Source organism: Ictidomys tridecemlineatus, chromosome 8 (genome assembly GCF_052094955.1).
Source record: "Ictidomys tridecemlineatus isolate mIctTri1 chromosome 8, mIctTri1.hap1, whole genome shotgun sequence".
Lineage (NCBI taxonomy): Eukaryota > Metazoa > Chordata > Mammalia > Rodentia > Sciuridae > Ictidomys > Ictidomys tridecemlineatus.
The window spans coordinates 54754797-54980216 of NC_135484.1; the positions used below are offsets into that span (position 1 = coordinate 54754797).

General features: G+C 36.6%; 1 protein-coding gene across 5 annotated transcripts; it reads right to left on the reverse strand.

The window, feature by feature from the left end:
* Positions 1–20975: 20975 nt before the first annotated feature.
* On the reverse strand, positions 20976–223985 carry Afg1l (AFG1 like ATPase). Of its 5 annotated transcripts, none has more exons than XM_005330144.5 (13): positions 223663–223984; positions 188040–188266; positions 155727–155778; positions 145914–146015; positions 143930–144060; positions 135186–135285; positions 115270–115328; positions 83134–83216; positions 59728–59798; positions 59371–59471; positions 28466–28606; positions 25345–25458; positions 20976–22829 (listed from the first exon to the last, which is right to left on the reverse strand). In XM_005330144.5, the coding sequence occupies exons 1-13, from the start codon at positions 223799–223801 to the stop codon at positions 22704–22706; spliced, it is 1446 nt and encodes a 481-aa protein (XP_005330201.1). In that variant the 5' UTR covers positions 223802–223984; the 3' UTR covers positions 20976–22703. The 5 variants fall into 5 exon arrangements, with proteins under 5 accessions (XP_005330201.1, XP_040139102.1, XP_040139104.1 ...); XM_040283168.2 differs by lacking the exon at positions 223663–223984 and adding an exon at positions 223335–223602; XM_040283170.2 differs by lacking the exon at positions 223663–223984 and adding an exon at positions 160621–160740 and having other exon boundaries at positions 188040–188172.
* Positions 223986–225420: the final 1435 nt, after the last annotated feature.

Below are 225420 nucleotides of genomic sequence, written 5' to 3' on the forward strand. Positions count from 1 at the left end.
GATTATCCCCATTCCTGTACCCCTGGCTTCCTTTTCCTTGGGGATGAGGCTGAGGAAAAATGCCGACACTTTCTCCACAGCAAGGAAATTCTGCCTTAGTGGATAATGGGCTTGACATCTTTGCACTCTGCTTCATCGGCCTGTAACTGTTGTCACAGGAAGGATTCAGTTTGGGGATTAAACATCCCTTTTTAATAAGAGATGTGCTACATAATAAAGTTCTTAACATTCATTCTGGGTTTTATAACCAGCATCACCTCCCTCATTTTAATCTTGTATAACTTTGAAAAATTCAATAGTTGCTGAAAATTTAGTTGTCTTAAGGATGAGGCTCAAGGTTGGAGGATTTTTCTCCTGAAAGGATAAAATTTTAGCACTATCTTGGGAGGTGAAACTTGGGCCTGCCAATGGAGGCCTCAGTTAGTATTTGTACCATTGTTTTGCCTGTGTGACAAAATCTGTAGTTAACCAGGGTGGATTGGTCTACCCTGCAACCTGAGTCAAATAGTATCCTAAGACTCCCTGTACCCCTGGCCACTGCCAGACTTCTTAGAAGCATCCTGGATGCTGTCTGACATCCATCTCTACAGGGGTCACTGTGGATCATCATTAACTCCTTTACTGTGGTTTCCCTATTCTTGCTACAGCCAGCTGCGGTTGTCACAAAATGGCATGTTTTCAGGATGTCCCTGTGTACATTCAGCCACACAGTGGGAGTTATCAGCTTCTCCACCAGCCAGCCAGCAGCTGGGCTGCACATTGATGGCAGCCTTCTCCTTCCACAGCAGGCCTCCACCAGCACCTCCCTTGTCCCAGAGTCATTCGGTACCCTGATGTATCTTCACTTTCATTCTCTGTCCCAAGTTCCCTTTATTTGAGCCTCCAGACTTTCTCCTGAGAAAATACTAAAGAAGGCCAAGTTTTTAAGCCAGCTTGTCTACTTTGCCCAATAGTCTAGGGGAGGCTATGGGTACAGATTGGGCCTGAACCCAAAGCACCAGATTCCTTGAGAAAACTCCTAGTTGAGATCTGAACCCTCTGCCTCCTTCTCCAGTACTTTCATCCTAGTAAGTAGTGTGTCCTACAGTTCATTTTCATTTTTACTCCCAGTGGCCTTGTGTGAGGTTTTGGGAGGGACAGGATAAGAACAGAAAGGCCTTCAGTCAAGTCTCAAGAAGAATCTCCTCTAATTCTAAGAAAACACCTACAGGGCCCCAGTTACTTTGCTCATCTCACAGCTCAAGTTGCCAAGGAATACTAAGGATATATGTGAGAGAGGATGAAATTACTCACTAAAGGAGAAAGCAGCCCAAACTGGCTTTCAGCTGGCCAGAGATGGGCAGCTCCCAGAAGGTTCTACTGCAACACTCAGATACCCTCAGAAGAAGGTGAAATTCAACACAAAGAATTTGGAAGAAAGTCTCTCACTTCCACTTGATGATGTAAAAGTCTCTTCAGGTCAGAATGAATACTTGCCCCTCACCTCTACTGAGCCTGTGAGGCCCACCCCTATTTCCAGATGAGAGAGCAAGTTGGAGAGGGTCAGGCTTGGTCAGAACAAGGCTGAGATCTCAGCTATATCTCCTAATTCCACCTCTGTTCCTCCCAGAATCCTGAAAGAAAGGCCTTTACTGCCTCTTGCACCTGTCATGGGGCAACTTTTTCAGAATGTAACTCAGTTGGTGTTGCTGTCCTACTTCACTGGAAAAATGGTGTCAGAAGTAGAAGTGCGTTTAGACGTTACTCCAAGGTCCGCAGCCACGGGGATACCAGGTATCTCATGTGTGCCCAGGAGGTTGGGAGTGGGGCTGGGGCTCAGACACACCATCAATCTTCCTAGAAAAACCCCTCAGTCTGCAGTACTCTGGGCGTTGTACTCACCCCTTGCTCTCTGTATCACAGTGAGGCAGGTCAGATCAGAGCCTGGCTTTTGCCAGCAGAGCAGAGACAAAGGGAGAGAGGAAGAGGCAGAATCAAGATACCCCTTCCTTCACTATCAAACATCCCAACATCTACTTGCTTTTGCCAACACCTCTTATTGTTTTAGAGGAAACTCCAGGGAAAAGAAAAAAAAAAAACAACGTTTCTCTACATAGTAACCTACTGAGAAGAGCAAACTGGCCAGGTGCTGGCAGATTGTGTTTTCTTCGAGGTAGAGCAGGGCAGGTCTTTGCCAGAATTTGCTGGTCCCCTCCTGCCATCTTGTGGCTGAGAGCTGCCATACATGCAAATTCCAATCTGTATTTGAGAGAGGGGGAGAAGAAAGGAAGTGGGAAGGATGAGAGGCAAGAAAAAAAGGAGAAGGAAAAAAAATGTCAAACATCTGTTCCTGTAGCTTCAGGACATGTTCTTCCTTAGGCACCTTTACACTCAGTTCAACTGCAGATAATGGTAGACAGGAGTCCAAGACACAGCAGTTCCACCAACATTTTGTGGGGCACCATTTGGATGGATGTTGGACATTGCACTAAGGGTTGGACTGCAAAACGTGTGCTCAAAAGATCTCCTGCCCAATGCTCCAGAAAAATTCATCAATAGTCACTTTAGAGTATACTTTTTATTATCCTAAAAAACAAGCTACTGTTTTTCACACTCAAACTTGCCCTTCTCTAGGTAGCAGTGGCTCCAATGATTTGCCCACCATTTTTTAATGCACACCATGAAGTGAAGGCAGGTTCTTGAACCAAATGTCATTTTGGTTACAAATATATTTAAAGGTCAACTTTTTAAGTGCACATTCACATACAGTTGTAAGAAATACTACAGAGATCTCATGGAAGCTTTACTCAGTTTCCTCCAAAAGCAACATCTTACAAAACTGTAGTCATAATTTCAATATCAACACTGGTACAATCAAGATTCAAAGCAAGGGCCTGGGGATGTGGCTCAAGCGGTAGCGCGCTTGCCTGGCTTGCGTGCGGCCCGGGTTCAATCCTCAGCACCACATACAAACAAAGATGTTGTGTCTGCCAAAAACTAAAAAAAAAAAAAAATATTAAAATTCTCTTTAAAAAAAAAATTCAAAGCAAGTCCATCACAAGGACCCCAACTCTCTTGTTCTTTTATAACTGCACCTATTTCCCTCCCACCCACCCACCCCTCATGTCCCTAACCCCTGGCAACCACTGAGCTATTCTCCATTTCTCTAATTTATCATTTCAAGAATGTTACATAAATGGAATTTTATAGTATGTCACTTTGAGAAGTGTTTTTTTCTTTTTTCACTTTTTTTTGTTGTAGTTGGACACAATATCTTCACTTTATTTATTTATTTTTATGTGGTGCTGAGGATCGAACCCAGGGCTACTCACATGCTAGGCCAGTGCTCTACTGCTGAGCCACAACCCCAGCCCCCCCCCCGACCCCCAGAAGTGGCTTTTTCTACTAATTCTCTGGAGACACAGCCAAGTTGTGTGAATCAATAGTTTGGTCCCTTTTGTTGCTGTGTATATTCCACAGTGTGGATGTTCCACCCTTTGTTTAACCATTTACCCACTGAAGGATGCTTAGCTTGATTGTAGATTTTGATCGTTACCTGTGAAGCTTCTATGAACATTGATGTACAGGCTTTTTTATGAAAACAAGCTATTTCTGTGGCATAAGTACATGGAAGTACAATTATGAGTCATATGCTAGCTGTGTGTGTAGTTTTTTGTTTGTTTGTTTGTTTGTTTGTTTTTTGGTACTAGAAATTGAACTCAGGGGCACTCGATCACTGAGCCACATCCCCAGCCCAATTTTGCATTTTATTTAGAGACAGGGTCTCACTGAGTTGCTTAGCACCTCACTTTTGCTGAGGCTAACTTTGAACTCTCAATCCTCCTGCCTCAGCCTCCTGAGCCCCTGCGGCCCAGCCCTTTTTTAAAGATTATTTTGCATTTTGAAACAGTCTCGCTCCTGTCTCACGGGCCAAGGAAAGGGCTCCTCTCCAGAGGGATGGGCTGGCTGAGAAATATAAGCTAAGAAAAGTAGTACTACTAAATAACCACAGGACACAGAAATATAGTTTCAGAGTGGGGTCAGCGATGGGCCAAGCTGACCAGATGGGTATAGCTTCTGACAAAAAACAGAGCCCGTGCCCAGTTTATTTATATGGGAACAGATCAAAGAGGTTCAATAGAAAGTTCTTCACCAAAACTGAATAGAGGTGGGGGAAGGTAGGCTGCTCAGTTCCTAAAGGGTCACGCCTATCTCTGGTGCTGCATGGGACCTCTTGACAGAACTGAGGGGGAGTTCACATGTAATGGGTGATCTTAATAGTGGGAGTGCCACTATAAGTTCCCAAATGCCAGCTCTGCTCCCTCATTGGCTTCAATGCTGAAAAGGTCCTCACACGTTTTATGAGTGGCTTCCTGCAAGGTAGGGCCTTGCTAAGCTGCTGAGGCTGGCCTTGAATTTGTGATCTTGCTGCCTCAGCCTCCAGAGTCTCTGGGATTACAGGCGTGTACCAGCATGCCCAGGTCCAGGATTGGTCTTGAGTTGAAGTTTGTATGGGTGTGAGGTAGAGGTTCACCTGAAGTCCATTTGCTCCAGCACCACTTCTTGGAAGGCCTGTCCTTCCCCACAACATTGCCTTTATACCTTTCTCAGAAATTCGTGGGGCATTACTTGTGTGGGCCTCTTTCTCATTTCTCTTTTCTGTTCCATAATCTCCGTGACTGTCCTTCCACCAAACCCCACAGTCTTGATTATTATGGTCCTAAATCTTAAAATTGAGCAGAATGATTCCTCCCACTTTATTCTTATTTTCAAAATCCCTTCAGTTTATCTCACTTTTCATTTGCTTTTCCATATAAAATTCAGAATAATTTTATCTAGATTTATAAAAGATCTTGCTGGCTTTTCATAAAAACTGCATTAACCCATTATATCCTATGGTCATATCATACATATCACCTATAAAAACCAAATTGAGCAACAAATATATAGTCATTTTGAAATATATGGTATGTTTTTAGAGTACTATTCTTCTGAGAGAAGTTCTAGATGAATTATTAGACTTACAAAATACACACACAGACATACCATGCACACCTCTATAGTATATAAACTCTAGATTATGATTTGTAACCTATCTTAATGTACCTGTGTCAATTTTGTGGAAATTTTCAAAGAATTGAAAACTTGGGATTTAGTGGGTTAAACTAGCATATCAATTTGGGGAGAATTATCACCCATGAATGTGATAAGTGCATTTACTTAGCTCTCTGATCATTACATTTTTTGTAGTTTTCAGCATGCAATTCCTGTGCATGTTGTTAGATTTGGACAAAAGTATTTTTTTGTTAGCATTTGTAAGAAGCTTAACTGTATGATGCTATGTACTCTTTATGAAATGTTCAGAATAAACAAATCTATACAGCAAAAGAAAAAAGTTTGTTTCCCTCTAGTTCTAGTCTCTATAGTTATCTTGAGAAATTTTAAAGCCTTTCCTCTTTATTTATCTTTTATAAAAAAAATACTCTCCTGAGAAGTGTTTAAAATCATAAATGTATATTGAATTTTATCAAATAGTTGTTATGCATCAGTTGACATGATTATATAATTTTTCTTATTCAATATATAATATTATGGATTAACTGGCTTTCAAATGTTGAATCAGTTTTGCATTCTGAAATATTCTTTTTTTGGTTACGAAATATAATACATTTTAAATGTTGCTGAATTATATTTGCTAATATTTTGTTAAGAACTTTTGTGCCTATGTTCATGAATGGTTTTGATTATTTCATACTATCTATCTCTGTCTGGTTTTAGTATCAGAATAATTCTAGCTTCATAAAATGAATTGGGAAGTGTTCTTCCATTTCTATTTCTAGAAGAGATTAGTTAGAACTGGTGTGAATTCTTTTTAAATGTTTGGTAGGATTCTCCAGGGAAATCACCTAGGCCTGGAGACTTCATTTTTTTGGAAGTTTTAATTACCAAGTGAAATTCCCTAATAGTTCTAGGGCTTTACAAATTATCTAGTTTATATTGAATGAGTTCTAGTTTCACTTTTCAAGGAATTAGCCTGATTCATCAAAGTTGGCTCACTAACCTGTATAAAGCTGTTGGTCATACTTCCTTATTATTTTCTGTGCACAAATGTGGGAGTTTTTACAAATGACACTTAACATCATTTTTGACCACAAATCAAATCATGATGCAACTTTTCCAGATTTATTCAAAATGTTCTCTTACAGCAGAAGTTACAGTGGTTTCAAGGCTTCTTCTTTTCACACTCATTAAAAAATATCACCCATCTATTCAAGGTACTGATTTTACAAAACTCCTTAGTAACATAATAATGAACCACTTGTTACAGGAAGGCTCCACAAATTTAGAACAAATAAGCCTTCTTTTTATTGTTTTTTTTCTTTCAAAGAAAAATATAAAACTCATTTTTAAGACCAATAATTATTGTAGGCACTTTGCTATGAGCAATCCAAAATCTACATGTAGCATGAGTCTTGTGGCAGCCTCATCCCCCACAATTTCATTTGCAAAATACTGTAAAAATTATATGATTTAAAGGTGTTATCTTTATATGAAAATTAGCCATGTCGATGACATCTTATAGCACAAACTATCATATGCAGTGATTCCTTGCTGGTGAGGGAACGAGTGAAGACACCACTGTCAGGCCTCAGCATAGTGGATGCCCCCTTTCCCTGAGGATAAAAGATGTCAGACTATGGCTGTCGGGCAATAAACAGAGAGGTGATAATGATCATCCAGATGGCAAAAAACATGTAAGACAATTTTTATTTCTAATTTTTAAAATATGCAATGAAGCAAAATAGAATTACCAGATTTCTTGTGTTTTCTTCTTGCATCCCAGTGACCATCAAGTGCTGTGTTCCCTACCCCCTCAGTTTGGCAGCCACTGTCCTACATGAATACTTTGAGTGGATTAGTCTTGTTTCCTACCACCACCACCATGGAATTTTAAACTTTTTTTCCCCAGTACTAGGGATTGAACCCAGCAATTCTTTACCACTGAACCATACCTAGCTCTTTTTATTTTGAGACTGAATTTCACAAAATTGCTTAGGTCCTCACTAAGTTGCTGAAGCTGGCTTCAAACTTGCAATACTCAGGCCTCAGCCTCCTGACGCGCTGGGATTACAGGCATGTGCCACCAGATTTCTAAGCTTCCTGAGGGCAAAAGCTGTGCCTCGTTCTTCTCATCACTCCCAAACAGCACAGGGGTGCAAAGGTCAGTTGCATCAGGACATTGGATTCAACCTTGTGATGTGCAGGTGCTCATGCAGACCTGACTGGGGCAGGACTCAGACATAGATAAAGCCCACACCCCACTCTTGCAGCTTCCTGACACACTGGGGTGAAGGATGTGTGGATAAGAGACGATACACAATCCAGAAAGAATGAAGAAAGAGCTGCTAGACACCATCAAAGGGCTATGGGAGAGTGGAGCAGAAAGACCCTTGTCTCGGGTCACTCTGACTAGGATTGAGAATGGCGTCCTGGAGGAGTGGTATTCTCTTTGGTGGTATAGGTCTTTGTACCATTGCAGCCAGGGGTAAAGGATCAAGAGAGGATGAGGAGGTGAACTTTTGGAGATGTCATCAAGAAAAGGGGCTCATCAGGGGAAGTATAGAGAGAGAAGGAAAGGCCATCATGTCCCTCTCAAGGACAAATTAAAAGAATCTGCAGGTAATTGGCTGAGATCTTACAATAACCCCACCTGCATGGTTTTTTATTTATTTGTTTTGTTTTCTTTGTGTGTTTCTGGTGCTGGGTATTGAACCCAGGGCCTTGTGCTGCTAGTCAGTGCCCTACTGCTGAGCTCCATCCTCTGCATCAGGTGTTTAGTTCAAACGTTTACTGCAGAGAGAACGAGTGACTAGATGCTAGCTCACAGACGCTCTTCCTATTCCTCCGCTCTTCTAACACCATCCTGACTTTAGTCCATGTGCTTCCATGTGCCACAGGGTAGGGCTGATGTCATTCAGAGGCTGGTGAAGATGCCATCTCCTTGGAGGCCTTCCCTGACCTTCTAATCAAGGGGGGCCCAGGCCCCATCCATCATAGCACCTTACATTTCCGTCTCAGCACTGAACTCAGCCTGTGTTTCTGTGTCTATTTCATGGTGAGCTGTTAGCTATCCACTCCCCATCCTAGCCCCTCATATGCACAAAAGGTAAGGGTCAGGGTGCTGTGATCACTGACCATAAAGACCAGGTAGTAACTTACCTGGTCCTCTTAAAATACTGTGTTAAAAGGGTGGTTCGTTGAAATGGCCTCATTTTAAATGACCCCATCCACTTACAGAAAATTAGAGAGAAATTTTGAAAGTGAGAATTGCTCAGTGAAATGTGATGTATGAGGTAACCAAGCCATTTTAGTTTAATTCCTATTTAAGTCTAATTTGCCTCATTTCTCTTATTCTAGTTAAAAAAAAAAAAACCTTGCTATGTTTTATGTGACCTCTCAAAGCTGCCTTAAATGTGAAAACAAGCAAGAAAAATGTTGTCCACATGAAGTCCTTGTTTCCCAATCTTGGTTGGTCATCAGGTTCACTGAAGGAACCATTTGAAATACAGATTTCTAGGCCTGTCCACAGACCTCCAGTTCAGTCTGTTTAGAGACTACTAGGTTTAGAGAACACTATAATACTTTTTTTTTTTTTTTTTGGGAGAGGGGGTAATGGGGATTAAACTGAGGGACGCTTAACCACTGAGCTACATCCCCAATCCTTTCTTTTTGTTTTTGATTTTGAGACAGTATCTCTCTAAATTGCTTAAGGGCTTGCTAAATTGTTGAAGTTGGCTTTGAACTTGCAGTCCTCCTGCCTCAGCTCCTGAGCCACTGGGATTACAGGCATGGGCCACCATACCTGCCCAGCCATAAACTATCCTTAACTAGTCATCCAGCAAATAATATCCACATCTACTGCTTGAAAACACATTGTTGTGAGAGAAGCTGTTAAAGAAGTAAAAGATTCTGCTTTCAATTTGTTGATTATAGTGTTGACATAGTTGGTCTGACCAGTCATCTCAGTGGCTTGGTGGAGCCCAGAGTGGTAAGAGGTTCAGCCCTCAGCATGGAAGAGTGTTTCTGCACATCATTACAGTTGCCAATTGGCTTCACCTTTGCAGGTCCCTCTCACAGGTGAAGATCCGTGCTGGTGGGAGGACTCAACTGCAAACAGAAAGGGCAGGGAGCCCTGCCAGGTGTAACCTGGAGGTGAAAGCCCAGTGACCCCAGACCAAGATCTGGGGACAGGAGTGCAGGGAGTCTCCACCACCACCATCTGCACCTCTGAGCTCATGGCAGGATCCTCAGAGTGGCCTCTGCTCATCCATCCGATGGAACCAAGCTGCCAGCCCACAGAACCGGCAGAAATGGACTTCCCTGTGGCCCAGCAGCTCTCCCAGAGCTGAGAGGGAACTTGAGATAATTGTAGTTAACAATGATGCTAATGAACACCTTCTCTGTGCCAAGTGCTGCGTGTTATGATCTCAAATCCAACAAAACCCTGAAAAGTATTCCCATATTGTAGTGAGAAAACAGAGATGGAGGAAGTTCAGGCCACACACCTGGACCACACAGGTAGCCATCAAGAGGCCCTCACTGCAAGCATGGTCAAACCAAGTCCCTAGGAAATGGGCTGTGCCCCATCAAAGGGGACAGACCCTGGCCTCTCTGGCCCCACTGCTGACCTTTTCTGCCCCTCATAGTGCTTGAAAACAGGAGGAATGAAGGCAGGAAACAGAAGCTCTCTAAAGGGACAAGTACAGGCTGTGAGGTTGAGGACGTGTTTGAGGGCACCCCCTACTCCACGAGCCTGGCCCATAATGTCTAACCTGAGGCAGAGTTAATGGGGACTCAGTGGCACAAACTGGGACAAAGAGGAGCTTTGGAGGAGAAAGTTCTTCCGAAGCCAAGTGTCCAGGTAGGTCTAGAGACCACACCCAGGCTGCAGAGCCTGTTCAGCCCTGAACCAGGAGCCACATAGCCTGGGCTGGTCATACTGGTTCCAAAAGGCAGATGGAACTGTCCGTGGCTGGCCTCAGGTTGCACTGTGGCCCTCTACCTGAGCTACCACAATGGCTCTGAGCATCAATGTCCTCTTGCCTCTCTCCTTCCCATTCCACTCCTCCAAGTAGTTCCCTCTCAGCCAGGTCATTCTTCTTTTCCTTCTCCTTAAAACATGACTAAGGAGCTGGGCTTGATGGCACACACCTATAATCCTAATGGCTTGGGAGGCTGAGGTGGGAAGATTGCAAGTTCAAGACCAGCCTAAGCAACTCGGCGAGACCCTGCCTCTAATAATTGTAGTTAACAATAATGCTAGTGAACACCTTCTCTGTGTCAAGTGCTGCATGTTATGATCTGGGGCTGGGGATGTGGCTCAGTGGTTAAGTGCCCCTGGGTTCAATCTCTAGGACCAAAAAAAAAAAAAAAAAAAGGAAAAGAGACTAAAAGCTACAAAGTGGGGGTCTTGAGGTGGTTGTTTAGCTTGTCTATACATTGGGTGTCTGTCTATTTTGCCTCAAACTTAATGTTGCTTTGTCATAGTGTGAGGATTATTTTATGTTGTTAAATCTGATTATGTTAGTGCCACAAAAGTATAAGCAATTATTTTTAATTCTACAGACTATGTTGCTCTAATCAACAGAAATCAACTGATACTTCTTTAGCAATTGAATTTAATATTCTGCGTGTTCCAGAATTTGGTTAAAAATATTATGTTATTAGCACAAAATGAGGGGCACATTTTGATGACAGCAGCAGTTTTTACACTATACACCCTGAATTTGGTGTCTAAAGAGGACGTTAAGTCTGGGAGAACCAAATTATAACCCAATTCTCTCTGAACATTCAAAAGTATAACACTCAAGTCCTTGTGCCTCCCTTTTCTGAATTTTCAGAGCATTTAGTAATTTCTCATGGTATTTCTCATACACTGCCCTGTATTTGCACTCTCTCTGTATATGCTCATTTAAACTTCTGGAGACTGGGAACGGGGCTTGCCATTCTGCATCCCCACCCCCAACATACAAATGCATATACAGTGTCCCCTCCATCCTTTCTCTGCCTCTAACTTCCCTTTCTGGCTGACTTGAGTGCCCTCCCTGTTCCTAGGACACCACTGACACAAGCATCCTGCTTGGCGCTTACCACAGTATAATCAGGTATTGTCCCTAAAAGACTGTGAGTCCATCATGGCCAGGGAGTGTGTCTCATTTGCACTGATGTGCCTGGCTCTTGGCACAGAGTAGATCAGAAGTAAATGATGCATGCATGAATGGTAGTGAGATCTGTTTTTAATCAAGATGTTTGCACATATTATAAAATTCAACTACTCAGAGCACACAGTTCAGTGGTTTTTAGTATCTTCACAGAGTGATGCAGTCATCACCACAATCTAATCCCCGATTTTTTTCATTATTCTCAAAGAAACCCTGTGTGGATTAGCAATCATTTCTTATTCCTGTTTCTACCCAGGCCCTCTTTCTTTCACCATGGATTTGACTATTCCAAATATATCATATACATGGACTCAAATAGCATGTGCCCTTTGGAGCTGGCTCTTTTCACTTAGCATAATGTTTTCAAGGTTCTCCCAGGTTGAAGCATACATCATTACTTCCACATTTAATTATTGAATAATATTCCATTGTGTAGATACACCAAATCTGGTTCATCTATTCATCAGCTGGCAGACATTTGGGTTGTTTCTGCTTTGGGGCCAATATGAATAATGCTGCCTATGAATCTTACATATATCCATGTACATGTTTTGGGAGGCATGTATTTTTGTCTCTCTTCAGTATCTAGGAGAGGGATTGTAAGATTATACAGTAACTTCATGTTTAATATTTTGAGGAACTACCAAACCATTTTACATTTTCACTAGCAAGGTATAGAGGTTCCAATTTGTCCACATCCTCATCAGCATTGCTATCTGCCTCTTGGAGTCACCTTTCCTAATAGTATAAAGTGGGATCTCATTGTGGGTTTTTTAAAAAAATATTTACTTTTTAATTGTAGTTGGACACACATCTTTATTTTTATGTGGTGCTGAGGATCGAACCCAGGGCCTTGCACATGCTAGGGGAGCACGCTACTGCTGAGCCACAACCCCAGCCCCTCCTTATGGTTTTGATTTGCATTTCCCCAAAGTGTGATATTGAGCATCTTTGTGCATGTGTGTATTGGCCATTTGAGGGCACCCCCTACTCCATGAGCCTGGCCCATAATGTCTAACCTGAGGCAGAGTTAATGGGGACTCAGTGGCACAAACTGGGACAAAGAGGAACCTTGGAGGAGAAAGCTCTTCTGGAGCCCAGTGTCCAGGCAGGTCTAGAGAACACACCCAGGCTGCAGAGCTGTTCAGCCCTGAACCAGGGCTGTGATCAAATTATATGTCAGAGTCTCACAAAACAAAGGTCACAGACAAGGCTAAAACAGTGCTGTTAACTGACTTACCCAAGTTTATGTGCGTAAGTCTGGATTAGCGCTGCTTGATTTTCTGCCTTACCTCTTCTTCTTTGTTGGGTGGATTTCTTCTCTGAAAGGGGCTTTCTCTGGGTGCGGACTTTATAGTTGAGCCAGTGATCTTTATAACTTGCATCTGTTTAAAGTTTTAAACAACTGAGGGCTGAATCTCAGGCACACCATAATTTGAAGCAGCTGTCTTAGCCACCTGAGTGCCAGTAAGGAAGGGTTTAAAGTCACAGGAAGAATTTAAACGGACCCACCTCATATTTTCACTGGGACCCAGAACATAGAAACAATGTGAGGAGATATTAAAGTCGCCAGGTGCAGTGGAGGCTGTTGGGGGCAGTCACGGCATATGTAGGTTGTGGTTTAGGGGACATGGGATGTGCTGATGTTGCTACGCCCTCCCAGGGACAACCACACATGTCTGGAGATAAAGCTGAAGATTCAAGTATCAGGGAAGAGTCAGATTCTGGAAAAAGACTCAGAAATGGAAAGGGGCAGCCTGAGGATTGGCTGGCTTATCATCAAGATAGCTTGATGATGCTTCAATAACAAACAACACTGAAAACCTCCGGGGAATACCAGAATATAATTTTATCTCTTGCGCCTCATTTTCATGTGGTGGTTCAGCATTCCAGGCTATTTTATCTTGGGTGTCTCTGCCTCAACCTATTTCCAGATTTTCCATGCAAAAAAGATCTAGATTATGCTCTCAAACCAGCTTCACCTTGGAAGTGACACACGTCACACCATCTGCTCACAACCAGTTGATCAGAACTGGTTTAATGGCCTTTCCAGAAGTGCAGTGCTTCTGGGTCCTGGAGGACTGGAGAATTGGCTATTGGCAAGTTCTAGCCATGTCTGGCACAGCTGGAGAAGAGGCTTCTTTTGGGACCTTGTCCTTCCCATGGAAGTACCTGGAGGTATCTTTGTGTCTCTCAGAGTATGTCCTTGTGGCATGGGACACGGGAGGTTTCTGGAATGTGGAGGTGGAGATGTATGTTGAAGATGATCAAATTAAATTGTATTAGCTAGGTCCTCTAGAGCCCAAGTATTTTCTGAGTTTATTATCATTAGTACACATTAATGAAGTCTCTGTCTTAGATGAGATTTGACATAGCTCAACAAGTATGGCTCATTCTTGCCCAACAAAGACTATTGAGAAGGAAGGTGATGTTAGGGTCAGAGGAGGGCCACATGCTCCAGATAAGGTTGGCCAATCTAGTTTTAATTTTGATTCAGATTGATGGCCTTTTCTTACAATGTCACCAACGTGTACATTCTCCTGTTACAATAACCACTTTTTAAAAAGCTTCAACATCACTGTATCTTGTAGAGTGTGTGGCAGGGTGCCTCACTATATGCAGCACTTAAAAATGTTTATTCAATGAAGAATGAACCAAAGGAATGAGATCTGTCATTTTCTGCTGCATTCCAAAGGCCATCTTGTCTTAGGAGAGTCTCAGGATTCTTATCCTCAGCCCGGGGGAGGGTAAGGAGGACTGGGAGACTCTGGGGCTGATCCAATTACTGTGGAAACACTTCAGACAGGCCTGGAGCGCTGGGATCATGTTTGCTCAAACAGCTTCTATCTTCAGATTTTGTTCAGATTGTCAGATTTGCTGCTCATTCCAACAACTCACCATCTACCATGTCCTGCCCTGCACTGATCCTTCCCTTGAACCATTTCTCAATCATGCAGCAACATGATTGTAATGCCTATCCCTCTTTTCCCATCATGGAGCCTTATTAACCCACAGAGTACTGCAGTCACATGAGTTCCTGGGTGAGTGTCATTACAAGAAGAGATTGTGGGCACAGAGGACTGGGTTGAGATCAGTACCATTTCAGACATTCAGAGTTCAAGAAACAACCCGATAGGGAGTGCAGAACTGGAGTCTAGGGGAGTGAGGGATGGGAATGCACATTTGGGAATAACTGGCATCGGGTAGCACTTATAGTTATGGAAATCAAGAAAAAGATGTGAAAAAGATGCTTTGTGTGAGAGTACTTTGTCTAATATTGGGTGTAGTCTTTATAATTGCCATTCTTAAATGGGTCCAAGAAAGAATTTAGGGGGTGAGTAAAGCAAAAGAGGCCAGAGGCATTCAGAGAAGGGGGAGGCAACATGCAGGAAGAGAACCTAGACAAGAGTCACAAGGGTGGGGACAAAGTGCCTCAAGCCCAGAGCTGGGGAATACATGGAGGCCTCCGCAGTCAGCCTGGCTACCTTCTTCTATATTCAAACATTCCTCCAGCTCCAGCCCCACCCTTCCTGCTTAGCATTCTCTCCCCATCTCAGTTGCTCCTACCAGTGCTTCCCACTGGGCTCCAGTGGGCCCACAGGAATCTTTTATCCCATTAGCAATAAACTTTACCTTTGTCCAAGTGTGGTCCAGGGACCCTGAGAGACCTGTGACTGTCTTCAGTGAGTCCACGAAGTCAAAGCCATTTTTCATAGTACACTGCTATGGTTGGAATGTGTCCCCCAAGTCTCATTTCTTGGAATCTTAATCTCCAGTGCAACAATGTCAAGAGGTGGGGAGGCGATCAGGTCAGGAGGGCTCTGTCTCATGCAATGATTAATGTTGTCATTGAGGGAGTGAGGTCACTCTCAGGAGAATGGGTTTGTGATAAAAGTGACTGTGGCTGGCTCTTTCACACTCTCTTGAATGCAGAACAAAGGCCCTGCCAGAGGTGAATTCTCAGTCATGGACTTTCTGGCCTCCAGAGAGAAATATATCTCTCTTATTTATAACTTTCCCAGTGTCAGGTATTCTGTTACAGCAGCACAAAATGGACCAATACAACCACTGAGACATTATTACTCTTTCTCATTCTTCTTCCCTCGAGAGAATACAGTTGGCTTTCCCAGAAGCTACACGACCAACAGAATGCACAGGCTGACAAGAGAATCTAGCCAGACCCCAGCAAACATTTTTTAAAATGCTACAATTCTCACTATATATTTTTTTGTTTTGGAAAATGTATCTTTCCTGTTATTTATGAAATGTGCAGTGTGCTTATTATTTCTTTTAAGTGAATTAAATTAATATTTAGCAGTGTCTCAGTTTTGATTATTTCTAACATGGTCGTGATCTATATCCTACACAAATAGAAGTCCTTTTGGGGTCTGCAATAATTTCAAGGGTGGAACATGCTCCTAAACTGGAACATTTGGTAATTTCCAGGAAGTTTCTCCCTTTTCCAAGCTCTAACTTGCCAGGTCCAGGCGTTCAGTGTGGTCTTTTTCTTCTCTCACTTGTGTTACGCCTCAGTTCGTCCTCTCTGCTCCGGCTCCTGGCCTCAAAGTACCACCCTTGCTCAACCTTGCTCACCTCTGCACGGGACTTCGACACTCATCATTGTCAACCCTGAATTACAGTCTCTGAACCTTCTGGGGCCTGTGTGCTGGACAGCCAGGACCGCCACTGGCTCTTTCAGCACTCATACGCCCCCTCAGCTGGGGCTCCACCATCTCTAGTAGGACCCACGTCTCTCATCATTTTGCTTCAAATGCTTGTTCCAAGTATTTTTCTCTCATTTGTCTTTTTAGCAACCTCTGGTGCACCAAACCGTGTTGATGGCACTCTCAGTTTGTGACATATTTGTTCCCTGCAACAGCTCTCTGTTTTTTCTTTCTTCTGTCATCTACCATGTCCCATCTCATTCCTTTCCTGCTGTCAGCTTTGGCTCTAGTGTATTTATGTTGCTTCCCTCTGATCTAGCTCCCATAAATATATGTAGATTTTTGTGTACCCAAGAAAACACTTAGTTTTAAGCGTGGGTTTCTCAATTTATATTAATGGGACTGGCTCATTCCCCCAACAGGGTTTTGAGCTTTGTCCATGCTGCCGTATGAGATCCAGCTGGCCACTCAGACTTCTGCAGGCCAAGTCTATCTCCCTAGCCAGTACCCTAGGGAAGGACTCGGGTGAGCTCAGGTTCAGGCACTTCTCTAAGCTTGGTTTTCTCATCAAACAAAAGATTTGTGGTAATATACCTCCTTTTCCAGAATTACTATGAAGAGTAAGTAAGTACTTCAAAGTTTTGCCTCTCCCAGCCTTCAAGGACCACAGTGACTCCATAAACCAGGGCTGTTATTACTGCTACTGCAGGATAAGGAATAGAGCATGGGATGTGGGTCTAAAAGATGCTGGTTTCCCAGCTGTGCTACCCTGGGCAACCACTTACCTGAAGCCACACTTCTTCACAGGCAGTAGCGATGAGCACGCCTCCCTCGCTCAGAGAATTGCTGAGTGAGTGAGTGACAGGGAAGGAGCAAGTGCTCTGTAACCTAAGAGGTGCCACTGAGTTTGCTACTCTGTTGATGAGGGTGGAAAGAAAAGTAGAGATTCTAAGCTGCCAAGGAGAGGAACGGGCACTGGGAGGTACCCAGGAGGGCCTAGAAATGGTCTACGTGCCCATGACCTGGGTGCCAGCGTTGTAGGGACACACGAGGAAAGACTGAAGATAGCAGGAAACAGTTTTATTTGGCTGCAGCCAGGTCAAAGGGCACAGCTTTTGTTGTAATCAATCAATCTGCTGATTGATTCTGAATTAAGCAATCCTGAAAATGAAATTGAATTTTATGACTTTTCCCAGGCAGTTTCAGAATTTTATACCCAGCATATTAGGGGAGGGGCTCAGAAATTCACAATCTGTAGAAGTTCACATAAAAGCAGGTTTTTCTTTCCCTTTTCTGGGCAAGTTAACCCTTCAAGGACAACACCTGAGGAGGGGAGAGCTTTTTCTCCCCTTTCTTTCCTTCCCCTGCCAGCTGTTACTATGGAGCCCAATTGGTAATTTCTCTTATCTTAGAAATGTAGACATCTCTGTGAAGCCCCAGCTCAAGGCCAGAGACCTTGCTTACACTTTCTACAAACTAATATACTGGATACATGTTTGTGAAAAACTAGTAAAGGGGTATCCAGCACCTGGAGTGCTGATGGTATCTTCCTGGCCAGTGGCCAAGTAAAACAGGGCAACACAAAAATAGGAAGTTTATCTACACTGAACTCTTTTGTAGAGACACTTGCTGATAGTCCTAAGAGGCCCCAAGCCTGGAGGCCCAGCAGTGGGCCTTGACCTCTGCACTTGCTGGCTGTGCAGTCACAGGCAAAGCTCCTCGTTAAAAAACTGCTGTACATTAAAATCCCATGGGAGCCTTAAAGAGTACAGATCTGGGCCCCACCTCTGTCCAAGGAGGTGGGACCTCAGTCGCAGATGTGCAGCATTGCTATGCAACCCTCTGTGATTCTGGCTTTTTCCTGCCAGTTCATTCCACTGCCCACAAGATGGTGCCCTCTTTCTGAGAAATCTTCCATATTCACCACAGAGCAACAATCCATTTTCTGTATAAAGCAATCCTGAAAAAATGAAATTGAATTTTATGACTTTTCCCAACATCTCATTAAGCCAGAATCCTATGCCCTCAGCAGTTACTATTTACTGAGTCTCTTTTCTCTTCTGCTACAAACCACGGGGTTGGGATGTGTCTTCAAAGGGTGATAATGCAAAGGAGAGGGTAGGCATTGAGTGCTGACTTACAATCACAATCACTAGTATCAATAATACCTAATATTCATTTAATCCTTTGTCATCTGCAAAAAGCTTCTCACAACTATCCTTGGAATGATCCTATAAAATGGTCATTATTATACACATTTATGAGCTGAGAAAACTGAAGCTCTGAGCTCTCTGGTTCAAGGTCCAGGTAATAATTGGCAGAACTAAATGTTACCATCCCAGACCTTGAGCTCTTTCCACTGCATCACAGAGGTGATAGCAACTGCTGGGGACTCAGAAAGTACAGCCCTGAGAGGAAACTTCTCAGGACATCCTCTGGAAGCAAGTCAGACAGATGTCATTCTGGAACTTCAAGCTATCAGACCAAAGATCAGTAGTCAGAAGTATTTGACTGGACCACGTGGCCAACTGAGGTAACAGCTGTGAGGTTTCTAGGGAGATGCCGGGCAAGTCAGCAGACACTCAACAGGAGAACAGATTTTATTATTTTTTATTTTGGGTTCCAGGAAAAATGAACTGCGATATACTAATGAGAACAACTAATCTTAATTCTGTCTTAATAAAAAGTTACAAATTTGTTTCCAAAGAAAATTATTTCTTTACCAGCAAGTGATGTCTTATATCAATGGATCTAACAAAGATAATTTACAAGATCACTTACAGACTTGCTGCCAGACAAGATTTCCCTAATTGATCAGAAACTCAAGTGTCAGAGATGCCAGATTCATCCCTCAGGGTGTTTTATCTCAGATGAAGGGGCTGCATCTTAGGTTCAAGCTGCTTGGACAAAGAAAGCTGCTTTCAGGACAGAAGCAATGAGATGGAAAATTTAATAAATTAGCATTTTGATAATTTTACTGATTTCTAAAGTGTATCTTAGAAATTCAGTTTTCTGTGCATTAGCTTCCTGATCTATAAAATGATGACAATGATACCTATTGTTTAGGGATCAAAAGAGTCTCCTTATTAAGTATTTAGAACCATGCCTAGGACACAGTAAGCATAATGTGTTTCTTAAGTAATGGATATGAGCACATCCACTTTTTTACAAGTGCAATTTTAATATTTTCGAAATTCCAACTAATTTTGAACTTCTGTTATTTGCATACTTGTACGTATAGAAAATATACTTCAGGAACATTAAAGTATTGCCTCAGGATTAAAATTTGAAATCCCACTGAAGATGCACATTTGATTAAAACAGTCTTTTTGGCTTCAGAAATCAGTTAACAATTCTTTAAGTCCACCATGTTTTTTGTCTTGTGGTTACTGTTAACAACAAATAAACCCATGCACTGCCTAAAGAAAAACAGAGTAATACAATGATCAGATTTTTCTTTTTCTTCAAGAGGGGTTTTCCTTTATTCCTTCTTTATATATATAATTTGTTGATGGACCTTTATTTTTATTTATTTGTATGCAGTGTTGAGAATCAAACCCAGTGCCTCATGCATGCTAGGCAAGCACACTACCACTGAGCCACAACCCCAGCCCTCCTTTATTCCTTCTTGACCCCTGTTAAGTCTGGAAACTAGGGATCATTTTGGATGGCCCCCACAGCTCTTTCCCTGACTCTGGTGACTTCCTCAGCCTGGGTTTCTAGGTGAGCTGGTAGCCTTCTTTCACAGCAGTCTCAACTGAAGCTCCCTCTTTGAAAATACTTGCAAAACAATCCAAGTAAGAGCGTGCACTCTGAGGGGATATATGCAAACCCAGGGACAAAGACTGGACTGCTGAGGACAGCGAAGGGGCAGGACTCAGAAGAAAGGCACATGAATTGAAGTGGAGTTTTCCAATCAAGTGGCTGTTTTTCATTTTTCATTTTGATCTTACAGTTTAAGCATTTCTACTTAGAAAATCAAAATCTGAAACGCTCCAAAACCTAACACCTTTTGAGTGTCAGGACACAAGGAATATTCCATCCCAAACAATATGAGGGGTCACATAGGCACACTAGAAATATTGTATAAAATTGCATTCAGTCTATGTATATGAGGTTTATATGAAACATAATTGGATTTTGTGTTTAGATTGGTATCCAATCTTCCTTTTTTGGGGGGCAGGTATTGGGAATTGAACTCAGGGGTATTCTACCACTGAGCCACATCCCAGCCTTTTTGTATATTTTATTGAGAGACAGGACCTTGCTAAATTGCTGAAGCTGGCTTGGAACTTTCTATCCTCCTGCCTCAGCTTCCTGAGCTGCTGAGATTATAGGCATGCACCACCATGCCCAGTTAGACTTTTATTTTTCTTTCTTGCATGCTGTTTTATGGAATAGACTTTGTGGACAGGAGATGAGAATGAAGATGTACCATTTTCAGCCACCGAATCCCTTCTTATTTCCTCTTGATACCTAGTTCAAACCCAGTCAAATCCTTCCCAGGCCCTATCCCCAAGCCACATACGCCCTACTTCTAGCTCAGAAAGATTCTGACAGGCCCAGGCTGAGGGAGGGAGAAAGAGGAAGACAGAAGTGGGTACAGGCTCCATTTGTGGTGATAGAACGTGCACTAAAATTTTACCCTGTGGAAATGCTATTTTAAAAGATGTTTAAAGTTTGTTTAGTACCAGAACTACAAGGTAGCTACACTGGGAATTATAGAGGCTTCTGGGCATCAAACCAGGTCCTAACTAATATTCATCATTGTTTCTATGAAAAATGAAATTTTATTCCAAATGCCTGACCTTTGATGAATGAACTTTTCTGACAATATGGGAGTGGGACACTGGTCTACATGTACCCACACATTCAAGTACCGTTTCTTTTTCTGTTAATCACATTGTACATTTCTCTGTCTCTCCATAAATACCATTTTTTAAAAAAATAAGGAACAGAATAGTATCAAAAAAATGTGAAAAGCAAAAAGTTAAGATTTAGGGCTAGGGTGTGGTTCAGTGGTAAGCACTTGCCTACCAGACTCAAGGCCCTGGATTTAGTTCCCAGTACTACAGAAAACAGAAACCAAAAGAAACTAAGATTTAAAGAATAAAGTTAAACATTTCATATTTATTGAGTTCAAAGCAATGATTCTGATATAAATGCATCTTCACTGAGTTACAAAAATGAGTCAATACTAAACATGATCTCTTTTTCATAGCAAGAGTAGGAGGCAGTGCGAGATAAACACAGCACAAGTTTTGTAATTGTCAACTGTGACTCTTAAAAGACAAGCAACTTCACTTTTCTAAGCCTTAGTTTCTTGATCTGTAATCAGAGATAGTTATATTCACTTCCTAGGACCACTTCTTTAATTGACAAAATATAAATATCTTGCATTAAATCTAGCACATAGTGGTTATTTCCCATCCTCTCTCCTTGTATCTAATCTCTTTGGAATTCCCTGTTTTACTTCAATAAAAGTATTTTTAAACCTCATTTAGCTTTCAGAAGCCCTTATTTAAGCTTTTCCCTAGGACTGGGTATCCATCCATCTATCTGCTTGATTTACACTATCAGTTAATGTCCAAAAAAGTCTAATGTGGATGAATTCTTAAATACTAGGTAGGTTCAAACAGCCTACTTATTTTGATAATTGTAATCATTGTTTGAACTGATTCACCTAAACATATCACCCCCCCCCCAAACAATCCTTGGTTTTCACAAGACTGTGGATTTTATTTTATCCAATCCCCCCCACCCCCACCCCCTGGCTCTGGATTTAAGATTCTTTGAAGAGTCTCAACCAGGATCACTTTTCTGAAAATAGTTGGCAAAGTCAGGTTTACTTAAATGAATTAAAAAATGAGCTCAATGAAGGACAAATCTGATTTTATTTAAAAGAGAACTGTCGGGTGTTCTTTCCTATTTACTATTAGGTCCAACTCTGCAGAATCAGCAGCAAGCGTGGGGAGTGGCATTCTGCAAAGAAAGCCAGTGTGGATGGACAGTGGAAGAAGGCATTGTTGACAATGATGAGCAGACGTCTGCTCTGTTGTTAGGATGTCTGTGACTCTGTCTCCTTCCAATACTCTCACTGGTCCTTTCCTGGTACCTGCCCTCCCACTGCCTGCAGGAGGTGAGGGCAGGGATCTGACTTGCTCCTGACTTGATGCTGTCATACTCCTCTTTGTCCAGGCAACTCTGTGTCACCATGAGACAAGGCCCTGCCTGTCAACCTTAACCCCAGGTTAAAAGTCACACTTGTTCTGACATTAAGGAAACCTGAAGGCCTAGGGGGTTGATAATAATTCAAAGACAAAAACCTATGAAGAATCACACACATAGCCCATATTCTAAAATGTTATTCCCTTCAGTTTAAAATAAGATCAGAAGGATTTATTTGTTTTGAATTGATATGGTTTATTTTTTACTTTACCCTCTTATAAAAGATGTTTTCATAAGGTGAGATCACCATGCCACAAAAGTTTGGTGCTATCTAGACAATTTGCATTTACTGTATATTTATGCATTCAAGGTTCATTCAAGTATTCAATGTGAAGCTAAAATGTCTACTTTTACAGTAATCTTCAGGAGTGATGATTTTAATTTTGTGGTGCAGAAATAAGGCCACATAAATAGGCAAAAAGTACATCTATGAAAATGGTAAGTCTTTAACTTACTAATCCACTAAATCTTTGACAGTAATTTTAGATTAAAATGGTCCAGAGGACAAAGTGCATAATTAATGATGAGAAAATGATTCCTTCAAGTCTCACAATACAGAGTTCTCTCTGCATTAACCATGTGTCTCGTTTTATTCATGTGCAAGTGACAGTTACTTCTTGCTTCTGTCCCCTTCATTCCAGTACTGTTCAGTCTGCATTTCTGTGAGTCGGGAAATTGTGCGCTGAAATGCAAAGATTTCCTCTTCTCCAGTAAACATGGAGAGTCCTGCCGAGTCCTGGTCATAAAAAGAAACACACAAAGAAAATCCCAGCACTAATTAAATCAACCCAAGTGAAATTTACAGGACTAAGTACAGGTTTTAAAAAACTTTAGGTAAACCTATTTAGATTAAAAATTTTTAATATATTTTTTTCATATATGATCTTTCAAATTAGACTAGAGAGTCAACTATAGTCAAACCTACAAGCAATAAACAGAACAAATTACCAGGGAAAAAACTTAAAACAAAAAACATTACAAGAATAATTAAAGCTGAAATAATACTAGAAAATCCAAATATGAAAGATTTTGTTCAGAATGAGAGTTCTCTGCAAACCTCTAGGGACATTCCAGATAGAAAAGGAATTCTTTTTCCAAAAGTGCACATCAGAAATAAGTAATGGCATGAACAGTATTCTGCTAAGTTAGGAAGAGGCTGAGATGTGCTTCTGAAGCTTCATGGGCAGGCTACTGCCTAAGGGGGCTCCTTGAGGACAAACCACAAATAGCTTTTTCCAAAAAGGGTGAGCAGATATCCACTCTGCCGCTGGCATGTCTATGACTCTGCCTCCTCTGGACACTTTTGTTGGGTCCTGGGTCCTGGGTCCTGGGTCCTGGAGAATGTGCCTGGGATCTGACTTTGCAAAAACCAGAGCTGCTTTTGGTCCTCAGCTGCTGTGATACTTGGTCACCTCATTGAGGGTTAAGTTGGGAACACTGTCTCTGTGAGGCCCTCACAGAGGAACCAGTGATACCAATGTGGGCTCATGGCCATTAAGTGGCTCTGAATTTTCCTTTCTTTCATTAGGGTTTGCTATTATGCTCTTTCAGAGAAAAATTCTGGATCATCTTCTCTCTGATCCACTGTGAACCTTCGTGACCCAGAGGTCACATTTCCCCAATTTCTTCATATATTATTGGCCCCAAGCACTGAGCTTACTTTGGTGTGTCCTGATCCCAGGAGGTAAAATTTGAAGGCCTATGATTAAATGACTTTAGAAATAATTTGATGTAATTCCTCAAGTATATTCTTTAAAAGACAATATTTGGATGTAAGTATTGTTCTTGGTTCTCCAAGAACTATTTCAAATGGTCCCAGCATAGGGGGTTTTAGGTAGCTAATTATTTCTACACTGCTGTGATCTAAATATTTGTGTCCCTCTAAAATTCATATGTTGAAATCCTACCCCTTCCCCCACCCCAAAATAATGGTATTAGTGGGTAGAGCCTTTAGAAGTTGATTAGGTCTTAAAGACAGAACCTTCAGGAATGTGATTAGTGACCTCAAAAAGAGGGTCCAGAGAGATCTCTCATTGCTTCCACCATGGAGGTTCATATAAAAAGATGGTGATCTGTGAACCAGGAAGTGGGTCTTCACTAAAAACCAAATCTGGTACCTTGAATTTGAACTTCCCAGACTCCAGAAATAAATTTCTGTGAGAAATAAATTTCTGTGTATATAAACCACTTACTTCATGGTATTTTGGTATAGCAGCTTGAACAGACTAAGAAATACACATTTTTAAAAGCACTTTTTAAAGAATTACAGGCTTTTTTGTCCCAAACTCCTGAGAATACATAATTTCTATTCAGGTCAATATGGAATGGGCCTACTCACTCCAAATGGGCTTTTACCTCTGGGGGTGGAAGAACAGGATACTTAGCTTTGGAAGGAGTGTTAATAGCTTTAAATTTTGATTAATATTTCAGTTGTCAATAATTGGGAAATATACCCTGCAATGTTTTCACAGAGGAAAAAGTCACTTGTGTTTAGCCTGAGGTGAATCTAGACTCCAAATTCCAGAAGAACTGGGCCAGAACCAGTCTGTCCCCTACAGAGTGTCCCCAGAGCCTGGCACCCACAGGTGCTTCATAAATGTTTGTTGCATAAAGGCTAGAGATAATCATAGATTTCTTTTTTTTTAATATTTATTTTTTAGTTATAGTTAGACACAATACCTTTATTTTATTTATTTTTATGTGGTGCTGAGGATTAAACCCAGGGCCTCGCACATGCTATGGGAGTGCTCTACCGCTGAGCCACAACCCCAGCCCCAATCATAGATTTCTTTTAAAGCTGGAGCCTTGCTGAGCACTCCACCATCCTGGTCAAGCCAGCCTGCACTCTTGGTGTGATACTCTATGAATCCAGCAATCACAAAGAAGGACATCCAGAAAAGGCAACATGGTATAGCAGAATGAGCCTGGAACCAGACACCATTTCCTGGGGTCCACCTCTGGCCTGCCATTATCCAGCAAAGTAGCTACGGGCCCATTAGTCTATCTCTCTGGACTTCATTTTTGCCAAATGCAAAACGAAGCATTGATCTGCACAATCACTAAGGTTTCTTGTACTTTAAGACTGTAAATTAGTGATATTGAGAATGATAATAAGTCTGCTACACTGGCAGAAAGAAAGCAGCAAATCAATAGTTAACTATATATTGCATTCTTCAAAATGTAGTCAGATATCAAACCAAAAACAATTAAGCTGTTTTATAATAAAAAGAGATTATGTTAATATTGCCTACCTGGCTCAGTCCCAAATCATCCATCAGTATTCTGCTTTGCTCCAACTCACTGTCATGATGTTGATGCAAAAATAAGCTTGATATAGGAGTCGTTGCAGAGCAAATTATGCGCACCTGAAATAGAGGAAAATGAGTAAATGGTGTTACTCTTTATATTTTACAAGTTGAAAGTAAGGAAAATCTCTCACAAAATAAAGATCTGTTTGTCACATCAGGAAGCTTGGATCTTTGCTTTGAAAATGTCCATAATTTTTCTAGTGCTTTGTAGTTAAATTATATTTTAAAAGTGCATAATACTTTTCAAAATATTTCCAAATAGCTTATACCATGCTGTGAACCAAGGAGCAAACGTTTCAGTGAGAAACTTGAGAACTGCTGAGGTCTCAGCTCATGACATCAGCCCAGATCTTCTGGGTCTAATCTGATGTTTTTTCCATTTTTGCCATGGTTGGAATGTTTGTGTTCCCTCCAATTCATGTTGAAACTTAGTCCCAATGCCACACAGTATTAAGAGTTGGGGCCTACAGGAGAGAGTCACAAGAGCAACACAAGGATCTGTCCAAGCCTTGATCTTGGACCCCCCACCTCCAGAACTGTGAGATACAAATTTCTATTATTTGTGAATTACCCAATCTACGGTATTCTGTCACAGCAGTGCAAATGGACCAAGACCATCACACTCTGCTGCTGATCACATCTGCGCCAGGACACACTGTAAAGCAGCTACCACTTTGCTGCACAGCTGACAGTTAAGTTCAGCACGTTAGTCCTCAACCCTGAGCTTCCAAAATGTACATTTATATCAACATCCTGCCAGAACATTCTTCAAAAAAGACTAAGCTTTACATTAACGTTGCTTTATTACATAAGTATTTGAGTGAGCAGATATGTGTATGTGATCAGATACCAGAAACAGCTGTACATCTTTTGTGCATTTTGTGGGCTTATGTCTGTCTACTAGTTTAAATATAAAACATACTCCTCTTGATGTTTAAAGAATTCTAGGTTTGTTTTCAGCTATCCCTTTAAAATCATTATTTAAATAAATACATCAATATTTTAAAATAACATGTTGACATTTGAGACTAGCTTTCCAATATCCAAACAGCCTCCTACCCCTTCTTATAAATTCTTTTCATTACAAATGACACCTTTTTTTCATTATTTAGATGGCAATATCCTTATTTCACAAATTTCCATTGATACACTCTAGAATAAAATCTGTTTAATGCTCTCAAATTCTGAAATAAGATAACCTGGCCTATATTTTATAAAGATTATAATGTCTAAATGTGTGATTTAGTTATAACAAATGTTTAGAGAGTGGTCCATTATAATGCTAGAAAAATCCTTGTATCTTTAAATAAGAAATGAAAAGTGGGAGTGGGGTGGGCCTGAGGGATGGGATCACAGGCTTTCTTTAAAGTATTACCAGGTGAAATACAAAAATAATAAAATTCTTAATCCTCCAATCTAAGACCGACCTACCATATCCTTCTTGAAGCCTTTGCCTGTAAGATCACTGCCACCTCCAGGCTCATACTCTTTACTCTGGACCCCCTGTAATTAGTGGGGAGCAGTCTCTGCAGAAGGCAGACACTCATTGTCAATGGGCCTTGATCCCAGCTCCAGGACCGTGTTTCTGCTTCTCCTAACTTCCTGACCACAAGTGTATCCATGAGCAGCAGTTGCTGCCCTTTGTGCTCAGCCCATCCATCCTGGGGCCCTGGCTGCAAACTCCCTGCCCTAGTTACCCTCTTTCAACCTGTGCACGGAGTTCAGCCCTCACTCCTTTTAGCATTTATATAAAACCCCTGTTCCATGCTGGGTCCTCATTTGATGGCGTGAGCTCTAGAATCTGGATTTTAAGTAGCCTGGACAATTCTAATGAAGATGGTCCTTAGAAGATTTCCCTGTGCCACCCTCACCTACCCCTTTCAGATCCCTGTGCTTTCCCCAGACTCTCAGTACCATAATGTCCAAAAAGTCACCCTGCAGTGGTGACTGAACATGGACTTCTGTGGCCATGTGAGTCACAGGTCTCTGACACAACTAAAAGCTCCAAGAAGGCAGGTGCTGTGACGGCTAATGTCACTTACTCCCAAATTTCTAGTACTGAGCACTGTGTCTGGCATGATAAAGGTTATTGAATGAATGAGAAAATAAAATATTGAAACCTCACCTCACCCTTGCAGCATATTCTGTTTTTTGTCTTCCCCCAAGTCCCCTTGATCTTATAATTAGTGCTCTATTTAATTCTGTACAAGGAATAGGGAGTAAAACCATGTTTAAATAAACTCTAATTTAACATCATACACATATCTTTATTGACAATATATATTTACAGCTGTATACTATTAATCGTGGCTCACCTTTACTAAGAGTTCACTATATGCCAGACAATGTTCTTACTACCTTACATACTCATTTCACCCTCACAAAATTCTTTGAGTATCCTGTTCTTCTAGAGAAGGCAACTGAAGCTCAGAGAGGCTAACCCAGTCTTCAGGACAGACAGCCTGGCTCCAGCATGCACTCTTTTATCACCAGGCTACAATGCCTTTCATGAATGAGCAGTGGTTCTGCAATCCAGGTGGAAACACACGGGTCCCAACAAACAACAACAAGATGGTATAATGCTAGTTATCAGGGTTTCTAGGTCATAGGGCAAGATAATTCTAATATTGTTCATTCATTTTTCTACCAGCCAACCATTTATTCAGGCCACACATATTTATTAAGCACTTGGTCTGGGCCAAGCATTGTGTTGATAATCATAGATGGTGCATGTGATCCTTCTGATAGAAGGATGGAACCATTAACGCAGCAGAGTAATTGTGATGGGAGTCTGACTGTAAAACTGCTACTGCTACTAATGGTACTTGTACACCACTCAGCCTTGGCCAAGTGTTGTTTCAAACACCTTAAATGGATTAGCCTTTTCAGTCCTCATGACAACACTCTGAAATAAATACTATTACAGACCTGATTTGTAGACGAGGAAGCTGTGGCAGAGAGAGGAGAAGTAAGTGGTAGAGCCAGGGTTCCAGGCCAGGAATCCTGGTCACCTGGTTTTGCAATCCAAAATGTGTAGTTTTGAGAAAATGTATTACAGCCTTACCTTGAAATCATAAAAGTTATCGATGAGAGTTATGAATCTTCGAGCTTGAGTCCTCTTTGCCAGCGTAAATTGTGGAATGTTTCGTAAAAATACTGTGTCAAAATTCCTAGATAGTTCCAAATAGTCACTGGCTCCAAGTGGCTATCATTAAAACAAAATAAAGAAAAGAGATTAATACTGGTTGCCTTTAGGTTGGTTTAATTTGAAAACTCCTATCACTCTGATGTAGACAGTGGCTTTGAGGATAATGACCAAAAGGAGCAGTGTTTTCAGAGTAGGTTAAGGACACAGACAGTGGACCCTGTGTTGCCTTAACAATGGTGTAAATGTGGGCAAGAAAGAAGAGTGTGGTGGAAGTGAAAGAGTATTTCTGGCATAGTCTTAGCTGGTACCTTTTAGGAATCTGTCCTAAATCCAGTCTTTTATATTTTTATTTAAGACATAATTTTTTAATACTTATTTTTTAGTTGAACACAATACCTTTATTTTATTTATTTATTTTTTCCATAGTGCTGAGGATGAAACCCAGGGCCTCACATGTGCTAGGCAAGCACTCTACCACTGAGCTACAACCCCAGCCCTTTATGACATCATTTTAAATAGGCCTGCTACGGTTTGAATGTGAGGTGTACCCCAAAGCTCATGTGTGAGACAATGCAAAAAAATTTAGAGATAAAATAATTGGGTCATCAGAATCTTAACCCAATCAGTACAAAGGGATTAACTGAGGTAATGCAGGTGGGGTGGGGCTAGAGAAGATGGGTTCCTGGGGGCATGCCTTTGGGGTATACATTTTGTCCTTGTTGAGCACAGCGCTCTGCTGGTGCCGCATTCCAGTTGCTTTCCTCTGACACACCCTTCTACCATAATATTCTACCTTCCCTCCAGCCCAGAGCAATGGAGTTGGACATCTATGGACTGAGACCTCTGAAACTATGAGCCCCCAAATAAACTTTTCCTCCTTAAAATTATTCTCGTTAGGTCTTTTGGTCACAGCAGTGAAAAAGCTAAGGAAATGTCACCTCTGCTCACTTTAAGTTGTGTTTGATTGTACTCCATGAGTAACAAATCATGAGCAAGAGCATTTCTGGCCCTCATCAGAGACTGGGTGGCTCAGGTCCCTCTGAAAGCTCTTGGGTCACCAAGAGCAATCCCTAGGATGCAGGAGGCTGAGCTGCCTCAGTTTCAGGCCAATCCATCAATACTCCTTGCTGTCCAGAAATGCCTCACTTAGGGCTCCTTTGCCTGAAAACTTCTTTCAGAAAGAATGCTATGGCTGAGTTCCTGGGAGAATTAGGGAGTACAAGGGGGAGGAGTCATTCTTTCCTTAGCATCCATTTGTTTAAGCCTATCTTTCCTGATAGGACATTTCCTGATGTTCCTAGCCCCAAAGAATGTGTGTGCAAGTAGTCTTCATAATGTTCATGGGTTAAACAGATGTTTTAGGAACAAGAACTTTCAACCTGCAGGTAGAAATATTTTTGAGGATCTTAAGTCTTCACAACCCATGAAAGTCTGTTCTACTCAGTACAGAGGTACAAGTCCTCAAGAAGACTAGAAAGGTGTAAGTAATTCAGACTGTCAGGTTCTGGAGAAAGAGTTCCCTCAAGAGAGAAAACATTTAAAACAAACAGAGAGAGAGAGAGAGAGAGAGAGAGAGAGAGAGAGAGAGAGAGAGAGAGAGAGAGAAGCAGTTCTAAGACAGGGACAGCAAGCATGAGACCTGGGCAAAGGGGCACAAAACTAGAAAGAACAGCACAAAGAATAACCAGACTCCTCTGGGAAGGTACATATGGTGTCTTTCCCCCTTCTCCTCTCACCAACCAGATACAAATGGCAGTCTGAAGGAGATCTTTGTCTTTCTGTTCTCCTTCCCTCGATGTAAAGATTCTACCTCCAGACCTGATGCCTAGTTCTGAGTCAAGACACTCACCTCAGCCAGGGAGGGGGTTGAGGGTGCTGTGAGTTTGAGAGCTAGTTTTTGATTTAACCCTGGCACTCTTGCCAGGGTATGTTGCTGTCAAGCCTGACAGAGTAGGAGCATGTGTTAATGGAGAAGCTAGGAGCAAGGGCTCTAGACTGCCTGGATTTGAATCCTCGGTCTGTTACTTGTTAACTGGGCATTTTTGGTAAATTATATAAATTTTCTGTTCCTTGGTTTTCCCATCTATAAAAATGGAAATTTGGTTCTAATCTCACAGAATTAAGGATTAAATAATACATGTAAAGCATTTAGCACAAGTGGCTGGGGCATTGGATACCTCAGCATCCAAACCATTTTGGTTACTTTTATTATTATTATTTTGAACTCAAGTGATTGGGCTCAGTACAAATAATTTGAGAATGTGAAGAAATTTCATTCTCTGTGGGAATGTTAATTTTCCTCTACCACCAACTTCACCCAAAACTCTAAATCAGCTTTTGTGCATTTGCCTGACCTTGGAGTCACAGCAGTGAACACAGGAGATTGTGGAATCACATGTAATGAAAACAATTCCCAGAAGAGAGAAGGGAAGGCAAAATAGTGTCTTTTTGTAAAAAAGGATAATAATAAGACTTTCACACTCAGAAGCTGCTTTCTTGATATCAGTTAGATTTGAGTATCTCATCTTTTGTAAATCAGAAGGTATATTTAAAAAAATGTAAAACCTCATATTAGGTATGTAGTTATGTATAATTAAGCTCACTCTTTATGCATGGATGTGATTTCTATCAGTATAACTACATGCCCAAGGAAAATCATTATCAGAAGTGCACTGAAGTGCCTAGGGCAACTGAAAAATCAGAATTTTGCCCACTCAGCTATTTTACAAATTATACACCTTTGTCAGTAGGTGCTGCATTTGCCATCATATTAACAAATAGCCCTCTCCTGCAGATCACTAAAACAATTATGTGCTCATTCACATAAAGAAAAATAAAGCTTAACATAATTACCTATCTCCTTTAAAAACAATAGTGGTTGGGGGAATATGGAGTTATTGTTTATTACATACAGTTTGGGATGATGAGAAAGTTTGCAGATGGATGGTGACGATGGTGGCACAATGGGAACATACTTAATGCTACTGAACTATTAAAATGGAAATTTTATGTTATATATTTTACCACATTAAACACTCATATAATAAGAAGAGATTATTGGTTGCCAAAGAAATGAGGGAAGTCTCTTCCCCACCCCCCCAAAAAAATCAGCTCCAAAAAAATCTCTGCCCCCCCCCAAAAAATATCTTAATCATTTATTAAGATTAATTTAAAATATAAAAAAAGTAAATATTTTCTTGCACTGGCTTTGATGTAGAAGTGTCCAAGAAGTAACACTCAAAATTTCAGAATTGAATTTGGTGAGATATGGGGATTTAGATCATGGGTGAAAACATAAGTAAAGGCTTTGGAATCACTGGCTCTGTCACTTGAACAAATCTCTCTGAACTTAGTTTCCTCATCAATAAAGGGGATTATAAGAGAACTCATCTCAGGTTTGTCCTCAGGAGTCAATTCTTTATTTTATTTACTTTTTCTTCTGCAGTATTGGGGACTGAACCCAGGAGAGCTTTACCACTGAACTACATACATCCCCAGCCATTTTATTTTTACTTCTTTTTGAGACAGGGTCTCATTAACACTGGTCTCAAAATTGTGTTCCCCTTGTCTCAGTCTTCTGAGTTTCTAGGATTACAGGCATGTTTCACTGCACCCAGCTGCTAAGGATTCAATTCTTGACTGCATATAACATTTTTTTAATAGTGCCTGACACATAATAAGTGTTCAGAAAGTGCTGGTTATTAATTTACAGAATTTATGTGAGAGTTCAATGAAATGACTTATGCATAGAGTACTATTTGGAATACAATACTCAATAAATAGCTAGCTATTATTTTATTAGCCATTAATCTTTTTCTCAGATTGTGAGGCCAGGGAGCCTACAAGTGAATAGGTAAACTGACTCTAGTTTACTTCCACCCTTCCATCCAGTAGGTAGAAGCTGCACCCTCTAGCTGGTCCACTGAGACCCTACACACCTTGGTTCTCCATAAGGTCATATGTAGGTAACAAAAATTGCTCCTGCCTCAGGCCCTGTCTTTCTCTTTTTAGTAACATCAGCAGCACCACATGGGGGCGGAGGGGAATCCTCATGCCTACATAATGACAGTCCCTAATGCAGGACATGGCACAAAGGAAGTGCTTAATATTATTGAATGAATTAGGGAGTAAATGTATGAATAAAACATAACATAACATGGGCAGCAGGCCTAGCCCTTCTTTTATCATTCGTCTCCAAAATAATGAAACACATACCTAAAATACCATAGGAAAAACTATAGAAAGATACAGAACAAAATATTAGTAGTTACCATTAGGTAGAAGAAGAGAAGATGAATTTTGTCTCTTTGTTATATTTAAAAAAAATTTCCCAGTGAATTTGTTATTTTTTTTTAATATTTTATTAGTCATTGATGGGCCTTTATTTATTTTTTATGTGGTGCTGAGAATCGAACCCATGACCCCACACATGCTAGGCAAGCACTCTACCACTGAGCCACAACCCCAGCCCTGAATTTATGTTATTTAAAAAGCAAAAGCAATAATGCTTTTTAAAAATAAAAGAGGAGGTTATTTTTATAATGGGCATTCATGTCTCATCTATGTGAGATTACAATAACCAATTTGGGCATGGGCATTTCTTTATTTCTTTTTCCTGATAAGTTTTATTAATCCATAGGCATTCAATTTTTTTCAAGGACATTTTAAAAGAAAATGTAAGCTTCACCTAACTTTCCGTTAAGGTTTGACAGAGGAAGACAAATTTGATATTTGGATGATATCTGACTTTAGTTACACAGGCACATTCAACTAATGATTTCTCACACTAAAGCAGTAAAAGAGAGAATAAGGCAGAATGGCAGGATTCCCAAATAGTTCACAGTCAAGCACCAAGCCCTCAATGTCAAAATCCACATCCCAGTCCAGGTTGATTTCTTTCCATTTATATATCAAGTCTTAATTTTGCAGTCTTTTCCAGGCAAGCTTGATGAGTAGTATCAGGTCAGTGTTTCTTGTCTCCATGATGTCAGATGACATCCAGCCCATCTGCACATGGACACGGGCTCCCCACTTGAGTACCTAGGTACTCTAAAATGAATCTAGGTTAGACTTCCTGTATGTTCTATATGTACTCTCCTTTATTTACTTATATTTTATTTCTCCACAACTCAGTTTTCTCTGATAATTTTCTCCAACCTATAGTCTGCTCTACATTGTTTCTCCTTAGTTATTTTATTTGCTCTGAACCTAATTTGTTGGGTTCTAATTTTGGTTATTGCATTTTATAATTCTAGAATTTCCACTGTTTCTTTTTTTCAAAATATTATCTCTTTTTTATAGTAGCTAGATCCCTTTCTAAAATTTCCATACCTATTCTTTTTTTAAAAAAAATCTCTTTGAATATGTAAACTTAGTGGTTTCACTAAGGACTCATAATTTCAATATCTACAGTTCATAATTTTATTGCCTGTTATTTTTGCTTCTCTTCATTCAGTGTCTTATCTCCTTATATGATTGGTTAATTTTTGTACTGGCTGAGTTTTTCTTTTCTTTTATCAGTTATTAAAACTGAAGTTTATTGTCTCACAGTCCAGAGTCTGGAAGTATGAAATCAAGTGGTAAAGGGGCCATGTTTCCTCTGAGATCTAGTGGCCGCTGGAACTCCATGGCCTTCCTTGGCTTGTAGACATCTCTCCAGTCTCTACCTCTTTTGTCATGTAAAAATTCTTCTCTTTGTGTGTCTACATATGTTTGAGACATGGTCTTGTTATGTTGCCCAGACTGGTTTTGAACTACTCTATTCAAGTGATCCTCTTGCCTCAACCTCCCAAGAATTGAGTCTATAGATGTATACCACCATGCCCAGCTTCTGCTGGATTTTATCTTTGAAAAAAATAATATTTGTAGGAAAAAAATCCAAATCCAAGGCTTCAAGGACCTTAAGTTTTCTGAGTACTTAGCCCCACATGAAAGGACGGGATTACTTATGTTCACGTTTATTACTAGATATAGTTCTTCAGAGCCCCTCACTTCATCTGCTGGCTGAATAGAGAGAACTCTGAGGATTTGAAGGAAGGTAGAGAATTTAAAGGAAGAAAAAAGCCTGAGTTCATGAAGGACCACATGGGACAGAGTCTCAATGCCATCCTGCACTGGATGGTGATATGAGTATGAAATATATGTTTATTTGTTTATCTTCTGAGACTTGGGGGCTATTTGTTTCAGCAGTTAGCCTATATTAATATTTATTTCATCCTACTTCCTTCATTGTCCTAAAAAGGAGAGTGACACAAATTATAGAGAAAGAATCCAGCTTACAGGAAATAAAAGACTTCCTAAATAAATGTTTCTTGTATAAAATACTCATTCTCATTATCTAACTATCAAAATGTTCTCTCAAAATTTCTTCAGATTATCATTTTTAAAGTCTTAATCAGGAACTATATTTAGCCATTTCAAGCATTAAATCTGAATCTTAAAAAGTTATGTTTGTGGAGGAAAGTTTCTTACTACAAAATCTGAAAAGATTTTATTTGAAAGTTTTATTCAAATACAATATTTGATATATTTTATGTGTTTTTTTTTAGTTGTTGGTGAACACTATATCTTTATTTTATTTTTATGTGGTGCTGAGGATTGAACCCAGTGCCTCATGCATGCCAGGAGAGCACTATACCACTGAGCTCCAGCTCCAGCCCAATTTTTGATACATTTTAAAATAGCTTTGCAAAATTATTTTTTTCTCATTATATAATATAAAAATAATGTATTCCTGGGCTGCAGATATAGCTTAGTTGGTAGAGCACTTCCCTTGCATGCACAAGGCCCTGGGTTCAATCCCCAGAACCACACATACAAAAATGTATTCCAAACTAATATTGATGCCATTTATACAGCCCTATATGCCACAAAAATGGTATGATTTTTGAAGTGTGACATGCTATCAGTGAAACTGGGAGGTTAATGCTAATGTTGCCACTTATCCTCTCTTTTCCTTAGCATTCAGTATTTAAAGATTTGGGGAGGCATTCAGATATATTAGCTAAAATTCTCTAAAAAATTATGGTAATTTAAAAATATTTGAAACATTTCTGGAGATGTAAAGAATGCCTAGGTGGGGCAATCTGATTACAGTAATGGCTGATTGTTCCTGCTTAATTGCCCACATTCTTTGGGTTGTGACTGTTTCACTCTTTTATTAAGATGTAGAGTCTATCTGCCTACTCTTCAATCTGGGCTGATCTTGTAATTTGCCACAGCCAACAGAATAAGGCACCAGTGACAGTATCCAGTTGTGAACTAAGGTTTCAAGAGGTTTTGCATGCTTCTTTCTGATCACTTTTTTTGTAATACTGAGCTAGCCTGTAGAAGGAGGAAAGAACACAAGAAGAACTAATTGTCTCACGTGAACATCCTAGGCCAGAAAACAACAGGCTGGCCCCCACACAGATAAGAACCCAGGCCTGATCAGCAAAGCTGACTCAGATACCCAAGTGAGCCCAACAGAGACCAAAAGAACTTCCTAGCCAACCTGTAGACTAGACAGCAATAATAAATGCTTATTGTTTCAAGTCACTGAATTTTAGGGTGATTTTATAGTACAGCAATAGCTAACTTATTCACTATAATTGTTAGAGAGATTTATTAGGGAAAGCCCCTATGTTTTCAAAGTCATTAAAAAGCTCAATCCTTGTAGAAAAATAAGATATAGCATTCATAGAAATTAGTTTTTCACAGAGCAAGGAGGAAGAGCAGGAAGAAAAGACTAACATTTAACAGAGTCATGAGATGGAAGGGAAAGGGAGAGAAAAGGGAAATTGCATGGAAATGAAGGGAGACCCTCATTGCTATACAAAATTACATATAAGAGGTTGTGAGGGGAATGGGAAAATAAACAAGGAGAGTAATGAATTATAGTAGATGGGGTAGAGAGAGAAGAAGGGAGGGGAGGGGAGGGGGGATAGTACGGGATAGGAAAGGTAGCAAAATACAACAATTACTAATATGGCATTATGTAAAACTGTGGATGTATAACCGATGTGATTCTGCAATCTGCATTTGGGGTAAAATTGGGAGTTCATAACCCACTTCAATCTAATGTATGAAATATGATATGTCAAGAGCTTTGTAATGTTGTGAACAACCAATAAAAAAAAAATTAAAAAAAAAAAAAATGAAAAAGGAAAAAAAAAAAAAATAAAGGTATTAAAAAAAAAAAAAAAAGAAATTAGTTTTTCATATGTGTTATGTACAACATATATATTATGATTTATTGTTTGCTTACTTTTTATAATCAATTTTGAAATTTTTATGGTATAGTATAAAATTTACTACCAGAGATAAAATTTATGATTTACTGTATATAAGAACTAAAAGAAAAAAACTTAGAAAATAATGTGGCATCCTTATAAAATGCTGGAAGGCATGTCCCAATTTAATAAAATCAGAGAGTAGGCAAGAAAGAACAAGTTGTCATGAAAAGATATTGAGCAAGACAAGGAATTGCTGCAATCAAAAATTGTAAGAGTATTCCAACAATCACAGGTCATCAGCAACTTGAGAGGCTGAGGCAGAAGGATTGCAAGTTCAAGATCAGCCTGAGCAACTTAGCAAGACTCTGTCTCAAAATAAAATATAAAAAGGAACTGGGATATATCTCAGTGGCAGAACACCTCTGGGTTTAATCCCCAGTACAAAAAGAAAAGAAAAAAAAAAGAGTATTCCAACAGAAAAATGGATATAAATTTGAATGAACTCACAAAAAATATAAAAAGCTGGGTGCAGTGGCACATGCCTATAATCCCAGTAGTTCGGGGGGGCTGAGGCAGGAGGATTTCGAGTTCAAAGCCAGCCTTAGCAAGAGCAAGGTGCTAAGCAACTCAGTGAGACCCTGTCTCTAAATAAAATATAAAATGGGGCTGGGGATGTGACCCAGTTGTTGAATGTCCCTGAGTTCAATTGCCAGTAACCCCCTCAAAATATAGATATGTAAAAAGTATAAGGGGCTAATAAATAAAATGAAAATACAGCAAAGCTTAGTAAACCAAAGAAAGACAAAATAAGAATAATATCTCTTTTTTTGTGTAGCAATTCTACAAAGAAAAATAAGTTATGCTTTTCAATGCCAAGAAGCATATAACGAGGCATCCATTTCGCCTGGAAGAGTGAATGTGTTCACTTGTTCCAGAAAACAATTTATTGGACTGTATTAAGAGCCTAAAAAATGTTGTAAGCTTAACTGTAATGAATCGATAAAAAAAAAAAAAATCAGGATGTAAAAAAAAAAAAAATGTTGTAAACTTAACCCAAAATTCCACTTCTAGAAATCAATCAGGAATAAGTGATCAGAAATTCTATCAAAGGCTATAATGTATATAGGAAATTTATGACTATGTCACCTAAAAGGAATCTTAATATCTAACAACAGAGAAATGAGTCAGTAAGTTAGGCATATTGACATAATAGAATAATATGTTGCCAACAAATAATGGTATTCATGAAAAATATTTTATGATCTTGTGGTATAAAGCTAAACAAAAAACCATAATGTGAAGTTATAATTGTATTAAGACATATGTTTTGCTCAGTGTTTTTATGTAAAAAAAAGGCATAAGAAAATATATAAAATACTAATTGTTCTAATTTGACTGAGTGATAGATGTAAAGGTGTGTTTGATGATCTTTATTTTTGAGATTTGTCAAAGGAGAAACAAAATATACTATGACAAAAAAGAGTAAAAACAGAATGATATAGAGAAACAATGTTAAATATTTTTACTAATTCCAAATAAAGTATATTCATTATGTATTTTTATTTTTCAGATATTTAGTCTCTTCATCTTCCCTAATAAGAGTGAATGTGTAAAATACTCAACATAAATGCATATACAGTCATGCCTCACATAGTAATATTTTGGTCAACAATGGAATACATATACAACAGTGGACCTATAAAATTACAATGCAATTGTAAAAATTCCTATTCCTTAGTATTTTGACTGTACCTTTCCTATATTAGACACATGAATACTTACTATTGTGTCACAACTGTCTATAACACTCAGTGTAATAACATGCTAAACAGGTTTGTAGACAACAGGTTGTACCATATAGATTAAGCATGGAGTGAGGTACATCATCTAGGTTTGTGTAAGTCCACCCTGTGCATGACTAAACTGCCTAAACAGGAGTTCCCAGAAACTATCCCAATGTAAAGCAGCATATGACTGTACTAAAGAACATGAGGGGCTACAAATCTATTTAAATCTGTCACTATTACCCTCATTTACTTCATCATACAAGACTAGAAGTGCCAGAAGGGTCAGTACTATCTCATTCACTTCAGTGTCCCTAGCACCCAGCCAAAAGCAGGGAATAGAGTCTTGCATTATATATAATTAGTAAATGAATATACTATCATCAAGACTTCTTCTAAATCAATGAAAACTACCAAGTACTTAATAAATCCTGAAAGAAGTCTGACCACACAAACAACTACATCTCATGCACATGATATCTATGGCAGCTGCAAATATTTATACTTTTATTTTGCATCATTTGATACTCCTATGTAAGTAAACTATAGCATAAGACACTTTTTGAAACCATAATTAGTATTGTGAATTCATGCATTGTTCCCTATGAATAATTAAAGCATATGATTACTTTTGAGTACTAAATGGCACTTCAGTTAGTAGCATCCTTGAGTATGTTATTCTAGCTCAAAATTCAAGTAGCATTATCTAATGCAGATTCTTCTTATGATAGATAATGATGACATTCTCTATCTTTCTACCTGAGTAATTAAAAAGTTTAATAGTCTTTGATGTAGCTGGTTACCTGAATAATTTTTCTAGATAGGAACAATTAAAATCTACTTATTTGATGGTTTGTGCATTCTCGACTATTGTCTCAAACTCTTTGTTTCTGTGGAAACCTGATGAAAACTTAAAGAACTTTAAATCTATAATGAGTTTGCAAAGAGCATTTGTTTTCCTTAATTACCAAGAATATACAGCTGGATTATACGTAGCACAGTTTCTCTAACAAACTTTTAGGAATAAAGAGTTTGCTTACGTCTTTTTTTTTCTCCTGTATGAGAAATGGCACAGCTGTCTAATTTGGTTCTGACCCTGGTACCAGGAGTGGGGATTTTCTCAAGGCCACACCAATGTGAAATGAACAGATGTTACCACCATACTGCCTTCTGTCCTGCAAGGAGAACGTCAGCATCCACGAATGCACTGTCTGCTTCGGTTTCTTTTGCCTCTGCCTCAGTAAAGCTTGTTCTGCCATAATTATTTCAGTTCAAGTAGTAGGATCATTATTTCAAGCTTTGTCTAGATTAAACTGTCCTTTGGGGTTACCCATCATCTATATAGACTCTACTTTATAAATCCCTTATAGTAATACCCTGAGAACTCCTCATTAAACAAGTATTGTGGCATCTTGCTTGTTTACACAGAAAGAATAATCTTTCATATCTTAAAGAGAAGTACCTTAGGAAAAAAAATGCTTGGCTGGAATTAGAATGAATGTGTCCTTCTGAAAACAAACTGAAAATACCATATAAGTTGATGTCAGAACAACATATATGTGTCAAATTCCAAATTAATAAATGGAATAATTAGAATCAGAGTCCTGAAATGTGTTATTTGCAGAGTGAGTAATTGCCCAAGAGTTAGATGACACCTTAATATAGGAAATCTCATTAATACGAAGTCTGCAACACCTAGTTTGGCAATAGCTCACCCTTCTAGGAAACACTGCCAACTCCTATGAATGTTCCTTCAAGTGTTCTTCAGAATGCTGAGGAAATGTTGTATTGCTTGACTTATGTAGTCTTAATAGCAGGAGGCTAGTTCTACCCAAATCTGCCAGATTTTTAACAAACTACTTTCAATGGATAGTATGGTAGTCTATGGGGGAATAATATTATAACAGAGTACTTATAGAAACAATGACTTAACAAAAAAATCAAGGTGACAAAATACAGAAAGATGACAAAATATAGAAAGATGCACTGTCCACATGCATGACTAACTTTGCATATACAATAAAGAGATCTCCAAATTCTGGAGATGTCTAATTCTGGAGATTGTGGACTGATGACTTCCTCAAGACATAAGGGTGCAGCAAATCACTGTGCTGGGAATACTTCCAATTTGTTTAAAGGGAGAGAGAGTGGGAAATTCTAATTGGCAGAGAAACGTTTGACTTACATAGCCTGTAGCACAGAAAACCAAAATGAAAAAAAATGTGGAGCTGTTAAAAACACAATGCTAGAAGAATATGAAGAAGTAGAAAATCATTAGTATTAACATCATTATTATTAATAAGCATCGCTGAATGTAAGCATTAATACAGCTCCAAGGCAATGCATAAAAACTGCAAAAGAAGCCAGGTGCAATGGTGCACACCTATATAACTCAGGAGGCTGAGGCTGGAGGTCTTCAAGTTTGAGGTCAGCTTGGGCAACTTAACAAGAGCATATCTCAAAACTTTAAAAATTAAAAAATAATGAGGGTTAGAGAGGGTGGCTACATTGTAGAGGACTTCTGGGTTCAATCTTCAATACAATAAAAAAAACTGCAAAAGTATCTTATAAGATGGTTAAAAATTAGTAGGGTTTTATTAACCACTTGGGATTGAGTAAACCAGACTGAAATTTGTTAAACAATTAGCTGGCATCTGATTAGAATGGGTGTCCAATGGTTTCACAGACATCTAATATTTAGAGGGAATTGAGAGTTGCTCCTGTAGGAAATGGGATAAGCTGGATTCAACTCCACAAAAGAATGAAAACCATGAATGAGTAAGTGAAGCTCAGAACCCAACACAAAGACTTCCAAGCACTTCTGGAATTAGAAAGTCCTTACCCAGGTGCTTTATGCAGACTAAATTTTCAGTACTGTAGTGTGAGAAATAGTCAGAGGCAGCTTCTGACTATTTCTCACACTACAGTTTGTAAGTCTGGGGGAAATGGGCTTTTGCAGATGCTGGTGAACCATGTACTAGAATCTAGCTTGCCTAGATTCTGCTGCTAGTTCTTGCAGTAAGTACTGAAAGTTTCTGAATTAAGATAAAGAAAGGTTTAGACTTCAGATTTTATTAGAAGCCATGGGACCATTTAGAATTACAAGGTTTTGTCTTCCACAGCTCTTGCTATATTACATGGCATTTTTAAAAGCATGCTATATATACATGAGTGCATATATGTAATTATTTCATTGGATAGTGGTGTTTTGTTGTTGTTTTGCAGCACTGGAGGTTGAACCCAGGGCAGGACATTTGCTAGGCAAGTGCTCTGCCACTGAGCCATATTCCCAGCCCTCATTGGTTAGTTGAATATATCTTTAAGGAGTTTTTGTATGAAAGATATTTGGCTAAACAAGATCTACCACTGTTAAACATGTATAACTACCCCTTAAAAATCATAGAGAAATTATTAGAGCTTTGAAAACAGCCAGGTTTTTTTAAAATTGTGAATTTGGATATTAGCAATCTAGCAAATGCTGCAAAAAAAATATTGGCAAAGGAAAGAAAAACAGCCCAACTGGAGCTAAAATTATTTCACAAACTTGTTTATTAAATAATGCTATGAGAACTCTTTCTTTTCCCCCACTGAGCAAGGTATTTTCTTAGTTCAAAACATTGGAAATCTAAACATTTCTATTAATGCTTTAGACACAGCACTATGATATTTGATTATGCAGACTTCAGAGGATAATAAATGTATGTGGCCAAGGCTGAAATGTTTCCATCTTTTTCTGTGTTCTATTTTTTAATAAGAATGTATACGATAATGACGAAGTAATTAGCAACAGCATTGTTCTACCAAAACGATTGAAATCAGCACCTGAATATTGTCACTTGATCATTAACATAACTGAGTCAAACTGAGCATCCCCACAGTAGAGGGCAGTATTTGCTATCTCTCTTTGGGACGAAGGACAGTACTGTAGATTTGCCTAGTTTTGATATCTTTCCAGAAGAAATGTGAAAAATTATCCACATGGTGCAAGATCAGGCCCTCTGGTATGGGTCTTGCACGTGCATGTGAAATGTAAGGTGAGTCAATTCTAATTGTTACCTTGAAAATCAGGGCTAAGCAGCATGAAAGGTGACATTTAGGATACTGAAAGAGAGAAATGGCTTTAGAATAGCTAGGATCTTTAAACTGGAAAATTATAACTTCTGAACATGTTAAGGTCTGGTAAATGCAGAGGTTTTGTTACTTGTGTTTTATATTTTGCTGTTGTTGTTTCTGTATTCCTCTCCTTTTGGGAGACCTTTGGAGAGAAAATGAATGCTTAGATATTTGAATAGCCCAGAGTTGGAAAAGAAGTGGACAGCAAAGAGTTATTATTTTTCCTCCCATTCTTCTGTTTTCCAAATCATGGAAATACTCAGTAAAAAATGCTAATTCATAATCTAAGGATATTAAAAAGTGAATCAGAGCAAGGTTGAATGCTTCTTTGTGCTGCTGGATACACAAAGGGCCAAACCCTTCAAACTATGAACAAGACTGATAGAATTATTCACTCCATCTTCTTGCCGAAAAGACAACCTTGAATTATGTACTGCCCAAATTTTATTAAACAATAAACATTAATGAAAGGCCTGAACAACATAAGTCTATCCAATCTCTAACATTTAAAACTTTTCTGGATCAAGTTGGATATTTCAGAGAAATATCTATTATTGTAAAGCACCTTTTTGACGAAACAGCCTGAGTTTAACTGAACTTCACTTGGTTATTATGCCCCAAGCTTGAAATAAGAATCTGTACAATACAAACTTACATTGACAGCAGGAATGTTGCTGAGGAAATTATCCACTGGTATCTTTCAGAAGTTCTTTATAAAGATCCAAGTGCCAAGAAAATCTTTACTTCCTCTGCTTTGCTTCTATCTTCTAACTTACTAAATATCTTTTCCCCTATTTGGCTGACAGGAGGCTGGCAGTTGATGTAATTGTTCAATTTTAGGAGCCATGTAGTTAATAACAGGAATTTGTGTATACTAACTTTTTCTGTCTTTCAGCTTAATTATTCCCTATTTCTTCTATGCCCTAATTTTTACAAAATCTATTTGTTAAATTCTATTTGTGTGTATATTATATATCTATATATACATATGTGCATATGCACATTAAAATACTTTTTGAAATCAGATAAAGTATATAAACATGCTAAGATTATTCCTTTTCTATTTGTTTTTAAACATTAGTAATTTATTTGCTTTTAGTTAAACAGGAAGCAAAAGAGAATCAGGATTCCACAAAAACTATGACCAAAGAGCCATAAATACTGCATTAGAAAAAATTATATGGGGTTTATTGATATAATTGTCAAAATTTGCATATGGAAATTTTTAATGTTTCTATCAATAAATGATCTTATTTTAACAATAAAAAAAGAAAAGAAAAGAGAGAATCAGGAAAACAAATGTCAGTAAGAACTTGAGATAATAACTAGCAGTACTTCTTTTAATATCAGTTAAAAAGTATGTTGTGAGCATCCATCAGTTGCAGTGGACTAAACATAGAGGTGGTATTCCTAGAGAAGGTGGGTTTTCAAGACAGGGAAACAGTTAAGTGTAAGGGAAGGAGAAATATATTTCATGAACATGGAATTGAAAGGTATTTGGTATGAAGGAAAAAGTAGCCTGAGAAAAACAAAGCATCACTGGTATTAGTAAAGCAGTAAAGGAGATTAAAAAATGTATTGGGCCAGGGTGGTGGTGCACACAGCTGTCTCAGCATTCAGAAGGCTAAGGCAGGAGGACAGGTTGGGCCCAGGAGTTTGAGATCAGATAGACAACAAAGAGAGATCCTGTCTCAAAAATAAATAAATAAATAAATAAAAAGTATTGCAAAAGCTACAATAGCCCAGAAAGATGTGAACATTTAACAATTTGAATTTACACTAGGACATGATAGGAAGATGATGCAGAAGGTTCAGAAGGGAAAATGATGATACAAAAGGTATGCAAAGTGATTTTCATATCTCTGTGTAACTGTGTATGGTAATTGACAATGTACAGAGTTTTTCACATTGTTATGGTTGAAAAGCAGTAAAATAGGTTGCTAAAAACCTTAAGATCAGTGGATTGTTCTATTAAGACCTTCTACAAAGTAATATTTGAATCCCAAGATGTTACCAATCTAGTAAATTGCTTCTATTTTTGAAACGCTTCAATAAAACAGTGAGAAATTTTTATTGTTTCTATCATGACTTTAATTCAACCATACCGTACCTTGTCCCTGATTCCTTCCTTGACTCTTGGGATGACTCATTTTTCAACCCTATCTGTACCCTCATCTCTTCCTGTTTTCTGTGACTTCATAAACTCATAACTTACATTAAGTTCAGATGACTTCATTAGCTCCTTTAGGCTCCAAACTAACATCTCTCTATAAATGATTTCCAGATCTTTTATTTTTGGTCCTAGTTTTTAAGCCCTATTCTCTTGTCTCTGGTATTTCTGGTAGGCGTCCTGCCACTACTCTGGTCATTGAAATTCAGAGTCACAGATGGTTTTTCCTCACCTTGAACCCATTCCTCATCCAATCCTAAATATTTCTCTCATATTCACCCCATTCTGTCAAATCTAGCATATATGCCTGGGCAAGGGAAAATTAGGAGATTAAATTCAGCCCATTCTGTTTGTTTCCATCAGGATATGGATATATATATATCCATATCCTGATGAAGTGGGTAGAATTCACTTAGAGGAAGTAGCACCTTGTTTTCCATTCACACAAACAGACATGATTTGTTCCTTTTAGCTTTATGTTCATCTGAAGGGACAGTTTTATCTAACAGCACACAAAAGCTCCATATATAGTAGCAGCAGTACTAATCTTGTACATCTTTGCCAGATTATTCAATGCAGATTTGTTTAAAAATGACTAGCTCATTTTATTTATTATTTTTAGCTAAGGGAGGGTCTAATCCCACCTCTGCCACCTCATCTGCAAGCCCTTTCACACTTACTTAACCCATAATCCTGCCTGAGCATGTACTACTCTTACACACCATCTACATCCCAGCCATAACTCTTATATTCTCTGAGAGTCCTTGATTGTCAGAGTTTGGTTCTTTTAGCACTTTCAAGTTGCCATTCCACTGTTTTCTAGCCTCCATTGCTTCTGAAGAGAAGTTAATCCCAAATTATATCTTTGTTCTCCAGATTGCTTTGATATTTTCTTTATCTTTGGCTTTTAGCAGTTCGACTGATTTGACCAAGAGTCATTTTCTTTGTCTCTGCTAGGGGTTTGCTGAGCTTCTAGAATCTGTTAATTTATATCTTTCATCAATTTAGAAAATTGTTCAGCCATGATTTCTCCTAAAACATTTTCCTGCCCTATTCTTTTCTTCTGGCAGATCTTTTCCTTCTAGGCTTTACTGATATGTGTTAAACCTTTGGATATAGTTTCTTATATCATAAAGTTCTGTTCATATTTTTTCAACATTTTTCTCTAAGTGTTTCAGACTATATAATTTCTGTTGATCTGTTCTTAAATTCATTAAGTCTCCTATCACCTACTACAATCTGTGATTAAGCAAAAACAGTCAATTTTGAAATTTTTAGATCTAGAATTTATAATTTTTAGTTTTAGAATTTCCATTTGGTTCTTTTTTATATCTTCAAATTTTCTGCTAATATGTCTTATTTGTTTATTCATTACAAATATGAATTCCTTTACATATCTGAGCATAGATACAAAATCTACTTTTAAATCTTTGTATTTAATTCCAACATTTTTGTCATCTCAGGTGCAGTCTCTGTTGATTATCTTTTCTCTTGAAAATGGGCCCTATATTACTATGCCTGCGTAAACTTAATTGTTAATTTTTTTTTGTGGTTGTAGATGGACAGTATACCTTTATTTGTTTATTTTTATGTAGTGCTAAGAATCGAACCCAGTGCCTCACATATGCTCGGGAAGTGCTCTCCACTGAGCCACGACTCCAGCCCCAAGACCCGGGACTCTTAGCGTAGTGATTTTGTTGTTGTCATTGATATTTTAGTAGTTAATTACTTGGTTAGTCTCAAACTCCAAACTCTGTCTCCTCTATGAGGGACAGCACTGAAGTTTCTTTTCAGTTTTTATTGCTATTGTTTTATTGTTTGCTTTTACCCCAGTTGTGCATGTATATTTCACAGAATAGGGTATTCCTTTTGTGTGTATGTGTGTGTGGTGCTGGGGATTGAACCCAGGGCATTGTGCATGCAAAGCAAGCACTCTCCCAATGGAGCTATACCCCCAGCCTCTCAGGGTATTCCTTTGTAATTTTTTTCCTCTCCTAGATTTTCAGCTGTCTTAGTTCCTCACTGGCTCCCCTTCTGGTTCCTCAAGCCAGACACTGCTGATTTCTACAGAATTTTAGATGTCCATTTGAGGCCAAATGTGGTGTGCCCTCAACCCTGTCCTGCCCCCCCACCCCCAGAAAAAAAAAGTGAGAAATTGACTAGTATGATCCCTTCTTCCTAATGTTGACTATACTTTCTCTGTGTCTTTGTTCAGCAGTGCCTTTTGAATAATTATTTTGGATAATTAATAGATTTTGTCTGAAGTTAGCAAATGTAATCGCTAAGTGTGCTGGTCCAAAAGAAGCTTTTCTGTCCCTAAAGGAAGTATAACTATCCCTAGACTACATTTCTCCAAATATACTCTGTGATTTCTGAAAGTCTCAGAGAAAGAAATCATACCAGCTGCCCTCGTAATCACTTTTGCACCCAAAGAACTGATCAGCTACCCCCTTATATACTCCTTCCACCCATTATTGCACCAACAGAATCTCCAACCTTCTGGCCTTCAAGGCCCAAGTCCTCTTTGATCATCCACAGCATCCTGGCTGTACTTAACCTGTAGTATTAATTATAATCTGCCTCATATTCTAGTGATTTATGTGCACTGACCACAGTTTCTTTTCTAAATTAAGACTGTGTAAGAGTAGAGGAGACTGCCTCTTGCTCATCTTGGTACCCTCTACAGCACCTATGGAACTATGCCAGCCTTTTATTACATACTTGGTACATATTTATTGAGTGATCATGGAGAGGTGCCCTATGATATAAAAGGGCAGGATTCTGTTACCTTGCATGAGGCAACAAACAAATATCTAGGATGCTGGTTTATTTTTCTAAGTTTCCTTCTTGAAAGAAGAACCTTCCCAAGGGGACATGCTATTTGATGACCCACCAGAACCTGCTGGTGAAAACTGCAGCCCTTCCTGGAATGTGCAGCCCTGTTTCTTCCTAAAACATTACTTTAGGTTCCATGTTCCTGCTCAAAACTTAAAATGACTCTGGTGGGACATAGTAAGAATTCTATATTTCTCTGCCTGGTTTTTATGGTAAATCTGAGATTTTCTTTTTTCTTGTATTTTTTTTAGGTTTTCATTTTTATTTCCTTTTTCTCTTTAAAATGCACTCTGTTCTCATTAGGCAAATACTTGCTGTCCTCCAACCCCTTGGAAACATGTGATGCTTGGCTTCAGACCATAGTTGAAATACCTTCACTCTGCTTATCCATCTACATTCTACTCATCTTTTAAGGTCAATATTAATTTCCTACTTTAATCTCACGTTTCCTGGGAGCCTTCCCAACCCTTAGCATCCTGACTTTTAATTCCTGATGCCTTCATAGTATGTATTTAAGACATACTATGAAGACAGTTACTTCTGAAAGGAATGACAGAAATTAACTGAACACATGATACATTTTACAGGTAAGGAACTTGGACCCCACAGAGTAATTAAGTAATCTGTCTAAACAGTATCTGAGTCAGAATTAGAACTGATATTTCCTGAGTCATTTGGGCCTCTTTCCACTCTCCTATATTTGTTACTTAATTCATGGTATTTCCTTTACTAAATTGTCAACTCCTTGAAAGAAGCCTTCTAATACTTATTAATATTCCTTATAACATAGAAATCTAGGTATGAACACACTTGAGAAATAGTTTCTGATCACTGAATCAATGTAATAATCTTGAGGGGAGAAATCATAGATATATGTATCTTGATTATATAAAAGATAAAAAATAAGTAATATTTGATACTAAAATGTGTGGCTTTATAGTTCCTATGACATTTATAACTCATTTCCAGTTTTTTCTCAAAATATTTTGTCCAACTCAATAATACCTTCACTCAGCTATTTAGAAAACAAAAATAGCACATTCTAACAATTTCCATATTTTTCCCTAAAATATATCTCAAAGTAATAAAATATCTAATGAGAAATACCTTATTGAATATTCCAACTAGAAATTAACTATGTAATAACAAATTTTGAGTCAACTATCTAATCTAGGAAGAAGGTACTACAAATTATATCAAATCATGTACTGTGTGGAAGGAAATGACTATTTTAAAGTCAAAATCAAAGAATTACTTGATAAAAAAACCTTTTTTTTTGTTCAAGAAAAACCAAGGCATTTGGTTGGAAAGTAATTTTTTAAAAAATCAAACAAGTATTTTTAAAGTGTTTTATAGTCATGTTAATTGATTTACCTAAATTTTTTCCCTCTGAGCGCTTTATCAATTTCAAGATAAAAGTCTTCTGTTCAGAAGACTGCTGTTCAGAAGACTGAGTGCTCTGATACATTTTTTATTAAAAGCAAAATGAGTTGGGATGAAACCAACCATTGTTCATAATTAAAAAGCTCTAATTTTTAAAAAAGGAATGAGATAATATTAAATTAAAAATGAATTATTTAGTTTTATTTTACTTATTATACTTATTTATTTCTGCAAAGCTCGGGATCAAATACAGGGCCTTGTGCATGCTAGGTCAATACTACCACTGAGACACAACCCCAGCCCAAATTCTATTTTTGATGATTACTTGGGCACACACCTATAATCCCAACTACTCATGAGGCTGAGGCAGGGGGATCACAAGTTGGAAATCAGCCTAATAAAAAAAATTAAAAAGGGCTGAGGTAATATCTCAGTGGTAGAGTGCCAGCCCGACTGTTCAAGGCCCTGGGTTCAATAGTCAGTACTGAAAAAAACATTTTTTAAAAAATTATGTCAGCAAGTAGATGACATACTCCCTAAAGTCTTAAATATATATTAAATGTTAGTTTTCTCTCTTTTTCCTTAGTAGAAATATGAGGACTTTTATCTACAACTATCTCCGATCCACAAATTAATTTTATCCCTGAGACAGAGAACATATTGAAAATAGACATTTCTTGGCACACTTACTTTTCTCTTGACACCCTCTTGGAATTCCTGGGCACTCTCTCCCCATTATAGGAACTGGATATGTTTCCAAACCATTTCAGTTAACGTGATGACATAAATATACTGACAGAAAATAAGTGTTCTCTCTTAGAGAAGCTCTAGGCAGGGTCTGAGAAGCCGGTGGCTTGAAAAGTTTGAAACCTACAGCCATAAGCAGCAGCAGCAGCAAAGAAGCTGTTTCTGCCCTAGTTTGGGAACAGAAGCTGGATAACACTATCAAAACTATTTGTCCTATAATAGAAAAATTGGAAGCAGGGAGGTGTCCTCTTGACCCAGTTTTTCTTTATTCCTTCTGATTATTCCTTATAGCATCATGGAAATGACCACAAATTTCAAATTTTTAATCCAGTCCTTCTTTTATGGAGATTTTTGTAACAGTCTTTTTTTCTTTTTCCTTTAAAACAGTAAAACACACCAAAAAAGTTTTCAGTCAACAACTTTTAACCCAATATATAGTGATGTCCTTTGAAGACACAAAGCAATCAACAATTAGAAAAAAAACAACCTTAAAGAGAGTTTTCTTTTTCTTTTTTTTTTAAATATATCTTTGTTTTATTTATTTATTTTTGTACGTGGGGCTGAGGATTGAACCAGTGCCTCATGCATGTGAGGCTAGCGCTCAGCCACTGAGCTACAGCCCCAGCCCCAACAGAATTTACTTTTTTTTTTTTTTCCCCAGAGAGGGTCTCATTAAGTTGCTGAAGTTGGCTTTGAACATGTAATCCTCCTGCCTCAGCCTTCTGAGCCACTGGGATTACAGCCATAGGCCACGGTACCCAGATTCCTTTTTTCTTTTATGTCCAAATTTTTGGAATAATGAAATAAACTCAGGTAAGAAGTTACTTGTAAACATTTTACTTTTTTTTTTTTTTTAGCTATAGTTGGACACATACCTTTATTTTATTTACTTTTATATGGTGCTAAAGATCGAACCCAGGGCCTCGCAGGTGCTAGGTGAACACTCTATCACTGAGCCACAACCCAACCCCTACATTTTACCTTTTTAAATCAAATTATGTTTTGGGTCAATTATGAGGTTTTATTCCAAAAATCTTTATTATTCTGAGAATCAATACGAAATAGGCTAAGTCCAGGTATGTATGGTAAAATTTTAATCTGAATATGTCCTACTTTCCTTCTCACATATTAACTGCATCCCCCAAATTGGCACTGCAAGACAAAATCAGACACAATTCAGAAGCTGGACAAATGGAGGACCAGGGCTAGTAGGGAGGATTCAGTATTGGTAGAAAGGTTACATAAATGACCAGCATCATAAAAAGGTGTCTTTTAACACCAAGACTATGACTTAATCTTAAATATTGACTGGGAATGTGGGCACAAAAGAACAAGGAACAAAAGACTTAGGGCTTGTTTGTGACACTGGATTCATATTTCTCCCTACAAGAATCTATATTGACTACTAAGCTTTCTTCTGCCCTACCTGAGCGCTCACTTCTGCCCTACCTATCACCTCTGCATTAGCCAGCCTGGCTGTCTGCCTTATTTGGACATGGCTCTGCCAGAGGTCAGCATTTGTGGGTGATGAGCACACACAGATCAGCAATGCTACAGATCAATTTTGCTGCTGGGAAGGTAAAGGGCTAGGGAGACTCCTGGGCTGCCTAGGCTCTGGTGATTAATGCCCTTATTCCCTGATGCTAATCACCACTGTTAGCATCCAAACACCATCAAGCCTTTCAGCCTTGAGTCTTGGCCAAATAGTATGGATAAAAGCTATTCATCCTTTAGTATTTTCTGACAGTGAACCAAGCACAGGACACAAACCAGAAGTAGTTCCCAATCAGTGGTTTCATTTGCAGTAAGAGCAAATAAAGCATTAAAAAAGGAAAGAGAAGGTAAATACCACTCCAAAGCTCCCAAAAGATACTATTTTGGGGGAAAAAATACTATTTGGTATGGCTATAAGTCTAATAATACATAACTTGATTATATATATATGTGTGTGTGTGTATGTATGTGTGTGTGTGTGTGTGTGTATATATATATATATATATATATATATATATATATATATATATATATATAATTCATTTATTTTTGGTACCAGGGATTAAGCTCAGGGGCACTCAACCAATGAGCCACATCCCCAGCCCTATTTTGTATTTTATTTAGAGACAGGGTCTCATTGAGGCTGTTGCTGAGGTTGGCTTTGAATTCACGATCCTCTTGCCTCAGCCTCCCAAGCTGCTGGGATTATAGGTATGTGCCACTGCACCCAGCAACTGATGCAATATAACTAAGATTAATAGATATATGATGGCCAATACATATATGTAATGGACTTTCTTTCTTAAGGACTAAGAACAAAAGAAGAAAGCTAGCAAACAAGAAGTTGACAGTGAGCAATGTATATACCATGCATATGCATCAACTGATATATTTTCTGCCCAGACTTTTTGCAAACACACCTGGCTACCTGTCATTATTTTTAAGACACAAAAAACAAACTGCTCTTGCAAATAGTTACTTGTGAGCACTGTTATTGGTTGAGGAAACAATTTCCTGCAGGTGTAAAAATTGCATTTCTCAACAAGGAAAATTCAGGTACAGCCAGTTTACTCATTAAGTCTTTAGAATTCAGCATTGGCTTGCTTTCTTTGAAAACGATTCTTTCATTTTTGGTTCACAAAATTTTAACCCTAAAGCAAATGGTTTTTAAACATTTTGGTCTTAAGACCCCTTTATACTCTTAAAAGTTATTGAAGAATCTAAAGAGCCTTTATTTACGTGGTTTTCTTTCTTGATGTTTATTGAATTAGAAATTAAAACTGAGAAAAATTTAAAATCTTTATCTATTCACTTAAAGTAATAATGGTAAAACCATTATATTAAATCTATCATAACATAAATTTTTTATAAAAAATAATAATATTTTCCAAAATGAAAGTAATAACTGTTTCACATTTTAAAAGTCACTTTAAGGGCTGGGGATAAAGCTTGGTTAGTAGAGCACTTGCCTTGCATGCACAAGGCCCCAGTACCACACACACACACACACACACACACAAATCGCTTTAATGTGTAGCATAATAGAAAACAGCTGGATTTTCATATCTGTTCCTACATTCAATTTATTGCAATTAAGTTGCTTTAGTTGAGGTAAATAAGAAAATCTGACCTTAGATATGCAGTTGGAAAATAAAAAAGTATTATATTAGCCCCACCAAATTAATTGCAGATATTCTTCTTTGATGTTTCATGAAAACTCAACAAGAAGTTTTTTTCCAAAGAGAACCCTAAGGAGAGGGAGGAAAATAGTAACCTTAGGATGGAAAAACCTAACAAATGCTATCTCAGACAAGTCTGATGAAGGTTAACATCAGTGGTGATAAATTGACAGTATGATTCCTTGATGAAAATAGCACCTGAGCCTGGAATAGTGGCGCATGCCTGTAATCCCAATGACACAGGAGGCTAAGGCAGGAAGATCTTAAGTTCAAGGTCAGCCTCAGCAATGTATCGAGACACTAAGCAATTTAGTGAGACCCTGTCTCAAAATAAAAATTTAAAAATGGGCTGGGAATAGAGCTCAGTGGTAGAGTGCCTCTGGGTTCAAACCCAGCATCAAAAGAAAGAAAATAGCATTTGACAACTGTGGTCTAATCCCAAAGACCCATGATTCTAGACTAATCACAAGAAAAATGTCAGACAAATTCCAAGTGAATCAACAAAATATCTGACTAGTACCCATCAAAACTTCTAAGGTCACTAAAAATTAGAAAAATCTAAGAAGCTGTCACACTCAATAGGAGCTGAAAAAACATGATAAAGTAATATGAAGTCCTAGATGGGCCCCTGGGATAGAAAAAAGGATAAAGGGCCAAACTTAATAATGTCTGAAAAGTATAGACTTTATATTAATAACCATGTATCAATATTGTTTCCTTAATTGTAACAAATGTACCATTCTGATATAAGATGTTAATAAGAAGGGAAATTAGATTTGGAAGCAGATAAAAACTCTTCACAATTTCTCAATAACTCCAAAACTGTTCTAAAAAAAATAAAGTTTACTTAAAACTTTATAAAAACTTAACAAGAGGTAGTTTGTGGAGTTTTCTGTTTTTTTTTTTTTGATGTACTAGGGAATCAAACCTAGGGCCATGTTCATGCGAGGGAATTGCTCTATCACAGAGCTACATCTGCAGCCCAAGAGGTAGTTTTAAAATGTTAGTTACAAAATAGAATCCAAAACAGTAACAGTATTCTTCTTTTTTAAAATATATTTTTAGTTGTTGATAGACCTTTATTTTTTTTTTATTCATATGTGTTGCTGAGAATCAAACCCATTGCCTCACACATGCCAGGCAAGTGAGCTACCGCTAAGCCACAGCCCCAACCCAACAGTATACTTCTTGAGTTGTTATATTCCACTAGTCTTTCTCACATTTCAAATGGGTCTTTTGTCTTGAGTGATTTTAAAGAGTATGAACTGGTTATTGGAAAACATTAATTTAATAAGTTAGACCTTTCTTTTTTTTAATATTTATTTTTTAGTTATTGGCAGACACAACATCTTTGTTTGTATGTGGTGCTGAGAATCGAACCCGGGCTGCACGCATGCCAGGGGAGCGCGCTACCGCTTGAGCCACATCCCCAGCCCCAAGTTAGACCTTTCAAATGTTAACACATTTAGTTATCTTATTATAAAAACACTGCATTTGTTAATATCACCATTAATGTCATTAGAAAAAAATTTAAGAATTGGAAAGCTGCCAAGTTCATGATGGAGGCAACAAGTTTTCCAAAATTTTAGTTTTCATTTGTTTTCTCAAATTTTATCACTGGTAATAAATATTGTCAGTTGTTTTACTTGAAATGACAATCTTACTTCATTCATTTTTCAAGAAAATGTCTATCAAACATTGTAAGAAAATGTCTGCCAAATCTAAAAAACCAGTTTGTCTATCACTAAGTCTTTAAAGTAAAATGGTATCTTATGGATTGGGGATGGGAGTATGTGGCTAGTTCAGCTTGCAACTCAAAAGATTACAGACCTGAGTGCTTTTGCCCAAGACCTTCATTGTATTTGGCATAAGTGTTTCATTATAGGAATTTCCCATTTGTCACAAAGAATACTGAAAAAGGAATGTCACGTTGAGATTTAACAAAATTAATAGTTTTTACTGCTTTTTCAAGGATATGCTTAAATGGAACTGGGTTTTTTTGTTGTTGTTGGTTTTTACTGTGAGTACATGGGCAATGAAGAATGCAATATGGTTTGCTGCCACAGTTTTGGTTCACACTTGATTCAGCAGTGTCACCCAATGTTCCTTTAGCACCATTACTATAAATGTCACCATAGTGAAAAAGAAAAAGGCAAGAAGTGTCCTAGTATTCACATAGAGTTTGGACCTCAGAGACATCTGAAATCAGGATCTCAGGAACCCCTCAAGGTCTATGAGCCACATTTTGAGAACCGCTGGCTTAAGTAACCATAATTCTGACTTCTCCACTACCCTCTGATGAAGCCACATAATAAGGCCAAGGTAAGGAAGAAAGCCTGAAAGCTCACAGCATGTCCAGAGAGATGAATCAGCTTCATTTTTCTTTACTACAGCTCTCATACGGAGGGAATGGCAGGGAACAAAAACCAATTCAAACATGCTTTCCTTTACCCACCCACACTTCTCTAATGCAGCACTTCACAATCTTTTTCATATCATGGCAGGGACAGAAAATAGTAACATTTTTATTAAAGAGTAAAAAGGATGAAAGCTGCCAAATGCTTACAGCCCCCATCCTGGAGGTACAGGTCAGACACAGCCTTCAGGAGGATGCAGGGGTCAATAGATGTATTGATTCACAGTGGATAAGCAAAGGCTTGTGGTTTGGACAGCTCTGTGCTCTGTGCTAACATTCTCAGCATAGAGGTGGGCTCTCAGGACTGGAGGGTGTCTGTTCCCCAGCCAGCTTCATGCTCCACAAAAGTCTCAAAGCTTAGCTTAGATGTAGAAATTCACAAAGTATCTGACTGGACTTCACATCAGAATTTGAATTATTTTAATGATTTGAAGCAGAACTTGTCCAGAACATCTTCAGATATCATGTAGTGATTTAAAAAGAAAAAAAAAAAAACTGGCCAGAATCTGGCTCCCAAATTACCAAGGAGTTCAAGCCTGGGCTCTGCCACTTAGCAGCTGTGTAACCCTAGGAAAATAACATCTTGGCTCCTCAACGATACCTATTTTAAGTATTAAATAAATTAATACATAACAGTGCTTAGAATGCACTTGATGCATAGCTCTGTTAGCTATTATTATTATGAAGGTGCTATAGGGTTTCCTCATTGGAACTGCTTCTCTGAGCATGACAGCGATGAATTATAGACTTGAAAAAAAAAAAAAAAGAATCCCAGAGATACCAAGAAGCTAGATGGTAATCTAAAAGATTATAGACCCTAGAGACTGCATTTGGAACAGGGAAGAAAGAGACACATAAAAAGCAGAATGCCTAAGGTCTTTTGCTTTTGACTCACAGCAGGAACTTCTAGTTAAAATCTTCTTTTACCTTATTATGAAACTAATAGGTAAGTTTCTACCTAATATATTTAAAAGTCTAAGAACATATTAGTTTCTTCCTTGGAAAGAGCCATGGCTTAAAAATAATAATTACAAACTGCTCATTCACTCCTTGTCAAGGTCTTTTTCACCATAACATCAGTAGTGGACATTGAATGGATTTTGGGCTTCAAAAGCCTTCCAGAAGACCAACTTAGGCAATCCAAAGCTGGGACCATCCCAGTCACACCACATGCCTATTTCTTTATCTTGGTATGAATGCAATATTTTCTTTACAGAATTTTTTTGGGCAAGTATTTACCCAGGCTCATAAGATCATTATAACTAATTAACAGTTTTAGGCCACATCTGAAGTTGAATGATTTCAAGGGTCCTCTTCACATAAATATTCAATATCTGGATTGTCAGAATTATAAGGCTGCAAAGAAATGCAAAATCACTGCAACAAGAAGACAGTCTCAATAGAACTGACGACTTAAAAATTTAGCCTTTCCTCAAACACCGCTCATAGCTTAATACTAGGAACTAAATACTAGGAACTAACTCTAACGCTCATGTGAGTGTCTTTTGTTGATTATTCAGAGGTAGTTGATATAGTAAACATCCCATAATTATAATGTAGATAAAGGACAAATCTATGGATGCAAAAGTCACTGATTAGGATCTGTCTAACTTGAAGAAGAAAAAAATCAACAGAGATAATGACACCATGAAAACTTTAAAAGAAAATCACAATGAGGGGGATGGCTAGGGGAAGAATAGAGTTACTTTAGATTAGGTAGAGGGGAATGAAGGGAGGGGAGGGGGCATGGGGGTAGGAACGATAGTAGAATGAATCAGACATTATTACCTATGTACATATGTAACTATAGGACTGGTGTGATTCTACATATGTACAACCAGAAGAATGAAAAATTATACTCCATTATATATGATGTATAACTAATTAAAACAAAACAGTTTTTAAAACAAAACAATTAATTCAAATAGTCATAAAGTTAAAGGATTTCAAGAAAATGGATGAAATCCTTAAATGTCTTTATAAAAATGATTTTCTGTGTGACTGAACAACCAAACCATGAAGAGTTTATCACCCTAGAATTTGTCAAGAAAGTTATGCCAAAAATAAACACAAATTCGTTCACTGTTTATTCTAAGAGTTTAATTCATAGCTGTTAAAAATCCACATTTTGTCAAATAAAATAAAAGTGACTTATTTTTACAAGTCTTATTTTCATTTTTCAAGATGAAATCCCAATTAACTTTCTTCCCATCACCATCATACAGTAAACAGACAATGAAGATTTTGGTTCTAGGTAGCCTTTTTTTTGGATGGTAAGTTTCCTGAAAGAATATCAGCCTCCTGAGCATATAAAAAACAATACAGATAAATGCTCAGTATTTGCTCCAAGAGAGCACCCTTGCATCCTCCTGTCCTTTCCTTTTTTGGGGGGGTAGTGTGGAAGTAAACCAGGGATTGAAACCAGGGTACTGTACCACTGAGCCACATCCCCAGCCCTTTTTATTTTTTATTTTGAGACAGAGTCTCACTAAGTCGCTTAGGGCCTAAGTTGCTGAGGCTGGCTTTGAACTTGCAATCCTCTTGCCTCAACCTCCTGAGTCACCTGCACCACTGGCCTGGCCCCTCTTATCCTTTCCTTCTCCTCAGTGGGGTGCCTTTCTGCAGTCAGAAAGTGTCTTTTGAATGCACAAGATTCTGCTCAAGTGAATTTCTCACTGGTAAAGTGAGTAAAACCTGAATGAAGACTTTGAAAGAATTTTGTCTGAAGTTACTAGGTTATTAGGACCTTAATGAGACAAGTCCAGTAGAAGTCTGAAGAGTCTATATCAGTCAGAATGGGATTGCTAACAGAGACTAGTATTACCATTCTGTCAAAGGATCCTAATTGATCACAAACTTCATTGGTTCTGAAGTGCTAAATGACTGTAGATTGGATTCATCTCTCTGGTTTAAATATTACTTCTGGTTAGAAGTAATTAAGTCATTAATTTTCAAGAAGAGTACTCATAAAATGGCTGGTAGGTATAAATAAATACTTTCTATTTCCTCTTACTGGCAAACTCTTCTTTAGTTACTTAAAAGTCTAAATAAATCAGAGGCCAACTGGAGTGATAATTTCTAAATGTCAGTTAAGGAATTATGCTTAAAGTTATATCTAATTTGGATTTGTTTCTCTCAAGATTTATCATGAGTAAACACACTAAATATCCTCTGAATACTGAGAATTCCAGAATTGTGAAAAGACAGAATTCATATCATATCTAAAATGAATCTGCAAAATCTTCCTTTTTTTTCACTTTGCAATACTGACTCAAGGGCACTCTGTCACTGAACTACATCCCTAGCCCATTTTATTTTTTATTTTGAGACAAGGACTCAGTAAATTGCTGAGGCTGGCCTTGAACTTGTGACCCTCCTGCCTTAGCCTCCCAAGTTGCTGGGATTAAAGTGAGTACCACCAGGACAGGTGAAGTCTTTCTTACCTGAATGTATGTATATGCATGTATTTTATTTGTGGAATGTGTTATTTCTGACATAGTAGAGATATCACGGTTTTAGAAATTCACTTTCTTTGACCCTGGCCTAAAAAAAAGGTCAGATATGATGGTATAGCAAATGAGCAATGGGTATAAGAATGAGAATTCTTTGTGTCACGTTTTGTAGAACAAGGTGACATTACTCCATCTTTCTTTTTCCCACATATTAACTTCACTTTGAATTTTTAAAAATCCCTCATGTGTGACTTTTACAAAATAGTCCTAAACTGATTTTATTTTTGCTCTCAGCAACAGTTGACAGTTCTCTCTGCATTTCTAATTTTGCTTTAGAGCCCCTCTAAGAGCAAATTTCATGCCAACATCTATAAAAAGCACATGGCAAATATAGATGAGTATTTCCCTTAATGAGACTTTAAAAACAGTTCTGACTCTGTGAATAGTATTTTAAAATCTGAAAGAGGCAGAGGAAAACATGAAGTATTTTAACATGTGAAAAGGCCAATGAGTCTGGACGTGCCTGGATACTTACTCTCTCACACAGCTCTTCAAATGTGCAGTCGGCAACGGTTCCACAGGCTTTATTCAGCCGCAGCTCTCTGCCTTGCACTTTTAGAATCCTTGGTCTAGTTACTATGGGAACATGAACAAAGACTCAATCTTGTCTGGATAATTACTATAAAATTCATCTCTTACAGATAGGAAATGCATAGCTTGATGAATAATAGCACATGATTCAACACATAAATTAGACAAAATGCTGATACAATGACTGCCACTTGAGCGTGGCATCAACCCATATACAGCAATGGAACTTATTAATTGGTCAGTGGAGATTGGGCATTGTGTTCTAAATGTATTCTCTTTCAAGAGAAATTAACTTACGTACAATCATTTTGTTTCTGAGCCAGCTCATCAAACAACTTATCCATGACAGCCTCCACATCAGCTTCACTTGTGCTACAGTGAAAAGAATAATAGAATATGAAATTAATAACACTTGAAGCCAACATCAAACAGCTGCCTGAGCCTGCTTAGCTTTTTGCCCATAAAAAAAGAGAACAGGATGTTATGCTCTAAATACAAACATTAGATTTAGAATACACTTAAAAGCAGAGAATATTAACTCTCAGGTAGATGATTCTGCCTTATTTGCATACACTGAAAGACTTCTGTGCTTCTAGCTGTTTCCAGTAATGAGACGATACAGGCAGAGTAAATCCATTAATACTATGTGTACACAATGAGAAGAAAGCTTCTGGCTCTCTCTTGCATGCAAAACAAGAGCAAATAGACAAGGCAGTCAAGCATTGAGCAAAGTATCCTTTGAAATCTCTAGTGAGAGGGTACATGTGAAATTAAATATTGAAGCTGCTTTAAAAAAAAAAATCAAGTCAAGCTACTGACTGTGAGGATCAAGCATCCAGAGTTAATAGTAATTTAAGCTAGTAATTTTACTAGCTTCGAAATACCAACTTGATCTACACATCAATAACTTTATCAGACTTCTAGTATAAGGACAATTACAGACCACACAGTTTCTCTCAAAAGTGTCCTTTTTGGAAATTCCAGAAAAAACTCTCTCTGTGATGCCCACTATCACAGCTACTATGAAGTTAGTCTCATCACACAATCTTTTGTATTCTAATTAGAAATCACCATATGGTTTAGGGAACACACATATAGAAATGTGATAATGCTGTGGCCTTTTTTTCCTCTCACTTTTTTTTTAAATGAGTTGATAAATTAACAGTCAAATAAAATAATATAACTGCTAGAAGAAAGAAACTGTTCAAAAAAACACTTCAAGTGAAAATGTAAGTTTTACTCCAATTCTACATACAAATATAGACAGGATGACCTGCCAATATGTTTAATTTTGACAGGCAAATCACTCTTAACTAGTTCTGAAAGCAACTGAACTAGATTCTGGATATGTACTTTAATAAAGTCTTACTGAAAATTAATACAAGAGGTTATCTTTTCTTTAGACTAAGTTTAAATTAGAGAAAATCATTCTCCCTGGGGATACCTACCAGGTGGCTGGCATTTTACACATAAACAACTGATTCTTCAACTGTTCTAGAGCAAATTTCTTTAAAATGCAGCAAGCACATTATCATTATGAAGGGTTTGGAATTATTGTATTCCAAGTAGTAACTACTTCACCACAAAGGATCTTAAAAATATTTGCAATGGTTAACTTTGTAATACTATTTGAATTTCATGAAGTTTTGTGTTGACAATTGAATAAGCTACATTAAAATAATAAAATGATACTTCAGGAAAAGTGATTATAGACAAAAATTAATTTAAATGTATCAAGAAATTTTATAAGCTAATGGCAACATCAATGCCCATGAAATCTCATGTATGTTTTTAGATATCACTTGTAATCATTCCACCTTGCAATGAGAATGTTCACAAACACAACTATTTAAAAAGTGATCTACTTTTTAAGGAATATGGATAGGAGAGAAATTATGCCAGTCACCCAGAATGTTTGCTGGCTTTTAGAAGTTAACCTCTCCTTGGGTTGGGCATGGTGGTGTGTGCATATAATCCCAGCAATATGGGAAGCTGAGGAAGGAGGATCCCAAGTTTGAGATCAGTCTCAGTAACTTGGTGAGAATCTGTCTCAAAATAAAAAAAATAAAAATAAAAATGACTGAGGGTATAGCTCAGTTGTAGAATGCCAGTATCACACATACAAAAAGTTAACCTTTCCTTAGGATAGCCATGAATTCTGAAAAATAACTAAGACAGATGATGGGTTTCCAAATATCTATTTGGTGAATAAATAACAATAGCTTACAAACTTCCTCAATGGTGATCTCTTACCCTTTGTTCTAATATAATAAAATATTAAAATGTGGCTCAATAGAATATCTTCAGACCATATCCTCAAAGTCTTTGAATTTACTAAAATAAAATCTGTGAATTTACTATGTGATTTCACAAACTGTGAAATTTTATATAAAATAACAAAATTATTTTATTGTAACAGGGTCTTATAAGAATTCTATAATACTACCAAAAGTCACTCAGAATTTACAAAATACAAACTAAAAAAATATTGGTGTTGGGGCTATGACTGTGGCTCAGTGGTAGAGCACTTGCCTTGCACACATGAGACAATGGGTTTGATCCTCAGCACCACATAAAAATATATTAAAAAAATAAAGATATTGTGTCTATCTACAACAAAAAATTTAAATATTGGTGTTAAGTAGCCTAAAAAATAGTTTATAGAAGCAGTTTATGTCATTTATGACTGTTAACAATTTATGCCAACTTGTACTTGGCCTCAAGGGAGTAAGTAAGCAACTGAACTAAAGTTCTACTGCTCTGGAGGATGGGAACCCCATCTTCATATAGTCTGAAAAGCAGAAAGGGCTAATGTATGCTTTTGGACTTTTGTAGATGTGTCTAGATTGATATAAAATAAAAAAGGATACCATGAAAGAAATCCTTGTGAGAAATTAGTATTCAAAATTCCTTAACAAATAACTTGTAAGAAAATACTATTCTGGCTGGGCACAGTGGTGCATGCCTGCAATCCCAGGGGCTCGGGATGCTGAGGCTAGAGGATCACAGGTTCAAAGCCAACCTCAGCAACTTTGCAAGGTCCTAAGAAACTTAGTGAGGCCCTATCTCTAAATAAAAATATAAAGAAGGGCTGGGGATGTGGTTCAGTGGCACCAAAAAAAAAAAAAAAAAAGAAGAAGAAGAAGAAGACATTATTCTTCTCACCCTCCCCTTTCTCCACTCAGACTTCAGGTTTTTCTACTTAAGGAGATATAGCAATTAGAGTTCATTAAATTTATTTTAAGGATAAGAATTAGAAAAGTAAAGAAGAAAAAATTCAATTTCCTGTCTATACAGTCTAAAGGATTTGGAATTTCCCTTCTTATACATTTCATATCCAGTTTAAACATCTTTGGGTATGTTTTGTACTTCTAGTAAAAATTTTAGGTGATTCTGATCTATTTCAGTGTATCAAAAGAGAATGGCAAAAGCTATCATTTGTTGAACAAAAATCTCATAGCAGTTAATTTATGTACACTATCCCAACCTTACAGAAGAGAATACTGAGACTCAGATAATTCATTTATCTAATCTGAATACAAAAGAATATAAATTTTCTGTAAAACAGAAAGAATTATAAATAAAATAAACCAGGCAGTACCAAATTGGGAACAGTAGCAATATTTAAGGCAAATTATTAATACTATCAATGTATTTAAAAATTCCTGCAGATTAAAAAAAATGTTGAATATACCATCAGAAAAACTGTTACAGGACTTGAACAGGCAAACTGCATAAAAAGATTGCTCAATGGTCAAGAAGCACATGTAAAATCATTCATTCTTACTAGTAATAATGAATGCAAAGAAAAATCATGAGCTGCCACTCTTCTACCAAAACTGGCAGAGATAAGGAAAAAGATAAAATACCCTGTAGCAAACATAGGTTGGCGGAGGGAGGGGGGACGACGACTCTTATGTTGCAAGGAATGTAAAACTGGTACAGGATTTCAGGGTAAACAGATAAACTGTAATAAAAGCACTAAACACACACATATCGTTAACACCTGGCTATTCCAACATAGGGATTTCACCTACGGAATAATAATAGTTAACTTCTTGAAGAAGGTTCACTGTAACATTGCTTCTAACATCACAAAAGTGGAAAAGAACCTAAATATCCAGTGAATGGGATTTTTGGTTAAGTGCATTTGAATACACCCATACAATGGAATGTTATGCAGTTTTTGAGCAACTTTTGCCTCTTGTCCTAGCATTGCAATTAAGACACAAAGTTAATAGCTAAAAGTGCTTCCTAGAGAGAACTGCCAATGAGCCACCAATAACTGGGTCTACACTCATGTCCTCATCGTTATACTGGCAGCCCTACTTCAATCATCACCCATCCTCTGCCACCTTCTCTTCTTCCCCACATCACAAGGGTCTTTATAAGGGGGCCACTGGCCTTTGTGTTCAGATTTTGTGATGTCTTTTCCCTTCCTTCCCCTTGAGAGAGAAGATGATTTGCCTTCCCCAAAGACAAGTTATAGAAGAAAAGGTATCTGAGATAATCACTTGGAAAAATCAGGAGAGCCCAGAAGAAGCAGACTGGCAATGATTCCTTAGTTGGAAGAGCAGGTTAAAAAGTCAGAAATATAGGCTGGGGTTGTGGTTCAGTGGTAGGGTGTTTGCCTCACATGTGTGAGGCACTGGGTTCTATTCTCAGCACCACATAAAACTAAATGAATAACATAAAGGTCCATCAACAATTAAAAAATGTTTGCTTTTTTTTTTTTTTTTTTTTAATTGGAAGGTGAGTCCGGGTGCTGGGCCAAATGAAGCAAACCAGTTCTCAACAAAGACCTCTTCAAAGGTTTGGTGCTACCAGACACATCTGAAAGTCGGGCTGGAAAGGGAGGCATTGTTTGAAAATAAGGCAATATCGGTTCCTTTGATTCCTTCCCTCTACTGGTACAACAAGATACCTAATCCAATTCTAGTCTAGCAGAAACTGGTAAGTTTACCAGTTGGGTAAATTTTAACAATTAAGAAAGGGGGTAAGGGGCTAAGGTTGTGGCTCAGCGGTTAAGCACTCAACTGGCACATTTGAGGACCTGGGTTCAGTCCTCAGCATCACATAAAAATAAAAATAAAATAAAGGCATTATGTCCAACTGCAACTAAAAAATAAATATTAAAAAAAAAAGAAAGGGGGTGAGGACTGGGCTTGTAGCTCAATGGTAGAGTACTTGCCTAGCACATGTGAGGCACTGGGTTCAATCCTCAGTACTGCATATAAATAAATAAAGGTATTGTGTCCATCTACAACTAAAAATATTTTTTTAAAAGAAAATAAAAGAGGCAAGGCCAGGTATGGTGGTGCACACCTATAATCCCAGCTACTTGGGAGGCTGAGGCAGGAGGATTGCAAGTAGGAGGCCAACTTCAGCAACTAAATGAGACCTTATCTCAAAATTAAAAATTTAAGGCTCAGGTTGTAGCTCACTGGTAGAGTGCCTCTGGATTCAGTCCATAGTACTGCAAAATAAATAAAAACAAAGCAGGGAAGATACCATACATCTTTTACAATGAAACCAACTGCCCTTACCTCTTCAGTAACTAGGACACTACCAGTGAAGTGTATATCCCAGGAAAGAGAAAAAAAGATTTACCTCTGGAGGAAACTGAATAGCCAAAAGACTTGGCAGGTATTGCTAGTGGGGTTCTCTAATGGAAAAATCTGATTAGCCACCTTAGCACCTTGCAGTGAAGCCTAACCAATCATTAAAACCCTGCTTACACACACACAACTTCTAATCATTTTTTAATACCTAATTTATAAGTATAAATGGATGGCTAAGTTTTTTTCCCAGGGATTTAAGGAAAATTCTTAAGAAAAAAAGACAAAGATACAGAAAGAAAAAAAAAGGTCTTTGGAAAGAAGCAAAGAAAAAGACCACTGAAAGCAAAAGGAAAACATATACTCTCAAAAATGCCTAGAAAGAAGAAGAAATTGTATCCATAAAACAAACAAGGATACTGCGGTCAAGTGAATAACTAGGACATAAGAAAAAGCTCTGACTAGAGCTCTCAGTCAAAAATTCAGGAAAAGAACTAGAAGAGAATGCTGGAATTTTTGTAAAATAGAGCAAAAAAGATGAAAAATAGAAGAGAAAATAAAATTAGAGGATCAATATCTAACTACAAGGAGTTCCAAAGAATATGGGGAAAGAAAAGTAGGAAAGAATAAAAAAAATAAAATATCCTAGAATTGAAAGCTATTACTTTCTAAGTTGGCAGGATCCAATGAATGAGCTAGCACAAAGAATGGAAAAGAAAAATAAATTTTAAAAAACATTAAAAAGCTCCATTCCAAGATATTTATATATATATAAAATATAATCATGCAATATCAGGAAAACTAAAAATTTCAAGAGGAAAAAACAAGTCAAACATAAAGCGTCAAGAAACAAATTCACATCAAACTTTCCAAAGCCATAATAGAAACTTGAAATAATAGTGTCTAGGGCTGGGGTTGTGGTTCTGTGATAAACGTTCGCCTCACACGTGTGAGACCCTGGGTTCGATCTTTAGCACCACATAAAAAATAAATAAGTGAAATAAAGGTAGTATTGTGTACAACTACAACTAAAAGATAAATATTTAAAAAAAATAATAGTGTCTAAAACATTTTAAGGGAACTTTATTATTAAATTACACATTCTGAGTCAAATGATTAATCAAATAAAATAAATATATTTTCAAAATTATAAAAAAATATATTTTCAGACACGTGAGAACTCAAAAAATATATTCCCTTTGTTCGTTTTCCAGGATATACCCGAGGGCTTGTTTTCAGAGTGAGGAAAGACAATGTGGGCAGTACTGCTTAGGGTGGCTAAAATTCCAATAAAAACCTGCAGTCCTCTGGCATGAAGAACTAGAGAAGAGTTAGGGGCAACCACTCAGTTGGAAAGTTGGGGAATCCTAGAAAATGTGTTTCCAAATTCCCAGTAGATATTACTATAGGAAAATGCCTTTCATTTTGAACTGACTGGTGGAGTTATTAAGTGTGAATCCTAAAACATTTTCACTTTGAATGTAAAGTACATATTGCTTCATATAAGCTTATTTTCCTTATTAACATGTGCCTGGCTTCTCCTTTTTAAAAACTGAATGACTGATTTCCAGTCGTGGGGATTGAGCTCAAGACCTTGAGTGGCTTGGCAAGTGCTATACCTCTGAGCTATAATCCAGCCCTGCCTGACTTATTTTATTCAATATTTATCTTCTGAGTTTCATCTATATTGATGTGTGTAAAAGTAGTTTGTTTATTGTTGCTGTACTGTATTCTATTGTATGAAAATATCACAATTTGTTATCATTTTCCTGTTGATGAGCACATTCATCTGCAAGAGCTGCCACCACAATATACCACATACTGAATGGCTTAAACAACAGAACTTGATTTTCACATAGTTCCAGAGGCTAGAAGTCCAAGCTCAAGGTACAGCAGAAGTGGTTGCTCCTAAGGCCTCTCTCCTTTGCTTGCAGATGGCCATCATCTTGCTGTGTCCTCATATGGCCTTTCTACCATGTATGCATGTCTTTGCTCAAATTTCCTCTTCTTATAAGGACACAAGTTATATTAGGTTAGGGCCCATCCTAAAGACCTCATTTAGCCTTAATTAACTCTTTAAGAGATCAAATACAAGCACATTTGGATTAGGGCTTCAACTTTGAAATTTTGGGGGGATACAACACAATTCAGTCCATAACAATGAGTATTTGTATAATAAACCCTTTGGTGCTCCTATGAATATTCTAGTACATCCCCTGTGGCAAACTTATGCATACACGTCTGTAGGGTATAAAGCAAGAAACAGAATTGCTGCTCATAGGATTCACCTATGTTCAGCTCAGTAGATACTGCCAAACAGTTTTCCAGAGCGGTTTCAGCAATTTATACTCTGACTGGCAGTGTACAATAAGTTCCACTTGTTCTATATCCTTGCCAACATCTAACATTTTCTATCTCTTTCCATTTTAGGATTTTGGTGGGTGTATTATAAATAACTTCAACATAAGTTGCCTCAAATTATTTTGAACATAGATGGGGCATAAAATACAAATATAATTTAATTGATAAAATGTTAATCCAGAAACATTTTCTTAACAAAATGTCATTATACATAAAATTTGAAAATCCATTTTTCAAAACATCTAAGATCTCTTGACATTTTTTAGGTAGGAAGTTTAAAGAATACAACTTTGTGGTAAACATTTCAGCCAGAGAAAATGCCTCTAACTTAAAACAGGAAAAGAAAATATAGTACACCATTTATAATGAAGAAAAGCTGGAGTAACAGGAGTGAACCTGTATTCTAGGACCCTCTTGTAAGTCCAGTAGTGAAATCATTTTAAAAGATAACATTATCTCACATTAAAAAATCTACACTCATATACAATCATGCCTGTCAAGCTCTAAAAATGGACCAGGATCAGCTGGTTTAAACAAACAAACAAAAAAAAAATCAAGCATTGGGACATAAGACTTGAGGTTGGCAATAGGCCCATTCAGAAAACAAATGTGCAAAAAAAAACCAAAAACAAAACAAACAAACAAACAAAAAAAAAACACAGGGATATAAATCATACAAAAATACAAATTGTGGTTAAAATTAAACTCAGATTAAACATAATTGAAAAATATCCCAGGCTAACCAGCAAAACTGAGGAATTAGAGCTATCTTGTAATTAACAATGGATGTATGAAAAAGTCAAAGCATAAAGGTTACAATACAGTTAACAGAGTTGTTTTTGTTGTTGTTTTTTTCAGTTGAAAACAAAAAGAAACTAAATTCAGAGTTTTATTTTGAGGCTATAAGAATATAAATGTCACATTGAGTGGAAGCAAATATCCAGTTCAGCTTTGTATACTTCCATTTTAACCAAAAAGAGGTTTATCTTGAGAAAAAATGATCAGGGTAGCATCATAATGATCAGGAGAAAACAAAAGAAACTCAGATGCTATGAGTAGTATTCCCTTGTCTCTCTCTGAAGGGGAGGCAGAAAATGAGTAGGGATAAAGATTTAAGTGACTTCCTTTAATTCCCAGGAACCAGCTCAACTCTGGCTAATTACTCTTCAGTAGGACACTATGGTACAGTAGGCCTTTGTGCAGATAACATGCAAAAAGAGACTCTGTCCACAGGTAATCAGACGTTGACCACATTAAGAAAATCAACATCATTTTTGAGGAGAAAGCAATGCCACTCTTTTCAAATGCTTTTTATTTTTGTTCTTCATTTATTTTATTTTATTTTATGTTTTGAAGAATAAGAAATAGCCAGAACAGAGCGCAGACTTCTTTTGTTGTACAATGCACCCACCCATTTCACTACTTCTCTCTCCTTTTGTTAAGCTCAGAAACTGGTGGAAAAGCAGGTTTCTATTTTCTGGTGAGTAGTACCACTGTGTTTTTAAGTCAGAAAAGCCCTGGAATCAACCACTGTTTAGTTGCCAAGAAATTTGGCATCAACTCCTACAGGAATCCTATGAGTATAGTACCCTAGATTAAAAAACTGATTGCTTTTGAGAGTATGAGAATCATGGTTTATTTTTCCATATTAAATCAATAAACAGAGAAGAAATCAGTCATTCTGATTTTGAGAAAAAAAAATTCTACAGCTGAAGTCAGGCATTCAACATAAAACTTAGACTCAAAGAAACAGAACATGTCAAAAAAGACCTTATTATTGCTGGATCATTTGAAATTCTCAACAAAAATTCCAAAACACTTGGAGGTTTCTCGAAGAGGGTCACGCATGAATTTAAATGGAAATTAATTTCTTCAAGAACCTCCCACTTCATTAGGATTGACTCAAGGGAACAGAATGCTACCCACACTTTGCTCCTTTATCCCTTTTAAAAATCACAGCTTGTTAAGGTATCAACAAGTAGAATAGGGTTGGCTTTCCTCAGTCCCTCTCTCTCCATGTTCTCTATTCTAGAGAGCCAAAGTTGATTCGACAGAGAAATTTCCCCTTCCTCTTAGAGTTCTTTGCCAAACTTCCCTGGCAGAGAGCCTTCTCACTCTACTGACGCCTTGTGCATTCATGCTGTATGGCTCTTTGTCCTCATACCAAACATAATCTGGGGCTGGAGGCAGGTCTAAAATTAAGTTGGTTTCTTAATATAAGACAAACTTGGTTGTATTTCAAATCCTGTAGGTTTGTTTTATGTAACGAAATCAGTTGTTAGAATGAATTTTGTCCTAGTATTTATCTTCTCAATCACTGAAAGGCTTAATTGACTGACTGTTCAAAGATCCATTTCAGTCTCTAAATTTCCCACCCTTCTCAATCACCTGGAGAATAATTTGCCTGGTTCCATTAATCTTGACCTGTATATAATGCAAAAGGTGGGATCTAGCATATTTAGCTCTCAAATTCCAGGCCTTTTACCCGGCTTCTAAGCCACAAACTCCATATAAAATGTCTGTCAACTCTGTGTATTGTATTTTCCTCAAAATAAAATAATGACATAACATGTAGAAAAACAACCTGACAGATTTTTTTAAAAATCTTTTTCAAAAAATTTTGGAAAGGCTAGTTAAAAAAAAAAAAGATTGTTTTAAAGCAATAAAGATAAAAGATGTGGGGCTGGGGTTGTGGGTCAGTGGTAGATTGCTTGCCTACCATATATGAGGCACTGGGTTCAATCCTCAGCACCACATTAAAAAAATTAATTAATTAAAATAAAGGTATAAGGGCTGAGGTTGGGGCTCAGCAGTAGCACACTTGCCTGGCATGTGTGAGGCACCGGGTTCGATTCTTAGCACTATGTATAAATAAATAAAGGTCTATCGACAACTTTAAAAAATTAAATAAAAAATAAAAGTATTAAAAAAAAGAAAATGTGTAAGAGTGGAAAAGAAAGGGAAGGAAGTTTCCATAACTCAAAAAGGTAGTTACAGGTGTGTACCACCATGCCTGGCTTTTGAACCTTTATAAAGTATACACATAGTATCTACTCACAGGCATATTGTATATATACACAGTACTATTTATGCTTTACTAGATGAGGGAAGTTGGACAGTCATTGGATACTTCTGTCAATGTGTTTAGCTAGAAATTATGGACCAGATCTATTCTGAGACAGCAGGACTATGTGACTTGCTGGAAAGCAAATACTGTGAATGGTATTATCAAAAGAAATAGAATATTAAAAATGTGTTAAAGAGACTGATGAAACCTGATACTGAAGTCTATACAAGATGAACTTCTTTTGTTGTTGTACCACTTTTTTTTTTACAAGATCAACTTTTATTTAATGTCACATTCTGTGTTGTTCTTTTTATATATATTTATTTGTTCTAATCAGTTATTCGTGACAGCAGAAAGTTCTTTGATTCATTGTACACAAATGGAGCACAATTTTTCACTTCTCTATACACAAAGTAGAGTCACACCTTTGTACAATCATACCTGTTCCTAGGGTAATGATGTCCATTTCATTCCACCATCTTTCCTGCCCCCAAGCTCTACTGTTGTACCACTTTCTAAGTGGTGTTCCAAATAGTTTCAAACACTTCAAGTTAGTTTTTAATTCAGTAGTCAATATGTTAATTAACAAATATTTTCAGTGTGCATCCAAATAATGTCAAATAGCACAATCTTATAGTTTTAACACATCTAAAATGCTTTAAAAACCAGCTACCTGATTATGTCCTACAGGGTATAAAGCAAAAAGTTGTTGCTGATTATAATATACAGCTACAAATTTGTAATACTGGCTCACTCATTCATAGTATCCCTCATTCAAAATATCAAACTCATTCATGAAGTATCAATAGATCAGGGATGAAAGAGGGGACATTACTACCAACCTTATAGATATAAAAAAGATTATAAGGGAATACAAATTGAATATCTCTAATTGGATTATGATGTTCAACTGGTAAAGCTGAACAAATATTCCAAACTTCAAAAATCTCCAAAACCTGAAATACTTCTGGTCCCAAGCATTTTGAGTAAGAGATATATAACCTGTACTATGAACAGATGTATACCAACAAATTAGATAATCTAGATTAAATAGACTAATTTATTAATTAAATAGACTAAACTAATTCCTAGAAAGACACAAACTATTAAAGCTGACTAAATAAGAAATAAAAAATCTATATAGAAGAGGAAGGAACACTTCCAAACACATTCTGTGAGGCCAGATTAATCCTGATGCCCAAACCAGACAAAGATATCACTAGAAAACTACTGACCAATATCACGTATAAAGAGAAACACAAAATCCTCAACAAAATACTAGTAAAATAAATATATCCATGTATGAAAAAGATTATATGCCATGACCAAGTGGTATTTATCCCAGAAATGAAAGGTTGATTTAAATTCTGAAATCAAAACATGAAATACACTGTATCAATAGAATAATTGTCAAAAATCAAGTGAATTCACAAAATCCAACACTCTTTCATGATAAAAGCAGTCAACAAATTAGGAGTAGGAATGTCCTTAGCCTGACAAAGAACATATGTGAAAAACCAAGACAACATAATAATAGTGAAAAAAACTGAAGTCTTTCTCCCTAAGGTCAGAAACAAGATAAGGATGTCTATTGTCCTCATTTATTTTCAACATTATACTGAAAATTAATTCTAGGCAGGAAAATTAGGCAATAAAAATAAATAAAAGACATCCAGCTTCAAAAGGAAGAAGTTAACTATATTGGCAGATGACATTATCTTATATTTAGAAAATCCTAAGAAATCTACTAAGAATCTAATAAATGAGCTCAACAAGATTAATTTGCAAAAATAAATTGTATTTCTATATAGTAGCAATGAATAAAAGTGAAATTAATAAAATAATTCCATTTATGTTCACATAAAAAAAAATAAAACACTAGTGAATTCAACAAATGAATGGCAAAAGTTATACACTGAAGACTAAATAATAAAATATTGTTGAAAGAAGTCCAAATAAGCAGAAATGCATTTGTTATAGATTGAGTATATTGAGTATCCCAGGTGCCTGAGAATAAGACCTTATTTTGAAATAGGGCTTTTGTAAATAATGAAGATAAAATGAGATCATATTGAATTAGAACGGCTTCTGATCCAATGATTGTTGTCCTTATATAAAGAGGAAAATCTGGATAAAGAGACAGATAGGGCACCACATGAAGACAGAATTAAACAAAAAAAAAAACCTGAGGACTATTGAAAAACTCCCAGAACCTAGGAGAAAAGCACAAAACAGGTGCAACTTGCCAACAGTCAGATTTTGATTGAAAGCCTTGGAAACAATGAGATAATAAATTTCTGTTATGTTAAGAAACTGGTTTGTGGTACCTTGTTATATCATAACATCTAAAGTGCATAGTTTGGCAGGCTTAATATGGTCATAATGGCAATATTCTCCAAAGGATTTATAGATTCAACACAATTCCTACCAAAATTCCAGCTGACTTCTTAGTAGAGATTAATAAGATGATCCTAAAATGCACATGGAACTTAAAAGCACTCAGAATGGCCAAAACAATCTGGAGAGGAAAAATAACAAAGCTAAAGGGCTTATAACTTTCTGATATCAAAACTTACCACAAAGCTATAATAATTAAGAAAGTGTGGTGTTGGCAGAAAGATTGACAAATTCTTCAGTGGAAAATAATTGAAAGTATAGAAAAAATCCTCACATCCATAATTGACTAATTTTCAACATAAGTATCAACAAGATTCAATAGGGAAAGGCAGTCTTTTCAACTAATGATGCTGGGACAACTAGACGTCTCTATGTACAAGAATGAAGTTAAGGGCTGGGGTTGTGGCTCAGTGGTTGAGAGCTTGCCTCTCATGCATGAGGCACTGGGTTCAATCCACAGCACCACATAAAATAAGCAAATAAGTAAAATAAAGATATTGTGTCCATCTACAACTAAAAAATAATAATAATAATAAAAAGAGCAGTGAAAGAGCGTTTGCTAGTGTATACAAGGCCCTGGATTGCATCCCCAGAACTACAAATCAATCAATCAATCAATAAAATAAAAGTTCCAGAGAGCACTTGAGACCTGCCAACATTTAAAATTCTATTGTTTTAAGCCCCCTACTTTGTGGCAATTGTTATTGAAGTCCTAGAGAACTTAACAAATGATTACAAAAAAAAAAAAAAGATAATAATAAGCATTGCAACAGATGGAGAAGCTGGAATTCCCATGCAGTACTAGTGGGAATATAAAATGGTAGAGCTCCTTTAGAAAACAATCTGGCAGTTTCTCAAAGGACTAAGCATAAAATTACCATACAACCTAGCAATTCTACCTCTGGGTATGTTTGAGAAATTAAAATGAGTCCATGCAAAAACTTGCACATGAATGCTTACCACAGCATTATTCACAGTAGCCAAAAAGCAGAAACAAACCACATGTCCATCAACTAATGAACAGCTAAATAGAAGGTATATATATCTATACAATGGGGTATTATTCAGCAAATAAAAGGAATAATGTACTGATACATAGTATAACATGGAAGAACCCTGAAAACATTAAGTGAAAGAAGGCAATCACAAAAGGCCACATCTTGTATGATTCCATTTATCGTAAATATCATTATAGGAAAGTCTATAGAGTCTGAAAGTAGATTAGTGCTTACTTAGATTGGTGGCAGGAGGGGGTTGATTTGGATGAGAAAGAAGGATGATATAATGTTTCTTTTTGGTGGTGAGGAAAATGTTCTAAATTGATTGTGGTGATGGTTATACAATTCTGAGAGTACACTAAAAATCATTTTAAATGGATGAATTATTTGGCATGTGAATTACATCTTGATAAAGCTATAAACATATATCTTAAAAATAAGTAGAATATCTTGTCAAAGTTAACAATAATTCCTCAATGTCATAAAATAGGTTTGATTGTTCTATAATTTTTTGTTTGGTTTGATTTGGTTTTTGTTTTATAGTTGTTTGACTCAGGATCCCCACAAAGTCCACACCCTGCAATTAATTAATATGTTCCTTAAGTCTCTTTTAAACTATAGATTCACTATCTCTTTTTTTTTTTGGTCTTAATTATTAAAAAATAATTTATGTCATTAAAAAAGTCTACAGTCTATATTTTGATGAATATACTCACATGATGTTATTTAATATATTCCATTGCCTCTACATTTCCTGTAAACTGACAAAATTCAGCTTCCAGTTATGTAGCAGTCATGTAGAATTTATAATCATTAAGTAGATCCATTAAATTATGAGACTTTTACCAAATGGTTATATTCCTAATTCTACTGTAATTCTCTCATCCTTTCTTGTTTGTTACCTAGTATTTTAGTTAGCTTTTTCTCTGCAGTGATCAAAAGACCCAACAAGAACAATTTTAGGAGGAAAAGTTTACTTGGGGCTCACAGTTTCAGAGGTTTCAGTCCATAAACAGCCAGTTCCTTTCCTCAGGGCTCAAAGTGAGGCTGAGCATCATGGCAGGAGAGTATGATGGAAGAAAGAAGCTGGGTACATGGTTCCAGAAAGCACAGTGAGAATGCCTAAGCTCAGTTCACTCTGAAGGCATGCCCCCAAAGACATACCTCCTCTAGCCACACCACATCAGCCTATAGTTACCACTCAGTTAATCCCTGTCAGGGGATTAATTCATTGATTGGGTTAAGGCTTTCACAACCCAATCATTTTACCTCTAAACCTTCTTGTATTGCCTCACACATGAGCTTTTAGGAGACACCTAATATCTAAACCATAACACCTAGAAAATGTCTATAAAGAAAAGTTTCCTTTCATCAACTGTTTTCTTATACAAAGAATTAAAAAAAAACAGACGAGAAATACTTGAGTATTTCCTTTTGTTTATCAGTTCTCAGAATAATAGGTTAGAGACTTCCATTTATGGTCATGATAGATTAATAAGAGTTCAGATTTACCTTCCTGCCTTAAACAACTAGAAACAGTTGGTATAGATAATGATAGCATGCACACTGCTTGCTACAGGGCTCTGGATAGTCTAGCAAAGGTACCGAAACAAATACAGTCTAAAAGCAAGAGGGTAGATTGAATGATATTCAAGTTCCTTTTCAAAGGTTCTTCCGTGAGAACCAAAAGGGGAAATGACTGAGCAAACTTGGTAAAGAAAAAGCAAGAGTAAAACTGCAGATTCTAATGTCTGAGACAGAAAAACCTGGAATGATAATTATGAGGCTTGGGGATACAGTAACATGATGTCCTAGACTCACTGCACAACCAGGAGGTGACACCTGCTTTTGGGGGCTCTGAAAAAGTTTTAACTAATCAAGCAAAGACATGTTGTTGTTGTTTTTAATATATTTTAGTTTTTGATAGACATAATAACTTAAAAAAAATTTTATATGGTCCTAAGGATCGAACCCAGTGCCTCACACATGCTAGGTAAGGGCTCACCACTGAGCCCCAACCCCAGCCCCAAGACATGTTTTTAATTTTCATTGATCTGGTTCTTAGTTGCAAGTAGAGAAATGTTTTTAAGGAATGTCACAGGTAAGAAACATGATAGTTTTAATTGTGGAGAGTATGTTTTAGCATGTATGAGCTTCAGTCCTGGTTTTCACAGACTTTTCTTATTATGCTTCCTTTAAAAATATTATTATTATTATTATTTTATAATCCATAATGGGGGGCGCCATGGGAAAAATGGAGAAACTTTGGGCAAAGTGTGGGGAGGGGAGGAGAGGAGGTATGGGAGCAGGAAGGATGGTGGAATGAGATGGACATTATTACCCCAGGTACATGTATGACTGCACATATGATGTGACGCTACATCACATACAACCAGAGAAATGAAAAGTTGTATTGCAATTGTGTACAATGAATCAAAATGCATTCTGTTATATATACCTAATTTAAATAAATAAAAAATGTTTAAAAAATTATTATTATTATTATTTTCTTTGGTGGTACTGGAGATTGAACCCAGGGGTAATTTACCACTGAGCTATATCCCCAGGCCTTTTTATTTTTGTTCTTTAGATAAACTTTTTTTGAGGTGGAGGATGACTTCAGTGAATAAGAGCCAAAAGAAATAAAGAAAGCAAGCCTGATCCTTTAAGGTCAAAAGTCTAGAGATAGAGCCCTCTATGAGTCTTTCCCCCCTATTTCTTCCAGATATGCCAAGAATGCAAGACCCTGACCCACTGGCCAAGGTTGTGTTGGTAGTAAATAACCTTGAGAGATGAGACAATGTCATCTGTAAGACAGAAAGCAGACTTATATACTTCTGGCTATAAAATGGTAGGTTCCAAAAACTCAAGAGCAACTCTTCTTTAGCACAATTCAATGTCTGCTCAGGACTCATTTGGGCCTTCCCTTTGACCCTAGAGACTAAGCCACAGGGAAGGAAATGATATAACATGTTAATGCTCATGCTGCTATTTATACCTAGATTAACAAAATCCATTGTCTCTGACCCAGGTCTCTTGTGGCTTCTGCCAGCATTGTGTAATAGTAAGAAGCAAACCTATTAGCTGGCATGTAGGGTAAAACAAAATTTTAGGCCCGATGCCTGGCTCCTCCTTTTCAGTTTAGTTTTAAACATTTCCACGAGGCTATGGCTATTATGCTGAGGGTGAGATGTTCTTTTTGAGAGTCTGGTGGAGATATAGTGTTTGAACAGAAAACATCCCCATCCTAGATCCTCCTACATACTTGAGAGAAAAAAGAACCTATGATGAATGGAAAGAAGGAAAAGGAACAAGGATGAGTCCAAGATGACTTCAACTCTTCTTCCCAGGAGACTAGTAGCCCTTCATGAAAGTGACAGCAAAATGGCCAGGGACAGCATCCCATGAACCCCTAGCAGTGCTATTTCCTATTTGAAAAGATGCTCATTCATATATAAAAGGATATCCTCACCAGCCCCCAAGCAGAGAATTAATTTGAAGCAGTTAATTCTCTGGAAGATATGACATGGGGCCATTCTTTTGAACACAGGTTGCTTAAAATAAATTACTAATCCAAACGCTGGGCTGGGGCTCAGTGGTAGAATGCTTGACTGGCACGCGTGAGCTACTGGGTTCGATTCTCAGCGCTACATAAAAAATAAAATAAAGGTACTATGTCCACTTACAACTAAAAAAAAAAAAATTAAAAAATTACTAGTCCAAGCCCCTGCCCCAAAGCAAATGAAAGCCCAATGCTTGGTTGATCTGTATGTTAGTCAGCTTTTCATCATGTGACCAAAACACCTGACAAGAACAACCGAGAGAAGGAAAAGTTTAATTGGACTCATGGTTTCAAAGGTTCAGTCCATGAATGGCCAACTCCACCTCTCTGGGCCTGAGGTGAGGCAGAACATCACAGAAGAAAGGCACTGCAGAGGAAAGTTACTCATCTCCTGGTGGCCAGAAAAGAAAGAGAGAGAGGGGAGCAAAATATGCACCCAGTAACCTATTTCCTCCAGCCACACTGAACCTGCCTACAGATACCACCTAATTAGGCCACTGAAATTATTAATCCATCAAATTAGGTATGACTCTCATAATCTAATCATTTCTCCTTCTGCATTAATACAGGGGTTTTTTGTGGGGGACACCTCATATCCAAATCAAAACAGACCTGATTCTATTTTGGCAAACTATAGTCCATGAAGATCACATTGAGTCCTAATTCACCAATTGACCAGGGAGAAATTGACTATGCTTGTCTGGGGAATAATCATGCAGTTGCCACAGAATAAAAAACTGGACAATCACATGGTGTTTTAATCTATGCAAAAGTCTGAGTATTTGTACTCATCAAGCCCTCTTTGGCTTGTAACTTGCTAAATTTGATTTCTCAGAGTTTATATATGAGATTAAAAACTTCTTAGGATGGGCCCAAAACATTTGAAACTTACTTACAAAGGTACTCTAAGATTTCTAATTTTAATGGGATATAAAACTACAACTGAAATATATTAAAAATGAACATGTAATATTTTATGTGAACTAGTTCTTATGGGACCCAGACAATATTATGAACAGAAATAATTTGTTTCATGTCAACTTTGAGGTAACTTTTAAAATCTCTAGTAATTCTTGATAATATTTAGATTCTACTTTTAGATATTTTAAATTGGCTTTTAAAAAGTGAGTATAGTAAAATACTAAGATAATAAATATTTCTGTTTAGTTAAAAAATCCCATAAGAATATATGGTAATTAGGGGCTGGGTTGTGGCTCAGTGGTAGAGAGCTTGCCTAGCATGTGTGAGGTACTGGGTTTGATTCTCAGCACCACATTAAAAAATAAAATAAAGTTCCCAAAATGTAGGCTCTCTGTTCACCTCATTGATTGTTTCTTTTGCTGAGAAGAAGCTTTTTAGTTTGAGTCCATCTCATTTATTAATTCTTGATTTTATTTCTTGTGCTTTAGGAGTCCTGTTAAGGAAGTCAAGGCCTAATCCAATATGATGAAGATTTGGGCCTACTTTTTCCTCTATAAGGTACAGGGTCTCTGGACTAATTCCTAGGTCCTTGATCTACTTTGAGTTGAGTTTTGTGCATGATGAGAGATAGGGGTTTATTTTCATTTTGCTGCATATGGATTTCCAGTTCTCCCAGTACCATTTGTTGAAGAGGCTATCATTTCTCCACTGTATGTTTTTGACACCTTTGTCTGGTATGAGATAACTGTATTTATGTGTTTGTCTCTGTGTCTTCTATTCTGTATCACTGGTCTACATGTCACACACACATCAGAACATTAATCTCCAGGATATATAAAGAACTCAAAAATCTTAACAAAACAAAAAACAATTCAATCAATAAATGGGCTAAGGAGCTGAATAGACACTTCTCAGAAAATATACTAGATCTACAAATATATGAAAAAATGTTCAACATCTCAAGTAATTAGAGAAATGCAAATCAAAACTCTCTAAGATATCATCTCATGCCAGTCAGAATGACAGTTATCAAGAATACAGACAATAATAAATGTTGGTGAGGATGTGGGGGAAAAGGCACACTCATACTGCAAGTTGAGTACAACCAATCTGGAAAGCAGTATGGAGATTTCTTAGAAAACATGGAATGGAATCATCATTTGACCCAGCTATCCTACTCCTGAGTCTATACCCCAAAGGACTTAAAATCAGCATACTATAGTAATGCAGTCACATCAATGTTCATAGCAGCTTAATTTACAATAGTTAAACTGTGGAAGCAAACTACATGCCCTTTACTAGATGAATGGATAAAGAAACTGTGGTATATATACATAGTGAAATATTACTCAGCATTAAAAGAGAATAAAATCATGGCATTTGCAGGTAAATGGATGGAGATGGAGAATATCATGCTAAGTGAAGTAAACTAATCCCCAAAAAACAAAGGCCGAATGTTCTCTTTGATAAGTGGATGCTAATCCATAAGGGGTAGGGAGGAGGCATGAACTGAGGAACATTGATTAGGCAAAGGGAGGGGATGGTAGAGAGGGTGCATGGGGGCAGGAAAGATGGTGGAATGAGATGGACATCATTGCCCTAGGTACGTGTGTGACTGCACATATGGTGCGATGCTACATCGTGTAAACCAGAGATATGAAAAGTTGTGCTGCAATTATGTACAATGAATCAAAATGCATTCTGCTGTCATATATACCTAATAAATAATTTAATTAAATAAATTAATAAAATAAAGATATTGTGTCCACCTATAATTAAAAAAAGAACATATGGGAATCATATATTAATAAGTATTTCTATATACTTAAAAATCATTATATATGAAAGTCTGAGATGATGCTTGGTTTTTCCTTGGAACGAAGCTAGAATTTTGTTTTTCTTTTCAGGCATTTGGGTTCCAGTGAAATTGACTTGAAAGAAATGGGAACTCACATATTCAGGAACCAAGCCCAGATGTTTGGCCAGAGGGTAATAAAGAGAAATACATGTTTTAACAGGGCAATATATAGCATAGAACATTAAAGTCCATTACAGGGAGAAAATAAAAAGGAAAGAATTGAATCAGAAATATTAGTACGACCTAGGGAAATTTTCTTTTACTCTGTCATGAAAGATAGTTCTACTCAAATGCTTATGTGAAATAATAAAATGTGCATCCCTAGCATCCTAGCTTGGTATATAATATTGTTTTTCCACTTCTGAAATGATTTTAATTCCTAAATCCCTCAGGGATGCATATCTACTTTATCCTGACTGGGATGTGCCCACAAGCTCTTTCATCTTAGTTATGACTGTGGTCAAGCCCTTTTGATGTTAAATTTATGAACAAATCTGTTTTCCTTGAGGATTAAATGGGATACACACACATATGTACATATATATAGTATATAAAAATTTAAAAAATATATAAAATATATATTTTATACACAAATACATATACATATGGATATATTTTTTAAAGAAAGGTATTCCAGAGTATCAGTGTATCCTTTGTAGATTCTAGTTTCTTGGATTCTCAGATATTGTTAGAATCTGTTTTCCTTAGTGAATGTTTTAAAAATGAAACCAAATTTCATCGCATTAGAATCATCTTACATTTTTCAGGAAGAACAAGGGACAAAATTGGGTAAGTCAGAGAGAGAAAATGGCTATGCTTCAAGGAAAAGCAGCTTTTTCACCTCCAGTAAATCCCACTGAGACCTCTTTGGCACAATGAAACAGATTTCATGATTTAGACCCAACTGTCATCTTTATTTAAAGATATATCCATTAGGAAAATATTTTAATTCTTCCACATGAGGATATATTTTTTGTGTGGGGGGGCGGCAAATGAGTTACCTCTTTTGAAAAAAGAATAAAGGGAATAACAATAAACTAATTTGTAAGTACCAGAAATTTGAAATAGCAAGAAATATGTAATGAAGAATCAGAAAAAGATTGTGAATATCAGAAAAATAAAACAACAGGAAACACCAAGAATAAAAGAAATGGGGGAAAGAAAAGGGGCAAGATGATGAACTGAAATTGAATTTAATGCATGTATGAATTTATCAGGATGAAACCAACTATTATGTATAACTAATAAAATAAAATACTTTTAAAATTTTAAAAAATGGGAATGGGTTGAATCTAATGTGAGCTTTAGAAATATAACTAAACTAAAGTCATTTTCAGTTCTCTTTCAAGTAGTGCTATCAAGGAGTTCTTTTCAAAGAGTTCTACCAAGTGTCAAATGGCCTTCAGAGGAAGGCAAGGAGAAGACAGGCTCAGAGCCTCCCATCCCCTACATCAGAGGGCGCTCCTTTTAACCATTTGATTTACAGAGTTTGATTTCAGATTCACGTGAGAATCAGGTTAATTTTAAAAGCTTTGGCTTCATTTTTTCTTAAGATTGAAAATGACTATTATAGAGAATAAACTCATTATCTTATTATATGACACTCCTCCCAAAGTTTACCTTTATCTTGAATTCTAAAATTACAGATTATTTTTTACTTTTCTTCCACTTATATAACTGAAATAACACTGTGAACTATACCCTGTTTGGCTTCTTTCTCTCAATCTGATTTATAAGATTTAACCATTCTATTGTGCTCATTAATCATTAGTTCATTTTTATGATTGAATTTAATATATTATATGCATATACCACAATTTGTATCCTTTCTACAATTGACAGATATTTGGATTTCCTCCATTTTGATCATTATAAATAAAGCTTCTATGAATGTAAAAAAAAGAAAAGAATAAAAGACACTATGAAGAAGAAGTCAGAGTTAAAGCAGAAAAATAGTGCTATAAGAATTTTTTAAAATTATAAAGTACTTTAAAGACAAAGTCCTTAAGGATGGATGAAGAACTTCCCAGAATAATCATCAGGATCTGAATAATAAACTAAAATAGTCCTTTTGATACGTTGTAAAGTATGCAATTTTAATTATGTGATTTTTCTAGCTAATTTCTGCTTCAAAAACAGAAAGTACTTCTGCTTACAAGGTGGCAGAGACAAGAACTTTTCTAAACCTCTCATATGCACGTTGTCATCAAAATTTAAATTACCAGAAACATGCCTTTTAGTTAAATTACAATTAGCCCTCAGACAGATCTATTTACTGAGAACCCACTATGTGCCAAACTCTGTTGGCATATACTAAACAACAGTTTGCGTTTGTAAAGCACTTTTTCCTTTTCAGGTTCTCACAAATAACATTTTAAAACAAACTGTATTTGTTTTTCTGCATTAACTGCACATGCTGAATACATCTATTATTATTAATTGCTCTTACTCAGGAGAATCTTATTTTTAAAATCTGCAAAATATACCAGTTGTATTTGCATATAACATATATTTTTCATCAGTTATGTATGGAAGTCAATCAACCACTATAAATACAAACAGATTGTCTAACAAAATAAAACAACAGTTTTGGGGGAATGGAAATGGCACACTTGTCAGAAGATGTCCACAAATAATTAATTACTTTAGCACATTAAAGATATTCTCTTAGTATCAGAGCCTCTTCTAAGAGGGTACTCATTACTTCCTAACCATCTGTCATCACTCCTCCCCAAAAAACTAATTAGGCTTTCATCCAATCACACATTATAAATGATGCAAATATGAATGGTCAAAGCACAGTTTAAAGAAGTTAATAAAACATTTTGTTTAAAAATCATGGACTGCAGAACTAGTCTTCATAATAATTAAAATGCTTATTTTTCCCATTTTAAAATTATTAGATATTGAACTTGGAAAATTAAAATATAATTTAAAAACCAAACACACACACACACACACACACACACACACACAAATACTTACAGGTAGTAGAGTTTTCCTGCAGCTGGGAGTTCCCTTTTCCGGTAATCTATCCCAGAATCTAGCTGAACTGTATTACAGTATTCCTGCAATTCAAAAACAGAAAAAAATTTTTAAATAAGTAGTGGCTCAGAATTATAAGCTATCTGCTAAACTATATATATTCTTAATTTTTGAAATGTTTCAATAAAATAATGAGCTTAGGACAAAACAATAAAATTCATGTAGAATTCACAAAATTAAAGTTGCAATATTAAACATATATAAAGCCAGTAAAATAATAGTTAAAAAATCAAGATTTGTACTATGTTTTACTGAAACTTTGCCAAAAATAGCACTGTCGGCAAATTTCCCAAATAACTACATTAGGGTGAAAGGAAATATACCCTAATATCCATTAATCTGAAATGAAAAGCTGGAGAAAGAAAAACTTGTGACTCTTAAGCACAACAAATTTGAAAAATGCAGTTTTTCATTAATAATAGCGGTGAAGTTGTTAAAACATAATTTTTCCTCATAAATTTTCATAAAGCAATTTTCGTTTTTAATCCAAACTAAAAAATCAGCCTATAAATTTTTTCTTGATTTGTCCAATAAACCTTGGGTCACCACTCTTCTGGAATAAATGTGTGTGTATCTATACAGCCTTCAAATCCAACTGATCAAGGTATGCACAGCAAAAGTTTGTTTGTTGTTATGAGTTTTGGTGTATGTGTGTGTGTATTTATGTGCATTTATGCACTTTGGAAGATGGAAAACAAAGGATTAATAAAGAAAGGACATTAGTGACACAGGATGACTCAGGTTGAAAGGAAGCATCTGCAGTAGGAAAGGACACTGAAAACTTTGATGGAGCAAAGAAAACTAAAGGACAAGGGCAGCAGCAGCTGTTTAGGAGTGTAATTTTGGGATCCAAGATAATTGTGTCAAATAGTAGTTTCCAAAGACAGATGGAGATAGCAACCCTCCACCCTAGCCTATTCTTCTTACAACGGGATATTGATATTCCAATCAAAACGAAGTGGGCTCCATGCTCTGCCCGTGAATCTTACAGCTAAAGATTGGTGTAAATGATGCTATGCAACAATAACTGATGTGACATTTGAAGCAACTTTTTACTTGTTGGCTGGAATACTTCTGGACTCCTGAAGTGCCGGCATCTAACTCCCTAGAGGCCCCTAAACCATGAGAAGCTTAAGTTTCCATACAGAGAAAGGTCGTGGAGAGGCCCAGAGATTACATAAAGACAAAGGTGTAGATCAGTCAGTCCCCAGCTATTTAGGTTACAGTGACTATTGTACTGAGAACTGCCAGTTGAGCCCTCCCCAATTCCCTGACCTATAGAAACCAAGATAGACAATAAGTAATACTGTTTTAAGCCTCTAAGTGTTGCAGGAATTTATTTATTTATTTTATTTGTTTGTTTTGAGTGCCAGGGATTCAACTCAGGGGTAGTCAACCACTGAGCCACATCTCTAGCCCTATTTTGTATTTTATTTAGAGACAGGGTCTCACTGAGTTGCTTAGTGCCTTGCCATTGCTGAGGCTGGCTTTGAACTCATAATCCTCCTGCCTCAGCCTCCCAAGCTGCTAGTAATACAGGCATGCGCCACCACACCCTGTACAGGTATTTATTATGCAACAATAGATCATCAGACTAGTAACGTGGGGGCACACTTGAGAAGTAGCAACATTCTTCCTCCTTGAAATTCTCTCCTGGGTTGCACTGCTATGTCAGGCCTCTTTATCACCAGCACTCCAAAGAGAAGACTGCACAGAGTGACAATGAAAAAGTATTTCCTCTCCTCTCATGCTATAGCTGCTGAGGGGCTCTGGGAATTGAAAGAAGGAGACCAACCATCTCCTTTGGACTGAGGAGTTTCCCCAAGATGGAGGATGTTTCAGGACTCAGAACTTACAGTACTAACATTAGGAAGTCCTGGGCAATCTGGGCCAGTTGGTAACAATAAGAATGAAGACCCAGGAAACTGGGCTGGAAGGCGTAAAGTATATATTGCATTTTGATATATCCATTTGAATTTCCTTATTATAAAAAATTCCCCAAGAAGCCAGTCCTCTAAGGAAGCCTACAAAGTTAAGCTTTTCTACCATACATTTGAAGAACAACCCCTAAACTTACCAAATGCAAGGCTCCTTATACTGCTTGGCCTGAGCAGCCAGACACCCCTGATTCATTGTTCCAAGTTGTTCAACCCTCCCTCCCTGCTGGCCTTACTTTAAGTACCTATAGAGGTCGGTTGAGTTCTATAACCCATCCCACCAGAAAGGAATACAGCATTCCAAATACATGCATTCCACCCTCCTCTTACTTCATATGACCTGTGTTAAAAAAGATTATTGTCAGATCTCCTTTTCAACTTTGATCAACCTGAGGAAAGATATGCCTTCCCCCTCCTATGATGGTGGGGGCTCAATGAGCCAGCCCCCCCCCCCAAAAAAAAAGAAGAAAAAGTACTTGTTTAGGAAGTAAGTCATACTTAGGGAAATCTGCCCCATGTGGTAGGTAAGGGCCAGTTATTCACATTGTCTATATTATAGACAAAACAGTTCAAAGTACATCAATGTAGTCATACAAATGTATTTGCCCAAGTTCTCTATTTCTTTTAAACCAAAATTTATCTTATATGACTCCACATTCCTAATTTAGTAAAAAAAGAAATTTCCTATTTTAAAAAAAGGCTAATGGAAGTTATACAAGCTTCAATTTCTTTTTCTGCGTAACTAACTTCTGGGACATGAGTGATTAAGCCCTAACAAATGATTGCATTTGTACATTCACTAATCACCACTGAGGAATACCTAATCAGCAGCAAAAGAACTATAACCAAAGCCCTTAGATGTTAGCTCTTAATTGTCTGAAAAATACTAACACCCAGTTTATCTTTTTAAAGAAAAATAAATCTCAGATATTCAGAGTTTATTCACAGCCTAGATGCCTCAATACATTTGCAGAAGGGTAGAAGAGGGTGAAAGCTAGCCTATTTCCAAGTAGAGAATAAATCTAATGGGTCTGATCTCTAAGTAATTTCCTAGTATATTTACAAAACCTGTGACCCCCCATACCACTATCCAATTCTAATCTGTGACACCATAACACTAATCAGCCATGAAATGAATTTATTTTAAAATAGTTTGTACATGCATACAAAGGACAAACACAAATATATATTCTGGATATGCAATTAGGAAATTTGGGGAATACAAGGAATACACCCTTGCGAGCCTTTGACTTTGGAAATAAAATGTATAACTAAAAGAAATGCATTATAGCAACTTATACTATTCTCAAATCTATTGTCTGTGTTGTTAGCAATCCTGAATAATATTATGAAGAAAAACAAAAGCCACCTCACACAATAACTTTATAAAGCTTCTACTCCATTTCCAGTTTGAAGAATAATAAACATTGTGAAGAAAATCCTTTAAAGTCACAACATATTAACCTCTTAAGCACAGACTGTAAAGAGCTCTATTTCTCATGTAGGTATTAGTGGTTCATTCATGTCCACCTTGCTGCACTCAGTTTAAGCAAGAATATCCCCCATCCTCATCTAATCAAGTACTTCATTCCTCACCTCTGCTCTCTCAGTCCTTGGTCTATCTTTAGCAAGAATCCTGTCCAACTGATTTAGCAAGAATCTTTATAGCCTTGTTGTCTCATCTTAAGAATTTTCCATTCACTGACACCCATACTCTGCTAATGGCTATAAAATAAACTATATATTGTTAAATGTGAAATTGAGCTCATTTCTCTAGCCTACTTCAAAAACCATGATTCTTATTGTAGTAATCTTCAATAAAGGCTTCCCTAGTTCTTAAATAAGTATTAAAATAATTTTTCTTAAATAATTCCTGAAGCACTGATTCAGTGGGTCTTTACCTCATAGACCTGTTATCTATCAACTCCATTGGCATAGCCTGAGTTTGCCCCTATGATAATCCCATCTCTCTGTTAACTCTGGGTACTCAGACTTTTGAATACTTTCAAAATTGAGCTTGTCATTCACTTTTTCTTTTTTACATGTCCTATTCAAAGCTTGATCATTCACTTTTATTCCTTCATCTAGTTTAAAACAAAAACCATTTAATAATTGTTGTTGATGGGGTTTTTTGTTTGTTTGTTTTTCAAGGGCCAAGGACTAAACTCAGGGCCTTGCTCATACTAGGCAAGCACTTTGTCACTGAGCTAAATCCCCAAGCCCCCATTTAATAATATTTCCTAAACTCCCTTGTGGATCTCTACAATTCCCTTTTTCAAACTTATACCTTCCTCTTACTAGCATCTTCAACTAGTACTTGCCCAGAGCAAAAGGCCCATCAAGTTATTAGTGTCCTCTCTGCCCACTCCAGAAAAGATCTCCCTTTCTGATGGTTTCCTTCTCTGAGCAACTGTTTTCTCCTATTCATGTTCAGCATATAGAACAGTTTAGTTTTAGCTTGAGAAGAGTACACCCCATCATTTCATTATGACTTGTGAAAAAGAAAGTTTTAGATCACAACCAAAGCAAAAGAATAACATCAGTATTTTGAAGATAGACAAGTGAGCAGTCACTATTTGTTAAGATGTTTCCTCTAATGTATGCTATAGTTAGAAAATACGGGCTGATAGATCCAAGCCCTGGCATCTAAGGGTAAGTTCACAAATATCCTCATTTCTGAATGAAGCAGGAAAAAAAAGTATCCAAATGAGATAAAAGTTTAGAAATATATAGAGAAAACTGAGTTCCTAAAGGAGAAAATGTCCCTTTTGGAATGTAGGTCCCATGGCTTGTGAACAACTTGTGAACTGGACAAAGGAGCCTAAGAGATGGAAAGAGACCAAAAAGGTAAGAACATACTGAAGAGCCAATAAATTACTCTGGAACTTTCCAGTTCCCTATAAATTTTCTGGAATGTAGCAAAGCAGGAACAAGACCTCAATAGAAATAGACCATCAACTGCATGAAGCTAGAGGCCAACATCTGACTGGACCACGACCCTCTGGCCTGACCATCTGATCAACCACCAGACTTACTATACAACTGCAAGAGAGTAGATGTAATCTGAAACCTACATACCAGATCAGACCCCCAAGAAGGAAACACAGCCTTCCTCAGTATTTCCCAATCCTGAAAAAAGTCCAGCCCCTACGGATCAAACATATTCCAACTAATTTTACTCTGATAAAAACCCAAACTTAAGCCCTGGGGGTAGAACTGGCTCTGGAGATAGCGAACACCTGCTGTAAAGGTGTAGACTTTCACCTTTTACTTTCGAATAAAGCTCTTCCTCCCTTGGCTAAAACCTGACACCTCCTTAAGTTCTTTTCTGCAACATGATCAAGAGCCTGTAAAGTTCAAGTAGAGGTCTCTGCCTCTGGAGAGACTTCCCTGGAACCTCTTACAGTGACAATAATTGATGCTGAATAAAATCTCTTGGAGAGAGGTTGGGGGATTTAGCTCACTGACAGAGCACTTGCCTAGCATACACAAGGCCCTAAGTTCAGTCCTCGGCACTGAAAAAAAAAAAAAAAAAGCCAAAATCTCTTTTACAAAAAGAATGTATGGGCTGGGGTTGTGGCTCAGTGGTAGAGCACTTGCCTAGCATGTGTGAAGGACTGGGTTCAAGTCTCAGCACCACATATAAACAAATAAATTTTAAAAAGGTCCATCAATAACTAATAAAAATATTTTAAAAAAATTTTTTTTAAAAAAAGAATGTATGAAATCAACAGCCCAGAGGAAGTAAGCCCACATTAAAGTATAACTAATAAGACTAAGAAGCTTCATCTAACAACAGATTTCTGTAATAATGTAATTTGCCCAAATCATCTGTTAGCTTACAAATATTGTAGCGCACAATAGAATTGTTAAAATGAAGATGGGAAATGTAAAGGATGATTGGATCAACATGGAATCTAGAAAAATGAAAGAAATAAAATTAAGAATTTTCCTCATGTACTCCTCAAGGAGCCATTTCCCAGCTATAGACAGAGTATTCTACTCACCAAGCAAATTAGCCCACCAACAAAGAAAGATCAGGCTGGGTTATATCACAGTGCAATAGACAGTCCCTTAAAAAAACCTATCTTTGCTCTAAAATTGAAAGATCATTGAACAATCTTTACAAACTAAGTTGTGTATGGTGTCCTCTTCCCCCCAGGCTGCAAATACTTGTGACTATTAAGCTACTTCCAATATCATCTGTCCAGTGTCAGTGTCTTGGGCTTGGCCATCTCATACTATTTAAAGTAAGGGATATACCTCCTTTACCAACAGGGCAAATAGCAGGAAAATAAAAAGACAAGCCACAAACTGGGAGAAAATATTTGCAAAACACATATCTGATAATGCCTTCATTCTAGAGTAGAGATCTCCTATAACTGAATAATAAAAAGGCAGATAATGAAATTAAAAGATGGGAAAAAGGCTTGAATAGACATTCACCAAATAAGCATATGAAAAGGCACACAACATCATGAATACACAGGGAAATGTAAATTCAATCCAAATGTGATACCATTACACATCTATTACAATGACTAAAAAGAAAACAAAACAGAAGAAAACTTGACAATATCACATGCTGAAGACAATATACAAGTACTAGAACTCTCGGACATTACTGTAGGAATGTAAAATGGTATAGCTAATATAAAAATTGGTCCGTGTTTTATTAACTCAATTATACACTTATCACATAGCCTAATAATCTCTTGCTTGGTTATTTACTCAGCAGAAACAAAGACATGAAAGCCTATGTTCACATGAAAACCTGAAAGTAGATATTTACAGTAGTTTCATCTTAGTTGCTAAAAATGGGAAACATCTCAATTGTTCTTCAACTGGAAAATTAGAAAACAAACTATAGTACATCCATACAATGGAATAATGCTCAACAATAAAAGGAATGAACTACTGACTCTCCAAACATGGAAAATCACAAACACTTTATGCCAAGTGAAAGAAATCAGTCTCAATGGGTACACTTGCATGATTCATTTACACAGCATTCTGGAAAAGTGAAACTATAGCAGGAGACCAGTTTGTCAAAATTAAATAACTGTATATTAAAACAGGGAGAAATTTACTGTATTACATCTCAATAAACTTCATTTAACAACAACAACAGCAAAAAATAAGAACAGGGTACTATGGAAAACAACAGAAATAACTAATCTGAGGAAAATGGCAATTAAGCAGAGTTACCCAGGTGAGGAAGAGAAAATAGGGAAACATGTTTCAAACTCAGGAAATGAGACCTATGACACATAGATGCAAGAGAAAGTTCGGTTCATTTGGGATCTAAAATTAGTTCAATATAGCAAAAATGTTGAGTACAAGATTTAAGATGCTTTCAGTTGCACATATTCCAAGAGTGGCCCAGAATGGGGCCATGGAAGCTGGCAAGAGCTCATATCCTGCAGGCTTTGTAAACTACTTTAAAGAATAAAGATCATATCCTAAGTCCATAACATGGAAGTAATTTAAATTTTAAGCAGAGATAAGCTCATATTTAAATTTTAAAAATCATTTTTTCATTTTGAGGAAGAGGCTAGAAGAAGAAAATAACTGAATAAATGTTGATCAGTAAGCAGGTATGGGGAAAATCCAGGAAAAAGTGAAAGGGGCCTTGGAACTGGGGCTGTAGATCACTGATACAGAGCCTGCCTTGCACGTGTGAGGCATTGGGTTCTATCCTCAGCACCATATGAAAATAAATGAATAAAGATATTGTGATATTAATTTTTAAACAATTAAAGAAAAAAGTGAAAGGGGCCTTAAAAACAACATAAAAACAGAAAAGTGAGTGGATCAGAGATAGGAGTCAACAGACTTTGACTACTTTCAGGATAAAGGACACAGGGAAGCAGAAGAGGGATGCTGGGGTTCTGACTTAGGCAACCACACAGTTACACCATCCATAAAGAACTGAGGAAGAGTTTGGTGGTATGCTGGATTTGAGCATTTTTAGACTTCTCCAAGTACAGATATCCAGAATAGATATCAGACTTAGAGCTACAGGACATGGAATCAAGGCAAAGATTCTGAGTTAGGAGCAATTATCCAAGAGTATTTAAGTGCTTTTAGTCAACATCTAAGAGAAGACCAATTCAACAGGGCTTAAACAATGAAGGGATTTACTGACTCACATAACTGAAAACTCAGGTTAACTAAGGCCCTGGCTCTTTTCAAATCTATCAGTTCTGCCCTCCTTTGAGTAAGGGTTTCATCACAAGGCAGGGTTTACTCATGACAAAGAAGAGAGACAAGAACATTTCCACATTGATGAAACGAAAATCCTGAACTGCTCTGAATATGCTGATTATAGCCACCACCACCAATTCCTATATCCTGGGAAATAGCACACACTAACTAGTTTAGGTATGAGTTTCCTGATCCAATGCAAGTGGGAGGGAAGATGGCAACCAGTGGTTCTCCACACTGGGTGCACATTAGCTTCACGCAGGAAGTACATAGAAAGCATATTTGGGGAAGGAAGTTTGGTTAACTTATTTTGTTTTAAGCTCCTTAGATAATTCTAATGGGCCAGGGTTGAGGATCTCTGGCTTAGCTTAATCAAGCCCCACCTCTGATCATTTAATCTAAATTACATGGGTATTCCACAATAGCAGAGAGGTGGAGCAGAACGCAAGGAAACAATCACAATGTCCACGCAATAAAAGCCATGGGACCTCTCAAGGTTAGTTTATGACCCAAGAATCCCAGAAATAGAGATTGGTGGCACTGACTTTCTTCTAGCTTATTTTTGGATGAATAAAATGAAAAAAAAAACACACAAACTACCATCCTCCACATGGCAGTAAAAGACATAAAGATCTATGGGTTGTCAACTATTTGAATTACAAAGGAGAAAAGTAGAATTTTAAGGAGACAAAGGACTCATAAAGCTGGAATAGTCTGATTGAATTAAGAGTTTTCATAGTGTGTTGGTATTTGTCATCTTTAAAATGTCAACAAGAAACTATAGAGAACAAAAATCTTTATCAACTTTGTCAACTAGGATGATATTAACATATCATTTTTCTGATAAGCATTAAAAATTTGGATGACCTAAAATACTAATTCACAAGTATTGACAAATCCACAATGAAAAATGTACAGAAGGGGTGGAAAAATGACCTTTATGATGAGCTACTACAGACTTGAGTCAGTGAAGGACTTTAACATCTCAAACTACATGAGCCTAGGTTTTTGTTTTTGTTTTTGGTGGTGCTGAGGATTGAATCCAGGGTGGTGTGCACTGCAAGGAAAGCACGCTACCAACTGAGTTATATCCCCAGCCCAGCGTAAGTTTTTAGAGTTGGGTTTCTGATCATATTTTATGCCATAAATTAAGTTTCATTCTGAGCACCATGAGGATGCCCAAACATCTGATCTGAATGTGGAACATCTTAATCTTCCTCTGAAACAATGATATGTCATTAAAAATATTTTCAAAGTAACTGGACCCCCATCTCCCCTAAATGGGCAAAGCACCAGCATCTGGAGGAATACCTTTTTAAAATAGGATTATTGGCCCTGATTTGGCAATGCAATATCTGAGGTTAAAAAAGATATTTTTTATTATTTTTTTTTAATTTTTTGGTACTGTGGATTGAATCCAAGGGTGCTTAACCACTGAGCCATATCCTCAGCCCTTTTTTGCATTTTATTTAGAGACAGAATCTCGCTGAGTTGCTAAGGGCCTTGCTGAGTTGCTGAGGCTGGCTTTGAACTTGCGATCCGCCTGTCTTAGCCTCCCTCCTTCCTCCTGGAATTACGGCATATGCCACTATGCCCAGCTCAAAAAAGATTTTTATGTCTAGAGTTATTCAGCCTATCACAGTTGAAGGAAGCAGCAGCTGAACTCAGGTGAGTAGATTCTACACTTTTTTTTTTGGTGGGGGCAGTTTACTGGGGATTGAACCCAGCATCTTGCACTTTCTAGCAAGTGTTCTACCACTGAGCTACATCATCACACTCAGCCCCCTTTTTTAGCATTTTATTTTGAGACAGGGTCTCACTAAGATGCCTAGGCTGACCTTGAACTTGGTGATTCTCCTGCCTCAGTCTCCTAAAGAGCTGGGATTACAGGTGTGTACCACCATGCCAGGCAGGCTGTGTACTTAACCACTATAAAATTCTATGTTCAGAATAAGGCATGGAATAAAAGTTCAAAAATTCTACTACTCTTTAATATTTTGCTAATTATAATTTTGTAATAGCCACTTGCTGATTTAATTACGTATAAGCAATATCCAATAAAACTCCAAAACTATCATATCTCAATTCCATGTGATTTTTTTGTCATTTATTTATATATCTTACTGTGTTCAACAAAGATTAATAGAGATTCTCTAAAAATAAAATTTGAGATAATCTCATGGATCAGGAGGCTGAGACAGAAGGATCACGAGTTCAAAGACAGGTTCAGCAACAACCAGGTGCTAAGCACCTCAGTGAGACCCTGTCTCTAAATAAAATACAAAATAGGTCTGGGGATGTGGATCTGTAAAGGGCCCCTGAGTTCAAGCCTTGATACCAATAATAATAATATCTGAAGTAGCTACAAATTTAATTTTTAATGTTAGTCAATACACAGGTAAAGTAAAATTTGACAAAAATAAAATAAATCTTTAATTGTAAAGATTCTTTGACCTAGAAATTACATTTCTAGGAATCTAACCTACAGAAATATCAACTCATATACAATAAAAATACATTAGCAAAGATGTTTTTAAAGTATTGCTTGAAAAGTAAAAATCTAGAATAAAGCTAAGGATATAAAAATAGCAGATTAGTTTTAAAATAATAGTGCAGCTATACTGTAAAATTTAAGATAGCCATCTAAAAGAATGAGATTGAGTAATATTTGGTATCAAAAGATCTCCATGATATTTACCTACAAGGGATAAAAGCACAACCCAGTTTAGGGTGTATCTACTATAGTATTAATTTATAACAAAAGAAACCTATGTGTTTGGGCATATATAAAGACATATGCATGTAATTGTATAGGAAAATGATTGAAAAGATACTAAATTTTGTGGGGGTGGGTAATGGGCATTGAAGCCGGGGCACTTAATCACTGTAGCACACCCCAGCCCCCCCCCTTTTTTAATGATTTTATTTATTTATTTATTTTGCATTACAATTCTTAATACACCATTATACAATAATTTATCATATCTCTGATCATTGATGTGGCAGTATCCCTATAGTATGCTCTTTTAAGATCCTCAGGGAATAGTCCAAGGAGGGTGATAGCTGGGTCAAATGGTGGATCCATTCCCAGCTTTCCCAGGTATCTCCATACTGCTTTCCAAATTGGCCTTACCAATTTGCAGTCCCACCAGCAGTGTACAAGTGTACCCTTCTCCCCACATCCTCGCCAACACTTATTGTTGTTTGACTTCATAATGGCTGCCAATCTTACTGGAGTGAGATGGTATCTTAGGGTGGTTTTGATTTTCATTTCTCTGACTGCTAGAGATGGTGAGCATTTTTTCATGTACTTGTTGATTGGTTGTATATCCTCCTCTGAGAAGTGTCTGTTCAGGTCCTTGGCCCATTTGTTGATTGGGTTATTTGTTATCTTATTGTTTAATTTTTTGAGTTCTTTGTATATTCTGGATATTAGGGCTCTATCTGAAGTGTGAGGGGGTAAAAATTTATTCCCAGGATGTAGGCTCTCTATTTACCTCTCTTATTGTTTATCTTGCTGAGAAAAAACTTTTTAGTTTAAGTAAGTCCCATTTATTTATTCTTGTTATTAACTCTTGGGCTATGGGTGTCCTATTAAGGAATTTGGAGCCCAACCCCACAGAATGTAGATCGTAGCCAACTTTTTCTTCTATCAGATGCAGTGTCTCTAATTTGATATCTAGCTCCTTGATCCATTTTGAGTTAACTTTTGTGCATGGCGAGAGAAAGGGATTCAGTTTCATTTTGTTGCATATGGATTTCCAATTTTCCCAGCACCATTTGTTGAAGATGCTATCCTTCTTCCATTGCATGCTTTTAGCCCCTTTATCAAATATAAGAAAGTTGTAATTTTGTGGATTGGTTTCTGTGTCCTCTATTCTGTACCATTGGTCCACCTGCCTGTTTTGGTACCAGTACCATGCTGTTTTTGTTACTATTGCTCTGTAGTACAGTTTGAACTCTGGTATTGCTATACCTCCAGATTCACACTTCCTGCTTAGGATTGCTTTTGCTATTCTGGGTCTTTTGTTTTTCCATATGAATTTCATGATTGCTTTATCTATTTCTACAAGAAATGCCGTTGGGACTTTAATTGGCATCACATTAAACCTGTAGAGAACTTTGGGTAATATTGCCATTTTGATGATGCTAGTTCTGCCTATCCATGAACAGGGTACATTTTTCCATCTTCTAAGATCTTCTTCTATCTCTCTCTTTAGGGTTCTGTAGTTTTCATTGTATAAATCTTTCACCTCTTTTGTTAGGTTGATTCCCAAGTATTTTATTTTCTTTGAGGATATTGTGAATGGAGTAGTTTTCCTCATTTCCATTTCAGAAGTTTTGTTGCTGATATACAGGAATGCCTTTGATTTATGCATGTTGATTTTATATCCTGCCACTTTGCTGAATTCATTTATTAACACTAGCAGTTTCTTTGTAGACCCTTTTGGGTCTGTTAAATATATTATCATGTCATCCGAAAATAGCGATAATTTAAGTTCTTCTTTTCCTATTTTTATGCCTTTAATTTCTTTTGTCTGTCTAATTGCTCTGGCTAGTATTTCAAGAACTAAATTGAATAGAAGTGGTGATAGAGGGAATGCCTTCAGTTTTTCTCCATTTAGGATGATGCTAGCCTGAGGTTTAGCATATATAGCTTTTACAATGTTGAGGTAAGTTCCTGTTATCCCTAGTTTTTCTAGTGTTTTGAACATAAAGAGATGCTGTACTTTGTCGAATGCTTTTTCTGCATCTATCAAGATGATCATTTGGTTCTTGTCTTTAAGTCTATTGATGTGGTGAATAGCATTTATTGATTTCTGTATATGGAACCAGCCTTGCATCCCAGAGATGAATCCTACTTGATCATGGTGCACAATTTTTTTTGATATGCTTTTGTATTCGATTCGCCAGGATTTTATTGAGAATTTTTGCATCCGAGTTCATTAGAGATATTGGTCTGTAGTTTTCTTTCTTTGAAGTGTCTTTGTCTGGTTTCGGGATCAGGGTGATATTGGCCTCATAGAATGAATTTGGAAGAGCTCCTTCTTTTTCTATTTCTTGAAATAGCTTGGAAAGTATTGGTATTAATACTTCTTTGAAGGTTTTGTAAAACTCTGCTGTATACCCATCCGGTTCAGGGCTCTTTTTGGTTGGTAGTCTTTTGATGACTTCTTTAATTTCTTCCTTTGTTATTGGTCTGTTTAAATTGTGTGTGTCTTCCTGACTCAATCTGGGCAGATCGTATCACTTAAGAAATTTATAGATATCTTCACTATCTTCTATTTTATTGGAATATAGGGTTTCAAAATACTTTCTAATTATCTTCTGTATTTGTGTAGTGTCTGTTGTAATATTGCCTTTTTCATCCCGTATGTTAGTAATTTGAGTTCTCTCTCTTCTTCTCTTCGTTAGTATGGGCTAAGGGCCTGTCGATCTTTTAGTTTTTTCAATTTTTTCAATGGTTTTTTTTGTTTCAATTTCATTGATTTCTGCTCTAATTTTAATTATTTCTACTACATTTGCTGTTGTTTTGCTCTTCCTTTTCTAGGTTTTTGAGGTGTAGTGTGAGTTCATTTATTTGTTGGTTTTTTCTTTTTTTGAGGAAAGAACTCCAAGAAATGAATTTCCCTCTTAAAACTGCTTTCATTGTGTCCCATAGATTCCGGTATGTTGTGTCTGTATTGTCATTTGTCTCTATGAATTTTTTTATCTCCTCCTTTATGTCTTCTGTAACCCATTGATCACTCAGTAACATATTGTTCATTTTCCATGTGATGTAGGATTTTTCCTTCCTTTTTTTATCATTGATTTCCAGTTTCATTCCATTATAATTAGATATGGTGCATGGTATTATCTCCATGCCTTTATATTTACTAAGAGTTGCCCTATGGCATAATATATGGTCTATCTTTGAGTAGGATCCATGTGCTGCTGAGAAGAATGTGTATCCACTTGTTGATGGTTGATATATTCTATATATGTCGGTTAAGTCTAGGATAGATTGTGCTATTGAGTTCAATAGTTTCTTTATTCAGCTTTTGTCTAGAGGATCTGTCTAATGGTGAGAGCGGTGTGTTGAAGTCACCCATAATTATTGTGTTGTAGTCTATTTGACTCTTGAACTTGAGGAGAGTTTGTTTTATGAACGTTGCAGCTCCATTATTTGGTGCATACAAATTGATAATTGTTATGTCTTGTTGGTGGATGGTTCCTTTTAACAGTATATAGTGTCTTTCTTCATCCCTTTTGATTAACTTAGATTTGAAGTTGATTTTATTCGATATGAGTATGGCCAGTCCTGCTTGCTTCCGAGGGCCATGTGAGTGATATGATGTTTCCCAACCTTTTACCTTCAGCCTGTGTATGTCTTTTCCTATCATATGAGTCTCCTGAAGGCAGCATATTGTTGGATTTGTTTTTTTTTTGATCCAGGTTACTAGCCCATGTCTCTTGATTGGTGAGTTTAGGCCATTAACATTTAAGGTTACAATTGAAATATAATTTGTACTTCCAGTCATGTTTATTTATTTATTTATTTTAGTTTGGCTAGTTTTTACTTTTGGTTATTTTCCTCCCCCTTTACTGAGATACCTCCTGCTGTTAGTTTTGGGTACTATTTTTCAATTCCTCTTCTTGTAGTATTTTGCTCAAAATGCTTTGCAGTGCTGGTTTTCTGGCTACAAATTCTTTTAGCTTTTGTTTATCATTAAAGATTTTAATTTCATTGTCAAATCTGAGGCTTAATTTTGCTGGATACAGTATTCTTGGTTGGAATCCATTATTTTTCAGCATTTGAAATACATTGTTCCAGGATCTTCTCGCTTTCAAAGTCTATGATGAAAAATCAGTCGTTAACCTAATTGGTTTACCCCTGAATGTAATCTGCCTCCTTTTCTCGTAGCTTTTAATATTCTCTCCTTGTTCTGTATGTTGGCTATCTTTATAATTATATGTCTTGGAGTTGGTCTATTACGGTTTTGAATGTTTGGGGTCCTGTAGGCTTCCAGGATTTGGCAATCCATTCCATCTTTCATCTCTGGGAAGTTTTCTAGAATTATTTCATTTAATAGGTTGTCCATTCCTTTGGTTTGATTCTCTATGCCTTCTTCTATCCCGATGACTCTAAAATTTGGTTTTTTTATGACATCCCATATCTCTTGAATAGATTGCTCGTGGGATTTAAGCATCTTTTCTATGTTGACTATATTCTTTTCAAGTTGATAAACTTTGTCTTCATTATCTGATGTTCTGACTTCTACTTGATCTAGTCTATTTGTAATATTCTTGTTTGAGTTCTTAATTTGGTTTATAGTTTCCTGCATTTCTAGGATTACTGTTTGATTTTTTTTTAAGATCTCTATCTCCTGGTAAAGCTCATTCTTTGCCATTTGAATTTGTTTGTTTAATTCATTTTCAAACCATCAAACATTATACATTCCCAGCTCTGTCATAACAAACAGAAGTTTAATTTATACTCCATTCTTCTACCACTGTTTACTTTATCTACGAAAACCAAAGTTCTCATGCCTGAGAGAAAAAGGAAAAATATAATAGTGACACATGACAGACTGGAAAGAAGTTGGTGCATGTACCTTCTGAGAATCTTTTTTTATAACCATTCTACCAAAACCACAACTGCAATTTTGATAAGCTTTCATTTTTTTCCCACAAAAAGGAACTGTACAATATATCTCCAGGCTAATAGGAACTACCCACTACATATGCAGCTTTGTAAAATCTAATTTTCAGACCCAGAAATTTACCTATAAGATTTTTCCTTCTTATGTATAAATATCTATACCTAAGCAATAACTTTTCTGAGAATATATATATATATATTTAATTATATATTCATGTATATATAAAACTGTACTATAAATACTCAAAGCCCATATGCATAAGATTCATTTGCACTATAATCATACTCTAAAATAATAAGGAAAAACTAAATTTCAATAAAAAGTTTAAAAATGACCTTTGTCCACTGTCAGAGACTTCATTATTTAGAGTTTTATGGTGTCCAGTATAGCATTTATAAGTATTATTCTAAACTTTGGTTCTGCTCTTTCTTCATTGTATTTGCTCAACTTTTGGTCACTTCACTATTCTTTAGCACTTTTATCTGAAAATGAAGAGAAAACTTCAGTCAATTTTATAATTTATTCTTAACTCGGATAAAAGCCTTGAATAGTAAACTTGTAGCTATTAGCTAAAAACAAGTTCTAGATATATTTAATTTATTGTGTATAACTGCTAAATTGCAGTCAGAATCAGATCAATCACACTTTTGTAAAAGAAGCATAAATAGATTCTTATTGATAAAAGCAATTGAGAGGGCTGGGGTCATAGCTTAGTGGTAAAGCCTACTATGTGTGAGGTAGGGGGTTAGATCTCCAGCACCACATAAAAAAATTAACAAATAAAATAAAGGTATTGTGTCCATCTACAACTTAAAAAATATTTAAAAAGCAATTGACAATATTTGACTAATTCTATATATGACAATAACATGTGCCACATGTAAATATAATGAATATGTATGTACACACACACACACACACACACACACACACACACACACTGGACTTCATAGTTTAGTGAAAAGAACTCTCAATAAAAAGCAGAAATTTTGGATTTTAGACCTGACTCTGCCACTTGCTGGGCAATCTGAGGTAAGATGATTCCAGGTACATGCTTCAGTTTACCTTTGGTGGATAATAAGGTGATGGGATATGTATTCCTAAGGTCCCTTCAGACTTTCAAACCCTGTGAGCATAAATACCTCCAACACTTTTATTTATAGGTAAGGCTGGTCCTCACTAATATACACCAGTATGGGATGACTGATCACAGCCCAATGTCTGTTCTGATTGGTCTGTTTGGCAGCAGTTTTTTAAAAGTTTGAATGATTGTTCTTATTTACAAGCACTATTCAAGTTATGAAATGTTTAACATGCATAACCTTCTGTTTGCATTCTGCCTTCTAAATGAGGACATTCCAGAAGTAAATGGGCCCTCTTACTTAACTTTTGGTTACAACCTAGAGTAATGTATCTTTCCTATTGCCATCCCCAGCAAAAAAGAGACTCCTAGCATACAGTTACTCACTCCTACTCACTTTTCACTATACTATAATATTTTCCTACATTATAGTTATTTGTTGGTATGTCTATTTTCTATACCAGAACATCCTAATTTCCTTGATAGTAAGATTTATCTCAGTAACATTCATCACTGCATCCCCAGTGACTATACAACTAATAAATGCATGTTGAAATTGAAATATTACTTTCTTATACTTTATTCTATAAGGGTAAAACATTTGAACTCTATAAGGTAATTAGGCTTCTGTAGGCTAGGAGCCTAGAAATTGAATACCATATTTAGAATGCTGTTAAGGGGAGAAATCTATCATAGTCCAAAATAAATAATTTACAAGGAAGCTTCTGAAACTTAATATTCTTGCAAACTCTTAGCATCATAAGGGTCCTAGCAATCTTGTAGTCTAATACCATCATTTACAGATAAAAAAATATGTAAGTTCTGGCAGACTTAAGAGGCTTGTCTGAAGTCAATGACAGAGCCAGGCTCACAAAGATGGCCTTTTTAACACTTTAGTTTTTCTGCCACATCATGGAAATCACATAAACATCTGTGATGTGATTGTGTGGTTTGTATATACATGCATATATATACACATATATATGTATGTGTGTTATTCTACTCTCAATTAAGAATTTTAATGATTAAGTTATTTTAGATATTGTGTAAGCTTACTCAGTTATGTATTTTAATAATAAATGTATCCTAGCAATCATTATTGAATAAGGAAAAAAACACTATAAGGATTTCCACATGTCTTTTGAAGCAAGTTATAAAGATCACTTTTTAAAATATACTTTATTTTTATTTTTTCCATATATTTATTTATTTATTATGTGGTGCTGAGGATCAAACTCAGTGCCTCAACATGCGAGGCAAGCACTCTATCACTGAGCTATAGCCCCAGCCCCACAAAGATTACTTTTAATAAAAATAAAAACAAGTTGAATACTAATTACTGAAAGTAAGAGTAAATTTTGATTAATTTCAAAAGAGTAAAATTTGATTAATTTTCACATTAAGAAGTTCTTTCTGTGGATTCTAACTTTAGGACCAATACACATTTTTATTCTTATTAATATATATTAATATGTATATTCTTATTAATATATATTAATATGTATATTCTTATTAATATATATGCCTGTGTATATATTCAGAGATAACATTGTCTCAATAACCTACATGGAAAGTGTAGATACAGTCAACAATAAATGAACAAAGAAAGTATTTTGCAACAAGTACCCCCTATATACTATAATTTTGATGGAGAAAAGCTAAATTCACATAACAGAAAAAGATTTCTTGGATATCTTGAAGCCTTAAAAACTTGGCCAAACTATTGTTCAATGTGCACACAGTTTGTGTCTTCATACTCAGATGTTGTTGAAACAGCAGACTTAAAAGAAATAATGTCAATGAATCCTACCAAGCACTATACATGACCTCTGGGGTAATTAGCAATCATTCAAAAGCAACAAGACTAAAATGTTCTATTCTTTATTACTGTCAGCTCTTATCTTGATCAGCATTTTAATAAAGATGGTTCGTTTCTAAGACAGTTTCATGAATCAGTCATAATTACATTCTGACATGCAGTGAATAGTAAAGCAAAACTAAATATCACTTCATCAACCTTTCTAACCTTTATGCAAGTATTAACTGTAAATAATTTTTACACAATCCTACAACAGAAAATCTGCATATTTCTTAGCTTTGTACATACTTTACCCCAAATGAATTTCCCGTGACCTATACCTGAAAAACACAATCAGCCATAATTATCCAGTTTTGTGAGATGTTCAGGTGTTGCCTTTCAGAGTTCAAATCAACTTCAAGTATAAAAGGCTACTTTATTCCACAAATGGCACAATATGCAAAATGGGTTAAGTAGCCAAAAGCATCTCAGAGCATTGTGGATTGAAACATGTCTATCTACAATCAAAACGTCATAACAAAACTACACTAAAGCAAAGCTACACTATAAAAATAGATTTGTAGATTACACATTAAGGAATGGATCCCTGATGACTGCTGTAGAAAGTCTTATAATTAAAATATGTTAAAAGAAGAATATTAATTAGAGGAAATCTGAAAGCTTAAGTATCTGAAGGGTAGATTCTTTTTTCGTGTAATTCCAAAATAGCTGATGGAAGTAGTTAAAAATATATCAGAAATAAAAAATTTACTCAGAGATACTATTCTGACATTAAGAGCAACATATAAACTATTTCAACTTTTCCCCTACCCATGTAATATGTCTAATTTAGTTTAAAGTTTTTAAATAGCTAATTTCTTTTTTGCTGATGAATAATTTTTAAAATATTTTAGATCATCAAAGTGAACATAATTCAGCTACCAGAATAAACAGATACTAAATTTTAGGGGACTTAATTGTTTTAGCTCTCTCAGAATTTTCAAAGTTAATGCAATGCTTCCCCAAGAACAAATTCCTGTCTTTTCAGTAGTGGATATAGAATAAATGAACTATTTAGACACAGAAATAGGTTCTCAATCCTGTATGTCAACCAAGATCCCCCCAAAACAGGTTATAGTAAATATACTGAGTAATAATTTTAACTAAACTGATTTCCATTTAAAAACTTTATTACTATGGAATAATAACCCACTTCCCATTTACTGTGTAATTTTAATTTGAAAATAAGTTCCCAATCTAAAATTATCCCCTGCATGTTTTCCTACACATATATTTTATTAAGAAACGACCTTACTAGAATGTTACTGACTTGAAGGCAAAGAGGAACAAAGTGAGGATCTTTTTCATATGGGATTAAAAAACACAGAAATGTGTAAAGTCTTTTATGTGATAATTTTTGTTTAACTTTTCTATTTAGCTTTCTTGTGCATTTTTCCTTTCTCTTATTGGAGGTGTAAGCAAAGAAGCAAAAAGAAGTGTTGATTTAAGAAAACAGATTTCCCAGAAAGAAAAAAAAACTGTGATTAAGATTTAAACAAAAGCTAAAGATGGCTTCCTCTGAGCCCTGAGGAGGTCCGCTACCTCATTACGAACAACTGAAAACTTGTGATGCATTTTGTTTCAAGAGAATCCAAAAGTCCTTGGTATAAAGCAGACAGAGGGGTGCAGGGTCCATTCACTCTTTCTGTATCACCACCATTATGTAAAAAGTATAAAACACTGCCTTTATGCTGCCAAGCCACAATGACTCTTCCTACATCAAAGGATTTGCACCACTAGGGTTTTTTCTTCAAAATTTATTCAAGCTAAGGGCAGAGAGACAACGATTCATACACGCTAATTACGCCTAATTATCTATTCCCTTTTCTGACCAGCTTCGGCCAGTGTTATTTGCTATCTGGATTTCTCACAACCTCCCTTTGCCCTGTCCATCCAACCCAACAGTGAAGGCTTTGAAGAAAACAGTTGTGGCTTTTTAGAGTTTCCTCAAAATAGAGTTCAAGCAAATTAAATAATGATTCTGTTAGTTTTGACACATTTATGCGTTAAATATGAGGACCTCTTGGTTAATTTGGCAAACGCCTCACATCTCTTCATGGGTGGGATCATAGTAACACCCTCTCTTACAGGAGCGTCTCCTCATGCTTTCTTTTCATGATCTAAATGAAATGTTTATTGGATTAAAGTTCTTCTCTGCAGACCTCCATGGTGGCCCGTGACAAAGAGCTTAAAAGTTCTATTAATTGGCTTGAGTTTTCAGGAAGGGGAAAGGGAGAATTCTATTTCACATTACATCACTAGCCAAGAAAGTTGCCACATGTAATTAAACTAATTTCTCTCATGATTCAAAGAAGCAACTAATTCATATTTAAGACACACTTCCTTTAAGTAATTTTTGTCACCAAAGAATTGATTTCTTGTAATCTAACCAATATTAACTATTTATTCCAAGAAAAGAATTCAATTTCTAAGTAGTATATGTTTTATATGTAAACCATAGCTGGTTATATTTCAGTTGAATCCAAATATATATAATTTATACATTTCATGGAAAATGTCTATTTCTATTTTCCATAAGGGACTTATTTTAAAAATATTTTAAAAAGCATTCACCACAAATTACTTTTCCATAGGTAGGTCTTGACTAATACAAGATCTACATTCTAGTGTGAAGTTGGACAAGAATTACATTTTAAATCTACATCACAACAACTTTTGCCCTAGACATTTATTAATTTCAAGCACACAAAAGAAAACGCAATTACACAAAAGTTTAATGCCTGTTACTATAGATACTTTTTTGACTTTCTTTTCCCCACATTTTTAAATGGTGCATTATATTTGTACATAATCTTGGGATTTATTGTTACATAATAATTTATTGTTACATGCCATTTTGGATTTAAAAAAAAAAAAAAACAAGTAGATCACACTAACCCCCTATTCTTCTTCAACTTGCATTCTATGAATCTCCAGTAATCATGGGTACCTTTTCCTAGTATCAATTTTTGAACATAGATTTTTTTCAAGTATATATGAAATAAGCTCATTCATAAAAATATCTTGGGTAGATTTCCTTAATTTAATTAGCCAAAAACTCGTTAACTATAGAAGTATATTCCAACTTCAATGGTCATTTTTGTATTATAAAATACTAGGATACAAATTAATACTTTAATGGTTTATGGGGGAAAGCCACAATTCTATTCTTTTCAATTCACGAGTTCAGTCTGCTACTTTTGTTCTTTTTTGTTTCTTTCAGTCTTAAGTATTAAAAAGGCAACTCATAAATAAGGACATTATCACACTAACAAAGGGTTAATCCCTCCAAGGCTGACTCAGGTGACAACTCAGGGAGGTCAGTGAGGCATACTGACCTCCAAGTCTCATTCAGACAATTTTGCACTCTGAAAGCTCTAGTACTAAAAGTTATAATGAACAAACTGACAAATCAATCTCACTAAGTATGAAAGTTATAGCAGGAGAAAACAGCAAATATCCATTTAGCAGGCTAGTCTATCAATCCTAATACAGGTGGCTGGGCAAAGGCTGAACACTGCCATATTTTATCTCAAGGTTATAAACAATTTTTTTCTAAAGTTTGTAAGTAGAGATCACACCATTAGAATATTCTACAATTGTTCACTATCAGGGTAAGTATTCCTTCTGGGAAAATATTTCTTTAAAAAAAAAACATAAAAGAGGCTAATATACAGTTTATTTTTTTTTTTTTACATTTTCAATAAAGGATACACAACAGTTGAGAAACTTAACAACCAAGTAGAAGAAATGGAGTCATTATCTGAACTTTAATTATCTAACATTAGAATCTATCAATATATTGCAAAAAAACAACATGCAGTATTGTACAGAACATTTCTCATGGGAGGATTATTTTAGATTTGTTCATAATTGTTCAAAATATCATATTGTTCAAAATATCAGTTGGTCTATTAAACTAATTGAAAACCTCATAAAATAAGTTAATGAAATTCACATTGAGAATTTTTTAACTTTAAAATTTATGAATTGTATGCATCTTTTAAGAATCGTTATGGAATGAACCAAACAAAATGGTTTCTAAAAGTGTAAGTGATGGAATGAACAGTTTTTTACCCAATATAAAACAGTGGTCTGGAATCTAATCAAATAAGAATAGCAAAGCTTGCCAGACAATTTAATCTTCAATAAAACCAAAAATGGTAGTCCACTTGAATTTAACCTAAAAAAAACTATTCTTCTGATCAAAATATCAGTTGGTCTTCTTTTGCCTTTAACCATAATAATTTTAACAATGTCTAGAATGCAATGGGATTGTATTGAATGAATATTAGTCAATGAATGTACAGTTAAGACAGGTTATTCTTTTAAAGTGTATGAAATTGAAGATATTTCTAAGATAGTTGATCCTAACAAAACTGACATTCTGAAAAGTTATTTGAGGGTGGGGATTGTGGCTCAGTGGTAGAGCATTTGCCTGGCATTTGTGAGGCACTGGGTTTGATTCTTAGCACCACATATAAATAAATGAATACAATACAATTCCATCAACAACTAAAATATATATAATACTTTAAAAAGAGTTATTTGGTGGGGCTGTGGTTGTGGCTCAGTGATAGAGTATTTGCCTAGCATGTGTGAGGCACTGGGTTCAATTCTCAGCACTACATATAAACAAATAAATAAATAAAAGTCATTCAATAACTAATAAAAATTTTTAAGAGAGTTATTTAAAATCTGGACCACCTTCTTAGCTTTCCTTCACCAAGCTGCCTCCTTTCCACCAACCATTTATCCAACAGCCTCTTGAAATGATACTTTCTTTGAGACCTACTTATGAATCTGTGCTGACACAAGGGTTTCATCTCATAAAACAGGCACATTGTTTCAAATAGCTGTTTGTCCAAAATATGTTATACAGATTGGAGGTCAGCAAACTTTCTGTAAAAGGTCAGATAGTAAATAGTTAATATTTTAGGCTTTCAAGGTCACTGATCTCTGATTTAGCTACTCAACTCTGCTACTTCAGTGTGAAAAGAGCCAGGAAATACATAAACAAATGAACACAAAGTTTTCAATAAAACTTTATTTATAAAAAAAATAGGCAGCAGGCTAGATTTGGCCACTGGCTATATTTTCTGACCCTGATAATTATTATCACAGACTACTTTAAAATACTCCAGAAATTTAGGAAAAGTTTAAAAGAGAAAATTAAAATCACCTACAATCATATTATTCAGAAAAAGTTTCAACTATCATTTTAAGATATTTATTTCCAGTATTTTCCCATGTATGAATTATTTCTATAGTTGATAAGATAATTATTATGCTATTACATCTTTCACTCATATTATCTTTGATTATTATTCTGTATTATCAAAACTTTTAGCCAGATGTGGTGGTGCATGCCTGTAATCCCAGCAGCTTGGGAGGCTGAGGCAGGAGGATCATGGGTTCAAAGCCAGCCTCAGCAACAGCAAGGTGTTGAGCAATTCAGTGAGACTCTGTCTCTAAATAAAAATCAAAATAGGGCTGGGGATATGGCTCAGTAGCTGAGTACCCCTGAGTTCAATCCCTGGTACCCCTCTACCCCACAAAAAAACTTTGGGAACATTCTAAATAATGATGCTATATCCCCTCATGTGAGTGTTATATCATCATTTAATCAACTGTTCCTCTAAACACATGTGAGAAATATGTAACAAAATCTCTGTGCTTATCATTGCTTTTTATATAGTTATATTTATATCTTTTGTATCTGTGGTGAAACATAGCTGTGAGTTCCAAAAGAAAAGAGAAAAGAAGAAAAGAAAGGTAGGTAGATAGACAGATGGCTATCCTCTTTCTTTCTTTCTTTCTTTCATTCTTTCTTTTTTTTGAGGGCAGTATAGACATGTGAGTGTGTGTGTGTGTGTGTGTGTGTGTGTGTGTGTGTGTGTACTGGGAATTGAATCCAGGCCTCAAGTGTGCCAGGCAAGCACTCTACCACTAAGCTACATTCCCAGTTCCTTCTAAAATTTTATTTTGAGATGGGGTTCCCATAAGTTGCCCAGGCTAGCTTTAAACTTGTACTATTTCTGCCTCAGCCTCCTGAGCAGTGGAAATTATGGGTGGGTGGGTACCATCATACCAGGCTTCTTTCTTTCTTCTCTTTATAATTGAAAACAAAGAGATGGCTGGGGTGTAGCTCAGTGATAGAGCATGTGCTTTGCATGAAAAAGGCCTGGATCCAATACTGAGTACACGCGTACACACACACACACACACACACACACACACACACACACACAGAAAATCTAAAAAAGAGACTTATGTTTGTGGCCAAGGCAGAGAGATTGGAACAAAAGGATTTTGCCCTCTTGTCATAAATCACTAAGACACCAGACAAAACAAATGAGACAATTAATAGCAGACATTACACAATAACTAGCAAAAGAAAGCAATCCCTGAGGTATGAAAAATAAATCAGGCAAACACTACATTTTCTATAGCTTTGTATCAATATGCAATTTCTAGCCTGCAGTACAATAACCTAAATGAGTTAAGGAGACAGTAATCAGAGTTTGGAGAACATGAAAAAGTTGAAATTTGCACACTAAAGCTCAGTTCAAGAGGAAGCTATGCAAAGAATGATATCTGCATAGGGAATGTTTGTAATCTTTGAATATTAAGTTATACATGTACAAGCTGAAACTCCACAAGACTGGACAAAGAACAACTTAAACAAAACCAGGAAATATAAGCATTCTGAACAACCAGACCGGAAAAACTTCTCTGAATACCAAGGAATTCAGTAGAAAGCTTAAAAGGGTCACACCTGGAAGAAGGGCTAAAACAGGCCTAGAGTTAAGGCTCATCTAGCTAGACCCTAACAAAACTTAAAAACAAGCTTTAAAAGGAACAAACTGATCTGTAAGAAACTTAATCACTTACCACAATAAAATTTAACACCTTTAAAGGAAAAAACAGAGATCTGATGTACTAATCATTATGTCCAGCATCCAATCATAAATTATTAGACTTGCAAAAGCAACAGGAAAATAGGAGTCATAACTTGGTTGGAGGATTAGACAGACCATAGAAATAAAACCAGAAATGACAAAGATAGGGCTGGGATTGTAGCTCAGTGGTAGAGCGCTTGCCTAGCACATGTGAGGCACTGGGCTTGATCCTTAGCACCACATGAAAATAAATAAATAAAATAAATGTATTGTGTCCATCTACAATAAAAATAAGGAAAAAAAAAAAAGAAATGACAGAGATGATGGAATTAGCAGAAAAGGACTTTTAATTAGCTGACTTATGCTTCTGGGAATACAGAAATAACACTTTTCCCTATCCTTCCTGCTATAGGTGGGGAGTATGGATAATTTAAAACCCTGAAAATTATGCATAAAGCACACATAAGAAAGCTGTGAAAAGTGGAAAGAAAGGCAAGTAACTACAGACCTTATGAAACAATGACCTAAGAAACAACAGGATGGTGACTTCCGTGAACTGCTTGTTCATTCATATATCCCAGGGTTGGAACTGAAGAAAACAGCAACTCAGAAATGCCAATGAATATGGCCAAATGAGGGTCCAACAAGTGAGCTGTCTTCATCCAAAGGACAGGAAAGGGGTAACTTAATGAGAGAAAACATTTGGACAATAATTGCTCTACTGCAGTAAATACCATAGAGGAAGCTGTGACTTCACCCCACACCCACCATACCAGCAAAGACTGAGGGGAGTCTAGACTTCCACCCTTGCAATGCTGTAACTAAACACCTCAATACCACTGCCAGGATGACATCAGAGTAGGTCAAATAGGAACTGGAACTTTCAACCTAGCTAGCCAGTACTAAGCATCCCTCTTTGGCCACAATAGCAACAGAGAAATGTTGTCCAAATCCTCTTGTCAGTAGTAACAGAAGTACTTCCCTAACCTTCATTCAGGTGTCAATAGAGGCTAAGAAGTGAGCTTCTATCTATCTACCTACACCTGGCAGTAAACAAAGCAGAACTCTCCTTATCCTGAAAGACTAGTGTCCAAAAAAAACAGCTAAAACAGGAAGGTTAAGATCCCCAAGGAAGATATAGAATTTGAATACAAACACTTAGAAAGATGATCAAGGCTCTTTGTTGTCCCAATTCAAGAGAATTACATGTAGTGACAGCCACATCCCTGAGACATGGGTGAAAGTTGGAGTACTGGGCTCCTGGTCACCAGAATTGCTTTTAACATCTGGCTAAGTGGGTTATGAATTCCCATTTTTACCCCAAATACAGTTCATAACCCACTTGAATCAAATGTATGAAAGGTGATATGTCAAGAGCTTTGTAATGTTCTGAACAACCAAAAAAAATAAAATAAGATAAAATAAAAAGAAATTCTAGAGCTTAAAAAGTAAAAAAAAAAAAAAACATCTGGCTAAACAGATGTTGTCACCATCAATGACTCCTTCATTGACCTTGACTACATGGTCTACATATTCCAGTATTATTCCATCCATGGCAAGTCCAATGGCATAGTTAAGGATAAAAACAAGAAATTTTCATCAACTGAAAGTCTATCTCTATTTTCCAGGAACAAGATCTTATTGACATTAAATGAGGAAATGTTCGTGCTGAATATGTTGCAGGGTCTACTATCTAGGAGAAGGTAGGAACCAAAAGGGTCATTATCTCTGATCCTTCTGATGCCCCACATTTGTGACAAACATGAACTAAGAGGAGTACAAAATATAGTCAGCAATGCCTTCTGCACCACCAACTGTTTAGCCCCCTGACCAAAGTCATCAATGACAATTTTGATGGACTCATGACTACTGTCCATAAACATCACTGATACTCAGAAGACTGTGGATGGCCCTCGGGAAAACTGGCTTGTTGGCCATGGAATTGCCCAGAACATCATCGCTGTGTCTATTGGTACTATCAAGGTTAGGAATAAGATCATTACTGGCATGTGCCCACCTCACAATGTATTATTAGTCATGGATCTGACCTGACATCTAGAGAAAGCTGCTAAATATGATGGCATGAAGAAGGTGATGAAATGGATGCTGGAAAGCTCCCTAAAGTGCATCTTGGTCTCTGCTGAGGATCAAATTGTCTCCTTCAACTTGACATTCTTCTTTGATGTTGGAGCTGGCACTGCCCTCAATGACTGCTTTGTCACTGAGTTGGCAACAGCAATAGGATGATAAACATGGCCCACTTATGGCCCATATGGCTTCCAAGGAATAAGAGCCCTCTGGACCACTGGCCCTGGCAAGAGCACAAGACAAATTAAGAGACTCTCAGCTGCTGGGAAGTCCCTGCCCTAACTCAGTCCCCCAACACACTGAGAATGTCCCCTTCTTACTAGTTTCTATTCATATCCTGTGAAAAAAGGTTTGGGACTACGGAGCCCTACCTTGTCATGTACTATCAGTAAAGTTTGCTTCATCCCAAAAAGAAAAAAAAAAAGATGTCAACATTGCTAAGCATATGGAAAATGCAAATTAAAATTGCAATGATACCACTTCACATTCAGGATGGCTATTATCAAAAAAAGAAAGAAAATAACAAGTGCTGGCAAAGGTGCAGAAAAATTGGAACCCTTTTACATTGCTGGTGGGACTATAAAATGGTATAGAAAATAGTATGACAGTCCCATCCCCCTCAAAATTAAACATATAATTACCATATAACCCAGCAATTCCACTTTGGGGTATATTTACAAAAAAAAATTGAAAGTAGGAACTCAAACAATATTTATACACAAGTGTTAGAGCAATTTTATTCACAATAGCCAAAAAGGTGAAAACATTTCAAATGTCCATTGACAGATAAATAGCTAAATAAAATGCAGCATATACATATAATGAATTATTATGTAAAAAAAAAAGAATGGAATTCTAACACACGCTACAACATAAAGAAACCTTGAAGACAGTATTTTCTAATTTCCTTTGTGATTTCTTTAGCTGATAAACTATGTAGAAATATATATTTCTAAACACAACAAGAATTTTCTACTTATCCTGTTATTATTATATTCTTAATAAATGCTTGATTGCACAATTTCCAAGGAATATACTCTATGTGAATTCAGTCTTTCAATTTGTTGAAACTTGCTTTATAGCCCAACATGTGGACAATTTTGTAAACATTCTCTGTATTCTTCAAAATAGTATTCTCCAGTTGTTGTGTATCAAAATGGATCTGTCTATCCATCTCTCTCTATCAGGTTAGATTTGTTAATTATGCCGTTCAAGTATTTATTGTCACATATTGTTCACCACTAATCACTGAGAGACTTGTGGAAAGCATTATTCAATATAAATGTAAATTTTTTTCTCTTATGATTTTGTCATTTGCCTTACATATTTGAAGGCTATGTTATAAGTTCCCTGCAGTATTGAAATGAAAAATATCCCTTGTGAATGGAATTTTTTAAAATCATTAAGGAGTAATATTTCTTTCTTTCAGGTGTATTCATAACTGCCTGTTCAAGCATTTTTATCATGACTGCTTTAAAATCTTTATTAGATAATGCTAACATCTTTGTCATCATTGATTGATGTTGTCATAAATTGTCTTTTTTACATTCAGTTTGAGATCCTCCAAATTTTTAGTATGAGTGATTCTCAATGGAAACTTGGGGATATTTTCTTAATTTGTCATAAAATTGTAAAACTTATTTTTTTCAATGAAACCTATTATTTGAGAAAATATTCATAACATAAAATTTATCATCTAAACTATCTTATGTTCAATCCATTGACATTAAGTACATCCATGGTGTTGTATAATCTGCATCACTATTCTAGAACTTTCTCACCATCCTGATCAGAATCTCCATTAAACAATAACTACCCAGTCCTTCTTTCTCCCAACTTGTGGTTACCACTATTCTACTTTCTGTCTTTTATAAGTCTATCTTTTCTATGGCCTTATATAAATGGATCACATATTTGTCCTTTTGTGTCTGACTTATTTTTCTTAATTCTTTCAAAGTTCACTCACATAGCAAGTATCATTTTTATGGCAGATGGATACATCACATTTATTTATTTGTCTATTCATTTATTTATCTATTTTATTATTATCTATGGCTTTTAACAGTGTACTCCTCCTCCTCAGCATTCTTACTATCTTATGAAAATATCATTATTCACTAAGAGCTTATGTAAGTTGTTATTTTTGATTACCCCAAGCAATAAGTCACAAGCTTCTGTGGTAGATTATAAACAAGTTCTCATTTGGTTTATAGAGAACTTAGTGGAAAAATTGATGTTACAATATATTTTTTCCAAAAATATATTTCAACCTTGTTTATAATCTCTTTTATTAAACTAAGATCCTCATTTAAGACTGACTTCTGTGCATTTCTTAGTTGGGTCAAAATGAAGGTGTAACGCTATTATCTGTGAACAGGCAAAATGTTATTTAAATTAATGTGAAACAACATTTTCTTACAAAGGAAATGTCATAAGGCCAAACAGAAAAGCTCCAGAGAAGTGAGCTCATTTTCATTTCATTGATCTGATGATGTTTTCTTACACATAAGAAGTCTTCTGAATAAATTAGGCATTTCAAATCTTTTTTTTATCCAATCCCTGGAATTTCAATACCTGGAAATTTCAGTTCATGTTCAATTTCAAATTGTATATTATTCATTTTGGTTCATGTTCAATTTCAAATTATGGATTATTCATTTCTGATTTTCCTTCCTCTTAAAAATATTAGGTTGGGAAAGGAAAAGAAAATTAAGTTTAGTCTGTACAATTTAGTTCCCTTTGATAGTGCTATTATATACTGAAGTTTGACAAATGATTAGCCAAAATGCTGGGTAGGGAGAAGGTTTAAGGCAAAAAAAAAAAAAAAATTATAGCCAAAAAGTTCCCTGAGAACATCTTGATTTGTTTTGTTCTGTGTGCCTTCTCTTTTTATATTTTGTACATTTTATGTTATACAAAGATACTGTCTTTAATGCTTATTTTTCTTAGTTTCCAGGTTTATATGTTGATATCTATATATACCATATTACTTTGGATTCCTACTATGGATAAAACAACTCAAATCTACCTTCTCTCTATATGCAAAACATGAATATCAGAGGAAAAATTACTAATAGCATAAATCTTCCAAAAGTACTTTACCTACATCTATAAATATGTTGGGAGAAATTAGAATCCTTAGGAAGCTAAAGTTGGTCAAGGGAACAAATGTTTAAATTCTCCTAAGTATAGCATAGAAAATAAAGTTTGGCATCAACACTAATTTCAACTAATGGACATATATGTATCAAAAAGATTGTCCATGTCCTTAGAGTATATGAAGATAAATATTTTAACTTTCCTTTCTTGGTAGAATTTTGGGGATTTTAGTTTTTGTTTACATATGACTTTATTATTTCCTCAGATACTTTGATTATGGACTGGGAAAAATTATGTACCTGAAATTAAGGGAATCATGTTTTGGCACATACCTGTACTTCTTTTTAAAATATTTTTTAATTATGGATGGACAATACCTTTATTTTATTTATTTATTTTTATGTAGTGCTGAGGATTGAACCCAGTGCCTCATACATGCTAGGCAAACGCTATACCACTGAGCTACAACCCCAGCCCCGTACTTCTTTTTGGTACTACATACTTCACTTTCTGTATGTGGTACATTTTATATCCTCCCCTAGATTAAATGACTTAAAAGCAAAAAAACCAGCCTATTTTCTAATTATATTATGCCTATTGTGGCACTTTGCACATAGTAGGTTTTTAATAAACTTTGGTTGACTATGGAATTATTGAACAATCATGTAAAAATTACTTAAAATTAACAGTAAAAATGGAAGCTATTTTATTCTTAATCATATTGTAATGAAGACTATTTTAAACTCTTTGCAGTGATGATACACACAAATATTTAAACTATTTATGTGCCTCAACTTGACATAATTTCATGATAACTTGATGGCAATCACATTTAAATATATTAGAATATTTTTGTAATAATGCTATTCTAGAATAGCAACTTTAATAGCTGGGAAAACATGTTAATAATGGCCATTAACCTGAAGGAAACAGGGAACATTAAATATTTTTTCAGAAATAAATGTATAAGATTAAATATTCCACTATAATATTTATGAGCAAACCTCAAATTAAAATCTATAAAATGCAAACCATCAAATGTTTCAGTTATAGAATAATTTAGACTATATTTTGCAATTTCTCCATGTACATATGGGTGAATACTGTGTAAAAAAATTCATTTTCTTCTTTGGTGTCTTTTACTATCACTATTTAAATACCAAAATGAATTCTGCTTGAATGCAAGACCAAGGCAGTCCTGTAGAAGACCTTCTATCGATCAATATGATCTCAGTGTACACAAGCAAGTTATTTTCCTTACCTTCAGGACAGCTATGAATGGTACAAAGTTAGCCCTTTGGAGTCCATTTTTATAGAGGTCTGAAAGAAACAAATGATATTAACTTTTTACTTAGTTCAAATCATAATGTTAGTTTTTTCAGTCTGGCAAATAAACTCTCCACTGATTTAAAATAAATTTTCAAAAAGATAAAGGAGCAAATTTTTTTAAAAGGTGATTTCTATTAAAATATAACACAAAATTTGCTATAATTTTGATAAAAAAAATAGTCACAGAAAGATGAAAAGGCATTCAATCAAATTAGTTTTAAACACAAAGGGCATAGTTGCATATGCCCATAATCCCAGCTGCTGGAAGGTTGAGGCAGGAGGATCACAAATTCGAGGGCATTCTGGGCAATTAATCAAGCTCCTGTCTCAAAATTAAGTTTTAAAAAGGGTTGGTGATGTAGCTCAGTGGTAGAGCACTTGCCTAGCATAATTGACATAGCTCTTGGTTCAATACCCAGTAATTCTCCCACCCCCATCACCAAAAATTAGCTTTAAGCAGTAATAAGATATAATAAAAGAATTTGGAAGCGATCCCTCCCGAAATCCTAACTTAATAGCCTAATATAAGAAGGTGATATACTTAAAAAGTATCTAAAACTGGAATACATAGAATTCTATTGGGAAAAGAATCATAGTCTTATTTTCTCAGTCTTTAATACAAATTTTCAGTAAAGAATTAAAATTTGTTTACTAAGATGAGCCTTTTTAGAAAACACATCAATAGAATTCCACCTGTATTTGTATCAAGGTTACATATTTGTCATCAAGGTAAAGATATGTCACTTTAAATGAAACTGTTTAAAAATTAAAACTCTAATTTCTATTCTCAATAAACTGTAAACAATTATATCATAAATAGGTAGTATTTACTGGTTTAGAAAGATGCTTTCCAATAAATATATGTGTACAATGTATATTTGTTTACACGTACAAACATACTTGTCATGAATAAACAACTAAAAAGGGGAAACAAATTTTAAGCACTGCATTATTCCTTTTTAAGTTTGTTTTTGTAGATGTAGATGGACAGCATGCCTTTATTTTATTTGTTTATTTTTATGCAGTGCTAAGGATCGAACCCAGGGCCTCATACGTGCTACACGTGCTAGGCAAATGCTCTTGCCACTAAGCTACAGCCCCAGCCCACATATTATTCTTTTAAAAGGAAGACTTCTTAGAAAAAAATGTTTAAAAGTTTGAAATTTTATTGCATAAGCCAATCTACAAAGTTATTAGATCTTTGAAAAAAATATAAAAATAGATATAGCAGGGGCTGGGGATTCTTGCCTAGCATGCTAGAGGCCCTAGGCTCCAACCCCAGCACTACACACACACACACACACAGGAACAGCGAAAAGTGTTCTCAATAATAATAAATACAAGTTAAATTAAATTGTATCTCATTCTTTTTAGTATGGACTTATGGGATCTTTTCTATATTTCCTTATTTGCAGAAAATGTGTTAAATATGATAGATTTCAACTGCCACATTTACTAATGGAAATAAAATATCATTAAGAAATATTTATTCTCTTTAGAAAAATGTTCATCATAATATCATTATAGTGAAGAAAGTATTTGCATAAGCTCTTTGGTTAATTAAGGACTAGAAGCTTCAATTCAGTTTCATTTAATATTTCATTTAGGGATACTGTAAAAGATAAATAAGGTTGGTCAGGCTGTTAAGATTTCAAAATTCAAAATAAGATATTTTCTTTCCTTATAGTCAATAATTCTAATGAGTAAAATGGGCAAAATGTAGGAAACAGGTTTAAAGTTAAGTATATTCATAGTCTTCCTGTACCTACTAAGAGTTTCTGGGAAAGGTACATAAAAGTATTGCTGTATGTGAAGAGTTAACAACCATGATTGTCAAAAAGTGGTAAAAATTTTTAAATAAGATAATTTTTAAAATATACCCAATGTTTATGGCAGCTTTACTCATAATATCTAAAAACTTCAGTTTTTAATAATAGCTAAAAACTGGAAGCACTCCAAATGCCTATCATTAGCGACAAGATAAACAAATTGTAGGATATCTGTATGATGGAATACTACTTAGCAATAAAAAAGATAAAGTATATACCCAGCAAAATAGATGAACCTCAAAACAATAACAGAGTAAAAGAAACCAGACCAAAAAATTGAGTACATATTGTGTGCTTCCATTTATATAAAACTCTAAAAAAAAAAGCAAACTAATCAATAGTAACAGAAAGAAAATTAGTGGTTGCCTGAGAGGAGGAGGACAAGGTTGACAGAGATGAAAAGGGGGCAAGAAAACTTTTGGGGGTGATGGAAAAGTTCACTACATGATTATGGTGACAGTTTCACAGATGTGGAGGTATGGCACTATTTTTAAAATTGTATCTTTTAAATTTGTGCTATTTGTAGTGTATCAAGTATATCTCAATAAGCCTTTTTAAATTTGTATTAGAAAAAGTATATACAACACTATTGAACATCAAAATACAATGTTATAGAATTAAAATTAAGATATTACAATAATGAAAGTTTTGGTTAAGGTAATTGTTTGGTTTGTAGAATAACATCTTTTTATGACATATAAGGCCCTCTGATGTAGTTTAACAAACATGCACCTTTTAAAATGTTAATGACAATGAGACAGATAAAGGCTTACTCATAATGTTCTTGATTAAAAGATTTTCACTCATCGCAAAGTTAAAGTAGAATAATAATGCTTTTATTTATTAGAGACTTAATTTTTTAAAGGGTTAACTTTTTAAAGCTCTGCCTTGGCAAAGATACATAATTTAAAACTTTATACTCTGAGAAGTATTTTCTAAACAGAATTCTAAACAGAAATTATTTGGCTTGAAAACCTTTAGGGTTTTATAGGACACTTAAGTAAAAAAAGGATTGTACTCATTAAATTGAAGAGTTTCTCTGCAATTCAAATAACATGCTAATTATCAATGCAATAGATCCATCTTCTGAAATGTTATTTGGCTACCAAAATTTTTAATATTAGTTGTTTAATATTATTGTTGTTAGACATAAAGATTTTATAATACGTTGATATCAACGTTTGTCATTATTTACTAAATACTATTTAAAAATTTAGCAGTTCTTGCCTATGATTTTTTAATGCTCTCTGAACAGAGCTAAATGAACACTTGGTCATATAAGACAGAGTACTGGAATTATGAGACATTCAATTTGTAGAGAATAGCATAAGGACCTCTAAATTCTTCACAGTGAATGACTATAATAATACTTACAGATGAAATGCATGCAAAGAGGATTTTTAAAGTAATTACAAGTACATAAATACTTCGGAGATGCACATGGATATGCAGATCTTTTCCTTAAAAATCCAAGTGTCAAAACCCAGAGGGTGAATAATGCTAATTTATATATGTGTAAATCAGTTTAGGGTAAGAAAAACATTTAAGGCAGGTAATTAAAAAGAGTTTTCCTATAAAGTAACATAGAATAATTATATGGTTTTATGGAGTCAATCTGATTTATCCTTCAAGATATTCTTATTTTATTATAGATTAGAAGAAAAGGTCATCTTTAGAACATTTAAACAGCAACAGCTACTTAGCTTCTTTGAAAAAAACAACTAAAGTTCAAATAATATTACTAAATCTGAAGATAATATAGCTAATTAAATGTTCCTATTTGAGAGTATATTATTCTTTGATATTCAATTCAATATATAATCATAATTCCTACTATTTTTCTACACTGAAATGAGTGCTGAAGACAAAAGATAAACAAAAAGAGAAACTAGGATTTACAAAGTCCCTATTAGAAGCCACGCAAGTTGATGGACACCTCACACAAATCATAATAACCCTACAAAGCAGATATTTTTATCTCTATTTTATAGATAAAGCAACTGATATCCAGGGTTTTGAAGATAACTGGCTGAATTCCTAGCCAGGAATTGATAGACCTAAAATTAGAGCCAAGGACTTTGATAATACTAAAATTTACAGACTTTTTCAGAATCACTGTGACCAGTGGGCTTATGATAGTTGACAGACATAATCAGATTGTAAATATGATATGAATTAAAATGGGAAGTCATATATAAGCCTAATACACAAAGCAGGAAACTTATAATTTTATCTGTGTGTTTAATGACAGCTTTATAGAGCTAACATTGGAACTGGACTACATTGGAACACTGAGAAGGTGCTACCAATTAGAGAGGATAAAAAAGAATTCTAGGCAGCAGAATCAGCATGAGCTTATGACTTCCTCTACCTTTGCTAATACTACGCTGTTTAAATGGCAATTTTTTGTGTGTGGTAGACCAACTTTCAGAGTGGTCCTTCATGATCCTCAACAAGTGTTCACAGCTTTGTGTAAACAATGGACACCAGAAATAGGAAAGTTATCTCTCAGAATATCGAACAAATGTAATGAACTCCACAACTACCCCCAGCTTAGAGCCTGTGGCAAATTTATAGGATACTGTATAGGGATGATGGCAAACTAAGGCAGAGAAACATGGACACAGGGAGTGAGAGAATCAGAGAAAAGAGAATGCCCAGTGACAGAACATTGAAGATCACTGAATCCCCAGCTGAGTTCTCATCAGCAAAGGGGTGTGAGGAATTACCTGAAGCCAAAGAATTATCTAAAAGCATTTGAGGAAACGATCACTGGAGTTCACAGATGGCTGAAAACAGTGTCGTTCCCACCAAACTGCCATAATTCATGACACATTTGGTTAAGTATTGAGAAAGGATGATCTCAATAGTGAGAAAAATTAGTCCTAGAGTAAATGCTCTCTGGTCCTACCACAAAAAGTTTAAAAGCAATACTCAAAAGAATCAAACTGCTAAGAGAACAATACTCATGGGAATGATTAGGAATAAAAAATATATACAAAAAATTTTTACATAATATCAAAGTACTTAGAAGTTTAATGAAAATTATAAACCTATAGATCTAAAATGCTCAATAAACTCCAAACTTGGTGTAGAAGACTACACCAAGGCACATGGATAATCACACTGCTTCAAAATCATGATAAAGAAAAATCTTATAAGTAGCCAGATGCTGGGTGCAGTGGGGGTGCACACCTGTAATCCCAGCTTCTCAGGAAACCAAAGCAGGAGGATCATTGAGCCTAAGAGTTAAGGCCAACTTGGGCAATGTAGCAAGAGCTGTCACAAAAAAAGAAAGAAAACAAAAAATAGGAGCCAGAAGGGAAAAGGCACATACATATATACATACAGAGGAATAAAGAGAAGATTGATTGCATCTTCATGTTGGAAATAATATAGGTGAGAAGTTGGCAAAATAACATGGGAATTGCTTTAGAGATGGCAGGAAAAAGAACTCCATTCCATCAATCCTACAAATAGTCCTATCAATTAAATTCACTTTTACTCAAATAATAATTGCTAACCCTCTACTTCCATGTTTCAAAAGCTTATAAGAGTGGTAATGGGAATCCAAGGAAATTATAGGCTCCCAAAGGTCTCTTTTTTAATGACCCATAGAAGTGCTAATTTTCTCTTTTTTTAAATTTGTTTTTAGTTGTTGATGGACCTTTATTATATTCATTTATTCATATGTGGTGCTGAGAATTGAACCCAGTGCTTCACACATGCTAGCCAAGTGCTCTACCACTGAGCCACGACCCCAGTCCCTAATTTTCTATTTATAAAATGCTACATAAAATCTTGATTACAAAATACTGTCATCCATATGTTTAAAGGTCAAACACCAATGATGTGGTTTTTCACATAAGAGATTCTTTTCATAATAGAAGTCAATGGACTTAAATATCATAACTGCAGTCTTCAGGGCTGGGATTGTAGCTCAGTGGTAGAGCACTTGCCTAGTACGTGCAAGGACCTGAGTTTGATCCTCAGCACCACATAAAAATAAATAAAGATATTGTGTCCAGGGGCTGGAGTTGCCGCTCAGCGGTAAGGCACTCACCTTGCACATACAAGACCCTGGGTTTGATCCTCAGCACTTTGTACATGAAGAAGATCCGATAGCAGAGACTACAACCCTCCTGTTAACTTCAACTATCTATTTCTTTGTCAAGTGTGAGTGACTGAGGCTCAGATGACAATAGTTTCCACTTTGGACTCTAAAGGTTGTCCTCAGCAATACGAAGTCTTTATCATAGATAGAGTGTTGGTGTGAGTGGGTGACTTTCTTCAACTAATTTCTTTAAAGAGTTCATTTAAGTTCCTTGTGGATTTTGTGCTGTTCTGTAGAAAAAAAATTGCATGAATGAGTTGGCAGTCCTTAACATCTTTCTCCATGACTTTTCTTTTGCAAAAATAACACATTTACTTCCTGCCAACTACAAAATTAGATAGGCCTTTCTATTAAAGATCTTTTAATCAATTCCTTAATGTTGATATCACTCATGATTACAGCTGTTGCTTACTAGAGAAGTACATTGGCGGTAAGGCAGAAAATCATCTTTACTCAGCCATAGTCCAGTTTAGGAATTTATATAGTTTATTTTGCCCTATGGCTGAACTGATCATAGGACCAAAACTGTCTTCCACAAAACACCTATAATACCTTTCTGTAGGAAACAAACTTCAGCTCCATGGCCTGGAAGTCAAGAATACAAGCCTACTACTGAGGAGAGAAAAGCTGAGCCTTGCACAGCATTGTCTGGGGGCACCCGAGGTCCAGTTTAGGTGTAGGGCAAACAGAGGAGACAACTGCCCATTTATCATTACTGACCAATACCTGCCCATTAGCAGTCACACAAGACCATCTCTACAGCTGAGACCACACTGTGACTTCATAGTCCCACTCCTCTGCTACTTCGGGAAGCCAGCCAAGACACCTGACCTCCCTTCTACCTCAGAATTCATCTTCACTGTAAAGGAAAAGCCCAGCTTTTCCTCAAGTCTATTTAATCTGATATTAATAAACCCACTCAGCCTTTGTATCATTACTGTTTGTATGCCACATCTTTCTACATTCAATTACATTCAATCTATATCTTTCTTTCTGTTTAAAGTATATTTCTTGGTTTTTTTAATATATTTGAAAATCTTTACCTTTTTATTGGTATGTTTAGTTCACAACAATGAATAGTTACATCTATTATTTTGTTATGTATTTTCTATTTGTCCTGTGCTTTTTTCTTTTCCTGCCCCTGCCCCCCTTTTTAATTACTTGAATATATCTTAAAATTCCTTTTTTTTTTTTAATATTTATTTTTCTTAGTTTTCGGCAGACACAACATCTTTGTTTGTATGTGGTGCTGAGGATCGAACCCGGGCCGCACGCATGCCACGCGAGCGCGCTACCGCTTGAGCCACATCCCCAGCCCCCTTAAAATTCCTTTTGAATTTAATCTATCAGACTTAATTTTAATTGTTGTTCTATAAGGGCAACATACATTCTTAACTTTTGTATTTGTATGTGTGCTTGTGTATTACGTGTCTGTGTGTTGCTGAAGATTAAACCCGGGTCTACCCATATATAAGGCAAGTGATCTACCACTGAGGTATATACTCAGCCCACACATCCTTAACTTTTTGTACTCTACTTGGAATTATTATACCACTTCAAAGAAATGTAGAAACAGTATATCCATGTAGGTCCATCAAACTTCCCTTTTATGCTATTAGTATCATATGTCTCATATCCATATACATTATAAACTCTACAAAAGAATGTTTTAATTTATGTAAAATATTAGAAAAGCAATTGTAAAATTATGTAAAACAATCGAGAAACCCCATAGCTAAGAATTCTTATTTATTTATTTATTTATTGACACAATACCTTTATTTTATTTATTTATTTTTATGTGGTGCTGAAGGTCAAACGCAATACCTCACACATGCTAGGCAAGCACTCTGCCACTGTGCTATAACCACAATCCCCCATAGCTACCAATTCTGATGCTCTTGTTTTCTTCAGGACCCAGGATGCCATCCAATATTATTTCCCTTCCACCTAAAAAATTGTTTTAGAATCTCTTGTAGTACATGACAGATGGTGATATCCTCTTAGTTTTCTTTTATCTAAGAGTGCATTGTTTTCATTCCTGAAAGTTTTTGCTGGATATACAGTTCTAGGTTGACAGTTATCTCCCCTACATTTTAAAGATGTTGTTGCACTGTTTCTCATTTCCACAGTTTCTAGTGGAAGTCACGAGATCCTAATAATGGTTCTTCTATATTTAATGTGTTTTATTTTCCTCTGGCTGCCATCTTGATTTTCTCTTATCCTTAGGTTTGTAGCAATTTCACTACTCTAGAAAAGGTTTTCTAGTATTTATTCTGCTTAAATAAGTTCCCAAGGTTTTTGAACTTATAAATTTATGTTTCCCCTCAGATTTAAAAATGTTTCAGTCAGGGCTGGGGTTGTGGCTAAGCGGTAGAGTGCTCACCTAGCACATGCAAGGCCCTGGGTTCAATTTTCAGCACCACATAAAAATAAATAAATAAAATAAACATATTATGTTCAACTAAAACTAAAAAAATAAATCAAAAAAAGAAAGAAAGAAAGAAAAAAAAAAGAAAGAAATGAAAGAAAGAAAATGTTTCAGTCATTATTTTTTTTTTTCAATTTTTTCAAATTTTCCCCCATTGTCTTTCTCCTTGCCTTCTGGGATTCTAATTACAAATATAATGGAAAGCTGTTCACAAATTCCCAAGGCTCTGTTTTCTTTTCTTGTGTCATTTCCTCTCTATTCTATTTTTTAAATGTATTTATTTTTTATTCCAATTTGTTATATATGACAGTAGAATGCATTACAATTCATATTATACATATGGAGCACAATTTTTCATATTTCTGGTTGTATACAAATTATATTCACACCATTTGTGTCTTTATACATGTACTTAGAGTAATGATGTCCATCTCATTCCACCACCTTTTCTCTTTTGTCTCTCTCCCTTCCCCTCCCACCCTTCTGCCCTATCTAGAGTTCATCTAATCCTCCCATGCTCCCAACCCTACTATGAATCTGCCACATTATATGTGAGAAAACATTTGGCATTTGGTTTTGGGGGATTGGCTAACTTCACTTAGCATTATATTCTCCAACTCCATCCATTTAACTGCAAATGCCATGATTTTATTCTCTTTTATTGCTGAGTAATATTCCATTGTGTATATATACCCCAGTTTCTATATCCACTCATCCATAGAAGGACATCTAGGTTGGTTCCACAGTTTAGCTATTGTGAACTGTGCTGCTATAAACATTGATGTGGCTGTGTCCCTGTAGTATGCTGATTTTAAGTCCTTTGGGTATAGACCAAGGAGTGAGATAGCTGGGTCAAATGGTGGTTCCATTCCAAGTTTTTCAAGGAATCTCCATACTGCTTTCCAGATTGTTGCACCAATCTACAGTCCCACCAGCAATGTATGAGTGTGCCTTTTCCCCCACATCCTCGCCAATACTTATTGTTGGTTGTATTATTAATAACTGCCATTCTGACTGGAGTGAGATGAAATCCGAGAGTAGTTTGATCTGCATTTCTCTAATTACTAGAGATGATGAACATCTTTTCATATATTTCTTGATGGATTATATATCTTCTTCAGAGAAGTGTCTATTCATTTCCTTGGTCCATTTATTGATTGGGTTATTTGTTTTTTGGTTTTTTGTTTTCTTTTTGGTGTTATGTTTTTTTGGGTTCTTTATATAGCCTAGAGATTAGTGCTGTACCCTGATGTGTGTGTAGTCAAAACTTGCTCCCATTCTGTAGGCTCTCTATTCACCTCACTAATTGTTTCTTTTGCAGAGAAGACACTTTTTAGTTTGAATCCATCCCATTTATTGATTCTTGATTTTAGTTCTTGCGCTATAGGAGTCTTACTAAGGAAGTTAGGGCCTAATCCGGCATGATGGAGATTTGGGCCTACTTTTTCTTCTAATAGATGCAGTGTCTCTGGTTTAATTCCAAAGTTTTTCTTTGATCCACTTAGAGTTGAGTTTTGTGCATGGTGAGAGATATGGGTTTAATTTCAATTTGTTGAATATGGATTTTCATTTTCCCAGCATGATTCGTTGAAGAGGCTATCTTTTCTCCAATGTATGATTTGGCAAAAAGGCATATTTTAAATTCTAAAATACTTGATTGCATATGCCCCTAGTTATCATAGCCACAGAAGATGACATTACCACTCAGTATCTATAAACCAAGGACAAAATTATGATTTATGCCCAATTTAGCTGGGCAAGGAGGCACATTCCTAAAATCCCAGTGACTCAAGAGGCAATATAGCAAGACTTGGCCTCAAAATAAAAAAATAAAAAGGCCTGGTGGATGTAGCTCAATGGTAAAGCAGTCCTGAGTTCATTCAATTGCCACTATAATAAATGAATAGATAGATAGATAGATATACTCAATTTACCATTTTGATCAATTTTTCTCATTTCAAATATTTCTCTTGTATAAATGCACTGTAAGTTCCTACTCCCCAAGGGGATTTATTTATCTTTTCACCATTTTACTCTTGTATTCTGGAAAAGTTTCTTAAGTTAGTTTTCCTGAATCATTATTTCACTTCCTCTAGTTTTAATTGTATAGCTTAGCACTTCAAATGCTGATTTAATTTTAATTAATTTAATATCTTCTTATTTCATTTAGCTTTCTTTTACTTCCAATGATCTTTAGTAGATAGGTTTTCAGCTCAATCTATTGTCTACTTTCATTCTAGATCTTCTGTTACACAAAGTGTCTTTTCCTTATTTTTAAAGAACACAAACAGAAACTTCCTAAAACATACTTCTCTTTGTTCTGGTAGATCATGTGTTAAAAGGATGCTGTTCTTCCACTTTTTAATAATTATATTTAGTGCTCCATTCCTATGGATCTGATCCACGATCTTCTCTGCCTCAAGAGTCTTAACCAGATTATTCTATAAAATATAAGATAATACCACTACAAGAGATTTGCAGTGTTGTTTAAAGTATATTAAGGGGGCTGGGGTTGTGGCTCAGCGGTAGAGGTGCTTGCTTAGCATGTGTGGGGTTCTGGGTTCGATCCTGAGCACCATATAAAAATAGTAAAATAAAGGTATTGTGTCCATCTGCAACTGAAAAAGATTTTTTAAAAAATTAAAAAATAAAGTATATTAAGTATATTTTGAACTTGAAAGATGGTAAGGAAATGTTGAGGGCCATAGCTCAGTCGGGATAACGCATGGCATTTTGCCAGAAGGGAGTGGTTGAGAGGTGGCACCAGCGAGCCATTGAGATGATGATGGTTATGTTAAGCTGTGTATTCAATTGTATATAGACCTTTACTGTCTAGCAAAAGGGTGGCTCTTGGTGCCTTGGGCGCCCACTACTTTGGAGTTCCCGTTGAGTTCTCCAGGGGTCCGGGAGGGTTGGCGTGGAGCCCGGTGGAGAGCTGGGAGAGTTCTGGGGGAGTGTGTGTGGAGTGCAGGTGGAGTTCGGGCAATAAAGTTTCCTGTTTGAACATACAAGTGCTTTGTGGCGACTTGGTGATTTGTGCCCAGCCAGACTTCGGCAAGGAAAATCCTTACAAACCAAAAAACCAGGAAGATAAAACTAAAATAATGATCATAAGCTGATACTTCTGGGGTTTTTTTAGCATTTCCTCTAATAACTGGAACAAGACAGGGATGCCCTCTTTCAACACTTTTTGCTTAACATAGCTCTTGAAACTCTAGCCAGAGCAATTAAACAGATGAAAGAAATTAAAAGGATACAGATAGTGTAAGAGTAAAATTGAAGTTAAAGTGTAAAAGACCAGGCATTGTAAAGTTTCTAAGCTGCTTCTAAACTGCAAAGCCTGGGTTAAATTCCTGAGGCAGTTAAGACAATGCCCTACTGGCCATTTAGTTGATTTATAGCCTAGGACCCTGTGCAGCTTGTCACGTAGGCATACAGGGCCCAAACCAATCAGTTTAAATGTAACCCCCTCCTTAGGAAAGACCTATGACTCCAGCCCGCCCTGTTCCCACCAATGAATGTACTAATCAAGTCTAAGAATTATTGTTTGATTTTCCCGAGGTGTAAGGTGATTTGTTAAAGGAGACTGTGATGTATACAAAGCCCCCGCCCTCCCTAAAAAGTGGACTTAAGCATTGTTCAACCCCTGCTCTGGGCTCTGGGCTGCTCTCCCTTCTTGAGTGAGCACAGAGCCCCAGTGTGCTGGACCAATAAATCCCCTTCTGCTTATTGCATGAAGTCAGTCTCTTGGTGGTCTCTTCCTCCGACGCTTCGCCGGTGCCTTACAATAGGAAAAGCAGAACTCAAACTATTGCTATTTGCCTAGGACAAAATTACATACCTAGAAGATGCAAAAAATTCTACCAGAAAACTTCTAGAACTAATAAATGAATTCAGAAAAGTAGCAGGATATAAAATCGACACCCATAAATCAAAGGCATTTCTTTACATCAGTGACAAATCCTCTGAAAGAGAAACAAGAAAAAGTACCCCATTTACAATAGCCTCAAAAAAATAAAATAAAATAAAATACTTGGGAATCAACTTAATGAAAGAGGTAAAAGACCTACAATGAAAACTACAGAACACTAAAGATAGTAATTAAAGAAGACCTTAGAAGACGGAAAGATCTTCCTTGTTCTTGGATAGGCAGAATTAATATTCTCAAAATGATCATACAATCACAAGCACTAAACATATTTAATGCAATCCTAATCAGAATCCCAAAGACATTCCTCATAGAAATAGAAAAAGCAATTATGAAATTCATCTGAAAAAATAAGACACCCAAAATAGACAAAGTAATCCTTAGCAAGAAGAGTGAAGCTGGTGGCATCACAATACCAAACCTTAAACTATACTACAGAGCAACAGTAACAAAAACAGCATGGTATTGGCACCAAAACAGACTGGTAGACCAATGGTACAGAATAGAGGACTAACCTACAAAATTATAATTATCTTATATTAGACAAAGGTGTGAAAAACATATATTGGAGAAAAGATAGCCTCTTCAACAAGGGGTGCTAGGAAAACTAGAAATCCACATGCAGTAAAATGAAATTAAGCCCTTCTCTCTCACTATCCACAAAACTCAACTCAAAGTGGATCAAGGACCTAGAAATTAGACCCTATGCCTAATAGAAGAAAAAGTAAGCCCAAATCTTCATCATGTTGGATTAGGCCCTGACTTCCTTAAAATACTCCTATAGAGCAAGAACTAAAATCAAGAACCAATAAATGGGATGGATTCAAACTAAAACGCTTCTTCTCAGCAAAATAAACAATCAATGAGGTGAATAGAGAGCCTACAAAATGGGAGGAAAATCTTTACCACACGCACCTCAGATAGAGCTTAATCTCCAGGATACTCAAAAAACTTAACACCAAAAAAACAAATAACCCAATCAATAAATGGGCCAAAGAACTAAACAGACACTTCTCTTATTAAGACATACAATCAGGGGCTAAGGATGTGGCTCAGTGGTAAAGTGCTTGCCTAGCATGTGTGAGGCACCACATATAAATAAATAAAGGTCCATCATCAATTAATAAAATATTAAAAATCAAGAATATATATAATCAATCAACAAATATATGAAAAAATATTCAACATCTCTAGTAATTAGAGAAATGCAAATCAAAACTACTCTCAGATTTCATCTCACTCCAGTCAGAATGGCAATTATTAAGAATACAACCAACAATAAGTATTGGCGAGGATGTAGGGGAAAAGGCACACTCTTACATTGCTGGTGGGAATGCAAATTGGTGCAGCCAATCTGGAAAGCAGTATAGAGATTACTTGGAAAACTTGGAATAGAACCACCATTTGACCCAGCTATCCCACCACTCCTTGGTATATACCCAAAGGACATAAAATCAGCATACTACAGGGACACAGCCACATCAATGTTTATAGTACCACAATTCACAATAGTTAAACTGTGGAACCAACCTAGATGTCCTTCAGTGGATGAACGGGTAAAGAAACTGTGTTATAGATACATAAGGGAATAATCTTCAGCATTAAAAAGAATAAAATCATGGCATTTCAGGAAAATGGATGGAGTTGAAGAAGATAATGCTAAATGAAGTTAGCCAATTCCAAAAAACCAAATGCCAAACATTTTCTCTGATATGTGGATGCTGATCCATAATGGGGATGGGGGATGGGGTGGGGGTAGCATGGGAGTAATAAACGAACTTTATATAGGGCAAAGGGGAGGGAGTAGAAGAGAGGAGGCATGTGAGTTGAAAAGATGGTGGAATGAGATGTATATCATTACTCTAAGTACATGTATAAAGATATGAATGGTATGACTCTACTTTGTGTACAACCAGAGACATGAAAAATTGTGTACTATGATCTATATGTGTACTATGAATTGAAATGCATTCTGCAGTCATGTATAACAAATTAGAATAAATAAATAAATGTTTTTTAAAATTTTAGTTGTCAATAGATTATTTATTTATTTATTTATTTATTTATTTATTTATATGTGATGCTGAGGATTAAACCCAGGGTCTCACACATGCCAGGCAAGTGCTCTACCAGTGAGCCACAACTGCAGCCCCACTTTTGGGTTTTATCAATACATCATCAGAGGACAATAAGGCTAGGATCCAAGCAAGGTATGAATTGGAGGATGAGACAAGGAAAAATAACGATATACAATAAATCCTCTTTGGTGCTTACCCCTTCTGCCCCAAGTCTTACTTCTTTTCTTTCTTTTCTTCAACACAACTTTCCCAGACTACTCTATTCCACAGCTATTTACTCTCCTAGGTTCCAAAATTCTGTTGTTGCTCTTATCAATTATATTCTATTAAAACTAAGTTATTTACTAAATGTTACTCATCATTTTATGTTAAAATCAATAATTAATTTGTCTGTAAATTAACAATTAAATTATTAGCTGATATGAGATTAGGATATGATTGTAATCCACATCACCAAAAAACTAAAAATATATTTTAAAAAAATAAGGTTTAACTCCTACCCCTCAAGATTTTTTCTGTACTACCCTGAATCCTGCTCCCCATCACTCTCCAGCCATACTAGCTACCTTTTTGGCTTCTCCAAAAGACTATACCCTCTTTCTCTGGCCATTTACTTTGTCTCACCTCTCTGCTAGGAAGTTTCTTTCTCCAGCTATTATAGCAGTCTAAGAATAAGTTCTACTTGGGGGGCTGCAGGAGTATTGGAGATTAAAACAGTGGTGCTTTACCACTGAGCTACATTCCAAGTCCTTTTTATCTTGAGACAGGGTCTTGTTAAATTGCTGAGGCTACCCTTGAACTTATGATTCTCCTGCTTAGCTTCCCAAGTTGCTGAAATTACAGGCATATGCCTCCATGCCCAGTAAGTTCTATTTTTTATAAAAGAAAACTGTCTGGGGTCTGGGATCAAAAGCTACCATCTTTTTTAACTAATTTTTAAAAATTTATATATGACAGTGGATTGCATTATAATTCATTTTACACTATAGAGAATAATTTTTCATATGAAAAAACTTAAAACTTTAGATAATGATGACCATCACATTCCACCATCATTTCTAACCCCATGTTCCATCCCTTCCCCTCCCACCCCTCTGCCCTATCTAGAGTTCTTCTATTCCTCCAATGCTCTCCTTCCCTCCCTACTAGACTATGAATCAGCCTCCTTATATCAGAAAAAACATTCAGCATTTTTTTTTGGGGGGGGGGGATTGGCTAACTTCACTTAGCATTATTTTCTCCAACTCCATCCATTTGCCTGCAACTGCCATTATTTTACTCTCTTTTATTGCTGAGTAATATTCCATTGTGTATAAATGCCACTTTTTTTTTATCCATTCATCTACTGAAGGGCATCTAGGTTGGTTCCACAATTTAGCTATTGTGAATTGTGCTGCTATAAACAATGATGTGGCAAAAGCTACCATCTTAAGAAAAAACTGGATACTTCTTTTTTTTTTTTTTTTTGGTGCCAAAGATTAAACTCAGGGTACTTAACACTGAGCCACATCCCCAGCCATTTTTTTATATTTTATTTTGAGACAAGGGGTCACTAAGTTGCTTAGGGCCTTCCTAAGTTGCTAAGGCTGGGTTTAAACTCACAATCCTCCTGCATGAGCCTCCCAAGCTGCCAGGATTTCAGATTTGCATCACTGTGTCTGGTTGGATACAAAATAATATTTTAGTTGTAGATGGACACAATACTATTTATTTATTTATTTATTTATTTATTTATTTATTTATATGTGGTGCTAAGGATTGTGTTATAAGAGTTACAAAACTGGGTTCTGTTTTGTCACTCACTAGCCATGTGATTTTTTTAAAAATTTACACAGAATAAAATTAACTTTTTTCTCTCTTGCTGCTCATTTGTAGTCAAACACCTCCCCCTGTCCCAGTCCCTGGCAATATGTGATCACGGATTCATTATTCATCCAATCATTTCTGCTTCTCTTTTTTATTTATTTGTTTTTATTTTTTATTTGATCTAATTAGTCACACATGAAAGTAGAATGTACATATCATTGTGCATATCGTTTCTCCTTTTCTTTTTTCTTTTCTTCTTTTTTTTTTAAGTTGTAGATGATTTCTACAACTTTATTTATTTATGTGGTGCTGAGGATTGAATCCAGTGCCTCACGCATGCAAGGCAAGTGCTCTACCACTGAGCTACAACCCCAGCCCTCTCCTTTTCTTGATATCCATACTCCCTGAGTCTTTTTCTTCACCCATTAAATTATGTGAGTGTGTACTCATACACACATACACATACACACGTATATTTCATGGGTGAAAAAAAACATATATAGAGATGCAATCTTCTTTACATTAAAATATTAAGCTATGTACGATGATTGTCTGCTGTGGCTAATTAACATGGTGTATAACAAGCATCCCTTCTATGGTTTATTTAAAAAAGGCTTTCTCTAAGTTGACTAATATCCAACTTTAAAGATTTTACATCTCAAACTTTTCAGGCTTCTCCAGAAGGGCAGCTGCAGCAAGATTCCTGCCCACCACCAGGAACTGTATTCATTCCTACAAAATTATAAGCTCCAAAATGTTCCTTAACATCTTGTGTTGTCTTTCCTCAGTTTGCCATTCTGCACTACTAAGCAGTCAAGTGCAATTTTCTTTCATTATTCTTTGCTAAAGGTCTTCCAAGATTGTTCTAGCAGCTTGCTATTTATGAGCATAGCTTTTTCACTCAATGCCTAAAGATAACACCAATGACACTTATATCAACATGTTAGCTAGAATAGATAGAGGCAGCCCTCACTCCCACCTAAATAGATCATCTAACGTTAAGGAGCTCACTGCCCTGGCTTAAACTTGGACAGTGTGGACAAGTATCATGGAGGGTTTTTAATAGTAGTACAACATAAGAATGCTATATATCACATCAGAAGAAAAAGAAATCAACTACACATAGAATAAGAGACACCTAGTCTAACAGCAGCTTCACAGTAAGATCTTGATATGTCAGTCACCAATGTGGCACAGTACTTTTTTTTAATTTAATTTAATTTATTTTTTATTAGGCACAGTTCTTTTTTTAAGCTCATACTATTATATGGCTCTTTTGAGGTCCACCAATGAATTCCATTTTACCAATTCCAAAGGTCAATTCTCAATCTTACTTTAACCTTGCAGCAGCATTTAACAGCATCCTTTTTGTGTTACCTTTCTTTTCCTCACTTGAAATACTCTTGTTCACCTCCTACATTACCAGTTCCACTCTCCAATCTCCTTTAAGACTGATGAATACCAAATTTATGTTTCTGGTATAAATCTTTCCAATAAAACTCAAAATCTCATAGACATCTGTCTCGTTATTATAGAAACCCCTACTTCCATCATCCCACCCAAATCTGCTTTTCCTGTAGTTGTCCCCATCTCAGTTCATGTCAACTTCTCCTTCCAATTGCTCAACCCAAAAGCTTTGGTTGATTCTTTTTTTAAATTTTGATCTTTTTTAGATATACATGACAACAGAGTATATTTTGACATATTATACATACATGGAGTATAATTTATTCTAATAGGATCACATTCTTGTGGTTATAAATGATGTGGAATTGTCATGTATACATATATGAACATAGGAAAGTTATGTCCAATTCATTCTACTGTCTTTCCTGTTCCCATCTCTCCTCCCTTCCCTTCATTCCCCTTTGTCTAATCCAATGAACTACTACTCTTCCTGTCCCTACCTACCCTGACTTGTTGTGGATGAGCATCCACATATCAGAGAGAACATATGACCTTTGGTTTTGGGGGAACTGGCTTATTTTTTTTTTTTTATCAATTCTTGATTCCTCTTTGTTTTTCCATTGCCTACATCCATTCCATCAGTAAATCCTGCTGACTTCATCTAAAATATACCCAGAATCTGAACAGTTTTCACCATTTTCCATCATCTCCCCTGAGGACTGCTGCAATAGTCTTCCCCCTCCCCACCCTGCCAATCTTGGGAACTGTCTATTTTCTGTAGTTCTAGACATCTCATTTCCAACAGATACTTTGAATGCATCACATGTACAAACAGCAAGAATGAAGGGGTAGGTAAAAATAAAGAACAACTGAGAAAGTCTTGATGGAACAAGGTGGAAAGTAGGGGCAGAAAAAATACTCCCAGGGTGTAAGAAGGAGTGGCAGGGTAAGGTTGGAGACCGGTCCTAACCTTTGCTTTGTCTCTGGACACATAGATCCTGGTCTGGCACATTCGAATAGAAAAAACCAGTGTTAATGAATGAGGGGAAGAAGGGCTTCACTGACCCCTCAGTGGAGATCTGAACCTCAGGATGGGGGTAGGAAAGAGACCAGGGAGGGCTTGCAATGGTCTTTTAAATGGTCTCCTTACTTTCAACCTTGAGACCTCAACTCCACAGTCTATTCTCTATACTGAAACCAGAGAGATCCTTTTAAAACATTCATTCACTCTAAGATTATTTACTGAAATTCATCTACATGTGAAGTACTATTATAAGTGCTTAGAATACTTCCAAATGAAGAGATAAAAATGTCTATCCTCATAAAGTTTATGAATCCTGGAAGGGGACAGGCAATAAACCAAAAATATAGTAAATAAATTATAAAATTGGTCCCTAATGCACAGGAAAAATACAAAGCCAGATAAGAGGAAGCAGTATCAGGAAAAAAAGGACTTTTAGATTCAAATAGGGAGAGAAGTCCAGAGAGCACTGGCAAAATAAATTTTGAGCAAAAACTTGAAGGAGGTAAGATATCAGCCTAGCAGATATCTGGGGGAAGAACATTCCAGGTAGAAAAGATATTAATGCTAAGTCTCTCACATAACATTAGTTTTTGTTCCTTAGACCCTTAACTGACCATATGATGGGCTGAAAGAGACAAGATTTTTAAACTTGTTTTTGTCTAATTATTGCATATATTTTATCTTAAATATTTTCCTAATAAGGTACAAATGTCTTTTAAGAAATAATAAATTGGGCTGGGGGTATAGTTCAATGGTAGAGTACTTGCCTAGAATGCACAGGCCCCATTGAGGCCCAGCACTACACACACACAAGAAAATCAGTGCACACAGAAATGAAGTATTAAAAACTACTCATACAATCAAACTTCACCTTTTTCTAAAATTCATTTAGGATTTTCAACTTTCATTTCACTGAGTTTCTTTTATGGCCCATAAAAAACAATTAGAAAGGTTTGTATTTTTTTTAATGTACATATGACATATATAATAGGAAAAAAATAAGTCTATTCAACACGAGAGGTCACCCAGATTTAGCTTGCTTAGAATACAAACATTTTTCAAACATAAATACAGACTGATTTTTCAGATTAAGCCAATTATAAAACTAATGATAAGCACTGTCATCAAATTTATTAACAAAATAAAATTAGTACAAAATTATGGATTTTTAAAAGCTTGTTAGTTTCTACATAATTGGATGAGACTAGCATAATTTTTTTTTTTTTTTTACCTTCCGGTGGTCTGTTAGATGTTGCCACAACGACGACCCCATTTTTGAACAGATTTTCAAAAAGCTGTTTCAAAATCATGGCATCAGCAATGTCAGTGACCTATGGACAACAACACATTTGTTTTATTTTAATTTCACTTCTGCTCTAACAAATTTGCTAATGGTTCATTTTTTTAAGATGGAAGTGAATTCCAAGAAAAAAATTCTAATTATCATCGTGAGGAAAAAAGTAGATAATTAAAAGCATGAAAGATTATATAAGTCTTTTAAACTTGACTCTTCCTTCTTTGCAAGCCTATCATTTCAACACAAATTATCAAATGGTTCTATGTTAACTTCTTTTATAGAACTACAGGTGGAAAGCATGGATAATTGTCCTTAAACATTTAGGAAGTCTAATTAGAATACGACCAACACTCCCCTCCTGCTGCCACTCACCCTACCCCCCAAAAAAGGAGAGAAAGAGTGAAAAAAGAGAAAAATAATAATAAAATGCCCAGGCTGTGATTTCTAATACCTTTCTGGCAAAGGTCCCTGGAAAGGTGACTTTAAATGGTCATGGGACTTTAGAAATAAGGACAAGTAGCCAGTGAGACACAATCAGCTGCTGTTGAAAATAGAATGATATGACATAGATACTATTGTGCAATTGTTGCACAAAACAATTCAACAGATGGCCCATCACAAAAATAAGCAATTTCATTGTTCTTTTTAAGTGCCTTCTATTACTGTCCATGAATAATCAAAAGGCACTGCAGTCACTTCCAGCACAGCCAGCCTCTGCTAACCTTCGAAAACACAAATATTCCTTCTACCAAAAAAAGCCCTTTCAAGAACGGTTAATACAGTGCTTTAAAAATATGACTCCTGACAAAACTAGAAATGTATAATGCAGATAAAACTCTCCTATCTAAGCTAGGTTACAAAGAAATATAACTATTGTTTTTTTCTAAAATTATTTTTTAAATTCACAATTAAAAAGTTAGCTTAATGATAACTTTATTTTAAACAGCTTTTAAAATTCACAAAGACATATAACAATTAAAAAGGAAAGATGAATTTAAAAACAAATGTATAATAAAGGCAGATATTAATCACTGTAACTTCCCCTAAGTATATAACTTGTGTTTTAGATCCTCAGTGTAAAAATGTTTTGATCTTTCTTTAATAGCACATTATTATTCAATAGTCTCAATAAAACTTGCTTTATATATACTCACTAAATATATTACAATACTATTTTAAAACCCTGTTAGGGGACATAGAAGCTAGTGGAATTCTTTCAATTTGATCAACTAAATACTAAAAGTTACCAACTAAACAGTTGTAACACAACTAGTATCATCCTGGGTTGCACAGGTCTACATTACTTTTCTCCTTATTGTTGATAACTTATTCAAAAGTTTAGTAATTTCTTTCCCACCTAAACTAAACCAAACAAAACCATGACTGTGAGATGTACAAAAATATTTTTCTGGGGCTGGGGCTGGGGCTGGGGCTCAGCAGTAGCGCACTTCCCTGGCATACGTGAGGCACTGGGTTCAATTCTCAGTACCGCATATAAATAAATAAAATAAAGGTCTATCAACAACTAAAAAAAAAATGTTTTAAAAAATTCTGTCTCAGGCTAAATAGTGAAAACATATTACTAAAATATTGAAGAGTTCTTAAATTTGAAAGACTTCAGGAACTTCAAAAAAGTGATTTAAACAAAAAGGAAAATGGGACTGATATTATTTAATTTGGAGCTTAGGATCATTGTCAAATTTTGCTCCCGCAAAAACACTGAGAAGGTTCTTTTCAAATGCTTAAACACCAGTGGCATTGCTGATGAGAGGAGAGAACAGGCTTGCAAATTTTAGTAGCAACTGCACTTTTAAAATTGGATTCCCAGTACATTCACTTAAAAAAAAAAAATCAATTGACGGTTACTCAATTTTAGAGAATAAAAACAGTAATTTGACTACACCACAGTTTTAGAAAAAAATCAAAAGGAGTCTTTGTGCCCCAAGATTCAGAAAAGTGAAAGGACATTTAGCTTATAACACAGTGCAAAGGTTTAAGCTGAAAATTAAAAAAAGCAAATAGTAAAAAGCTGTGATCAAGTTATACTTTGTTGTTTTTATATTGCTGGATGTCTTTGCCCTGTCTGAGTAAATAAACTTGGAGAAGCTATGACTAATTAATAAGGCAGGAGTCACTTGGTGTAGCTGAGTGCCAATGTATACTCTTTTGATCTTGTCCCTGCACTTGTTCAGCTTTGCTGGGGAACAGTAATTTTACAGTATAAGTGAACAGAAGACAATTGGCCCCACATTCTTGGAGAGCTGGCGTTTTCAGCACCCAGCATTTCATTACCACCAGGAACAAAAGAGAAGGCTACAGATTACCAATAAGGGTAGTCTGCTAATAGAGAGTGGAGACATTTCATTAGCATTAAAGAGAAGAGATTTTTTTATGACCTAGAGTTGCTTTCCATTATGACTCACTTAAGTAAAAAAGAAAAAAAAAACTAATGCTTAATTTACATGTGTAAGTGCTTGAGTCTCAGTCATCCACTGATTGGTACAGTGCCATGTAATGAGTGACAAACATAAGCATGCATTATCAGTAATTAGTATTAGCACAAAAATAAGCACTATTTTTATTAGCAGTTTTTAATAGCTTTCCTGCTTTATAAAATAGTTAAAACTATTTTTTAAATGATATTGATAGCTTATAGAGGAGAATTTTGCATGTATTCTTCTCATCAGAATGTTTTTGGACCATATTAGTAAAACATCTATTCAGTTTTCCTAAAAAGAAACACAAAGACATAATTTTTAAAAAAAAAAATCAGTTTCCCTCAATATTCTGATACCTTCGAAATTATAAATGGTTTAACAAGTAACATAAATATTCAAAGAGAACATAATAAAGATCCTAAAGAAAACTTTGAGCACAAGCTATTATTTTATTTCTGCAACTAAAACACATAAAAAACAACTCTGTAGACACATTTCTCAACCGAAGAATAGTGCATGTCATACCATAGGCAAAACTGAAACACCACACTTAGAAAAGACGATAAAGCTAATGAAGAATACATTCTGCAAATGTAATCCAAATGCAAACCAAAACATGATCTTAAAAATTCCTTAAATTAAAGAGCACAATAAAAGAATATATATCCTTGTTTTTAAGCTGCAGTAATTCTCATTCCTCTCCCTAGTAAAATAAGTATTATATTAATTAACTCACATAAGGCTAATAATAATTGGCTAAAAATCAAGACCACTAATATGATTCCATTTTAAATGTAAAATGGTGATTATAGACATACTGTTGCCAAGAATAAAGCACCTAAAAATCTTTTCTAATATATCAGCAAGTATTGTACTAGGTTTAATAGGCTTAAGGATAATTTTCAGGTTCTATTCATTAGAAAATCTACCAAAATCCCACTCAGTCTATATATTTAAAGACATAATATAAGATTTTTTAATACAAAGGAAAAATATAACTAATACTAGTAAGAGTACTAATGGTGGATTTAAACAATTGGTTACCAGGTATGTGACCATGGTCAAATTAACCTCTCGAACCCTCAATTTCATTTCCTCATCAAAATAATGAAAGCAATAATAATACCTACCTTACAAAATTGTAATCAGATACATATTAAACTTTCAAGAAATATTAACTATTACCTATTATCATTACCTATATAGTATGTATGCTGATATAATTTTATATTAATTATTTCTAGTTGTATAGAATGTTAGCTGTAATGAAATAACACATAGCACAGGACAGTAATTAGTAGGCACATAGAAAGCATTCACTAAACACTAGCTAATATTTAGAATACATTACTGAATATATATATTATAGAATATGTATAGAATATACATAGAATAATAGGGGTTGGGGGTATAGCTCAGTAGTAGAGCATGTGCCTGGCATGCATGAGGTCCTGGGTTCAATCTCTCCAGCACTACACACATAAAAAAAAATAGAAAGAATATACGTAATAGATGAAATGTACATTCCAATAAATAAATGGGAAATATCTCAAACAGTTCATGAAAGATTAATTTAACTAGTTATTAAATTACCTAAATGAATATAAATTAAAACAATGAATTATCATTTTTTATCTACTGTTAGATAAAAAATGTTCAGATAATTCAGAATGTTGACAGGAAAAATGTAGGTTAAATTTGTAGCATATCTTGGGTTCTGTAAATGCTGATTTTGCTTGATAAACACTATAATAAGCAAGGGGAGTGGGACTTAATATTAATTAACTCACATAAGGCTATTACTTCAATAGTTATTATTTGGTCCTAGGATTCATTTATTAGAATCTATTCCTTCATTCACAGGTACTATTCTAGACACTTAAGATACATCAGTTAATATAATAAAGATCCATACATTCAAGTTTCTACTCTGCAGAAGAATATAGATAAACAATAAACATAATAAGCAAATTATGTGTTAGAAGGTGATAAGTGTCATGGGAGAAAAGGAGGGTAAAGAGCTTCAGAAGTGCAGAGGTGGGTAAAGGAGCTCTACCACTGCACTACATCCCCAGCCCTTTTTATATTTTATTTTGAGACATGGGTCTTGCTAAGTTGCTCAGGCTCACCTTGAACTTGGCGATCCTCCTGCCTCAGTCTCCTGAATACCTGGGATAAGGGCATGCACCACTGCACTTGGCACAAACTTCAATTTTAAATAGGGTTTTAGCATAAGCTTTATTATTCAGGTGGCTTGGCCTACATCTGTAATCCCAGTGGCTCAGGAGGCTGAGACAAAAGATTACAGGTTCAAGGCCCTAAGCAATTTTTTTGGTGGAGGTATTGGAGATTAAACTCAGAGTCACTCAACCACTGAGCCACATCCCCAACCCCATTTTGTATTCTATTTAGAGACAGAATCTCACTGAGTTGCTTAGCGCCTTACTTTTGCTAAGGCTGGCTTTCAACTCATGATCCTCCTGCTTCAGCCTCCTGAGCCACTGGGATTATAGGTGTGCGCCACTGTGCCTGGATGGCCCTAAGCAACTTAATGAGGCCCTATCTCTAAGTAAAATATAAAAAGAGCCAGGATATGGCTCAGTAGTTAAGCACTCCTGGGTTCAATCCCTGTACCAAAAAAAAAGAAAAAAAAATAGGTCTCATTAAGAAGGAGATAACTAAGCAAAGATGTGAAGAAGTGATGTAGCTATTCTTACTAGCTATGTGGGAGTATAACAGGATAAAACAAAGGTTGCTGCTGGGCATTAGAATACCACACACAAACAGCTCAAGCCTGTGGCCAGAGGTTTACTGCAAGTATTTCTCCTGTCTAGAAAACTGGGCTAAGCTGAGCATGGGTGGGACCTGTAGTCCCAGCTATGTGGGAGGTTGAGGAGGGAGGATTACTTGAGCCCAATAGTTCAGGACCAGCCTGGGCAGCATAGGAAGACTCCATATCTACCCCACCCCAAACAAAAGAGTGGGTTTCCCAAACCCAGCTCCTTGCTTTGTATGACCATTCAGACTTTTGCCCTCAAACTTAAACACAACCCCCATTTCACTCCCCTATATACTTCTAGTAACCATGTTCACTCTCACTTGCCCCCTCTTCCCCCACCTCTTGGTTCTTCATGGTACCCTCCCTGACCAGGATATAGAAGTAATGAATCTTTTAACTTATTTGCTATTGTTATGGCACACTGAATATGCACCTTGCACCCTGAAGAACCAGGAGTTACCCAAGCTAGATTTTTCCCTGAAGCAACAGGGAGAAGAACACAAGGTCAGGCTTCTAGCATCACAGCCATGACCAGGCATACAAAATTCAAGTTTGGAATTATATAGGAGATTAAAAAAAAAAAAAGCCAAGCTATCAGCATTTTTCATTCTAGGATATCAAGGTCAATCGTGCTCAAGGGAGGATCTCCCATGTGGTCAATTCTAACACACTAGAATGCTACACTAAAATTGGGGATTGAATAGAAGGAATCAATTTGTATTTAGTCTTGTTTTGTTATCTCTGCATATTTTGTCTCCAGCCCTTCTGGGAAAGAAGTATTTGATATAACATCCAACTATTAACTGTGGTTCCCACCTATGAAGAAAATAGGACTGGGAACAATAGGGAGCAATGAGTAGGGCTGAACATATGGAAGATAAGGTCAGAGAAAAAAATAGCATTTGAGCGAGAGAAAAAACACTATCTAACATATTCCCCGCTTAGAGTATAAGCCCTTTTGAGTATAAGCCCTTGCCTGTTCTGTTAACTTACAGCCAAAAGCGTGCCTCATCTTTGCTATTCTTAGGCTTAGTTCACAGGGATTTCCTATATTCTGTAAAAGGTAGCATAAACATTGGTAAGAAGTATGGTAAGGAAATGTCACCCTTATTAATATAAAATCTGTTGCATCAGAAATAGAGGGAGCTTTGCTGGGTGCAGTGGACATGCCTGTAATCCCAGTAGCTCAGGAGGTTGAGGTAGGAGGATTGTGAGTTCAAAGCCAGCCTGAACAAAAGCAAAGTTCTAAGCAACTCAGTGAGACCCCTGTCTCTAAAGAGAATACAAAATAGGGCTGGGGATGTGGCTCAGTAGTTGAATGCCCCTGAATTCAATTCTGGTACAAAATAAAAGAAAAAAGAAAGAAGGAAAAATATGGGGAGCTCTGCAGAGTCCACAGTTGTCAAGGCAGCGCTAGCCTCTTTCCCTTAAGATCTGACTTGGGCTTTAGTTCTCCTGATGCAACAGATTTTATATTAAGGAAGATGACATTTCCTCACAATACTTCTTACCAATGTTTATACTATCTTTTACAGATCAGAAGGAAATCCCTGTGACATAGAAATAGGAGCAAAATACAAGTGAAGAATTCAGTTCTCATCAAAATTCTGTTTGCAAGAAATAGGCACATGAGAACCAGCTAAAGGCCTAAGAGGCTCCCAGGTGGGGACAGCACTATTGGCACATCATGGGAACTAGAGCAGAGGACAGGGTTAGGATTGGAGATGCTCTGGAGAGCTCTGCAGCTGTCCAGGCAGCACTAGTCTCCTTCCCTTAATGTGATTCGGTTTCTTTCTATGTCTCTTTGTTCCTGTCTCATTACTAAACAGGAACTTCCCTATGTTCTAATTAGCTCAAATTTATGAAAAAGAAGATATAACTGGACCATTCCCCAGGCCACACCACAGAAGTCCAAGCTTGCTGACAAGCTTATGGACAAACTATGAATAGACCAATGTCCAGGCCTAGTCCATTTAGCTATGGGACAGACAGAGTCTGGTGATATGGAATAAGGTTCTTTAAGGTAATCTGGATGAAAGAGTAAACAAGTGAAAGAATATCAAGCCAAGTCTGGATGGCACAGGCAAAACAGACACCTCCATCACCTCTGCTTTCTCTCTGCTAGCAAGCAATGTTTTAAGGGCCTGTCTCCCATGGATCTCCCTCATACCTAATATGTAATTGAAAAACCCTTAATCTTCCCTGTACTTCTATGGAAAACTGGGCCCATTTTGAACATTAATATCCTGATAGTTACTTTTGATTCCTTTGTCCCAAAAACAAGTCACCCTTTTGAAATCTGAACGCACTGGAGAACACTCAGGGCAAGGGTAAGTTTTTGTTAGGACTTCATTATCAGGGGGCATTATGACTTTAGGGAAACTCTAGGAACTTTTACCTTCATGAGCTCCTTCCTCAATAAAAATATAAGTGTATATATAATTTATATTAGTATAAAAACAAATAGAATACAGATATAGACACACAAAGCCTGGCTCATTACTGCATATTCACTTATTTCTTCAAATTTTAAAAGAAATCAAATCAACTTTCATTAGTTCCTAAAAGAATCATGGTACCTAATGGGTAAAGTGGCCCTCCTTGTTCTCTATCTTCTTCAGGATCATGGGCTTTTGCATATCCAAAGTTTCATAGTTCCCTAACTCCTTAGTCTTACCTTTCAAAGTCCTTCATGCCATAGAAACATGCAAATCATTTCTCTGAATATTTTGAAATTCTCATGGTTATAGTTAAAGTTAATGATGTTTTCATGAGACCTAGGAAATTCCAGTGCCTTTAGATTCCTCACCTCTATGTAGGGAAAATAATAACTAGTTTATAGAATTCAGTGAAATAAAAATGCAGAAACACATTTAAAACCATGAATCATTTTAGTAAAATTGGGCATATTTTTTTGTTGGTACCAGGGATTGAACCCAGAGGTACTCTACTACTGAGCCACATCCCCAACACTTTTTATTCTTTATTTAGAGACAGGGTTTTTACATTGCTGAGACTGGCTTTGAACTTGAGATCCTCCTATTTCAGCCTCCAGAGCCACTAGGATTACAGGCATGTGCCATCAAATCAGGCTCAAAATACTTTTTAAATAAATTAATTTAAAATTAAAAATTAGGGTTTTAGGATGTAGCTCAGTGGTAGAGCAGCACTTCCCTACCATGCATGAGGCCCTGGAATCAATCCCTAGAACTGCAAAAAAAAAAAAAAAAAAAGGTAGATGTGCACGTAGAGAGAGAAAGGAAGAGAGAAGGTGGGAGAGGGAGTGGGGTGGGATAAGAATGAATCTTTTCTCATGGGCTACAGTGAAGCAGATGCCACAGAGAAGCAAGTGAAGCAAATAAGTCAGACATGTCCTGTGTGGGCCATGGTGTGCCAACCCCCAAATAAGACAGAAAAGAGAATATGTACCATTCTCCATTTATGAAAAATTTCTACTTTACCTGAAATTCATCAAAGCACAAGAGACAGGCTTCATGACTGATTTCTTCAGCTATGGGAGCAATTGGGTCATATGATTTAGTCATGAATCCTGGTTTCCTTTTTGGCAAATTCTGTTTAAGGCGGTGTATTCCTTAAATGGATAAAATAAAATACAGACCAAAATATTACATTAATAGTACACTGTGAACAATTATCACATTTTTAAATCACTAGATAAAACTATTTGGGAGGTACCAAGGATTTCATTTAGGGGCACTTGGCCACTGAGCCACATCCCTAGCTCTATTTTGTATTTTACATAGAGACAGGGTCTCACTAAGTTGCTTAGAGCCTCGTTGTTGCTGAGGCCGCTGGGATTATAGGTGTGCACCACCGTGCCTGGCTATGAAACTTTAATGTGGAGTAAATTAAATTTAAAAAACATAAATCAATTTTTTTTTGGTGGTACTAGGGACACTTTATGACTAAGCTAAATTCCCTGCAATTTTCATTTTTTATTTTGAGACAGGATTTTCCTAAATTGCCCAGGCTAGCCTTCAACTTACAGTCCCCTCTTGCCTCAGCCTTCTAAGTCACTGGGATTATAGACATGCACCACCATGTCTGGCAGATCAAATTTGATTATTAAGATTGGTTGCACTGGGGCTTAGTTTGTGGCTCAGTGGTAGAGCGCTTGCCTAGGACATGTGAGGCACTGGGTTCAATCCTCAGCAACACATAAAAATAAATAAATAAATAAATAAATAAATGTATTATGTCCATCTACAACTTATATATACATATACATATATTAATATATATTTTCTTTAAAAAAAAAAGATTGGTTGCATTTTCTCCACCCCAAAATAAATTGTTGAAAGATTATTATAGTCTTAAAGTAGTAAGAAAATTTCAAGGTCATTCCATCTCCATTCTTTAATCATTCAGAGATGACAAAATGATAGGTTGGTTACCAAATGGATCAACAAATTGATCTCAAGCCTGAGGATTTCAGTGATGGAGGCTGTGATCCTACCCAAGGAGTACAAGTTATATCTAGCAAATCTAATCAGAACGCTCCCTTGTCTCTGACCTAAGGCACTAACGTGAGTCCCACTTCCATTAATTGCACCATACTAAGTGCTAAAAGAATTAGAGAGGGCTGGGGTTGTGGCTCAGCAGTAGAGCACTTGCCTAGCCCGTGTGAGGCCCTGGGTTCTAAAAATACAAACTGAATGCCTCTTGCTGAGATAACACAGAGTAAAGGAACTCATCAAAATAGTAATAATAATAATAACTTCTTGAAACAGGTGTGTTGAAACATTTTTTTAATCAATGTTTAGTAGAAACAGAAAATGTCTGATCTTCATTTATTAACCTTTGTTCTCTAACTAGAAAATACTGAATTCACTTTAAGAACCAATTCCACTCAGGCTTAAAGAAGAATGAAATATGCCATTTGCCAGTAAATGGATGGAGCTGAAGAATAAATATCATGCTAAGTGAAATAAGCCAATTCCAAAAACCAAAGGCTAAATGTTTTCTCTGATATGCAGATGCTAATTCCAATAAGGAGGGGGCAGTTAGAGTAGAATAGAAGTACTTTGGATTAGTCAAAGAGGAATGAAGGGAAGGGAGAGAGGGAATGGGAGTAGGAAAGATAGTAGAATGAATCGCACATTACTATCCTACGTGCCTATATGATTACATGTCCAATGTAATTCTATTTGATGTACAACCAGAAGAATGAGAAGTTATACTCCATATATATATATATGTCAAAATATAGTCTACTATAATGTATAACTAATTAGAAAAAAAATTTAAAAATTTTTTTAAAAAGCCAACTCCAGATTTAGTACTGTTTCAATATAGCACACACAAAAAAAATGAAACCAAATAAAACCTTGCTTCAGGCAAATATCTAATTTTTTAAGAGTGTTATTCACGTAAGAAAACTATTTTTAGAGTATGCCCACTGAAAAATCACTCGGCTTGACTTACTTTTGTGCACATCTAACATGAAACCATGAAAATGGACCCGTTTTTTCCTCTTCATTTCCACATAAGCATAAAACATGTCCATCACCATTGTTTTTCCTGTACCTTCAAAATAAAAAAAAAATCTTTTTAAAGAATATTATTAAAACAGTATGTGCTGATTGCTGTAATGATTGTTCATTAGGTTTGAGATAATGAAGCCACACTCCTACTGGAAAGCTGAAGACTGTGTTACTTTTATAGAGGGGGCTGTTCACTTTATATGTTAAACTAGCCAAGGGAAAAAAATGTAGATAATACTTTTTTCAATTATAATCTTGTTTTTTGGAAATATAACATTTAGTCAACACTTCAGGGGCAATTTTCCCTAGAGAACTATGTTCATAACCTGGCAAGATTAACAGATTAATCTTCAGTCTTCTCTTTCAAAAGACATTAGTACAAATAAGATAATTAATTAATTATTGTATTATTACTATATACAAGAAACTTTTCCAGACACTGGGGGGAAATTCAGAAACAAAAAAAAAAAAGAAAAATTAAGAGGAGAAAGGTGAAAAAGAAAGATCAGTACCCAACACAAATATTGAAAATAAATAACAGAGGTAGATTAGAGCTAAAGAATAGTCAATAACAATACTTCCCTTTTTAAAAAAAAACTGGGAATTTCAAAATGAGGCCTACTTAAGAAATTCTGATAGTCAATCCTTATAATTAAATTATCTCATTTTCAACACTGAAACTTTTCATCACTACAATTGTATTAGAAATAGAATAGTCATCAGTCTGAGCACTTGTGAACACAAGCATGCACAAAAAGCCTTATTCTCTCACAGAAAACCCAGTGCTCTAGGGACAGTGGCAGTGTCCAAATTCATATTCTAGCACCCCTCAGAAGGCCAGGCCAAAATGTGCTAGCTCTATGTCTCATCCTCCCTGCTTCCTGTACCCCACAGTACCCAGGTTCTCCTATTAGGAGCTGCAATTTCCAAAAAATCAAAAACAGCTCAGGAAGGAAGAAGATCTGACTCTCGTCCTTTGAGTGTTTCCTCTGTTCCACAAGATGATTCTCAGCACATGTCATCTGAGTGCCAGAATATTTTTGTATATGAAAATACAATTCCCAAATGAATTTTTAGTGAAGAGGCCACTTAGATTGAAAAGTAATTTTTTGCAAAAATATTCAATACAGCATCTCTTAATGGAAAGAGTGGCAGCAGATTTTTAATCATTACATTTACCAAGGAGTAATAACTTTCAAGTTCTGCTGCATTCAGCATAGTATACTTCTAGATCCAGAAAAATATTTATGAATTATCTAGCCAAAAGTGTGAATAATATATATATTTGAACTTAACAGTTGTGCTTTTTTAAAAAATGGGCTTTATATACAATAAGGTCATTATGTAAAGTTTCTGGAGATAAAAGCAAAAGAAGAAATTAGAGGGAGCTGGGAATGTAGCTCAGTGATAGAACACATACTTAGCAAACAAAAGACCCTGGGTTCAAACCTCAGAACCACCACCCACTCCCCAAAAAGGGGAAAAAGTCATAAAGGGAAAGATTGATTGACTAAGCTACATGAATTTTGACCTCTTGAATTTCAAAGGTCACCATAAGTAAAATTAGTGTCCTTTTATTCATTTAATCAATATACTTTTACTGAATGCCTAAAATGTGTAAGATACTGTTTTAAGTGCTTTATGATAGTGAACAAAATTAACAAAACCTACCACTCTGTAGAACCTGAGATTTTAATATATATAAAGATGCAGATATCTTTATTTATATTTGCCTTATTACATTCATATATTTAATATATATAATATATATGCATATATATGTGTGTGTGTGTGTATATATATATATATATATATATATATATATACACACACACACACACACACACAAATATATATTATCTTAGAAACTACAATGGACATTATGTTCTTTCCTTGTCCCTTTTTTCCCTCTCTCCCTGTCTGTTCTAAATCGATTCTTTGTGAGACTGCCCCTTTGGTTGAGAGTGTCAATCACAGGGTGGATCCACTGAAATACCCATCATCCTTTTCACTGTATGGCTGGCACAATTGTGGGCATGTGATTCTTTTAACTCAGCATTCTTTAGGGGATTAGTATGGATTCTGAGAATGAGAGTTGTTCTTCTGCCTTTCAAGAAAGCAATCTAGGGCTGGGGTTTGGCTCAGTGGTAAAGCACTTGCCTAGTACATGCGATGCCCTGGGTTTCTCAGCACCACATATTAAAAAAAAAAAAAAAAAAAAGGTCCATTGACAACTAAAACTTAAAAAGAAAAAAAGAAAGAAAACAATCTATAAAACACCAGAAGACATCTTTCCTACAACATCAAAATCATACCTATAATCTCAGGGGCTGGGGAAGCTGAGGCAGGAGGATCATGAATTCAAAGCCAGCCTCAGCAAAAGTGAGGCGCTAAGCAACTCAGTGAGACCCTGTCTCTAAATAAAATACAAAATAGGGCTGGGGATGTGGCTCAGTGGCTGAGTGCCCCTGAGTTCAATCCTCAGTACTGCCCCCCAAAAAAGAATATAACCAACACTAAGGGAAAGAAAGACAGAAAGAGAATGAAGAAAGGGAATGAATTTGAACAAATCAAACTGGCATATAAGTAACCCTCTAAAATCTAACACACATTAAAGAAGAAAACTAAATCCACATCCTCACCAAGTTAATATTTACAATATCAAGTATATAATAAAAAATGAGACAAAGTAGAGTATTCTTTAGGCTGAAGAAAAAATGATACCAGTCGGAAAGTAAGCACCACAAAGAAATGAAGAATGCAAGAAATGATAAATACATGGGTGATTATTTGTTTTATCATTTTACATTTCTTTAGACAGTAATTAGCTATTTAAATAACATTAACAATGTATTATGGATTTAGTAATCTACATAGAAGTATAGTCTATGATAATAGCATAAATATTATTTAATTGGTGAGAGAAATAAAAGAATACTGTTATAAAGCTCTAGATAGCATAACTTGGAGAAAGGATACAATATAATTAAAGTGCATATTTTAAACTTTACAGAAACCAACAAAAGAATCAAACAATAAAAATATGAATAATAAAGATATAAAAAACAAGCAAATCATGTAAGTAAAGCAGAAAATTTTTTTAAAAAATTTAAACAAAGAACAAAAAAGGTAGAAAAAACATACAAATGGAAGAAGGTAGCCTTAAATTCTACCATGCTGATAAGTTCAAGTGGGCCAAATAATTCAATAAAAAGGCTAACATTGATGGGCAAAAAAAAAAAAAAATTATATAATCTCTATAAGACACTCATACAGATAAGTTAAAAGCTATAAAATGAAAAGAAATCTGGGCACAGTAGCATACACCTGTAATCCCAGCTAGGATCAAAAGTTCAAGGCCAGCCTGGACAACTTAGGAAAACCCTCTCTGAAAAAAAATAAATAAATAAAAATAAAAAGGTCTAGGGTTATAGCTAATGGTGGAATACCCTGGGTACCAAAATAAAATACAATAAATGCTCATATTAGCAAATAAGATTTTAAAATCAATCATTTAAGTTTCTACCTTAGGAAGTTAGAAAAGACAGCAAATAAATCCCAAAGTAGTATCACAGTTATTAGGGAGGCTGAGGCAGGAGGATCACAATTTTGAGGCCAGCCTGGCAACTAAGCAATCTCCTGTTTCAAAATGGAGTTAAGGATATAGCTCAGGCTTGCCTAGCTTGCTGGGCTTGCATAAGGCCCTGGGTTTAATCCCAAATACAAGTAGAAAGAAGAAAAACAAAAAAGGAATAATAAAAAACAGAAATTGGTGGCTGGGGTGTGTCAGCAGGAAAGCACTTGCCTCCCACGAATAAAGCACTAGGTTTGAGCCTCAGCACCACATAAAAGTAAATAAACAAAATAAAGATACTGCATCCATGTACAGCTAAAAAATATTTTTTTAAAAAGCAGAAATCAATATACTAAAAACAAAACAATAGAGAAATCAACAAAACCAAAACCTGATCCTTTGAAAACATCAAAAATAATTGGCAAAACCCTCGATGAACTACCCAAGAAAAAAAGACCTGAAACACAAATTTAACAGTATCAAGAATGAAAGACAGTATTACTATAGTTCCTAAAGATGTTAAGCATAATAAGAAAGTATTATAGGGCTGGGGATGTGGCTCAAGCAGTAGCACTCTCGCCTGGCATACAAACATACAAACAAAGATGTTGGGTCCACCGAAAAATAAATAAATATATATATATATATTTAAAAAAAAGAAAGTATTATAAATAATTTTATGTCAATAAATTCAACTTAGATAAAGGAGTAAATTTCTTTAAAGACATAAAATGGCAAAACTGGAATAAAAGATAGAAAATCTAATTAACTTCACATTTATTAAAGCAATTAAATTTATGATTAATAGTTTTATCACAAAAATAGTCCAGACTCAAATGGCTTCACTAGTGAAAACTATCAAATATGTTAGAATTAAATAATGCCAATCTTACATAAACCTTCCAAAAATAGAGGAAGAAACACTTCATGAGACCAACAATATACAAAAAGGATAGTACACCATTATCAAATGAGATTTATATCAGAAATGTAAGAATGGCTTAACCTTAAGGGCTGGGGATGTGGTTCAAGTCGTAGCACGCTCACCTGGCATGCGTGTGGCCTAGGTTCGATCCTCAGCACCACATACAAACAAAGATGTTGTGTCCGTCGAAAAATAAAAAATAAATATTAAAAAATTCTCTCTCTCTCTCTTAAAAAAAAATGACTTAACCTTAAAAATCAGTGTCATTCGTCATATTAAGAGAATAAAGGAGAAAACCCTTTCTGATGTTACCATAACAACATTTGAAAAATATTTAACAAACTTAGCACACATTTGGGATAAAACTCTGCAAACTAGGAGAAGCAGACTTCCCCACCTGACAAAGGATAAATATAAAAGAACAGACATTGAAAAGATACCCTACATTACTAATCATTAATGTAAAGCAAATCAAAACATCAACAGATACCATTTAACATACATTGGAATAGCTATTATCAAAAAATAACAAGTTGGTGAGAAAATATAAAATATTTATATAAAATATAAAAATTGGAATCCTAGCCAGGTATGGTAGTACATGCCTGTTATCCTAGCAACTCTGGGGGCTGAGGCAGGAAGATCTCAAATTCAAAGCCAGAAAGCCAGCCTCACAACTTAGCAAGGCCCTAAGAAACTTAGCAAGACCCTGCTTCAAAATTAAAAAAATTAAAATGGGCTAGATATGTGGCTCAGTGGCTAAGCACCCCTGGGTTCAATTTCCAGTACAAAAAAAAAAAAAAAAAGGGAATCCTGGGCCTTGCTTGAGGGAATGACGATGGTGTTGCTGCTGTGGAAAACAGAATGGCAGTTACTCATAATATTAAACCCAATATGCATATGGGATTCAAACAAATACTTATGCATTAATGTTCATAGCATAAGTCACAATAGCCAAAAGATGAAACAATCCAAAATATCCTAATAATGGACAAATGAATGAGCAAAATGTAGTATATTCATAAAATAGAGTGTCATTCAGCCTTAAAAGGAAAATTCCTTAAAAGGAAGATTCATGGATAAATCTTGAAGAACGTTTGTTAAGTAAAATAAACCAGGCACAAAATGACAAATAGCAAATAGCATGACTCCTCTTATACAAGGAACCTAGAGTAGTCACTCAAAGACAAAAGTAAAATGTTGATTTCCAGGATCTAGATGGTAGGGGAAAATTAAAGGTGGACTTAGGGTGATTGTTCAATGGATACATCAAAGTTTTCAGTGAAACCCGGTTAGAAGACTCTCCTTAAAATACACATGATCTGTAGAGGTAACCTATTAATCCAATGGTAACCATTAACCTATTAATTCAATGGTACCCATTTGGCAAGCAGTTTAGACTAGTTTAGATTAAAATAGTTTAGAAGTGGGTCAGACTTTTTGCTAGAAGGCTGGGATAATTGAGTTCAATTACACTAGTGTAGAAGAGGAGAAAGCTGTGACCTACAGAAGAGCCATGAGAAGTGTCCACACCTGCAGTAGTGAGATATGCATACACCAGCATAAAGTGATAGATACTAAAGTCACTAGTCCCTGGCTTTTCAAACTGCCACTACACCAAAATTGCTTTGTCGTGAAATAGAAAAGAAGATATCCAAATGCATCATATTTCTTCTGTGAAATAATCTTTTCAGAAACAAGTATATATATATATATATATATATATATATATATATACATTCATCATATAGGTCAGAATGTATAAAATATATTTCTTACTATGGGTCAAGTTCAAATATGTTTCAAGGTCATTGCACTAGTTTGTAGGCTTCTTTTGTTTTATTTATTTATTGTTTGTTTGTTTGTTTGATAGGCTCTCACTAAATTGCAGTCTCTCCAAATTGCTGAGGCTGGCCTTCAAAACTTGTGATCCTTCTGCCTCACCTGTGTCTCTGCCCCCTGCAGTTTCTAAGCTCTTTAAGTGAGCAAAGTCTAGATCTTCTTTTATTCGCCATTACAACTCCAGAAGCAACTCACGGCCTGGCAAAAGGCAAATGCTCAATAACATTTGTCAAGAGATGGGAAGAACATGGTCAAGAGACCATGAAGAATGGAGAGGAAACCAACACTAAATTTCACCTATTTAACAATTTGGTTTGGTCTATACAGAATCCTAAATAAAGCCTTAGGCTTTTCTCTACAGAAGATTCTTTCTAGGGGATTAACTTGTAAAACCTGAAACTAAATTGAAACATCCAAGTCCTTAATCGGGAAGCCAAAAATGACTACTCGAGAGCACCCCCTAGCGGTCCCTTTTTACAACCATTCCCCCTGCAGAAGTAGCAGGAAGTGGTGCCTTCCATCACCACCTCCAAGCACGGAAGGACTACGCTTCCCTACTCCTAACCTTAAAAATCTTTCAACTGGTGTCAAACAGGGAAGTCCAAACCAAAAGAGAGAAAAAATTAGACTAAAAACCAAAGTGTACTTTGATTCTATCCTAATATACCAGAGAAATTGTTAACCTGTGATCACTGCTGTAGTTTGCCGGTCAAGCCCTGAAGCCCTGAAAAAAAAAAGCTGTCGAACAACAAGCGGCTCAGTGCTACAATAGAAACTTTCAGCTTCAGTATGAGATGGGGTGAACATTCTATTAATGAAAATATTTCTTTTCAAGACTGAACCATGTTAATCCTTCCAATTTATACATCAACTCTGCAGAAGTTCCCCGAATTTAGGGTCCATCTGACTCAACCATCTGGACCCATCTAAGAGAAGAGAATAGAGTGAAGTGGGCATGACAGAGCACAAACCCAGTACAAGAATGAGGGGTTGGGCTGGGGATGTGGCTCAAGCGGTAGCGCGCTCGCCTGGCATGCATGCGGCCTGGTTCGATCCTCAGCACCACATACCAACAAAGATGTTGTGTCCGCCGAAAACTAAAAAATAAATATTAAAATTTAAAAAACCTCTCTCTCTCCTCTCTCTCTCTCTCTCTCTCTCTCTCTCTCTCTCTCTCTCTCTCTCTCTCTCTCTCTCTCTCTCTCTCTCTCTCTCTCTTTAGTACCTGTTTCCCAAGTCCAAAAAAGGCAAAATTTTAAACATAAGAGCTTGTGATGGCATTCTGAGACTATTCTCTCTCAACCAGAAAGCCCTTAAAATGAAAACTTGACTTTTTTATTACCTATATTGTATATATTCTAAACTGATTTTAGCCACCAAAATGTTCATCTCACTTCCTATTTCAGAACTACTTTCTCTTCTCTCTATATTCTAAACCTCTACCCAAACATTGCTATTCATCCAGCCTACATTGTGAACGCCCTATGAAATTACATCTTTTCTTTTTCAAGAATTCATATGAATTACTTGTGCTATATTACTCTTCAAATCATTAGAATATGGCTGTATTTTCCAAAATAAAATCCAACAATTCTTATGAGATTTTTTAAAATAAGTCCTTTTACAGAAGTGAAAGCAGTTGTTATTTTAATAACCATCTCCACTTACAATTAAGTGATTAAGGTAATGGGAGAAAAAAGGATGTTGATTTTCACAATGACTGAAACATGAAGATGAAGGTAGAGGAAGTAAAATATTCTCAGGAAGCTAAAATGAGAGTTAACAACAGAATGAGATCTGATAGAGATACCCAAATATATAGGTACATAAAACTGACTAATCATTTGGTTATAAATAAAAAGCATAAGTACATGTGAGGGCCTGGCATATAGCTTTGGGGTAGAGGGCTTGCCTAGTATATATGAGGTGCTGGGTTCAACCCCCAGCACAAAAAAATTAAGTACACATAAATCTCAAAAATTCCAACTAGCCAATAAACTAAGAAAAAAGAACAGAGCTTTCTTACATAATAGAATAAAGCAGAATAGAATTTGAGCTCCTTTAGTATTTTTTAAGTCTGTAACATTTAAGAACTTGAATTTTATAAATGCAAAACAGGTGTGTAAAGGTAATCCAAATAAGACAAAAAAGAAGTTTTATTTTTAACACACTGTAAGTATTTATTCATTCACTGTAACTATTTTTTTTCTTGTTCTAAATTTTTTACTAAGAAAATAACCCCTGACAGTATTCCCTCATAACACAAATATATTATGACTCTAAGGGGAGCCTGGAGAGTGTTTATTAATCTAGGTCCAAAACTGAGCTCCTCTCATGTATATTTGAGTGGTAAATGTGAAATAAAAGAAATAACTGACAAGTTAGAAGGCAATAGAACTAAGAGAAGTGGGAGCCACCTTCCTGACATCAGTGGATGTGGGAAACCAGGGAAAGGTTTAGGGCTACAAGAAAAGATTCATTTGAAAGAGATGAAAACCAGAGAATAAAGAATTTCAGCAAGAATGAGGTCAAGGAAGACCTCAGGAACAAGACATGAACTAAGTAGGAAAATCTAGAAAGTGACCACTCAGAATGTTTCCACCAGGGCTGGGGCTGTGGCTCAAGCTGTAGCGCGCTCGCCTGGCATGGGTGCGGCCTGGGTTCAATCCTCAGCACCACATACAAACAAAAGATGTTGTGTCCGCTGAAAAACTTTAAAAAATAAATATTTAAAAAAAAAAAAAAAAGAATGTTTCCACCAAAATGTGAGTCTGTGCCCAAGGGACAGTACTAGGAGACCAAGGAAATGTTATCACTCATGCATTAAGAGTATCTACCAACTAAATTAAAGATAATTGCCTGGCGCATTGGCACACACTAATAGTCTCAGCACTTGGGAGGTGGAGACAGGAAGATAGTTTGAGACCAGGAGTTCAAGGCCAGCCTGGGCAATATAATGAGACTCCCCACCTCAAAACAAAAGATAATAATAACTAAGTTATTAATCTAAGGGCTTAGATAATAAATAGAAATATGAGTGGAAATTAAATAGAAAATAACAGTTTATTTTTTAAAAAGAATTAAACTGAGTCAAGCAGCACTGGGTAATAGATCTTAATTTATCTAATAAACTATCCACAGATGATTTCCTTCCCTGAGAGTAACTCACTTTATGCATTATATCATTTTTGCATCCTAACATAGTATCTAATACTGACTTAAATTATAGCCACATTTAGAGAGAAGGGTGAAAGCTGAGTCACCTGCCCTCTTCCCCCTTGTCCCTCCCTTGCTTCACCTCCTCATCCTGTTCCTTGCTGGCAGTGGATTAAGGGATGGAAATTAAAGTTAACCCTGAACAAAACCTGTAAAACTTTCGAACTGGCCCACCCAAAACTTATTTTAACACTTACCAACATCTCCATAAACATACAGGCCCTTTGGAGGTTTGCTCCTTGAAAAAAGCTGCAAATTAAAAACAAATTATAAATCTCCATCATGAATATAACAGTATAGTAATACATATAGTATTCCTAATTGTGTCATATACAGGACATAGAAAGGCTAATATACACAACAAATAGGCGGAAAAAATGATGCAAAAGTCTGGGAGGCCATATATTATACAGCCTTAAAAAGGAAGGAAATTCTGGTCTGGGGTTGTATGTAGCTCAGTGGTAGAGTGCTTGCCTCTCATGCGTTGAGGCACTGGGTTCAATCCTCAGCACCACATAAAAAAAATATATATTTTTTTTTAAAAAAAGGAAGGAAATTCTTTTTTTCTTTTTTGGTAACAGGCATTGAACCCAGAAGCACCTACCATTGAGCCATATCCCCTGCCTCTTTTTTTTTTTTTTTTTTTTTTTGTATTTTATTGTGAGACAGAGTCTCACTAAATTGCTTAGTGTCTCTCTGAGTTGCAGAGGCTGGCTTTGAACTTTCTATCCTCTGTCTCAACCTTCAATCTTCTGGGAATACAGACCTACAATACTGTACTGGCCTGGAAGGAAATTCTGTTATAGGATACATTGTGGATAAACCTTGAGGACATTGCATTAGATGAAATAAGTCAATCACAAACAAATATTGTATGATTCTACTTATATGAAGTACTTGGAACAGCCAAAAATTAGAGACAGAAAGTAGAAAAAGGGGCTATACAGTGAGGCATAATTCCAGGAGGTTGCTGTAACTCAGGAGGTTGAGGCAGGAGGACTGCAAGTTGAAGGATAGCTTGGGCAATTTAGTGAGACCCTGTCTCAAAATAAAAAATAGGCAGAGCGTGGTGGCATTAGGCCATTGGTTAAGGGCCCCTGGGTTCAATTCCTGGTACCTAAAAAAAAAAAAAAAAAAAGCCAGGCACAGTGGCACAGGCCTGTAATCCTAGTGGCTCGGGAGGCTGAGACAGCCTTGGCAATCTAGTGAGGCCCTAAGCAACTCAGTGAGACCCTGTCTCTAAATAAAATATTAAAAAGGGCTGGGGATGTGGCTCGGTAGTTGAATGTCCCTGGGCTCAATCCCCAGTACCAAAGGAAAAAAAAAGTGGGAAAAGTGGTGGACAGGAACTGCAAGGAGAGGAAAATAAGGAATCTTGTTGAATAGATATAGAATTTCATTTGTGGAAGGTAAAAAGATAGGTAGTGGTGATAGGTGTAGAACATTATGAATGTATTTAATGCCACTGAATTGTATACGTAAAAATAGTTAAGATACTAAGCCTTACATGTATTTTACCACAATTTAAAAATTTGGGGGAGGGGAAGATTGTGAAGCCCCACTGAGGATTCAGTACAGAAGGCAACAGGCAAAGCAGCCCCAAGTAAGGGCTCCCAATGACTTGAACTTACATCCCCTCTACCACTTACCCACCATGTAATCGTCCCCTTGTCTCCCAGATTAGCTTCCCAAACAATAGCAGTCAGGCACATTCTCAGCAAGTAAGGGAACAGGAGAAATTTTTTTCTGGAGAAAGTGAATGATCTCCAGAAAAAGACCCAACGGCACTTAGGTGTGGACCTGGATCCCCACCAGATCACCTAACAGTAAAGAATAGTCAAACTTTCTCCTAATCAGCTTGCTAGTACCTGAAAAAACTAAAATGAATTGACAAATTTTTTAAATTAAAAAAAAAATCAACAGCCACAAATCAACATTTTTTTTTTTTTTTACTTTAAGGACTGAAGATGTAACTCAGTAGTAGAGCACTTGCCTAGCATGTGTGAGGCCTCACTTCCATCCTCAATTCAAAAAAATAAAAATAAAAGAAGATAGCATTGAAAAAAACTTTCAAGATAAGAAGAAAGAGACCAAAGCAAATGTACTGAGGGAAAATTTCAGAAGAAAACAGAAGCATGCTGAGAGCAAAAGGAAACTTCAAAAATATAGGTATAACATAAAAATGGCCAGCAGGCATATGAAAATGTGCCCAACATGTTTAATAATTGGGGAAATGCAAATTAAAGCATGATGAAGTATCTCATACCTCTTAGGATGACTTGTATTGAAAAGACAAAAGGTAAATGTTGGTTAGAGTGTGGAGAAAAGGGAACTCTTGCACACTGTGGGTGGGAATGTACATTGATAACGGTATGAAGGTTAAATTAAAATTCAAACTATTATAACACCTACAACCATTCTGGAAACATGCCAAAGAAAATGAAGTCACCCCCTCATAAAGATATCTGCATCCCTATTCTACTACATCATTATTTACAAGATCCAAAGAACAGAAACAACCCACGTGTCCATCCACAGATAAAAGGATAAACAGATTTTTTGTGACATACACATACAATGGAATATTATTCAGCATTTTTTTTAGTTGTAGTTAGACACAATACCTTTATTTTATTTAATTTTATGTGGTTCTAGGGATCAAACCCAGCACTTTGCACTTGCTAGGTGAGCGCTCTACCGCTGAGCCACAGCCCCGGCCCCTTACCTTTTAAAAAAGGATCCTAGCCCAGCATTGTAGCCCACACCTGTAATCCCAATGACTCAGGAGGCTTTAACAAGAGGATCACAAAATTCAAGGCCAGCCTCAGAAATTTAGCAAGACCCTCAGCAACTTTGCAAGATCCTGTCTCAAAATAAAAGTAAAAAAGGGCTGGGGAATGTAGTTCTAATTAGCACCAGAGCAGTCAATAATCTGGCCAAAAAAAAATTTCAAAAGCTAGATGTCAGAAACCAGTCCATAATGTTTTTGGTTTTGTTTTATAATCTATGGTTTCAGGCCAATTTGCTTCAGAAGCCTCTCCCTAAATCCATAAGGCTCCTTCTAGACTTCATCCTTGTTTAGGCCAGGCGAAAAGATCTTGGTGTTGGTTCTGCCACCTGGATGGTTTCCCTGTGTTTCTCTGCATGTTAACTCTCCCATCTATTCTTACATCTCAACTGAAAACAGATTTCCACTCCTGCCAAAACCTCTTAATTTTTCTTTCTTTCTTTTTTATATGAGCATTATTGTGCACTGGTTATTCTATTTTCAACTTGCCAGAAAAGCGTTTATGCTTTTAAACAATTTTAGAACAACTTCAAATTGGACAACTTGCATAAAACCTAATAATCTCTAAGCATATTCTTTGTACTGGAAATCTTTTGAAAGCAACATTCTGTATTAGGTAACTGGGAACGTCATGGCAATTCATAATTCTTTGAAATACATTTTGCAGGAACCGTTGAAGGAATGGTTTTACTCTAGTACTGTTCACATGATATAATTAATATACTTTCAATAAAGGAAGTTTAGGCAAAAAAAAAAAAAAGTGGAGGGGGAGTAAAGATGGCAAAGTGAAAAAATCAGTGCTGGTTAAAAAAAAAAAAAAAGAGTAGAACCCATGATCCTATCTTCTCTTTTTCCCACTCAATAAATCAATATATTTTAGAAAGGGTCCTTTGCAGGCTGGGGTTTTGGCTCAGCAGTAGAGTGCTCACCTAGCACACCTGAGGCCCTGGGTTCGATCCTCAGCACCACATAAAAATAAATAAATAAAATAAAGGTATTGTGTCCAACTAAAAAATAAATATTAAAAAAAGAAAGGGTACTTTGATAATATTCTATCTTACATGCAGAATTTATGTTATATTTATTTTATAGGAATATTTAGAAAATGACAGACTCTGCCAGTTAGCACCAAGGAAGATCCTCAGATCTCGGTAACTTAATATGACATGAATATTGTTTAAGATGCATATTTTGCCTGTAATTCTAACTACTTAGGTACCCAAGACAAGAAAATTGCAAATTTAAGCCAGCCTTGGCAACTTAAAAAGACTCTATGTCAAAATTAAAAAAACAAAAAACCTTTAAAAGGGCTGGAGCTGTAGAACAGAATGTTTACAAGGACAAGTAGAAATGTTTAAAAAGGGCTAGCTCAATGGTAGAGCACTTGCCTAGTGAAGCCCTGGGTTCAAACCCCAGTAGCATGTACACATGCATACACACAAGCACACAATGCAGATTCTAACCTAAATAAATTGATGAACAAAATGGATAGCCTTCTGAATACTTACTTTTAAAAAAAGTGAATACTTTTCTACCAATAAATGTTAAACACAGTCTATCTAAGTGACATTATGTGTAGTAGTAACCCTGGCTTACTCTCAGTGAACATGTTAACTAATAAATTAGAAAACAATACTAACTAATAAATATAGAAAAATTATAGCAATATGCCCTAAAGAAAGCTATTTAAAACTTATAAATTGTTTATTTCTATAATTTCCCTTTCAATATTTTCAGACTTTGGTTGACCCCAGATAAATGAAACCATGGATAAGTGGAGACTATTGTACTCTTAAGACTTTTCATTTGGGGAGGCAAGCTAATTTTCTCCTAATAAAATTTCAGTCTTCCAACAATTATTGAAAGTATTTTAAGGGATTTTAAAACCTGTATGTTAAGGGAAAACTCAGAGGATCAAATAGAGAACAGCAACACTATTTAGAAGGCTGTAAAATGAATGCTAAAGAAGCTCTTAAATTCTTTTTTTCACTTGTTCTAATCAGTTATACATGACAGTAGAATGCATTTTGACATATCATACATAAATGGAGTATAATTTCTCATTCTTCTGGTTGTACATGAGTTTAAATTCTTTATTAGTGGTAGTGATTTCAAGAAGAGGCAGGTTCACACAGGAACCCACATCGTTTGCATGCTCCTACTTTACATTTTCTCACAACCTACCCTCAGTTTTTAGTTTCATTAAATCTCCTTTTTTTATTGTTTTTATAATCTTTTAATTCTTATAATTTAATCCTGTGTCTCAGAAATCAAGTAACTATACCACTGACTATGAACTCCACCTTTGCATTGCTCCTCAGCTCTGATTATTCTCCAGCTGCTCCTCTCCCCCAGATGTCTTCTCTGTTCTGTACCCCAGGAGGCTGACACTGATGGCTGGTTCCTGGCTGGTTCAGACATACCTGAAGGAGATGGGAGATAGAAAAAGAGGGAGCCGATCTTTGTCTTCTGTCCCTTTCCTGCTTCAGAGGTAAGTCTCAGCATAGCTGCATCCCTCCAGGATCATCAGGTGGCCCCTCCCTCCGGCTACCACTACAGCTCTCACCAGGCTGCTCCTTCATCCCTGCCATCCTTTGTTCCTCCATGAGCCTGATCTTGGCAGTCTGTTGATTCAGTCTTTATTTGAAACACCTGTTGTGAATTGTTTCCTTCCAGGATTCTGATACACCTCCAACTCAAAATGCACACTAGACTCAAATCTGAAATGTTTCTCTAGTGACCAATTATAAAATTTTTCTGAAGTTATTTCTATCTTAAGGTGTTATAAAGTGGGATGATGACACATTCTCTAATGATTTTGAGATGAGGATCCAATCATATTGCCATTTAGAATATGCAGATGATAAGTTTAAGGATGATGTTGGAAAACAGTAATAACCTATCACCTAACTCCACCAAGCATAAAAGATAGAACAGAAGAATGTTGGAGTTGAATCCAAAAGATTTGAGTACAAATTCTGGTTCTCTCATTTATTAGCTATGTGACCCTATGTAGGACATATTAACTCTCCAACCATTTCCTTATCTGTTAGGGGCAGGGCAGAGAACACCTCTGTAAGCCTAATCACAAGACCCACTCATTCACACTGAAGACTGCAACTTCATGTGGTTACGGATACGTGTTTATACTCAGACCTAGTACACTCACTTTGGCATACCCCTCCTAAAGATCTGAACAACACATTGTAAGATCAAGCAATTTTACATCTATATAAACTCTACACTCAAGAAATCAAGAATATGTTCAAGAACACATGGTACAATTTCAACTGTAGTCCATATATTAAGCCATTAAGGAATTCTGAATAAGTTCCAAAGTAACAAATGTACTCTCAACTACATATAATATAATCATAAATAAATGATGGAAGGATAGCTAAAAATAGAAAAAACTTACACTAAGATATCTCCCCTCCTATCACCTCCCCCAAGATTGCTAGAAAAGTCTCATACCCCTCTCTTAAAAGGGCCCTCCTATCATCAACAATTCTGTTTCCCTGGTTAGCTCACTACCTTGTCTGTAGAATCTTTTCAGCTCACTTCACACTAACATACACTTTCAGAAAATGTCTCCTATTTCTTTATAAAGAGAAAACAGAAGGCATTGGGTTGGAATTCCTTCACCTTTCTCTACAAAATTGCAACCCTACCCATTACCACACCCATCCTTTCCTTCCTCCCACCTATGACAAAGGAAGAAATTCCTCTTCTATCTAACCTTATGTCAGTGTCTGGATTTCATAAATGAGTCATGGTCCATCAAACTACATTTTTCTTTCCTTGTAATCTTCACTGTCTTAGTGTTTATTTGTACAATATTGATGTATAATGTCTTATAAGAAAGATGTAAACCCAGAAACAATAAGGGAAAAGATAGATTTTAAGAAGTGAAATTTGGTGCTGGGGTTGTGGCTCAAGTGGTAGCGTGCTGGCCTGGCATGCGCGAGGCACCACATAAAAATAAAATAAAGATATTATGTCTACCAAAAAAAAAATTTAAATAAATAAATAATATTTTTTAAAAAGTTAAATTAAAACTTTCTATTTTAAAAAACACTAGCCAAAGTAAAAAGGCAAAGAATAAATGGTGAAAAAATTGCAACACTATAGATGAGAGTTAATTTTTTAATAAACAAAGAGCTTTTATAAATCAATAAGAAAAACAAATGCAAATGGCTTAAACACTTGAAAGACTACTTAACTACATCCACAATAAAAAAAGTGTGATTTTAAAATAAAACTAAAATATTGTCATCACAAAAGCCTAAAAGTCTGAGAGGACATAAAATTATCAAAGATGTAGGGAAATGGGCAAACACACAAACTGGCAAGAATAGGAATTGTTGCAATATCTTTGAAGGCAATCTGTAATTGTCAATCAAAATGTAAAGCACATATACTTTTAACTGCACAACTTTATTTCTAGAAATTTATCCTTAGAATAGCCCATATGTGTTCACTAAGATACGTGTATAATCCATTAACAGAAGATGTTGAATATTCACATGAAGAATACTAGGTCACTATTAAAAGCTATTGAATTACATGGGCTGGGCTGGACTCAGTGGTAGCACACTGGCCCAGCAATGTGTGAGGCACTGGGTTCGATTCTCAGCGCTGCATATAAAGAAAGGAAGGTCTATCAACAACTAAAAAATATTTTTAAAAAAAGCTATCGAATTACAGAAAAAGTCAAAATGCAAGTTTAAAAACTGTTGAATTATGGACCATTCATATGAAAAAAATTAAGAACAAAAAAGTATCTCTTATAAGAACTACAAAACCCAATATGGAATATTCTCCTAGATAAAGTGTTAAAAGTTTTGTTGATGCTGTTGTTGCTGTTGTCGTTTATAAAGTACAAAAAACTGGATATGCCATGGTTCCATTATATAAGAAAGAAACAAGGGTATGTGGGCATACACAAACATACATGAACATGCAAATGCTTAGAAATTTCTGGAGGGATCAAGAAATGGTTGAATGATGCTGGGCACAGTGGCGCACACCTATAATCCCAGCGGCTCAGGAGGCTGAAGCAGGAGGATTGGGAATTCAAAGTCAACCTCAGCAAAAACGAGGCACTAAGCAATTCAGTGAGACTCTTGTCACTAAATAAAATACAAAATAAGGCTGGGAAGTGGCTCAGTGGTCAAGTGTCCCTGAGTTCAATCCCCAGTACCAAAAACAAGAAAGAGAAATGGTTGAATAAACAGTTGGAAAGGAAACAGAGATGATAAGGAATATAATTTTGGGGTTTTTTTAAATTTTTAGTTAGAGATAGACATAATACCTTTATTTTATTTATTTTATGTGGTGCTGAGGATCGAACCCAGTGCCTCACATGAGCTAGGCAAGTGCTCTACCACTGAGCCACGATCCCAGCCCCAAGAGCAATGTAATTTTAAATGTATATTCTTTCATACTGTTTTAATTTGTTGCCTCTACCAAGGGACCCATTGGCCATAAGGATAAGGGAATAAAAAGTTTCAAAGAGGACAGGACTAGAGAGGAGACATCAGCTAACTAGAGATCTTTTTTTTTATTATTGGTTGTTCAAAACATTACAAAGCTCTTGACATATCATATTTCATACATTTGATTCAAGTGGGTTATGAACTCCCATTTTTACCCCGTATACAGATTGCAGAATCACATTGGTTACACATCCATGTTTTTACATATTGCCATACTAGTGACTGTTGTATTCTGCTATCTTTCCTATCCTCTACTATCCCCTCTCCCCTCCCCTCCCATCTTTTCTCTCTACCCCATCTACTGTAATTCATTTCTCTCCCTTGATTTTTTTCCCTTTCCCCTCACATCCTCTTATATGTAATTTTGTATAACAATGAGGGTCTCCTTCCATTTCCATGCAATTTCCCTTCTCTCTCCCTTTCCCTCCCACCTCTCATCCCTATTTAATGTTAATCTTTTTCTCATGTTCTTTCTCCCTGCTCTGTTTTTAGTTGCTCTCCTTATATCAAAGAAGATATTTGGCATTTGTTTTTTAGGGATTGGCTAGCTTCACTTAGCATAATCTGCTCTAATGCCATCCATTTCCCTGCAAATTCCACGATTCTGTCATTTTTTAGTGCTGAGTAATACTCCATTGTGTATAAATGCCTCATTTTTTAATCCATTCATCTATTGAAGGGCATCTAAGTTGGTTCCACAGTCTAGCTATTGTGAATTGTGCTGCTATGAACACTGATGTAGCAGTATCCCTCTAGTACGCTCTTTTAAGGTCTTCAGGGAATAGTCTGAGAAGGGCAATAGCTGGGTCAAATGATGGTTCCATTCCCAGCTTTCCAAGGAATCTCCATACTGCTTTCCAAATTGGCCACACCAATTTGCAGTCCCACCAGCAATGTACAAGTGTACCCTTTTCCCCACATCCTCGCCAGTACTTGTTGTTGTTTGACTTCATAATGGCTGCCAATCTTACTGGAGTGAGATGGTATCTTAGGATGGTTTTGATTTGCATTTCTCTGACTGCTAGAGATGGTGAGCATTTTTTCATATACTTGTTGATTGATTGTATATCCTCCTCTGAGAAGTGTCTGTTCAGGTCCTTGGCCCATTTGTTGATTGGGTTATTTGTTTTCTTATTGCTTAATTTTTTGAGTTATTTGTATACTCTGGATATTAGGGCTCTATCTGAAGTGTGAGGAGTAAAGATTTGTTCCCAGGATGTAGACTCCCTATTTACCTCTCTTATTGTTTCTCTTGCTGAGAAAAAACTTTTTCTAACTAGAGATCTTAACAAACTTGGAAGACAGAACATTTACAAAGTGTGTATGTGTATATATATATAATTTTTTCCTTTGTGTTAAAAAGGATGCTATGAACAAAATATGGAATAAAACTTTATAGGAAAAATTGTTAAAGGATGATTTAGAAAAGAGTGGAAGAGTGCCTCTACCAAGGGACCCATTGGCCATAAGGATAAGGGAATAAAAAGGTACAAAGAAGACAGGACTAGAGAGGAGACATCAGCTATCTAGAGATCTTAACAAACTTGGAAGACAGAACATTTACAAAGTAGAGTTAACTAAGAAGCAAGATGGAACTTTCACAGAGCAGCCAGCCAGGGAGAAAGAGGCCCTGAGGATGGACACTAGAAAGACTGAAGATCTTAGAAACAAGAGGTCCTGGCAGGGGGCGGGAGATGAGCAAACATTTTGATGTGAAATAGTCACATACGACCACTCCCATCCCCCTACATCTCTCTACAGCACCCCTACATGTAGCCTACATGTAGGCTTCCCTAGCCACTCCCCTCAGGCAAAATAACAGAAGCTTCTTCTCAGACCAGCACCAAGCATGTAGAGCTCCATTCTATCAGTGTGTCTTTGGGGCCTACTGAACAAAGCCAACAGAACACAGCCCTCAAAGATTCCAAATATCTTTACATTCTAAATGTCCTATTAAAGTTTGAATTCTAAACTATAATAGGGCCACTGCACCACAAGCTTAGAGTCTTAAATCACCTCAGCACCCACAGGACAACACATACAGTAGACACTGATGGCTGACAGAATCTGCCACTCCAAAATATGTCACTTTGGCATAAAGATTATTTTGAGTTAAAAGCATTTGGGAAAACAGTAGGTGGAAGAAAAGTACTCTAACCTTTTTCTTCTTTGTGAAAAATCAAGACATAAAACTGCTGTGTGAAACATGCCATCTATTCCAGGAGAAAAGAAACATTCTCATCACCAGAGATGGGAGTCGAGGCCAGAAGAAATCTACACAAATAGACTTTCAAAAATAATTCCTATTTTTCTTTACTATTCTTAAATATTCTAGTTATTTCCCATATATTTTAGTAACCAATTTAATTACTACTCAGTTCACCCTAGTATGTAAGCTCTTGGGAATTTATGCTTTGGGGATCTTCATTTTCCTGTGAAGGTTTTAATGCACATATGAAAATCTACATACTCTCTTCTCACTTTAATCTGTTTTATGTCAAAAATTTTAGGTGCAGCTAGAGAAGTAAAGTTTTGCCTCCCCTTCCAACACTCAAAAACAAGTGTTAAGCCAGGCATGGTGGCACATGGCTGTAATTCCAGCGACTCAGAAGACTTGCAGGAGGACTGCAAATTCAAGGCCAGCCTCAGCAACTTAGTCAGACTCTGTCTCAAAAATAAAAAGGGTTGGGAACATGGCTCAGTGATTTTTAGTACAAAAAAAAAATTAAAGTTATATCTTAATAAATTGAAGGTGATAGTCAGAAATAACTTTCTAGGAGAACTCAAAGGGCAATCATGAAATCTGTATACAGGCTATACATATAAACAAAGCAGAGTGCTATGCTACTGTCATAAAAATTCCCTCCCATACTGGGCATGGTGGCACATGCTGCTGGGGAGGCTGAAGCACGAGGATCACAAGTTCCAAGCCTAACTAATGCTTAATATATACTTCAATGAGCCATGTTACTGGCCTAAGATAAGTATGAGAATTTATCTATTCTCAAGAGAGAAAAGATTTTTGCTAATATCTATAAATATTCTAGTTATTCTAAGTCTTTATACTTAAGGCTCTTTTTGCTAAAAGAAATAAAGACTAAATCATGCCAGGCACAGTAGTGCACACCTCTAATCCCAGCAGCTTGAGACACTGAGGCAGAAGGATCACAAGTACAAAGCCAGCCTCAGCAAATTAGCAAGACCCTAAACAACTTAGTGAGACCCAGTCTCAAAAAGGATGAGGAATGTGACTCAGTGGGTACCCCTAGGTTTAATCCCAGTACCAAAAAAATAAATAAGTTATTCTTTTTTCCCATATCCATCTCTAGCTGGTAAGTATGGTTTGGCTGTCTCTTATAGAAGGAGCAAGACTGGTCATTAATTACTATTATTGGTTTCTTAAACTTCTTTAGAACCTCAAATAATTCTTAATATGTCAGGACTTAATACAAAGTAGTTAATAGCAAGGATATTCAAAATAACATAATATTCTAGAGATATTCACAAACTGGAATTTCTAGCGTAAAATTTAAAGAGGTACAGTATCTTTGAGCCAGAATCCAGGACATGTGAGTGCATTTGGGAGTGGGATCTAACACATTTTTTTGAGCTCTTACTACAAGCCAGACACACCAAACTATTCCTCTGAATCAAGAATTTTCCAGCTTGTTACAAAAGAATTTTGCTATGAGTGCTAACTGTAAAAGAGGCTTATGTGTTCAAATTGGAAGAACACTGAATGAATCACCAAATCAAAATTTAAAAGGTTCTTTATTACTGGGTATAGTGGTATAAGCCTGTAATCCCACAGACTTGGGGAAGCTGAGATAGGAGAATCTCAAGTTTGAGGCCAGCCTCAGAAACTTAGCAAGACCCTAACAACTTATTGAGAACCTGTCTCAAAATAAAAATAAAAAGGGCTGGAAATGTAGCTCAATAAAAAAGCATATCTAAATTCAATCCCCAGTACCATCCCATTCTCTCAAAAAAAAAAAAAAGTTTATTGAAGGATTTTGCAGAGTCTTAATATACTAATGGTATTATAGTTCTCTGAAGAAAAGAGTTGTTTGTACCTAATTGCTTTGTGTGTGTGTGTTTGTGTGTGTGTGTGTGTGTGCGTGTGTGTATGTTTTGGTACCAGGGATTTAACTCAGGGGCACTTTACCACTGAGCTATGTCCCCCAGTCCTTTTTATCTTTTATTTTGAGACAGGATCTCACTGAATTGCCTAGGCTGCCCTTGAACTTGCAATCCTCCTGCATTGGCCTTCAAATCGATGGGATTAGAAGTGTGCATCACCATGCCCAGCTGCACCTAATTATTTAACAAACAAAACCATTAGGCATTTCTTTTAGTCTAGGGGAATCATAACACTAAAAGTGCAGTGAGCCAAGAAAGTTGCAAACCTCCACCAGAGAGGACTGGAGATGGGCCTAGAGAAACCAAAAGGGGAAGCAACTGACTTTGCAAGAGGGAACTGAGAAAAAAATTACAGAAGGGAGATAGACAGTGAACTTGCAGGTTGAGCAGATATATGTATGATAGAATAAGTCATACTCTGGGGGGAAAAGCAAAGACATTCTAATCGGAAAAATAAGCTAAGAATGTTGCTCCTAGCATGGGCAAAATGGCTATATAAGGCTCAAAAGATAGACTTAAGTCACATATCCAAGGACATTTTTGCCTGGCATTAGTAACATGAATGAATAGATGAATGAATTTTGCATTAGGCTAAGGACTATAATCTCTTTTAACAAGTGTGTATATGTCAATATGCATTATATAGAGTAATGGGTATACATTGCTCAACAAATACTTCCTGTTTTCAAGGAGCTTACAGAAGACTAATGATGTGAGACAGAATAAATTACGTATATACTTATAATTATATATCATTTTAAATAAATTGGAAATTAGGGTACATTATTACCACAATCCATGAAAGTAAAATGATGAAAATAGTATGAAAAATATATAGCTGGGCCAGTAGCACACACCTGTAATCTGAGCTACTCAGGCAATTTAGTGAGACACTATCTCAAAAAGAAAAATTTTTTTAAATACTGGGGGGTATAGCACAATAGTATAGTGCTTACCTAGTTTGTGTGAGATCCTGGATTCAATCCCCAGTGCCACAAAAAGAAAGAAAGAAAAGAAAAAGAAAAAAAATCTAGATGTAGTTTAGCACTGTTATTTAATGGGGTTGTTAAAGCCTTTGATTGGTTTTGAAATTCCCATCTCATTACAACCAAAAGACAATATCTAATCAAAAAGTATCCTGAATTTTAGCAGACTTTTTGTAATAACCTATCTCAAAAGAGGATGACAGGAAAAACAAGTGTCAAAATAAAGTCATTAAATTTTTTAAAACAATATGACTATACTGGCTAATGTCCAATAAGGAAATATACTAATGTCATGAGCGTTTGGGATCTCACTGTTAAACGTTTGGTGATTTGGGAAATAAACAACTCAAGACTGCTCTACAAACCACTAAATTTAGTAAAAATTTATTGTCTAAGTCCGTTTTCTATTGTGTAACAGAACACGTGAGACAGGATAACCTATTTTTTAAAAGGGAATTATTTTGGCTCATGATTACAGAAATCAGAGAGCATGGTGTTGGTATCTGATGAAGGCATCATGGTGGAAGAGCAAGTGAAACATGAGGAAGAGAGAGCAAATGGGCAAGAGAAGCAGCAAAAGAAACCCAAGAAAACTGAACTCACTTTATAACATACTCTCTCTCTCTCTCTCTCTCTGGCAGTAACTAATCCAGAGAGCAAGAATTCACTCTCTCAAGACCACCTCAATCTATTCATAGACTCTATCCTGTAACCCAAACACATTACACTAGGCCTCGCTTCCCAATACGACTACTACATTGAGGAGTAATATCCAACCCTAATTTTGTTTTGTTTTGGTTTTTTTGTTTTGTTAAGCAAGCAAGTAGAAATTTTATTTAAAAGGAAACTGAGATTAAAAACTCAGAACTCCCAGTGCAGCAAACCGAGAGGGACAAGAGTGTCCAAGACAAATTTTAGTGGGGACAAATTATAGCCAAACTATAGCATTTATGTTTTGAATCTTATATATATAAAAGCCAATTCCTCATTCAAAGAATCTTTGGGACAAAAGGGTTTATATTTTTAAAGTAATATCCAATCACTATTCTATCAAAATTTTATGAGGCAAAATCTAATGCAAAGTGGATCCTGGTACATACACACACACACACACACACACACACACGCAATTTTTGAGACAATTGGGCTGGGATGTAGCTCAGTGGCAAAGCATCTGCCTTGTATTTGCAAAGCCCTGGGTTCGACTCCCAGTTCCAAAAATGACAAAAAAAAGAACCCCACAAAAAAAAAAGATTAAAAAGAAACTTTTTTTGAGACAATTGGAGAAAACTGAAAGTGAGTTTAATGTTAGGACTGTCAGATTAAAATATAGAATGCCCAGAAAATACAAATTTCAGATTAACATCAAATAATTTTTTGTAATATATATATATCTCAAAATATTGCATGATACATGCATATACTAAACAACTGTTATTTATTTAAAATTCATATTGATTAGGGCATCTTGTATATTTATTTGCTAAATGTAGCAATCCTATTTTAGATAATATTATGAAATGAGTGTTAAATTTCTTAAATGTGATGATGTTAAGATAGTTATGGAGGAAAATGACCTTGTTAGAAGATGCAGAGGATGTTTTTAGGGGTTAAGTGTTATAATATTGCAACTTGTAAATGTTTAAAAATATATATATTTAGAAAGGAGATAAAACAAATGTGGCAAAATGTCACTCACCAGTGGACCTAGGTATATTGTGGATAGTTTACAAAATAAAAAGTTAGGAGAAAAATTGGAAAAGTGACTATTTATTATATTACTTTTGAACTAAATCTGAAACTATTCAAAAATATCTAAATATTTAGATTCTAGGTATTTGCTTTCAAAACTATTATCAAAACTATTATTTTAACTGCTGATACTAAAAGTCATTATTCCAAGTATCTCCCTTTTATGATTTAAACTTTGTCATTCTCTCTAGTTTTAAAATTCCAACATTAGCCAGGTTGGGGGCGGGGGGGGGGGGGGGAGGGAGGGGGGGGAGACACACGCCTATAATCCCAGTGCCTTGGGAGGCTGAAGAAGGAGGGTTGTGAGTTAAAAGCCAGCCTCACAAACTTAACAAGGCCCTAAACAACTCATTAAGACCCTGTCTCTAAATAAAATATAAAAAAGGCTGCGGATATGCCTCAGTGATTAAGTGCCTCTGGGTTCAATTCCTGGTACCAAAAAAAAAAAAAAAAAAAAAATCCAACATTAAAAAATTATCCAAGATGATTCTCATCAAAGTTATAAATAAAATAGCATGTTCTCTGCCTTTCTGGATTACTCTCCACCTGCTATTCCACATAATTTCCATTAGGACAATTCAATAATAAGGGTGGAACTGTTAAGATAAAAAGTGTTGTTTTCAATTTGTTTAAAATGCAAGAATACTACTTTTCCTGTTTCTCTCCACTCACCCCCCCATTGCATTATTATCTCCCAAAATGATAGAATCAGAGACAATGATTCCAGCTGGAATGCTGAGCATAATTATATCTTTTTAAAACTGGCATTATATCATCCACAACATGGACTACTTTTTGATAAAAGTAGATCACTTCAGGTTTCTAAGATCTTTAAAAACTAAGAAACTGAACTATATGTTAGTATCCATAAATTCTCTTTAAATGAAGAATCCTTAAATGCCTTTAGCTGATTTTCAAAAGAACCCCTCCTAACCTAAAGTACATCAATTTATTCAGATTACAAGTATAATTAAGCCTATTTAAGTATCTGAATCAAGGGGGCTTTAAAACTCTACAACAACTAACACAAGAAATGGCTGAAGCTCTGATTATCTCTGAATCTGAAGATGCAAATGACTTTTTAATTCCTCACGCATTCAAGCAGCAAACATTTGTAAGTACCATAGGTGCCAGTGGGAGACAAACGACAAGAGGCAATTTCTCTAGCAAATCCTCCCATGTTGTGTTACTCCTGATATTCTGATTCTGTCCTAGCTTAAGTGAAGTTATGCTGGGTCAGGTCTACCCTAGTCCACTTCTAGGTATATTGTGGATAGTTTACAAAATAAAAAGTTGGAAGAAAAACTGGAATGTCCAGTACACAATGGGATGTCCAGTACACAAGCGTGATCCTCAAAAAAATGATCAGGAACCCAACAAAACAAAGACATTGAAAATATCCCTCATTCTGAATTATGTTGAGGTTCTGAATTGGAAACACTAAACTGGTGTTCCAGGCATCTTCTGGATTAGCTAAAAACTGTTGCTGAGGAGGGAATGAGACTACAGACACATTCACTGAGAGACATATGGATACAAAACTCACAGAGACACCTACACTCTCACATAGACACATGGATAGGCCCACAGTCACTACACCTGCCTTCAGTCAGTAGAGAATTATTTTGTGACTCTTCCATTCATTCTACAAGTATGGATTAAATACTGAGCACCTACTTTATTCCAGGGAGTAAGCAGAGTTCCACAGGAGCAATATGCAACAGAAGGAAGCGTTTCCAGGAGTGTATGGTCATCAAGTGGACAAAACAAGATGGACCATGACATAAGGATGTGGGAGAGAGCTTTAGCAAAGACCCAAAAGCAAACCAGATCCCAGTCTTTTCAAGAATCTTTAGTGGTTCTTCCTAGCTCATGTCTTGTTTTTGTTTTTTCACATATTTAAAATCAGTGCTTTATAGTTGTACATAATGATGAGATTTGTTGCTACATATCCATACATACCTAGCTGGTGCTTTTATGGAAACAGAGAACAGTGACAGATGAGGATGGCAAGAGGGACTGGACCAGGCTTTTGAGGACCTTGTAGAACATGCTAATGAGGTTATATTTTATTCTGAGGCAGAATGGTGTGATCAGAAGGGTATGGACAAGGCATTGAATGGGAGGAAACTACAGGACAAGAAACCACCATTCATATCTGCTCCACTGACACCAACCCAGTGTTTAGCTACTAGATCCAGAGAGAAACACTGTAGGGGTTTTTGTGGGTAAGTGGGGTAAAGGCAAGTGAGGACATCCTGTAGTGGTTCACTACTGTCTAAGGGATACACTCAGGTTTCTACTGGAGAAGCTATAGATGGTTGTGGCATTATGGCCTGAAACATGCATTCGAGTCCTTATATCCACACATGCTATAGGAGATGAACAGGTGTAGATTGCTCAGTTTTATAGCTCTCTTTATTAGAGTAGAGGTTCCCACTCAATTAAAAATCCAATTGTAGGATGGGTGTGGTGGCACATGACTGTATTCACAGCAACTCAGGAGACTAAGGCACTAGGTCCACAATTCGAGGGCAATCTGAGCAACTTAACAAAATCTTGTCTCAAAATAAAAATAAAAGGGCTAGGGATATAGCTGAGTGATAGAGTGCCTTTAGGTTCAAGTCTCAGTACCAGGAAAAAAAATTATATAAAGCAAAATCAGTTTATTATTTAACATAAGAAACTCACTGAAGGAAAATATCTAATTCTTGAAAAGCTTAATATTATTAAAAGAGAATATGATTTCCTAGAGAAATCCTCAAAGATGCCAACTTCATAAAGAATCATCAGGATAAGTGTGAAGGCAACTGGAAAAGAGGTCAATGAGTACAACTCTGAGTTTCAGGCTGAAATAAATCTTATGGGAAAAAAAGAAAGAAATCACTGAAAAAGGGAAAACTAAGCTGAGCATGATGGCACATGACTGAAATCCCAGCAATTTAGGAGGCTGAGGCAGAGGATTGCAAGTTCAAAGCCTCAGCAACTTAGTGAGGCCCTAGGCACCTTAGAGAGACCCTATCTCACACTAAAAAATAAAAAGGGCTGTTGATATAGCTCAGTTGTTAAGTGCCCTTGGATCCAATCCCAGGTACCACAAAAAAAAGGAAATTTTATTTAAATACTAATTTATTGAGTACATTATTTACATTTTATATTCTCCACATAGTATTACTTTTAGTTTAATAGTCTTTTATTACAAAAACAATACTGAAATTATTTATATAATGCTGGGTTGTAGATAGCAACTCACAGTTAACTGTTTTTTATTTAAATATTTTATCTCAATCTATGGTCTGCCATATTTTTTCTGAGGTACCTTGTGTTGACTAGAAATTTAAAATTTTTAAAATATTTTTAGTTGTAGATGAACACAATATCTTTATTTTATTTATCTTTTATATGGTGCTGAGATTCAAACCCAGTGTCTCACACATGCTAGGCAAGCTCTCTACTACTAAGCCACAGCCCCAGCCCAGAAGTTTTAAATTTTAATATAGTCAAAAGTATCAGTTATTACCTTTATAATTTAGACTTTTGTATCTTATAAGAAATTCTTCTTTTTCCCAAGTTGATAAAGCTATTCTTCTATATTTTCTTCAAGAATTTATTGTTTCACTTTAAGAAATTAATTCCATGTAATTTATATTTATGTTTAAAGAAGGGAGTACCTGATTTTATTTTACTCTTCAGATAGATGATCAGTGATCCATCCCATCCTCATTTATTAAGTAAACCATCCTTTTCCCACTGATATTCAATATCAACTTGATTATATGCAAAGTTACCATGTATGTTCTAGACTTTCTATTTTATCTCTATATGTGTTTCTCTATATAACAGAACAGTGAATAGTTCTGTTGATTAAAGGCAGGGATACAGGCAGGAAAGGGATATTAAACTGAAAGCTAGACTAGGTACAATTCAAGTAGAACCAAAAATACAATTAATAGTCTCATACCAACCCTCAAATCTAGTCACGTAGCAATCATCTAGAAAAAGGGTCAGCAAATTATGGCCTGTAGGCCAAATCCAGCCTGACACTTGTTTTTATAAACAAAGTTTTACTGGCCCATATTTATTATTTATTATTACTGCCTATGGCTTCTTTGACAACAGTGATAGAACTGAATAGTTGTAACAGAGATCACATGGTTCACAAGTCTGAAAACACTGACTACTTGTCCTTTATAGATAAAGGAGACCTGACTATAACCTCAGCATAGAATCCACAGCACTGATGCCTCTTTATGATCATTCTGCTGCCTTAACCAGCATAGTAAGCTTTGACTATTAAGGACAGATAGAAATTTCAACCCTAAACATTACTAATAGTTTTTTAAATTCATTTAAAAGAACTTATTAAAGTAGGGGGCAGTGGTGCACAACTTGAATCACAACAGCTCAGTAGGATGAGGCAGAAGGATCACAAGTTCGAGACCAGCCACAGCAACTAAGCAAGACTCTGTCTCAAAATAAAAAGGGCTGGGGGAGAGACCTAAGATGGCAGAATAGAGAAGGTCACATTCCTGGCTGCTCTGTGGTGTGAAACAAGAAAGCAGACAGGCAGCTTCTCTGCAAGTAAGGTACTGAAAACCTCAGGGACACTATAAGTCCACAGGGTAGAAGCTCTATTGCCTCAGATCCATACTGTTAGATGGGTAGACAGATAGGTAGACACATAAATGACATGAAAAATCAAGGAAACAAATCCCCCCAAGCAAACCAAGATACTCCAGTAACAGAATACATCAACACCACAGTGGAAGAAATGTCAGAGAAGGAGTTTAGAAGTTAAACTGATCTGCTAAGTAAAGGATGATGTAAGAGAGCAAATACAGATAGCAAAAGATCACTTCAATAAAGAGAAATTATGAAAACAAACAAACAGAAATCCTTGAAATGAAAGGGGAAAAATTAAAAAGTCAATAGAAAGCATCACAAACAGACTAGACCACTTGAAAGAACCTCAGACAATGAAGACAAAATATATAATCTTGAAAACAGAGTTGATCACGAAGAGAAGATGTTAAGAACTATAAACAGCACTTCCAAGAATTATAAAATAACCTGAAAAGATAAAATTTAAGATTCACTGGGATAGATGAAGGCACAGAGAAACAAATCAATGAATGCACAATCTTTTCAATGAAATAATATCATAAATTTCCCAAATCTAATGAATGAAATGGAAAATCAAATAAAAAAGGCTTACAGGATCCCATATGTGCAAGACAGACCCACATCAAGGCACATAATAATGAAAATGCCTAGCATATAGAATAAGGACAGAATTTTAAAGACTGCAATAAAAAAAATCAGACTACATAAAAGGGGAAACAAATATGGATCTCAACTTATTTCTCAACTCAGACCCACAAATCTAGAAGATACTGGCATAACAAATACCAAGCTCTAAAAGAAAATGGATATCAACCAAGAATTCTGTATCCAGCAAAATTAAGCTTCAGATTTGAAGATGAAATAAAAACCTTCCATGATAAAGAAAACAAGAATTTGTAACCAGAAAGCCTGTACTTCAGAATATTCTCAATAAAATATCCCATGAAGATGAATTGAAAAAAAAAAACTAAAAACCAGTGAAGGAAAGAACTATACTACATGAATAGTCAATCAAAGGAGAAATTAATTCACATTAAAAACTATAAATAAAACCAAATGACTAGGAACACTAATCATATCTCAATAATAACACTGAACATTAATGGCCTAAACTCACCAATCAAAAGACAAAGACTGGAAGATTGGATTAAAAACAAGACCCAGCAATATGCTGGATCCAAGAGAATGACCTCATAGGCAAAGAAATCCCCAGACTGAAGGTGTGAAAGGATGGGAAAAAACATATCACTCACATGGGTCACATAAACAAGCAAGGGTTTCTATCTTCAAATCAGATAAAGTGGACTTCATGCTAAAGTTAATCAGAACAGACAAAGAAGGACATTTGAATACTGCTTAAGGGAATTATACATCAACAAGACATAACAATCATAAATATTTATGTCCCAAACAATGGAGCATCTATGTACATCAAACAAACCCTTCTCAACTTCAAGAATCGAACAGATCACAACACAATAATATTGAGTGACTTTAACACACCTCTTTCACTACTGGATAGATCTTCCAAACAAAACTAAACAAACTTTAGAACTGTAAACTAAATAATAAAATCAATAATTTAGACTTAACAGACATATATAGAAAACTCCATCCATCAATGAGCGAATACACTTTCTCCACAGCAGCACATGGATTCTTCTGTAAAATAGAACATGTCTTATGCCATAAAGCAACTCTCAGCAATTACAAAAGAGAGAGAGAGAGAGAGATAATACCCTTCATCAGATATCAGATCATAATGGAATGAAATTAGAAATCAATGATAAAAAATAGAAGGTACTCTAACACCTGGAGACTAAATAATAAGCTATTGAATGATGAATGGATAACAGAAGAAATCAGGGATGAAATAAAAAAAGTACTTAGAGGTAAATGAGAATAGAAATACAACATATCAAAATCTCTGTGACATGAAGAAGGCAATGCTAAGAGGAAAGTTCATTGCATTGAGCTCATTCATTAAAAGAATAGAAAGTCAACAAATAAAAGACCCAACATTATATCTCAAAGGCCTAGAAAAGAAGAACAAATCTCTGCTAATGAAGAGAAAAGGAAAAAAACTCATGATGAAAAAGGAAATATCATGACAGACACTACTGAAATACAGAAGATAATTAGAAACAATTTTGAAAATCTATACTTCAATAAAATAGAAAATCTTGAAGACATTGACAAATTTCTAGAGACATACAACCTACACTGAACCAGGAGGACATATACAATTTGAACAGATCAAGCTCAACCAATGAAATAGAAAATGCCACCAATAGTCTACAAACTAAGGGTTGGGGATATAGCTCAGTTGGTAGAGTGCTTTGCCGCATGCACAAATCCCTGGGTTCAATCCACAGCAACACCAAAAAAAAAAGCCTATCAACTAAGAAAAGCCCAGGACCAGATGGATTCTCAGCTGAGTTCTACAAGACCTACAAGAAGAATAAACTCTGATACTTCTCAAATTATGCCATGAAATAGAAAACGAGAGAACTCATTCTATGAAGCTAGTATCAATCTGATACCAAAATCAAACACGAAGGAAAGAAAATTTCAGATCAATATCCCTGATGAACATAGATGCAAAAATTCTCAATAAAATTCTGGCAAATTGCATACAAAAACATATTATTAAAAACAGTACACATGATCAAGTGGGTTCATCCCAGGGATGCAAAATTGGTTCAATACATGGGAATCAATAAAACTAATTCATCACATCAATAAATTTAAAGACAAGAATCATATGAGAATCTCAATAGATGGACAAAAAGCATTTGACAAAATACAGCACGGATTCATGTTCAAAACACTAGAAAAACTAGGGATAGTAAGACCTCAACATTGTAAAAGCTATATATGCTAAACCCAAGGCCATCATTCTAAATGGAGAAAAATTGAAAGCATTACCTCTAAGAACTGGAATAAGACAGAGATGCCCTCTTTTACAACTTTTATTCAACATTGTCCTTGAAATTCTAGCTAGAACAATTAAAAGAAATAAATTAAAGGGATACAAATAGGAAAAGAAAAACTCAAACTATCACAATGACAGTGATTCCATATTTAGAAGATACAAAAAATTCCACCAGAAACATTCTAGAACTAATAAATAAATTCAGCAAAGTAGCAGAAACTCATAATTCAAATGCATTCCCATACATCAGTGATGAATCTACTGAAAGATAAATTAGGAAAACTACCCTATTCACTATAGCCTCAGAAAAGAAATAAAATATTTGGGAATCAATCTAACAAAAGAAGTGAAAGACTTTTGCAATGAAAACTATAGAACACTAAAGAAAGAAACTGAAGACCTTAGAAGATGGAAAGATTTCCCATGCTCTTGGATAGGCAGAATTAACATTGTCAAAATGGCCAAAAGAGTTATATAGATTTAATGCAATTTCTATTAAAATCTCAATGACATTCTTCATAGAAATAGAAAAAGTACTCATGAAACTCATTTAGAAAAGTAAGAGACCCAGAATAGCCAAAGCAATCCTTAGCAAGAAAAATGAAGCAAGAGGCACCACAATACCAGACCTTAAATTATACTACAGAGCCATGGCAACAAAAACAGCTTGGTATTGGCATCAAGACAGATATGTAGAACGATGGCACAGAATAAAGGCAGAGACAAACCCATATAAATAGAGTTATCTCATATTAGACAAATGCACCAAAAACATACATTGGAGAAAAGATAGCCTCTTCAACAAATGGTGCTGGGAAAACTGGAAATCATACACAGCAAAATGAAATTAAACCCCTATCTCTCACCCCGCCAAAAAATCAACTCAGAGTGAATCAAACTTAGGCATTAGAACAGAGACACTGTGCCTAACAAAAGAAAAAGTAGGACCAAATCTTTACCATGTCAGCTTTAGAACTAACTTCCTTAACAAGACTTCTAAAGCACAAGAAGTAAAATCAAGATTCAATACATGGGATAGAATTAAACTAAAAAGCTTCTTCACAGCAAAGGAAAAAATAATGTGAAGACAGAGCTTACAGAATTTAGCCCACACACCTCAGATAGAGAATTGATCTCCAGGATATATAAACAACTCAAAAAACTTGAATTAGTACTGCTCTGGTGGAGGCGCAGATGTCCAACCCTGCACTCCCTCTGGTTTGTCTGATGAGGGATCTGACGGACAATATGTCCTGGGCACTACCCTGATGGGGTTGCTGGGTTCCTCCAGTGCTCCGTATAATTGTGGTTTGGGGCCCCGGAGCATTGGGGCCTCCTGTCCATTTTTTGGCAACGGAGCCCGATGCTTTTCTCCACGATATTGTGGATAAACACCTGGTCCTTGTTCGTTTTTTGATAATGGAGTACCCTCTATGGTGGTTTGAGAATGGCATTCATTAGCCCAATGTCTCCCTCTACGGCATCGTGGGCAAATACCTGGTATTCTACTCCTTTGATACCTAGTTTTGTTAAACCCTCCTCCTATCGGGCAATTCCTTTTAAAATGTCCTGTTTGTTCACAATTGTAGCATGTTCTTGGCCTGGCATCTAAAGCCTATTTTATTGCAGCTGCCACGATTTTCCCTTGTTCATTAATGTCTCTGGCATCTAAAGCCTGTTTTACTGAAGCTGCCATGACTTGCTCTTGTTCATTAATGCCTCTACATAATTTAATATATGTGTTTAAATCTTCATGTTTCCATGGTCTAATGATATCTCTGCACCAATGATTCACTTGGTCATAAGCCAGTTGTTTTATTAATGGCATTGCTTGTTCTGTATTCCCAAAAACTCTGGTAGCTGTTTGGATAAGCCTATCTACAAATTCAGCATAGGATTCATTAGCTCCTTGTATTATCTTAGATAATTGACCTTGTAAACCTCCATGTCCTTGTAAAGTCTTCCATGCCCTAACCGCCTCTATAGCAATTTGTGTGTATACACCAGGATCATAGGCAATTTGTTGCTGTTGATCCTCATAAGGTCCCTTTCCTAACAACATATCTAGATTTCTCTGAGGATAACCAGCTGCTGCATTTCGCCTAGCCATCTCCTTGCAAAATTCCTCATTGGCAACCTTCCATAACAGGTATTGACCTCCAGTTAGCACAGCTTTACACATATTAGCCCAATCTGCTGGTGTCATTTTCAAGTTGTTAATGGATTCGACCAAGCTTACAGTGAAGGGTGCTTGAGGACCATAGGTTGTTACAGCCTCTTTTAGCTGCTTCACTGTTTTGAAATTTAAAGCATGGTGAATTCACTGCCCTCCTGCCTCAAATACAGGGCATGTTAATATTTGAGATCCTGTCTCAGGATCCCAACTATCAACTGTGGGGGTTGGGGGCCTCCCAGCATATGGAGGTGGCACTGTTGGTTGGACACTTACACCCTCTGGTGATAGAAAGGTGTTAGTAGCAGTCTCCTGTTGTAATTTTTCCCCTGCTGGCTTTTTCTGCTCTAAACTTTCTTCCTCTGTCTGACTAGTTCGAGAGACTTTCTCTTTTACTTGAATCTTTTCCTCTGTCTGACTAACTTGAGAGACCTTCTCTTTTACTTGAATCTTTTCCTCTGTCTGACTAACTTGAGAGACCCTCTCTTTTACTTGAATCAATATGTCTTCTCCTTCCTCTACCTTTGTCTGAACTGAAGGCTTTGGACTAAGCAAACAAGATACGAACGTCCACAATGGCAATGTGCCAACTGGCAGAGTCCCTGGGCTTTTCTTCTCTACTCTTTTTAAATCTTCACCATGATGGTCCCACTGTGATATATTTAACAACTCCTCCTTAAAAAACCATGGGCTACATTTTTATATTGTATCAACGTATGCCCTGACTGCTCTTGATTTTACTGGGATGCCTCCTTCCTCTAACAATTTACTTAACACTCTTTCGGTTTGTTTTTTACTAATTTCTGATCTCGTATTTCTACTATAATACAACCCAACAAGATGACGCCAAACAAAACCGAGACAGAATGAAATAAAAATGAAACAACAAAAAAATCATTATAGTCTTTCTATCCTCCTGAAATGTGCATCCGTCCTTTCTCCCTATCTGTTCCTCAGACTCAAATAGTTTTTCCTCAGATGTGAGCAGTTTTTCTTCCGTCTCACTCATCTCCAGGGACAGGCAACTTAAAACAAAAGTGAAGCAAAACAAAAGAAGAATCTTAAAATGGCTACCCATCCTCTCGCCCTGCCCTCAGGGGCGAGCAGTTTACCTTATCACTTACCCTCAGTCGATCTCCGTGCGGCCCACCAAATGCTGTAGTCTGGCTGGGCACAATCAGGAGCCACTTGTCAAAAGAAACTAAATTTATTTTCAGAACCACACATGCCAAACAAAACAGCTCCTCAGGAAAAACCCTCAGAGCCCAACTGCCACCACTGGCTTCCCACAAGCCTCTCCCCAAAACCACAAGCCTCCCCACCTCCCAAAATCCTCCTGCTCTTGAGGCCGATTGGCTGGGTCGCGTGGGCGGAGCCAAAAAAGTCCCCTAATGAGCAGCTCCGTGGCCTGAAAGGGCAGGGAAACAGCCCAATGAGCATCACTGCAGAGGAGCCAATCAGCTAGATGTTGCTGGGGCCGCTGTGAGCCAATCATCAGCTGGCAGTCTGAAAGTTTGCTGGGGCCCCTTCGGCTGTGGCTCTCAACAATAAACAACTCAAAAAACTTAACACCAGAGGCTGGAGGTGTAACTAAGTGGTAGAGCACTTTCCTAACACATGTGAGGCACTGGGTTCATTCCGCAGCACCACATTAAAATAAATAAATAATAAATAATAATAAAGGTATCGTGTCCATCTACAACTAAACTTAACACCAAAAAAACCCAAATAACCCAATCAATAAATGCGCAAAGGAACTGAACAGACATTTCATAGAAGAAATATAATCAATCAATAAACATAAGAAAAAATGTTCAACGTCTCTAGTAATTTGCGAAATGCAAATCAAAATTACACTGAGATTCCATCTCACTCCAGTTAGAGAGGCAATCATAGAGAAGACAAGCAACAATAAATGTTGGTGAGGATGTGGGGCCAAAGGTACAATCATACATTGCCGGTGGGACTGTGAATTGGTACAACCACTATGGAAATCAGTATGGAGATTCCTAAGAAAACTTGAAATGGAACCACTATTTGACTGAGCTATCCCACTCACTCCTTGGTTTATACCCAAAGGACTTAAAATCAGCATACAGCAGTAATGCTGCCACATCAATGTTTATAGCAGCTCAACTCACCCAATCTAGGTGCCCCTCCATATAAAGAAACTGTGGTATATATACACAATGGAATATTACTCAGCCTTAAAGAAGAATGAAATTATGGCATTTTGGTAAATGGATGGAACTGAAAAATATTATGCTTCGTGAAATAAGCCAATCCTAAAGAACCAAAGGCCAGATGTTTTCTCTGATACGCAGATGCTAATTCACAATAGTAGGGGGAGAATAGAGGGATTTTTTTAATAGACAAAGGGGATTGAAGGGAGGGGAGGTTGCATGGGTGTAGGAATGATAGTAGAATGAATTGGACATTATTACACTACGTCCATATACGATTATATGACGTGTAAATCTACATCATGTACAACCAGATGAATGAGAATTTATACTCCATTTATGTTTGATGTGTCAAAATGCATTCTATTGTCATGCATAACTAATTAGAATAAATAAAAATATACCTTTAAAAAAGGGCTGGTTATATAACTCAGGTGGAATGCTCCTGAGTTCAATTTCCACACACACACACACAAAAAGGAATGGAGGGAGGGAGGGAAGAAGGAAGGGAGGGAGGAAAAAAGAAAGGGAGGGCATATTATTAAAGATTCTCATCTATGTTGATGGCACAATTTCACCTTTTGGAACCATGACAAAACTTAAGATGTGATTGAATACAATGATTAATTATTCTAGAGTCTGAAACAGGTCCAGTGCACTCTGTTCTCAAATTTCAGAATTTAAATGGGTGGAATGTATTAGTTCTCAAAAAGCAATAAACAATCATGTATTGCTTGACAAAGGAGATTCAATTTAGGAAATGTATCATAGATGATTTCATTGCTGTGATTATCAGAGAGAATTCTTTTTTTTAAGAGAGAAAGAGAGAGAGAGGAGAGAGAGAAATTTTTTTAATATTTATTTTTCAGTTTTCAGCGGACACAACATCTTTTGTTTTTGTATGTGGTGCTGAGGATCGAATCCGGGCCGCACGCATGCCAGGCAAGCGCACTACTGCTTGAGCCACATCCCCAGCCCCAGAGAGAATTCTTACACAAACCCAAAAGATAAAGATCACTCACTCAACAAGCCTCTTGATGTGATCAAGAGACTCAATAAACATGAAATGTATGAAACTGTTGACACTGAAACATGGCATGCTGCTTTATTAGTAAACTATTTTTTTTAAGTAGGAGAGAACTCTAAACAATAAAAAGCAAAAATATAGAAAATCAGTAATAGTTCTTTCTCATGATCCAGCATTATGGGGATGTAGCAACTCTGGGTTCAATCATAATTGTACATGCTCTATTTTTATTTATTTAGTTTTCTTTTTGGTACTGGATATTGAATCCATGGAGAGGAGAGTTACCACTGAGCTACATCCCCAGCCCTTTTTATTATTTATTTAGAAGCAGGGCCTCACTAAGTTGTTTAGGGTCTGGCTAAATTTAGGGTCTGCTGAGGCTGGCTTTGAACTTGCAATTCTCCTGCCTCAGCCTCCCAAGCTACTGGTATTATAGGCGTGTGCCACCACGCCCGGGTGTGCTATACTTCTATACAATTAGCAGCATAGTGAGTTTGTTTACACCAACATTATCACAGTGCGCTACAGCATCACTCAAGTATTAGTTTATTACCTTTTGAGACCACTGTTGTACACACAGTTCATCTTTGACCAAAACATTGACATGTGATTTGTGACTGTAGTTTGACCCCCAATTTCACATTCTTACAAATATACTATGAGGTAAAAGAGATGAAAAGACCTGGCTGCTTGCATACCCCTGATTAATGGAAATAGAGATTTGCAGAGTAGCTCCATACTCCATTTAATTCCTCCCTCCCTGACTCTAGAAATGCTTGATTTGGCTGTGTAAAAGTAATTCTAATTATAGTGATTTACATGAACTACTTACCATTTATGCCTAATTACCTCACAGCACAATAACAATTATGCATACATTAAATGTGTCAGATTAACCTGGCTGTATGTTTTATTTGATAACAAAAGTGTCCATAAATGTTCGTTCTTCAGTTTGTTGCTCATATGGCATAGTCATCTGTTCATAACTTCTTCAAATGTTTACTAGAGAAAACATCGTTATGTAGATAGGTAAAGGCAGCCAAATATTTTGCAATGAACTTTTCTAATTAATTATAAATCAAGCATTTTGTGAAGGAGATATATTTTGTTTCAATAGCTTAAGCTTATAAAAAGTTTCTTAGGACTATCATGGGGAAAAAAATAAGTCCACCATAATGAATGTTTAAACATCTACATTAAAACAAAAATCAAAGTTCGTAAAATCATAAATCTTACCGGAATTAAGAATACTACAGATAAAGTTCTTCTATTACTAAAAAATCTAATAGCCACACCCCATTCTGGGCAACTCAGGAGGCTGAGATGGGAAGATAGACTTTTGGAGCAGCTTCAGCAACTTAGAAAGATCCTGCCTCAAAATAAAAAAATATAAAAAGGGCTGGGGATGTAGCACCTCTGGGTTCAATCACTACAAGGGGTAAAAGGAAAGGAATGAAGGAAGAGAGGGAGGGAGGAAGAAAACCTAATAGCCCAAATTTATCTTCTGTATAACTGGCAAATACTTATTTAATTTCAAAAGAAATGGTCTGTATCATCTTTACAATCATCAAAAATTAAAGTTTTATATATGTAGTTTTCTCAAATTATATTGGATATTTAGGTCTTTTTCAATGTTTTAAAGATTTGGGGGGGTTTCATAAACTATAGGACAAACACTATCACAAAGATGCTGCTATAACTGCTAAACATTTATTTATATATGCACTAGGATTTAATAAATGAGACTTTTCATTAATAAAACTTGAAACTCTAGCTGACACATCAAATCTTCCATTTATATAAGCTTAAACCACACAATAAAACCAGAGTTATTGGGGCTGGGGTTGTGGCTCAGTAGTGGAGCACTTGCCTTGCACGTGTGAGACCCTAGGTTCGATCCTCAACACCACATAAAAATAAATAAACAAAATAAAGATATTGTGCCCATGTAGAACTAAAAAAATATTTTTAAAAAATAATTTTAAAAAAGAGTTACTGACTAGACTGGTCCATTATACACAAGTCAGAAGTCAAAAGTAGAAACTTCCTATTACTTTAAGGAAATACTTGAGATCAATAAACTCAAGAAGAGAAAATGTTTACTTTGGCTCACAATTTGTAAGGTTTCAGTCCTTGACTGATTGACCCCATTTCTTTGGGTCTGTGGTGGCAGAGTACCTCATGGCAGGAATATACCTCTGAGGGGGTCTAGTTACACCATGGCAACAAAGCAAAAGAGAAAAAAAGAAAAGTCTAGGATATCCCCCTTTTAGGGGACAAGGCTTTAACACATGGGCCTTTGGGGGACATTCTAGATTCAAACTATAATAATGATCAAAGGTTACTTGTGATTGGATGGAAGTTCACTAACCAATATAAGATAAGCCCTAGGGATGCTACAGAGTAGGAAAGGGGAATAAAAGAAATGTACTTCCGGGGCTGGGGATGTGGCTCAAGCGGTAGCGCGCTCACCTGGCATGCGTGCAGCCCGGGTTTGATCCTCAGCACCACATACCAACAAAGATGTTGTGTTCACCGAGAACTAAAAAATAAATATTAAAAAAAAAAAATTCTCTCTCTCTCTCTCCTCTCTCCTCTTTTTTTTTAAAAAAAAAAAAAAAAAAACAAGAAATGTTCTTCCAGGGGCCAGGGTTGTAGCTCAGTGGTAGAGCACCTGTCTAGCATGTGTGAGGAAATGGATTCGATCATCAGCACCAGGTAAAAACAAATAAACAAAATAAAGGTGTTATGTCCATCTACAACTTAAAAATAAAAAAAGAATTAAAAGAAATGTATTTCCAAAACGGACAAGAAATAGAACATGATACAGAATTCTTAAAAGCAATTGAATTCTCATATACCAAAAAATTTCAAGTAAGTAAAACATGTTTTTTCTTGGCTATGTCATTATTACCAAGTTTTTATTTTGTTTGGAAGACTCCCTGTATTCCATATGATATGTAAAACATGAGAAATCTATGTTAAGTTCTTTTCTTACTTATAAACAAACTTATGAAAGTATAAGAAAACAAAGGTTCATCATCAAAAAGGATAATTCATCATTATATCCTATAATCATTGTGCTGGACTGGTCAATCATGGTGTTTGCCACATTCCCAGTCTACTCCTGAGGGAAACTTCCAAGCTCATAGGAAAAGCCCTGAATGGTATGTAAGAAAGGTCAAATCTTTCTTTTTTCCCCCCCAGCAGTACTGGAAATTGAACCCAGAGTTGCTCTACGACACTACATCCTGAGCTCTTTTTATTTGTTATTTTGAGTCAGAATCTCACTAAATTGTCAACACTGGCCTCAAACTTGCAATTCCCCTGGCTCAGTCTCCTGAGGAGCTGGAATTATAGCCAGGAAAGACCTAAAAAAAAAAAAAATGGCAAAAGCAGCTCTAAAACCAAAGTAGAACTGAACAGAATCATCAAGGTAGAAAGTTTTTAGCTGGGTTAGTAATGCTATGATATTTCCCTCATGCCAAGCGTGGGAGGTTCACAAATGAAATATCCAAAGAGATTAGGGTTGAGTACAAAATGAGGTGGGCATCCCCCCTCAACAGATGATGTTTGCTTAGGTGAGGAAATCTACAGACAGCTACCAAAGCACAGTGTGGAAGAGTTCACGAAAGAACTTGACATGTGTCTTCAGAATATGTACAGGACAAGGACAACCTGGTACCTGCTTCTTGCCTGTAGTCCAAAGGCAGAAGGGTAAATAAAGCTCTCTATGCAATAGGGGTTGGAGAAACAAGATGATATGCTTCTTGTGACCTAAGTGGACACCATTAAAGGTGATCCAGTGAGAGCTATCCTAACAAGACCCTACCCAAGAAGGTTAAGTACAAGGGGAAAAGGTCCCAGTAGAATACAAAGATTTGAGGTGTTTCCCCAGAGCCATAAGAGCTCAAAGAATATAGCAGTATGGAGGTAATCCAGGACCAATGAGCTCTTTCAAAAAGAGCTAGCAAGTCAGCATCTATCAACCAAAGGCCCCAACAACTGATGGGCAACTAAGATGGTTATTTCCCTCTATCTTTCATCCCTCTCATTCTGACTCTAGAGAAAGGAGGAGGAAAGGGGAAAAAACAAATCACTCCCCCTTCTCCATTGCTGATCCCAGGTGAGGCCTGAACTAAAGAAAAGGGAAAGATTGGAATTATATAGAAGTTTTCCTTTAGATTGGACTGCACTTTTTAACAATCTAATTAGAAAGCTGTTTAAATCCCTAAAGGCAAAAAGACAGCTACAGGACATCAAGAGGTCAGGGATCTAATAGAGCTTATTTAAAGGATCTGTAGGAAATTCTCAAGCTGTTTCATTATGCCTCATTGCACTGAATCCATTTTATAAAATACTTACACTTGAAACTGTTCCATCTTTAGTGTTACATAAACCTCACCTTTGAAAAAAGACTTTCTGCCTCTATGCTGTATCCTCTAAGGTCCTCATGTAATTTCTGCAAACATTGTATCACTCTTCTTTGATGTTCATCATCCTTTAGCTCATGAGCTTTGATCAGAAAGTCATAGTGATCCAGAGGTCCATGACAAACAGCCAAAGCTTTCAAATAGGCCTTGGAAGCAGCAGCAGTTGGGGTCACACTCTCAGGCGGCTGTACCATATACGCTATAAACAAAAACATATGTAAAATTTTAGACTTTCTTAAATGAGGATATTTCATACAGCGCTCTCTCTCTCTCTCTCTCTCTCCCTCCATATATATATATATATATATATATATATATATATATATATATATATCTCACATTAAAACTTTTAAATATATATATATCACATTAAAACTTTTAAGTAGTTAAACTATATCTAAAGGCAGGCACAGTGTACATAATCCCAACTTCTTAGGAGGCTGAGACAGGAGAATCACAAGTTCAAGGCCAGCCTCAACAATTTAACAAGGCCTGTCTCAAGTGAAAAATAAAAAGGGCTGGGGATATAGCTCAGTGGTAAAGCGCCCCCAGGTTCAATCCTCAATACCAAAAAAATTCTGTATCGGGGCTGGGGATGTGGCTCAAGCGGTAGCGCGCTCGCCTAGCATGCGTGCGGCCCGGGTTCGATCCTCAGCACCACATACCAACAAAGATGTTGTGTCCGCCGAGAACTAAGAAAAAATAAATAAATGTTAAAATTCTCTCTCTCTCTCTGTCCCCCCCCACCTCTCACTCTCTCTTTAAAAAAAAAAAAAAAAAAAAAAAAAAAAAAATTCTGTATCTATTTGAGCAGTTTTTATAATTGCCATTTTGATTAAAATAACACAAAATAAATTTTAAAAAATAAGTACTTACAATTGCTCATTTTTGAAAAAAAATACATTCAAAAACCATAAACTATACTTGTAACTACTTTTCTAGAAAACCTGATCTGCTATAGGGCCTCTACTTTGCCTGTGTGCTATTAAACCAGCCACCTAAATTCCAGAGCTCTTCCCTAGAAGCAGGTGGTACTCTTTTTGAGCTAGGCCTAGTTACTTCTGGTGCTTAAGCACCACAAAGAAACTTGGAGATGAGTCTCAAAGGGTTTTCTACAGCCCCATTATTCTCTGTTCAAAACAACACAACACTCAGATGTTATATTGATTTCAGCCCTTATGAGATTTCTTCCCCTTTCCATAACCTTTACAGAAGGAAACAGAAGTTACACACAAGACAGGCTTCAAAGCAGGGTAGTAGTCTGATCCTTTCTTTAATCTTCTCCTGGGTAAGAAAACAACCAGTTGAGGTCAAATTCAATCATAATTTCACTCCTTATCTGGGGCAGGTTTAGTGGCTAAGGTAGCTCCCTTTCTATTTTTAATTAATTCATTTATTTAGTTGGTGCTGGAGATGACCAAGGGCCTCTCACACATGTTAAGACTGCACACTTGTACCATTCAGCTATGCTTCCAGCACCCAGCTGTGTAGACACATAGAAGGAAAACAGGCAGACAGACATATTACTGGGAACTGAATCCAGAGGTTCTTTACCACTGACCTTAGCTAATGTAGAGTGCTGAAAGCCTATAGAGAACGTAAGGATCTCTGAAACACTGGTCCTCAGAAGATCTACAATGAGACTTGGTTCAATATTGAAGCTGGAGGCCCAAGATGAATGCCCTAAAGATTCCCAGCTATCCAGGCACAGGCCTATAATCCCAGAGGCTCAGGAGGCTGAGGTAGGAAGATTGTGAGTTCAAAGCCAGACTCAGCAAAAGCAAAGCGCTAAGCAACTCAGTGAGACCCCATGTCTAAATAAAACACAAAATAGGGCTGGGGATGTGGCTCAGTGGTCAAGTGTCCCAGAGTTCAATCCCTGGTACCCACCCCCAAAAAAAGATTCCCAGCTATTTGAGGTATTTGCCAGTGTGGCCTAATACATTTGGTTCTTGACACAGAGCTCCTAAAACCATCCCTAGGAATTTCCTGAATGAGAGCAGTGTCTTTTATTATTCAAAATGAGCCCCTTTCTCTCACACTTAGATTTAGGATAATGAGGTATCTTAGGGTAGAGCTCCTAGATAACTTCCAGACAGACAGGGTAGCCAGAAAGATTTCATTAGGACATTCAATGCCACACATAGGACTCTGGGGAGGGGAGTGACGACTGGAGACTAAACTCCATAAACATGGAGATTTGAACAACTTCTGAATACATCTAGAAACTGACAAGGTAGGGTGCCCTGCCCCTCCCCCATACCTTGCTTTATGCATCGCTTCCATTTGGCTGTTCCTGGGTTGATTTTTATAATAAACCCCTGTTCTCCTGAGTTCTGTGAGAACTATTTTCTAACAAAAATAAGGAATCTCTGAATCTGTAGTTGGGATATGTACGGATAGTCTAGGAACCCCATTTGCACTCGCATCTAAAGTGTGAACATTTTGTAAGACTTACCCCTCTTACTTGTGGGAACTGCTGTTCATTCCAAGTAGATAGTATCAGAACTGAACAGAATTCTTGGACACCCACTCACAACCAGAGAAAATGCTCTTTTCACCCTCTTCTTTAATTTTCTGGAACCAATTAAGTGAGAAACCTAAGAGTAATGCTAATTTCTTTCCCTCCATGCTATAACTCCATCCCCTGCCCCTCAACCAGGTTTTCAGCCAAACTCCAGTATTGCTCAGTTCTACATTCATCCCTCCTTCCCTTCCTCATGCTATACCATCCCCAGGTTGGGCTCTCATGACTGTCTCTCTCTTGGCCTGTCATAATAGCCTCTCTGCCTCGGATGGCCTCCACTGACCCAAATTTAGCATTATCAAGATCCCTAAAATATCTTCCACCAATCTAAATGTGACTTCATGAAAATTTTCCTTGTATCAAGACAAAATTACAACAAATTTAGTTTAAGTGTTAGGTAGTAGCTAGCAATGAGTAGTGAAATGCATGACACGGTCACAAATGTTCTTTAAATTACTTTAGGGTCCTTCTTTAAACTACTTCCAGAGTAGAAAAGAAAGCAAAGGGTGATAGTTAAATTGTAGAAAATAAACAGAAGTAAAAGAAGTTAGTTGGAAATATGTCAAGAGAAAAGGATTAATGAGACTAACTCCGGACAGGGTCCATGGATATTGACATAAAGCTAGGAATTATGGCGACACGTGTCGCCAATTGTCTGGGAAGGAAGATTTCTTTAGTAGCACAGGCTCACTAAAGTACCTTCTGACCAGCTATTGACCCCAGTGCCTACATTAACATGGGATTGACTTGTAGATGAAGCCCCCCTAAATAGGATGGCCACCAATGCAGTTCCAGAGAGGACCAACTAAGCTTAAAACCTCCACCTGAAGTGATGAAGGAGTTGAACACCTAACTGGCAAAGAGTATATAGAAGGTGGTCCCCAGTTCTTCTGGTAAACATCAAACAGTAATAAAATTGGGGGCAGTACTGTCTCTTTTGTTGTTCTCTGCTTGGAGACAGTCCACTCTCTCCCTTTAGAGTGCTTTTTGCTTAAGCCTCACTTTTATTTTTGCCTCACTTTCATTTCTAATAAAGTTCTCTTGCGTGACTTTTGGTGTCTGACTTTAAATCTTCTTTCATCGGAACATAAAAACCAAGGTTTGGAGTTTTAGCTCCCTGCTTTCCTGTGACATAAGGACCTTAATTGGCCAAGTGCAGTGACATCTATAATCCCAGCAACTAGGGAGATTGAGTCAGGAGGATTGCAAGTTCAAAGCCAACCTCAGCAATTTATAGGAACCTTGAGGAACTTAGCAAAGACCCTGTCTCAAAATAAAAAGACTGGGGATGTAGCTCAGTCATAAAGCACCCCTGGGTTCAATCCCCAGTAACCCCCCCAAAAAAAAGGAAAATTCAGAAGAGAGGTACACAAAGTCCCACCCACTTCACATCTCCCTCATGTGTATACCCATACCACTACCATTTCCCAAGAGCCCCTAAGGCCACTCTCCCACCTTTTAAGATCACATTAAGTACAAACACTGCAGAAAAGGGTTAACACAGCAGGCCTGAGACTGCTGTTCAAAGACCTATTCACAATATTGGCCCTTGGATATTACTTGAATTCCAAGAAAGTTCTCACTGTTCCCAGAAATGGTAAAAGTGATTCACCATGCCTAAGTTTTTATAGTTTATGCTGAACACCTAGTTTCCTTCTATCCTTATGGAATTTTGACACATGCTAAGCAGAGGTACCTATGTGATCATGCCCCAATAAAAAACAGTATCTGTAATGACCTTCCCTGGAATACAACATTTCTTTCCTGCTGACACCATTTGTTGTTGGAGGTGGTAAGCATGTTCCATGTAATTCAACTGGAAGAGGATTTTTAGAAGCTTGTTGCCTGACATCCTTCAGCCTTTGCTACATGTACCTTTCCCTTAGCTCACTGTGCTTCCTATGCTGTTGCTACACTAAATAAGTTATAGCCATGAGGTATGACTGCATCTTGTGAGTCCTCCTAGAGAACCATCAAACCTGGCAGTGATCCCATGACACAGAGTATTTTCATTCTGGAGTTCAAGGAATCCATAAAACAGGCTCAACTTAAATTCAAGATTATTCTCTTTCTGCTTTCCAAAATGCACTTATGATGCAAGAAGTGACTGAGTACCTACCACATATAATGGAGAATATCAAAATTGTTTGTTTTTTTTTAAGTGAGGGTAGAATTACAAAACTTTGGAAAAACAATATATTAAGATTCTGGCTGAACTGGGCATGGTGGCACACGCCTGTTATCTCAGCAGCTTGGGGGGCTGAGGCAGAAAGAAGGATCGTAAGTTCAAAGCCAGACTCAGCAATTTAGAGAGAGGCCCTGAACAACTTAGTGAAACCCTGTCTCAAAATAAAAAATAAAAAAACTGGCTGGGGATGTGGCTCAGTGGTTAAGTGCCCAGTTTCAATCCCTGGTACCAAAAAAAAAAAAAAAAAGACTCTGGCTGGCTGGACATGTGGCACACACCTCTAATTCTAGCTCCTTAGAAGGCTGAGGCAAGAAGATACAAGCGCAGGCCAGCCTGTGCAATTTAGTGACATGCTATCTCAAAATAAAAACTTAAACAGTGAGGGATATAGCTCAATGGTAAAACAACCCTGGGTTCAATTCCCAGCACCATGAAAAAAAGAAAAAAGAATCTTTCTATATATGATACACACACATATATTTATACATATTTTGGGGGTAGGGCTGGGCATGGTGGCACACAGCTGTAATCCCAGCTGCTGAGGAGGCTAAGGCAGGAGAATTGCAAGTTTGAGGCCAGCCTGGACAATTTAGCAAGACCCTATTTCAAGATAAAATTTTTTTAAAAGGGTTAGGGATATAGCTCTGTGGTAGAGCACTTGCCTAGCAAGTATGAAGACCTGGGCATCCCTACTAAAACATACACATACACACACACAAGTATTTTTAGGGGCTGCAAGTATGGCTCAGTGGTAGAGCATGTGCTTGTAACAAAGACTTAGACTCTTCATTTTGCCTGCAAATGTTTGATGGGTGGCTAAAAGCATAATTAAAGACTTGCGGTCTGGGGACATGGCTCAAGCGGTAGTGCGCTCGCCTGGCATGCGTGCGGACTGGGTTCGATCCTCAGCACCACATACAAACAAAGATGTTGTGTCCGCCAAAAACTAAAAAAAATAAATAAATAAATTCTCTCTCTCTCTCTCTCTCTCTCTCTCTCTCTCTCTCTCTTTAAAAAAAAAAAAAAAGACTTGCCATCTCTGCCTCCATTTTGTATCCATCTTCTTTGTCACCTTGAATTCCAGAAACAAATTCTGATCCAATAAATATCTTGTGATTAATCAAAGCTACCCCTCAACCCAGGCAACTTTGTTGGGACAAGGCCCTGCAAGACCAATCCTATGATAGTCATGGACAGACCACTTGCCTTGGCAACTGTGAAAAGCCTCCAGCTGTGTAAACCCCCTAACCCTCAAATTCATTCCCCTTTCTATAAAACCTCAAAATCATTGTCAGTCCCTTGAAGACATAGGTCTCCTTGTCCTCCAGATATAGTTACACTATTTAAAGTTCCTTTCATGCTTTTCTACTATTATTATTTCTGTTTGGTTTCTGGGGCATGTGGTCAGACAGAATTTATTGGATCCCCAGAGTCAGCCCTCTGGCCTAGTACTCTGGTAACATGTTTAGCATGTGTAATGCCCTGAGTTTGAGGAAGTAGTTTAGGGATGTCAAAATGGCAGAGGCAGATACAACAAAAATCAATAAACAGATTCAATTCAATCCCCATCAAAACACCAATGAGGGCTGGGGTTGTAGCTCAGTGGTAAAGCACTTGCCTAGAATGGGTGACACTGGGTTCAATTCTCAGCAACACACAAAAATAAATAAATAAAATAAAGATATTCTGTCCACCTACAACTACAAAATATTTTAAAAAATGACATTCTTTGCAAAACTAGAAAAACAGTCTTAAAAATTCATTTGTAAGAATAAAAGACCCAGAATAGCCAAAGCAATTCTAAGCCAAAAAAGCAATGCTGGAGGCATCACAATATCTGTCTTCAAAGTTATACTGTAGAGCTATAGCAACAAAAACTGCATGGTACTGGCATAAAAGCAGACATATAGACCAATGGAACAGAAAAGACACAGAGGCAAAGCTCCACAGATACAATCATCTGATCCTTCACAAAGTACCAAAAACGTAACCAATGGGAACAAATAGGGCGAGATACTCAGAAAAGTCTGTAGGGAGGAGGAGGAGGCACAGCTGAACATATAAGACAAAACTTGCCCAGATATCAGGGCCTTGAGCCACTTTCTCTCACTTGGCTCATTCTGCTCTACTTTACCAAGTATACCTTCATCAATAAATCTATGCTCTTCCTATAACTTGTATATGTCTTACTCAATTTACTGTTAGGGACACCAAAAACCAGGACCCCAACTGGGCACCCAACTGATATCATCTTCAATCTCAAGCACCAGAAAAATAAAATAATAAAATATCCATTTTTAAATGTCAGAAAAAAAACCACTAGGTTAAGTTATATTAAATGACATATATTCTATTATTTACCTTTGTATTCTGTTTCTATTATAGAATATATGCTCTTAAATGTAAGGAATTTTTGTCTATAGTGTTTTCTGCAATAAGTGGCACCTGGTACGTAGTAGATTCTTATTATTATTAATGTTATTATTATGGGGTTTTTTTTCTCAGTGCTGAGGATTGAACCCAGGGCCTCAAACACACTAGGTAAGCACTCTACCACTGAACTACACTCCCCCCCTTTTAAGATTTTTATTTTGAGAAAGTGTCTCACTAAATTACCCAGGCAGCTCTCCTCCTCAACCTCCAGAATTACTGGGGTTACAGGCATGTACTAATACATCCAACTTTTACCATCTTTAAAACACACCACATACACACACACACGTAATCAATCAATCAGTCAATGAGAACAAAATCTCCTGGACCCCAAAGTTATGGGATATATGCCCTCCCTCCTTCTCTTACAGCCAAATCACTTGAACTTGAGCCATCTTCACTATCTGTGGCTACTCTCACATCCTGTTCACTTTCCAACCCACTGTGATCAGACTTCTACTGAGAAGGCTTCTGCCAAGATCACCTAAAATCCACTGTTGCCAAATTTAGCAGCTACTCTTCAGTTTTAATATCCCTGTTTACAACTATAAAATATTTAATTTTAAAAAGTTATTCATAGGAAATATCAGGGCTATGGACAAAGCATGTTGTTTCTCTTGATATCTCTCTGCCTTTGGAGAGCTTAAAGACCTTCCCTTCTACTTTTATTTTAATTAGCTGAACATCTTCTGTTTCTTTTATATACCTCTCATTTTTAGAAAAGAAAATCAAGGTGCACCAAAGATGAAGCATTTATTCAGCTAGTCAGCAGAAATAAAAGAGAATTGGGCAAAATACTCAGACTGAGAGATTGGCCAGCTTAGCCCTGGATAGCAGCTGTATAAATTGAAATACAAAAGACTTCTCAAAAGCTGCACTAAATTAAATCTGTTACTACATCAGTGTACACAAATTATGTGATGCTGCTGCCATATTATTTTGATTTGTATTAATTTGTCTTATTGTACTCCAAATGGACAGTGGGAGAATGCCATTCTGAAGTTCCACACACAAATCTACAAACAAAAATGAAAGATTTTAGAAGCCTCAAAAGTTTGTGCTATTCCATTACCTCAATTTTGTGCCTTACACTTCACTACTTTCTCCAAGTTTCAGAAAGACTCTTCTACACTCCACAGACCACTTACTGTAAGATTTAGTCAAATTGGTCACAATGGCCTATGCCTGTAATTCCAGTGAATCAGGAGGCTGAGGCAGAAGGACTGCAAGTTCGAGAACAGCCTCAGCAGTTTAGCGAGGCCCTATACAACTTAGCGAGATCCTGCCTTTAAATAAAGTATAAAAAAGGACTGGGACGTGACTCAGTGGTTAAGTACCCCTGGGTTCAATCCCTAGTACCAGAAAAAATACTTAAAAGTTTCTGGGCTGGGGATATAGCTCTGTGGTAGAGCGCCGGCCTAGTATTACAAGGCCCTGGAAAGAAAGTGCTGTTTGTGTGCTGGCTAAATACTAGGCACTTACTAATGCTACGTTTTTGTTTTTTTTTTTACCTTACAGAATTGTTACACATGAAATTCATTAAAACAATTTTTTTCTTCTTCTGGGATGAAACCTGGGGTCTTGTGCATGCTAAGTACATGCTTTATCACAGAGCCACATCCCCAGTCTTGGATTTTCAAAGGAATTCTTGTTTTAAAAAGAAAAGCTTAGTCAGGCACAGTGGCGCATGCCTATAATCCCAGCAGTTTGGAAGACTGAGACAAGAGGATCGCAAGTTCAAAGCCAGCCTCAGCAACTTAGTGAAGTCCTAAGCAACTGAGTGAGACCCTGTCTCAAAACAAAATATATAAAGGGACTAGCGATGTGGCTCAGTGATTAAGCACCCCTGAGTTCAATCCCTGTTACAAAAAAAAACCATATAAAACGGAACTTTTTCTCTCCAATAATTTGACTTTGGGCTGGTGGATTTGGAAGTATGCCATGTAGTAGCAGTGGCAGTTGACCCTTGAGTGTGCAGGCAGGCAGAGCCAGTTGCTACAGGAGGCTTGAGTACGGCAGATATGAAGGCCTGAGAGATTTCTGTTTGATTTTCTGTTGCTTGGCTATGACAAATGTTAGCACAACCTTCCTTTGTCTGTAGTATTCTGTTTTTTGTGGGGTTTTTTGTTGTTGTTGTTTTGTTTTGTTTTTTAATATTTCTTAGTTTTTAGGTGGACACAATATCTTTATTTTATTTTTATGCGGTGTTGAGGATCAAACCCAGTGCCTCATGCATGCTAGGTGAACACTCTTATCACTGAGCCACAACCCAAGTCTGTTTTTTTTTTTAATATTTTTTAGTAGTAGATGAACATATTACCTTTATTTATTTTATGTGTTTCTGAGCCACATCCTTTAGCCCTTTTTTGTATTTTATTTAGAAACAGGGTCTCACTGAGTTACTAAGTGCCTTGCTATTGCTGAGGCTGATTTTGAACTCACGAACCTCCTACCTCAGCCCTCCAGCCCCCAGCCACTGGGATTACAGGTATGCACTACCGTGCCCAGCTTTATATGTCTTAATAAACCTTATTTTTCATACAGCTGGCTTCTAAGAATTGTGACAATAATAAGATTTATATACGCTTTTTTAAGCTTCAAGTACAAAATACTAATTTAGTTGTCACTAAAAGAAGAGATAAATGACCTAGTCCTCCAATCTGAAGATGACACCAAGTTAGGAGACAAATGAGCGCTGGATGACAATCACAATTCAAGAAAATATTGTTATGTTGCAATAGTTGGATAAACCTACCAACACAAAACTTAACTAAGGTATATTTAGGTTCAAAATTTTAATTACCTTAGAAAGAATCAAAAAACTATTGAATAGAACAATTCAGTTAAGTAAAAATAGTTCAAAGCTCTAGGCTAAAAAAAATATAAATACAATCAGTATTGAGCTAGAGGAGGGCTGTCACTGCACTTGGAACACTGCACTTGGGAATACCACCCACAGACTGGAGAAAGTATTTGCAAATCACGATGCTCGGGGAAGAATCAAACAAGAAGATAACAATTCTAACAGAGAGCGGTGTGCAGCAAGGAAAGGGGGAGATGCTATGATATAACAGAGCCAAAGCTAGAGAACTGAGGTTAAAGAATTTAGGAAGGATGCTCAGAGGAAATGATGTTTCAGTTGAAATCAGGACAAAAAGAGGCTTAAGGCAGTGGCTGATGCTTTAATCCCACAAATTCTAAAACAGCCTTGGCAACTCAGTCAGACATTATCTCAAAATAAAAAATAAAAAGGGCTAAGGAGACTACCATTGTCCTAAAGGAACAGTGATTCACTTAGGTCATAGAATGAAAGGAAGCTCTAGAATAAAAGTATTCATGAAAATAAATTCCATTTCAGCTGGGCATGGTGGCACAAGCCTGTAATCCCAGCAGCTCAGGAGGCTGAGACAGGAAAATCGAAAGTTCAAGCCAGCCTCAGCAATGGCGAGGCACTAAGCAACTCAGTGAGACCCTGTCTAAATAAAATACAAAATAGGTCTGGGGATGCGGCTCAGTAGCTGAGTATCCCTGAGTTCAGTCCCCAGTATCATCCCCCACACACCCCGGCAAAAAAAACAAAACAAAACTCCATTACAGTGAGGTCTCAAAATGCTTGGCCATTCATGTAATACATTCTCTTAATCTAGGATACTACATGTGAAAATAAATATAAAATACTGATTGAGCAGGGCACAGAAGCACAGGCCTACAATCCCAGTTCCTTAGAAGGCTGAGGCAACAGGATCCCAAGCTCAAAGCCAGCCAATTTATTCCAGACCCTGTCTCAAAACAAAAAAATAAAAAATAAGAAGGGTTGGGGATGTAGCTCAGTTATAGAGAAATCCTCTGTTCAACCTCCAATGCTGATTTAAAAAAAAAAAAAAAAAAGGTAAAATAGAGTTAATGGTACAACTCAAGAATAGAGTGCTTTCCAGCATGTATGAAGCCTTGCATTCAAACCCCACAACTGCAAAAAAATAAATAAATAAACAAACAAAAAGGTGAATACAACCCACAAATTGGAAAAAGTATTTGCAAATCACGTCTGATAACTTATATCCAGAAATCTTTAAAATGAGCAAAGGATGTGGGGTTTTCCCCCCGCCCCCAATAGTGGGGATTGAACCCAGGGGTATTTTACCACTAAGCTATATCCCTGGACTTTCTTTGTTTTGAGACAGAGTCTTGCAAACTGCCCAGGGTGTTCTCAAACTTTCAATCCTGCCATTGCTAATACATGGCATATATGGTGTGTGCTATCATGTTAGGACTTTAATAGACATGTCTCCAGAAAAAAAAAAAATACCTGAATTGAATGTTCAAAAAGCACATGAAAAGATACTTATTATCATTAGTCATTAGGGAAAGGTAAATCAAAACCTAAATTAGATAACACTTCATACCTATTGGGATGTTGATAATCAAAAAGACAGTTGCTAAATAGAAAGTGTTGGAGTGGATGTGAAGAAATTGGAGCCCTCATATATTGCTGGTGGGAATGAAAAATGGGCCAGATTTGTTTGCTTTCCACAAGAATCGTTCTCTTAAGGTCAAAATTTAGAAGATTTACAGAATCCCTATGAAAGATGGGGTTTCCTGAGTCCTTGGTTCCTCAACTATGACACAAACCTATTGAAAATGCCTCATCCAGCTGGGCCAATCTCTGAACTGTCCCAGGAGACTTGGGGGACAAGGAGAACTGAGGCACACATGAAATTCCTCTGAGCCAGGAGTTTCATGTCTTCTGCCATTATCTATGAAATTGTGACAGGCTAACATGCTGTAGTACAAACAGGATAAAAAGGTAAAATTTCAAAACAAATAACTCAATCAATACATGGACTAAGGAACTGAACAGAAACTTCTCAGAAGAAGATATACAATCACTCAATAAATATATATAAAAAAAGTTCAACATCTCTAGCAATTAGAGAAATGCAAATCAAAACTACTCTAAGATTTCATCTCACTCCAGTCAGAATGGCAATTATTAAGAATATAAACAACAATAAGTGTTGGCGAGGATGTGGGAAAAAGGCATACTCATCATACATTGCTGGTGGGAATGCAAATTGGTGCGGCCAATCTGGAAAGCAGTATGGAGATTCCTTGAAAAACTTGGAATGGAACCACCATTTGACCCAGCTATCCCACTCCTCTGTTTATACCGAAAGGACTTAAAAACAGCATACTACAGGGACACAGCCACATCAATGTTTATAGCAGCACAATTCACAATAGCAAAGTTGTGGAACCAACCTAGATGTCCTTCAATAGATGAATGGATAAAGAAATTGTGGTATATATGCACAATGGAATATTACTCAGCATTAAAGGAGAATAAAATTATGGCATTTGCGGGTAAATGGATGGAGTTGGAGAATATCATGCTAAGTGAAGTAAGCCAATCCCAAAAAACCAAGAGCTGAAAGTTTTCTCTAATAAGTGGATGCTGATCTACAATGGGGGCTCAGGAGGAGCATGGGAAGAATGAACGCACTTTGGATAGGGCAAAGGGGAGGGAGAGGAAAGAAGGGGGTGTGGGGTAGGAAAGATGGTAGAATGAGAGGACATCATTATCCTAGGTACATGTATGAAGACATGAATAGTGTGACTCTACTTGTGTACAGAGAAATAAAAAATTGTTCTCCATTTGTGTACTATGAACTGAAATGCATTCTGCTGTCTTGTATAACAAATTAGAACAAATAAATTAATTAATTTTAAAAAAGGTAAAGTTTCAAACCCTTCCAGTTCTTGACATCAAGAACTATAATTAGCATACAATCACCATGTAACCAAATTTTTAAATATCTTTCATTCCTTTTTTTCATACTGTCAACAAAATTTAGTGCTTTTCACTTAAAATACATTTTGATTTAGAATCTAAACTTTCATGGAAAATAATTTATATTTAGACTTCATAAAATCTATAGTTGAAAAAGTTGTTCCAAGAATACTTAAAAAGTTTTCCACCAGCTATATCAAGTGTCTTTTTAATTTTTCTATTAATTAATGAAAATTAAATGAAATTAAAAATCTAGTTCCCCACATTTCAAGTGCTCAGTGTTTAAATGTGCCTAATGACTATGGTATCAGCTCAGGTCTAGTCAATCTTAAAAAAGAAAAAAACTGGATAACTGATACAAATATGAAGACTTATTAACAAGCTACAAAAGTAGGGTAGTGTAATACTCTCACAAGAATACACCAATAGAACAAAATAGAAGTTCACATGGACTGGGGATATATATAGCCCAGTTGGTAGAGTGCTTGCCTCACATGTACAGGTCCTGGGTTCAATCCCCAGCACCACAAAAAAAAAAAAAAAAAGAGAGAGAGAGAGAAGAAGAAGTAATTCATACATACATGGCAGATGATTTATGTCAAAATAGAAAAGATATTCTATTCAAAAAATACTCCAAGGTAAATGAATATCCATTTGGAAAAAGTGATTCTCGACTCAAACCTAACATGATATACAGAATTTCTGCACCAAACCTATAATGCCAGCAGCATGAGAGGCTGAGGCAGGAGAATTGCAAGTTCACAGTCAGCCTCAGCAGCTTAGCCAGGCCCTAAAGCAAGTTAGTGAGACTCTGTCTCTAAATAAAATATAAAAAAGGACTGGGGAGGGGCTGGGGTTGGGCCTCAGTGGAAGCGCACTTACCCAGCATGTGTGAGGCACTGGGTTCGACTCTCAGCACCACATATAAATAAGTAAGTCTGTCAACAACTAAAAAAAAAAATTGTGATGTGACTCAGTGGTTAAGCATCCCAGGACTAAATCCCTGGTACAAAAAAAAAAAAAAGAAAACTTCATTCCAGGGGAACATTCCTATAGTAATACCAGCTATTCAGGAAGGTGAGGCAGGTCCATTTCAAGTTTGAAGGCAGCCTGGACAACTTACCAAGCCCTTGTCTCAAAATAAAATGTAAGAAAGGGTGGGGGGCTCGGGATGTGGCTCAAGCGGTAGCGCACTCGCCTGGCATGCGTGCGGCCAGGGATTCGATCCTCAGCACCACATTCAAAGATGTTGTGTCTGCCGAAAACTAAAAATAAATAAATAAATAAATATTTTTTAAAAATTAGAGAGAGAGAGAGAAAGGGTGGGGATATAGCTCAAAGGTAGAGCACTTGCCTAGTATGCAATAGACCCTGCATTCAATCCCCAATACGAACCAAAAAAACAGATAATACACCGATGACTTCATGGCCTTGAGGTAAGCAAAGATTTCTTAAATAGAACACACAAAGAGACAGATAAATTAAGATTTTATTACAAACAACAACTTCTGTTCACAAAAAAATTCCAATTAAAAAAAAGAAGGGGAAGCATTGGGATATAGCTCAGTGGCAAAGCAATTGCGTTGCCTTGCCTATGCAAAGCCCTGGGTTCTAACCCCAGTTTCTAAAAAACAAAGCAAAAATAAAAAAAGAAAGAAAGAGGCTGGGGTGTGGTTTATTAGTTAGTACACTTGCTTAGCTTAAGTGAGGCCCTAAATCCAATCTCAGTATCCCAAAAAAAGGGGGGCGGGGGCAAGAAAGAAAAGAAGAAAGAGAAAAAGCAGCAGTATCTTGTGTTTGGTGAATAGATAACACCAGGAAAAATAAGAATGAATGAATGACTGGGAGACAATACCATTGTCACACGGAATTGAGATAAGAGGCCACCCCATAATTTGATGAATCAATCAGTACATGAATGAATAAATGAGAAAATATTAGTCTTGATATGTTTCAAGATCTGTCCTATGGCCAGGCACAGTGCACAGACCTGTAATCCCAGCTACTCAGGAGGCTGAAGCAGGAGGATCTTATGATCAAGGGCAGCCTCATATATTTAGCTGTCCCTGTCTCAAAAAAAACAACTGGGAGTATAGTTCAGTGGTAGAGCACCTCTGGATTCAACTCTCAGTACGAAAAAGAAAATAAATTAATAATAATAATAATAAAAATAATAATAATATCATCTAACATGGAATCAGTAATCAGGACTAGAGTTATATTGTCATGCTTGAGGAAAGAGTTAAGATGAATGGAAAGATGTTACTGAAAGGCTTACATTTCGACATACTTAAATAGCTTTCTCACTGGGCACAATGGTGTACTACCTGTGATTACAATAACTGGGGAAACTAAGGCAGGAGCAGCCTCAGCAACTTAGCAGGGTCCTAAGCAACTTAGTGAGATCCTGTCTCAAAAAATTTAAAAAGGGGACTAGGGATGTGGCTCAGTGGCTAAGTTCCCTGGGTACAATTCCTAGTACCAAAAAAAAAAAAAAAAAAGAAAAGGTTTCCTTAAATTAGGGTTATCCAAAACTGGGTAGGAGACCTCAAAAAGAAAAAAAAAAAAAAACCAGTAGAGGGCTGGAGTTGTAGCTCAGTGGTTGAGGGCTTGCCTCACATGCAGTGAAGCACTAAGTTCAATCCTCAGCACAAGAAAGGAAGGAAGGAAGGAAGGAAGGAAGGAAGGAAGGAAGGAAGGAAGGAAGGAAGGAAGGAAGGAAGAAAGAAGGAAGTTGTGTCCATATACAACTAAAAAAATTAAAAAAAAAAAAAAGAAAAACAACTTCAGCTTGGTGGGAAGTGAGCTAGAGAAAATGTGTACCTCAAATTCCCCTCCCATCCTCTGATCTCTGTTTCTCTCTCTTTAAAAAAAAAGATAGAAACTACATGTCTAACTCACATTGTTTGACTACATATAAGCAGCTTTCCATTACTGCAACAATATTAACTGAGATTAAAAAAATTATAGAGATAAGAGATTTCTCCATTTTGGAGGTTTCAGTCTATTCCTGATTGGTCCCATTGTGTTGGGCCTGTGATAGCATATCATGGCAAGAGTATTTGGTGGAGCAAAGCTGTTAACCTCATGGCCAGGAAAAGGAATAGACTATGGTCCCACAATGTCCTTCAAGGGCACTCCCCAGTGACCTAAAGAGGCCCCACCTGAAAGTGTATGACCTCTCGATAAGGATCCAAAAACCATCATAGACTCCATGACGCAAAGTCCACTTCAGTTTTAATACTCTACAATTCTATGAAATGTTATCCTATTGTCGTTGTTGTTTTGGTACTAGGGTTAAATCCTGAGACACCTTACCACTGAACCTCCAGTCCTTTTAGTTTTTTTTTTTTTAATTTTGAAACAGGGTCTCCTAAGTTGCCGAGGATCTTCCTAAATTGCACAGGTTGGGCCTTGAACTTGAGATTCTCTTGCCTCAGTGTCTCTCACTGGGATTACAGGTGTGCACCAACCAAAGGAAACTTCTATAAAATGTTATCTTTATGTTTTGTAGTGTAGAAAACAATTTATAATTACTTGAATTACTTTTTAAAACAGGTTTCTAGCCAGGCCTAGTGGCTCATGCCTGTAATCCTAGAAATTTGGGAAGCCGATACATAGGGATCACAAGTTCAAGGACAACCTCAGCAATTTAGCAAGTCTCCATCTCAAAATCAGAAATAATAAGGACTGGGAAAGTAGCTCAGGGTATAGTGCCCCCGAGTCCAATCCTCAGTACTACAAGGGGGGGAAAAACAGTATCCATTGCTTATTAAATGAAGATAGTAAGAGCTGATAGGGAGCTAGGGATATAGCTCAGTTGGTAGAGTGCTAGGCCCTGGGTTCAATCCCTGGTATCACAAAAAAAACAAAAAACAAAACCAGAACCTAAATGAAGATAGCTTACACCTTAGTGATTTGCTTATATACTATACGTGAAATTTTAGCAACTTTCTTTGAAATGATGAAAGCAGCAATTCATAATTTCTAAGACCTCTAGGTATTCAGAGAATCCAGAGAAAAGATGGTAGTCAAAGAGAACAAAATCCACCATGGTTATCTAAAGAAGTGCTCTGTACAATCTTAGAAAAATAAAAACTACATTTTCTAAATTTCAAAGCACTGAAACCAGGCAGAGCCCTTTGCCATTGTTAATATAAGTAAAACACTCTCCAGAACTAAAATATGAGTCTAACTCACATTGTTTAACTACGATAATCAACTTTCCATTACTACAACAATATTAACTGAAATTTTTTTTTTTAATTATAGAGATAAGAGGTTTTTCCGTTTTGGAGGTTTCAGTCCATTACTGATTGGCCCCATTGTGTTCGGCCTGTGGTCGCACATCATGGCATTAGTTTATTTCTATATAGAATTTAATTCATTTCATTTCTACTTACTGACTGAAATCCACTGCCTCTGGCATGTCTGTATTAATACTTCAATTATTCTTAACATAGCTGCACATTTATGTAACATTTCTTACACTTTTCAAAGAATTTTCTCATGTAATAACCTATTTGAGCCTCATAAACCATCAGCAAGGAATGCAGAGTTAAGATCCCATTCCACAGATGAAGAAATGTAAACAAAAAATTAAAAGATTAATTCAGCATAACAAAATGAAACCAAAATCACAACCTATAATCTTTTCAGGTCGTATTTTAGTAGTCAGCTGGAATCCCATATGTTCACCAGGCCTAAAACAGAACTGATCAAAATTCTCCAAAATAACACCTATGGAATAAAGAAAACTTCCCTTCTTCACAAAAAGAAAGACTGTTGTCAAAGAGAACACATGCTTAGTTAAATGAAATCAAAACTATATAAGGAATTTAGATTTCTAGTTTAAAATGTTTACCCAACTGCTGTGAGAAAAATGCACAATCAGGAAAAGCACATTTAATATTTCTAAAGGGCTGGATTAAAATTTCAGCTGTAAACTTCATTACTGTAATTAGATTTTTAATGCATATTTATTAAACATTCATTCAAATACTGTGTTCACAATTATTCATGAGTTATTTGTACATTTGTGTTGTATTTATCAAACCATAAACAGTAGCCACTGACCAGAAATGTTCTCCTACAATGGCAGACACACATGCTGAGGTCATAAGCAGTCTATTTATGCTTTATTATACTCTAATCATACCCAAAAGATAAATATTCCCAGGCTTTTTTTAAAAGCTGAAGTGGTCATCAATGACCCAAAAAGTCAAGACTTGATAAGTGGCATTAAAGACCTGTTTGATTCTGTGATGAATAAACCAAGTGCAGAATAGAAGAAAATCAAATCTTAATTAAACTCTTTCTTTAGAAAAACAACATAAGCCATCATCAAGGAATGCATCACAAGATGATTTACTTTATTTATAAAAGACTGATTTAGGGGCTTTAAAAAGGGTGCTTTGATTTAAATAGAAAAATTATGAAAATTAAAACTAAATGCTTCCTGGTTATCATTCTTTTCCTGAGGAAGCTAGCTAATCTTAAATGTGCCAATGTGTATAACTTTACAAAAGAAAAAAAACAGTACTTTAAATTCCATGATAACAAATCAGTAAAATACTGCCTAAAAATCTGAATAAAGGTATTTTGAAGTAATTATAGACATGGCCCAGCATACTGAGTAACTCCTTAATATTCACCATGCTCATACACTATTTAATAATGAGATCTAAGAATCTATTTTCTTTCAAAAGATAGACAACTGATGTATTTGTTATGTTTATTTTAGTTTATATATGCTTACCCATTTATAAATGAATATTTTTAAATGGAATCTACTGAAGTTACATTTAAAATATAAATTGTATTACAAACTTATGAAAGAAATACTGCTAAGAATCACATGTTTACTGGCCACAGGGTTAGGCATTTCAGTCACAGCACTCAGGAGACTGAGGCAGGAGGATCACTTAAACCCAGAAGTTCTGGGCTAATCTTAGCAATATAGAAGACATCCATCTAAAAGAAAAAAATTTACATGTTCATGGACAGAGCTAGAGGACATTAGCTTAAGTGAAATAAACCAGGCAGAGAAAGACAAATATGGCATGTTCTCATTCATATGTAGAAGCTAAAAAAGTTGATTTCATACAAGTTAAGAACAGTATCACACTGGTTAAGAAAGGGAGAGAGGACGGGGGACAGAAGGCAGCTGGATGATGGGTACCAAAATACAGATAGGAGACATAAGTTATCATATTATATATCACAACAGGGTAGCTATCATTTACAACATCTATCTATCTATATATCTATATCTATATCTATATATCTATATCTATATCTATATACAATAAACTAGAAGAATTGTTTTTGTTTGTTTGGTTGGTACCAGGGGTAGAACCCAAGAGTGCTTAACCACTGAGCCACATCCCCAGCCCTTTTTTATATTTTATTTAGAGACAAGGTCTTGCTGAGTTGCTTAGGGCTTCTAAGTTACTGAAGCTGGCTTTGAACTTGTGATCACCCTGCCTTAGCCTCCCCTGCTGCTGGGTGAACTGGAAGAGTTTGAAAATCCCCAACACAAAGAATGATCAATGCTTAAGTAGACAAAATTGCTAATTATCTTGACTTGATCATTTTCACATTGTATACACATATTGAATTACCTCATAAATATGTTCAGCTTAAAAACATTTTTTTTAAAAGAAGAATCAAAAAACTGTGAATTGCATATTCAGGCCTTAAAATTTGTTGAAAATTGGCTGGGCACAGTAAAGCATGTCTTTAATAGTCCTAGCTATTCTGGATGCTAAGTGGGGAGAATCACTACTTCAACACCAGCCTGGGTAGTGTAGCGAGGTCCCCTTCTCAAAAAACAAAAAAATAAAAATAAATAAATAAACCAAGCTGGCATTGGTTTATTTATTTATATACCTGTTATCCCAGCAACTCACGGAGGCTAAGACAGGAGGATTGACAAAATCAAGGCCAGCAATACATAAATAAATAATGCTGGTGTAGCTCAGTGGCAGAGTGCCCTTGGATCCGATCTCTAGGACTACTAAAAAAAAAAAAAATTAGAAAATCAAAAACTTCTTGAGAACTGGTACTAGGTCAAGAGTATGAACAGAAGACATGTTAATAGAGTAGCTTCTGGGATGGAAATGATAAAGAGAAGATGTAAGAATGGACAATCAGGACAGTGAAAGTAGGTTATCAAAGAGATTCTGGAGGGGCTGGGGTGGTAGCTCAGTGGTAGAGCCCTTGCCTAGCATGTCTGAGACACAGGGTTCAATTTTCAGCTCACATATAAATAAAGAAAATAAAGGTCCACTGACAACTAAAAAAAAAGAGATTCTGGAAATTAAAGTATCAGGTACCTCCAAGAGAGCAGGAGTAAAGATGAGGCTTCAATAAAGGATCTTGGGCTGGGTGAAGTGGCACATGCCTATTATCCCAGCTATTTAGAAACCTAAAGTAAGAGAATCAAAAATTCAAGGCCAGCCTGGCAATTTTGCAAGACCCTGCCTTAAAATTGAAAAAAAAAATGAAAATGTCTGGGGATGTGGCTTGGTGGTAGAGATCCCTAGTAGCAGAAAAAAAAATAGAGAACACTGGGAAAGTCAAACAAAATCTAGTAGGGACTGACATTCAACCTTCCAACATGTTTTTAAGGGAAAAGTTAGAGCTGAATGTAGGAAGCCACCCATGAATTACTTGAGGGTCTACATTCGGTATCAAAGCCAGGGAAATTTAGTTTTTTCCTTGGAAACTATCCTTGCCTCCCCATGCTATAGATTGCCCAAGGCACATAATCTTTATCTCCACTCTACTAGGAAGATCCCTCAGTAGCTCCAGAGATAGGCGTAACCCGTTGGAAACTGAACAGCCCAGCTTCTACCTTTTCTTGCAAGGAACATTCCATGGAAAACTTTTGATGTTCCCTGATATAAATTAAACAAGCATGGGCTACATTTTGCTTTTTAGTGTGGAAGCTTGATCCATGTGATTGGCTAGCCAGTCCTGCCCCAATTTTCTAAAAAATATTTCCTGTGTTCTGTGGTTTTTTTCATTGCTCTATTTTCCTGAACCTTTGTTCCATAGCCAGCCCATTTCCACCACTACTGCGGGACATGGGCAGGAGCTGAGTGTGGTGGCATGTGACTATAATCCCATCAAATCAGGAGGCTGAGATGGGGGTTTGCAAGTTAGAGGGCAGCCTTGGCAATTTAGCAAGACATTGACTCAAATTAAAAAATAAATAAATAAATAAAAAGTAAAAGGGCTGGGGTGGAACTCCGTGGTAAAGCGTAGAATTAAAAAAAAAAATAGTTTGTGGGGCTGGGGATGTGGCTCAAGCAGTAGCGCGCTCGCCTCGCATGCATGAGGCCTGGGTTCAATCCTCAGCACCACATACAAACAAAGATGTTGTGTCCGCCAGTAACTAAAAAATAAATATTAAAAACTTCTCTCTCTCTCCCTCTATCACTCTCTCTTTAAAAAAAAAATAGATTGGGACAAATCTTAGTTATAGGTCAAAGAAAAATGTCAGTAGCATAGGAAAACAAGGTTTGGATACATTAAAAAAGTTAAATAATTTTTGTGTCAAAAAATTTACAGAGTATATTACTGACATCTATTATTTCTGTGAGTCTTTTTGAGAAGAGCAAATCCAAAAAATAGTCACATCCTATTTAAATAGCAATATTTACCTTAAACAAAGAAAATGAAGCCTGAAGCCCTTAAAATACTACAAAACAGTATCAGTCTACAATAGATCAATAATCCATTTGGAATCTCTGAAGTTTTATCAGTTCCATCACTGGACTCACCCTGCTGCAATGTCCCTCCCTTCACCCCAGAACTATATTTGGAGGCTAGTACTAGGCTATTACTAGCTATGCCTATGTCCCTTTTTACTTTTTGTAGATTTATGTGTAGTGCTGGGAATTGAACCCAGGATCTTGTACACACTAGATAAGTGCTCTAGCAATGCATATGTAATAAACTATGCTAGGCTTAAAATAATAATAATCTTTTTAAAAACACTCCATCATCATGAAGTTTATCAGTTGCAGGAGTAGACATGAGCACTCTTTTCTAATATGATAATAAATGTTAACAGAAATCCAAGAAACTTGAAATAAGTTTCACACAAAGGTATTCATCTAGAGGACCCAAGATGGCAGGCTAGAGGGAGGCCACATTCTGTGTTGCTCCATGACTGTTTCTCTGCAAGTGATTAGAGGACTCCAGCAATTGCTCCTGTGCAGGAATCACAGCCTCCGTGCCCACACAGGCCTCAGCGTCAGCGCAGGACTCCTGGCCACTCGCCCACACAGGACCTCTGCGTGCCCACAGAACACCACCATCAGCACCTACACAGGACTCCTGGCCACCCACGCACTCAGGAATCCTAGCTGCCACTGCCCACATGCAGGAACTCTGGCCACCAGGCCTCTGTGGACCCCTGATCTACCAACATGGGGCTCCTCCGGTTGCCTCCATCATGGGACAGTGCAACCACTGCCAAAGTCCCCTACATGTGGTAGCCTGCACCTGGGGACACCGCACAAAGGCCCAGAGTCACGGACAGCCACAACACTGTACGCCACAGAGCTGCATCTCTGAATACACAGCCCAATGCCACCACCCAGCCCTACCCAACCCAACATCCCATCACTAAAAGCAGCTGCCTCCATCTTGAGACACCTTCATCGCCATCTTTAGGTGGGGCAACCCCCAGCTTAGGACACCAGCTAGGGCTTAGAAGCAATATCAAGGTACCTTTTGGTCCCAACTCCCACTTCTCCAGGGCAGCTGCTAACCCAGCACAGTGCTTTCGGCTATACGGACAGTCCATAGCTCACAAAACCTGGCCCTAAACTACCCAGTACCAAACACCTCTCACAGCAAATGCACAGCCCCCAGAGCACAGTCCACAATACCTGTGGAGAGAAACATTCTTGATTGGGAAGTGGAAAGGGAGTGGGTAGATATAGTTTACAGACTAAATTAGAGACCAGGAATTGTGAGGTTTACAGGGGATATAAGGACATAAGACCAGGCGCCCACATCACATGAGCAGGCCCCCAAGGAGTTCCTTGGGGTGCAGTTTCCCATCAGGGACTGGTAAGTGCTATACCCCACCTCCAGGAGCTCTGCCCCCAAGACCACTCTAATAACCTTCACCATCCTGAGGGTGGAGATACCAGCAAACAAAGACAACCCTACCTATTGGATGAGAAGGCAAACAGGAAAGATAACTGATCTCCTACAAAAATAATTCTTGTATCTTCCTTCGAGATTTTTTTTTCTATCTTCTCCCACCTTCACATCCCCAACATTTGTGAAACCAAGTGCTTTTCATGAATTATGCTACTGAGGACTGTATATCTGAATAGTATATTACAGTTGTATATTCTATTATCTTCTATTTTTACATTTTTAAATTTTCTTCATATTAGTTTGTTTTTCTACTCTATTGTCTTCCCACTTACTTGTCTCCCCAAAATCACCTTCTCCCTCTACTCATGTTACTAACTTCTTTAGATTCCTCTTTCATACTTTCTAAAATCTAATAATTCTATATCCTCACCTCCTACCCCCCAACATCTCATCCTACACCTCACCCCCAATCCTTTGTCTACCATCAGAAACTGTAGATCGTTTTGCAAACCTACTGTTTATATTGTAGATAATAATTGAACTCACCATTTCTGTATATTGTGACAATACTATAAACGTCTTAATAGCAGCTATTTGATTTAAGGTTGTATATTGTTTGTATTGGGATATGTTAATATTGTTCTCCCCCTTAAAAGGAGAGGTATTGGAACCCTTCAGGGACACTATTGGTCTATAGGGCAAAAACTGTAACACCTTGGGTCCGCAGTGCTGGAAGGGAAGACACATGAACAATATGAAAAAACAAGGGAAGAAAGTCCCCCAAACAAAACAAGATACTACATTATTAGAATCTATGGCTAGCACAGCAAAAGAAACGACAGAGAAGGAGTTCAGGATGTACATAACTAATCTGTTGGTGATGTTTCTGTTGAGTTTTTTATTTGGCTTATTGTTTCCTTCATTTCAAGGATTTCTGTTTGATTTTTTTTAGAATCTCTATATCTTTATTGAACTAATCTTTAGCTTCCTAAATTTGCTTATATAGCTCTTTATCAAAATGATCTTTTGTTGTCTGTATTTGCTTTCTTATATCATCCTTTAATTCACAGAACATTTTAATTATGTACATCCTGAAATCCTTCTCTGTCATTTCTTCTGCTGTGCTGGCCATGGATTCTTAGAAACCAGGACCTCAAATATGATGACAAAATATATAATCTTGAAAATAAGATGGTAAGAAACAATGAGCAGAACATTCAAGAATTATGGGATAACATAAAAAGAATTTAAGAATTATTGGGATAGAGGAAGGCATAGCATTCCAAACCAAAGGAATGAACAATCTATTCAATGAAATAATATCAGAAAAATTTCCAAACATAAAGAATGAATTGGAAAATCAAATACAAGAGGTTTACAGGACACCAAATGTACAAAATCATAACAGATCCACACCAAGACATGTTATAATAAAAATGCCTAGCATACAAAATAAGGAGAGAATTTTAAAAGCCACAAGAGAAAGGAATCAGATTACATATAGGGGGAAAACCAATTAGGATATCTGTAGATTTTTCAACCCAGACCCTGAAAGCTAGAAGATCCTGGAACAAAATATACCAAGCTCTGAAAAAAAAAAAAAATGGATGTCCACCAAGAATCTTATATCCTGAAAAATTAAGCTTTAGATTTTATGACAAAATAAAAACTTTTCATTGATAAACAAAAGTTAAAAGAATTTACAACAGAAAGTCTGCACTACATACAGAACATCTGCTGCAAAATATTCCATGAAGAAAAAATGAAAAACAACAATGAAAACCAGCTAAGGGAGTTATTACACTGAAGGAAAAAACAATCAAAAGAGAAACCAAATCAAGTTAAATACCAAAAATGACCAGGAAAACAAATCATGTCTCAATAATAACCCTGAATGTTAATGGCCTAAAATCACCAATCAAAAGGCACAGACTCATAGGAAAAGATCCATTCAAAACAAAACAAAGAAAAGGTTGTATATAAAACATACAAAAGGTTGGGAATAGACATCCTCAGACTAAAGGTGAAAGGTTGGGAAAAAACATACCACTCACATAGACTGCGGAAACAAGCAGGGTTTTCATCCTCATATCAAATAAAGTAGACTTCAAGCCAAAGTTACTCAAAAGGGATAAAGAAGGACATTTCATACTGCTCAAGAGAATCATACATCAACAAGACATAACAATTATAAATATATATGGCCCAAACAATGGAGTATCTTTGTACATAAAACAAACTCTTCTGAAGTTCAAGAGTCAACAGACCATAACACAATAATTCTGGGTTACTTTCACACACCTCTTTCACCACTGGATAGATCTTCCAAACAAAAGCTAAACAAAGAAGCTATAGAACTCAATAATAAAATCAATAACTTAGACTTAACAGATATATAGGGAATATTTTATCCAATAATGAATGAATAACACTTTCTTCTCATTCTCTAAAATAGGCCATATATTATGCCACAAAGCAACTCTTAGCAAATACAAAAAAGGAGAGATACTACCCTGCATTCTATCAGATCATAATGGAATGAAATTAGAAATCAACGATAAAATAAAAAATAGAAGCTACTCCAACACCTTGGAGACTAAATAATATGCTACTTAATGAACAATGGGTTACAAAAAACATCAAAGAGGAGATTTAAAAATTCTTAGAGGTAAATGAGAACACATATACAACATATCAAAATATCTAGGACACTCTGAAGGTAGTTCTAAGAGTAAAGTTCACTGCATGGAGTTCATTCCTTCAAAGAAGAAAAAGTCAACAAATAAATGACCTAAAATTACATCTCAAAGCCTTAAAAAAGAAGAACAAATCAACACCAAAAGCAGTAGAAGGCAGGAAATAATGAAAATTAGAGTTGAAATCAATGAAATTGAAACAAAAGAGACAACTGAAAAAATTGTCAAAACGAAAGTTGGTTCTTTGAAAAATAAGTAAAATCGATAAACCCTTAGCCATGCTAACATAGAGAAGAAGAGAGAAACTAATATCTGTGATGAAAAAGAAAACATCACGATGGACACTACAGAAATACAGAAGATAATTAGAAATTATTTTGAAAATTTGTACTCTTAATAAATAGAAAAATATCAAGGGCATTGAAAAATTTATAGAGGCATATGATATGCCCAAACTGAATCAGGATAATATACACAAGTTAAAAAGATCAATTTCAAGAAATGAAATAGAAGATGCCATCAGAAGCCTACCAACCAAGAAAAGCCCAGATGGATTCACAGCTGAGTTCTACAAGACCTTCAAATAAGAACCAATACCAATACTCCTCAAATTATTTCATGAAATAGAAAAAGAGGGAACACTTCCAAACTCATCCTATGAAGCCAATAACTCCCTGATTCCAAAACCAGACAAAAACACATCAAAGAAAGAAAATTTCAGATCAATATCTCTAATAAACAGATGCAAAAATTCTCAATAAAATTCTGGAAAATCAAATACAAATCAAAAACATAGTGCACCACAATCAAGTGCGATTCATCCCAGGGATATAAGGTTGGTTCAACATACAGAAATCAATAAGTGTAATTCAATACATCAATAGATTTAAAGATAAGAATCATATGATCACCTCAATAGATGCCAAGAAAGCATTTGACAAAATATAGCACCCCTTCATGTTCAAAACACTAGAAAAACTAGGAATAACAGGAACGTATCTCAACATTGTAAAAGCTATCTATGCTAAACCCCAGGCCAATATCATTCTAAATGAAGAAAAATTGAAAGCATTCCCTCTAAAAACTGGAACAAGAGAGGGATGCCCTCTTTCGCCACTTATATTTAACATAGTTCTTGATACTTTAGCCAGAGCAATTAGACGAAAGAAATTAAAGGGATAGGGACAGGAAAAGAAGAACTCAAACTATCACTATTTGCCAACAATATGATTCTATACCTAGAAGATCCAAAAAATTCCACCAGATACCTTCTAAAACTAATAAATGAATTCAGCAAAGTAGCAGGATATAAAATCAACACCCATATATCAAAAGCATTTCTGTACATTAGTGACAAATCCTCAGAAAGAGAAAATAGGAAAACCATCCCATATACAAATAACCTCAAAAACAACAAACTATTTGGGAATCAACTTAACAGAAGAGGTGAAAGACCTCTACAAAGAAAACTACAGAATGCTAAAAAAAGAAATTAAAGAAGACCTTAGAAGATGGAAAGATCTCCCTTGTTCTTGGATAGGCAGAATTAATACTGTCAAAATGACCATACTACCAAAAGCACTGTACGGATTTAATGCAATTCCAATCAAAATCCCAATGACATTCCTCAAAGAAATAGAAAAAGCAATCATGAAATTCATCTGGAAAAATAAGAGACCCAGAATAGCCAAAGCCATCCATAGCAAGAAGAGTGAAGCTGGTGGCATCACTATTCCAGACCTGAAACCATACTACAGAGCAACAGTAACAAAAACAGCATGGTATTGGCACCAAAATAGACCTGTAGACCAGTGGTACAGAATAGAGAACACAGAGACAAACCCACATAATTACAGTTATTTCATTTTAGACAAAGTACCAAAAACATACGTTGGAGAAAAGATAGCCTCTTCAACAAATAGTGCTGGGAAAACTGAAAATCCACGTTACAAAATGAAATTAAACCTGTATCTCTTACCATACACAAAACTCAACTCAAAGTGGATCAAGGACCTAGGAATTAAACCAGATATCTTGCGCCTAATGGAAGAAAAAGTAAGCCCAAATCTCCATCATGTCGGATTAGACCCCAACTTCCTTAATAAGTCTCCTATAGCACAAGAACTAAAATCAAAAATCAATAAATAGGATGGATTTGAACTAAAAAGCTTCTTCTCTGCAAAAGAAACAATCTGTGAGGTGAATAGAGAGCCTACAGGATGGGAGCAAATTTTTACCACAAGCACATCAGATAAAAAAACTAATCTCTAGAATACATAAAGCACTCAAAAACCTTAACCTCCCCCAAAATAAATAACCCAATCAATAAATAAGCCAAGGGGGGGCTGGGATTGTGGCTTAGCAATAGAGAGCTTGGCTGGCACGGACAGGACCCGGGTTCGATCCTCAGCACCACTTAAAAATAAAGGCATTGTGTTGTGTCCATCTACACCTAAAAATATAATAACTATTTTAAAAAATAAATAAATGGGCCAAGGAACTGAATACTTCTCAGAAGAGGATATACAATCAATCAACAAATAATGTGAAAAAATGTTCAACATCTCTAGCAGTTAGAGAAATTCAAACAAATCAAAACTACTCTAAGATTTCCTCTCAGAATAGCAGCTATTAAGAATACAAACAGGGGCTGGGGATGTGGCTCAAGCGGTAGCGCGCTCGCCTAGCATGCGTGCGGCCCGAGTTCGATCCTCAGCAGCACCTCATACAAACAAAGATGTTGTGTCTGCCGAGAACTAAGAAAAAATAAATAAATGTTAAAATTCTCTCTCTCTCTCTGTCTCACTTTCTCTTTAAAAAAAAAAAAAAAAGAATACAAACAATAGCGCTGGGGATGTGGCTCAAGCGGTAGCGCACTCGCCTGACATGCGTGCGGCCTGGGTTCGATCCTCAGCACCACATACCAACAAAGATGTTGTGTCCGCCGAGAACTAAAAAATAAATATTAAAAAAATTCTCTCTCTCTCAAAAAAAGTTTTGTGTCCACCTACAACTAAAAAATAAAAATTAAAGAAAATAAATAAATAAATCTAAAGGCCATTTTCTTACTCACTAATCTGTACTAGTAATAAATTCTGCCAATTCAGTGGTTAGTTCTACTTACATTAATGCTTAATTGGGAACAATCTCTTATGCACCTGGACTAATAAAGAAATTGTGGAGTCAAAGGTAAATATGAGTCACCATTTAATAGAGACACCAAAAAATATAATATTGTGATAGGGAAGGATGTTATAATAAAAAGAAAGCACAAGATGTGACTCATGTCACTTAGCCTCTACAAAAATAAACTGAATTTCTTTTTTTTTTTTTTTTAAGAGTGAGAGAGGAGAGAGAGAGAGAGAGAGAGAGAGAGAGAGAGAATTTTTAATATTTATTTTTTAGTTCTCGGCAGACACAACATCTTTGTTGGTATGTGGTGCTGAGGATCGAACCCCGGGCCGCACACATGCCAGGCCAGCGTGCTACCGCTTGAGCCACATCCCCAGCCCCTCTTTTTTTTTTTTTTTTTTTTTTGACATTGGTTTTGTTTCTTTTATTTTTTATGCAGCACAGGTATCAAAAATACATCTGGGGGGCTGGGGATGTGGCTCAGCGGTAGCACATTTGCCTGGCATGCGTGCAGCCCGGGTTCGATCCTCAGCACCACATACCAACAAAGATGTTATGTCCACCGAGAACTAAAAAATAAATATTAAAAATTCTCTCTCTCCTCTCTCACTCTCTCTTTAAAAAAAAAAATACATCTGATTCTCTAACAGCACAAAGTAAAGAGTGTGTATGTGTGTGTGTGTGTGTGTAAGTGTCTAGGTGCAGGGAAGGCAGATGCATTGTCACTGACTGTTAAAAAGCATGTGCTTTTATCAGAGAAAGTTCTTTAAGAATAGTATAGGTCAACCATCCTTAATCTGAAAATCAAAAATCTAAAATGCTCCAAAATCTAAATTTTTTGAACCTTATATTGAATAGTGCTTAAAAGTTTCATATTTTGAAACGTTTCTGATTTCAGATTTTCACATTAGGATGCTCAACCCATGAGGTCTATGCACATATACCAAAATCAGAAAAATTCTGAAATGTGTAACATTTCTCATTCCATGCCTTTTGGGTCAAAGATGTTCAAACTATTGTCTTCGAGGTGAATAATGAGTGGCTGGTATACTTTATTCCGCTGAGGATTTGTGCCTAGCTCTGCTATTGTGGAGCCAAAAGGGCTGCAGGGTGGACACAGAAGTCCTTGCTCTCCCTACTCCCTGGGCAGGCGACAAGCCAGCTTCTAGAAGCAGGTGCCAGCTCTGAACACCCAGGATAAAGAGAAGAAGCTGGTTTACATAGTCTCCCTTCGGTGGGCTGATTTGGAAGGAAATATGAGAAAGATGTTTTCTCAGCCCTGCCTGGTGGCCACGCCTGAGAAGCCTGTGTCAGCAGCTCTGCTATTCTGCCTTCTCTCCACTTGGGCCTTGGTCAGATATCTCCAAGTGCCTCTGATCGGTATCTTTGTCACGCCTCTGCTTTGTCTGAAGCTACCCCAGGCTGCTACCTTATGCACTGGGATGAGGACATGAGAGGGTTAATACAAACCAGGAACAGGGAATCTCAGAAACCCCAACCATACCTAGAACAAAGAGCTCAGATGAGTAACCTAACTTGACACCCAAGAAACCAAAAGAGAAGAGCAAACTAAACTCAAAGAAAACAGAGGGAAGGAAATAATAAAGACAAGAGCATAAATAAATGAAACAGAGACCACAATAACAAAGAAAATCAACAAAATCAAAAATTGGTTCTTTGCAGACAAATCTTTACCTAGATTGATCTAGAAAAAAGTGAGAGGATCCAAATCACTAAAATTAGGAATGAAAGACCGATACAAAGATAGAGAGGATTATAAAGGACTCTGTAAAAAATATGTCAATATGATAACCTAGATGAAACAGAAACATCCTTAAAAAGATGCAAGCTTACGAAGCTGGCTCCAAAAGGAACAGAAACGTGGAACATGCCCACGTAAGTAGAGACTGAATTAGAATCAAAACTTTCTACAAAGAAAATGCCATAGTCTCACTGCTGAATTCCACCAAACATTTAAAGAATTAACATCAAACACTTCCAAAAAACTAGGAGAAGGAAACACCTCCCAATGCACTCTGTGAGGCCAGCAGTAGCCTCACACCAAAACCAGACAAAGACGTCACACCCCAAAAAACTACAGGCCATCAGACCTCATGAATATGCACAAAAAGTCCTCAACATACTAGGAAACAAATCCAGTAACACATACAGGACTAAACAAAATAAACTGAATTTCTAAGGCTAGAAATAAATAAAACAATGTCAGACATGCTAATTTTTACATTTTATAAAACCTAGAAGCATTCTCCTCCTTAGTATCTCTGGTAGTTGTCCTATATCATTTCTGCTCTTCTAGGAGGTTCCTTTGTCTCATAAAACATCAATTTTCCCCAAGGAGTCACCTCAGCTTTTTCTCCTTTTCTCTCTATAAATCTCCCCAGGCTGATTCTTCCAATCTCATGGCCCTCCATGCAGCCTGCCTCCCATTGCCTTTCGAAATCCTATACCAACTAGATCCATTTACCTGGAACCATGAAAAACAACTTCTTTTCTTTCTTTTTCTTTCTTTCTTTCTTTCTTTCTTTCTTTCTTTCTTTCTTTCTTTCTTTCTTTCTTTTTTTTCTACTTTGACAACTGAGCTATATCCCAAGCCCTATTTTGTATTTTATTTAGAAATAGGGTCTCACCCAATTGCTCAGTGCCCCGCTTTTGCTGAGACTGCCTTTGAACTCTCTAGCCTCCTTCCTGCCTCAGCCTCCCAGCCGCTGGGATTACAGGCGTGTGCCACTGTGCCCAGTTCAAAAACACTTTCAATTTAACAAGCTCAAAACTGAATCTTCCCTAAAATGCCTATCTGGCCCTACCTTTTTTATTTTGGTTTGGTTTCCCTTGATTTAATGACCCAAGCTAGGAAATCTAAATTGATATTAACTCCTTCCTTTCCCTGTCTTCTCCAGGACTGTCAATTCTACCAAAAATTATCTAAATCTGCCCCCCAATTCCCCGACTCCTGTCCTGCCTTTCACCATAGCAGTAATTCAGGCCCTAAATTATGTTCCCCTAAACTACCCTGGCTAAGACTTCAACTGAATTAACAACTTTTGAGTCATTTCCATTCATGCCATTCAGCTCTGATTTCTTTTTTTCTTTTTTTTAGTTGAAGATGGACACAACACCTTTATTTATTCATTTATTTTTAGATGTTGATGGACCTTTATTTTATTCATTTATTTATATGTGGTGCTGAGAATCAACCCAGTACCTCACACATTACGCAAGTACTCTACCACTGAGCCACAACCCCAGCCCAAAACCTTTATTTTATTTATTTATTTTTATGTAGTGCTGAGGATCAAACTCAGTGCCTCACATGTGCCAGGCACGTGCTCCACCACTGAGCCAAAACCCCAGCCCCAGCAACTCTGGTTTCTAATAAAATGTCTCTACTTAACTATCTGTTAGTTGAATAACTGTCACATTAAATAAAAATACGTTTCAACCTACAAGAAAATAGTGAAATCAAAAGAGCATGCTTTTGATACATGCTTAAAATATATAAAATATCAAATATTACTTTCAATTGTTTTATAATCTAATGGAAATATACATATCCCCAAATGGAATTCATAATGTTGTACTTCCTAAGAAACCTAAAACTATGTTGGTCAAGTAGGTGATTTGGACTTTAAGATCCAAAGACTTGGTTGGGGATGTGGCTCAAGTGGTAGAGTGCTCGCCTGGCATGCGTGAAGCACTGGGTTCGATTCTCAGCACCACATAAGAATAAAATAAAGATATTGTGTCCACCTAAAACTAAAAAATATTTTTTAAAAAAAGATCCATAGACTTTTCATAGTCCCATTTACAAAATGTCTTAGCACCAGGGCTGGTTTTATGATGATGAGAGAGGAAAAACAAAGTTAAAAATATGTCCTTCTGGCTGGGCACTGTAATCCCAGCAACTCCAGAGGCTGAGACAACAGGATTGCAAGTTCTCAGTCAATTTATTGAGAACCTGTCTCAAAAACGGCTGAGAGTATAGCTCAGAGGTAAAGTCATCGAGGGTTCACCACTAATACTTTGGGGGGGGTGAAGCTACTCCTTTACCTATTTGCTTTTGTTTAAACCAATGCTTCGCTCACATTACACTGCACTAAGTAGTACACTTCAAAAGATGAAAAAAATGGAGGCAAAATAGGAATGTTAAAAAAAAAAAAAGGTTGGGGATCAAAAAAGGAATAGAAAACAAATTTGTAAGTCAGATTCTAAATACTGGATAAAATTTCAATTTAAAGCTGGTCACAGTGGCACATGACTGTATCCCAGTGACTCCGGAGGCTGAGGCAGGAAGATTGCAAGTTCCTGCCAACCTCTGCAATTTAGTGAGACCTTGTCTCAAAACAAAAAGGTTTGGGGATATAGCTAATTGATAAAGAGCACTGGGTTCAATAGCCAGTATCAAAAAAAAATTTTTTTCCTTCAACTTTAATTTTTCTTTTAAAGAGGAGGAATGAATATTTTTAGTTAGAATTTAAATCAGTGTCTATGTTAACTGCATTTTCATCAAATCTCAATACCCAGAAGCAGGCTGAATTGAGTATACAGTATCGAGTATAGATTAAAAGCATGGACTTAAGGGTCAGATGTAAATTCAAGTATGGTGTTTTCTTTAACCCCACAAATTCTGCCACTTACTGGCCATGTAATTTTCACAACTTTGATTCATGATTCCTAAAATGAGGATAATGAGTGTTAAAGAGGATTATGTATATCAAGAGCACTTAGTATACTGAATGACACAGAATAAGCATTCAGCAAATCATACATGTTGTAATGATATTCCTTAAATCTCGATTTTCACAAAATTGTGGTACATACTCAGAATACAATTTTAACAATTTGAAAAATGAAGCAGTTTTATACTTATTGATATGAATGATCTCCATGATATATAAAATTTAAAAATTAGCTGTGCTATCTACTGAACAGTTTTGTATGTTACTACTTTAACTTTTTTAAATTTATTTTTTAAATTTATTCTAATTTGTTATATATATGACAGCAGAATGCATTTCAATTCATATTACACATACATAGCACAATTTTTCATATCTCTGGTTGTACACAACATGAGTCATGTTACTACTTCAAACTTTTTCTTTTTTTTTTTTTGGGGGGGGGTGGTGGTCCTGGGGCCTTGTGCTTGGGAGGCAAGCACTCTACCAACTGAGCTATGTCCCCGGCCCTACTACATCAACGTTTTTATATATATATATATATTCATATACATATATGCTTGTACATACATTGAATGCCTCTGGGAGAATACATAAGAAACTAGTTCTTAGAGGATTCCTCTAAGGAGGAAAAGTAAACTGCTAAGATACAGTCTTACATTTTAACATATTTCTCCTTATAAATTTTTAAATTTGTACCATTTGCTTTTATTGACTATTCTTGTCCATTTAGTTTATTATTTTATTTTTGCAAGTGCTGAGGATCCAACCCAGGGCCTCTATATGTTACACATGCACTCTATCACTGAGCTACACCCCAGACCTATTGACTATCCTAAAAATAAAATATATGATACAGAATTTATACTACCAAAATATTTCATTATACATTAAGTGCATTAAACTGATCTTTGCATAAAAAAAAAGACTAAGGTGACTTACTAAATGAGTTTTAGTATTAGTTTCGACTGCACTGGTCAAAATCATTACATTTTTAACCAATGAGAAGCCATTGGCGCTCTACCACTGAGTTACATCCTCAGTCTGTTATTATTATGTATTTATTTTGAAAGTCTCACTAAATTGCCCTGGCTTACCTCAAATTTGCAATTCTCCTGCCTCAGTCTCCCAAATCACTGGGTTTACAGACCTACATCACTGTACTTAAAGTATATAACTGATGAAAGCATATTAATTAAGGTATATAAGGGGCCTACTTAGAGATGAGAAAAGAGAAAATGTTAAGTATGTGGATGGGGAGACAGTAATTTTACCATTCATTTGATAATCATATCTACCCATGAGGTGCCAATCACAGTTGAGGAAAAAATTACTCGAAGGTCCTTGCCTTTCCGTAGTAGTTTAAGAATATGTGAACAGGGCAGGAAAATTTGCATTCTTGTGGGCTTGGTTACTCAAAACATACATTCATTCATTGGTGCATAAACAACAATAAATGATGAATGAATGATGAAAGTCTGGTGACAAAAAAAAAAAAAAAAATTCCACTGAGGCTTGAAAACACCCAGAATGGACCCCTCAATCTGAGAAAACTTCTAGTCCTGAGTTCCCAGAATCCCCAGAACAGCAAGGTCTGCTGGGGTTGAGACGCGACTCCTAATCCTATGCCCAGTCACCTGCCTGGGGGGTCAGAAAGGCACCGGGTGTCCCAGACACCTACCCCGCACTCAAATCCCTTGGAGCCAGGCACTCCCGCACCAGGACTCCTCAGGTCTCAGCTTTCCAACGTCTCGGAGGCACAAACTACGGATCGACCTCTGACCCTTAAAGTGAAAGTCACTAGGCAGTTTCCACATCACTCCTTTAAGGACGAGTATGGGGGCGGTGTATGAAAGGGCAAAAGAAAACTCCTCTGGGGAGACCCCTCGGTTCAAAAAAACCTTGAAAACCCGGAGGCGCCTGGGGAGATCTGGGAAGGAGGGTGACCCCAGTGGATTCTCCGATGATATGCAAAGCCGGCTTGGCCTACTCAAGGCACAATCACTGACCTTTACAAAGGGGCTTCCCTGGGGCGGTGGCGGGAGGAACAAGAGCGGCGGCCCAGGCCCCGCACCCAACACATCTCCCGCTCAGCCGGCTCCGCGCTAAGGAGTGCAGGGTAACCAAGGGCGACCAGGAGGCCGCCATCTTGAGGAAGAGGAAAACTTTATTGAAACTCAGAAGAGAGACCGACACACAGTCAAACTCGGCTGTGCTCGGGGAAGCTCCGCCTGAGCGGACGAAAGAGAGCAGCTTAGGAACGTGCCCTCCAGGTCGGAAGAGCGGCCTGGACTCCCGTGCCCTTCAGTGTTTCCGGGCTAGGCCGACGGAGACTACGGCTCCCAGCATGCAGTGCGCCGGGGCGGGGTGCGGAGACGGGTGGGGAGGAGCCGGCTGTAGGGGAGCGCCAAGTCCTGGAATCCCTGAGGAGTGATAATGTCTAGCAACATCCCTGAGCCTTCACTTAAGGGAGCGCCCGTTAATAACATGTAGGTAGGGAGTGGGCTAATGGGTCCTTCAAGAACAGGGACTAGAGCTAAAGCAGGCAAGAAGTTTCAAGTACGGAGAAAGCCAGATCTCATCTCAGTTGTATGAAAAGGAAGACACTAGGAAGAATTACAGGAAGACAATGGGTGTGCACCAGAATAGGAACTCCAGAGAAACAGAAAAAGGGAAATGTAGCATGGCATTAAAATTTGGAGACTTCTCTACCACCTTTGTCAAATCATTGATTGTATCAAAAAATACATCACTTTACACATACACGTTTTCTAGTTTTAATTCCACTGACGCTACAAATTGTTCCTCCATACTACTGTGAATTATTTTTGTTTTAATGTTACTAATTTTTGGTGTGACATTTTGTGAAAGGTCTTGCGAATAATTAGTTTCTTCCTTCAATTACATATTCATTTATCATAAGACTTTCAGAGCTACTCTGGAGGCTGAGGCAGGATTCCTTGACTTCAGGTCAGCCTAGGTAGCATAGTGAAACCCCCATCTCTTAAAAATAAATACTAACCCGGGTAGGTGGTACACCTGTAATCCCTGTCTGAGTCAGGAGGATCTCAAGTTGGAAGCTAGCCTGGGCAATTTAGTGAGACCCTGTCTCAGAATAAAAAGGACTGAGGATATGGTTCAATGGCACAGCACCCCAGGGTTCAATCCTGAGTACCAAAACAAAAAGTCAGTCAGAGAGTGTTATGATCAAATTCAGGACCCCGGAAAGACCACCAGAGACCAAGATGGATGTAAACAGCAAAGAGGTGTTTATTGCGAGCTAGCTCAGTCCTCTGCTCACACACAGCAACTGGTGATGCTGAGAGGCCCCGAGCCCAGGGTTTGCAGCAGTTTTATACATTCTTTGGAGAAGGCAAGGACCCTCACGTACATCATAGCATCTCTTAGCAAATCATCACACACCTCGGGAAAATCAAATAACAACTCTAAAACATGATTAGCACATTCGCTGGCGGGAACAAGTTGGGTAGGGGTGATTGGTTACTACAAGAGGGGGATTCGTTTTAATTGATTGGTTTAAGCCCAAAGGGGTGTTCGTGCTGAACTACATGGTTTCCCAACATGTTATCAACCATCATAAACTACTGGAAAGGTCATCTGGCATCCTAGGTATTTCCCTGTCTCATGCTGATTGGTGGCTGCTAAGGGGTTACTATGGGTCCCCACCTAGCCTGACTGAATCAGGGACATCTGGCGCAGCAGATCTCTCCTGTTATTTGTAGATAAACCACTTAGGTGGGAATGTG

What these genes read in the sequence shown, in the direction of transcription:
- Afg1l (XM_005330144.5), bottom strand. Translation starts at nt 223,801, where the DNA reads ATGGCGGCCTCCTGGTCGCCCTTGGTTACCCTGCACTCCTTAGCGCGG. An exon ending in AGGGAAGCCCCTTTGTAAAG is followed by an intron (nt 188,267 to 223,662) that starts GTCAGTGATTGT and finishes TTTTGTTTATAG; the next exon opens with CGTATATGGTACAGCCGCCT. An exon ending in TTGAAGAGCTGTGTGAGAGA is followed by an intron (nt 28,607 to 59,370) that starts GTAAGTATCCAG and finishes TTTTAATGATAG; the next exon opens with CCACTTGGAGCCAGTGACTA.